General features: G+C 43.4%; 4 protein-coding genes and 1 long non-coding RNA gene across 35 annotated transcripts; 2 read left to right on the top strand and 3 right to left on the bottom strand.

The window, feature by feature from the left end:
- Window positions 1-140,608: 140,608 nt before the first annotated feature.
- Window positions 140,609-169,439, bottom strand: SNAP47 (synaptosome associated protein 47). 19 transcript variants are annotated; one of them, XM_080583412.1, is made up of 6 exons: window positions 168,948-168,965; window positions 165,687-167,608; window positions 161,943-162,498; window positions 156,960-157,444; window positions 153,326-153,456; window positions 140,609-143,226 (listed from the first exon to the last, which is right to left on the bottom strand). In XM_080583412.1, the coding sequence occupies exons 2-6, from the start codon at window positions 165,751-165,753 to the stop codon at window positions 143,080-143,082; spliced, it is 1,386 nt and encodes a 461-aa protein (XP_080439538.1). In that variant the 5' UTR covers window positions 165,754-167,608; window positions 168,948-168,965; the 3' UTR covers window positions 140,609-143,079. The 19 variants fall into 19 exon arrangements, with proteins under 19 accessions (XP_080439538.1, XP_080439533.1, XP_080439521.1 ...); XM_080583407.1 differs by lacking the exon at window positions 168,948-168,965 and having other exon boundaries at window positions 165,687-165,914; window positions 166,640-168,254; XM_080583395.1 differs by lacking the exon at window positions 168,948-168,965 and having other exon boundaries at window positions 165,687-167,342; window positions 167,476-168,254.
- On the top strand, window positions 168,909-177,322 carry JMJD4 (jumonji domain containing 4). 4 transcript variants are annotated; one of them, XM_080583414.1, is made up of 7 exons: window positions 168,909-169,035; window positions 169,615-170,178; window positions 170,814-170,979; window positions 172,096-172,221; window positions 172,919-173,186; window positions 173,903-174,049; window positions 174,888-177,322. In XM_080583414.1, the coding sequence occupies exons 2-7, from the start codon at window positions 169,914-169,916 to the stop codon at window positions 175,197-175,199; spliced, it is 1,284 nt and encodes a 427-aa protein (XP_080439540.1). In that variant the 5' UTR covers window positions 168,909-169,035; window positions 169,615-169,913; the 3' UTR covers window positions 175,200-177,322. The 4 variants fall into 4 exon arrangements, with proteins under 4 accessions (XP_080439540.1, XP_080439543.1, XP_080439541.1 ...); XM_080583417.1 differs by having other exon boundaries at window positions 168,916-169,048; XM_080583415.1 differs by lacking the exon at window positions 168,909-169,035 and adding an exon at window positions 169,148-169,227.
- On the bottom strand, window positions 177,190-243,870 carry ALS2CL (ALS2 C-terminal like). 8 transcript variants are annotated; one of them, XM_080583391.1, is made up of 26 exons: window positions 243,594-243,870; window positions 203,227-203,335; window positions 202,216-202,408; window positions 200,397-200,462; window positions 199,505-199,670; window positions 198,947-199,075; window positions 198,504-198,623; window positions 196,630-196,706; window positions 196,163-196,229; window positions 195,425-195,621; window positions 192,986-193,051; window positions 192,236-192,334; window positions 191,172-191,330; window positions 190,765-190,876; window positions 189,182-189,259; window positions 187,594-187,721; window positions 186,172-186,345; window positions 185,463-185,556; window positions 184,719-184,876; window positions 183,142-183,210; window positions 182,554-182,727; window positions 181,662-181,704; window positions 181,209-181,270; window positions 180,013-180,162; window positions 178,810-178,906; window positions 177,190-178,507 (listed from the first exon to the last, which is right to left on the bottom strand). In XM_080583391.1, exons 2-26 carry the CDS (start codon window positions 203,330-203,332, stop codon window positions 178,436-178,438), a joined length of 2,856 nt encoding a protein of 951 aa, XP_080439517.1. In that variant the 5' UTR covers window positions 203,333-203,335; window positions 243,594-243,870; the 3' UTR covers window positions 177,190-178,435. The 8 variants fall into 8 exon arrangements, with proteins under 8 accessions (XP_080439517.1, XP_080439518.1, XP_080439515.1 ...); XM_080583392.1 differs by lacking the exon at window positions 243,594-243,870 and adding an exon at window positions 243,144-243,490; XM_080583389.1 differs by lacking the exon at window positions 243,594-243,870 and adding an exon at window positions 221,074-221,375.
- On the top strand, window positions 222,004-263,452 carry TMIE (transmembrane inner ear). 3 transcript variants are annotated; one of them, XM_080583418.1, is made up of 4 exons: window positions 222,004-225,539; window positions 240,058-240,138; window positions 256,262-256,411; window positions 260,965-263,452. In XM_080583418.1, exons 1-4 carry the CDS (start codon window positions 225,362-225,364, stop codon window positions 261,303-261,305), a joined length of 750 nt encoding a protein of 249 aa, XP_080439544.1. In that variant the 5' UTR covers window positions 222,004-225,361; the 3' UTR covers window positions 261,306-263,452. The 3 variants fall into 3 exon arrangements, with proteins under 3 accessions (XP_080439544.1, XP_080439546.1, XP_080439545.1); XM_080583419.1 differs by having other exon boundaries at window positions 222,005-225,539; window positions 240,058-240,175; XM_080583420.1 differs by lacking the exon at window positions 240,058-240,138.
- Window positions 263,453-267,996: 4,544 nt separating this feature from the next.
- Window positions 267,997-274,417, bottom strand: LOC308191214. The gene is made up of 3 exons (XR_013947806.1): window positions 274,330-274,417; window positions 270,727-270,867; window positions 267,997-269,914 (listed from the first exon to the last, which is right to left on the bottom strand). It is a non-coding gene; the product is annotated as an uncharacterized lncRNA (long non-coding RNA).
- Between the last annotated feature and the right edge of the window lie 13,941 nt (window positions 274,418-288,358).

Here is a 288,358-nt window from a genome sequence, read left to right as displayed (position 1 = left end):
TCCCCCTCAATTGCCCCTAGATATGGCATAAAAATGAGGAAACTCTGAGCAAAGCTGTTGAGGCTTGGTCCTGAAGGCCTCAGAGTCTTGGTTGGCGTTTGTTCTCTCTCCCCCATCTCTTCCCCTGGCCTCCAATAGGCAGTCGTGCAAGTTCGAAGGGAGTATATAAAAACACCTCCTCTCCATAAATAAATCCTGACATCAAAGGGAGGCATGAAGGGGAGCCAAAATCTCAGAATCAAAGGCACTGACTCATTTCTTCTGCACCCTCCACACTGCCGGGAGGACCACAAGCCCCCCGAGGTGAGCCACGCGTCTCTCCTCCTGCTCACCCTCAGGCAACCCCATCACGGTGGCACCCTTTTTCCAGACAACTCCTCTGCTCATCGGCTGCAGGAAGAGAAACAGTCAAGGATCAGGTCACCTCCGTGTTTGTCCACACTCTGTTTGGCAGCTTAGACACACACCACCAAGCGATGACCAGGGAGGCACTTCAAAGCCAAGGTTTTTTTAATGGCCAAAGTGAGGGGCAACCTCTGACCTCCCCATAGGGGAAACAATAATTGTTGACAGGGCTGGAAAAAATGTTCTCATTGTGAACATAAACAGGCTGGAAGGAGCTTGCAGTCACTGCCAGATGTTACTGAGAAGTGCTTAGGAGCTGAGACGACATATGAAATTTCCATCACATTTTTATTAATCAGAAAAAGGGTCTGGGTAGTGACTTTTTTTCCTGGTCAATACCAAACTGGAAAACAGATGTCAGCAACATTCCTCTTTTTTTTTTTTTTTTTTACCTTTTCCCCCTCCTTCTCCCTCCCTCCAATTTTAATTGGAATTTAAAGTAAATTGGGGATTGTCTTGGGAATGCTTTGCTTGAAATAATCTGCCTTGTCCTTGTTCCGATGTTTTTCTTCCCCTTTCTCCAGTGTCCCTTGTGTTTTAGAGCAGTTATTCACACCTTACTTGGGAAATTAAGAGTTCCCCAATGAATGGATGCCCAGCTGAGTTCTCCCTTTGCAATATTTGCCTCACACACATGTACACATCTTACCCCAGGATGCAATAACAAGGCTCAAGACAGGCAATAGGAACTGGAGATGGAGTTAGTTGTGCTGAGTACCAGTCTGCTGGGTATGTCTCAGATTCTGAGCTCATGACCCCTAGAAACTTTGAGCCTATATGGTCCATGCTATACCAAGTAAAACTTGGGAACTGAAGAAGAGTTTTTATTGATCCTGCCCACTAAGAACCCATCCCTGCTCCATAGCTTGGAAACTTCAGGACTGGGAAATTTCTGGAGGTGAAGTGATGATTTCTGAAGGAATGATTCCCAAACATGCTGTCCTTTGGGCCACAGTACCCAGAAAATCATGCATGTTGCCAACATAACATTTTGTTTTCCCTGTCTGACATTGGCTCCAAACAGAGATGAAGAGATTCCTGATTGATTCAATGTCCTTAGCAAACTGGTACCTTTGGTCCCCAGGACCATTTAACACTCTTCCATGGGAGCCAGCTGTCCAGCACCTATTCGAGCTGGAGAAGGACACTATTGTATAACTGAGTTTGGCTTCCAGAAATCATCTAGGGAACCTTCTTGCTGTTCTTCTTATGAAACAAGGCATTTGGCTTGATTCTAGAGTAAGAACTGATTTAGGGTGTGAGGGCTTGGGAATAGGAAACCAGGGAAATACGTGGGAAAAATGAGGGGATACTTCTTATACTGTGGAAGTTGTATGACCTTTGTAGTGGGTTGGGAATTTCCAGTACATTATCTGTGATTCCTCCCTGTCTTTCTCCTCCCTGCCTTTAGGAGGCTTGGCAGAACCGACCAAAGAAGATGAAATATCCATTATCTTGGGCTAGATACTGTTTCCTCCAATACAGTAAAGCTCTTTCCCATCAGGTCTTCTAACTCAATCTGTTTCAAGAGTTGAAGGCTAGATTTCTCTCCACTTTTCAGAGACAGTGAGGTCCAAAAGATCCTCTGCATCCACTGTTCAGATGAGAGAACTTCTGCCTCTCTGCTCTGCTTCTCAGCCCTAGGTTTGGAGCTCCACCAATGCCATTGCAGTCCAACTAGTGACTCTCAGTCTAAGCTGACAAATGGTAACCTGAATTGTCCTTCCCTCTGTGTATCTGTCCACCTATCATATCCCTGTATTCCTACTGTCCCAGCACTCTTCTTAGCAAAATCCACAGGATTTGGTAAATTAATGGGTTCTCTGTATAAATAGGCAGTAAGAAAATAGATGCCTCCTGACTTATTTCTGGTGACTCTGGTGCAACTCTGTGGAGCAGTGGACAACAAAACATGATTTTATGGTTCTTTTAGCAATGGACTTTATGAAGAAGCTAGAGAGATGCTGCTCCAAAGCCTGAAGTTTGCTTCTGGCTGGCACTAGACAATGTTCCTGCTGGTGTGGCATCCAGGGAAGTCAGGGAGGATGAACCAGGTCAGGTTCATTTCATCTGCACCAGAAATGAAGCTTTTCTGAGTGACAAAATGCAGCACTCTGAGACCATGATTCAGCAAAACACTAATGCATCTTCTTATCTGCCAACATGAGAATTGTATCTGGGAGGTTTCTGCACCCTGCTTGTGACTCCACTGTGTTTTCTACTCTGGTGCCCTCTGATCATACATGACAGTGGTACAGTTTAATCCAGGAGATTATACAGTATTGACAGTCCCAAACATCTTTTTGGTGTTTTTGCATCCAAAAACTTTTGGCTTAGGACCAAAGACAAACAAACAAACTGCAGCTCACCAGAAAAAAAAAGAAAAAAGAAAAAAAAAAAAAAAAAAGAGGATCATATGACTTAGGCTAAACTTGAGAACTTGTCCTGAATCAATAGTGTCAATCACAAGACTGAAGTTATATATGGACTTAAGGGTCTTCACTGAAGCCTCTTAACTTCAGATTTGGCAACAAGGAAATTAAGTTATTGAACTTGAGTTCAGTGTCAAGTTATTGAACATACACAGGTTCTTATAGTCAATTAAGATCTCAGATAATCTTTGCAATCTCTAGTTCTTTCTTTCTGTCTTTTTACTGTTCTTAGGGAAAGGGCAATTAGTAGCCTTAATTAAGAGTCTGAAGTTAGGTGAGAAAAATCTGACCGTAAATCTCCTGTCCTACCAGTTGCTCGGGATGAAATTACTTAGGGCTTTATATACAGCACCCTCCTGAGATGACACAGCAGGAGACTTGCATGGCAATGGTTGGGTTACGCTGACATCAGATGTACATTTGGGGAATGTGGGTTGGACAAGGTATTGGCACCCCTCCTTGAATCTGAAAATCTTGATCTGGATAGGAAATGCCCTAACGTCTCCATCACTATCTGCTCTGCAGCTCCAACCTTCCTCCTCCAGGCCGGCTGGAACAATCCAGCTCTGACTCAGAGGGAAATTTGCCATTTCTTGCATCACCAGCACAACTTTCTCCAGCAGATAGGTGTTCCTCAGAGGTCTCCAGTGGAATTCCTCGCCCAGACTGACCTTGCTTAGCTTAGGCCAGACAAGAAAGGGGTTGCGGCGAGACATCCTGCAGTCAGCCAGGAAAGAGTTGGCCTGGAAGAGAGGGAAATCAGAGGGCAGCCCACATATATCAGCCACTTTCCTGCCAGTTCCCATACCTCCTGAGTATTCCTCTGGTTGGAAAGCAACTCACAGGCGTTCCCCCCTCGCCCGGGGGTGCTACTGTGTCTGTTCCATTAAGCAAACTTCACAACCTCATAACCTGGGATGTTTGTTTTATCACTCAATTCCCTGACTTACGTAGATGCAGAGAGTCAGCGGGGTCTGCAGACTCCTTTGGAGATTCCCTCTCTCCCTTTCATCTCATAACAAAGTTTTGCCATTTTGGAATTTGACGCAAAACACTCGAATGTCAGCAGGTCTCAGTGGAACTTTTTTGCTGGAGGTTTTCAAAGGCTTCTTCAAACATGAATGAGTTCAGCCTAATAATAATGCCAATAAAGCTCATAACAGTAAAAAGAAAAATATATATTGTATTATTGCTTCAGAGCCCCAGTCATGAACTTCTCAGGGTGCTGTGCAGACAAAATAAGAAACTAGCACCATCCAAAAAAGTCTCAAAGCCCACAGCTGAGGTCCAGCGTTGTGGTTAAGACAATATTATTCAGCTTCTCAATTTTAAAAATGAGAATAGTAGATACTAAAAATTAAAAATCAAAATCTTCTAGATCAGCTGAAAAGTTTACTAATTACCACAGTCTTTGACTGTCCCTTTGGGGAGTTTTCTAAATTAATATTTGGAACTGGAGACTTTCAGTACCAGCCTACGTTTGGGCTGGATTTAGCTCCTTTGGGGACTGAAGGTCAGGCATGCTCTGCTCAGGGCAGCACATCAGCAGTTGTTCCATTTTTTTTTCTTTCTAATTTCAACATTTTTCCCTACTGAATTTGGTAAAGTCAGACTATGCAAATCTTTCAAATGAACCACCTAGGCATCCGGGCATGGTCATCGTATCTTTCATTCATTGCTTAGAGGTTTTATAACACTGCTAGCAGGTGTGATAACTTCACTGCAGAGGTGGTGGCATTTCAGGAAGAGTTGGAGTGATCCCCTCTCTGTACTACTACACTAACATTAAAAAAGTCACTTGCTGTCTCCTAGGGGCAAAGGTGCCCAATTAATTTAATTTACTCATGTTCAAATCACAGAGGGCTCCTGAAATTTCTCTCTGGCATACATCACAGATGAAGTATGTGTTCCTCAGGGGATTTTAATTCTTACAGCATTGTAATTGACAATCTAAGGGGACATGTTTTGGCCATGCTATATGTTCAGCTTCTACTTCAGCATCATAAAACTGGAGCTGGAGCAACCAAGCCCTTGTAAAGGTAGGTTTGCAACCCACCACCACACCAAGTTAAAATATTTGTTTAAAGGATGATAGAACAGGATTCCAGTAAGAACAAATTCTGGCCCTTTTGTTGCCTTTATGAAAGTGGCTTTCTACCATGTGGTAGGAAGAACAGTAAATTCATGTCTGCAAAGAACTAGGGAGATGGGGAATATTATTATTTCCAGTGATTTTATTATTTTAAGTGACTTTTTAGAGAGACAGAGCCCTCCCCTGCATACAGCCTGCATACATGCAATAATACAAAGAAAGTCTATGTGGTACTTTGCACGTATACAATGGTATTTTGGGAAACAATCATGTTTTTAAATGATGCTAATAGAACATCTGGAGCAATAGAGCTCTAGACTGGCAGGAAGCTCAGAAGCTCTACAGATGTATGAACAGAAAGAATAACAACAGCTGGCCACACAGCAGAAATATTGCTTTAAGAAGGAAATGAAAAATTAAATCTCAGAATTCTTCTTTTTCTTTTCATTATTTAATAGATACTTTTATAGATATTTTGTGAAATTTGCTACATTATTATTAATATTTTTGTTATTCTGAAAAAACAACAAGATTTGATTATAATATATTTTTTTCCTAAGATTGAACTGAAAATAGCAAGAACCATTTTTCCAATTTAAAAATGTGACTTTTCTTTTTGTTGTTGTTGTTTTTTTATTTTTAATTTTTGGGAGAGAAGAAAGCAGTTAATTTTTATCCTATGAAATAAATCTTTGGTTTTAAGCCATTTAGAGAGAGAGAGAGAAGAAAAGAGTCTAAAAAGAGAGGAAAACATCTAAAGCCTATTATGCATTCCTAAGTCATCCAATAGTCTCCAGCAACAAGTAGGATTGCTTAAAGCGTTTTAGTTAGAAAAAAATAAAACCCTGTTTTACATAAATACTCTTTCAGTGCAGGTAAACTGCACAGGCACTATATAAATAAATATGCTACCCAGCACCTGAGCATGTAATTTTCACTGTAAAGGGAAAGGGATTTTTGCACAGAATTGATTACAGGAGGAAATTCAGACCTGTGTTTTTTCTTGTGGTTTCTCTCACATCATTTTTCTCACACTTGCAGAAACCCTGTGCCATCTCCTATTTCACATCAGATTCCCCTTGACTTTTGCATGTCCTCAGTCACTTTTAGCCATGGGTCTCGCTGGTACAAATCCCCTATGTTTATTCTGGACCTTCTAGCTAACAAACTGGTGCTTACAGCATGCCCCCAGACACAGGCAATGCTTTTTTCAGTCTATTCTGCTCTCTTTGGACACATCATGCTGGATTTTAGCTACTGCAGGCCCTACTGTTGGTAACACTCCTTGCATTTAGGATGTGGGGAAATGCATGAGATATGTTCTTCAGGCTCTGGTGGGACAGGCATCAAGAATGGGACTTGGAGGTCTACAAGCCACCCTACTCTCTCAGTGTTATGAACCCTACAGCTCTTTATGGAGCAGTTGCTATGAATGCAGTCCACTTCATGTTCTCAGAAAATGCTGATCTCGACACGCCATCGTACTTTTATTTTTACATAACCGCTCTTTCCACATCCATCCACATCCAACAGGATGCAATAACAGCACCAGAGCAAATGAGCTCCCATCTCCACCAGCATACAAGCCCTTCGACAGCAGCAACCCAATGGGTCTCAAAGCTGCTCCTGCAAGAAACAGAAAACTGAAATGCCAGCATCTGATGGAGAAGCTCATTCAATGCTGGTGGAGAAGCAGATGCCCTTCTGATAGGCTAGAGCTCCTTCTGCTGGGCAAACAGCATCATGCCTGGGGCCTGGCCTCCAGCTCTGAAATCTGAGATTGTGCTTTCTGGTTTCTCACAAACTACCAGACAGAAAGCCTGGCTTGGGGGGGGTTTCCTCTCTCTCCTCCTTCTCCCATATAAAAATAATCAAAATGTCACAGTTTCATTGCAAGTAATATTTATTACTTATAATTATGGCTTTTATTCATAATCTTTCATCCCCCGAATATTTAGAAGAAAATGAGAATGTTCTCTTTAACCACTTCAAAAGTCCAGCCAAGTCTGGGGAGCAATAGGGCAGCTGTTTAACAGCTGTACCTGACAAAAAGAGGCAGGAGATGTAGAACTTCATGGCAGGCTCACATTGAGAGGAAGCTCCTCTTTTAGGTGTTGAAAGCTCGGTTCGTCTCTAATTCATTCCAGAGGCCTTAATGGAATCTCTTTATTAAAAACTTTATACGCTGACGCTTGCACTCGCGTTATTATTTATTATCGCCGTTATTACCAAGATGTCCTAGTGTGCTAAGACACATGAGCACATCATCCCCAGAACCAACTGCCCAAAAGGCCAGAGGAGGAATAAAGGTAAACCCCACAGGGCTTGTACCCAGCTCCTCTCAGCCCTCCTGGATAGCCCTGTCGATACATTACACCTCCGGTAAGTTATGTGCTACTGACAGATTCATTGCCAGCCGAGATTAACACCACCAAAAAGCTCAGCCTGCCTCTGAGGGCAAGACGGTACAAAGTTCCTTTCCCACTCTCCTGGAGCAACTGCAAGGCCTCCGTCTGAGCTTCAGACCAGACATAATAGGCAAAGCGTGTTTGGTATGGTCAGATCCCTGTCCGACACAAGCTGGTGGTGGGCTATTGGTTTCAGCTGCAGTGCAGTGTTACACAGTCCAGGAGAAGTGCTAAGAAAGTGTTTTTTTCTCCTGATACATCTCCCTCCTCGCTTATTTTCCTCTCCGAATAGCCATTGATGGCATCTGGAGGTCAGGAGTTGTGTTTCCAGCGGTGCTCGCTGCCTTCAGCTGGTGGCTGCGAACCCGCGGTCAGCCTAGGTCTGCTACAGATCCCTGTCTGATTTACGAAGAACAAAAGCATTGCAGCTGCCAAAGCTAATCTTGAAAGTGAAGCCAGTGAAAGGCTTGCTGAAAGGCCAGTGAAGCCTCTGCTTTCCAGTCAAGTGTGTGCAGTCTGTTGGAGCAGGCTCGCTTGCCTTTTGCTTTGACTTTACTGAAGTATTTGCTCTTGAGACGATGCTCGTTCTCTCCTTGGAAAAGGGGAGGAAATGCCAGAAGAGAAAGAATAATGAAAAAGAGTATGGGACAACAGTAAACTCCTACTGATGGCTCTGTAACCTCTCAACACAGAGATCCAGGTGCCTTGTTTGGCAGTGCCACTGTGAGATTTTGGGCAGGTCATTTTACTTCATATCTGGAAGGAGTGCTCAGTGCTAGGTGCTTTACTCATGGAGAAGGAGAATATAATTGCCATCGCAGGAAGGCATAATCAGTATGCATCTGATTAATCTTCCTGTGCTAAGTTATGATGTCTGCACAGTCCTTCCCATCTCTGCAGCAGAGCTGTTAGAAAGAAATTTTTGTCCAGTCCTTGATTTAGTGCATTAACTTCCAGGGTTTAGACTAGCAAAGAGGATTATGACCAATGTGTTTTGCCCTCCTATAAGACCAAAACCTCTGCTGGACAGGGATGGCAGGATTTTTCAGTGGATTGCTCTCAATGTGGCTTTTCCTCCATATTTGATCGTCCTTCTTTTGAAAAGAGCTTGAGACATATGATAACAAGTTTCCAGGGTGAGGGTTTATGTGCTACATCCCCCCAGCTGTGGAAGAAAATACAATTCTCTGTTCCTAGTACACCTGGGTGAAGGCTGCACCCAGCTGTCCTGGGTTGGAGACAAGCTGCTAAGGTAGAGAAACAGAGACAGGCAGAACTCCAGGTTGTTTATAAAAATTGTCTCAGTTCATTGTTAAACTCATCGACCTGAGCTTATCCTACCACTGGACTTACCAACTGCTAGAAAGATCGCATTTGAAACTAAGCTTATAATGGAGCTGTCTGCTGCTGGATGCTGTGTGCTGCAGGTGAGCTAGACTAAATTAACTGACAGGCTAAAGATCCTGTACCAAAGCCCAGAGCCTGCTGGGGGTTCAGGACATAAAAACACCAAATGGGTCAGACCAAACATCCACCTAGCGCAATATCCTATTTCATAAAGTTGCAAATACCAAATGAATGCAAGAATGCGGTGAGCGTATGGTAATGTTTCCATCAAATACTCTCACAGTCCATAACAGTTTCTGCTTTTGGGATTTCCTAAGCTGGACTTGATTTCTGTGCATTTTGTACCTTTTAATGGTTTTCTCTTTCACTGAGTTTCCCCATGAACCTGTGGAAACTTTCTGTGTCTAAAACATCCAGTAACAGGGAGATCCACAGCGTCACTGCCCACATAGTGAACCATCCCCATGCCCTAGTACGACAAACTACATTTTTATTTTATTTGCTTTGAATTTACCACTTGCCTGTCAATGTCATTTCATGCCCCCTATTTCTTCTATGGGGACAAGTGAAAATTAAGCATCTGAAACTAAGGAGTTCTCAAGTTGTTTTTTTTTTTGTTGTTGTTGTTTTTGAATTGTTTTGTTTGTTTGTTTTGTTTATTTGTTTACTTGTCCTTGTATTTGAGGGCTTTGTGGAGTTGGGGATTTTTTTTTTTGCTAATTATTTGTGGGGAAAAAACAAACAAACAAACAAAAAAACATTTACAAAGAGCTTGTTCATTTTTCCAAACAGAAGGAGTTTCCCTTTAAATATCTGCATTCTGCAATGAAGTGAGTATTTCCCTTCACTTCAAACAGAATTGTTCTCCTGTCCATTTTTCATCCCTCTCAAAGCCTTGAAAGTCAGGTACTTTCTGACATTTGGGCATTTTGTTGCATATCCAGTTTAGAAGGGTTGTTGCCTTCCAGAGAGAGAGGGAGATCGGTGAGGAACTGAGTTACCCTCTGCACATGCCTTTCTGCATCCTCTGGCCAATTAGGGACACAGAGCTCCTCCCTTGCTGGCTTCTGCCCATCCTGTCTGTGCATTTATCGATTTCTGCCTACAAGAAAATCCTTGTATACGTCTCTCTTAAATTACAGCCCACTTCTTTTATTCTTATCATTATTATTATTATTACTTTTAACAGAGCATTCTACAATGAACCAAGGTCGTTTGAATTTGAATCCTCTTTTGGAACATACCTTGCAGTCCAGAGCAGCTTCGTGTCCTCCACAAGTATGATAGGATCCTTCCCTCTTCCATCAACCTTGTCCTGAATGGAAGTGCGAATACCACCAGAGGCAGCACAGATGCCAGCATAGCCCAGCACAATGCATCCTTCCGTTGTGAAAGCTAACCCTCAGTACCTACCCTTTAGAGTTTTCTCTCTGGTCCTGCTTCCTAGTATTGTCTGGATCCTATTTTCCTTTCTTGCTTGAAAGATGTGTAACAGTGCCTAGAGCCTTCTTATAGGTAATATCCTCTCTCTCTCTGCCAAGCTCAGGGTTTCCTTGTCCAGGTATTAGAAAAACCAACCAGAGGAGAAGTGTTACTGGACCTGGTGCTCACCAGTGTGGATGAACTCATTAAAGAGGTTCAGACTGGGGGCAGTCAGGGCTGCAGTGACCACACCCTGGTTGAGTTTGTGATCAAGGAATATGGGCCTGGCAAAGAGCAAAGTCAGGACACTGAACTTCTGAAGAGCAAACTTCAAGCTATTTGAAAACCTAGTGATCCCCTGGAATGTTGTCCTTAGGGATGGTGGAACTGATCTGAGCTGATAGCTCTTTAAGAACAGTTTTCCTAGAGCACGAGGACTCTCCGTTCCCATGCGTAAGAAAGCAGGAAGGGAGGGCAGGAAACCGGAATGGTTGAACAAGGACCTGCTGGGCAAACTGAGGGGCGAGAATGAAATGTATGGGCACTGGAAGCAGGGACACTTGGCCTAGGAAGAGTACAGGGATGAAGTCCCAATGTGCAGGGATGGGATCAGGAAAGCCAAGGCACAGAGGGAACTAAGCTTGGCAGGGAATGCGAAGAATGGATTCTATAGGTACATTGGCCAGAAAAGAAAGACCAAAGAGAGCATGTCCCCTCTGATGGATGAGAAGGGAGAACTGGTAGCAACAGACATGAAGAAGGCTGAGGTACTCAACAACTTCTTTGCCTCAGTCTTCACTGCCAGCCAGTCTTCCCACATCTCTCATTTCCCTGAACCTGTAGATGAGGGATGGAGGAGCAAAGTCCCCTCACTGTAAAAAAAGAGCAGGTTTGAGACCACCTGATGAAACTGAACAGGTACAAGTCTATGGGGCCTGATGCCATGCATCCCAGGGCCCTGAGGAAACTGGCTGATAGAGTTGCCAAACCTTTCTCCGTCATGTTTGAAAAGTCCTGGCAGTCAGGTGAAGCCCTTGGTGACAGGAAAAAGGGAAACATCACTCCTATTTTTAAAAAGGGTAAAAAGGAGCACCTGGAGAACTACAGACAGGTGTGCCTCACCTCTGTGCCTGGGAAGATCATGGAAAAGATTCTCCTGGAAGCAATGTTAAGGCACGAGCAAGACAAGGAGGTGATCCAGGGCAGCCAGCAGAGCTTCACCACAGGCAAATCATGCCTGACCAATCTGGTGGCCTTCTATGATAGAGTGATTGTAACAGTCAATAAGAGAAGAAGACCAATGTGCTGTACCTGGGTTGGGGCAATCCCAGACATGAGCACAGACTGGGAAAAGAACTCACTGAGAGCAGTCCTGCAGAGAAAAATATTTGGGGAGGGGGGGTGGTGTCTAGGTGATGTTTAAGGTCTCTTCCAAAGTCATTCTATGATTCTATGAGGTGTCTTGGCTGTGGCTGGTCTGTGAGTGACGGTTCGGGTGGGCTCAGCCACTGCACTGGGGCTTGCAGCAGAAGGGCGGCTGCCCTGTAAGTGCAGAAGATGCTGAAGCCAGATATGGTGAGTCTCACACGAAATCTGGGCGACTTTACACACCTGAAGGGAGCTCTCAGTTTTTACTCTCTGGTGACTCTGGCTTAGCTGAACCTGCTTTTACAATGTTCTTTTTGGAAAGACAGCCTCTGAGTAACTGTTGATCTTGCTGTAACCCTGGACACCACTTGTTTATTTAAACTTCCCTCGGATGAGGTGACCTTCTAGCATATCAGCAGCAAAGATGACAAGTTTATCTCTAGCCACTGATTCAGTCCTCCATTCTCCTCCCAAGCAAAATCCTGTCACATGCTGTGGGGATTTGTTTAGCACTTCAATTCGTCCTCCTGTATATTCATCATCAGCTTTCAAATGCAGTGAAAGCAGGCTGGAGGAGTAAGCAGAAAATAAATGTCTTTCTGGTAGAGGGAGCTTGCCGTGATCTTCCTCTGTAGTTTGGGTCTCACCTTATCATTATTAGCTTCACTTCTGCTTCTCTCATCATCTTGCACTGGGCTTAAAGAGCAGAAGAAGGGAGGATCAGCGGCTCCAGCTTTCCTAGTAACTGTTTTAATTATGTGCATGAGGTCCAGGACACTTGCAAACATCAGACCTGTTTCTTGGAAAAGAAATACATCGTACCAATCTATTTCTATTACACTGGAGCATAAGTTCAGACCCTGGTGCTTTTAGCCTTGAGCAAGGCACAGTACTCTTACACACTGAGATGAACCCTTTCTCCTTACCTTTTTGTGAGGCACTTGTGAATCAAACAAGCAAGACAAAGAGAGGCATGAGTGGCACAGAGATGCAGTGGTAGATGCTTATGGGGTCAAAGCATATTTTGTAGATAAGCTTTTAGAAGGCGCCAACCAGGCAGCTTAATTAAGTGCACTTTGTTATAGAGACACATATTTAGGTTGCCTGATGATTTTACCCACACCAATGAGCTACCCCCATCGTACAGCTTAAAATCTAGGAGAGTTTCCAAAATCTTGGAATTGACCTGCAGATGTAAGGGATAGAGCCCAGTTGTGAAAATTGTGCCGTGTGCTCTTCATGCATGCTCCATGACACACCTTCCTCCACCTCTGGCATGAGAACTGTTATGTCAATATGTCCCAGACAACCCTGAAGCTTTTGTATGGTTGGTACCACTAAGATCAGCATCACGTTTTGGCAACAAAACTGACTGTGGCAGTAGGGGCTTCTAGTGTGGGTCCAACCTGCAAGAGGTTCTCAGGAGGAGGCTGAGGCACTCAAAACCACGGAGTTTAACAGCAGGAGCTCTGCAACAATTTCTGTGCCTAAAAGGTAGGACATTATTATATTACCCTTGCCTTCCAAATGGGGAAAACAGAGCACATACATCTGTCCATGGCTCCTGGCTAGTCACACCACAGGGAATATAGACCTGGCTTCATGAGTCCTAGCACATTTCACCATCCTGCAGCCGTACCATTCCTCAAAGACAGGTTTTCAACCAACACTCTGGAGCACTCTTGGATTTAATTCTCTGTTTCCTCATTTGAAAGGCTCTGAAAGGAGTGCTAGCTTACCAAGCTGAATTGGCTCGCATGTCTTGTAGTCATTTCTTATTTCTCCAGGAATGGCCTTTGATGGCAACATTTTTAACATCCATGTGAGCAACTTCTCACTTTCCCCACTCTGGTTTTCCTGTTTGTGACTGAATTCCAGGCAGTTTTCTTTCCTCATAGACCACATTTCCAAAACCAACCACCTTAGGCAAACAAAGAAGAACCGAAAAACAAAGAAAAATTTCTCCACACTCAAATCATCCTTTTGGCAGCCTCTCAGCACCATTGCAAAACCCATATATCTTTCAACATTACTGGCCAAAGACTTTCTTAGAGAGCAGTGCTATTCCACCACATGGATATTTTGCACAAAGACAACTCATGTAGTAGGTTATGAAAGCCTAAACAGTGCATCAGAGAGCATGGAGTGACCCAGGATCTTCCACGGTGTCAGGTACAACACACCAATTTGTTGGCTAGGAACGGAAATGTTAAACATCAGTTCCATCCTAACATCCGCATACATTCTCTCCACCCAAGAGCATGTTGAGAGGCTGTAAGACACCTAGAGCTGCAACAAAATCATAGTTTTTGTAAACCTGTAGTTTAGTGCAGGCATCCATATGAGCTAACCATCAGGTTGTTCCCTCCGGTCAAGATAGGGAAGGTCACAAGCTTGGAAGGCACCTTTGAAAATTCAGGTAAGATAGAAGGATCATTTTTTTTAGTGGCATAGTGACAGAAGCATTGACTAGATTGGCCATGAGGAAGGAAAGAATATTTATTACTGGCAGTTGTAGAAGACAAAATATATATTATATATATCTGTCAGAGATGCTTAATCCATCCTTAAACTAGATGAATTTTTGAGTTTCTTTTCAGTCTTCCTTTTCTCCAACTCTTTGAAATATCTTCCAGACTGCTGGTCTGCCTTCTTTTTCTTTTTTGCTGACTTTCCTGATATTGTTACTTTTCTGTTTAGACCAATAAATTTCAAAAGTGTCTTTTAGCTTAAAATGTGTATCCTCAATCTTAAAGCATCCAAGCCATGAAAATAGCCACTTCTTTTCCACTTCATTGAAATTTCTGGCTCCTGCTATCCAGCTCCTAAACTTTACCACTATTTAGCATTGCACATGAAGGTTGTGTAACAAAAAGGTTTCAAAAAAGTGAAACTATGGCCATTATCAGGATTTCCTAAGGAGGCATTTTAAATACAAGTTATTAAAGGGATGGCAAAGGGTGTCAAACCATTAGGTTTGGGTTAGAAGTTTTTTAAGTACCAGTATAAATTCCACATATGTCTAATAAAGCCACTTGAATGTAGTGCAAGTTCTGAATTCTCTAAGAAACATGGATTCCAGGATCACTTGTACAAAGTTCTCCTCCTCATTTAATGAACCGTTTTTAGTAGTAAGAGGATATACTAAGGTAAAAATTGGCATAAAAATGTAGTCAGAATGTTGCTTTAAATGAGAGGACCTTTTTCCTTTTTTTTTTTTTAAATGCTTTTTTTCCATGTAAAATAGTTCTCACAGAAAACTTTCCAAAGACATTGATAAGGGCAGACAGAAAGCCCTGTTGCTCTCCGTCAAAAAAAAAAAAAAAAAAAAGTCTAAGTGAGCTGGAAAAAGAGTCTGAAGCCATCTTCTGAAAGAAACCAAATAAAAGATATTCGTAGGAATCATATTTTAGAGGAAGAGCTCACCTAATGAATGAGTCCGGTGCTGAAGCATAAACAAATGGTCTGGGTTTTCATCTATTTTTCTTTTCTTTTTTTTTTGAGCCTTGAAACTGAGGTGAAGAAAAACTCCCTTTCTGATAAGGAAGACAATGACATGATGGCATCATCAGTGTCAACCTCACCATCTTCTTCTGAACCAGGCTACAAAGTAACTTACTTCTGTGTTCAACCCCTCTAAGGTTTTGGGCAACAATATTCATGCAAACCAAAGGAACTGGGCCTCTGGGAGCCAAGTGGGTTGGAAGTGATGCTTGTTAGCATAATGGGATGTGGGAAACAATTTGCATTTATTACTGGAGAAGGCATCTGTTTTTTGTTAATTGGATAGCAGAGCAAGAAAGCTATCTGATGTGCTAATTTGTTGGTCTGGCATGTGATGAGATGGGGTGGTGGGGATGTTCTGGCACTGTGTGATGAGGAAGTCTTCCTAAGCCATTTGTGAGCCAAGGCTCTTTTGACAGAGAGAATTTTGATGGCTTGTAAGGTTATGGTAAGTTAAAAGGTGATGTTAATGTGGAAGTGATGTAAATACACAGATTGCTGTTCAAATAATTAAAGAGGGTTTTGGGAGATAGATACCTCTTTACTGCTGTCAATGATTATATAAATTCAGTAGTTTAGGTATTAAAATGATGTAGTTCACATGTGTTTTTTCTTCTTATGACATTTTGAGCATCATTATGTGCCTTGTTTTGCCAGGCCAAGAAGGTGGAAAGACTAAAAAGGATGGCACACTCACAAGGTTTTTGCCTTGTGTAAGAGCTTCTTTCATTTGATTAACAAAGAACAATAACTCTGCTCTTTTATTTCTGTTTCAGTAACGGTGTCATTTTTGTAATAATTTGAGTAGAACCTACGGCAAATGTACCTGTCAAAAATAGGAGCTATTAACCAATCATTGCTTTCAGTGTAAGTTTTACCTCCAGCAAAACTTTTGACCAAGTCTTAATTTCCTTCTTTATGGTCAAAGGGAAAATAATAATAATAATGATAATAATAATAATAATAATAATAACAACAACAAAGTGGTAATTTTATATAGTGATTCATCTGGCCTGATTTAGATATTTGTGTTAGGAAGAGGTGAATTTCACCCTTTTTCCTTTGACAATACTGACTATAGTGACTTATACCCTTTATATATGCAAAGACCATAGTCTGACTAGCTTATCTGCAGGCATTTGTATGCACTTCTGAACTGTAACCACAACATCCCTTTGTTTTCTCCCAAGAAACTAAATGCATTGAGCTATACATTAAAATATCTCCGATTTATCTTTTTTTTTCTTTTTTTTTTCTTGAAAATGTACATTAGGCTAGAAAGCAGAGCTGCAGTAATTATTGTGATTTAGCCCAAGTAAACAATATAACATTTTACTGTATATCTCCCAGGATTTCACTTTTTTTTTTTTTTTCTTGTGCATAACAGCTTTAAATTGATTTAACAAGGTGAAATGATGCAGAAAAGGAAAGTCTGTTTCCAGACCTATTTTTATTTAGTGATATCCATTCACATAGTGCCATTTTTCAAGACAGCAAATAAACATAGTGACTATTAAAATTTTGGATTAAAATGGAAACCAAAGAAGCTTTGTGGAACTCATCCAGCAGATATCATGCTTGGCAAAGGAGATAGCTGGGATTTAATGATAAATCAGGGATCTAGGTTCTAGTCTTAGGTTTATTAGCATTTTTCAGTGTGACAATAAGTTATAGAGGGTAGGAGACATTGCATATCTATAATGTACATCTCTGTCAGGTCTTGCCCTCAGCTCCTGCCTTGTTGTGGCCTCATGGAGCAGCCCTGCTTTTCTGTTTCCTGACATCTTCATCCACGCTGGTTATCATAAGCTCTTTATAGTCAACAGGAACTTTTGGCAGGTGGAAATAGGTGAAAAGCTTTCCAGATTTTGAATATGGGCAGAGGATGAAATCAGTTACCAAACTCTTATTTAATAAGTTAATGTTTATCAGGTGAGTCAGAGTAACAGCCCAGCATTGCATTTTCAGTCCAATGGTGTTGTCAGGTGTGATGTGTTTAGCATAAGCCACCATCAGAGAAACAAGCTAAGCACAACAAAGTCTGTTTCTAAGATTGTGACAGTTCTTACAATGGAGGGATCACACTCTTTAACTCTTTGCATCCTAACCTCTCACAATTACTATGAAAACACAGACTCTCTGAATGCTGAGTTTTTCAGGGCATGGACTACCTTTCACCATGTGTCCTATAGCACACTGACTCTTAGATTCTGTGGATATTTCTGTGGATAAGGAGATGGTCCTCTCCCAATCAGAAATGGAGCTGAACCATGAGTGGAACCTGGCAGGAGTCTGGCATGCCTGCAGACAGCAAAGAAGAGCGGTAGATGTGCAGAATATCCTTCCAGAGAGGAAGGAAAAGAGGTCAGAAATGATTAAACAATTCCTCCAAAATGCGTTTCACGTGGCTAATAAATGTCAAAGAACTATGAAAGATCATGAGACATGGAAAAGGAAATAGACAAGATACTAAATACTTGGAAAAGCAACAACAACAACAAAGAAACGCTGACCTAGAAGCCACCAAGGCAAGCTGTTTACAAAGTATTTGAAAGAGAGATCTGTTGACACGCAGTGGATACCATGGCACGCTGCCTTTTACTTGCCACTTCCATGACAAATGCCTTCAGACTTCGGATGTTTCCCAGCAAACACACTGGTAGGAGGGGAAGGGAGAATGTGTGATGCTAAAAGAAATGTGTTAAACAATTGGAGGAAATGCCTTTTAGATAGCTCTTAGGTACTGCAGCTATCTGCTTACCTAATAAAATTAATTTTCCTGGCCTATGTATGTTCACTGAGCCTGCTCTTCTCCTGGCACATTTCCATGCTTTGGGACCAGTGTCTGAACAGTGCTGACAGCTGAGTTCCATAAGAAAGCTCAAGCCTGCCTCCTGTCTTTCCTCAAAGAAGAATTTCCTATCAAGTCATTGAGAACCCAAGTCTGAATTCTATTCCAAATGCAGGTGACCTAGGAAGTTGCTGGCACTAACATACGGCAGAATCTGTTGTTGTTGGCAAAGTAAGGAGCCCTGTGGCTACCGACTGGTCAGACAGCATTGTTTCCTTTATTTGAATGACCAGGTCCTCAGATACATTTGGGTCATACGAAGGCAGCATAAAAATGATCCAAATATATGTCACAAACTTTTCTTGAAACAGTCTAATGAAGCTCATTCATTGCTTATATTGAAATAGTTTGTAAACAATAGGATGTGAATTCTTTTCCTGCTGCCACCTTGGAATTATGAGGCATAGACTGACATCCAAGCTATTCTTGGAAAGGTCAAAACTCATTACAGGAATTTAACTAAATGTGACTTAAATCCAGCTTTGAAAAAACATTGAAATATTGCCTAGCTGTCCATTTGAGTTGGCAAAGATATGAGTACACACAATGTACGCATCATAAAAACTGAGGCATGTATGAAGGTTTATTCTTTACCAACATTTTAACCAAGGGAATGATCCTAGTTTTGCTTCTCTTTCTGCATTTGTCATTTTCCCCAGAAAGTCATAGTTTACAGTTGGAAGTCATTTCATATAAATTTCAGTTGCCTATCAATTAAAATATGCAGCTAGCAGATAGATAAGTAATTGGGTCACTATGCTTGCGAAGATCATGGAAAGATTCAGAGGAATACGAAGTGCTAACATCTTTCTAACTCTCATCTTTCTAAGATTACATTGCAGAAAGTTGGCTCCTCTGGGATATGGAATGAGAAGTGAATGTAGTGACCTGGTGTGAGGCTAGGATAACTTCTATCTAAGTTCAGGAGGCTAAGATGTAGATAACTAAAAATGTGCTAAACACCTTAGGTGTGCTTTATAGGCCACAGAAATAAATAGGGTACAAAGCATCAGATTATTTTATAAGGATAAAAAAAAAATCGTCCTCGGACTCCCCACCTGATGTCTCTATTGAATAACTTTTCTATTAAAACGCATCTATATTTTATGTTGAATACAGATATAAATTGATGTATCTTATGGATGTAATTGCAAATAGCTACTCAGTTCTTTCAGCCTGTAAAAAAAAAAAAAAAAAAAAAAAGGACAATTTAACAGTTCCACCCTGTACTCACTTCAATTTTTTTGAACATGCTTAATGTTAAACTCAATTTCTGAAACCTGATTTTGTCAGGGACTTATTTATTAAAACAGCCTGTCTTTCTTCTCCTTGGGTGATTGTGGGTGTTGGAGTCCAAACCACAGTCCCATCTAGGCCGGTGTCTTCTTTCCATAAATGTCCCTTTCCAAAAGCAGATGCCTCTGAAAGAGTGTAAAAATAAACAAAGCACGTAGTGATAATTCTCCAAATATTCACCCAGCCTCCGAGATCAAGTACTTCCTGAAATACAGGGAAATTATTTTTCTGCTTTATAATTCCCCACGGATGCTACTTCTAGGAATTCATCCAGTTCACCCCTGAGCCTATGTCAGCTCCGAGTATCCAAACCATCCCAAAGTGAGGAGTTCACATAGACTGGAATGTCTCCTTACTCTTCTATTGAGAGAGTTAATCAGTGACTTTAATTTCACAAGGATTTTGATGAACCTTGCCTGGAGCAGTTCATTAGAGGACTTCATAGAGACTTCTTGTGGGATTTTAAATCCTAACTAGTAGAAAATTCCACAAAAATGTAGATGGTATTCATGCTAGCCAATACTGCCATCCTGATTATAGATATCCCTATGTGAGATATTCACTGAGTGTTCAGTAACAATAGAGGCAGTAGAGTCTAGGACCTGATTCAATTAATCCTAAAGAAAGGGAGAAGATTTTTCCCCAGAATATCTACTTATATCCTTTAATCATGAAAACAGTCCAGGGTGATCGGCTCAGGTTTAGATGTTTAAAACTCAAATAAATCCCACCACAAGTGTTTGCAGGCAGTGATGATTGAGATTGTCCCTCTGTCACGTGGTGACGAAAGACCCCACAAATAAATCAAAAGAGCAAATCAAACAAAGTTTTGTAAGAAATCAGTCAGGTTTGCTTCAAGTTTTGAAGTTCAGAAAATACAATGTTTTCCTTTTAAAACCCATGTCTAAGGTTTGACTTGCTTTACTGGACAAAAGCAGGGGATTAAGATAATTATCCACCTGCATATCTATCAATTCAGCTGGCACTTGTGGTTTCTCTGCTTCTGCTACGGACAACTATATGAGATTTGTCTGTCCCACCAGTCACCAGGCTTCTACAGTAGGTTTGTTAGACAAGCAGGAAGGAACACAAGTCTTTGAGAAAAAAGGGCAGATAAACAGGGGTTCAGGAGATTTTCACATACTAATTCTTGGATGAAGATCCTCATCTGGACTCCAGTTTATCAGTTACAAGCTGGAAACCCTGCCCTGTGAAGTTTCCCATTTGTGCTGGCTCCTCCTCAGAGGAGTTGTCTCCATTGTCTTCGTGATTTTCCAGCACAAGAGCTACCATTTTGTTAGAAGGGAAAATGGGTCATGGAACGGTTATCTCTGCAGCCCATCAGCTGAGGTGCTTCCTGAGCCCAGATAAGTGCTCTAAGACCAGGCTGCAGGAGTGGTTTTGAAATACTGGTCCAAATCCACATATTTAGCAGAGATCATCCCCTTGAGCTTCTCCACAGCCAGGCTCAGGTGGCTTGGCATGCATGGCTATGAACTGTCAGTCACCTAGGCTGGGTTCATGGGGTTACAGAGCAAAAATAAAGCTTAAGCTGCCTTGCACCTTCCACGGAGTCTTTCTCCCCTCTCCTGTCCCAACATCCTGCAGTCATTTCCCACCATATTACTAGCCCTAGCCCTCTCTTAAACACGGGGTAGGTTGAGGCTAAGGCAGACCTTTGTTGTTTGTTGTTCTTGGATTTTAGTTTTATTCACCATTTGTAAAAAAAAAAAAAAAAAAGCTAACAAACGACAAAAAGCTCTTAAATTTGACGTCCTACATCTACATTTAGGTAGTAGAATAAAGATCAAAGTATAGGGCCACTGCAGGGTCAGCCTTGCACCTTGTGATGATTTCAACTTAGGTGGAAATTAGGCTGTTTCTTTTCTCTGAATGTGGACTTGGGAATTTAACCTGAAGCAAAGTCAGAACCTGTCTCTTCTGGGTTTGGGCTGAAACACGACATTCAAGAAGGATAGCTTGTGTGGTTTATAGTTTATTATGATAGGTCTTGAAGAAGAGATACATACTATTCTCCTGAGCATCCAGGACCTATACTGAAGACAAATATAAGTTATGGGATGCAGGCCACACTTCTCATATACTATTGCTTGAGCACACTGCATCTTACAGCTATGTGGTTTTGGCTCCGGCAAAGCTCAAATCTTTAAACAAACTCAAAACCTCAGGAGAGGGGCTTGTAACCTAGATTGCCATCTCATTCTATCAAAGGATCAACTGGATTTCAGTTGTCCATTAAAGGTGTCTGTGCTAGAAAGTGGAAGGGCTTGAGGTCCCCAGGGACAAGTGGCATGGCAGCTGTTCCACATATAGAACCGACCTCTCTTCCTCGTCTCATGAACAGGGCAGTGGTGTCTAGCTGAGAGTCTCTTGCTGCACCTGGGTCCTGTATAGGGAGGTGTGAGCTGGCCCAGGCCAGGGAGCCAGATCCAGACCTGGGCCATGATTGCCTTATTAACAACATAGAGGGCATGAGGGAAACAGAGGGACCATGAACTATTGAAAGGAATATTATGTCCTTCCTACATATGACCTCTCTTCCTCCCAGCATATATTCATTTTCATGCACACACACAAAAATATATATGCACATGTATAATTATGTATATGTCAAATAAAACCACAAATGTTAAACATTATGTAGGAGCTGGGTACGCATACATATAACAGTATATGTAATACATGCATGTAGACACATATATGCATATATACGTCATATCCATATGTATATATGTACATATTAGTACATATATGCACGTTGGCAAAACTCTTCTTCTTCTTCTAATAGCTAAATCTCTGCCACAAGTGTTCTTTGAAGCAGTAGTTCTGTCTGTCTGTATCAAAAAAAAAAAAAAAACTAAACTTTTTTATCATGCAAGAAAGAGAGGGGGGGAAAAATCTACTCTGTTAAAAAAAAATCAACAAACCAAACCCACCAATAATTATAGATAAAAAGTCACAATGAGGGAGGAAGAAGATTTGTAACTGAGCCTGCCTACGTGACACAGAGTAGAGGTATCTTTGAAGGATGGGAGCTTCCAGCAACAAAGTGACCCCTCCTGGGCTTTAACGCTATCCAGCTGGGCACGGTGCCCTCCTGTTGTGCTGCTCACTGGGAGCCAGTGGTGCTCTGATATGTCCTCAGCACAAGTCAGAAAAGGTGATTTTGGACACTGTCCCCCTCCACATTGCATCAGGTGGCACAAGGGGGCTCTGAGGGATGGTGTGCACCGCAGGGGCTCCTGGGCTGGTTCCTCCCCAACTACTCCTGCAGCAGATGCAACCGCACAAGGGCTACCCAGCAGCAAAATATCTTTTGCTCTTCTGCAGCTGTGTTCCCCCTTCCTTTCCTATGACTTCCTGATCAAGGTCACGGGGCGATAACAGTTGTATCGCAGGAAGCACAGACACACTTTGACTTTTCCTCCCTTCTTGGGAGCTGGGAGGAGCAGCCCTCACTGAAATGAAACGTAGGCATACTAAGCAGCCTCCCACTTTGATTTGGAAGAAGGGCATGTTCAAAACCACACAAAAACTCTTTATTCTGCTCTCATTGCTGGGGCAACCCTTGAACAGCCGTAGCTCAAGGCCTCCTGAGGTATGAAGAACGTGCTGGCTCTCTGCTCCTGCAGGCTGAAGAGGCCTCTCAGCCACAGGGTGTAGGGTTTATGAGGCTGATAGCGGGCTGAGCTTCACGGCAGGCTCAAAGTAAGGTTGGAGTAGATGTTGTGCCTCCCACCACACACAGCTTGCCTTGCCAGAGGTTCACAGCAGAGGGAGAGGTGTGAAGTGTCTGCAGGAGAACCAAGTTGTGGCACAAGGCCTATGTTGGTGGGGTGGCCTGGAGGTGCTGTTTGCCTCTGTGGGATGCAGTGAAGAGCTGAACTTAAAAATTTCTGTGCTGCCCCTCCTTGTAGTGTCTCCCAGAAGGATTCTGGCACCCCACAGAGGAGGATGGGAGTATCTCAGATATTTCCATGAAAAGCTGAACCTCTGGCACCCTCCATCAAATCTCTGAGAGGTGCAGAGACCTCCAGGCACTGGGCATTCATGCCAAACAATTGAGAAAGGGATTCAGAGGAATTGGTGCAAGCAAGCCAGGAGGGTTTGAGTAAACAAGGTGTCAGAAGACAGCAGCTTGTTCCACCTGTCCCCACCCTTTGCTGACAGTCCGCAGCCATGTCACCTCAGGGAATGGTGTGCAGATGCATCCTCCGTGCTCAGGAATAACAAATACCTCCGAGGCGGTCTCTTCTCAAGCCCTACCAGGGCAATTCCTCGTGTGAGTGTGTGTTTCCCTGCTTGACTCATTTCCTGTTTTGCTGCTGAGGCAAGAGAGCACCTGGTGGCTAGCAAGTGCCAAAAGTTGCATCTTTGGGGTTTGGAGAAGGGTGTGGGGAGGGTTACTGATTTCCCTGGATCACCAGGCCCTCTCTGCTTGCCAGGAAAAACACCACCTGATCTACTGGCAAGTGGGGCAGATGCTCGGAGGTTTACAGCTCTTCTCAACCTGCCCGCATGCATCCTAACCTCTGCATTTCCTGGAAGCCTGAGACCCAAGGGTCATGCTCCAGATTGCGTGACAGGATGGCATCTGTCTCACTGTGGGGTGGGGTGGCACCCCGGGTCCCCCAGCTCATCCCATACGGCACGGGGAGGATGCGACTGGGAACCTCGCCAGCCAGAGGTGTGTTATCCACCCCAGTGCTGGGACGCCCGTCTGCCAGCCCTCGGGCAGTGATGGTTAACATCCCAGCGCAGGAGAGAATAGCAGCACGATGTGAATACCCAAATCAAGGACCTTGGTGGGGAGCATACGGTGGCAAATAACAGGATGGATTTTATGCTCAGCACAGAGGGGGCGTCACGAACCTCCTGCTGCAGGAGGAGGCGGTGGGAGAGCAGGAATTGCTTTTCCTTTCCTTCTGCAGCGACAGGTGCTACAGGCACATCTCACTGCTCCTGACCCTTCCCAGGCACACCGGAGGAGGAACACTCTCCCTCCAGAGAAAAGAGTGTCACAGAATAGCTTCCTCTCCTTTTCCATCTGTTACAAAAATACCCCCCGAGCAGTGCCAGTGGGCTCAGCTTGGATACCCATATGAGGAGCTGGGGGAAAGGCAGAATTAGACAGGATGGCTGTTATTAAACGGCTGTCCCACCATGTGACTGGGAGCAAACATTCTCCAAACCTCCCGAATAACGAGAGGCTGTTAGTGCCAGCTAATTAGCAGCAAGCTAATGGCTCGGTTGCTGGAGCCCTTGGCTGCAAGTAAATTAAGTAAGAACAAAGGAAATGAAATCTACTGAACAGAAAAGTTATTGGGGGTGGTAGCACAGGACAGTTCCAGGAATAAACTTAATAGGCTTAGTAGTATTTAGGTGTAGCTAACAAGAGCAGAGGTTCACATGCTGCTTGCTAATTTATTCCATCCTCTTAACTACAAGCAAGGAGAAGGGACTGAAAATGAAGAAATCCTTGGAGTGGAAGACAAGCAAACATTAAAATGTCTTCAAAGAGAAGATAAGTTGCTTCAAGCACCCTTTAGACATTTATCCCCAAACAGGTCTTCAGAGAAAAATGAAGCAAAATTAAAAGGGAAATTAGGTTATCAACTTGGGCATAGCTTGAAGAGGCAAAAGGTACATTCAGACTTTGAGTCTAGTGTCCTTCGCCGCAAGCCTGAGACAAGTCACGTAGTCTAACCCATGCCTCCATCACCCTCTGCTCCTGTCCATCCTCTGTGAAGAGGCCACTGTACAAATTTCAGCAGTCTGACAATTGTAACCGCGTCCTTGGGGAGAGCTTTCCTGTAATCCCATTTAGTTTGAAGTTGGCATTTTCAGTTGGATTTCCTTCCCCCTTCTTAATGTATGTGCTTTCAGACTACAATAGAAAGAGACATTCTTGTTCCTGACTTTTTTTTTTTTTCTGATCATTGCCAATCCTTTTTATTCATAATTAATAAACAGCCTTCTTGAGACAATTAGCCTTTGGAAAGCATTGTCACAGAACAGAAGCAAGACCAAAGCCCAGATTATTTTATGCATTGGAAGCTGCTGACTCCTCCTGGCCTCCAGGAGACCTTGGTGTCCCAACACTGCTAGGAGTCTGGGCCCAACAGCTCCATTGTGGGTTCTAAGTCTGAGCATGTGAAGTTAAATCCATGAATTATTCCTCCCTTTCAGCCCACATGCAGCCTTGGACACCAACCCTGAAGTCTTTACTTCTTCCATGATTAATGTCCTTGCTTCGACCCAGAAAGAAAGGATACAGCAGAGAGATCATAAATAGTGACTCCACGTCCACTTCAAATCAGTAGGTTTTCCGTCCAGATTCCCTCATTTCAGTGACCATAAATCAAAGCAAAATCTTCTTGGACAATGTGTTTAGCTAAATTTTACCTGACCTTCCCCTAGTTGCAAAATCAGGGTGAACTCTCTCAACTCTCACAGAAGAAAAAGAAAGGGACGATTCTGCTGCAAGGTCTCTGCAGAGGGAAATCTGCTTGGGCAACTGCAAATTTTCATTGCAAGTTTCATGGTCAAATGAATGATAAACCACCAGGGAAGGGTAGAATTTACAAGTCAGATCTTAGCATGTTTGTAGTAGCATAGCAGTAAGAATATATAGGCAGATATAAATTCTTGAAAATTAGAAATATATTTCTTTGCTTTGATCAGAGAGAGAACCTGTGATTAAATCTTATACCATTATGAGTGCACAGTCAATGGCTCAGCTATATTACCTGGCCATGTGCACAGTCTTTAGTTGTGTGATGTGCTGTGGCTTAGATAACGCTTAATGGGAAAAAAGTGAGCTTTGACCTTGCTGGGGTGGGCAAAGAGCATGCTCACACAAGCATGTAACAGATGTCTGTTTTAAGCCATATTATCTTGGATGTGTATTTAAGCTCCACCTCCTCGTGGTGAAACTCACTGCTGTAGGTATGCCTGGTTACACTCTGCTGTCCTTGTCTGTGAAGGTGGGGAACTGAATGAATTTTTGGTGACAAGAAATCTCTGAGGCTGAAATGTTTCAGTCATCTCTCCCAGCTCAGCTGACAACCCAGCCATCAGGCCTGTGGTTACGTGATCACCCCAGAGACCACATTAGCTTCAGCCTTTACTATTCTGTGACAGCACAATGAATTCCTTCTTGTACACCATTAGCAAGGTCCCAGCTGACTGGGATGTTCTGTGAGCTGAGTACATCCTGGTTACCCTGGTTCATAGTCCTCTTTTGCTCAGATAGGACAGAGGACGGACTGGAGGTAAAGATTTGACCTACCTAAACACTGACATGGCAAACTTCAAAACATGCTATGCAATTGCCCTGTTATTAACCAATTTTACAAAGATACTTGAGCAGAAACAGAAGGACATGAATCTTGAGGGTGTTAGGCAGATGATCTCCAGCGTTAGCAGTTAAAACTGAAGAGGTGACAGTCTGCAGCTGTTCTCCAGAGCTCTCCAACTCTAGCACAGATACTTAAGGGGTTATCATCACACCCTGATTTAATTCAGTTCAGCATTGAAAGGATTAATTTCAGTTACTGATGAAACTGCTTGACTTTACATTTGCACAAGCTCTTAAACTAACACAACCAGTTATATATCTTTTAAGTACACTGAAATGATATATAACTGATTTTTTTTTTTTTAATCTTAAATAATTACAAATGGCTCCACTACTCATCTAAATCTTCAGGACAGAAAAGATTTATTTGCTATCAGGGATGGTAAGAACTTCAGGTATTTCAAGTAGACTCTGCTCCTGAGAGTCTTGTTGATATATTGAGTAAAGGCATTGGTAGGGGATGGTGGGTGTTTGGAGGTTAAGAGGTTTATTTGCTTCATTTTTATTGGTTAGGGGAGTTTAACAGAGGTAAAACTAAAATCAACATCACTTATCACTCACTTATCAATCCAATATTCAGCGAAGATCCCCAGGATCTTCAGGTAAAGGCAGGTAACTCTGCTTTGACATCTAAACATGGATTTGGCTAGTAGTCAGCCAAATTGGAAAGAATTGCCCTGTGTATTTTGTTTCTCAAAGAAAAATATTTCTTTAAATGGTCATTTGCTCTCTCCTGATTTGTGCTATTTACATTCTGGAGAGGACTCCTGGGATCATTTTTCTGTTCATGGTTAAATTTTATAATCATTCTATACCACAACTTTGGGCCATGGTCTGAGAGCTAGACACCTGCAAATAGACCAGAAAAATAATAGCAGTGTTACTGAGAGAGCTGGAAAGCTCCCTGGGTGAGTGCGAGACTGGAGGGATGCCCCTCTGCTACCTGTAAGCAAAGCTGTTTGGGCAGGAATATGATGGCAATGAAGAAGATGCCAGTTCAGGGTGGGCTCTGAAGTTTGAGGGCAGCTTCCCCACAGGGTCTTTTACAGATAAAGCAACACTCTGTGTTATAACTTCCAGCATGCCCTGCTCCTGTGTGATAACCTCCTTATGGATTTAAGACATTGCCTTTCTTCCTGTCTGTACGTGCCAGCCAAAAAAGGACAGCAGTGTGGGTGTCCAAGAAGACAAAGTTACACAACAGGTTGTTCCCCTCCATTGTAATACATACTCTGCATCACATTTTTCCTGCTCTACTGCTCCCAGCTGACAAAGGCTCCCCCTTTGCAAGCTGCAAAACAGCCCCTGTTCAGGAATGTCATTACTAGAGGGGCTTTAAAATAAAGCAGGGCACACAAAAATGTGATGACTTGTCAAAAATGCAGGCTGCAAGGTGTTTAAGGCATGAATTTCCTCTTAATGAAACCTCGCTGAGGGAATATTGCATTCAGCCTAGAGTGCGAGCGATGATGTATCACAAATTTATGGCTGTCCCCCAGCGTTTCCCAGAGTGAGGAAGGGGGCATGAAAATAGCCACACAAGGAAGGGCTTGTAAAATCACCGCCATTCAAGCTGTTGCCTGGCCCCAAGCCACATCTGTCAGGGGCTTTCAGAGTGTTGGGGTGCAGCACAGCTCAGCAGGAACGCTGATTAGAGGCAAAACTTGTGCTGATTTCCCCTTTGGGTGGGTAGTCCACAGCTGGTTTGGGTGGGTAGGAGGGGGACGTAAGACGTTGCGGAGAGTTAAACATCATCATGGGCTGCGTTGAGAGGGGACATGAAGGAATGCAGTAAAACAGGTTGTCTGTCAGAAAGTTGCCTCCCCCGTTCCCAAGACTCACATTAATCTCTTCTACCCTAAAATAAATGGCCTGTTATTTCCACCTGAAACAGGACAGAATAATGCTTTCAGTAATGGGGGACGTGAATTCTTCCCCTCTCTGCAGATGGACAAAGCAATGGCCTGTTTGAATAGGAAAAGTCAGTCACCATCTGTCACCAGAACTAGTACATGCACATATCAGGCATCCTGAAAGGTCCATCACCACGGTGGTCCTGACTTAGGAAAGGGAGAGACATTTTTCTTCCCTGTACCTTTTAGCATCCCTCCACCCACTTATCGTCTCCATCAGGTACCTGGCCAGGTAAAGGTATCTTGGAAAGCTGTCTACATGTGTGAGGTTAACATTGCTTTGTGCAAAACTTCCTCAAATGACAGCAAAAAATATGTAAATTTCTATTGCTGGATTGAGCAAGAACTAATTCATACATAGTCATTTCAGCCCAGAGGGACAAAACCTGGAAGTGGTCAAGCTTATATCAGAAGTAGTTTTCATCCCTACAGTACCCGTACCTGGAGACTAAACTCGGGTAGGACTGTAGCCTATCTATTATTCCATGCTGCATAGCTACTCACAGACACTCACTTTATTTTGACGTTGGTCTTAATGCAGGTATATGGGATCACAGATCAGGAGAAAGACTGCATTTATGGGAGGAGAGGAGTAGAAGTGATTGCTTTAGCAGAGTCCTGACCACAAAGGATTTGCTCTAGAAGATGTTGGCTGCTTTGTCACCATCATGCAATAAGACATTGCCCATGTGTCCCTTTTGGAATAACCCTTGAAAACAAAGTAGGACTCAGGATGGTACAGAAAATTAAAATAATAATAATAATAATAAAAAGGTCAAATTTTGCAGGGTTCAGGAAGTTGGATTTCTTCCTACAGCCTCACCAGTAACTTCCAGAATTGTATGAGGTCAAAGCTGAGATTAGAACTGATAAGGATGTGAGTGAACTTGTCTGTGCAGGTGGAGTGTCGAGATTGATTTTCTTTGGGTTGCATTTTCTAACTGGCTGCGTTTCACCTCTGATGTCCCTCAGGAAGCAGAGTGTACACGTTGGACGATGTTCAGCACCATTTGGCATCAGCAGAGGTGCAGTAGGGACAACTTCAGCCCTGTGAAGCTGAAAGTGGATGTGCAGCATGTTTCTTTGCCAACTAAATAGCCTTTCTCTCCACGTCACTCATCTTTAAGTGGACAAAGCTGTCTTGTCATGCCTAGAAGTGTTAGACTGTCACAGGAAATGCAGTTTATTGCAAAAAGGAGCATTGTGTCTCTATTTTACCTAGAGGGATGCTGAGGTACAGAAAGGTGAAGCAGGTCACACAGCAGGTCACTGCGATTAGAATTCATGTCTGTTGATTCCCAGCCCAAAACCTAATTTGGAGTAAAATTTGACTTGACAATATCCTTTTAAGCCTGGAATTTTAAAGACTATAAAAGTAAAGTGATCAGTTCTGACTAGAGTACCTCACTGACTTTAACAAATGAAAAAAAAAGGGGGGCAGAGAAGGAGGGAAGAAAAATAGCATAGATGCATTCAGCTCATGGGCTATTCTCAATGCAAAGACAGAAAAAAGGTGAACAAAACCCCAAACCTACAAACCATTCTCAAACACATGTTGGACTTTTATCTTTCTTGATTCCCAATCATTTGAAATCTTTTGCAGGTAATTTGAAACAGCTGACATTTTCCCTACATGAAAGAATAAACATTTAATTTGCACTGCCGATTTGGGAGGAAAAATTCTAATCCTATTTGCTCAGCCTCATCAGAAGCACAGCCGAATTCAAGATCTTCTGTAATTACTGCCTTGGTGCTACACATGGCGCAAGTAATTCAATTAGGAATCCTGATGGGGAATATCAGGCTAAAACAATACAAACCCAATATTTAGCAAATGGATTTTAAGTCCCATTCACTCTTCTGGGTCAGTGGTTCCAAGGTGGCAAAGGTCAACAGTGTCTGAAGGTCAGATCTCAAAGGCATCTGGGACTGATGGCTTCCACAAAGAGGAGTTGGTGGTCTTTCCTAGATGGGTGCCTATCATGTCCAAACCACTACTGCTCTTTGGGAGTTACAAGTCATCTCTTTGGCAGCCTCTCTGGAAAAGTCAAGGGTTAAATGTGTTTCAGAGAAATGCAAACCCTTTCTTGTCTGGAGGTGACCCACATGGGAGAGGCCTACCGGCAAGATGTAGGGCAGATCCACAAAACTCATGATTTTCACTAGATTATGTGTCCTTCCTTGGCCTCTCGAATACATTTTTGGCTAATTTTCATCACAGTGCTTTGTTTATAACATGATTTTGAGATCACTTGGGAATGATAGGGTGGCAAAAATCATTGAATCATAGAATATCCAAACTGGAAGGGACCCACAAGGATCATCAAGTTCAACTCCTGGGTCGCCAAAGGACCACCCCCAAAAATTGTAATTAATTAAAAAAAAAGTCACAGATTCAGAAAAAAAAATGACATCATCAAAGACTGAAGGAAACAATTCTTCATCTTGGAAGTGAAAATATGCAGGCAAAATCAAAGAACTATCATAAACATGTGAGATACTTCTGCAGCGAAGAAGAGAATAGGCCATGTGTCCTGTCTGGGACGAGCAGAATAGTATTTCTTCTGGGGAAATGACAAAATAACCAGACAGGATTTCTTTGTCCTACTGAAGATGGTCACAGAAGCAATGGAGAAATGGATAGATGTCTGTCCGGACACAGACATCTAAAATGGGTCCGATGAATCTCACCTTAGAAGTGCCTGTATATCTCAATTGACTACAAAGGGAGACAGCCCAGGGTGGACAAGTTCATCTGTAGATATTTAAACAGCAGAAGCCTACAAGGGCAAGGCGTTGATTACCTTTGAGATCTCTTTCAGGCCTTAGGTTTTCTGAAACCCTCTCCTCCTGCATGGGAGGATATGGACTCTACCAAAGAGGAAGGTACGGGGTACTCCTCCAAGATGAAGAGGAATTACAGAGCTATGACTAGAGATGTAGCCTGTAGACTTACTGCCACTGTCCTTTTGTGGGCTCCTGGATAAGTCATCAGGAACCTGACTCATTTGCCTGTACATAAGGTCACTGGAGATGTCCTCAGACGTTCTTGCTGCTCACCAGCTCCTGAAGGTCTCATTTGACCCCATGTCAGATCTGTCGGTAATTTGTGCATGTCCAGGACACCTGAAGGAACCCAACTGGCTATTGCTATCTATGTTCTGACAGCTGAAACAATCTCCTAGGATTCTTCCACAGTCAAGTAGCAATGGTGTTTCCAGCGACCATTGCTCTCCACGTACTCAGTCAATCACCTGCTGAAACCATCTTGCTCTCCCCTGACTGCTGGTTTAAGTAAATTTTGTCTTTCCCTGTGGTTGAGTTGGCAGATGCATAGCAAGCATACAAAACCATATATTTCCTCTCTATCTGAAATAGAAAATTTCTTCTACAATGCACAATTTCTGTTCAGTTCAGAACATGCATGGAAAAACAAACAGGATCTGTGTTTTAGAGAAGTGTCTGATCCTTGTCGCTTTTTCAGAAGCTGGAATTTTTTATCTGCTAGACATCCTCAGGATGTCACAGTTTCCATAGCAGCAAACTGACATCACCATGGAAGGATGATGATGTCTGAATTCAGGTTTGGGGTTTGCAGGTGTTTCAAGAGAAAGTATCGATCAAGTAGGTGATGGCTTTGGAAAAATAAATAAATTAATTAATTAATTAATAAGAAAATAAAATCAAAAAAAGAGAAACTAAAAAATGAAAAACAAAGATCATAGGTCAAATAATACCTATGTGCAGTATGATTCATAATTAATATTAATAAAGACCCAAATGAATGGGCATCCGTTTTCTTAGGGCCATGTAAAAATAATTTCTACCTAAGATGAGTATGCAATATAAAGATAATATGGAAGAAGAGAACTAAAATCAGTTTATCTTTTTTCCATACAGGATGCTGAGACACATCTCAGCCTCTACAGTAAAAGCTGGGTATAGGTCTGCTGAAACATAACTTAGTGCAACACCTTTCCTTCTACCCTTAAATATCCAGTAAAAATCATGGCTCTAAAATATAATGGCCCAGCTGAAATGTAAACCAATATTGGTTCAGTGTGGATCCTGCTTTCCATTTCAGTGTTCTTTGGTTATCTTTGGGGAGTTCTGAAGAGATTTTTAAGTACCTATTTACCTCCAGACCAGGTTATGTGGTCACAAGAATCTCAGCTTTGCATAAATATCACCAGTCATCACAGAGATGCAACTCAGATTCGGTCTGATATGGATGTACTGGTCAATATTTTTATTCCTTTCATTATGTCTGTGCTGTTTTGCTGTTTTTTCAAGGCAGCAGCACCCAGCATCTAGCTGTATAGAAAGAGACTGGATCATATTGCCCAGGTGCTGTCACCCCCACCAAACACCTACTGCTAGCAATTCCTCCCTCCATGGTGCTGTCTGCATCCACCTTTTCACTCCTTTGTCCTAAGTGTGTTCAGGTTTCCTACAGAGAAAGAAGCCTGGCACGGAATCTGTGATTACCCCAGAAAGGAAAGATTTAGTATCACCTAAATCCATCTAAATTATTTTTTCTATTTATTTATTTTGTGTTTTGTCCTATTTTGGGGAGAGATACTTTTTTGACATTTTCTTCTCAAGGACAAAACAAAAGTTATGAAACTGGAGCGAAGGTACATGGGGAAAAAGAAGAGGAATGAAAGGAGGCAAATTGAATAAAGTTAACTTACAAATGTGTTGTTCAAATTTTTCTTGTTGAATTAAAAAAAAAGTCCCCCAAAAGTACTTCTTAGGCTGAAAATGAAGGAAGTGATTTTATTTCATACCTAATCGAACTGGTAGGATTTTGTTTTTAATTAGGTGTCAGAGTATTATTAAAAATGTATATATATATAAATGCTTGATTTTTAAAAAAACTCCAAAAAATAAATGTAACCTTTCCTACCTATTCATGGATGCGTGCATACAGAAGTGAGTCAAGTCACTAAAGAACAAGGATACAAGCTCTCTGGAGACACAGCAGGTGGGCACACACCTTGCTACAGCTCCCTAAACATCAGGGACATCCCAGCCACGCTGCAATGCACAAACCCTGATATCTCCAAAGACACCCTAACGGAAGAACCACAAAGAGGAGTTTTATTCTCTGCTCATGGATCCCATTTTACACTTTCTCTGAGTGATACAGGTGCTATTTTTGACCTCACGGTGCTGACATGGAGAAAGGTTAGCAGGAGGACCAAGAGATGGAGGAGAGCTGACATCACCTTTAGGTCTCTTTCCCTACAGCCCCCTTTGTACACTGCCCCTCAGCAGGGGCTGTTTTATCCTGCTGTTAGCAAGGGGCTGTTCAGCACTGCTCCTAAACTACATATGCATTCTACCTGCTTTGCCTGATTGAAAGCAATTAGAAGTGCTAGTAAGGAAATCCAGACAATACATTGATATAGAGCTTGGACAAATGACAATGCTGAGCCATTTGGATCAGCAGCTGGAAGCCAGGACATCTCAAATGCAACTGGCTGTGCCTACCTGGACAGCTCTAGTTCAGATGGAGACACTGACCTGTGTGCTTCTCATACAGTCAAAGGGAGTATTCAGGTACCTAAAGAGACATCTGGTTCCATTTGATAAGCCACAGGGTGTCAACAACACCTTCAACTACTGCTCCAGAGGGTTGGGCCCCCTATAAGTCTCATGTCTTATCTATCAGGCCCATGCCAATGTCTCAGATGCTTTTTGGCACCCCCAGTGGCCTTCGGTCATGTGTAGGGAGCTGACTCATGCCCACTTTAGACTTCTGGCAGAAAGCAGAGGAATCCTGCAGTCAGCTGCTTCCTCAAGTCACCCAAGGCAGCAGCAAAAGAAGTGAAGAACTGACTTTAGGCTCTTTGGTTTCAGAGTCTTGTCCCAAAGTACTGATCTATCTTGCTTCTAGCTCTGCTGGGTCCCACCTAAGCACGTATGCTGGGCCTGCCTGCTCCCCTCAAAGCCCAGGGCTTTTACATCCCATGCAGGGCACTTTGAACTAATTCCAGTCGCTTCAGAAAGAGACAGTGTTTCCTGTTTCTACAACCCAGCCGACTCCTTAATCCGTTTATCCAGCTAGTATTGTGCCAACTTGTCCTTGTGTTCCTGTTTGACCTCATCTTTATTCTTTCATCCACGGGCTCTGTTCCCATTCCCCGTACAAGGCATGCACTTGTAGTGAACACTCTGAAATGGAGCTATGTGGTTTATAGGAAAAGAAATTATTGAGCAAGCGTGCATAAACACACATACACACACACACACACACGCGCCCCAGGTCAGCCTCTCCCTGTTGCTTCACATCTCCCATTCCCCAACCGACTGTGACACTGAACAAGTCACTTGACCCCTCGCTGTCTGAGTTTACCCAGCCGTAAAATGGGGATAAAAATACTTCACCTACCTCAGGCAGGACATGTGGTTTAATTCCTTCGTGTTTTCAAAGTGCTTTGAGTTCCTGAGCTGGACAAGAATTGGCTTAAATTTTCTCAAGTGACTAAGGTTTGTGGTGCCCAATTTGACACGCATTAAACTGGTCTTGCCTGTGCTTGCTTGGTTGCTTCAGCACCACGACTTGCCAGGGTACCTCAGGCAAACTGTTTGCTTGTGCCTTTTCTTTGTGGAAAAGATTTTTACCACAGAGGGCATGGATCTCTTAAATAAATATATATATATTTTGTATTAGGGATTTCTGACAGTTTGAGGCAACTGATGTGCTTTCTGAGTCTGTGTTTGTAAGAGACCAGGCTCAGTGAGGATCAGCTTGCTTGTACCAGGATGAAACCTACTTTCAATGACTTGTCCAGGGTTTTATTTATTTATTTAATGAAGTAAAACCCTTTTTAGACAAATTGCTACTAAAAACTTTACATATCATTACATACCATTACATATCATTGCCATTTCAGACAAGTTAAGACAGACTTGATTGTTGAGATTTTGCCCAATGTTGGTGTTTTCCTGGTACAGGTAGATGCTGTAGTTCATTGGGAGAAGACATAAAATTCACTGACACAGAGCTAACATTTAGCATATTCAGGTTCAACTAAATCACTGTTTTGTTTTTTTTTGTTTGTTTGTTTGTTTTTTGTTTGTTTGTTTTTTGTAGGTTAGGGTATTAACCACTGAAACAAGTTCCCCAAAAGGCAATGGGCTTTGCATCATCCAAATCTTTAAAATCAAGGCCAAATTCCCTTCTAAAAGTGACCAGACAAGTTTTTTGAGACATTGTATTGATCCCTGAGGGAAAGTTTCTAATCTTAAACCTCTTACTATTTCCTAGCAAATTTAATAGCTGCTGCTCAGCGATAGCTCCCCTCTCCTCCTCTCCACCTCCTCTCAAGGCTGAAAGATTAATGGTTACATGAGTAAATATCATATTTTTTTTCTTATGGTGACCCCAATAAGCTGTGTAGAGAACTTCCAGACTACGTTACGATGGGATATGAGAGGCAGCAGACAAACAGGAATGTTTTCCTCTTGGACACAGAAGAACATGGTTCTCCATCATTTACAAAAAATAAGACAATAGCTGGCTGAAATCCGTGTTTTTAATCTGTCCTTTCCATTTTTCCTCAATAGCTGCTTGGTGTTTCATGTATTTTGGAAGCTATGCAAATACACCTTTTTTTTTCTTGCTCTTTTCTTTCATGACTGCTTGCTTCATAACTTTTCTCACCTCTTCTCTTCTCTCTCTCCCCATGCTTCTTCCATTCACTTTCGTGTTACTGTGCCCTAACAGTGAATTAGTCACCCTGTGCCAAAGACAACATACATCACCCCGTGATGGCTCCTTCTGCTTCCACCCATGACCTTTAGAAACAAAAAAGCCAAATGCAAACAAGAAGAGATAAGGGCTTATTCTGGACACAGCATTTTTATTTGCTCCAGGTGTGATTTATAAAGCTGTCACTGAGTTTTGTTGGCAGCTGCGGATGCAGTAGGAAAAGTTGTTTCTGTATCCCATTTAAATGGTGATGGGAAGTGATTTAACTCTTTGGCTGCACTGGGTGGTGTGTGAGTGGGATTTCTTTGGGTCTCTTTCTCAAAGGGGCAGGAGAGAAATCTTCAAATCTAGAAGATGGTAGCTGATGAACTCCCACAATAAATTCCTTAGGGGGATGTAATTCATGTTGAGTGCCCAGAGTCCTTCTTCTGGTATATTACAACTGAATTTGAAACCAGATAGTAATATGGGATTTAAGCCCTCGGCCCTTTCACAGGACAGATTCTGCTGCAGTCTGGTCCCCTCTGCAAGGACTGGGGTAATTGGTAAAGGGGGCAGAAGAAGGACTGTAGCAACTCCTGGGCTGCATGGATGAGACATAGAAGGGTGGGTTGCACAACCTCACTGGTGCATAATTTGTGCTGTGAACAGAGGCATTCTCCAAGATACAGAAGCACAGGTGACTCCAGAAAACATCCAGAGTCAAAACCTGCATTTCAAAGCTCAGTGTTTACTGAGCTACTGAGAAACCTTGAACCACATCTTCTGGACCAAACAGACACATCCATCTCCTAGGCAGAGCATATCACTCAGAAGATCCATCAGGTGCCAAGCAGCCCATCTGACCCAGATCCCCAAACCTCACATCAGCAACAGGTGACATGGCTTTTCCCCTCCCCTTAACAATCTGCATGGACTACTTCCATCATTTCCTTTTAGCTTCTTTTTCTCCACCATTTTCTCAAGTGCATACGGTTCACCTAGTCTTGCCAGTCTTTGTGAGTGATGCCAATATGTCCGAGCCCTGTAACATTATCCCAGAGTGCAGGTTATAATTTCTGTTCCCCCGCCCCCTTCTTGCTGTTCATTTGAGAGCTGAAAGGAGGCTGTAGGTAAAAAGTGGCCTTTAGGTTGTTTTTTCAGACATTATTACACTGTCAAGGCGAGGTGTAATGCAAGGCTGTTGAAGAAAGGGATTTGACAAGTGAATTTATTTTAACAGGCAACACAATTCAGCCCATTTAAAAACAAGGCAGATTTGTAAATGCTTTAGGGACTCAACCCTGCAAATACTGGTGTCCGTAGGCTCTCTAATGTATAATTAAGGCAGGAGTTGATTGACTGAAGAAAAATAGAACGTCAGCAATGAAGGCAATTATAGAAAACAGCAGCTCCTTTGCATTACTGTTCTGTTTTGTGTTCAAGCTTGGAAACTTGCTCAAGAAGGAGAGATCCCTTGGCCTAACCACTCTGAAGCCAGCAACAAAACCCCTCATTGGCTTCAGCACAGCCAAGATCTAAGCCCCAAAATAACATCAGTGCCAGGGAAGGCACTGATGATGCTGTTTTACAAAGGTTTCCCATGGAAAAATTTCCTCTAGATCATAGTAGACATCCATAACTCGGAGCAGCCCTGAGCTGGGCTGATATGTGGTAATTCAAACCTGACTGCTGGATGAGAGTGATGTTGTGTAAATGCCACCAAGTCAGGTCCCAAGTTCTCACTTCTCCAGTCAAGCTCACATTGCATGTCCTGGAACTATGATTCATCTTCTCTGTTCCTTCAGGGTGCCATCTTCTGCACTTGTTGGGTGTGTTCTTAAAAATGGACATCTATCAGAGCTGCCCTCACAAAGAAGAAGCAGCCTACTTCGTGGCTGGCAGATCTCACCTCTATTGTCTTAAGACATGGCCACTCCTTTATCACATCACCTCTTGTGTCAACCTCTCAATCATCACTTAACCCACGGTGTGTTCTCCTACCTTAGAGAAGATAGCAGCTGGGCCTGTACACCTTGTTCAGAATGGGCTTTTGGCTAAGACAAAGCTCCCAGAGAAAGCTTTGCCTGTAGAGATCTGGCAGGCACAGTCCTGACCCCAGCTGCATCCTGTAGCTGGCTTGCTTCAAAACTTTGCTGCAAAAATAAATAAGAGGTTCTCTCCGAATTCATTAAGAGAAAAGTACCCCAAATGTGTTTATTGACAGTGGCCTTTTTCCCTTCCAGATAGGGTTGGAAGGAACTTCTGCCTTTGGAAGCCGACCAGCATCTGAGACACAACGTTAGAAACACAGCTGGGCAACTCCAAACATCATCTCTTGGAGCTCTCTCATTCTTTTCTTTTTTCTTCCTCTTCATTCCCCTCTGAAAATCACTACACAGACCATATTGTTTTCAACACTTTGGTGCAGAGGTACATTAAATGAAAAGCATGCAGCTCTGTATTTGAAGAGGGGAGAGAATCACAGTACGTGCCAATCATCTTGTTTATTGAACTATATTGTAAATACTTCTCAAAACACTGGAAAGGAAGTCATTACCATTACCCTTAATTTATAGATGGTGAAATGGAGGCACAGAGATGCAAAACAAGTCACAGAAGACCATTTAGCAGGTTCCTGGAAGAGATAGAGATCCCTTGAGAGATATCCAATAGCCACAAGACCTCACATTATTTGTTATATACAGTTTACAGAAGTTATCTATTTTGAGCTTAGAAAAAATACCCTCAGAAATTCTACTGTGACCTCAGAAGATCTTTCTTCCCACCCTTTCTTTCATAATTGCTACCTCAGTGTCCTTTAGCTCTTAGTAAAGAGAGGATATGCAGAAGTGCCTGTACCATCCTCACCAAAAAGAGACCCTAGGAAGGTCTTCGAGGATCTGTCAGTCTGCAAGACGCAATGACTGCCATGTGATGTTCTTGGCAGATTTTAGAAGCAGATGCACACATGCTGACAGGAATTTCTGTTTTCCACTTCAGTTAAGGGGCAGAGGGAAAAAATAACCACAAGGAGCTGTTAAACCAAATTGCTAACAACCTTCAGCCCATCAGGGTTACTGACAGCTTCGACAAACTATTTGCCAAAAGGGATTCTGGTAGAAAAATAAAGCTTTTAGGGCCAGGCCTGGCAAAATCTCAGTCCCCTCTGAGAGGTGCTAAATGTCCTCAGTTCCCCATGGAGACACTTGCTAATGTTGCAAGGTTATTACGGGATAAATGAGGGCACAGTCTGGGCAACTTGCCCAACTAGGGAAAAAAAAATACTTTCGACAGTGTGTGTGGCTCTGACCAAAAGAGCTGACCCTCAAGATCCAGATCCAAAGTCAGGGTGGCTGGTTACAATCCCAATGAATGCAGCCTTAAAGAATGCTTGAGTTTTAGCTCTTATGTCTGATGGCCTTGCTGTTTTTAGGTGCCTAAATACACCTCTGAAACATCACTAACACCCCAAGAATTCCTTCTCATCTTCTCACACCATGGGCAATTACATTTCATCCGACTGCTTGAACGTAGTGCTGTCTACAAACTGACAGAATCACAGAATAATTTAGGTTGCAAAAGACCTCTGAGATCATCTGCTCCAACCTTCAACTTAGCACTGCCAAGTCCACCATTAAACCGTGTCACTAAGCGCTACACCTATGTATTTTCTGAAGACTTCCAAGGATGGTGACCCAACTACTTCCCTAGGTGGCTTGTTCTAATTCCTCACAACCCTTTCAGTGAAGAATTTTTTTCCTAATATCTAACCTAACCCTCCCCGGTACAATTTAGGGTCATTTCTTCTTGTCTTGTCACTTAGTGCTTGGGAGAAGATACCAATCCCCACCTTGCTATAGCCTCCTGCTGGTTTTAGGCGCCTAAATCCACCACTGAGACACCACTAATACCTTCAGAGCTCCTTCTCAGTTTTTCACAATGTGGCAGATGTATTTCATCTGACTGCTTGAACCTAGTGTTGTCCACAAACTGATAGCTGCTCAAAGACCTGGTTGGAAAGTAATACTGTACCCAAACTAGGCAAGGATGTATTTCTCAATCATACAGTCCATTTTTGGGGGGACATAAAACAGTGTGTATAGATTAAAACCTGTCCAGTTTCTTGAAGGAAGTATGACTGACGTAAGAGCCTAGACTCAAGACAAAAACAGTGGTGGGGTCATGATTTCATCTCTACAGGGAGGATGCCATCCTCTGGACAGTGGTTAACTGCTAGATGTGGAAATGCCAATGAAGGTCTGACTCTAGGAAGAATGGATTAGAGCAAGAAATGCTGTAAAAATGGGGGATATAAATGAACTCTGTCTTCCCAGTACGTGTGCTCCAGGGCAACAGGTCTTCTACTTGAGAAGAAGAATAATTTGATACATGAGGCAGATGCTCTCTGGTGAGTCTTTCACTGTGATACCATGGAAAATCTCCTGAACATGCACAAGACAACCATTACATTAGCACCAAATTATCTGGGGTCTCTCAAGAGATACACTCTGTGCTTCAGAGATCATTTTTTTTAATATGTCTTCCACATTTGAAAGACTTATGACAGATGTAAAGACCCTTCCACCTGTAAACTTAGACTGAAATTTGGGCAGCACCAAATAACTGTTTTCAAGGCAGACATACACACACGCACATACCCTGTGTGTAGAAATCTAGTAGAGTCAGCTGGTAAGAAATAAACCTTATTTAATCTTCTTCTTGAGAATACAGGCCTTGAGAAGAGAAAATCTTTTCCAGACATCCTGTACGTTAAAGGTGGTGACAAGTGTGGCTGCTTCTTCCAGCTGCCCCAGCCCAGGACTGCTCTGTGGGGCCTACACCCCCAGCCTGCCACAAGCCCACAGTCACACCAGTCCCACCCCAGTAGCTGGTTTGGGAGCACTCCCAACACTCCCTCCCAAATGTGTAGGAGTAGAAGACTCCACTTGCTCCAGTAGTTGGTACCACAGGCCTGAGGTGCCACTCAGCCCAGTCTGACTCCAGTAGCTGGCACTAAGTTCCACTCAGCAGTTCCCCCAGCAACTGGAACTTGGCACAAAAAATCTGTAGGACCCTTTCAGATCCAGAGAGCTTCAGCCCCTCCAACTACTGTTGCTGGGACCCCCACTCACTCTGGTAGCTGGCACCACATTCTGTAGGGCTTACAGCCCCAGCCTGACTCCAGTAGCTGGCACCAGTTTCACTCTCTCACACACACAGGTCCCACCAGTGACTGGTGCTGAGACCCCCACTCACTCCAGTCACTGGCACCACAGGCCAGGGGTGCCCACTCCCTCAGCCTGATTCCAGCAGTTGGCACCAACCTTCACCCACACACACACAGGTCTCACCAGGATCTGGCACATGGACCTTGCAGTACACATGGGACAGAGTGTGAATATGCAGAGAGACAGTTAAGAAAATATTTAATAAGGATATGAAAATAGGACATGCTATATATCAGTGCAGACATAACCTTAATTAATCTTGAATTCACAAGTGTGGCATTTGTGAATTCTTAAAACTCTTGCATTTCTAGGATTTGGGAGTGTTCCTGTGCATCTTGCTGATAGCAGTATCCTCAGTCTCCTCCAGAGAAACAATTAGATACCAACTCCACTAAATAAGACAGATACTTCATTGAGAATCACTATCATGCCAAGATGACCTCACCAGGAGAATTTTAACCTACACTGCATGATATGAGTGAGTCTTGGTCCATTTTTGTTAAGGTCAGGTATAAAAAAACCTCTTCAACTACCTTCAGAAGTGACTACCACCACCATCAGCTATGGATTAGCTCAAACTCTGACATTTCAGAGCCAAATGGATATTTAAACTGATTGTCTTGGAAATTGCAAGGTTCTCCAAGATGATATCATGAGCAGGTGTTCATGCCTTGTGCTAGATTGTGCGTACATGATTGCCCTCTTCTGGGACATCTCAGAACAGCTCACCCCTGCTTAATGCCTGAGAGGATCACTGGATTTGTCTCCATCACAGGAGCAAGGCCTGCTCTTCTGTTGCAGGCAAGAGCAACAGAAGCTAAATGAGCTAAACTCCCATTCCAACATTCACTTTCACTTGCTGCTTAAAATCTTTCAGAGGAAGATTTCTTTCATCATTATCATCTTAATCCCTCATATTTATTTTTATTTAGGACATTCATTTAGGATATGGGACAAGAATCCCCTAGACTCTCCATCCCAATTACTTCCCAAGTCAAAAATTTTCATTTTTTTCTGTTATGAAGGTCTTACTTACACTTCTTCTGTATCATTACGGAGTGTTGTGTGACTGGTATTGGAAACAACGGGGCTGCGCTGTGAACCAACCCAGGAGAACATACCATTGAACACTGATTAGTTCACTGAGACACACATCCCCGCATACCAGAGGTAGGGCTGCTTCTGGTTTTGAAAGTTTTACAGAAAGCTTGTCAGCTTTGTGACAACACGTCTGGTCTTGTTAAGGAGTTGATATGATCTTGAAAACATAGGCATTACCATGGTGCATTGAAGTAAAATGGTTACTGAGTCATGACAGCTAGAGAAAGGGTTTTGCAGGAAAGAAGGAGGGCAGGTGTTAAAAATTATTCTGACTTGGAAGTTTTGGTTTGGTAACACATTGACCTGTCTATTCTATGGTTTCTTCTCCACTACTATATCTATATCTATATATATTTTATATATATATATATTTTTTTTTTTTTTTTTTGGAGGGTAACTTTTACAACTCTTGGGATGGAACTTCCAAATTTTCATTTTGTAGGCCAAAATGGCAAGCACATCTACCGTATCAGGTATGACCCATTGTGTATTCACCTTCTTTCATAAATTCTACAAGTCCTGTTTTATAATGAGATTAATTGCTTCCCATTTTGCCAAATGCTTAACATGACTCCCCAGCATCTTCCCAGACTGACCTCCATTGCCTGTATTGATTAGGTTCTCATTAACAGCAGACACTGTTAAAATGACTAGATCATATACACATTTATACTGAGGTCTTTTTTTAAATGGATCCTATGCTGGCTGTAATGAACTACAGTAGTATTTGTTACTCATGGTCCCCTGAAAATCTACAGATTGTTTTCTTTTACTGTAATTTGATTTTTAATGACATCATCTTCAATAACAATACTTGTTTTTGCACATACAGTCTTCCAACATAATTTCTTACATAATTTCCAACATAATTTCTTCTGAAAAGTATGACATTATGAACATTTTGTTTCTTTTTTAAATTAAGACTTCTAACTGAAAATAAGAACTGGGATGAATAGTTTAATTCTTGACTCTAAAACTGACCAAGAAGGCAACATTTCCAGGATGCCCCATCCCTGGAAGTGTTCAAGGCTAGGTTGGATGGGGTTTTCAGCAACCTGATCTAGTGGGGGATGTCCCTGCCTATGTCAGGGTTTTGAAACTAGATGATTTTTAAGGTCCCTTCCAACCCAAACCATTCTATGTTTCTTTGATTTACACCTGGAGGCCTCAATGATATCTCTGAGTGTGAGAGAGACAATATCCCATCATTCTTGAACAGTAAGAGACATTTCAGAAGCTGGCACAATTTGGTATAAATCCAATGAAGATATTTTGCACCAAATTACTCCAGGAGAAGGTCAAGACCCCTATATTTGAAGCAAGCAATAAAGTTTATATCTAGCCAAGGGTTAAGATTGGTGCATGCAGTGAAGGAGAGTAGAGTGCACAGTGAGGACTACCAGTGTAGTACAGAACTAGCTTTCAAAAGTAGTTGAAGGGTGAAGGGTAAAGGGTGTGAAGGGCATGAAGGCTGTGTATTATCTTACGTAGCTGTAATCCACACCCACTGTGAATAGGGACTTCATACCACAGGATAGCTGCTGGGTTGCTGAAGCAAATATCGACCACAATTTCTACAATTTACCACTCATACTTGCGCAGGACAAAGTGAACAGTGTCTTAGCTGAAGTACCATCTACTTCAGTTCAAGCAGAAAGTACTGGGAGTGCTTTGTAGTGCAAAGATGAACAGGCATTCACTGACACGTCTGTGTGTGTACACACAGTTTACTGCAAAAATACACATATGCTTATAGTGAAAATGAAGCACTACAAGAATGGTTCCTCATTTGCAAAAATAGGAAGCCAATTTAACTACATTTTATTAAACTATGAAGGGCTATAGCTTGGTTTCTTCAGCAAGTTGTACTCCTAAGAAACTGATTATGACAAAACAACACTTTTTATTGGATGTTTAAAGGAAAAAATATGTTAAGAAATGCTTAATGCTTGGGTGAAGATGTGGACACAGACATACATACAGTTACAAACTTAATTACTTACAAGAAGTATTCAGTGGAGATGTAAATGTCAACATAGTATTTTAAGTGACCCCATTTGACATAAACCTGGCACTGTCAGTCACAACATCCATGTAGGTCCTTTCCACAAGCAAACAGATTTGACTGAAACTCAGGATTCTGAGACCTACCTGATAGCCAGTTCTCCCTTCAATCCCTCTTTTTTTTTTTCTTTTTTTTCCCCATATTTAACACAAAATATCCACCATCACAACCCCAAATGTTTGCTCTTAAAATCATTGAGTTTTCCTCTGAGGGGAGCAAAACATGACAAGTTAAATGAGTTAGGTAATGTTTTACCCCATATAATTTATGGATCCATGGGGACTGGAAGCACACGAATCTCTTCAGCTCATACTCAGTCACTCCTTGTGGTCTAAAGCCAATAAACTAGAAGAGCTCAGAGATGAGAGAGGGGAAGAGTCGTCCCCCCCCCCCCCCCCCCTTAATTTCTTCATCTTGGAGGAGCTAGCCTAAGAAATTTGTTACCAAACACCTGGAGCAGCACCTAATTAACCAGAGTGGGAGTTCAGCTTGGCAGGATTAAATGCTGTGAAGTGGCCATGGTGCTGTTGGTCTGTTTTGCTCACTGCTAGGAGCAGGAAGAATGTGTTACGCTGCACAGCCGTTTGGCAACATAAATTGGGAGAGCGGGGGTGTGGTTTTTGAAACAACAACTCTTTTGATGCACAGGTTTGTTGATTGATGTTCCCCTTGTGGATAGCTGGAATAAATTCGGTTGGGCAGAGTAGTGGGCTAAAAGTTTTGCTGCTGCAACTGGCTGTAGCTCCATTCAAATTCTTCCTGTTTTATAGATGCATGACTGCTGATTTGCACATTTAAAGAGCAGTCCTGTATTACCTGCCAGAACACAGAGAGTTAGATATCAATGGGGCTGAAGTAGTCCTCACAAGACTAAAGGAAGAAATGTTTCTAAATACACTTTAATTGCACAACTTGTTTCTAAACATACCAATAGAGAGATGCTACCTGCTTTCCTCCAGGTCTCCATCTCTCCCTCATTCTTACCTTTGCTGTTGTTTGCATGCTGTTGTGGGTATTTTATTTACTATTATTAATAATAATAAATAACAATATTATTACTATATTTTAAAGCATATTTTCACTTGCTGAATTTTATGCTCAGGACTTCCTATCTGATCTGTTTACAGATTTGGAAAGCAGTTAATTTTCTTCTTCTGAGCAAAAACAACTTTCACCTGTTGTGTGGTTATTCTTAGGCTCTGCTGCAATATTGGCTGAATGTAGGTAGACAGTAACAGGACCTCAGACACCCAGCTCAGGTGGAGACACATAGAGCAGGATTCAGCTGCCTAATGACAGGACATTTAAAATGTTTTAATGTATCTTTAATATCTTAAAGTACCTGTCCTACATTTTATCCTCCAGCAGATATTGGTTCTGCCTTACATCTTTCATTCTTTTATTCCCACATTTGAGATAACTTACAGGCATCTCAAATGATGTTGTATGGCTGCGTGTGTGCAGCCAGATGTAAGGAGTCTTATCTTCCACACTGAAAACTTTATCAAAATCCCCAAAATATGTCATTAAAAGAAGTGAGCTCATCTGCAGGATGCAGATCTCAGAAAAAGTCTGAGGAGTTGGACTTGATGATCCTTGTAGGCCCCTTCCAATTCAGGATATTCTGATTCTACAAAGTGACTGCAGTTGACAAGTCTCCTGAGTCTGATTTCTCATATCTTATTTTTTATATTTCACTGCTCCAGAGTGATCTTCTTCCAAAGAGGAATCATGAAATTCTCTACATTTGAATTTGAAATTATCCATAGCTGTTAACCTGTCATCTAGGGTTTGTTGAGGGACTTCATTTTTTCACAAAACTGTTTGGCCTTTAAATTAGTGTAAGATGTAAATTGATGACATAAGGGGAAGAGCTTGCTGGTTTTCTTCAGTTACTGCAGAACAGAGGGTTTTCATTATAGCAAAACATGATTCCACCAAAATTTCCTTTTCAAACACTTTTGTCACAGTCTGAATGGATCTTTTAAAGTGTTTCTGCCTGTTGCCAGATCACCCAGTGCAACAGTATTTGTGGCCTCTTTTATCCAAGTTAAACACTGGTGAGCACATTGCAAAGCCAATATTTATTTAGTATCTAATCAGGCTTGTTTAATTATCCAGGGCCTGCCAAGATCAGCAATATAATTTGAGCGCCACACTCACCCACCACCACCATTCACCTGGTGTTGGGTAGGAGCTGAACATGTTGATAGAATGCCACAGCCATTAGGATTTTGAGGTGATCATTTATCACAGCAAACGAGTAGGGGTTGTATTTTCTATTTTCCATGCACCATTAGACATAGGGTGTTTGCACTTCATGGATCTCACTCTGAGTAAATACATTTGGAAAGTTGATTTCAATTGAGCTGTAACAGTTTCAGCCCAGACTTGAAGCCAACACATGACCAGCCTATGTAATCCCAAAGGGGACATCAAAACTTGTTTTGGAGGTATTATGACTTATTTTCTGAAAAACACATTCTATCACCCTTGTTCATTCCCTTGATGTCCAGTCCATATTGAGCTGTAACCAAGAGTCTATTTAAGAAAAAATAAAAAAATAAACAGAAAATGAAACGATACAAAACAACACAGGGGAACTGACGAAAAGGAGGCAACACGTTGAAAGATGAAACATTCACCCAAGCCACAAGGGATTCATTCTCAAGTCATTCATCTAAATTTAGGTAGAGGAAGAGCCTGAGCAGAGGTATTCTACATAGAAAATGATTGAGTTCCCTGACAGGCAGGAAATATCTGTTCTTGAGGGAATTTTCTTACTTCCATCTGATCTTTGGGGAAATCTTATACTTTCACTGTGTTCAGAAATTCAGCTGGAAAATAAATAAATAAATAAATAAATCCACGAAGAAAGCTTCACCAGAACCTTTACATTGCTATGAAAATGTTCCATTTAAATACATCCATCTTTTCCAGGCCAAAAAAATGTTGTCAAAACATTCCTAAAGAGCATTGCCATATTCCTCAAACAGCCAAGGGCTGGATTCATCTGTCCAACCTGAGCATGCCAAAAGTTTGTGGAGAACTTCTATAAGTAAAATGTTTTAGCAGGTTAGAAAACACATCAACAGCACAGAATAGGTAAGGTTGATCCTATTCTGAAAGGAGGACAAAACAGTGAGGTAGGTATGTTATTTCTCGAAATCTCTTTCTGACATTTTATTGTGATTCTATTCTGATGTTACAAATTGTTCAGTGTTTTAAAACTTAACAGCACTCTGATATGGTACTAGTTACCCAAGAAAATATTCCAGTTCAGAAAAGGTCTACAATCAAATGAACAGATCTAGGTGAGTTGATTTTATTTTTTGTTTTTGTTTTGAGGAACGTAAGTCCCTCCATCCTTAGCTTTGTGTAGGGAAGGGTAGAGATGTTTAGAGGGAATTTTTATCAGAGAGTGTAGCAATAGAACAAGAAGTAATGCCTTTAAATTAAAACATGGTGGATTTAGATTAGATATAAAGAAGTCTTTAGAATGATGGTGGTGAAGCACTGGAGCAGGCTGCCCAGAGAATTTGTGGATGCCCCATCCCTGGAAATGTTCAAGGCCAGGTTGGTGGGAGATGTCTGTGCCCATAGCAGGGGGGGTTGGAATTAGATGATCTTTAAGATCCCTTCCAGCCGAAACCATTCTATGATTCTATGATATTCCTCTAAACTAGTGGAGATGTGAATGAACTCTCAAGTTCTCTTAAGGGAATGAAATTGTAGGTTTGGGGCCATATGACTTTACACTCATGTGGGAAAATCTGGAGGAAACTCAGCTTCATTTAAACAGACATTATACAGAGATAGATCAGGACAACTCATGCCCACAAGATTTTGCTGTCTTTGAAGACCAAGAAGAGGAAAGAAATCAAAATTCCTTACCTTTACATAACACAATACTGTTGGACCAGAGTTTACATCTCTACTTGCTGCAGGTGTTGTCATGCCTACAAGGCAATTATGTCAATCCAGCCATCATCACGGTCTATAGAGCTTTGAATTCCCACAGTCCTCAAGCTTGTTGTTTCCCTGCAGAATTCCCATGGTCTGAGAAGTGACAGACAGTACAGGCATCTCCCAAAAGCTGGCCTGGGCTGCTCCCTCCCTGCTGACTCATAAACTGGAATTACAGTCATTCCAAGGTGCCTCCTCAACAGCTCTCTCACACAGGCTTACGATCAGCTGCAGGAGCTTTTATTTTCTTGTGGTCAACCACTCTCCCCTGAAAAGTCCCTGGAGGAAGCATTATATTTCCTCACACAGGCTTTGAACCTATGGATTAGCACTTTCCTTTGCAGCCTGAGCACTTCCTGCACAGAACGAATTTGTTCTGCAGCCTTGGGGAAACCTTGGGTTAAAATGAATGACTGAAATCTGACAGCAAGAGGCCATTTCCGGTTTCCCTTATCCTAACAGCCCACAGGTTTTGCCTCCTTCCAAGGAGGCTAAGTGCTTTGCGAGGTTCCTGCCCTGCAGAAAACGCAAGGCAGATTCAATTTCTTTCACTGTGGGCTTCATTGCCCCAAAGAAGCTCGCAGTTATCTGACGGAATAGATCAGTTATCACAAAGCAGTTTCTTTGGAGTGAATTAATGCCTTAAAAATTTCAATTTCTTGCTTCCAGTTTCCCAGTGATACGTCAAAAATACTTACAGCTGAGTGGGTAACCTCTATGCAAACCAAGCAGAGACTGAAAAACACTGGGTTTGTATTCAAGTATTCTTAACAGTAGTTGAAGAAAATACTTTTTTTAAATTCAGGTGGAATTAAGTCTTTCCAACCTATGCACTTTCCCTTGATTTGGTTAGAATTTAGGAGAAAGAATATCTGTTAATATGTCTTCAGGACAGGTTCTCTGAGGTTCAAACTGGAAGGCCAAGGTAAGGAACATGGCCTTGATAGCACAACTGAGATCTCAGCAGTGGCTTCTTTCCTTGTAACTACTTTACATGACAGGGTTTGATTCATCCTCTGGACATTACTAAAATCACTACTCAGATCACTAAAATGTGATTACATGGCTTTCACAATCTATTATTAGCATGCGGACAGGTTCAGTCATTGTCTTGTTGTACACAATGGTACTCTTAAAGTGTTAGATCTGAACTTAAAAATAAAAAATAAACAAACAACAACAAAATAAGAATCTGATGGTCAGGTGTCTTCCTTCAAACTCCATACTTAATGATTTCCATGGCAAATTCCTTGGTGGTGCTGGGGTTTAGTTACCTAATTACTATTTGGTTTCATTGTTCACTTATGTAATTTCTGCCATTTTCTCAATGGAAGAAAATATTTGAGCAAAAGAGCAAGATGTTCTCTGTAATAACATGAGTTCAATGTAGAAAATTTGCAGCATTCGGTAAAAAGCCAGTTTAAACTGAACAGAAATACACACAAGATTATTCAAATTCAAATAGTTTCGGGATTGAGCTTTCCAGGAAAAAAAAACTGGAAAATGTGATTTTTTTTTTCCTTCCTTATGCATCATGTTGCACTTTTGGGCTACCTTCATAGGGATGGGCAGCCTGCTCCTGAATTAAACATACAGCTTGGAGACCTGAAGATCCTTTGATTAACTGGGGAAAACTATATCTATTTTGCAGAGGAGTGAACAAATATTGACAACTGGGGTAGCAAAGCTCCCCTTATGTTCACAGGATACAGACAGCTATCTTCACCACGGGGTGTCTAAGTGGTCTGGAAATCCTGGAGTCCCCATTCTGGGACAGAGTACATGATTGGGTTTTTGATTAATGCAAACCTAGTAGATTTAGGAAGGAACCCAGCCTCTTGTATAGCTGGGATCCTACCTGCATTTTAGAGAAAATTCACTGAATTTGGTCTTTTCAGCACTTCTCTTAAGTGTTCTCAAAAACTACGTAATAAGAATGTTTATATTCTCTTTTGGTTCTATATTTGAAATAGACCAGGTAAGGAACAGGATGAAAGTCTAGAAACAAGGAGGGGAGACCATTTTCCAATATATATGATGATTTTACAGAAACATGACCAGGGAGTGAACAAGAATTGCAGAGGATGGTAGCTCTTCTGCTCAGGCCATTACCCTGAATGCCTGGTGACGTTCAGGTCCATGCTGAATTTTTGTAGACCACAGCAAGTTATTAACTCCCTGTGCCACAACTCTACAAGACATCCAGATAGACCTGCTTGTGTCTTTGCATGTGGTGTCTATCCTTTGCAGAACAGTGGAGAGTGGTGCTGGGGGTTTCCAGAGAAAACTAGGTCACTAGAGAAAGGAAAAGAGCCTAAAAATGGCATTTTTCATTTAATTGGCAATGCTTCATACATTTTTTCCTCTCTCTTCTCTCTTCCTCATGCTTGCATTTTCAGGAAATTAGGAATGGTAAAATTTGTGGATTAGAATTCGCTGAGAATTTTCTGCTAATATGTGTGCTGTTGTTGTTGTAGTTTGTTTGTTTTCCTAGAAAGAACCCTAATTCACCCAGTTGCAGCTATTTTCTTCAGGTTATTGGGAAAAACAACAACAACAACAAAAATTAAAAATAATAAATAAATAAATACAGCTTTGAGTTTCTTTGAAGAAAATGTTTTACTTTTGCTTTGAAATAGTTCTTGCTTTAACATTCTTATTATTCTATTTTTATTTTTTTAAGGGTACCTAAAACATGAAAAATATCTCAAATGACCCATCTTGAATTTTTCACAGATTACTGGACTGCAAAAATTGTCAAGTTTTGTCAGTAAAACTTTTGAAATCTGAAGTTCTCACAGGACAAAAGGAAGTTCCACAGTCAGCTCTATTTCAATATGAATATTTTGTTTATGTATGTCTGGAGGGGGAGGGGTGGATTTTATGGAAATTTGATTGAAAATATGTTCACTGGATCTAGCCACATCCTGTGTTCTTTGCCCCACAGCAAATCCAGGGTGACTCGAATAATCTTCATGGCTTTACAGAGTGTGCTGAGATAAACAAGAGCAGAATAATTTGTCATGATATCCTTAGAAGAAAAACAACTTTAGGTGTCACGTTAAATTAATTTCTGAATACGCAAGTGTATTGCTCTGGTTCAATTGTTAGTTCAGTGTTGGCAAGCTCACCAACTCTTGCCTGCAAAGTCTATCAAGAAAAGTGGTTTTGAAATGACTGTCTCCATGTTGGGAAGTACTGACCCTCCCAAACTGCAAGGAGAATAAGCAGGAACACCAAGTATATAGTGGTCGTGGAGCAAATGGGAAGGCAACGCATGAAGATTTTTCTTTGATGGCTTTCATCATTCATTCCCTAACGGTTCAAGTGCTGTCTGCCTAGTCTCGATACTTCAGCAGCTTTTTCTACTGCATATGGCCCTCAAGGTGACAGGGACTTCTGAAGTGAAAGGTCTAAGAGGATGGTCCTCAGATCTTCCTGTCTTCTACCCCAAGGTCCAAGTGCTGAGCCTCAAACCCTCTGCTGCATTCACCCTGTTGGCATCAGAAGACAGTGGGAATGGACACTGTTTGTGTCATGTGGGATCATTTCTGGGACAAAGGTACTCTGACAACAGGCACCGGACAGGCAGGTTTAGCAATATAAAAAAGAAGTCTTTAAATACCAATCCTGTTTCTGCAATTTTCCAACATAAACTCACTGGCGAAGGTGGTGGGATGTGCGCTGAGGTAGTTGATTCCACCTCTCTATAAATAACTGTTTTTTCCATGCAGAACATGTGACTTCAAATTTATGAAGTACCATCATGGCTTATGCAGAATTGTGATGACACTTGCTCTCCAAGACTGATTTTCAGCGGGGCTTCAGTGGTTTTTATACGATGACATACATTTATCTATGGTGAGATTAGGCTGGTGGGTGGAACAGGAACTGATCATGTGTCTAGAAGATGTTTTATCTTATACCACATAAAATTAAAAACGAAAGACAAATGGAGCATTAGGAAAAGAATGAGACGGAGAATGCACCACCTGAAGACTGGTCTACGTATATGTGTAGATTATTAAGTCCATGGTCAAATTAATACACATGAGATTTACTAGGAAAGCTGAACATTCCCAAAGAAATAATGGCTACAGAAATTGATTCATTTGTAATATTTTGTCTATTTTCTTTTCTTATCTTTTATACCCCCCCCCAAAAAAAAAAAATTTGTTCAGCATGATTTTCTGTTGAGACTGAGAACAAAATCTTTCATAAAGCTCAAGCTGACATGAAGTGAAATGGCAAACAACAGCTATGGTACATTTTTGAAACTGGAGAGATTACAGCTCACAGCGGAAAAGGAGAAACTTCAGCTCCCATGAGACACTCCAGCAGTTCAGGCACATGACAGGTCCCTGTTCATCTGGCCTCAAACTGATCAGTGTTTCAAGCCTGTTCAGTTAAATCTTTGATCCTTTGGATTTTTCATTCTGATTTTAAAGGGTTGTAAATGTTAAATTATCCAAATTATCCAAATTTCCCATAGGATGGAAATTTAATTTTCAGTTTTCATAATGTTTACATTAATGGAAGAGCCACTTTCTGTTTTAATATTTGGATTAATAAATTCCGGAAAGGTGGTGTCCCACCACTTAACACAATCCCAAACAGCTTTTTACGATTCTAATGTACTTATTTAACCAGAGGGTTTCCTGGGAAAGGTCACACTGCATTGGACTGGAATTTACAATCAAAAGGGGGAACAGACACATTATGAAACAGCTAGAAGTGTGGTGGTTAGAGAACATATCTAAAATGTAGAAGACACAGTTTAAATTTTCAACCAAATAAAAACAGAGGAATGCCTTGATGTTTCATAGTTCAACTGCATACACTTAACCATTGGGCTGCTACCTCTTTTGAACATTCTTTTCTTATCCTTTTTGGTTTTTTTTTTTTTTCTTCTTTTAAAGAGGAAGACCTTTACTTCATGCAGACTGGAGATATTTTTTCAATTTCAGATTTACACAGGGTAGGAAAAATCATTACCACACAGCTAAGACAGCAGAAGAAACCCCTTCAAGCAAGATGAGTGGGGCACAGGATTGTGTTCTGTTCATATTGGGTCTGTTGGGTAGCTGGCACTATAAAAATGTAGAATACTGCTACTGGGTTGCTACTGTTTACTCACTCCAGCATCAACCATATTTTAATGGTAAAGCTTTGGTATGCCTAGGAAAGAAGATGGAAAATTATTCACTTTTTACTAATTTCCCTTGCCAAAAAATATTCTAATTTTTTCAGGTCACTCATCAAGTCTGAGGTTAAACTTCACAGAAGTTTATAATAAAACATTTCCCTTAAAAAACTAAAGGGGCTTGAACTCAATCAGCAATTACTAATGAAGTTTATTCATGTTATGATATTTATTTAGCTGCATAAAGTATGCTGGGGATTGGAATTTCTCCTGGCAAGTCATGCAAATGTGTCAAGGAAAAATCTCTGTTCTGAATGATGCCAGTGGAAAGTCAAAATAGATTGTGCTCGCATTATTTGCCCTCGAGCAAATATCTCTGGTGAATTGGAATTGTTCTGCTGGCACGTGAAAGTAAAACCCAGTGGAAAAGGGAAATTAAAGTTTGTCAGACTAAGGTGCTTCCCTGACTCTCATCAGAACAGGGCCTCCTAAGCTTTAAATGTGCTTTCTTACAAAATTCCCTTGTGACCTGGAGAAAGGTCATTACCCATATTTATCAAAAAGAGAAACTGAGGTGCAAATATTAGATCTATCTATTTTTAAGTGACATAAATATTTCACTCACTTTGGTTTTTCTATAAATCAGACATTTTTGCACCTTTAGAAATCATCCTTTTCTGTGCAGCATCACAAAGCACAATGCATTGGAGCCAGGTATTGAGCTACCAGTAGAACAGAGCTGGTAGACCACAAAGAGTGCATTAGATGGTGTCAGGAAAGACACGGGTAAAACTATTTCTGCATTAAAGAGATTAAGAGACTCAGGAACATGTGTGGGTCTCTTCCAGCCTGATTTCTTGAAGACTTTGTATGCTAAGGGCACAACACAGCTGAAGGCAGGGAGAATTCCAGTTCCTCATCTTTGAGTGTGTGTAATGTAGTGTGCTCTCAGCCTACAGAAAAGGTGCTTAAATCTCCCTCACATCATGATCCCCAGCTGAAGTGATTTTCCAAGGCTATGGTCTAAATCTGCACATGCGTATAGTGTGGCTTTACCTATGATAAACTGTAAAGCAGAAGGCAACAGCGCGAGTCTCAAGCTGTGAGATTTGTCTGTGATTTTGCATTGGTTGACATTGCACTTCAAACCTTAACTGGTCTAAAGGCACATGGCTATCAAGGAAATACAAATATGCCATTTTACATGGCATGTGACTTGTAGTTTGGCTTGGAGAAAGAAAGAAAAAATGAGAGGTTTTTTTGTTTGTTTGTTTTTGTTTGTTTGGTTTGGTTTTGCAAGACTCTTCCTTCAGTTGTATTTTAAAGCCTCCTTTTCACACCTCCACTAAATCCATCACCAAATCTAGCCTTTGGATAGTTATGTGCATGTGCTATTTGATTGACATAATAGAGACATTGGTTGGCCTCAGTTTAAGTTCTAGGTACACATGGACAATGTAAGATCACTATAGCCTCTTCAGAGTTACAGCGCGAACCTGCATGAACCTTCATCTGTAAATCAGCATTGGCTCATCCAACATGATGACAGTTGAATAAGAATTGATCCAAATATATATATTTGAGGAAAATATGGGCATTTCACTTGGGAAACTTGCTATTCAAAGTCATGCTTAAGTAGAAGTCTGTATTCATCGCATGCCCTCTCCTCTACCTCTTCAAGCCTGAGCATATTAAAGGATAAAAGATAAAGAGTAAGCTGTAATGAGTGTGGAGAAGACTAATGCAAAACATCGCCAAGAAAAACAGGGAATGTCTCTGTGGAAACCACATCCTTTGAAATATCTGCAATGTAATCTTATGCCCTCAAATTTCATTATCCTATCTGTTCTGTGTGTGTTACTTCAGCTTATTCCTTCCCATTGAAGAATCCACAAATGCACTGCCATACACTGGGGAGAGTTGTTCTGGAGATAATTTAAAGATGGAAAAAAAATTCTTGTGCAATGAAGGAATGGTGAGAAAAGGATAGATTTGTGGTTTCGCTTTTTCTGGAAAAATCTTTCCTGAGGTCAGTAAGAAATCATTACTGAAAATAGCCGTTTGACATAAAAAGAAACTGTCTCTCATTCCTGCCATTACATCCCCCTGGTTTTTGTTACTAGAATATCCCTGTGCCAACATTTGCTCTGATCCAAGTGTCCCATTTCAGAAGAGGTTGCCTGTGGTTTATGAATAGAAGACTACCTGCTGCTATCTTCTAAATCCTCCTTGATTTTCTGTGTGAATTTTCTTTGATATGGCTACAGCATCTACACAGTTTCCAGAGGAGGTTAATTTAAGGAGGATTCGATGGAGAGCTGGTCAATAGAGTTTAAGTCATGATTCATCCTCTCCTAAAATAGAAGTCTAAAACGGATCTTATGAATCACATCTAAAAGTGGCTACTTCTCCATGTTGACTATAAATGGAGCCCAGAGTGCCTGGCTTATCAGTAAATAACTGTGTTGTAGTTACCCAAAACTAGGTGAGAGGAACAGAATCCTAGTTCTGTTTAGCAATTTGTAGTGGTCTACCCTTCTTCCTTCCAGGACTTTCTCTTGAAGGAAGAAAAATATGCTTTCTATGAAAACCACAACCGTGACAAACACGTAGAGTGCTGCATCTCACATAGACAAGGCCTATGGCAGGCATGCTCTCTGAATGCTTTGAGATTTACTTTTTGCAAGTGGGAACCTTTACAAGACAAGTAAGAAATATTTTATAATGTTCAACAGCTGGCACAGGTCTTGAAAACTGAGGACCACTATAAAATCTTATGGAAGTGAGCAATCCTTCTCTTCATATAGCATTGTTCCTTCCAACATACCCCAATGCACTTAACATATTTTGCAAATTGACGATGAATCTAAGAGAGAAAAAATCTCATTTCCTGTGTTTCTAGGAGATATTTGAATACGACGTTAAGCAAGAGTTTGATTCTTCTGAATAGGAGCAGCTCCAGTAGTGGGGCACACCAGGTGTGGGATTGATTTCACAGAGCAAGATAAATACTATTTTTGCATGTAGGTGTCTGCAAGTGAGCTGGTGTCTGGGTGACATTATAGCCAGAAGAGGGCTAGTCAACATAGCCAACAGAGTCTAGCAAGCAACTCTGCTAAACACACGTAGGTGCTCGATTCACCTGTCTAAATACAACCACCTAGTGCCATTTGAGAGGGTCCAAGACACCCACACAGATGTCATATCTGGCAGACTGACAGAGAGTTTATAGGCTGTCCTCACCCTTGTGATGAGGAAACATGGAGGTCAGGAGGGACACCCTGTGATGTTTGCAGGATACTAGACACCTCTATGCTTAAACAGAGAACATAGCTATACAATGGCTACAGATAGCCAAGGTCCCAGTTAAAGGCTGGCTTTATTAAGAGCTCAGAATCCAAGGGTGAATGTGGATACGCAATTGTGGATACCACATCCTAGTCCTTCTCCCCAAAATTGTTTAGGATGAACCTCAGTGCCTCTATTTGCATTTCCCCGTCTTGCAAAACTGTTTTATTAGACTACAATCTGCAGTGTGCCATGGTTTCTAGAAATACCACAGCGATAGTGATCTCTGTTGAGACTTGATCTCCATTGACTACCATGAGAGTTTAGATACTTAGTGCAAATATAGGCAGTGTTAAGTTCTCCCATTGACTATAAAGGGAGTTAGAGTGAATTAGCTCAACCGTAGGCAACTACCTTGTGAATTTACACATTCTCATGTGTAGGCATTTCAATTTAGGAGTCTTAATCTGTGAGCTAAACCCCACCTTGGATTACCAATCTCTGTTACATTGAAAAACAAGCTCCATCATACCATTTGTAGCAGGATTTAGTGCCAATGTGTGCTGTAAAAGGTGGTAGGAAAATTATGTTTTATGTCTCCATCATCACAGGAATGTTTTGTTCACTTGCATGAGAGATGGCTAAGATGCAGGATGAGTAATAGGTAGTTCAAGCATTTTCTTTCTATTTTTTTTTTTCCCCCTCTCTTTTTCCATATTTTAAGAGGGGTTTCACTGCAATGCACAGCACTCTGGAACACCTTCTTTGTTCAAAGTATTGCTAATTCATGTAATATGCAAAGAATATTAATTTGTGAAGCAGTCCTTAAAATTGCAGTCACAGCCACTGAAAACTGTCTGAAGGCCTGGACAGATGACCTAATGTCTGCTCCTGTCCACCTCCCACTCCTTATGTTTAACCAATAATTAACCCTGAAACCATAAACAAGAGAGCTGGAACAACATGGAAGGAGAGTGATAAGGGCACAGAGTCTGGTAGAAAACATTTATGGGTGAGAAAATGTTGCAGGGCACTGCAGACTTGCTACTACTGATGAGCTCAGATGTCACCTGCCCTCTTCTGCTTACAACCATACAAGCAGATTAGTTTTTGTTTGCTTATTCCAAGACCCTTTAAGTTTCTTATGGAAGAGCAAACTTTCAATATCACTACAGAATTTTTGTTTATTAACCAGCTCCACATCTGCCCTCTAGCAATTAAAGCAGAACTGAAGCAGCAACGACAAAAAATGAGTGGTTTGTCTTTAAATTTATATGGCACAAAGCTCCGGCAGCTCAAGAAATGAGAGAGTGTTTAGCTCTGTCCTGGGACTCATGAAAAGAAGTCCGAGACAAGTCAGTCATTGGGCTAGTGCTGGGAAATAAAAAGGGACCTTTTCTATCTGTGCATTTAGCAATCTCTGTTTGCACTGGGAACCTCCTGGCTTTCCCACTTCACCTAAAGCCTCCAGGTGTATTTTATAAGCCTCATAATAGGTTTGGAGCCTCAGTTCAGGAGTTTAATTTTCACGTACGATGCCATCTGCTGTCTGGACAGCCCTAAGGGGAATCCTTATTAAAATAACTCTGGAGCAGTAAAGCCATATGTGTAGCTTTACAGCTCATGGAAGGAATTATAGCCATTCAGCCAATAAGGAGAATTGCTCCATGATGGCATGATAACTTTTCTGTGCATGTAGGGCTTTTAGTTCAAAAAGAAGCTGCTCTCCAAAGTGCACTGAGAAACTTTGAATTAAAGCCTTAGCAGGTGAAGATTAATGTAATGACTAGTATTTCACTGCAGCTACAGTGTTTTACACTGCTTATGAAACAGTTTGTGTTTACTAATTGAGGAATGTGAAGAATAAAATTTCCCCAATGTCATCCATTCCTTGGCCGTCACTCTCTGCTCAGAGGTGGGAAATCTTTAGGAAATTAGAAGACTTTAAAAGCTTTCATGACAAACTCTTCTTTTAGCATGAAGGAAATTTGAGCTTCTGGAAGCTTCAAATGAAATGATAAAGCAGCATTCAGAGGGGTATTCGTTTCAGTTAACTTTAGAGAGTCTACAATGCAGACGAAGCCATCTAAGCCAGTCATCTGAGGCTCCCATTATAGTGAAGGGATACCTATTTAATTTAGTCTTTGGAGTTAAAGGCACTATTCCTGAAGCTGATGTCTGAAGTCAAACTAATCTTATCCTAATGTACCTATTTCTGTCTATTTTCTTCAAAGAGATATATTGGAGACCATCTCAACCCTTAGTGATTATACTGTAGACGTCTGCATTTTTTAAAGGATTTTTTTCCCCATGACCATACATTTGTTCTGAGTTATTCCCATGTGAATTCAGGATTATTTTGACTTTGACCATAGGGAATGTCATTCAGGATGTCATTAGGTTGTTGGGATGAGAAAATCCGATCTGCCCAGCAATGATATATCCACGGGGAGAAATAAGTGTAGCCTGGCTATATCCATGATAACATGAAAATCTACAGGAGGCAAGGGTTACAAGCAGAGGTAATTTGTCTTATTAGACCCAACAATATCATTGGGACAAGAAGCGACAAATTCTTGTACACAAGCCTTTCTTATGATGAAGGGTGAAGTCTACATGATGTCTACACCTCTAACTAGGTCCAGGGCAGTGCATCTGAGACCTTCTTGTGGACTGCTTTGATAGCTATGCTTCCATCTCCTTATCTCAAAATAATAGAAGAAATTATACTTTTCTGTTCTCACTGTGAAGTTTACTTGATTCTGCTCCAATGAAATGAAGAAAATGTATTTTTACAGTATTGGCTGAAAGGGGGTGTTTGGAGGCAAAATTAAAGAAAGGAAGGACGGGGCTGTGCAGCATTATGGACATCACCCAAGAATTTTAAGAACTTCTGACCAATGTGAACTGCTAAACTAAACATCCTCTTAGCCAACCCCCCACTTGCTACTTATATATTGAAGAGGGAAAATAAAGAGCATGTGAAGGACAAACCTGTAGGTTATCCACTTGGTGGTTAGAGTATTCTGGCCTCCTCTTGAATCTGTAAATGCAGGTAAGCAAAGGTTAAGCAAAGGGCAAGAGAGGTTAGTTGGGACCAAGAGGTAGTCTGAGCAGGGACCTGTTCACAACAGAAGCAGTGGAGGGAAGGAGGCTGTAGAGCTTTCAGTGCTGAGGAGGTGGCATGACAAATGGTGCTTGGGAGCACCCCAGACCCACAGGTCCAGTGATCTGAGGTCCTCTGCTGCACCAGGCTCTCAGGTCTTCTTAGTGGCAAAACATCACCAAGTAGGTTTGCTTTAGAAGTGCAAACTTCCATCTGTTCAAAGAATTAGTGGATGAGATCCCATGGGAATGTGTCCTTAGGGACAGAGGATCTGATCAGAGCTGGCAACACTTTAAGGATACTTTTCTTAGAGTGCAAAAGCTCTCTATTCCCATATGTAATAAATCAAGCAGGGAAGGTAGGAAATGGGCATGGCTGAACAAGGACCCACTGGTCAAATTTAGACAAAAGAAGGAAATGCACAGATGGTGGGAACAGGGCCACATGCCCTAGGAAGAGTCTGGATATGCAGAGATGGGATCAGGAAAGCCAAGGCACTGACAGAACTAAACGTGGGGAGGGATGCAAAGAACAAGAAGGGGTTCTATAGGTACATTGGCTGCAAAAGAAAGACTAAGGAGAACATACAGCTTCTGACAAATGAAGACAGAGAAGCGGTGACAAGAGACGTGGAGAAGGCTGAGGTACTTAACAACTTCTTTGCCTTGGTCTTCACTGGTGGTCAGGCTTCCCACATCACAGCTGATGCAAGAGAAGGAAGAGAGGCCTTTCAAAGGGATCTGGACAGGCTGGAGACGTGGGCCCATGTGAACCGAATGAAGTTCAACAATTCCAAGTGCAAGGTGCTGCACCTGGGTTGGGGCAATCCCAGACAGGAATACAGCTTGGGAGAAGAACTCACTGAGAGCAGTCCTGCAGAGAAGGACTTCTGGGTTCTGGTGGATGAAAGGCTCAACATGAGCCAGCAGTGCATGCTTGCAGCCCAGAAAGGCAACTGCATCCTGGGCTGCATCAACAGAGGGGTGGGCAGCAGATGGAGGGAGGTGGTTGTGCCCCTCTGCTCTGCCCTTGTGAGGCCCCACCTGCAGTGCTGCATCCAGGGCTGGAGCCCCCAGCACAAGAACAATGTGGACCTGTTAGAGCAAGTCCAGAGGAATGCTCAGAGGGCTGGAGCACCTCTCCTATGAAGAAAGGCTGAGAGAGCTGGGGCTGTTCAGCCTGGAGAAGAGAAGGCTTTGGGGAGAACTCATTGAAGCCTTTCAATACTTAAAGGGGTCATAAAAAGGATGGAGAAGGACTCTTTACATTGTAGATAATGATAGAACAAGGGGGAATGGTCTTAAACTAAAAGAAGATAGATTTAGATTAAACATTAGGAAGAAATTCTTCACTGTAAGGGTAGTGAGACACTGTAGAGAAGTGGTGCATGCCCCGTCCCTGGAGGTGTTCAAGGCCAGGCTGGATGGGATCTTGGCCAACCTGACCTAGTGGGTGGCATCCCTGACTATGGCAGGGGGCTTGGAGTTAGATGATCTTTAAGGTCCCTTCCAACCCGAGCCATTCTATGGTTCTATGATTCTATGAATGTTGCTGTGATAATAATGCCCAAGGTTTAAGCCATACACCAAGTGTTCCTGAACAGTCTAGATGTTGCAGTGTGCCCAAAGTGGATTTCTGTCCTCAAACTGAATACAACTGAGAGGGTCTTAAGTTCATGAGATAAGATAAACTGACCGTCATGACTTATAATAAATCTCCATGTATTCAATAAACAGTTTCCAGTTTACCATCCTGTTCCTCCAAAGATTTACATAACTCCGCACTTAAAAAAAAAAAAAAAAAAAAGGAAAAAGAAAAGAAGCAGAGATATTCCTTAACTGATTGAAATAATAATAAAATAAAGAGGGCACCAGATTCTATTTTCCTGGGTTATTCTACATGTCCACTACCTGAGGAAAGCTGATAAGGTGCTGGCCAGTTTGCAAAGGCTGTGTGAGATGCTGAAAAATAATAAAGTGGAGCAAAGTTTTTGAACTTTCTTGAGCCTTGTAACCAGGCTAATTCCACACAGAACTTAACATCCCAGATCATCCCCAACTCTGAGTATTTTAGATTTTCTGTGTCAATATCTCTTTTTTTTTTTTTCAGAAATATGCAGAAATATTTGTGCAGAAATATCATCAAAACTCACATGTTATGCATGAGACTCACAGAGTAGTCCCTATTTTACGGCCCAACTCAGCTCGACCTGTGCTTCCCACCTTGGCAGTGGTGTGGTCTCGCTTGAGCTTCACAGCCCCACGGGTCAGGCACAACTGCTTGACAAGATCCCTTTGGCTTCTCCATAGATGTCACAGGCAGGATTTACTGAAACAAGGGAGCAGAGGAGCTTGCAAGGTTTTTGAGTTCTGTGGAACTTGCTGCAAGCTACTTTCACCCCCCAGCCGCAGCCACGGTCAAAGCCTGTCGCTTGTCATATGACCCAGCACAGATTTCACAGGCCACATGTGTCCAATACAATCAAAGCAGAATAAAATATGCGAGAGATTATGGCTGCAGAGGAAAAACTCTACCAGTCCTCTTGACTTTAATTAGGCAACTCGAGAGGAATTGTGGCTGCTGTCTGTTAAGTCCAGGGAATTTTACAGGCTTAACTCCCACTAAAAGCCAGGAAAATTCAGGTGGTCAAAAACAACAATAAGGATACATTTATAATAAATCTACTCATGGCATGAATATGTGAGGCAGCGAGATGTTTCTTACTTCTTTTCATGGATGAGCATGTCCATTCTCAAAAAAAAAAAAAGAAAAAGAAAACAACCCTACAGTTGTAGTCTATAGAAACCTATATAGCAATATATAGCAATATAAGGAGAAAACCTTAGCTTTTATAAACAAAATATCTATACTTAGTCTGGTAATTTTACCTTTGAAACAGGATTTGACTTGAATTCATCTTGATGACTAATTCAGGACCATGAAGGTGTATCTGTTTCTGACTTTAATTCTCATACTCAATAATCCATGCAGTTAGCTAGGAGTAAGGTACCTAAATAACCCTGTAGACTGAGGCTAGGACATTTGTTAATGCAAATCACTATAGTTGTATTGATTTAGTGGATAAGTACTGACTTGAATTTTGTAGATTGTTAATGTTTATAATTTAGGCTTCTATATCTATAATTAGAAGTCATCGAGACCCAATCAACACACACTATCTCGATTGCTATCAGTAAGCAAATGCTTCTTGGAACTGGCTTGTTTTGCTTCCTAACCAGCTGGTATATTAATCCCAGAAATTCAATATTTGTTTAAGATAAAATGTCCTCCCAAGAGAAGTCAAAGCCAGAACGCTGCTGTACCAGTCAAGCGCAGAAAGAACAAGTGGGAAATGTTCTCCTTTTCCAGAGCTCAGCCCTGACAATGGGAACATGAAGGAAATGGTAAACACTGAAAATAGGGGGGAAAAAAAAGCAAAAAATGTGAATGTAGAATCAAAAGTGGGAATTTGGTAAATTGCACATAATGGGGTGTGACAACTTTTGAGCACCAGCAGTTGTCTAATGATTTTTAGACTCTCCTCCATGAAAAACAAGGTCTCACACATCCATGTGCTTTCTAATGGAGCCAGTAGTGCTCTGTCGGATTGAACACTGGTGACTCTAATCTGGTTGGATTAACCACCACGGACAATTATAAATGTTGCTCTGGTAGTAAAGGTAGTAATGATATCAGACCCTTCTGTAATGATATCACAGACCCTCCTGGCCAAGTCATCTGTTTTTCACATTAATTTAAATTTTTGTGTCTTTGTAACTCCCACCTCTCATGGCATCTGGACTCAACTAGCACAGGTACATTATGACAGGTTACAAACCCATCTTCAGTAGACCAGCAAACATGTCCTTAAGGTTTCTCTGAATATTTCCCAACAGGTCTATGATAAGTATAAGCAGAGAATCCAGATATTTCAGCTCTTGATCACACTTCATTGCCCTGCAATTTCTTTAGTGATAACATTAGATATCTCGGTTACATAGAAAAAAGAAAAATAAATCATGCATGCAAACATGCACTGCAGAGACAAAGCTCACAATATACAGAATTATTTTCCTGCCTGGTTTGATACTGATGCTTCTAGCTGGGCACACACAAAGCTGTTTGAAATTCAGGGTAAGTGCCAGAGCCCTGAAAAGTTTAAAGAATATCATTCAGACTATTTAGCGTGGGATGAGATGTCTCTTCAAGGCTTGTAGATAGTCACCATAAATACAACAGACAAAGGCTACAGGAATTATTGAGGGAAAAAAAAAAAAAAAAAAAGAAGCGAGTCTATCCTTACATAAATGACCCTATGCCTATGACAAGAATATCTGGAAAAACAAAATGAGCTCTTATTTGCTTTTCTTTTTTTTTTCCTGGCACACAAGTGTTGGGAAAACTTCACAGGAGGGATTGGGAGGGGGAAAAAAAAAAAAAAAAAAAAAAAAAAAGAGTGCTACATCTCCCTGATTTCAAACATCCCCTCTGGCCAATACAGAAAACATGGTGTGAAAACTCAGACTTTCCTTTCATATGTTAGTAATTATCAAGGGATGTTCTCCCACCTTCAGGTACTTCAGGACTTCAAATGTATCACCAACATACTTTGCTATCTAGCAGTCCATCTAGTGGGATATTCTGTCTCTGAAAATGGCCAATGCCTGGTGAATCAGAGGAAGATAAAATGGATTCAGAATGCATTATGAATATAGCATAATGTAGCCCCATGCAGATATATCTGAGCCAGCTTTGAGTATATGTTGGTTTGCCAGAACCAGAATCAGTGGAAACCTGCCAATGCAATGCTCTTGAAAGGAGTGACGGTTAACAGGTCACATGTAAAGTCAGAGTAACACTTCTTTGTTGACAAAGTTTCATGAGATGGAAAGTCTTTCTACCTGAATTCCCTGGTCCTTTCCTAGCGTGAAGTCAGTTTTATGGTAGGAAGTGAGTTTCTCGTGTTAGGAAAAATTGTATCTTACTGAAAGATTCTGGAAATCTTTCTTCATCACTAAATTAAGGGACAAATGTGTATGTTGGGGAGAGGGAGAAGGGAAAGCTAGATTTAGAAATGTCTGGCAGAAAGTAAGGAACCAACATTCACAGACATAAGGGACTCTTGAATACTACCATCCACTCCAGGTGCAAGGAGCGCCAAGCCCTCCAAACAAAACAAAAAGGGGGACTGGATAAAGGGAGGAGGTCTCAGACATCTAATTCAAACACAGATGCTGATATGTGGAATTATAAAAGTGTCTTAATCTGAAGTTACATTTTTCCTCCAGATGACAATTCATTGACTAAATGCAAGTGTCTCTATTCGTTTTAGGCATGAAGATACATCCTACTGGGTCTCCAGAAGAAGGCTATACAATATTTCATGATAAGCTGCATGTAAAACTGATGATTTCCAAGACTGTTTGGTCACAGTCTTACTGAGAATATGCTGTCCAAAAAAATCCTGGTTGCTGTTGTTCTGTTATTAAAGCTTCACTGCAGTTACTGCACAGACGCAATCACCTAAAAGAGTCCACAGCACAGCGTCTGCATATGCGTTAGGGAATGGACCCTGTTCCTTTGTGCCTGGTGCTATTTGAAATACCTCAGAGTACCTAAGCCATCTACTTAGGGCTTGCAGATACAGCAGATGACCTACAGTAAGTGCCAGGAGTCCATGTGGAAGAGTAATTTTATTCTGTGGAGTCTAGACATGTGTAGCTGGCAAAACGTAAGTTTTTGCTTTAGGGAGAGATGTACAGCTCCTTCACTTTTTTAACTAGACGTCCATTGATTACAACGAGATCTTACATATACCACATGTACCCATTTCTGTGGGTGAAACTGCTAGCTAAATCCCACATGAGGAGGTGAAGAGCATCACCAAGGGTTAGTCCTGTTCATTATTTTACACACCAGAAGAGAGACTGTAATCAGACTTCCCCCAACACCATTCTTACCAATAAATTTATCTATTTATTCCTCCTGCCTCTCTCAATGTAATGCTGAAACACTTCACAATGATAAATAAATGTGCTTTAGAATATCATCTATAAAGTAAAGAAGACAGAAAGAAACTCAGCCCCACAAGGCTGATGATAACTGTTGGATTGTCCAAGACCAAATCAGAAGTCTCCATATCAGTTCATATAACAGCAGGGGGCTGTGATGATATGAGCTTCCTTCTGCCAATTCCTAGCCAGTGGCCAATTTTGAACTGCTGGAGCTGCAGTAACTGTAGTCACCTGCCTGTTTTGGATGAGGGATCCTGACATACATGAGTCCTAGGGTCACACAATGGCTTTCTTAGAGGTTCCCTTCCCTGCACCGAGGACAACAAAACCCACTGGTGAGTGGGGTGAAATCAACTGCTATCAGCAACACAAGGTGAAATTAGGGAGGGGCGGTGGAAAAACAAGAGGAGAAGAAAGCCTGAAAGGCATTGGATGAAGAAAAGAAACTGTGGTGATACTCGGTGCCAGGCAGTTGGCCCCAGGCCAGGATGTAATGAGGACCACTGCCCCAGGAGTGCGAGGCGGGCCCTGCTCTCTGCGCCTCTGTTTGACCATGAACCTGGGTGTTCCTGCAGCAGCATGTGAAAATATTTAGTCTGCTGCAGACGGGAATGTTTGGGAAAAGAGATAGGAAGGCCTGCATTCCTCCAACCCCACAGCCCCGATCCTCCCCACATTCCCTGGCGCTCCGCCAGTGCTACGGCTGGTCGTTTTTTGGGGGGATCTTTTCTTATTTCTCTGTCTTTTGCTCAGATCAAATGAAGAGTGAATGTTGTTCTAATATCAGCCCTTTGGTTTAAAATCAGAGATGGAGGAATCACTGGCTGGATGTGAGAGAGTGTGGGGAGAAGATGAAAATCCTTGTCTTTAGTCTCCTCTCTCTCTGCGCCAGCTGTGCGGAAAGGCAGCTTTGCCAAACGAAGACAATCTCCCTATTTTCCAGAGCCAAACACAAAAGAGCCCAATCTTGGCCCTGACACCTAAGGCTGACTAAAACACAGACATTCCTCTGGGAATAATAATAATAATAATATTAAAAACAAAACAGTTTTCTGCTTCAGAGGTGAGTTGTAAATGTTTTGCTCCAGCCCAGAAAGCAGTCCAAGGTACAGGGCAAGCAAAGAAGAGAGATGTATGGCTCCCAGCAGAAGCCAACTTCCAGAGCTACAAGAGAAACTGGCCACCAGAGACAGCTGTTTACCAAGTGTAACTTTGCTCACAGTAGTAGGCATTGGCCATAGAAGACAAAACAAGATGCTGATGGGATTCAGACAGGTTATTTCTGCTGTGAACAGCTTCATTGCTTGGTTCATCCACAGATTGCCTGTGAAATGGTGATCTAACGTGGGTGCAGAAGTGTGCTGCCCCTGTTAGTGCGCTGTGAGGACACGTTGGTCACATCTATCCAAGAGAACAAAAAGATCGGCACCAGGGAGCATTCCCAGGCCCTGGAGTTCAATCCCTTAGATGAGTAGATTGCTGCAACAGTCCCCAGCATGGCTTTGGCCCAGATAGTTAATGATTCTCCCATACTTCAGGAATTAGCACAGTCCAGGGACTATTTCCCCATAGACAACTCAAATGCAGACACCCTCTTGTGTAGACTATGCAAGTTTAATAACTTAAATGTGGTCAGACTATGTTTAGCTGGCCTCAGAGCCAGAGAAATGCTTAAGCCAGAGCTTAGCTCTGTTTAGTTTACTCATGCAGATGAAGCCATTATTTATTATTCTTCAGAAGAACTCACCAGCCACAGGAATGGAGATATCCATAGAAATCAAAAGGGGAAGCCTGGCCACAGTGGAACTGATGGGGTTTTAGTGTTGATGACTTTCAGGAACAGATTGTTTTGTGAGGCTTATTGAACTAAGAGAGGAGATCCCACAGCCTATGCAGACTGCTTGGCAGGCCTTTGACTTTTGATCCATCTCATCCTCCCTTCTAGGCGTTTTTCATACTTTGGAAAAAAAAAATATTTGCTAAAGCAGGGCAGGAAGCATTTTCCCATTTATATGGAATTACCAATTTATGCAAAAGCATCCCCATTTTGATACAGAAGAAAAGCAATGAAACTTGAAAACATCCCATGCAATGAAATTTATGACTAAAGCAGGAGGTGAAAAGGGAGAGGCAATTTTGTGGCATGGTTCATTCTAACTTGAGTTGTTTTTATTTGATATATGCTCTTTTTTTTTTTTTTTAAGGAAATGGAAAGGTGTGTAGATGCATTTCATCATGGAAAGGTAAAAAGGGGTTGTTACTGCCTTGGAAATTATCTTTTCAAGGGAAATTCACAGTTTGGTAAATGAACGGGAAAAAGTGGGGCAGAAAACATAGCCCAGAAATTTTGGACTGATAGACTTTGGACATGTGTGGATCTGAAGAGAAGAGACTTCAAAGTCTGTTTCTCAGAGGGCAGATATTTACTGCATTTTGAAATATCAAGTCCTTTTACAGTAGCTCAGCTGGGTCTATCCGTATCTCTAACCGCTTTGGAAAAGTGACCTCTAATTTTTCTTTTTGTATTGAGGAGCAACTTTCCCTTCTCCTCTTCTAAAACAGGTTTTGGAAAATAAACTGCACAGGACTTAGAATGTGAGGTAAGAGACTGCTCAAATCTGCAGTTCATGTTTAGCAACTCTTCCAACTTCTTGAAGAGAAATAGGTAATGGTCGTGTAAGTCCAGGGCCTGATTCTTTCCTGTTTGGGGTAAGTCAGGAATCACAGCTAATCAGTGAATGGCCTTACTTGCCAAAGATGCTGAACCGAGGGCACACACCATCTATGGGAGATACAAGAGTTGCTGAGGAGGGCAGGGAAGACCCCAGAAGCAAGGAACACATCAGTCACATCTACTGGCAGACCCTGCTCTGGCTTTGGGGTTTTAGTGGTCTTCACCTACCTTGCAGAGCCTTGACTCAAGGGTGTAGGTGAAGGTGAGCCTGTCCTTCTGTAACATGAAATAAAGCAAGGAAATTCACCTTCTTCACAGATGAAAAGGGAAGATGTCAGAAGAGTTCTTTGCAGCCTGCATGGTCAGACATTTATAGAAACGACTTCCGTGTGGCAGTAAACATGGCTAAATTCCATTTGCTTCCACTCATCTCTGACTGCATCCCTGGACAATGATTTGAGATAGCCTTTGAATTGGAGAGGGATGATCTTGTCTCACTTCTAGCTTGATCCAACTCAACCACCCTGTTAATCTTTTCTAAACATGAAAGCACATTCTCAGGGGTTGAAAACCCAGGCCAGTGCCGAGGCATATGAACCAGATTAATTTTACCAGAATATGGGTGGGGAGCAGCACAGGGAAAATTTCAGTTCTTTTCATACCAAACAGACCCCGAGACATGAAAGCTTGAACCTCAGATGATTTCAGAATTGAACTTCTGACCTTCCAGTGAGCTAGCCAATTCGAATCAGTGAAACTGTGTATAAATATTTATACTTTTTCAAATGCACAAACATAACCCCCATACACTCCCCACCCAAATAAAAGAGCATGCCCTAGCTAAAACCTGGACATATATTTTTATTTCAGATTTATATCCTATGAAGAATTGAGGTATAAACCTTGCAATACACTACCAGGAAGCCTGAAACTATAAAGTTAAAACCAAAGCTATTCTGAGTTAATAGGATCCATTTGTTGTGCAAAAGAGGCACCGGCATGTTTTTTTCCTTTGAAAGTAAGAATTGGGTAAGTGAAATTGTCAGGCGTGCATGTATGAAATGTAATCTGGCTAACCCCAGCATTCCAGCCAGCCTGGATTTCAATAGCTGAAGTATGCATGATAAGTTTTATTTAAATGCAGGCAGCCTCAGCTTAGTAACTCCCTCAGTGCTCAGAGTCCAGTGCTTGAGGACATGAAGAAATCTAGGTTCTATCCTCAGTAGCTCACCGTACAATTGTAGATAAATTCTGAAAATGGAGATAACAATGCCTGTTTTGACAGATGCTTGGGTCTCTAGATGAATAGTACTATATCACAGCAAAAAAATCTAATCATTATTATTATTTATTTACTACCTCTTTGGCTGACACAAGGGGATAAGAGTAAAATCAATCCAGAGCCTCTTCATTGAGGCCCCTAGCATATTTCCCCCAAGACTCACAAATCAACACTGCTAAGTAAAGAAATTTCCACTTAACACCTCATCACCCCCCCACCCTTGCAAATGTTTATGTACATACTTACCTTTATTAGCAGGGGGGAGCCCCTGGGATTCCTGGTATTGGTAAAGAAAATGTGTGCTTTTGCAGGGCAAAGGGCAAGCTTGGGGTTCTCTGGTTTGCTGGCTGTTTTTTTTTTTTTTTAGAGGTGGGTTGTTTTTAGAGGTATTTTATGCGACGTCTTATGGCTGAGAGTCTGGCAAAGACATCTTTAATCCTGAAAGGAAGAGGGAGTGTAGTGATAGGACAAGGGTTAACAGTTTTAAAGTAAAAGAGGGTAGATTTAGATTAGATATAGGTAAGAAATACTTCAATATAAGGGTGGTGAGGCCCTGGCGCAGGCTGCCCTGAGGAGCTATGTGTGCCCCATCCCTGGCAGTGCCCAAGGCCAGGCTGGATGGGTCTGGGGGCAGCCTGGGCTCGTGGGAGGGATCCCTGCCCATGGCAGGGGGGTGGAATTGGAGGGGCTTTAAGCTCCCTTCCAACCCAAATTTTCTATGTTTCAAAGAAAATTAAAGGACAGAGTTATGCAAGAAGAAAGGAGATTCACCCCCTTAAACTTGGGAACAAGTTGCACCAGCAACTTAATGCCACTTAAGGCCACCACATCACAAAGGGGTGTCATCCCATGAGCACCAGACAAGTCTAGCTGATGGAAGATTTGGCTTATTTGTCATGAAATGGGAATAACTGTTTTGTTGTTGCTGTTGTTTGTTTGTTTCTTTCTTTAAAAGAAAATCAGATTTAAATGAGCCAGGAAATCAAATTTAAATGTTCAAAGTGTTTTCTCTGAACATTTAGAGTGTCTATCCTTGTCTCTATTCTGAATCAAATTATATGTAATAATGTACTTTATAAAATAAAATAATAATGATAATAATAATAAAAAAGCACACAAGGAAGGAGACATATTCTTTCTTAGGATTTTCACCCACAGAAGCAGATTTGACTTCCTTACACAAAAGAAATTTTCTCCTCCAGTGTGGATGCCCTCAGGATGAACCACAAATTCAGAAGAATCCTTTACTGGATGTCTTTCAGAGAGGTGGGATGTTTGCATTGACCTCCTTTACTAGAGAAGAATTAAAAATGCTATAAAACAAATGAAAGGGAAGGATTTGAGTGACAATGGATGGAAGATAAAACTCAGTCAGAAGATTTTAGCTTCTGATACTACTTAATACTGCTACTTTGGGATAATCAGATGAGAACCTTTTCTTTCCTCTCCATCTTGTTCTGCTGTTTAAACTCTCAAACGTGTCACCAATGCTGCTTTTGGAAATGTAGACGTCTGCTGCATGAAATTAGAGAAGGAAAAACATTTTCCAGGAGTGGAAGAGTTTGGAGGTTTACATGCACATCAGGGTGCCCTGCTATGTTTAGACACCAAATTTGGAATAAGCCAGTATGGAGTTTGTTGTCTCTGGCTGGTACCTAGCTTGATCATTAGCCATAATTTCTGTTTGTCTGTGGCCAGCTGTCTCACTTAACCGCCTGGCTCTTCCACAAAGACATCCATCCATCTCTTTATTTCCTTCTGTGACAGCATGTCCTGCTTTGAGGATATGATGCCAACAATAGAATGAAGAATAGGCCTCAACAATTCAAGATTAACAAAGCTCTTTATTGTACAAACCAACCGGTCTCCAGTCTGTTTGCTAATTTAAGGGAGACAGTTTAGGCATCCAAACAATTGCAAGATCAAGCTAAGGGATCAGGAAAACATCTTTGCTGAACTCTAGGCCACTACACACCCCACTGTGCAGCAATGTTCTGCTTGGCCTACTGCTCTCACTGCTGTAACTGTGAGTGCATTAAATGCTGTACTCATAGACCTCAGTTACAGTCAATAGACTACTTATAAGCATTAGTTCTTCAGATTAGGCTTCAGGGCTCAATTCATTACAAAAAAAAAAAAAAAAAGTGTGTCATATACCTATATATCCCCAATTTAATGTAAAACCCTAGATTGTTTCATCTGAAAAAATGTAGTTGTTTACAATGTCAGAAGACTTTGTACAAAGGCTGGGGAGAATTTGTCCAAATATGTTTCTGTGGAAGTTTTCAGAGGATTATTTACTGATGTGCAACTAAATTCCACGCTTTTCTTGTGCCTGGAAATATTTTGGAAATATAAATACAAATACCTGGTAAGAATATTCAGGCATATGAACACCTCCTCCCCTCACCTGTGCCCTTCCCTTCCCTCCCCAAAAAAATAAAAAATAAAAAATAATAATAAAAATCTGATCAGTTGAAGAATTAATTTGGCAAAATCAAACTTCCCCAGATAATGTTATAGGGATTACTATTTACGATAACATTGCCTCAGCACTTGCTGCTACCAGTGCCAATGAATAGCCAGGCACCTTTGAAAGATGAGGCAGTACTATTGATTCTTCCTCATGAAAGGGGAACCAGGAGGCAAGAATACTGAATACATCTAACTACAGGTGTCGACTATAGATCAACTCAACTCATTCCAAAGTGGTTCAGATGAATTTCACCTCTTGTAGAAAATGAAAGAAGTTGCAAATTTAAGACCTGCTTAATCAGCATTTACTAGATGTCGTCAGTATCAATGGGATGGGAGCACCAGGATATTGGATGAGGAATGTCTTTCATCTCCCATCAGTTTCATGGCTATATCCTGTTCCTGCCCTTCCTGCAGGTAAAATATTCCCTTATTCAGGAAGCTGAGACACCAGAAGGTGAAGTGATTTGCTGAAGGCTGCACAGGAAACAGAACAAAGCTAAGAAATTGTCATAGTGACACCATAGTATCACCTGTTGAACACATTTGTGCTAAAGACAGTGCACAGAGGACGACTTGAGCCAATGGAGATTAACTATATGGCTGGTTTTCTTTTTGTCTCTCTTGATATCCTCCACCACAGCAGTTGGCTATCCATGCCAAGTGTACAGGAATGCATTTAACACTCACTTCAGTATTATCAACCAGAGCTCTTGCTGGTGAGGACAAGGCAATTCACACATGAACTCTAATTAATGCAATAGCTGTTGCACTCAGAAACTCTCTCCTTTTCCCCTTATCCCTCCCCACACACATGCTCCCTCTGACAGGAGCTAGGAGTTTTCAATTTGCTGTAAAAAGCAAATGAAAATACATCAATCCTCAACTGCTTCTTTCCAGCCTCAGTTCTATTCACTCTTGGATAAGATAAATATAATGTATGTTACAGCCACATATGGATTTTCCTACAGTCCCTTTTATACTTTTGAGTGTATACACCTCTCATAATAGCTATTGCCCTGCTAAAAGGGGGTATAAATTCTCTCTGAGATCCAGCGAGTATTCCTTGTGCAGCCCTCAGTGTAGCTATGATTTTCTTTTACCAGCCATGAGGCATCTACACTAGCTTCCTTCATATTTCACATCCAGCTGGGGACATTGGCCGTGGCCATCACTAGAGAGATAAGTGGAGAAAGACTGTTTGTACATAGGGATAACGTCCTCTTTTCCATGTGTAGAAATTGTGCCCCAGTAAATGCTGCAGTATACACCCAGAAGAGTTCCAGGCCATGAGTATCCCTTTACAGAAAGAGCCACATATTTTGGTCCTGCTGAATCCCAGATCTTCTTATAAAGGGCTGGGAAAGTTCTTAGTACCCCATGTTCTCACTAGATGCAAGGCTGTTATTCTGGTACAGTTGTTGGCTTGGCTGCCTGTTGAGTACCCCTCTGCCTGTAGATCTGCTACCTACAGCTGCCTTGACCAGTCTGCAAAAGAAGAAAACACTGATCAAGGGCATCACTCACTCCAGATATGTGTGTTGCCCAAGATGTGACTCGGAAAGGCTTCCTTTTAAGAAGCATTTCATTTGAATATGAGGACAAAGCAAGGATATCTCTGTAATTCTATTTTTCTTGGGCAAATATTTGTAAAATATATGAGTGTTTGTGGCTTTACACAGCTGGAAATCATATATTGCCTCATCAGTGCTGCCATGTGTTTTGAATGGAGGGAAGAGAGATGCATTGTAATCATTCAACCCTTTCATTATCCCTCCATTCCTTCCTCTGCCCCTTACCCCCTTCCTTCCTGACATCTCTCTCTCTCTCTCACTCAAGAATTGGCCTGTGAGAGAGCAGAAGTGAATGTTTAGGGTATTTTATTTCTCATCTCATTGCTCAGTACTTTTGTTTTGCCAGAATCTGTTTACCTACCTACCTACCTGTCCTAAAACTTTTTTTTTTTTTGTACAGATTTGTCCACAGTTTCTTTTCCCCCTCCATTTATACGTCACTTCTCCCCATCACACACAGTTTTGTACGTGAATGGGTAGAGTACGTTGATTTTTGAACAAGTTTTTTCCATTGCTTCTGTCCTTACAGAGAACCTTGCACGACTGGGTTCTACTCTTTAAAAATGAATTCAAAGCATAACTGTAAAAATAACAGTGACAGCACCAGTAATACAGACATCAGTTACCATATTTCACTCTGAGGTTCCCAAACATGGATGAACAAGTGAAACCTGTCTGCAGTTAAAAATAATTTGAAAACTTGCAACTCCCCGGCATCCTTAGGGAACAAAGCTGATATACATCTCTAGCTCTCTCCTTTAGTATTATTTTCTCATGCATCAGCTGTCACCTTTGCACAATGTTTAAAACACAGAAGTACATACATTTTTTAGCTTTTTATTTTTATTTTTTTTCTGTCACACAAAGCTTTAAAACACAGCTACATGTTGCACATCCCTGTCCTAAATTCTCTTTAATTTCATTTCCAAGTATGCAAATATTTCAATTTTATTTGATTGTTACTCTTACCACGTGTAGTTACAGCATGACTTAGCATGCAGAAGTGTCATTGCAGGCAGTGTTCCTGGAAGGAAGTATTCATGCCCCTTTCCGAATCATTTGCAAATTAGAAATGACCCTGCTTAACTTCTCAGGGTCACAGTGCCTTGGTTAAATGCTGGAAAGGTTGCAACACAGTGGGATTTAACACTCTCTCCAATGACTACTGTCCTTGTTGTAAGGAAACATAAATCCCTTTAGGGTTTTTAGATCACATCTCCTGAGATTTTGACTGAGTTTCACTTTGAGATTTGAGATGTGCTTTGGCTGCAGAAGTCAGTCACCTACTCCAGCTCACACTGCCTGGTCAATCATACTCTCCACTCCATGTTTCCATGGGACTGAGGTAGGAAATCTGAGGAAGGAAGAAATAGAGAGAAGATCACTTTCCTGGTATCTCTCAGGCACTTAGTGGAGCTGGCTTAGTCATACGTCCTTCCAGTTAAACCTCTTACAAACACAGGGTGGTGGTAAATATGTATTGGGAATGGTCCCTGGCTTGCACTAACCTCAAATTGTGCATAAGGATTTTTTTGGAAGACTGCCAGTTGGCCTGGGGAAAAATTGTGCCAGGGTACATGTTAGCAATGCAGAAGTATAAACTCAGCCATCTTCCAGTGCTTAGGAATATTCCCTGGCACTTTTAACTCAATAACGTAGACAAAATACATAAACACACACACAGCTCCCTTGTCACATTTGCATCAGCAAATGCAAAATGAAAAAAAAAATATGCAAAAATGCAAAATCCAGGTTGCATTTTTCACACCTGAAGACACCAACAGGTCTTTCATTCAGACAAGTTCCCTGCTTCCCTGCAGCTGAAAGATTCAGTCTGTCTTTTTAGCCTTGACTGATTTTCTCCAGCCTTTGTCTTTGTCTGTAGCCCAAGGAGCCAACCTCTTTGCTGGTGACAGCCAGTATGGTGCTGTGGATGTTGAAGAAATGGTGCTGAGTTATGCCTCCTGAGGGCCTGTCCCAAACTGATCAAACTTCCTCCACAGACTTAGTTTAGTTCTCCTTTACTGGACAGAAGGTGTCTAAGGAATGTGATGATCTCAGTCACACTCACGCTCCTTGAAGTGAAAGGCTATACCCACATCATCTGATCTTTCCTCGGCATTATAACCCCCACATGCTGTGCTTCTCAAGCTCCTGTGGGCAATCCCGCTATCCATGTAGCAAATTAAAGCCTCCAGACACCTGATCCGGGGGATGGAGCAGAGCCAGGGGGCTGTCAGCAGAAACAATATTGCCCAAAGGGTGGGCTCAGGGCGGCGAGGTCAGCCGGTGTGCCACGGCCATGAGCTGGTATTTAGTGGAGTGAGTTCTTCTCTCACTTGCTGCCTCTCTGTTGGTCCTGTGTCTGCTCCACAGATGGGAAATGACATTCCTTTGTGCATATGGATTCATTCTGCCCTGCCACACCAACACCAGTGCCGGTGCCTGAGGTTGCTGCTGAGGGCTGCAGCCCCCATCTGGTTCCCTGATAACCCCTGCCGCTAATGCTCTCTCAGGACTGGGGGTTACATACTCAGTTCTCTGAGATGTTAGAAGCCAGAAAGATTTTTGCATCTGGTTTTCATGTGATCCTGACATAAAGGGCCTGGAATGCAAATGGCTCTGGGGGCTGCTGCTTCAAATGAATCCCGAACTCTCGTTCTGGGTCTTTGATCCTGGACCCTGGTTCTTCACTTCAGTGCTTTCCCAGGAAGAGATGATATTCATTTTCTAATTCCCTGATGGAGAAATAGCTTTGTGGTGTACAGACTAGTCTTAGGCAGACCAGTCATGCAATCCTTTGATCACCTTTGAAGGAAGAAGCCAGAGCCACAACATTTAATCTCCAATTATTGCAGTATAATCTTGGGTTATCTACACCAGTATTTCAGTCAAATCTTTCTCAATGGACAATTTTCTCAGTTAGATCGCCAGTCTGTCTTCAGGTAAGCAACAACTATCCAAACTCCCTGCCTGTGGTACAGAGGACCTACTCAAATGTTCTGCAGCTCATGTCCCTGCCCTCTGAAAGGAGGCACATGAGAGCAGGAGAGACTGACACCTTACCCAAAGGAAATATCACACCAATGAAAACATCTCCAAGGTCTGATCTGGGGGAAAGATTATTATGTCTTGACGTTCTACCTTTCAAAATCTGCTAACAGTGATTTCCAATATTATTGGCAAACTTTTGATATTTTGCAGTCAGGATAGAGAAATCAGCAATTCACCTGAGCTAGTGAAGTCACCATCCCTACGATGACTGGAATGAGTCCCTGCATCTTTCAGACGCCGTTGGACAAATGCATCCTTCTCAAGTCCCTACGTAAAGGATCCTGGCTCTTCAGTATCTCCTGGTATCTTGATCTTAAATCCCTGCTGTCCCTGGAAGACAGATGCTTTATTGTCTCTAGCTCTAATGTCGCAGGGTGTGTCCCTGCTCCCCCCCATTCATGTCCTCAGCTGCTGGGGTGAAAACAAGCCCAGGAACCCCACCCTTCCCCAAGTCAGCCCATACGGCAGGTTGGGAGGTGATTCATGTTGGCTGACCTCATATAGTCATGGGCAAGTGTCAAGCTTATGTAAATGGGCACATGAGATCCAGCAATGAGCTAAAATATTCATAACCATAAACTAATGAGGGCTTCCAGACTTCCAAGTGAAAGCCCAGAGACACTGGGAAGTCAAAGTCATTTTGGAACCCAACAGCTTTTCTCCATTTCTTCATGGGAGAAGCCCCTTCCTGAGCATGCTGTGTCTTTCCTGCCTTCCCAGACACTGTAATGAAAACACCCCCCTCCAGCCTTCAAAAGGACACTACTTGCCTGTGCTATGCTTCAGTGAAGCTCCTGTCAGGAAATTAGTTGTGGAGGGATGGTGATAGTGCTGTGCTTACTCAGTCCTATCCCTGTTTAATTGGGAAACATTTGTGTTTTATAGGCAGCAAGAAAAAACGTTCGTATTACCTAATATGCAGCATAAATAAATCAGTTATGGCAGGGACTTGCATCCCATTTAAGAAGATGGTTTTAACTCTTCCAATTATTTGTACACAATATTTTTCTTATGAGAAAAAAATTCTACCCTTTTTGATCACGTCTGCCAGTAAGCAACTTGTGCAAGTGGTCTCTTGTCTGCAAGGGAGGAAGGTAGCAAAGTGTGACATTAAAGCTAAAGACATACGGAAGACTTTGTCTGGTCCTCTCAGTCTAGTGGAAGATTGCTACTTCCCCTTGTTTTGCTGCAGTTTTCCCATACAACTCAATAATCTTGACCATACAATCTCAATCTTCGCATACAATCTCAATAATCTTGACCTCTCTCAGAAAAGCCTGTGTGCCCCAAAATGTAGTCCCTTCTTTCAGTTCTACTAAGTGGTCAAAGAGAAGATAATACAGATTAGATGTTTTTTTCTCTCTCTTCCAACTATAATATTGCTTTTCATGAAATAAAATAAAAAATAAAATAAGATAAATAAATAAAAATCTTTATAAGATCTGTATGATACTATTATTAGAGTGTAGAAAACCAGTGTAAATGAAAGAGATCTGATTTACAAATTTATATTCATCAGTGATTTGACTGCTTGAAAGAGTAAATTTGTCTGTGCTAATAAAAGTTGACAGCAACAGGGACCACAAGAAAAACAGAGACTGAACAAATACAGTTCAGAACTGGGAGTTGTTAAAATAAGTGTATTAAATAGTTATAATTCACAGTCAAAATTATGTGTTTTCATAAAAACCCAGATGATTTATGGAGGAAATGAACATTGCAAGAATTAAAACACATGAACAAGATAATTTTTGTTTATAGTAGCACTGCACCATTATCAGGGGTGCTAAAGAAGCAGTTTCCCAGATTTGGGTCCTGCACTCTGTCCCCATTTCGCCATGGTGTCCCAGCTCCTCCCTTGCATGTAGAATCCCTTCCCTTCTCTGCTGCAACACACTGTCCATCTCCTCCTCTCTGCACCAAGTGCTGCTCCAGCTGCTGAGCCAGAAGGACCATCCTTGTTGACTGACCAGCTTTCATCTCAGAAAAAAATAAGGGACTGAAATATAATTGCCTACAACTTGTTCCTCACTCCTCTAATCAGTCATTAATGTTCATAAGCCTTGTAGGTACCTAATTCCTTGCAGTGTTTTACCCCTCTGTCTGGTGTGGACAGCAAGTTCAACAAGCAACAGGGAGAGGCAGGCAGGCAGATGGAAAAATCAACATGATCATATCAGCCCATCTTCCAGCAGAATCCAGGTTAAAATCTAATGAGGGAAAGGGGAAGAAGGCAGGGGGCCAATAATTTTGAAGGCATTAAATGGAGAAATATGATGAGAGAAGCTACATTCCACAGCTGTCAGGACCCTAGGAATTTGTTTTGAATATTTTTAGAAAAGACAGACATTGTAATAAAAATAAATGCCCATTTCCAGACGTAGATGATCAAGCTTTGAGGAATGATGGTGGGGCATTCAATACATATTTGTGCTCTGTAGTTAGCGAGGCACAGGAAGCTGGATTCGTATCATGAGAAACAACTTTCCACCCCACCTGTAATGAAAAATTGTGTTTAATATTATCTCCTAGGGTTATGCATTTGCAAGTCAGTAGGCCTAGATAGCTCCCTGGAGAGCTGGCTGGCTGCAGGACTAATGCTTTGGCAGTTTCCTAAGCAAAGCAAGCCATTCTCCAGACATGTGCAACTGATTTCAGGGGTCATAAATAGACTCCTGCCCTCCTGCCTTTTTGCCTGGGCCTGAACCCTGGAAAACCAAACTGGCTGATGCTTGTGCCGAGGGAGAGTGTGGGGATGACTAGTGCATGTCACAGAGAAGAAGAATACAGAAAATATCCTAGATAAGTGTTATGATATGTTTGTTCTATTCTTACACTCTTGCCTAATAACTGCTGTTGGCCACGGTTGCAGATAGGATATTGCAACAGGGAAAGCCTTAGACTGGACCCAGAATGGTTAGTCTTGGGTTTGTATATTAAACCTGGTTTTCTGGATCTCTTTTCTTGCTCACAATGGAAAAGTGGAATAACTGGCATAACTATGCACTAATTCATCTGACAATTATTCAGGAAGGCTTAGGGAAGAGACGATATGGGATCCAACCAATAAGGAATTACTATATAAAGTGTCTATCAACATGATTTTTAAAGAACAGGAGAAAATTAAATGAGATGAGTCTTATTTGTGCTTTGGTTGAAAGAATCTGATTGCTAAAAGGAAAAGCATAGATTAATCTGCACATAGTGGTGTCTTTCTGGAAGATAGAGATGAGAAAAACACAAGTTATGAGGCCCAATGCAGAGACCACTGGGTGAAATTATAAGATTTGTGATCTATAGTAAATTAGATGAGATGTTCTACAGCTATTTTCTTACCTTAAAATCTGACAAGTTAGAGTAATTATATTTCTGGATGTCTCTCATCAGGTATTATATGATTATACAATAATCAGATGCCCACTTCAATTTGTCTGTGCTTACAATTGTGTTATTTTGAACATGATTTATTTGAGGCCTGTTTTTCCTTTTCCCTGCAATTCTCCACTGAAATAAATATTGAAAGCTGCCATTGAAAGCCTTCTCCAGTGTCTATTTGTGTTGAAAATACTTCTCCTCAGGATGTTGAGGGATGTGTGTATTTAACCCCATCTGAAAGTCAAATGAGTCCTCGACTATTCTGTTGGTCTAATTTGATTCACTTTGTTTATTAAATAAAAGCCAGATGGCAAATGGCCTTTGGGCCGCTTAGTGATGTAAATATATATATATATATATATATATATATAAAAAAAATTTATTCATCATCACTGATCTCCACAGTGCTGCAGAAAACCGTGGATCAACTTTCATTCAGAGATGGTAACTGCAGCACTGCAGATCGCGTCAGAATCACTGCACTGAAAGGCTTCTCTTTTAATAATGTTCGTAAGTGCTACTATAACGATTTTATTAGGATTCACAGCTACTTCATCAGACTTAATTCTGCCTGGTGTTTTTTACAAGCTTAGACATTGACAACTCCCTCAATGAGACAGCTTCATCTTCGCATTGGTGCCATAACCACCAGGATCCTGGGTATTTTGAGTGCGTATCACCCACTCCCAGAAAAATCTTCTTATCCTCTAGGACACAGATTTCTGCTCATCCCTTCATCCCAGAAGCCCACCTTTCACACCAAATGAAAGGGACACCTCCTACCCCTTAAACCTCAGCACTGCAGATAGGTACCTTCCTGAGATGGGAGCGTTCAAAGGTTGAAACTTCTCAAGCTGAGCAGAGACTTGAATCCAGGTTTCCCATTTCTCAAGTGTGTGCCTTAGAGACGCGGCTCTCGTGCCAAAAGTGGCACTCTTTCCCCACCCATTTCCCACGGAGAAATGACTCATAGAGTTGTCTTCTCAAAAGCTTGAGTTAGATGTCTAAGCCTCGGGACTGGGAATTTTCCTTCTACATGTTTTAATGTTAGGCATGGTAAGGGCTGAGTCTGGAGCTGGCTTTTCCAAGCAGCCCAAGAGCCACCTAGCAACATCTGTGCTATTAAATTACCACTGCCACTGGTATGTTAACGTCTACAAGCTCCCTGGCATGTTTTTGGTGCGGGCTGTGCAGCACTCTCCCAAACAGCTCTTGAGCATAGTCTAGGATCTATGTCAAAGAACAGTCCGCATATCTGGTAAGGATTGGGTCCTGCCATTTTAGCAACTAAGGAGTGCAAAGCAGGACCTGTGACAACCCAGTTGCTGTTAGATGCCAGATACCTTGTTTTGGAGGACAATGAGTTAGCTAGCATGAATTTGAGCCGTTGTATGCCAGCTAACATCCAAGCCAAAGGATATCTGTGTTTGTTTAACGTGTAATCCAGACATACCTTTCATAAGCCTATGTCAAGAAGGTAAATTCTCCAAATCCCATCTAATCCCTGTAGGGCCAAGGTCCTACAGGTCCATGAATTATGGGTGCTAAAGTGTTCAGAAAGCACTACAGGGTACACAGACTTAGCACAACTTCATCTTTTAAGTGCAAACACACCTAATCTTTCACAGAGCAACATTAACAGAAACTGTAACAATGCCAGTTTTAGAGTCTTGTGCCAAACTGTTTGACAAAATGCAGAAAACCAGTGCTCACATCCTCTCCTCTGCTTGTCTGGGGCAGAAGCTGGGGTCCCCATCTCCCACAGGGTGGTCTTGTGTCTCCTAAGAGACTTTTCTCATTATTTGCTATCAAACAAGTACCTCATAGGTAGAATAATTAGGTGCTCATTAAGGCGAGGACTGCATCCCAGTCCACCATGTGAACTCTGTAGTTGCTCTCTCCCTGGCCTATTTTGTGGTTATCCCTTCTAGGTGCCTAATCTGATGGCAAAAGTTTGCTTGGATTTTGTGTTCGTTTTTTTTTTTTTTGTTGGTTTGTTTGTTGTTTTCATTTTTTTGTTGGTTGGTTGGTTGGTTGGTTTATTTATTTATTTATTTGTTACTTATTTTTCCAACTGTGTAAGTTTGATTAACAAAATATATTCTGCTTGTCTAGTGTTGGGACTCAGACTGGAGCAGGCGCAGAAAAGGGTTAGTTGGACACCATATGTAAAAAGTCTGGCTAGCTTGAAGACACCAAGAAGCTTTGATATTTGCAGGGGAACTAAGCCAAGACTGAAAATTGATAAAATTGCTCATAAGAAATACGTCAAGGCATATTAGTAATAGGGGAGAAGCTAAGCTCAAGAGCAGCAAAGCTTTCACAAGTAAGGGCAGTCTGGAAAGCAGGCGGCTGTTCCTGAAGCAGGGAGTAGAGAGATGTACAATTCTTTTTGTGCCTTATTTTTCCCATCCATAAGAGGACTACTCTTCCTTAAGACAGAGGTTTGCTGGACCCATCAAAAATGTCACCCCCATCAGCCTTGCTCAATTTAGGACTATCACACAGGTTTCTTTTGACATCGTTTCCACTTCTTACATACAAAGATTTTGTTCAGGTAAAACTGGAATCTATTGATTCAGCCTTATTCACAGCAGCTGAGCTTTAAGGAGATAGTAAGGGTCTAAAAATCTGCCAAAATAAAAATAAAAACAAAATAAATAAAAGTCACTGCTCACCTGCAAATGCACAGCACAAAGAAGTGTCAAAGTTACGCAGTGCTCTGGGTGTACTTCTAAATGGGAAGTCTGAGGTGGGTATAAGCATTGGCCTGGGGGGACACGCAATGTTTTAAGACTAGAGGCTGTGGTCACAGATACATGGTCTGTTAACCTTCTCCAAATAGATCAGAGAACTGCGTCTGTTTGCTTTAAATGGCTTAGAATATTACCACTGAAAGCGAAGCTGCTTTGCCTTGTATTTTTCTTTTTGTAGTCCAGGAAATACATTTATTCTTTGTAATAAAAATGTTTAGACACAGGCAAAAAAGTGTTCATTTCAATAACCTTTTCCAACTTTCCAGTAGGAAAAGTCAGACCAAAAAGCCTCAATTGTAATTACTCTGTTCATTCGTTCTTTTTCTTTGTTATTTTAATTAAAAGCATCAATTTTGGTGCTGTTTCCAAGAAGACTTTGTTACAAGGTTTTGTTCCCTGAAATGAATGAATAAAGGAGTTGTAATCAGACTGTTGGAACTCAAATGCTGCCAAAATGTCCCACATCTGGCACAATTAGGCTTTTATTTGTTAACCACTTGTAATTTCCTTAAGACCCAGATAGACACCACGGGGCAGACTGATGCCAGCCAAAACCAGCAAAATCAAATGGTGTTTAGTGAATTGCTGTTCTAGGCCAGTGAATTTCAAAATTTTTGATGAGAACTGTGGGGGGGGGAAGCATTGAGAAAACATTGTCCACCTCTGTTGGTACATGGAAAGATTCCTCTTCTAATTAACTGTATTCATCCACGATGATGCACAGAAATGAAAAGCAGAATGTGAAAAATATTTGAATATCTTTGTTTACTTCTCTTCTTTGGTTTTCATCTTTGTTTCTACTCATAGCTTCACAAGATGATTTTAATTAATCTTCCTGTAATGAAGGAAGTCTTCCTGTGTCCTTTGCTCTTGCTGTTCTACCAACATGCAAACAGAATTCATGTTTCTTAACACAATTGCTCTTTTCAAGTGTCCTAGTTATAATTTCCCATTTAAGCTAGATTTTTCCCTAAAGGTATTAGATGCTGGGTAGAACTATTATAAAACTGACTCGTATCTCTTGTGGATCTAATGGTGTTGATATTAGTGGAGCTGCATCATCTTGCAGAGGCAGAATGTACCCGCATGGCTGCTGATGAAGCAATGCCATTTTGCCAACCGAGGGTGCAGCATATGGCCATAAATGGTTGCTAATTCTTCTGGATCTTGCAGAATGCAATCACTGCGGAATGCGTTAAGCTGTTTCAGAGATTAATCAAAGTGAGGAGAGGAGGTAAAATAGACACACAATCCCCAGCCCCAAGAAGCAATTCTTAATTATCTTCTGTTTGGATTTGCAAATCTGGAAAAAAAATTGTCCAGGGATACTGCAAGGGACAAAACTATACAGTTTGAGGAGCACTGCCAGGAATTCCTTCCTTCAGAAGCCAGTTTTGAATGTAAACCACTGGCAAAAAGCTCATTTCTAGCAATAACAGCTATGTCATGTTTCCTGGAACATAGGCAATGTGGAGTATCATAGGAAAAGGAAAATAAACACCGGTTCACTTTCTGAATCACCAGTCATAAATTCTCACTGAGGAAAAAAAAAAAAAACACACACACACACAACTCAAAGGAAGTTCGTACAGTACCAGAAGAGTTTTCTGTCCCCCTAAACTGGAGCATCAAGTGGAGTTACTATCCCCCTTTTCTGAGCAGGGACAGACCAACATCACTGAGTGATGAGAATAAAACAAAGACAAACCACATCCGCCTTCACTTTCTGAAGTGGGACATGTTGTAAAGCCAGTCATTCAATCTGTTTTCTCTGGTTTTTAAACTCAAGTCTTACCACTTTGATGGGTCCTTTTTCTTTTTTTCTCTTTTCTATTTTTTTAAGTTGCTTGCCTTGGAAAAGAGATGATAAATCACATGAAACCCCATGGTGGTGCTTTCACTGTCTACCAGGTGGCCAAAATTTCACTTAATGTTTTTAAGAAACATTAAGGACTGATCCTGAACTGGTGAAAATAAACACAGTACAGCAGTAACCATGCTGATCTTTGCTATCAAAGCCTCTAAAAGCTCAAGGCCAGTTCACATAACCCAGTGCCTATAGCACTGGGTTACCATGTAGGTGTCTGGTCCCTGAGCCACTTAGTTTATCTCGTACCAAGAGATTTGGGGTTTAGGCTTCAAGCTCACACTCTGCTTTAGAAATAAGGCTCTGTGTGTGCGGCATCAAGCTATTTAACATGTCTAAGAACCCCATGGAGGTCACTGTCCTGGCGAACACAGGCAGAACTCTCAAGGCCTATTGGAAGTTTTTCTGAAGGGAGCAGCACAAGGACCATTCTGGCTCTCTGTTTTGGCCATTCTACCGAAGTTAGAGGAAGACAGGCAGTGTAAACCTGAACAATTACACCATGAATTAAACCTTCAGAGCTCTCATCTACACCATGGTTTACTCTAGCGAAGATAAAAGATCTCAGAATGGAAAACCTCTACCTAGAGGGTTTGCTGAGAATATAAAATCACATGAAGCTTGGTATCTGTACTCAGTACCTGTATAACCGAACCCCAGGAGCCCTGTTTGGAGCCTGTAGCTGACAAGATGCCCCTGTGGTGATGCAGGGAGGCTCCACACCACTTCTGACATCAGCCGCCTTCTGAAGCCGTTCCAGCAGGCTGAAGGAGCCACAGAGGCTGATCCGTATCATTCCTCAGGGAGCTCCGTCAGATGGCTCTCCGGAGAGATGGCAATAGATCCATATCTGCATGCTTCAGAGGGACAAATTGTTAGCCCTGCTATGAGCAACAATAGAGGCTTTGAGGGTGTTGGTGACCGACTGCTCCGAAGCATTCCTACTTGCACACTTACCTTCATTATACCCCCGCTAATCACCCCTCCACCTTTCAGCAGTGAAATGTTATCACCCTTCAGCAAGGCATCAAACCGGAGCTGCAGAGGGATTGCTAACACCGACCTGCCCTTCTCGTCAACATGAAAGGGAAAAGACAGAAAGCCTGTTCGGGGCTGTGTCATGCTGCTGGGGAAGGAGGGAGGGCAGACATTTCAGCTTTGTGAAGCAAAGCCGTGCAGACAGCAAAGGCTAGACAAAACTTCTTCAAGTCAGATGTGTTGCTTCTCTTTGTCCCCCATCTCTTGGTGTTTCTTTCCTTTTCCTTTGCTGTTTCTTGCACGTATTGTATCTTTGCATAAGCAAGCCACATTCTGCCTGCGGTTTTGTCAACGTGGCTTTGGCACAATGCGCCATCAAAACCAACTCCTAGCGGGAAATTGGGCTTCTGGAGTCCGGAGTCATGGCTTGTGAAAAGTGACTACTTCCTGTGGAAAATATAAATTAATTAAAAATATGTAATTTAACCTAAAAGTAATGGAGATACGTAATGGAAATATTTTGGTTAAGATGTACTGCCACAGTGCTTCACAGGCTTTGTTGTTTTTATTTCTTATGCTTCTGTTTTCTAATTGGCAAAGAGGGACTCTCAGAAATAGTCTTTCGGTGAGAGTGGTTGGGGAAAAGAGCTCAGCTCAATTTAAGAAGCAACTAAATAAATTTTGGAGCAAGGTGTATCGATGTGCATATATTTGTGTGCTTTTTTAGCCTTGAACTCTTGATTTTTGTTGTCCCTTATGTAAACTGACTACCTCTGATTCCACACTATCACACATTAAATCTGTCTGCCTGTGATGTCTCCCTGTTAACTTTTGTTCTTGACTTTAATCTGTCCAGATACATTACTGCTTGATGGCTACTCTTGTCTATTCCCATTCTGAGAGGCAGATTGGACTAAAAACCTCCAGAGATTTCTTCCATTTCTGTGGCTGTGCTAACAAGTGTTCATCAGCTCTAAAAACAGCCTGGGATGACTTACTAAGATGGAGACTGACATTAGAAGATGTAACTCCACAGTCCACGTATGTGAGAATTTAAAATCACTAATTTATTGTTTAGTCTCCCTGTGTTTAATCAGGTTCCTCTTCTCTGGTAGCTATATTCTAAATAAGCTCAAAAAACCATCCACTGCAACACGCTTCACTTTTTGACATAAACATAAGTGAGGCTGATGTGTTTTGTACAAAATAAATTGAGGAACAAATTATCGTCTAGGGATTCTTCTTTCTCTATCAACTATGGAGGAAGATTAAATGCCTCGTTCCTCAAGACACATGCCTTTTAGGGGCTGGAGTTAGGTAGAATAAATCCTATAATAAATATTTTCAAGAAATTAACATACTTTAGTGGTTGAATTACATGTGAATTTTAAGAAGATCCAGAAGTCATATCTAATATTCTAGGTCAATTTTTCATACCAATGGGAGGTGGAACTCTACTTCTCCGCCAGCCGTGAGTTAATCTACTTGCTGTGTGGGCCCAACACCATAATAAAACACCAAAAGATTAATTTTAAATTAAGCCTAAAATTTAGTTCAAGATAGGGACCGCTTCACAATGACTGCTTGCATGAAGCCATCTTTATTTCAGAGCTAAGGCATTTTAATGCTGTGGATGAAGTCTATCTCAACCCAGCCAGCCTTAGTGCCAGAGAACAGCGCTGCAGGCTTTTAACTGGTATAGGCACAACAAATGACACAGGAGACCCTCCCCTGGCCTACGTCACTATTATGAAATAATATTAATTAAAAGTTCACCGTCAAACTAGTATATCTAACAGATGCTTAATTTATTTTATATCACTTTTTTTTTTTTCATGGCAAATTACAAGGCGTTGAATTTTGCCCTTACTGGATTGTCTGCAGGGGAACAGTCTAACATTTGGAGGCAATGAGACTATACATTAAGGAACTGGCTGTAAGCAAAACATGGTCAGCTCATGATTCACCCAGACAGACTCGCCCTCCTCAGTTCTCACACTTCAGTGTTACAGAACAAGAGTCCCACTGTTTAGCATCCCCCCTAATTCTTTGGCTTCTCACTATTTATACTTCTCAGGATTTATTCCAAGGGTGGAGGTGGGGGGGGAGGGGGGGAGGATGAAATTGCTCTGTTTTTCCTGAAAAGAAGTTTTCAATGGGTAATTTACTACTGTATAATTAAGCTTCAGATTTTGTTTTCACTTGGAAATGTTTTAAAAAGGAAGCCAACTATCTGGTCAGATTTGTGATGCTCAGTTGATGAGAAACAGAAGCCTAAAGTGCTGATCAGAAATCCAGAACTGGTTCAATAGAAAGAAGTCACTGGAAGAAGGTGAGCAGAGGTTAGTATTTCCAGTAAACTTCCAGTATTGTCTCAGGAAGGTAGACCCGGGAAACTATAGGCCTGTTAGTTTGACCTCAGTGCCAGGGAAGCTCATGGAGCAGATTATCTTAAGTGTCATCACGAGGCACTTGCAGGCCAAGCAGGCAATCAGGCCCAGTCAGCATGGGCTTATGAAAGGCAGGTCCTGCTTGACGAACCTGATCTCCTTTTATGACAAAGTGACGCGCTTGGTGGATGAGGGAAAGGCTGTGGATGTGGTCTACCTTGACTTCAGTAAGGCTTCTGACACCATTTCCCACAGCATTCTCCTCGAGAAACTGGCTGCTCTTGGCTTGGACTGGCGTACACTTCGTTGGGTTAGAAACTGGCTAGGTAGCCAGGCCCAAAAAGTCGTGGTGAATGGAGCCAAATCCAGTTGGAGGCCAGTCACTAGTGGAGTCCCCCAGGGCTTAGTACTGGGGCCAGTTCTCTTTAATATCTTTATCGATGATGTGGATGAGGGGATCGAGTGCACCCTCAATAAGTTTGCAGATGACACCAAGTTAAGTGCGCATGTCGATCTGCTCGAGGGTAGGAAGGCTCTGCAGGAGGATTTGGATAGGCTGGACCGATGGGCTGAGGTCAACTGTATGAAGTTCAACAAGGCCAAGTGCCGGGTCCTGCACCTGGGGCACAACCCCAAGCAGAGCTACAGGCTGGGAGATGAGTGGTTGGAAAGCTGCCTGGCAGAGAAGGCCCTGGGAGTATTGGTTGATAGTCGGCTGAATATGAGCCAGCAGTGTGCTCAGGTGGCCAAGAAGGCCAACAGCATCCTGGCTTGCATAAGAAACAGTGTGGCCAGCAGGGCTAGGGAAGTGATTGTCCCCCTGTACTCGGCTCTGGTGAGCACCTCGAGTACTGTATTCAGTTTTGGGCCCCTCGCTACAAGAAGGACATCGAGGTGCTCGAGAGAGTCCAGAGAAGGGCAACGAAGCTGGTGAGGGGTCTGGAGAACAAATCTTACGAGGAACTGCTGAGGGAGCTGGGATTGTTCAGCCTGGAGAAGAGGAGGCTCAGGGGCAACCTTATCGCACTCTACAGGTACCTTAAAGGAGGCTGTAGCGAGGTGGGGGTTGGTCTATTTTCCCATGTGCCTGGTGACAGGACGAGGGGGAATGGGCTAAAGTAGGGCCAGGGGAGGTTTAGGTTGGATATTAGGAAGAACTTCTTTACTGAAAGGGTTGTTAGACATTGGAATAGGCTGCCCAGGGAAGTGGTTCAGGCACCATCCCTGGAGGTCTTTAAAAGACGTTTACATGTAGAGCTTAGTGATATGGTTTAGTGGAGGACTTGTTAGTGTTAGGTCAGAGGTTGGACTCGGTGATCTTGGAGGTCTCTTCTAACCTAGATGATTCTGTGATTCTGTGATTCTGTGATTCTGTGATTCAATGTATGTACATAGCAAATAAGAGAGAGCTTTTGATTTGAACAACACAGGTTTGCCTGCTATAGGCAGGGATGGTGTCTCACTGAGAGTGCCTTCCTGCTGATGCAGAAGTGAAATACAAGAGGGTGAGATTCATGATATGGTTATCTACAATGTGGCTGAACTGATTGCCCTGGGCTCCCTTTGTGATCACAGGAGAGGAAAAAAAAAAAAAAATCTCCAGGACATCTCCATGTCAACTGTCCTGTCCTGGACATCTCAAGAAAAATATGCCCCGGGCACTGCTTCCTGAAGGCCTTTGAGGTCAGTTCAGATGAGGACAGATGGTTCATTCCATCTTCTGAGATGTTTTTGAGCCTGGTGACAGTGCTTGCATCCTGGAAGTGTCTGTTCTCTGCTAAGCATAGGGAAGGACTAGACAACTTGGAGAAAACTGGTGTAATTTAGCTGGTTAAGTGAGAAGTGTCCTGCACAGAAAGACGAAGCTGCTAAATCAAGCTTTTTATATTTAAATCAGAAATTATCATGAATAAACTCTTGGTGATGTAATACATTTATCTTCACCTGAATTTAATCTCCTTTGCATTGTCTCTCCCAAAGTAAATATGAATTCAAGCACTATAACCTCCAGATGTGAATCATGAAACTCTATTCTAGCATATTGGGACACCTACTGTTAGCATGAACGACTATCTGTGGTGTGATTAAAAAAATGATCTTGGAAACAGGTTATTCTTTATTCATTTCACACAGGGCTACCTACAGCTCTGTAAAACATGTGGCACCTGTAAATATAGGACATTGTGAAGGCCAGAAAACCAAAAACAAAGACATATAAACAACCACCTGAAAGGTGAGTCCACCAATGCTAGCCCATATAATAATACCAGTAAATCCCTAAATCTTTAATTTTGGAAACCTGAACCAGGAATAAGATTCCTGTAAGTCAAGTTTTCCTAGACGTTTACTGCTGATGACTCTTAGAGACAGGTTGCTGGGATATATGAACCTCTATTCTCCTGAATTTCTCTCTGTAGTGTCTGCAAAAGTCAACATCTTGGGTTAGTTGTGTCTGGAAGTCTCTAATGGGATGTGTCCCAATGGTTGTTTCTATGGGCTTCTTCTTGGAGAAGCCCATCAGAGACTTGTCTGAGATCTGGGTCTTTCTGGGTGAGTTACAGAAGAGATATAAAGTGTCTGACATCTGCCACCTTGTCTAAAAATGATAAATAGTATGAAAGAGCATAGCAAGGAGACCTGATCAATGCTGAAGAGCACTGCAGGGCTAGAGGACCAGCAAGACACATGTCCATCAGTCTCAGGTCAGTGTCTGAGCCATGTACCTCACTGTATGGGTTGAAGGAAGTCATTTGACCATAACACAGTCCAGTAGCACGGTGTCTGCTCCCAGTCCCTCGTTTTCCCAAATATGGTCAAGAGCCTGGCCTCCCCCTGCAGGAACTTTGGCCCTTGCTAGGTACAAAAATAGCAAAGCAGGCCAGACATCCAGTCTGCAAAGAGCTCGTGTCCCTTACCGTGGAAGACAGGGCAGCCATTTGCTCTGAGCTGTCACTGTGAGGATTCTCTTTCAGAGGGGATGTCAGCACGAGGGCTTCAAGAGGCTCTCCCAGGCCACATCTCTTTCCTTGGTATCTAGGCCTTGTTGATCCTGGCACACCACCTGGGAACAGGCAGGAGGCCAGCCTAACAGATTGGCATGTGTGCAGGCAAGGAAGGAAGCTGAGCATCTGGCTTTAAACACCAGGGCTCGGATTTCTCTCCGAGGGTGTTGACAGGAAAATGCATGCCGGGGCTCTGCTGCTGCAAGGACTGCTAAGAGAGTAGGATGTCTCGGAGGGATTTTTTGAGACAATTTCACTTCTGAAGTCTTTCCTTCCTGATCATCAAAGAGTCATAAAAAAGGGGCTGAATGAGAGAGTTCATCCCTTAAGACACAGTGGGCTTGGCAATGACAGGAGTCACCTACGTGAGCTATAGAGGGGTTTGTATCTGACAAATGAATGCCATGACTCTCAGCAAGTGCAGTTCTGCATAGTCCATTAAACTGGGTATTGTTGCTGGTGGACATCACTTTTTGTGACTTCACGTCATCCCCAAGGCCAACAACTGGACACTATTGAAGGACCCACCTGTCATATCCTCCTTCAAACAGGAGAAGGATAAGGAAAAAGAAAAAAATACAACTAAGAAATAAGCAATTAACTGAGCTGAGGTAATGCGTTCAGCACAGCCCTTATTTGCCTGACAACTTGGACTGGATTTATCATACCACCTTGAGCCAGCTGAGGTCAGGCAGACAGTATATGTCAGTCCTCTTGGCTTCTTCCACAATCTACAGAGTCAAAAAGACATGTCCAGAGTTTTGATGAATCTTGTCTTAATATAGGTGAGGCAAATCATCTCCTGGAGGTCTCTCCCTTGGCTATAAAGAGTTCCGATTTAGCTTGGAACATCCTAGACAACTGACCCTAAACAAGCTGAATCCCATTCCATGCTTGCAATTCCATTTTTCCATGTAGTCAAAAGTAATAACTTTAAAGCAGGATTTGGCAGAATTCAGCTTTGTTAAACAGTCTGAGACCCCGAGACAAGAGACGTTAATGGCAATGTATTATCTAGACCCAACTGTTGCAATAATTTTGCTCCTTACAACTCTGAAAGGCTTTCCAGAGCTTCTAAGGAATGACAGAAAGGTTGTTTAATAGTAAGGGCTTGGCTTCTGTAGAGACAGCTGTTTAAATTACATCAGTATTACCAGCCACATATTGAACCATTTGCTGTCCATATCACATGAAAAAAGAGAAATGGTGGTATCTTTTTTGACATATTAAAACCTGATGAAGGCAGAAATTGTGGGGCTCAAGGGATGACCCTTCACTATTGCAAAAACTGTGGTGTCCTTTCCCCTAATGGGTTCATTTCTCTGAGCAAAGGCTCTGTGGTGAGAACGGGTCTGGTGAGAAACCAAGTAATAAAACTATTTGTACTGAGTTACTAATATTTTGGACAGAAAGAAAAAATATGTTTATCTGTCAATGGAAATTTTTGCATAAAATTCCAACACTAAGTGTTTTTGGTTGGAAGAGAAGTGGATGGAAAAAAATGGCCAAAATAAGTAGAAGAAATGTTAATTTATACTTGTCAAAAAAAAAAAATTAAAGAATTAAACTTTCTGGTGAGATTTTTCAAGGAGTGGAAAACAAAAATGTTTCGCATTAAACAAAAACTAATGTTGACAAGAACTTTCTCAGCTCGACCAAAACTTGTTGCAGAAAGAAATAATATTTTCTGAAGACCTTTTCCTCCTTAATTTAAATCAGTACCCATGCCCTAAGACCATCTTCCTCTTGGGAAATATCTTGATAAGAAAGGCAAATAGCATCAGTAAAATTATTCAGAATGATGTTGGCACAGCAGCGGGGGCTGTGGGCATTTTGTGGTTTTCAGAAAGTGATCCTGGACGGTCTTTGTGGCTTGCACATATACGTAAATCAGTGGGAGTCCACAGATCTGGCGTTTCTTCTGGCTCTTCTAAATGTGTGTGGTGCAGTTCTGGACAGGTTCCCATTCAAAATCTGTTCCTCAATTTCTCTGTCCTTTAAGGGTTGCAGAACTGACTTTCTCATGCAGCTGGGAAATTTCATAGGTTCCTGAAGGGTGGGGGGAAAAAATGAGATTCAAAGGATTCATGAGAACTCCATGAGAACCTGCATACCCATTATTTGATGGGGAGAGCTGTGAATTAAACCCACATCTTATCAGTGTCTAAAGCAACAGGCTGAATCAGACATCCCTGCAGCTATATATGCAAGGAGTCAGGGTAGAAACACACCGGGCATAGTTTGACAGCTTGCCTCCCGAAGAGGGCCTTCTCCCAGCTTTCTACAAAGCATCAGTGGTTTCTAAGAGATGTGAATGCCCCAAAGAGGAGGGGTGGTGGACAGAGAAGAAACCTGCTTAATATGCTAAGGCAAGGGAAATGGCATGTAAATCAGAGCTGTCATCCCTTTCCTGACCCACGCTGCAGCACATACTTCTGTCCGAAAGTATGTTTATCCTGGAAAACAGATATATGTCCAGATTGCAAATATATAAGCATAGAAAGCACAGAAAAGAGAGACAACACTTCTTCAGTTCAGACTCTGGTGTCTGGATCATCTTAGGTTTTATACCTGGGATATAAATACACACACACACACATATATAATTATAAATGTATACATACGCACACACACTTGTACAGTTACAGATGCAGACACTGGAGCTGACTGTGAAGAACCAGTTCCAGGCCAGCAAGATCACCTCAAAGCATTGAGAGGGTGGTTCTCCTGCTGTCAGAGCCAGTCCTACATTTCTAACATTGTAGAGCATCATGCAAATGCCCCTCCAGAGCTTCCACCCAAACGGGGCCAGCTTGCAACCATCAAATTTAATTCCCAGTGCTCCATCATTGGCTTTGCCACTTTGAGCTGAGCTCTTTCAAAGCTGTCCAGCTGTCTGTGCTCCACGTATCGGCACTTCTGAGGTCTTGCTCCAGACCAAGCCAATCCAGGTCCCTGCTCTGCACCAGCACATCAGTGCACTGGGTCTTGAGGACTGTTATCCCAGGACCAGTGCCAGCTCTGAGCTGGTCGTGGACATAACCAAAGTTAAAGCAGCATGCCTGCTGTTTTCAGGTGGAGTTTGGCTTTGAGGGCAGTGGATCTGTGTCCTGAGAACTTGGCATTTGTGTTTGATAACATAATGTGTGTCCTAAACGTAGGCTTGTCATTGAACAGCAGCTGGCTTGGATGCACAGTTTGGCTCCAATGAACTTTAAGCTAGTTCTACTGGGGCAGATGCCAGAGTGTTAATGGACTGTGAGAGCTAATGCTCACCAACTCTGGGTCTTCCAGGGGACAGGCAGCTCCTGGAAGGTGGTCACAAAGTTACTGCAGCCAGAAGAATTTCAGCTGAGGGATGTTTGCCACCGCTTGGCTCCACACCTTGTGCTTGCTTTGCCTGGGCCAAGCTATGCAGCAGAGAATGGCACCTTCCAGCAGGGCTCCTTGGAAAGCTAAGCTCCATAAAGAAGCATGTCCTCAGCAAAATGCTTGGTGAATCCCTTTTATCTGACATTGCCAGTCACCAATAAATAAATAAATAAATATTAAAGAAACATTTCAAGATGGGAAGGACCGACCTGTGTGTGAGTGAGCACAAGCAGAGAGCCAGCTGTGTGACTTTCCTGCTCAGTACATGAACCTCAACAGGTCTGCCTTGGTTTTATTACCACTTTGGCCTGCTGCAACCAGCACATCACCACTGCTAAGCTCTTCTTGGCTGCAAGAGTATTTTAAGATCCTCTCTTGGGCCCATCAAGCAAGGGCAAGGGGTGGGATAGAAAGGAGAGCTCCCTTTTTCCAAGGGAGCAGGATCTGCCCCGTGCAAAGCTCCAGAGACCGTGGACAGCCACAGTCAAGGATAAAGAGCTGCAGTCTGGAGGGAGTTCCTGCAGGAATGAACTCACACGCTGTAAAGCAGCAAGTGCTTAAGGCCAGACCCCATAAATCCACCAAATTAGATGCTGGTGACATTATAGACCCGTTTTGTTAGTTTTTCCAGCTGAGCTACAGACCACAGAAAATGATTTATGCTCCGAGAGTTGGGTTGGTGGGGGAAGGGTGAGCAGGAAGGGGGAAGGGGACATGGGGCAGTGACTTATGGTATTTAAATTTCTAATTGATGCCTTTCTTCAGAAAGAAGGAGAAACAGGAAAGAGAAACATGTTCCTGGTGCTGGGAGGATGAAAACACAAGTAGGGGCAAAAGGGGGCAAGAAAGAAAGAGCTAAAAATCTTACTACAGGGTCAACATCTGGAGGGGAGCAAGGCACCAGCTGCCCTGGAAAGGTGAGACACAAGCTGTGGCAAGGACAAAGTAAAGGGGAGGAAAAGATGTGGATCCAGGGATCATCACATGCATGGCAATACTGGTGTAGTCTTTTGTGGGAATATTGCACAGAGTGATTTGGCCTCTGACATAGACAACTTTAAGGCCATGACCCAAATGCTTCTTCCTCTTCTTGGAATCTAGGTGCTGACGCCTATCTGGTGACAGGGACAGCCAAGATAGAGGAGAAGCAAACCACCTTGGCTTTAATTTGACTAGAGAAAAAAAACTGCATGTGAAAGGATCTGCTTGTCTGAGAAAATCTTCAGAAATCTGGCTGAACACTATTGTGTTCACTCCTGCACCACTCCTTCCTGAAATTGTCACCTGCAGAGGTAGAATATTCTGCAGTAGTAAGAGCCACTCAGCTGCGAGCTAGAAGTGGTTGGGTCTTTTACTGACTGTGTCTGAGTAGGTTATTTAAGCAACTGACTAAAACCTGGCACATTTTCTCCATCACATTTAAAAACTAAGGGTGATCACAAATGTTCCTTTCCAGCTAGTATGTGATAGAATGCTGTGTGTTTTTAGCTAAATAAATCCTTACATTTTGCAGAATTTATCTCTTCCTGTGAACTTAGAATCAAACAACAACAAAAACAAAAGTTTAGACTGAGAACAAAACAATTTAATTCTTCATTTTCAATTCAGAAATAAAAATATATTTTGGTGTTAGGTGGCTGAAAATATATTTTCTCCAAAAAATATTTTTAAAGCACTCCTGAAGCTTATCGCTGAGCTTTTCTGTTCCTTCAACTCCCATTTATGGCTCTAGAGAGAAATTCCACACTACATTAGACAACAGTGGTACCTAAATGAAGTTCTTCATTCCAAAGCTGATATCTTAAGTAAGTCAAACACATCACTCCCTAAACTTTTCTCTCCCCTGGAGGCCCAGCATGAATAATTCAACTGTATGTTTTAAAAGGAGGTGAGACAAACCCTGTCCTATATGAATCTCTATTCTTGACCATGAGGATTACTGCTGCTAGCAACAGCTTGAATTCACCACTCACTGCTTTTCCCTGGCTTTGTAGTAACTGCTTGGCATAGCCTTCACCAGCTGCCACTGCACCTACGTCTTCCAATGGATTTCCCTGTAGGTAAACATACATTACATTAAACATACATACTGTAGGCCATACATTCACAAAATGATGTCATCTTTACCAACAATAACTGTCAATAAAGCTGCAATCCTCTGTATGCTGGATTGATACAGATCTCCTTTGTATGAGAGGAAGCAACAGGCAGCACAAGCACTAGAGCTTGTACCCTGGAGGAAACAGATTTGTGTGCTCATGCAGTGTGTGATAGACAAGGAGTAAAGTAGGTTTACGTCATCTGATACCCTGAGTCTGCCTATATGATATATCCCCATCCAAGTCATAAAGCTGATCTCCAAGCAGATCTTCAAGGATTACTGTTTATATGGTGTCCTAGTGGTCCTAAATGCAATTGGGTGCTGCTCTTCGTAGAGAGAAAACAGAGCACTTGTACTATACACATAAGGCTTATTCCTTTCCACCACATTTGAAAGTTGCATTTGTATGACACAATTTCTCTACCCTTCTGCAGATGACCAACAGAATTGTGTTGCAGTTCTGGGTTGTGACTCCAGAAGGAATTAGGGGCTCAAAGGGACTCTGCTGGAGGGCACATGTTCAATGGGAGCAGCTGAAAAACATTACATGGCCCTTCAACCAACCTCGTGAGTCTTCCAAAAGGTATGTATGTTCTTGTTCTTGGAAAAAAAAAAAAAAAAAACTATTATATCATTTTTTGCAGATGAGGAGAAACTAAACGATGAATTCATGTGCCAAGGAGCACATAGAAAGTCTTACAGAAAGTTAGGACTTAAATACAGATCTCCAGAGTAACAGACCACGAATTTATACTGTCCTTTCTCAACACAGTATACATATATATGTTTATTCAGTCTTACCATCCAAGTTTTCTCACTTTCCCAGCTGGGCCTGAAACTTATTTCCTTGTTTTTCAGCATTGCTCAGCATAGGTAATCACAGTCTTTACCACTACTTAATTTACTGGAAAATACCCTGAAAACCTTTGGAGGCAGTGTGAACTATTAGGATAAATTACAGCTGGTTCCCAGGCTAGCTGTTCCCCTACTGAGCTATCTCCCCCATCATTGTATTTTCATTAATGTCAAAGTTTAAAGATATTTGTCAGGTTTATTTTTATATAAAGGATTTCTGCCCACCCTCCAATCTCTCTTCTTTATACACCTGCTGCTCAACAGGGTTTCTCTGATCAGATACAGTTTTCTACAGTTTAGATGATGTCATGTGGGAAATATTCCTAAAGGGAGTAAAGGGAGAGATATTGAGGGGAGAATTTCATCTCATTCAAAAATGGATAACTAAAAATAGGTCAAGTTAATTATTTTCACCATACAGGTGTTAACTCTTTCTACTGACTATAATGAGAACCTCGGGTAACTAGCTCAGACACAGACCTTGAAACAATAGATATCTAAAATGTGATGAGATTAATCTCACTCATTAATTTTTGTTACTCACAATCTGAAATATGCAATGTTGAGTTTTTGATTTCTCTCAGACTAGTACCTAGCCATTCAACTCAGAATAGGGTACCACACAGGTAAATAAAATGTCATTTTTAAACTGATGGAGAAAAGAACCCTTGTTACCTTCCCATTTCACAAAGATAACAGAAACATGAACCAAGCAACTTTTCTTTCCAGATAAAAAAGTTTAGGGAAGAGATGGGAGGCATATCTAATTCAGATTATGAGAATTATAATTGGAAAAGCAGGTCCAGGCTGAAAAATCAACATTTTAGTCAAAAAATGCACACCTCAGAGTGTGTAGGTATGAACTTTAATGTGAAAAAAAAATCATCTCTCTTTCACCCTGAACTGGAAGTAAGATGGCAATACCTGTTTAATAAATAAATATGGGACAATTCAGGGAGTTGTATCATTTTGTGTCCCAGATAAGTTCCATATTAATAAAACCTTTTCAAGGTTATTGCAACAATGTCATTCCAACCACTAAAGTGTTCAGTCTGAACTTTCTGCTAATGATGGAGCTTTGATGCACATTTGGGGTGGGAATAACCTCACTTACCTTTAAATTCATGTGCCTATAAATGAGCTACTCACTGTAGATTCCTAGATTCCCTTCATAATCAACAAAGAATAACGAGCAATGAGTAATGAGCCCTTCTCTTTTCATCCAGTTCCTGCTCCTATTTTAGCATGGGAAGATGGGCCACATCGCTGTTATATAGCTCATCCTAGAGCTCCGTCAGCTTGGAAGGAACCAGACTATCAGTGTAGATGTAGATAATACAGAATCAAAGAATGGTGTAGATTGGAAGGCTGCTCTGGAAGTCACCTGGTCCAATCCCTCCTGCTCAAGCACGTTGTCCTCATTTAGCCAGATAAATATCATGGTGGGAGCCTGATCTTCATGTCTGCACACAGGCAAGATATACTTAAGACAGTAATAGGATATACACAGAGAAATGGAAGACGAAGACATGATCAGACCATAGTCATAAATTGCATAGTTACCACCTTGGTTCATGCAGTCCTGATAACCAAATGTAAAGCTTTGAAAACAAAGATAATCCTTCTGATAGTAAAGAAATGTGCCTGCGTAACAAGGGACTAAAATAATGGAAACAATCTTCAGAACGTTTTCGTTTCTTGACTGCCATTTTGACATGTGAAGAAAAGAGAACAGCATTATAATGAAAGGAAAGTTTCCCCTCTCTTTTTTGTAAATATCCCAATGGAACATTCTGACCTGATCTGAAAGATTTTGACAAGCTCATGTTGTGACGTGAGTGTTGGGTTGCCCAGCAATGCCAACCCATACAAGGAAGCAGGCATGATCCTGCATTTGAAATGGCTTTGGGTACAAATAAGGGCTGTATTCTATAAGTAGTCAAGAGCCAATGGGAGATTAGGAGATCAAGGAGAAAGCATTAGCCTTTATGAGGTGAAATATTTAGTACTAGCATTTAAGGACTTAAATATCTTTTAGAGTATGGCTCTTAACTATTATTTACCTAGTGATTTATAGCTCAGTTCTCCATGCAGCGAGAAACTCTGGTCTTGCAGTAGACTAAAGTAGCCCTATGTGTCTCCTGTTTCCTTATCCTTTGCGCTTTTCTTTTTTTATTTTATTGGACCTTCTTCTTATACCTCCCTCCTTGCTTTAAGTCCATAGACCTGTCACATGAGTTTCGTGCCCTTCTTTATAGCTATTACATCCACCAGAACATCCAGTGTTGAAATAGTTAGCATCAAAGTGACCTTGCAGGACTTTCAAGCTAAAAGTTTCATAAGACACTGATGGAAAAGAGGAGGGATGATCTTGGTGAGAAAAAAGCTTCAGGGTCTCTCAAGTTTAGGCAATCATCACTGCATTGGTTTGTTGAGAAGTTTATCACAGCAGCCATGGGCTATAAAAATATGAACCCAGAAGCACGGACCTACCCTGAGGGACTTGCCACAGCCCACAGTGAAAGCTAAGGCCCTCAGGAGGGCCAGAAGTTTGTGAATGGACAGGGTAAAGGTGTTACCTGATGGTGCAGGTGGAAGGGCCCTGTGTTTTTACAGCTGGAGGACCAGGGAACTCAGACATTTCCCTGGGGTTGGTGCTTAATTCAGACCTAGTAACTGCAATCGCTACGTAGGGAGCACGGATGGCTTTGTTGTAGTTTCTTAAGACCCATCCTTGCTGTCACATTAAGTCTTTTCCAGATCTACACCAGAGCACTAACAGAGGGGAGAAGATTTTCATCATGCATACATAAGACAGTAGATTTTGTTGAAAGAAATCACGAACGTTGAACATTTTTCTGAGCATGTTGTTCCCATCTCTTCCCCCAGCTTACTCCAAGGCAGTGCTAATTCCCTCATCTTGGGAACATTGGGTCAGTTGTTTGTCACCTTACCCAGGTGAGTTCACATTGCAATTCCTTCGCCGCTCCCTGCTCTTACCCACCCCGGCACTGCTCGGTGCGGTGCCTTCCCTTGGAGGCAGTGGGCAACCCCCGGCAAATCCTTGGGAAAGGCTGACCTCTGCTGGGAAAACGGACCGCTGCCGCCCGCCGGGGGAACCCGAAAGCAGCCGTTGTGCCCTGGAATTTCCCCCGGGCATTTTGGGCAACGCGTTCTTGGCATTGGCTGCTGTACGCTTTCAATGATTTTCTGGAGATATTTTCTCAAAGATGTCTTCTGCTTGCTTGCTGTCTGAGCTCCAGAGCGTTGTGGGCTTACCCTAACTTTATATTTTCCCCCACGTTACACTTATTTGTAAGTTCAGGGAGGTTTTCTCAACCCCCTCCTCCCTGTATCATACCCCAGCTTCTCTTTTCTTCTTCCCAAATATTTCAGCCCTTTTCCTGGTGCTCCATATTGGTCGTAGTCCCAAAGCTGTAGCTATTTCCATTAAAGCAATCAATCTCTTTAGTGTGTAGACACTTCATTGCCTGCAGCTTTTGAGAGATCCCTGCACTAACAGCATCTACATCACCCAGAGATGTGAGCATGGGTCCTTGAAATAGTGTAAACCCATTAGCAGGTGCCTGCTCTTTCATTTGGGTGGAGTGATATGACCATGGCATTTATTTAATCCCTAGTACCTTGAGACTTTGCTTCTCTTCTCTGAGTGAAACAAGGCAGCAACCTGTTCAGGAACTTATAGAGGATTTTAGATGGTTGGGATCCCATCCTGACTGTAGCTTCAGGGTATAATACCAACAAGCAACCTGTTATATGAAGTAATATCTTGACAAGCTGATGACAATCCCTTCTGTGTGGTACATTGTTTCCCTCAGCACAGTCATGTTGGAGCACTTTGCCGCAGCTGGGTACCAGCAGCACCAACATTTGGCATCCCCCAAATTACAGAGTTCTGCTTCAGCCTCAGTGGTGCCAGTCCTGCTGAAGATGCCTGGACCAAGCTGGCCAGCTGGGCCATGTGCCCCGTAATGCTTTCTTTAGCTCTCTGTCCTGGTTTAGGCTGGGATAGAGTTAATTTTCCTCCTAGTGGCTGACACGGTGCTGTGCTTTGGATTTAGGATGAGGATAATGAGGACATTTCAGCTCCTCATGCTGCTCTACCAGTGGGGAGGCTGGGGGTACACAAGAAGTTAGGAGGGGACACAGCCAGGAAAGGTAACCCCAAATGGCCAAAGGGATGTCCCATACCATATGATGACATGATGAACAATAAAACTGAAGAGAATTTGACTGGGGGAGCTGCTGTTTCTTGGGGACTGGCTGGTCATTGGTCAGTAAGTGGTGAGCAGTTGCGCCATGCATCACTTACTTTGTTTATTCTTTTGTTGTTGTTCCTATTATGTTTTTTTCTTTCTGTCTGTCTTATTAAGCTGTCCTTATCTCAATCCACAAGGTCTTGCACTTTTCGATTCTCTCCCCCATCTCACTGCGGGGGGTGAAGTGAACATCTGTGTGGTGTTTAGCTGCCTGCTGGGTTAAACCGCAATCCTCCCAATGTGTGCCAGCTTCCAGGCCACCTGAGCAGCAGTGCAATGGAAAGATGCTGCTTTTTTTGTGTGCATGTTGTCAAGGCACACCAAGGACTGTTATTTGCCTTCACCAACCTCATTTGGGACATCCACCATAGATCAGGCTGACCAGGAGCCACAGTCTGAGCTTCTATCCAGATCCTCGGCTAATGGGTGGAGGGAGGATGTTCAGAGGGTCAGGGCAATTATGATCTATCACAACCTTGAAATGTGCATTGCACAGAGCTAAGCAGACAATTTTAGGATAGACACAGTCCCTTTGCAGATCTCTCTGAAGAGGCGTGGCCACCAGAAGGGTATCTGAAAATGAGATTGTCCCTTGAGCTTGCAGAACCCCCTCATCTTTGCACTCCAGTATAACGAAAGTTAAAGTTACCATAACTTTCAAGGTACTATGTAAATCCTCAGCCATAGCTCAGACGATTCTTTACACATTAAGAGCACAGCTTTAGCATGTCTACTCTGTTTTATTGTCCCTGTGCAAACAAACTATGCAGGGACACGAGTCTGGTGCTGGCACGCTCTCCCTCATACTGCGAGCAGCGCCAGCTCTTATGGAGAAGGCTGGAAAAAATCTGTGACCTGCTAAGGCTTGTCCCAGGTCTTTCATAGATACAGATTGCCTCAAATTTAAGGTTTTATTAAACCCTTTAATCCATTCATAGCAGTGATGAACTGCCTGTTTGTTTTCTTTTTTTCTAGCCAGGTGAAAATCCAGTCTTTGAGTTTTGTTACATTCCTGTCTTAGTGCTCTCTGTGGTCTGCTTTTGTAGTGTGTGGAAAAGTATTTCCTTTTATCAGGTTTTAATTTCCCCATCTTTTTATTTATGCTGACTGATTCTTTGCCATGGGACAAGGTACTAGTGGTGTGTGTATATATATACATATAAGCCAAAATATGGTCCTGCCTTCAGGAGCTTACTTATTACACCTGAAGTCCCCCTCATCTCTCATCTCTCAAATCCCTTGACAAGGCCATTAACTTTTTTGATATTAATATTTTTGGCTTCATGAGCAATTATCATCCACTGAAATCAAAAGCCAGAGAAAGAGGACTTTGCAGTTGATTCAAGGTGAATAAGAAGATGCTGGACTGCCCAGCCTAGTCCATATGATCTGTGCCCTCTGGGAGGGCTGGTTAAATACGACAGTATTTGATAAAACCCTCAGAGGTTACAGGGGACGGGATGCAATAAGTGACCTGCAACATTTGCCTGTATGGAGAACAAACATACGAGCAAAGCTACTCTTTCCAGGCCAGGGTTATTGATATTAAAACCACAGAACTTAATTAAAAATGAAGGTAATTAAAGCCAGATGCAAGAAAGCATTTTTTTTTTCCACATACCATGTTGTAGACTCATAGCATGACTCACGGGGAGAGAGCAGTAAGTCAAGGTGACTGGGAACGTTCAAGGAGCGATTATCTGGGATCATTAGTGGGGCTGGTGGGCGGCAGCCATAAACTGGGAACAGGTCCTGATGAGGTGCATGGCCTTTAACTCCTCTGGTATGTAATGAGAGCTGTAAATCTCCCCATTACGGGCAGCAGCGATGCCGGTGCATTCAGCCGGCAGCCTTGCTTTAATCTCTTTGTGGCATCAGGAGGAGAGGAGGGGGATCCTTGCTGCAGGACCTGTGCGATCTGAGCCTCCTGAAATGGGTGAGACTATTCATTTTCAAGTGGAAATTATATGCAGTAACAAGAAGTCTGAAAAGTGCCCTTGGGAGTCAAATTCTGGTCTGAATAGCTTCGGTATGAACCTTAAGGAACTGCACAAGTTTCCTGGGATTTACGCCTCTCGGAGCAGAACTTGGGGTTTTGTATCTAAAATCCCTGAGCTCAACCACAGCTATTTTCTTTCCTTTCTGTATACGTCTGAGTGTTTCAGAGAGGAGGGGAGACCAGGTGTTCATATAGTACCACAGGTGAGAAACCAAAGGCTGGGATGACCTCTACATGCAACGAGTCCCAGTATGAGCTGGATCAAGTCATGCCATTTCTTTTTGCCTCGGTACATTTCATTGTAGATTGGGGCTGCTCGTGTTCTCCAGAAGGTGGTGGGTTGTGAAAATTAATTAGCACTAGGTTCATTTTACCTAATCTTAAATTTATATTTACCTAATATTAAACATTTTAGGGCAGGAAATTTAAGTGGTATGAATCAGGTTCTCAGGGTTATGGATGCACAACAGGAGTTATTAGCAGACACTTCCAGTTCACCTCCACCAGTTATCCTGGCTGAAAAACTCCTTTTGGTTCTTGAAACTGATGGTTTAGGCACTTGTACCATAATTTCCTCTCTTGTTTCAGTCCAAACACATAGGGTTCTTTCACACACCTGGCCTTGGCTCACTCATGGGAAAAACCTAAAGGTGTGCTCACATAACCAGTGCCATCCACCAGGTCAGAGACAGGACTTTAACAGTTAAAAATCCAAAATCTGAGGTCCCTAAGCAGACCTCAAGCATTTCCCAGTTTTCCTGGACAACCATCCCTGCACAGGCCTGGTGTAACAGTTTCTGCTTCTGGCAGCAGGAACACTTATGTACTTACTGCAAAGTGATTGCCTACAAATCATTGGCTTCAAATGGACCACATCTCTGAAAGGAATTTCCACAGCTTTTCTGGGCACCGATCACAAGGTTATTAGCCATCTGCAGCCCCAGACTGATTATGAGCTCACCACCTCGCCGGGCTATCTCGTATTGCAGTCGTCTAACTTTCAGACTCAGTTTTTCCCACTTTTGGAGTTGTACACGTTCCCTAGTGACTATCTCCACTAGTGATAAATCAGGAGGTTCAGTTTTGTGGCTGCACGAGTTCTCTGCCTGTTCCGAAGTTTGTCAGATTTAAGCCAATATCGATACTTATCTGCTCTGTCATTTCTATTAAATATTGGATTGCCAGTGTTCCTTCAGGATTGACTCCTATGCACAAGCCTAAATAAGACACTGCAATTAACCTTTGTTCCTCCAAACCTTTGGATGAAACCTTTTCATCTAACTTTTTCCAGTTTATATAGATGCCTCTTCCCAAACTGGGTGAATTCTTTTTCATAGACACACTAGACACAGCTGGTCAATCTTGGCAAAATTTACATTTTTTATAAGGGGAAAAAGAGTGTCTTCTCTTGCTGGCCTGTTTTCTAAATAATCCCAGACATTAGCAGAAAAGCTTTTGTTATTTATTTTTAATTAATATTATTTTCAAACTTCCTTAATCTGCAGGCTACAAATGCTTTTTTTTTTTCTTTTCTTGGTTCTTAGCTGGCTCCTATTGTTACTGTTTTTCTTTCTGCAAAACTTGAGGCTCTTTGTCCTGCTGTTTTAAGTCTTTTATAAACTTTTGGATGATTTCACGTTCCGTGAGCCACACCATTATTTCCTCCTTGAAGAAGAAGCCACAGTTTTCCTTCCTGGATACTAGAACCCACTGCCAGTGCCAACACTGGCATTTTTTGTACTGAGAAATTATTCAATATTTAGGAATTGGAGCATCCTGTGAACATCAGGTACTCTAAAGATGAGATCCGTCAATTTACAGCAACTGCAACTAATATTCCATTTCCCAGAACACAACCACAAAAAGGTTCTTTTTTCATAGTTCAAAATAGTCTCTAGGTAGAAAAAAAAAAAAAAGCATTTTTTCTCAAGTCCTTTTTTTTTTTTCTGCATTTATACTAGACCCAAACAAACCCTACCATGGCTGTAGGCTGTTTAACCTTACCATGGCTGTTAAACTTCTAGTTTAACAAGAAGCCTGTGATTTGGACTCTCATAATTTCACATACTTTCTTCTGTAAAGAAATTGAATGGATTTCTTTTGCATTTATCCCAAAAGATCAATATACATCCCTAAAAAATACTTTAACCCTAAGCATTATGATGATGACTGGCATAATTTAGCCATTAGACCAAACATCTGAGACTGGCAGGTCCATGCTGCTAAAAACTGGAGGTCCTGTTCTCTCTTCCATCTCTCCCATTCCTTCCTTGCCTCAACGAGAAGAAACATTGTGCTTTGCTTATGTAAAGCTGCAACTGCACTTTCTGTGTTCTGCAGTTACATTCTTTTACCCCTCCCATGTTTAAAAGTCACAAGATTGTCTCTAAAACGGTAACATTTTCCTCAAGAGAAAGTCAAGACTAGGGACTTTGACGGTGGCCTTTTTGAGACTTTCTTGGCAATTACATGAGCTAGGAATAGGCTGTTGGCTTCCAATGAAATCTGAGGTTTTCCCCAAATCGCCAGACTCCGAGAGTTGAGATTTTCTCAGAAAAGTAAAAAAAAAAAAAAAGAACAAAAAGACACAAAATATTTCAAAACTTCTTTTCAGGAGTGAGCAATTGTGTTTATTGCTTGCTTGCTTTGTTGTCTCCGATCTGCTTTGAAGCCTGAACGTTTGAAGTACTTAAACACATGCTTATCTTGGAACACATGGTACCACTGATTTCTATGGGAATGTCGATGCTCTCGCAAAGTTACGCACATGCTTCAAAATGCTTTGTTGGAACAAGGATCAAGGGAAAACCTTGAGTATAAATTTTGCTGTCTGAAAAAGACTACAGAGCCATCCACGTCACACCACCCACATGTCCACTGAAACTGAGACTTTTATAAGCATTTTCCACTTTCTATACGCTTTTTCCTCTGCCGTATTTCAAAAATCAAATTCCCTCTGCTTTTGTCCTATTTTTGCCTTTTAAAATTTATTTACTTTTATTATTTTTATTCTTGACAAGGCTAGACTTCAGGAGTTTTTGCAGACTGAGTTCTGATTTCAGAAACATCCTTCCCAGCTTTTCATTCTAAGGATGTTGACGGAAAAACAACAACAACAACAACAAAATCCTGGAAATAATGGACCTAATGGACCCCTTTGAGCTGCCTGCAAAGGGGTTTGGAATTGGTCCAATCCCTGGTGACAATCATGTTTCCACCAGGCAGTGAAGCTGCTAAATCGAGATTACTGGACACAGCCACCCTGATGTCTTTGGAGTTCAAGATCTCAGGAGCTTGCTTATTTTTCAGCCCTACTAGTGGACAGATTAAATCTAGATGTCTGTTGAATGTGAAAAACAGGGATTTGACACTGAGCCAAAGACTCTCATTTTAAAAATATCGTCCTTCCCTTATACAACAGTTTGTTTGGCCTGCAGATTTTTTTCTCTTTTAACGGCAAGCAACTGAAAGGTCTTTTGGTAAACAATATGCTGTTGATTATAAATTTAACAGCACTATATACTGCTTGGCAAAAGGACTGCTTTCTTCCACTCTGAACAATAAAAAAGATCAAACTGCTGTTTCAGATGTGGTCTGCATATGCCTGGTGAACTCCATTCTTTGTGACAATGAGCCTCCATCTATTTCCATGCTATGGCCTACATCTTCCCACTGCTGCCCCACATTGGGCAAAAGAGAGGAGAAACAGAGGTTTTCACACTTCAGTCTATTCTTTAGATAAGGAATTCTGATTCAGCATATTCTAGTGGGGTAAGGAGGTGGTCTCAGGAATTTAGGAAGATATGTAATAAGAATGAAAATGAGTGAATTTTCTAGGGTCTAGGGGAAATTCAGCATATACACATACCCATAAAAGTTGGAAGCTAACATCTACATGGCAAGAGAACCATTCTGCAGCCACAAAGATGGAGAAGGAAATGAGGTATAAGTGATGAGCAGATTAAAATCTTCATTGGCTGGCTGCACCAAATTATATCTCAGAGATATATTGAAGATTTGGGGCATAGTTAGGCTTTTGCCCTTTCACCAATCTAGCAGTGGGGAATGCTGATGAAAGGAGAGTTGTGCTTCTCATATCAACCAAATGAAACTTGATGGAACTGAAGACGTGCAGAAATGAGAGCTGGTCTTCTCCCTCTTCAGTCACAAGGCTGGATGGTTGCACCAATTTTCATAAATTGATTGTGCCAAGGACTGTTCCCAAGCACTCAGCTCCATGTAAATATTAGCAAACTGTTAGAACAATCCCTGGCACAGCTTTAGTCTTGATCAACTATCACCTTCCCAAGCCATTCCTGGATGCTCTTTAGGAATTTGAATGTTCCAGGGGCTGAACCCAAAAGGCAGTTGGGATGGGGCTGCCCTCTTCTGGAGGCAGAAGAGTTTAATAGCACAAATTTCTTTCCATACCACGTCCTCAGAGCCAGGAGCCTCTTTGCTATTGTCATGGCAGAATTCCTGCCTCCAGTGGATTCAGGCGTGTATACAGCAAAGAGAGGGAATAATATAGTAACCATAAATGAATTAAAGGGTGAGCATTTGTGCCTCTTCTCTTGATATGATTACAGTGGGCTGCTGAAATTGGTGAGAACAGACACCAGGACAGGTGTGACTGTGTGATGAAAGGCCGCTGTGCTGAAGAAAGCATCTCCTTCCCTGTTGGCCTCAGACCAACACATTTCTGCCATGTATTTCTGTTCACTGCAGGTCATAAAGTTAAACAAGGTCTGAAAAACTCAATAAACTAGATTAAAATATACTTTGAGATAAAAGCATCATGGGAGACCAAAAGGAAGGAATGTTGTTCTTGTGAGGAATCATTAAAAAGAATAGGACTGTTCAGGATTCATTGAAGGGAGATGACAGCAGGCTATAAAATTATGAGGGGCAAAAAGCAAAAAGCAACTGTTATCAGTTTCCTCCAGGGTGAAAACTAGAGAGGATCAAATTAAATCAGCATGTGGCTCGTCCAGTACTTGAACAAACTTGAAACTCATTGCCACAAGAATTGCCACAAGAATCCATGGATGCCTATAGCCACCGTGATTCAAAAAGTAGATTTACCTACAGTTCTTAAACAAAGATACTACCTCTGGCCATGATTTACTGGGAGCTGAGACATTATTCTGCAAAAGGGCCCTACATACCTGCCCTGTTATTATATTCCTCCCTAAAGGGGTCAGCTGATGTCCTAGGTGAGGTGGGTCTTGGGGTTGCTCCAGTGTGGCAATTTCTATGGTCAGACATGGATCTGAAGAGGGAGAATTATTCCAGTAGCTGATAAGTGAAATGCCAGTCTCTGGCTCTGTCTCCTACTTCCTCCCACCCCAGTAGGCATGAATCTCTCACCGAGCCATCCCTTGTGCTCCCTTCTCCTGCCTTCCCAGCTTAGAGACTCCTATGTCAGAAGCAGTGTGATCTTTGCATTTGCCAGATACCTGACTGTGGGTCCTGGGGAAGAAGGGATCCCTTGGAATTGCATCTGCTGATGATAAATCCTCTAGTAGGTTCCTTGCTCTCCTGAGCCCGCTTCATTGCAGCTCAGCGTAGCACTGCCCCAAATCCATCATTGCTCCTGCACACACCACATTAGCATCATGATAACCTTTCCATTAGATGCCCAATACACCAGATCCATGGCTGCTGATTTATAGCAGATATGCAGCCTGGCATGACACTACCCTGCTGCAGAGATGAAGGGTGATGGAACAAAACTGAAGCTCTCAGTGTGGCCAAAGTCCTCTGATCTGTGCTGCCTAGAGGTGTCTTCCTGGAGAACCTGCTCAGTTCCCTTCACTCAAGGTCCTCAGTTTCACCATCTGCAAAAGAAACAAAGTGCATCTTAGGTTCCTGCAAAGCACAGGAGACCTCAGCAGGGCTGGAGGTCTGTGAACAGCTGAATTTGGACCTTCCATGTTTGCTGTTGTCCCAGTTTGGACGAGGTTCATCTTGGCAGCCTGGAGGGGAAAGGCTCCCTACCCCATTAGCTCTCCACTGAGCCATCCAGCCTTCCACGCAAGGCTGTTTTATTTGGAAAACATGACCACTTGTGGCAAACAATATTGACAATTTAACTTTTTGTTGTTGTTGTTCCGGCTGACGTGAAACTGCTTGGCTTTACAATGAAGGTTTAATAAACTCTATTAAAAAGGTAAATATAGCAACCACCTTTTGGAATTTCTTCCTTTTCTTTTCTTTTTTAATTGATTATTTCTTAGAGGTAAAACTTTTAATGCAATGGCAAAATATCAGCAGTAATTAGATTAAAAATGGGGGGTGAGGGGGGAGAGGGGGAAGCTGTTGATTTATTTTGGAGAGCTATAAACCAGAAATGAAACAACAGTTGCTTTATATTTGTAGACAAGTGTGTGTGTGTTTATATATTTCTCTCATACTTGCCAGTTTTGCTCTTTTTTTCTTCTTTCAAAGCACTACAAGTAATAACACTGTGGAAGATAGAACTCTTTCTGTTTTTTTCTTGTTTTCTTTCCAATAATGAATAAGCTCGAAGGGCATTATTTTAACTAGGCTCTTGTAATCCTTTAACAGGGCTTGTTGAAAATAAGACCCAGCACTGCCAGACACCACACAGCAAAAAGCTGCTTAGTGCCAAACTGCTTGGCACTGGGGAAGCTGAGAACTGGCTGATTTTTCCTCCTGTTCTGTGTTTGAGTGTGCTCCTTCCTGGATCCCAAAGAGAAATGGAGTTTAGGCAACACCTGAAACTGGGTCCCTGTCCTCAGAGAGTGACCAGGATAACACTTGGTGTCTCTCTTGCTTGAATGCACTTGCTTCCAGCATGGGCTGAGCCTCATTGGGTTGGCAACTCCAAGTTTCTCCAAGACTGAGAGCATTTGGCCTTTGTGTTTCAGTTTCCCAGCTCTCCCATGGGAAAAGCCACACTCCCTTTTCTGCCCCTGCCAACCAGCATTCTCCAAAAACATGTTTTGCTGAGCCAGGAGTCATTCATAAGTGATATGGATGTGACCATCCTGTCTGGGAAAGAAGGCACGAGCTGCCATGGGTCTCAGAGCCAGCCGATGATCCCTGGCCCCCATTTTTGTTAATACAGCACTAGTCCATTCTTTTACAGTAAAAGTAAAAATATTTTTCCATTTCAGGAAAATTCAAAAGAAATTGAGACTTTCAAGACCCAAGAAACCTGTAGATGGTGCTCTCAATGACCGTCCTCAAGACAGTACAAAGGAGAATAAAACAGCTCACTCTCAATAGTCTTTTCAAAAGGACAAGAGAGAATGGCTGTGTGGTATGTGATATGGGAACGAATAGAGGAGTGGCGCTGTCTTTTTCTGAGCTTTACTCTCACACAGGCACCTGGGAGTGAGCTGCAGTATCTCACTACTTCAGCCACCCTCCTTTCTGACTGTGGTTCCTCACCCTGACCCATCTTCCCATCCTTCTAAAGGAGTCTCCTGCCCTTCACTACCACCAACCAGCCTCAATTGACCCCATTGTATTTTGTCTTTATCAAGGATGCTGCACCTCACACCTCCTACTGCCCAGGTCCTGCTCACCCACTTGGCAGACTTCACCCAGAAGGACCAGCAGTGCCCAGACCTTGTTTCTTACCCTCTTCCATTCAAGCCCTCCGCCTAGTTCTCTTCTTTCTTCTATAAATGTAAACATAAGCCAACAAGTGCATTGCGTTACGAGAATTTCATTACCAGGTATGTGCAGAAGAGGAAAACATTGCTCTTGAAACAGAAAGTCCTTTAGCTCATTTGTACCAGGCCAATATCAGAGCACAACTATCACCAGGTGATGAGAATCTCCCCCTGAGAACAACCCATTTGATCTCAAGCACTGAGATTTCATGAACAGATTGAAGCCATAGACAGCCCAACCAGTCAGGAACACAGGGAAATGGGACCAGCTGGGCTTTAGAACCCCCTTCCCACCTGACATCACTTTGAGCAGCCCTAAAATGCAGCACTAAGCAGCCCTTTGCATTTTCCTGTCTCTGTTAAAGGGGCAGAGTGAGCACAGAGCAAAATACCTACACCTGGATTCCCAGAGGTGTCTGTGCCCTGGAGAAGAGCCCAGTGAAGGTTGTGTCTCCTTTCTATGCTGCACGGCTGCTGCCCAGCACTGGTAATGCTGGCTGGGTGACAGCTTGGCATCTGGAAAAAGGAGGGACATCAGAGCTCAAGGGGACAGCACTTGCCTGTGGCATGGAAAGGTTAATCTGGTGAGCAAATAGTTGCTGGGGTGAGGACATGGCTCTTCACCGCAGCTTTGCTCGTGTGCAAACAGAAGGTAACCCTGGCGCAGAGATACTGCTGGCTTTTCATCATTGCTCATTACAGCCCAGGGGAGAGGCAGTGACGTGAAAGCACCTCTTGGGCTGGGGAGGGAGAGGGGAAATTGGAGTAAAACACCCAGAAAAGCACACAGCTTGTCAACTTATCCAATGACCCTGAAAAGCCAGATAAATATTGCTCTTCTGTGGGTCTCAGGCTTTCTACCATTTGCACTTTTGCTGGGCATAGTGTTTCTCTCTGTAGCTGCTCTCAGCTCAGATGTGGACCCTCCTGGCCATGTTGATGAAATATGCAGCACGACAAAAGGTGCAAGGTGGGCTAAGGGTGTCCCTGCTCCACCCAGAAGACACCCTACTGCATCCGCTCAGGATTTTCAATTCCAACTTGCATATCAGATCCGTGCTGGGACAGGGGCTCAGATCCCCAAGGTCTGGCCACAGTCACATGTCGAGAAACAGAAAGCATCCTCTGGCTCCAACAGGATGAACACCCTCCTTCCTGTAAGTAGGTCGATGCCCAGGTTAACCAGCACAGTTCGAACTAGAATCCTACAAGGACCAATGAGATTTCAGTAAGGAAAAACAGCCAAAAAAAATAAAAAATGAAAATGTAATAGATTGCATTATAGTGAAGTGTTGTGAAGGAAGAATGGCAGGGAGGAAGGAAGAACAAATCATATTAAATTTCATTGTCATTTCTTCAGCAGCTTTGAAGTTTTTCAAGTAGAAGTCTTATCTGGGTTAAAAATGTCCCTAAAAAAAACAGGGAAAACAATCAAATGGTGACCACCTTAGTTGTGATTTTCTGGAAATTTGTAGAGGAGACCAAATTAAATGAACAAAAATAATAATAATAATGGGCTAAAAGTATCCACACAATGTACTTGCACTGGATTGACTAAGTTATTTGTCCAGTTAGAGTAACCTCTTCAGTGTGGACATGCCCCTTTCAACAGCTCTGACGGTTACTGATCTGCTTCCTATGACCATGAGTTTTCATCACATCCGACTTTTTGAACTGGAGCAAAGTCAAAACTTGCCCTTGCCTTGTGCTGCCTTAATTGTGTCCCTGGTCCTGCCTCAGCAGGGGAGCTGAGACCTCCTTCAGGACCTCTGAAACCAAAGGAAAATCATCCCTAAGAGCCGGATGGAGGCCTCGATCAATCACATCGCGCAGGTACAATGGGCTGTCGAAAAAAGCTTTTACGAGGCAGAGATAAGCTCCTCTCTTGCTTCCTTTTTGCAGAGTGCTTACATTTTCCATGCACGGCCCAGTGGGAAAAATGACAAGCTGGAGGAGCTACCTGCATGCACCTAGGAAAAACAAACAGGGCCTGGAGATAAGAGAAAGTGGGAGACCAGAGAGATAAGAAAAAAACTGAACACTCCTCCCTCCTCTTTTCACCCTCTCCATTTCCTCCCGGGAGCAGCAGGGTTCACAGTGCTCTGCTCTCCAGCCTGAACTTCAGGTGTTGGTGGTAGGCACGAGTTTTTCCAACAAACCTCTGTTATTCATGCCAGCAAAGTGAGGTTTTCCATGTCTTCTAAACACCTCAGCCCTGGGAGCCTGAATGCACATGCTCTTATGTAGTGCTGAAGCTGAAGAGTCCCAGGTCTGTAGGCTTCTTGGAGAGGAGATGCCACGGGAATTTTGAGCACTGAGAACAGATTTGTGTCTGCCCCAGCTGACAAACACCAACCCAGAAAAAAAACAAATTAGTTGGATATCAGCCTTGGCTCCACTGCTGAGCTGAAGGACAAGGATGCAAAGGGGTGAGTGGATACATCTAGAAAGAGATGAGCATGTGCTACAAGAGGTTGCAAAGCTCCTACTAGTCACAGCTTACACAGCTGGGCTTGACAGCCTGAAGGTCTGTCCCCATCAGCAGTATGCAGCACCCATACTGCTTTGCCTACTTGAAAGTAGGCCATCCTGTGCCATTTTCTGTTTTGTTCTGGTGCCTCCTTTTAAAATAAAGAAACCATGTAAGGAAAAGAAGCACAGGAGGTACAGAGGGAGACTCAGCCTCCCCCCGTTATAGCAGATGGTGTCTGGAGGGCTGGGATCCAGCTCACACAACACAATACATAGATCTAGGTGCCTCCATGCAGGCATCTATGAGTTCTGGGGGTCTGAGCTCCCAGCTGAGACAACGTAGACATCCCTGGTACAACTCAGCTGGGAAATCATGGGTGTGCAGAGCCACTGCAGATGCCCTTAGATACCCAGCTGGTCTCCAGCTCTCATTTCAGAGGAACACAGAGATGTGCTCCCTCACCCCCCCTGGCCTGGTGAGGCCAGTCTCTGGGGCAGATGTGAACCAAGAGGTGGATGCTGCTGCTTGACGTGGTGCTGCAGCCCCATCTCGCCCCTCTGCACAAGGCTGACCATTCCTCTCACTCTATCCTGGCCCTCAGTGGTGGGTAAGAATTGGCAGAAGATGACCCAGCCACTTCTACACCTCCAGAAATATTCCATCTGGTTGACTCCAGGCCGGAGTGACGAGTTGGCTTGGCTCTTCCATCATCCAGATCTGCTCGCCCGCCCCTGTTTGAAAACCATGACCTTTGGGACCAGAAAGCGCAATGACAGCAAAATTGGCAAGTCCAGCTGTCTACAGAAGGGAGTGAACTTGGCATCCTTGCACGTCTGGAAAGGGAGCTGTTTGTACAGGGGGAGGGGAAGGGAGAGCTGCCATCCATAAGGTCTAAAATCGATCACTCACATTAACGTAGCGTGCTACAGAATAATGAGGGTCCTGTTAACAAAGGTGACATAAATATAACCACGTTAGCTGCTTCACTTCAGAACAATGTATTTTCCCCTAGGACAGAGCTTATAGTCACAGGAATTAATAAAAAGCATTTTCACCTCTGTGAAAGTGTGATTTACTCGGGTTACTAAATATACACTGGTAAAAGTCTGTCAGAATTAGACGTGAATAAAAGGGAAGATGGTTTTATGATCAAAGTGCTGGGGTGAGAATGTGGAGATTAGGAAATGTTGCTCTACTACAGATTTTTTTTGCTGGATATCAGACTTATATCACTTACTATTTATACTGCCTCGTTCCAGATCATGAAGATCCACACACACAATGATAAAAACGTTCTCTTCTCCCCATCTATAAAACAGGCTTACTAGCTCTACCTTCTTTATGTGGACTGCTTTTTCTGTGGGGCAAGGAATACCTTTACAAGCTGCATATCCCAGTTCTGTTGTGTGCTGGCTGAGAAGATCATCTTAATTCTGGTGATTTTCTGGTTCTAGTTTTCAGAAAATTAAAATAAAAATTATTTCAGTGAAACAAAATCTTTGCCTTGACCTGAGTTGCTTCATATAGTTGGTGGTGCAGCTATAGTTGCAGAAGGTTTGGAAGAGACCTAAGGGCCACAGAAGAGCTGGTTGACCAACATGATGTAGATTAGCTTGATTGTTTGAGCACAGGCATCTGGTGCCCACCTGAGAGGCTCTCCCACCATCTCTAGAGAGGAGCACAACCCTGCCATGTGTGGATGTCTCAGATCCCCCTCAATGCTGTACACCTGTATCTGGATACCCTGAACTTCTGTCTTTAGTTATTGAACTACAACTTGGACTCCGTGGGCTCAGTGCAGTTACCAACAGCACATCTCAGGATCTCGTGATGCTCTGGGATATCTGGGAGATTAACATGAGGCAGAGATGACAGATGAGACATAAGGGAGAGTGCAGTGGTCTCCTGGAACAGCAGCTCCACAGGGTTCCTGCATGACCCCGAAGCATAAGCAGATGAATTGAGCCTGGGCGTGCAACCCTAACGGGGCAGACGAAGGATTGCCAGCATGAAGCCTCTTATAGCTGGGTGGCTGAAATATTTGCTTTGGCTGTGGAGAACTCTTTTGATTAATCTAAAATCCTGTTATTTTGCTACCAAGGAGCAACATCTTATCTACTGAGCGTGGGTTCTCCCTTATGAAAACTATTACACTTTGTGTCATGTTTAAATTTCCACAGGGACGGAGAAAGGGAGTTCAGCTCAGTCAAGAGATGAAGAACTCAAGCACGTCCTGGGGTAGATCCTTTGCAACATGAACCTCTGCCTCCAGTAGACCCTCTCCCCTGCCCTGAAGGATGGACAAACTGAAATATCCGCAGTGTTGTTGCGTATTAGCTGAGTGACCTGATGATTTGGGGTGCAGATAAGGTAATTTGGGGGTTGTTTTTGCAAATACCGTGCAAGTTTCTTCCTGTCTCCAGCCTCTTAGTCAAAACATTTCACTTTGTAAATGCTCAAATATTTTTTTTTCAACACTTGCTCTTTTTTCTTCTCTCATTTGTTATTTTTTTCCATTTCACACCAAAAAGATCTGTTGGTTTTGACCCAAGCTGATGTCATGATGTGTTCTGAGTTGTACAAAAACTGTAATCTGGGAAAGGAAGGGGTCAGGAGGAGGGCAAATGAAGTACTCTAAGAAAGCAAGCCCAAGACAACTTCTGGGCACATAGTGCTGCTCCCAGCCATCCAGGTCTCAGCTCAGGGCCTTCAGGAAATGTATTACCCCCTGAGAGTAATGTGGGCACGCATTATTTGAGGCCAAAGTAAGACACCATTGCAGTTACCAAAACTAGAGCAAAACCATGATACCTCTCACAGTTTATAATTTGCTTAGCAAGCATTATAAGCCATGGAAGAGTAATGAAGGGATGCAACATTTGACCATTGCCTTTCATGTTTTGCTTCTCAGCAGGACCAAACCTAATCATTCAAGGGGCTTTTGTTTGGACCAGCAGCTTTGTTTGGTACCCACTAAGCATTGAGAGCACTCCTGTTTGAGCAGTGTGCTGGTTCCACTTGTTCCAGTCAATCTTCTCAGTTGTGTCTTTCCCTCGTTTCCCTCTCCTGCCCCCGCCACGGAGACATAAACGCAGCTTTGCAGCATCCAGCACGATACACAATCAGAACAGGGTGTTAATAGCAAACAGGCACCGTGGAATTAATATTCCCCCTTGCAGATGTATCCCTGCGAAGTTGGCACGGCCTCTGCAGTCTGAAGGAGAGCTGACTAGTGAAGAAGCATATTTTTTTCTCTGCTAATAAGACCCCAAGCCACAATTGAGCAATGGAGCAATTATGTTCTTTAAGATGAAATTCTGACTCATGCAAAGGACTCTTAAAAAATCAGTTATTTTTTTTCTTCCTGAGCTCTGCCAAAAATCCCGTGGTGACCTTCTTTATTCTTTCCTGAACATAGTTAAGTGGAATGACAGCTCAAGGTCAAGAACAGAAAACAAAATGATTTAAAGCTATGTAGAATGAAGTGGTAAGTTTCAAAAGACCACAGATGAATGAAATGGAAGGGAATTTCCTTGTTAAATATGAAACCACGGCCTGTTATCAGTGTAGCAGATAAGGGTCACCGAAAGAAAAAAAAAAAAAAAAAAAAAAGAAATCCAAATATTTCATCTTTTCCTTAGTAACCTTAACAGATAGGGAGATAGGGAGCTGTATCAAAATTCTGCCTTTAACCACTGCTAAATGTTACTGACATATTGGATTTGGTCCTGAACTTTGAATCTCAACCTTTAAAACTTTCTTCAAACTGCAGTGCAGAGCCTGATGGACTTGGGACTGGTCATCTTGGGCCAGAATAGCCATCTGCCTAGCCCAGAGTCCTCTGGAGTGGTTGGGATTAGGATACTGCAGAGGAAAGAGCAAAATGAGCATGTGAGGAACTAATCAAAGGCATAGATGACCACAAAGTTATTTATTTTGTCAGCTGATTAGCTGAAGATTTACAAGGGGTAAATAGGAGCTCCCAGTCCTGTCCATTTTTATAGTGTTTGCATAAAATTTGGTTGCTCCATCAAACTCTGCAGCAACCAAATGCACAAGCCAGGAACACACTTAAGGAACTTGAGTTGCTCGTGTAGGGAAGTGGTCATGGCACCAAGGGATGTGGGAGCTTCTACACCAGAGTTCAAGAAGCGTTTGGATAACACTCTCAGACATAGGGTTTGATTTTTGGGTGCTCCCATGTGGTGCCAGGAGCTGGACTTGACGATACTTGTGGGTCCCTTCCAGCTTGGGGTATTCTGTGATTCTGTGAAATCCTCTGTCTGCTACCGTGCAGAGGAAGCCAGTATGACTGTAGCTAGTGCTGCAGGGTGTTTGCAAAGGGATCACCTGGAAAAAGCCAAACCTATCACAGCCACAACTCGCTAGTGATCAAACCAAAGGGACTGCAAAGCAATACACAGCAAAGCTATTTATTGGTACGTCAGTGCAGTAGAACAGCCCGTGTGTCATTTTCCCCAACAGCATCTCCTGGATATCCTATTTCTTGAAAAAAACTATAGTCGCTGTAGCCTGATGCAAAGTTTGTCAAAGAGATCCAGAATTAATTCATTGGAATTAGGCTTCAGCTAACCCATGAATTGCATATATACCCTTATATCCCATCTTGATTTCAGATCTTGTTGGGGCAAGTGAATGATGTAAAGTAAGGTGCTAGCTGAAAGCGGGGCAAAATGGGAAGGAGAGTCTTCATGAGTTAATTACAGAGACCTGATGGGAAATTTGGAGGAAATCATGCTAAAAAGAGACTAAAATTGTGTGCAGTCCAGCCACAAAACAGTATCACTAAGTTGTTACTGCCTTGAACACACCAGCACAATGAGAGGAGATGGTCCAATCTGCTACCATGAAAAATATTGTGAGTGTGGCTTGTAGATGATGGTTGTGAGCACAAAGTCACATCTGGGTCTGTGCTTTGACACGGGCTGTCTGAGAGACTTTAGAAAACGCAACAAAAGATAGAAGAGGTGCAGCAGGCAGTTAAATAGCTCCTGTATATCAGGACTGGCCACCTCTCATATAGAAAGTGCTGCTGGAGTTTACCCTTTGTTACTGGGAGCTTAGGGCTGTGTGTGAACAGAAACAGATCTCATCTTTAGAGGAAGAGTCACAGGTTTGGCAGGTAGAAGGTCTATCATCATGAAATGAATATGTCCTTTATAGCTGGGAGCAGTCATATGCTTGGAATGAGCCACTAATGAAGGCCTACTGACAGAAGCCAGCAAGGAAACCCCATGCAACATGCGCAGTTTTCAGCTGCAGGAGAAGAACCTACATGAGATCCTCACACTTGCTAGGTAGGGCAAACCAGGTCATATTTAATGCTTGGATACATTAAATTCATTCATTATTTTCTCTTGGAAGGATCAGGATAGAGTTAAGCTCTGGAAACTGCAGCCTGATTTTGAAAAGGATAAAGTACCAGGCAAAAAGCGTCAATGATCTGCATCAGGGTTTGATAAGGCGCTGCCAAACAGGAGCTTGAGCACACGTCTTCTCCTGGAGCCCACAAGGCAGCAAGCAGCCAGGAACAAAATGAAACTAGGGCAGCCACAGACTGACAGAAAGGTGTACCAGGGAAGAAGGCCTCTTGTTGTGGCAATATTCAGACATCACAGCATAATAACACCAAAATTACATAATAATCTTATGTAGGGTCTGATGACACAGAACTCTCATATGGGAGAGACAGAAGCAATTTAGATGGGTGATCAAAAGCCTGAAGACACCATCCAGCAGAATGAAATCTGTAACGGAGTGGAAATGAGGTCTACCCCAGTGGTGGAGGTGGTCTAAAAAGGGATGGGAAGACTGGTCTGGAACTCAGCCCACTTGAAATCATGCAGTGCTGACAGAATATGTATCCCTGCCTTCTGGGACCACAACGGACATGGATGATAAATAAGAATGATGATAAACAAGCTTATACACAAGATTTTTGAGCTGGAATAGGACCAATTTATGGAAAGGTTTCTATTAAACACATGTATAGGATGGGATTGGACTGCATGAGGGAAACCGTTCTGGCCTGTGATCCCAAAGAACGATACGATGCATATTTCAGCACCTTTTAGAAGTGGATCCAAAGTTTAGTGGTGTTGATGGGATTGTCTCCTTAGAACATTGTATCAGACTTTTCTTCAAAACAACTTCATTTGGAGGAAGGTCTTAGTTGCTGGTTGTCCATGCAGGGAAGCTGCTGTTAATAGCTAGGGTTCCAGTGGGTGAGACTTGAAAAGTGTATCAGAATTATATGGGACTAATAAAATTCTTACATGCAGCAAATGGCTACTTTGCAACTTTTAACATCTTCCGCAGCCTACCCAAGGTTCTCTCACTTTCCTACTGTTTATTTTTTCAATCACTATTTTGAGGCTGCCAGAAAGGAAGAAAAAAAATTAAGTAAAGATGGAGAAAGAGAAAAGAAGGAGAAGGAATATTAATAGAATGAAAACTACTAAAAATATTAGCAGGTGTTTACAATCAATCAGTGCCTAAACCTCCCAACTTGCTTCTGCAAATTGCTTGACTTTCTTTATTGGGCATTTTTGTGGAGTGCAGATCTACGGAGTGATGGAGTTACATGGCTGGAATGGTTTTGGCTTAGGAGTTTTTTTTTGAAACAATTCCTTTTTGTAGGATTGGACATTTTCACTGTCTGCAAGCAGTACTTTTGTCTATGTTCTGTGTTCAGTTGGAAGACTTACTTTTTTTGAGCAGTAAAAGCCTGTTTTCCTATGGCAAAACCTCTCTGATTTCAAGAGGAACAGCAATCTGCAACTATGAACCTGCTTCCGAGAAACTAAAGTCAGTTCTTCACCAACCAGAAGAGTACACGGGATTTCAGAACTGCGTATGGATTTAAGAGATAGTCACAGAACTCTTGCAAATCTAGCTGCGCCAGTTTTAAAAGCTATTTCATCTATTTGTGAATTATATACCCGTCCAGTGAAGGTTATTGTTGCAAACTACCATGCCTGACAGCTTGAACTAAGTCAACTAACTTTGCATTGAAGTAGATTTAAGCATGCTCAGCCGGTCCGTTTCCTATCTGGCAGGTTGTCAAACCATTCTGGCTAAATTTACATGAGCATGTCCTTCATGCGTCAATGCATCACAATGTCTAAGGTTTGGACATCTTGGCTCAGGGTAGAATGCAGAGCCCTGATTTAGGCACCCGTAATCTCTAGGAAGTGCCTGGGCAGAGCAGTTCTGGATTGGATCCTCAAACAACAACATGCTGGGTGCAGAGTGGCAGGAGCTGTTTGGAAATTCCAACATTTTGACTTTTCTTTTTTTCCTAATCTGAGAAAGGAAATACAAAACATCTACTGAAAATTGCAGAAAAATACTCTGAGAAAAGCTTTAACTCCTGAATGTCAAACTGATAAAAAAGTGAAATTTTTTGAACAATGGAAAAGTAATATTTTTGTTTGTTGAAACCAAAATATATCATTTCAAAACACCTAATCAAATAAAACTTTTCCCTTCCAAGTAAGATTTTGACTGAAAATATCATCAGCTCGCAGTTTTAAGTAACAAATAAAAATAAAATTAAAAAAATTCAAAAACTCATATTCCTTTCAATTTTCTCCAACAGAAAATATATTTAAGAGAAACACCAAAGCTGCCGTTTTCTAAAGTGCATTGCTATTTTGAAGAAAATGTATTTTATAATGGGAACATTTTTCCTTAGATAAACATCAGCCCGTCTTGTTGACTGACAACAGGTTGTTCTGAACCTGTTGCTAACACCTTTTTGTATTAGATCTAGTGCAGTTATGGCAATTTCTCATTGCCTAAAGAGTTGTTATGCAGTTCAGGGCTAAATATGGGGACAAGAATAAACAAGAAGCCATGATTTTTCTGAATCTTTCTCCTTGTTTTTCTTCGTAAGCCATACTCAGCTCAAGGCGATCATTGCTGCAGTGTTGCTATAAGTACAGTCAAACAGTATTGTTATTTGCATTGCTGCTGCACTTTAAAGTAGAAAGAAGGAGGGCAGCAATTGTGGCAAGAGCTGAGGTATTCCATCGGTGCCAGGCCCAGGAATCACACTTGGCCAGAGGACAATGAGAGACCAAAACACTCTGTAGGTATCCTACTTGTCCATCCCTGAGACAACCACAGGGCCAAGTGATAGATGAGGAGAGCAGCCACCCCAAAGTGCCTGCTATTCTGGGGTCTGGAGTGGTACAACACAAAGAGAGGGGAAAAAGAAAGGAGAAGAGGGGACTTGGGTAGAAATTCACCTTTCCTCCATCGGTTCTTAAAAGCATGAGAAGCTATTGGTGGGACTTGGCCTCCTCAGTTTCTTTACACCACATCTCTGTCCCTTATGTCATCTTGGTCCTTCCAGTTCAAACTGGTAATAGTATACTAACACCTTACTAACACCTAAAACAAAGTAACTGCTTTTTTCTTTTCCATTTTATTTATTTATTTATTTATTTTAATACTTCATGCAAAGATGCCTTTCATATGGTGATGCCTAGGATCACCATCCTACCACCCTCAGCATCAGCTATGTGCCTGCTGACCAAACCATACCTGATTAGCACATCCTAAAAAGCAGAGTTCTTCCTAAAGGGACTGTGAACAAGACTTTCAGTCTGAATTAAGGTTCTAATCTTGCAAATCCTTCCACAGTGGAGGACTCCAAGGCTTATGCTGAAGTCTGCACATGGCAGTGTGCTCCTGTGGATGGTGTGGGTCACAGAAGGAACTCAGACCTGCATTCAGCAGATGAGATGAATCACGCTCCGCCATTGCCCAGCCTCTCTTCGTTGGCTGCAGATATTTAATTCTGCAGACACTCAATGCAGGGCCGGTGAACCCCACAGCAGGTTGAGAGATCTGCCCTGACAGGTGTAGAAACAACATGAGGGAGCCCCAGATTTTCGTTGCCCTGCTTGTTTTGAAGGCTTTATTGCTAAAGCAAAGGACAATTCAGTATCCCAAATGTAGCATTAGTCCCAAAACTAATGTCTCCTCAGGGGACCCTCCAGTTCAGGTCCTGGCACAGGACCATACAGGAGTTGACCTGCCCTTTGGAACAACCCGTTTTTCACTGTGGCTTATAGAGTCCTGAATCCAGTAGACACATGCATCTCCTCCTCTTGATTAGCCCCTACACCTTCTCTCCAAAGCCTTCCCACTCCTCCCAAGGAGGATAAGCACTTCTCAGTGTAAGTCAGGCTTGCGAAATGCAACCCAAAGGGAGAGGAAGCAGACTAGGGCTGGGAGCCACATTATGTTGAAACCCACGGAGGAATAGTCCTATGGCCCCACCCAATGCCAGCCATTCTCCTATATCCTTAGGGCTGCATGTTTTTCCACATGCTGTTCAATTTATTATTTGCCAGTTCCAAGTATAGCAAATTCACAGAGTGAGAAAAATCTCATTTTGAGTTGGTTTTGGCTTCTCTCTTGCAGTTGGACTCGTTTGGAACAAGGTCTTTGTGCTTTATTGCAGCAAATGCCCACGGGTTATTATTTCAGAGAGCCATTAGGGAAAGGAGTCCAAGTAGAGGGGGGCACTGGGCTGAAAGGGGGGCAGCAGGAAAAGCACAAAGCTTCTGAAATCCATCATTTTTCACCTTGTCATAAAAGCAAATGGCGGAGACAACCTAAGCTAATAAACACCCATTGAGAATGGGGTGATTTTTTCCTCTCTCTTTGGGTGTGACTGCTGTTGTTTTTTTAACCTCTTTTTAAATGCATGTAAATCATAGAAAAAATATATTTCTATTGACACATAAGGAAATATCTTGGGCCAAATTACTTAAAAAACAACAACAACAACAACAACAACAAATTAAAAGAACAAGAAGGTTGGTGAAAATTGTGTGTAGGGGCTGGCTAGACACACAGATAGGTGTAGATATTTGTCCCTTCACACAAGGTGCTGCACAGGCACTGCTCAGCTTATTTATGGAGATGCCAACATAGAGGTAGATCAGAACCAATATCAAGATATTGGTCAAATCTATAGGACACTGTTCTGTCAGTATGCATGACTGCTCCTCTGAGTACAATGTGTCTCCATCCCAATCAGCTCTCTCTTTCTTTGTCTGTTTTTCTCTTTGTCAGTATTAAGTATTGAGACCACGCATGTCAATGAACTATTTCCTGATAATTTGGAAATGCTTTTATGCACAGTTTTATTAAATGTATCTTTGTCAAAACATAAAATTTAAGTTCTGTCAGTTATGCCTCAATTAAACAGAAGGTGGGATTGATCTTCGAAGGCAGAAATGGTTACAAGAGCCTCTGTACAGTCAATGGTGAGAAATAATTACTCTGTCACAGCATAAGACCTAGAAGAAAGATCAAAGCTACAGATCTAACTTTACATGTCTTCACGTGTTTTTACATATTTTACAGTACCACCCTACTCAGTCATGTTCAGGTCATTCAGAAAGTATTTTCTGAAACTAGAGTACTAATTTTGTTGAAAACCATTTTCAATTAAATTTTGATTTATTTGCTTTTGAAATGATGAAAAAATAGATCTTTTTTCCACTCAACATTGCATTTTCTCCTTTATTCTGGAAAGAAAAAACACTAGAGAGTCAGCATCAAACTTCTGCCACTATAGTAAAAGAGTTATTTCTTGGAAAGAAAGATATTTTTTAAATTTCTACTAAAAAGGTAACAAAGAATTCAACAAAACAGAAAAAAAAAAAAAAGATAAAAAGATGAAAAGAATATTAATTTATCTCAACAATTTTCATCAAAAATACCACATTTGACCTACTCAATTATACATTAATTTCAATCAAGAGAAGCAACCAGACAGAAAATCTGAGCAAACATGTCTCTAACCAATACTGTCCTGATGAAAAACACTGTCGGTATATGTAAAATCATATATTTTTCTTAACTGGAGGAGTTTTTAGGAAAAAAAAAACCATTTCCATTCACAAACAGACAAGTGTGTATGTCTGCTTGCTCCAGCTTTACCCAGGTCATCAGTGGTGGTGATCTGCTCTAGCTCTGTCCCATGGCAATACCGAGGGTGGGATTTACATGATGAGTTGTGGACTTCACCTCATCCAGTAGCAACCATATAAACAAGGTCAGATGAATCATGTCCTAAAAGTTCCTATTCTTCCCCATTGGCTCTAAAGGCACCCCTGAGTGATGATTTCTGTAGTGTTGGCTGAGATGAATGGGAGACGAGGGGCTGAGGCGAATGCAACCAACAGCCATATGGTTGCCTGTAATGTACTGAGAACAGATGGATCAGCGAGCGATTTACAGATGTAATAATGCTATATGATCCCCACGCCATAATGAAGTAATATTATCCCCAGTTTGCAGATGAGGAAATTGAAGCATAGAGAAGTGTAGAGCCCAGTCCAATTTCTGGCAAAGCCAAATTATTTGTCTGTCATTACCCATGACGAGGAAAATCTGAGAATATAACACAGGCCTATTGAGCCTTGTCCTGATATAGGGAATCCCAGCCATGAACTGTACTGTTATTCGTGGGATCCAGAGCTGACGTGGAAAGTCTCCTATGCAATGCCTGCTGCATCACAGCAAATCTCTTAGCACACCCTTCCAGCTCTTGTTTTGCTGCAGCTCTGAGGAGGGCTGCCAGTTCACTCATGTCTTCCTGCCTGTGGGTCTGGCTTCATTCTTTGGTGAAAGCCCAGAAAGAAAAACAGTGAAAGGGTCAAGAGCGTTTCTGCCATTAAAGGTCACATCGCTGGCTGTTCTGGGAGTCCTTTGGTTTGTATCTTTTCTTGATTTGCTTTGGTGGTGGAGCCAATGCTTCCCAATTTCTGTGCCAGCTGGGTTCATTGCACTTGTCCGCAGGTAAGGGGGACCCATCTCAAGGGGCCTCTAGAAATGGTTATTTTGCTGCAGTTGGCACTGCCACAATTCACTCAGCTCTTTGTGTTCTCCAAGGGCAAACAGGGAAGCAGCAGGTCTGGGTTGGGTGAAGCGGTGGCTGCTCACAGCCATCAACTTTCCCAAGGGCTTCAGAGGCCATTTTCTTGTGCTGGTCCAGGTGGTTGGAAACCTGAAGGAGGGGCTGTGGCATCAGTAAGCCCAATGCAAGCTGAACACAAAGTACTCCCACCTCCAAAATCATCCATCTAGCCCAGAGCTTGTTACCGCAATGCTCCTGAGACAGAGGGTTGTTGAAGGTGAGATGGAGGCTGGATGAATTGTCCTGGGTGGCCCCAGACAGCTTGTAGGATGAGCATCCTATTCCAGATCTTGGAGACTCCTTTTGGGGATAAAAATGTGAAGCTGATGTGAACAGATACCCAAAGCAGGTTTGTGATGCCAAGCTGCATTCCCAGCAAGCTCGGCACTGTGGAGCAGCGTAGAGGACTCCCACCCAGTTAAACATGGGCTGATGCATGGAGGCCACCCTCCGACAGAGCAAGGCGATGCTTTCAACACCTTCTGCTCTGAGCCTAAACCACCACAGCCATGTGGCACCAAACACCAAAATATTATAAGTGAACTGGCCTGGATAGAAAACATTCAGGTGCGCTAACTGGGCACCGGCTCATTTCTTGTCTTGTCTGGCCTCTGGAAGTTGGGAGAGAAGCGACTGAGAGGATGATCAAGCTCTGTGGGTCTCAGCTTGTTTTGTGCTGATGCCATGCATGCAATGACCCAGGTTAGAAAACATAACTTGGGTCAGCATGGTACTGCTGGGGCACCTGGCCACAGGGGATCCACTGGTGGCAACTGGACCCACTGCGTTAGCTCCATGGCCTGACTTTGCTGCTCACTTTGAGCTCTGTGCTGTCAAACTACCTCGTTCCATCACTGCTCGAGCCAGCTGATACACATTTCTAGTCCGCACGCCTGCAAGGTGGGGCGTGGGTCAGCGTTACGCTGATTCTGGTGTAAATTGCCGGCTCCTGCGGGCAGCGGCGGTCCCCTTTCTCTTTTTCCAGCTGTGTGGTTTTGACACCCTCGCAACACTTGTGCAGCCACATGGTAAATCAGTGTAATGGGTGGCTGGGGCAGAAAAACAAGGAGGTTCACATGGGATCAGTTCATCGATCCCATTCACCTCGGCGTGGTGCAACGAGCTCCAGCTCGAGGCGGAGGGAGGGAGCATGTGGCTGGGGCTGCGGGGAGGAGGCAGCCTGCGTTCCCTCCACGGCCAGATGAGGTGTGACCTGAAACCTCAGGTTTCACAACGGTTTAAGTGGTCTAAGGCTATGGGGATGCTTCTTCCCTCCCTCTCAATGCTAGCAACTTCCCTATGCCAGCACTAACACTCAGGTGTTAGTACAGGATCTTGATGGGGAGGGAAAATCTTCTTTTTTCTTTTTTTTCCCCTTGCTAAGGTTGCAGCCAGGTCAGCTCCTCATCTGGCTCCAGCCCAGTGCCTGGGTGCTGCAGAAGGAGAAGAAGACCACCTGTTTTATGGGCAGCACAGATTCAGTGCCTTGAACCCTCTCACCAAATGGTTCCCTGAGACACGGGCTGGCTGGGTGGCAGGTAAGCCCATTTGGGAAGCAGAGCAAACTGGCACAGTGAACCAGCTGCTGAAGGACAGTCAAAGCATTTTTGTGGCTTCAGGTGGGCCACAAGAGATGTTGAAAGGAGCAAGGGGAGGAAGCAGGTGGGTTTGCAGCCCAGCTGCCATGTGCAGGCAGCACCCCTCAGCAGGGACTGCACAGGAGCACAGGAGCACAGGTGCCAAAGGGTTACCAGCTTTTATCCAGCCCACCTCCTCCAGCACCTCCTGCCCCCTGCTGAACCAGATGCCAGACCGCCTGGGGAGTGGCCTCCCCTTGATTCAAGCTAAGCTAGGTTAGGTTAGCGTTTGGCTTTTTTTGATTTTTTATTTTATTTTTATTTTTTTGGCTATTCAGACAAAAATAATGATATTCTCATCTGTTTAGCTCCAACATTATTATGGGCTTTTCAATGGATTCCATATTGCGCCCTCAGTTATAACATTAAACCAGCCAGCTCCAAACCACAAAGATGATTGAAACATTCTGGCTCAGCTGCATGCTCCAGCACACGTCAAGCCAAGTTACTTTAAATACATCAAAATTCATGGGATGCATAAAGAATGCAGGTCAAACAGAGCCACAGAGATCTGTGGTTGATAGGAGTGGCATTTGGAGAATGCCACAGAGGGAGATAATATCCCCTCTTTCTTTGAGAATTTAAAATAAAATAAAATATAAAGGGATTTGAGGAGACAGACCTTAATACATATGATAGATCTGGAGTTAATCCAGGTTACCTGGAAGAACCTGGGCAAATACAAATTTGGCTCCAAAGTTTACCTGGATAAAATATGATGAGAATACGACCCCCAAGATGATGTCTGAAGACCCTCAATGCCCAGCAATGTCTGGAAGACAGGAGCAAAAGAGTCTACAGACCTGCAGGTGTCCATGAACCACATGGACCTACAGACCTAGGATCTCTGAAATTACAGTGTGCAGGCTACAGTATGAGACCACAGAACACGTCTTCTGAATCACTACTTTTTGTTTCAAATTCCCCCGTCTGAAAACTGTTACTGAAATATATCTATTTACCTTAAAAGAAAACCCCAAACAACCAGTGTTATGAAAGTGCTTCTTAAAATACTATAAGAAATATGGAGTTGTGTTTCATCACTGTTGAACACGTCAGCTTTGGGTGACAGAGATCCTCAAACCTCTGACAAGAGCACTAAAACTCAAATGCCACCACATTTTTGGAAAATCATTCAAATTAGGGATTCTGATTTTTATTCTTACTTTTATGACATGTTCTGATGCCACAGCTGTACATTTTAATTTCAGGTCACATACCTGACTATCAAGATAAAACTAAACAAAATGATAGGGATAGTTGTGTATTAGTTATGTTAAAGAAACTGAATTGGCTGTTTTTGTGTCCTGCTGAGCTCTCTGTCACTCTTTCCATGACTTGCTCTATTTTAATGTTTATTCTTATCAAGCTGAGTGTATACAATCCTTTGTAGCTTTGCCGGATTCAATCAAGGCATCATAAGTGATTTTTTGGCCAGTACAAACAATAGTAATGGCGACCTTCAACCTTTTTGATGTGGTTTTAATATTTCAGTAAATCCATAGATTTTTATTTTTTTAACAAGAGCGAGAAATTTAAAAGTGAGTGTAAATGTATATTGCATTTGCAATAATAGCTGGGAATTAGTCTGAACATATTACATCAGCCTGAAATATTAATTTTTCAGAATTGTGGGCTCCCTTTTGACTTTGAGGCCAAATCTTTGAAACGCCGCCTGCCCTGAACGGCGATCAGATCTGGTTCCCTTAGGAGACCTTTGCAACCTCTATCATTTTTGCTGTGACTCTGAGCTCCTCTGCTTTAGTACAAAAGCCTAATTCTACACTATTTAGATGCCCAGGGTCTCATTATCCAGTGTTTGCAACACCAAGGATCTTTCCCCTTACTGCATAACCCAGCACAGAGTGACCCTTTGGCCAGAGGAAAGACAGAGCACTTTTACTAAGAGCAGAAATTAATGCCCCTGGGGATGGAGATTTCAGAAAGTGATGCTGAAGTGCCATTAGCCATTCCTTTTGCCTTTTGCACTTTGTCACCCCTGGCTCCCTGTTCTTTGCTCTTGGCCTCCCATCTCCCCCATCCCGCCCAGCTGCAGCCCACGGTTATGAAGCCATGGAAGAGAGCTGGTGTGGAAATTATTTTCTCATGTACCTGGAGACCAGCATAATTTCATATTAGAAGCTAAAATTAAAATCCTATTATAATAAAAGTAACCGGACTCCCGGGGGGACAACATACCAAACATTAGCCGAAAACACCTTCCTGAGCATGCAAAGAAAATCATAAGGGAGAATGGCATCTGTTACTAACATCTGAGTGCAAATTCTTTCCACCTGCTACGGGCAGAAAGTCAAAACCCTTCATTTGTTGCAGAGTGCTTGAGCTGCCCGTCCAGAGGACGCTGTAAACTTCATTAAGTGGCTTTCCACCACAGCCTGCGCGGATGCTGTTTCAGGCCCTGCCTTCAGCCCGGGCTGAGGAGGCACCTGGGGATGCTGCCCCAGCTGACCAGCCTGCATTTCCCGGCTAGCACGGGGGTTGATGGAATGCTCTCATTTCCTGAGCAGAAACCACAGTGTTTTGTGTTTCTGTAGATACGTAGGAGCAGGCTAGAAAATCACTTACTGGGGCAACTGCAGTCATGAGAGGGAGGGAGCTTGATGCAAAAGAGAACAGAACCTTTGGTTAGCACCAGCAAGCTAAGAATATAAATACAACAGTAAATCATAATATTGAGATTCTATTATGTCCTGTGTCAACCATGGGCCTTAAAGCCAGTTCTGAAGGTCACTAACATTAGCTAAATGTGATGTGCAGGGAAGCTGAGGTGTGCAGTGATGGCCATGCATTGCCCAGAAAGGCTGCAAATATACCCTAAATCTCTGAAGTCCTTCAGAAACATTTCCAAACACAGAAATCAAGAAAGAAGGACAAATCCAGGTCTCTCGGTCTTATATAGCATGTGCTTATGCAGAGAACAGCTCTGCAGGACAAGTCCTTCAGCACCGCTGTGCTGGTTCGCAAGGTAATTTCTTTCACGCACTCCGTCATTTTTTCCCTTCTCTTTTTTCTGCTATTTAATTCCAAACCCGGGGCAATCTCTTATGCAGATGTATGGCACCCAAAGGAGCCCTGACCTCAGGTGGGGAGCTCAGGTTTCCAGCCCTGCTTCTCCTGGATGTGGGAGGTGGTGGGGAGGGAACGTTCAGGAAGGACTCTTTGCCCTCCTCACGTAACCAGATGTAAAAACGCCATCAATGGTGTCTTCAGTTGTGGCCTTTGGGATTAGGTTGGGCTTTAAAAAAGTGACCTAGCAGAATAAATGCACAAATAAGAAGTCATCATTTCTCAGCTGATTTGATAACTTGTCTCAAAGCAATATTAGGTGGCTGGCATTAAGCAGACAAAATGTCCTGGGATCCTTCTGAAGAAAGGTTTCGCATCCCTGCCCCAAATGTTGGTAGAATTTGTCATCCCACCTACCACGGTGACTAATGCAGTGGGGTGGAAGCAAGGAATTCATTTGGGGTTTGGCCATGACATCCCTGTATGCTGCTGCTCAGGCTATTGTACCGAGCTCAGAGGGTGGTGATCGGCGGCGCAGAGTCCGGCTGGAGACCCGTGACTAGCGGTGTTCCCCAGGGGTCGGTGCTGGGTCCGGTCTTGTTCAACATCTTCATTGACGACCTTGATGAGGGAATAGTGTCTGCCGTCAGCAAGTACACCGAAGACACAAAGCTGGGAGGAGCGGCCGACACACCAGAAGGCTGTGCTGCCATTCAGCAAGACCTGGACAGGCTGGAGAGATGGGCAAGAAGAAACCAAATGAGGTTTAATAAGAGCAAGTGTAGAGTCCTGCACCTGGGAAGGAAAAAACGGACATATCAGTACAGGCTGGGGGACGGCCTGCTGGAGAGGAGCTCGGAAGAGAAGGACCTTGGGGTCCTGGTGGACGACAGGTTGACCATGAGCCAGCAGTGTGCCCTCATGGCCAAGAGGGCCAATGGGATCCTGGCGTGCATTAAAAGGAGCGTGGCCAGCAGGTCAAGGGAGGTGATCCTCCCCCTCTACTCCGACCTGGTCAGGCCTCACCTGGAGTACTGTGTCCAGTTCTGGGCTCCCCAGCACAAAAAAGACAGGGATCTCCTGGAAAGAGTCCAGTGGAGGGCCACAAAGATGATATGGGGCCTGGAGCATCTTCCCTATGAGGCAAGGCTGAGAGACCTGGGTCTGTTCATCCTGGAGAAAAGAAGACTGAGAGGGGATCTCATCAATGTGTATAAATACCTGAGGTGTGGGAGACAGAGGGATTTGACTAACCTCTTTTCAGTGGTTTGTGGGGACAGGACAAGGGGTAATGGCCATAAGATGGAGCCACAGGAAGTTCCACACCAACATGAGAACGAACTTCTTCCCAGTGAGGGTGACGGAGCACTGGAACAGGCTGCCCAGGGAGGTTGTGGAGTCTCCTTCACTGGAGATATTCAAGGCCTGTCCGGATGCCTACCTGGGCAGCCTTCTCTAAGGAACCTGCTTTGGCAGGGGGGCTGGACCCACTGACCTTTTGAGGTCCCTTCCAACCCCTTCAATTCTGTGATTCTGTGATTCTGTGATCCTGTGCCTTGGTTTCCCCCATCTACAATTTATGAAATTATATCTGAAAACCCCACGATGTGACATTTGGGGAAAATGCGAAATAAAAGCCAGGCATTGTTATTAAGTCTCACCCTTAGTCAGCAAAACACTTAAACATGTGCTTAAGATTTAGGGTATACTTAAAGTGCATTGGGACTCAAACGCCTGATTAAGTGTCGTGCTGAAGCGAGAGGGATTGCTGAGCAGTGGTAACATGCTCCCAGGTCACCCATTGCACTTAATTCTTTTAGGTTAACAAAGTGCAAGCTGGAACACAGCCGGGTTTCACTGCTGAGATGCTCTGCAGGAGGGACTGGGCACCGCAGTGCCCTCCCGCAGCCCAGTCATGAAATCCCTGCTGTTCCTTTCAGCAGGAGGTTTTACCACCAAAGCACAGGGTATGTAACAACTCCTCCAGCTGCAAATGTCAGGGCTGGCCCCAAAGAGCAAGGAGCAAGCAAGCCTTTCTGGCAGAAAGCTTTAAAGCTTTAAGCTTTAAAGGAGCTACTTACGTGCTCCAGGTTCTTTAAAGGGCATCCTCCCCATTCGTTCATTACAGAAGGAGCACAGGACCACCAGCTTCCTAACTTTGAACTGGTCTCAGAATTACAGAAATGGAAGAAAAAAAAAATCAATTTTAACAGGTATTAATGCCCCGACTTGCTTTTATGGTCTTAAAGAAGTTGGTAATGTTCTGAAGGCAAAGCTTCTCTGCAATCTCCATAATTGTACATGGATTAAAAATCCAGATTCTCACTTAATCACCAGAAATTAGGACCTGGTATTTAGACCTGGGACATGGTTGCAGTGCTGCATGCACTAGGTGACCCTAATGACTCGGTGATCTCCAGAGGTCCCTTCCAACCTCAGCCATTCCATGTGTGATTCTGTGATACTGTAAAGGAAAAATTCAAATTATATGGTATTTGAGATAAAGTTGCTGGATTTGAGAACACAGTGTTCATACAGCCTGCAAAACTTTACAGCTGGATGGTGTAGAAGTCCCTGGTTTATAATATTTTTTAAAATCTCTATTCTTGCTAAAGATTATTTCTGAAACAGTTTGTATTGGGAACTGACCTCTTTTATGCTTTATTCAAACAGCATACTGCTTTAATTTATATTTTTATGACTGCATAATAGTAATAGGTCTGTGTACTTATATAGGAATGTGACTCCCATTGAACAAAATACCTGTGCTCTCCACAGCCTTCTAGTTTATCTGTCCAGGAAAGTGCAGGTTCTGGCCCTGGTGTCAAAGACTGGTTCTATTTATTTTATTTTATTTTATTTTATTTTATTTTATTTTATTTTATTTTATTTTATTTTATTTTATTTTATTTTATTTTATTTTATTTTATTTTATTTTATTTTATTTTATTTTATTTTATTTATTTTATTTTATTTTTAATCCATTCATCTGAACATGGGGTTGAATTCATTTGTTTCAGAGACCCAGAGCAACTCATCACAGTCCAATGAAGAGAGGCAACCAGGGTCTGGTCATGCAAATCCACGTGCAGGGTTTGGCCTCAAAGCATTAAAAAATTGGCCTTCAATGACAAAAGAGACTACAGGTAAAACTGAAGTGTTTCAGTACAAATTCACCTTTACACCAAACAAGCAAGAACCACTTGGATAGCTGACAAAATGAAAGCAAATGAGGAATTTTTACATGGAAATTTGACCTGCTTTTATAAATGTGTATGTCCCTCTAAAGATCCTTGCTGACATCTGAGGGTGTTGGCAGTGGTGCTCCTCATGGAGCCAGTTTTCTCTGGGCCAGTTTTCTCTGACATTTCTGTCAGTGACCTGGATGAAGCGATCGAGTGCACCCTCAGAAAGTTTGCTGGTGACAGAAAGTTGGGTGGGATCTGGTAGGATCCAGGGGAGGAAGGCCCTGCAGAGGGCTCTGGGCAGGGTCAATGGGCCGAGGCCCATCGTGGGGCACTCAGCAAGGCCAAGGGCCAGGCTCTGCTCTTGGGACACAACAACCCCATGCAGTACAGGCTTGGGGAAGGCTCTGGAAATGTGCCCACAGAAAAGGCCCTGGGGTGCTGTCTGTGAACCAGCAGCATGCCCAGGTGGCCAAGAAGGCCAGCGGCATCCTGGCCTGCATCAGGAATAGCGTGGCCAGTGGGACCAGGGAGGTGATCGTACCCCTGTACATGGCACTGGTGAGGCTGCATCCCACATGGTGCGTTCAGTTTTGGGCCCTTCACTACCAGAAGGATACTGAGCTGCTCGAGCATGTGCAGGGAAGAGCAATGAAGCTGGTGAAGGGACTGGAAAACAAAGAGTTGTGAGGAGCAGCTGAGGGAAATGGGACTGTTTAGTCTGGAGAAACGGAGCCTGAGGGGAGACCTCATCGCTCTCTACAACCACCAGCCTGGGAGGGCGTCGGTCTCTTTTCTCGGGTGACAAGTGATAGAACGTGAGGAAACAGACTCAAGTTGCACCCAGGGAGGTTTAGATTGGATATTAGGAAGAATTTCTTCATAGAGAGGGTGATCAAGCATTGGAATGGGCTGCCCAGGGAAGTGGTGGCGTCCCCATCCCTGGAGGCATTTAAGAGATGTATGGATGTAACACAGAGGGACATGGTTTAGTGATGGGACCTGGTAGGTCAGGTTGATGATCAGACTTCACGACCTTGAAGGTCTTTTCGAACCTAAATGATTCTGTGACTCTTTTATTTTCTGATTCTGTTTGGAGAAGGCTGAATGGAAATCAGAGAGATGGGAACAAGGAAGGTGAGGAGACTGTCGGGTGCAACTGCTCCCCACCCTGAGGTGGGATGGGAAGGGGAGTGGGATACCACGCAGTATTTGTAGGGGGCAGATATGGAAGTGGTGGGCAGCAGTCCTGGCAGGCATCTGAGTGAGCCAGAACAGCCTTTTAGTGCTAGTCTCCATGACACTCTCCCCAGCAATTACAGCGAGGACACAAGATGACCATCCATTCACCTTGGTTACATTTCTAAGACCAAACAGGAGGAATCCTGGCTACCTACCAGCCTTGAAGGACAGATGAGCTGTACCATAAACTGATCCTTTCCTGCCGGAATCCCAGTGCAATGGGAACATCTAGTGTCCAAGGGGAAATTCTGCCTCTGTGAAATACCTCCTGAGAGTCCCGTGAAGTAAACTCAGCTTTTCCACAGCTGCATCTGCACAAAACCCAACAGGATCATTGGACCTCTGAACAGTTAAAGCTAGCTCACATGGGAGCAGTGAATAGTCTGAAAACAAATATTAGCACTACTTGGTCACATAAGTATTGTGTTGTTCTTCAATACTCATTTCACAAGACATCTTTTAATATAAGATCTTTCCTTCAATACCAAATACTACATGGAGCAGAGCAATGCCCGGAAAAATTGCTGCATCATGAGTTGGGGGGTCCTAAGCAAAGAGAATGAGCAATTTTTAACGACTTCATTTTGATTTTCCCCGCCTTATTCAAGGAAATGCTACACATGTACGTAGAGCTTTAAAAAAGTTACAATGAAAAACAATGCCTCCTGATTTTTGGTGCAAGATGGTCAAGGATAAAAGGAGGAACTTGTGGACAATGTGCTGCACTGAGACTTGGGCAACTACTTCCACCAACAACTTCTTAATAGGTCACCTGAGATTAATGCTGTTCATACGACAGTGACAACCAAAGACCCTCTGTACTGAGTGTTTACAGATGAGCAGGTGATTTTATGTCCCAAAGGTTTACCATTAAGTAACTTACAGACAGGCAAAGGATGATCTGTAACACCCAGTTGACCACATGAGAACTGAGGCACAGAACATTTCAACACACATGAAAGATCACACAGCAAGCTTCTGATCAAGCTGTGACTGAATATAAATTTCTGTTAATTATCAAATTTGCACACAGAAGTTCCTCCCTCTCCTGGGAGCAAACAGTTTTCCTCTTCATCAGGCTGTTTATGAAGATTAGCTTGACAAAGTAAAAGTGCTGGATTGGAGATGCTCTGTATAAAATACCCAATGTATGAAGCCACTGCTTGAAACGATAAGGCAGAGGAAAGGAGATGAAAATATTAAGAACTATAATGACTGTATTATAGGTATGAAAGAGACCAGCTAATTCTCAACAAAATCAGGTGTGGGAGATTGCAGTATCCCACTGACTGGGAAATGGGGCTTGAGTATTAAACAAAGAAAGAAAAAAAAATCCAGATCCACAATGATTCCTGTACTCCAGAAGAGATTTGAGTAAAATCGTGCCCCTGTCATGTTTAAACTGGTAATGACATAGATGGTACTGGAGGCTTGAGTGTACAAACAGGTAGCATGTGGCTAGGGCAGGAGACTTTTAGCCTGCAAGAACATCAAGGGAATGAAGGGAATGGTCCCTCCAACATGTGTGTCCAGCTTTTCCTTTCTCCAGTTCTCTCTCTCTCTTTTTTTTTTTTTTTTTTTCCTTTAATGTGAGGGTAGCCAAACACTGAAACAGGCTTCCTAGAGAGGTGGTTGATGCCCACGCCTGTCAGTGCTGAAGAGGCATTTGGATAATGCCTTCAATATATACTTTAACTTTTGTTTAGGCCTGAAGAGGTCAAGCAGTTGGACTCAGTTACTTGTAGGTCCCTTCCAACTATCCTATTCTATCCTATCCTATCCTATCCTATCCTATCCTATCCTATCCTATCCTATCCTATCCTATCCTATCCTATCCTATCCTATCCTATCATGTCCTGTCCCATCCCATCCCATCCCATCCCATCCCATCCCATCCCATCCCATCCCATCCTAAACTTCCATAGAAAACAAGCCGGGGCAGGTCTGCAGCTCCAAGATAGTTGCCTGTAATTTCTCATCCCATCAAAAGCAAAAGTCAAGAACCATAAATGTCTTCATTTATCACAAGATAATAATAATAATAAAAAAGACAATAGCAGCAGCTGACCTGTTGAAAGCTCATGGGGTAACACCAAGGGGATAGTTCCTTGGCTTGCTTTACCACCAGGAGGAAAGGGAAGCTGTGGACAGCAAATTGTGGCATCAAACCTGGGGTCTGATTGTCATTTATTTCCACCCCCAGTGCAGCAGTTCACAGGAAAAGACTGAAATTTATAAAATAACTAAAAACTGAACTGGATCCAGTTGTCTAGCTGAATATTTGATCTGTATGGGAAAAAAACAACTTCTCATCAAGATGCTACTTTTAGCAGCCATGAAAGCATCAAGGTACAAGGACTACAAATACAAATACAAACACCTTGTTTTGCATTCAGACAGTGCACTGACTGCCAAGTAGTCAGAGATCGATTCCGCTTCAAGTCAGTCTAGCACGACCAAGGAACAGAATGAAACCCACCCTCCTTGTGGTCTACTGGATGGGGTATTACTAAAGAAGATGATGCTCCCTGTTGGCATCTGGTTGGCATTGATATGCTGTAGTCCTGTGAAGATAAGAGAGCTGAAAATATTGGTTTGGCCATGAGTGTCCACAATGTGGCAGGTTCACGTGAACCCTGGCTGCAGCTTCTCTGAAACCACAGTCAGGAGCTGCCTGGTGTTTAACAGAACCTCCTCTGCTCCAGGTTGTGCCCGCTGCTTCTTGTCCTGGCACTGGCACCACTGGAAAGAGCCTGGCTGTGCACTGAAGCTCACAGAAATACATGTTCATTGTCTAAACTAAAAGCAAAATGTTAAGCAGCAAGCATTTTACAAGCCTATGATAAACATTACATGATGAGAAGCTTCACGAGCCTCACCACGTATTACAAGATGGTTTTATTCCTCCCTGTGCTTCAGTCTTCAGTAAAATTTGTGTCTTAGTCCTCCTTGTAGGCCGATCCTTAACAAATCTGTCGATGGCTCAAGGTTCTTAGCTTTTTTTAGGATGGTAAAGAGATGAGAAACAGTGATATTGGCATGCTATAGATGAGCAACTCAAACACCAAAGGGAAAGACCCTCTTTTTTCATTTGATACAAAGGGTGCACGCCCAAAGCAGCGAGCATGAACTCTGAAAGAGAGGATTTGAATTAAGACTTCTGCCAGCCAACTGCACTGCCAGAAACAAAACCTCGTCAGACGGAGGGCAGATCTCCCACCTCAATTTTCCTCCTTTCCTTAACAGCCTCATCCCACCCAGCACAGATTTCCTTCTCCAGAAATCTCAAGTGCCGTTTCCCCTCTCCAGGCTGACATAACCCAGTCCTCCGACGCTCAGCCTTCGCTGCCAGCTCCTGACAAATTCTCAGCCACTGAGAGCAGAGTCTACACCCAAACCTACACTGTCCTTCTCAGAGGCAAGAGCCCAACTGCCCTCCCTCCTCCTTACTGTCTCACCCCCATGAGCATCCCTGTGGCTTGATGCTCAAACTGTCACCAGAAAAAGTCAGGGCAGCTCTTGCTCTGTGGGATTTTCTTGCGAAGCTAGCGTGCTGCCTGCTGTAAGGCGATCGCTTATGATACCATCATCCAGTTGGCTGTTTTCAGCCCTTTTTCCCCTCAGCCTGAATGATCCAGGATGTAATTAAAGTCTTAGGAAACGATCAGAAAAATTCACAATCATGCCTGAACTCTGGCTTCTTAATTTTGGTGTTGAATACTTTAACCCCTCTACTGCCAAAACATAAAGGGGTTGAAATCCACGGGTTTAAAATTAAACCACTTGACAGAAGCCAGGCTGAACCTTTAAACCATTAAGCAAACACAGTTCCACTTCAAACAGGAGGCAGCTTGAAGCCAGGGCGCTTGTTTTGCCATCAGTGCGCACCGGCTCCCACGCAGCTGGCCCCAGGCGCTGGATTTACCTTGACGAGGCAAAACGCTCACCCGGTGACTGCTCGGGCTCGCTGGGCTGGGATGAGCGAGAGGATGCTGTGCTGCTGTCACAGGCAGGTGGGCAAAGCGTTTTCCTGCAGGGTGCATGGGTGGACAGCACGAGCAGCCCCCTTAGGAGCCCTGTGCCGAGCTGCAAACACGCAAGCCCGGGGCAGCAGGGAAGCCAGGTGCTGTTTACTCTGTAAAGCCCAGCTGATAAACCTGTGCCTAGGACAGTTACAAGGTTAGTTTTCCCTCCAGCAGGCTGAGGTATGACATTACTCACGGTGAGGAGACGCAAGAGATACCACTGCCCGCCACCCTAACAGCTAAATGCAGGCCCCTTCTCTCCCAACCGCCGGCTTCAACACTTGCAAGCCCTTTTGCTCCATTTCCTTCTGTGAGTAGCAAACCAGTTGTTTCAAAGCACAGGCTTTGGAAACACAGACAGCTACCACAAGGTTTTAGTTCCATTAATTGCCTGAAAAAGCTGCTTACAGCACCCGCCTGAGGACTGCAGAGCGCTGTGCTTGTTACCGGCGTTTCAGCGATCCCCCAGGGCACATCCAAACTCCCATGCAGAAATACATTTAAGATCTGGGTATTTCAGGCCCATTCATCACTGCCACAGACACCAGATTAAAACCTGACCCTAGGATACAGAATGATCTAGTTCTGTCCTGCGTGAGCTGAAAAGCCTTTCCAAGTAATACCTTTAAGATTAGACTCTCCCCTTGTATTGCTTTTATATTATGTCTCTTAATGACAGAGCCCCCACTTTTCACGTTATAGTAAAAGACATCAAAGACCTTATAAATTGTTCATGTAAAAGGCATAAATTATCTTAAAAGTATGTTTTGAAGCCTCATGTAGGTAATAGTTGCCTCAATGAGGAACTGAGGACAACAATCTTGTTTTGCATGTTACCTGCTGCATCTTCCCCACGTAGTGCTGGTCCAGATCTGCGACGTTATTTGGAAAACATCACTTGGGTTTGAAACTCAGGATTTTCTAAGCGCTTTTGGCTATAACAGAAACAAAATCACTGTAGTAAGAGAAGTTTTGACTGGAGTAAAACCTCTATATTTGCATACCTTGAAGCTGTTCACATTGTGACATACCCAAGCAGTTCCCAGCCCACTAAGAGCTGGAGCAGCTCCTGGGCACCAGTCCCCCGGACAGAGCACCAACCACCACCTGCATCGTGCCCATGTTCACCCAATTCATTGTCTGCTGATGGCTGATAAATACATTGATAATATTCCCCCAGTTAATATTTTGCATTTTATTTTGCTTTTTAATAAAAAGAAAACATCCTATCCTAAAATACAATCCTGTGTGAAGTTTTACAGAGTTCTGTTCCGTGGTATGAGAACAGAGAGGACAGAGCATTTGTCATCACTTCTCAGCCAAATGAATGCAAGAGAGAAGATCACTATTACAAGGTATTTAATAAGAAACTACAGAATGGAAGTCCTCCAGACATGTGAAATTCAGCTAGGCAGTACAGCTCTAGAATGGGTCGCTTCTTACAAACCACGTTACAACTTTGTTTTAGCACGGACACAGACTAACACAAACTACAGGTACTGAATCAGATGCAACAGCTAGAGTTAGAAACTACAACAATAAAAACATGGCACAAAGAATGCTACACTCAACGATGTGCAATTAGTATTTACTTTTGGCAGTCCTGATCTGGACTAATTCAGTGTAGAGCTCCATTCCCAGTCAGCACCAGGTTCAATTAACACATATTTTGTGAAAAGCATGTTTGTAACTTCATGATATAGCTATGTAAACATATGCTCCTTTCACAGTAAAACAACAGTGATTTGGGTATCAGAAACAAACAAGGAAGAGAACCCCAGACAGTATTTTATTTCACAGTACATAGTGTATGTGTATATATTCACCATATTCAGCAAATAAGTAAAGTGCATGCCAGTAACAACTTGGACTGAAAATGAAGGACTTGCAGTGCAGAAGTACAATTTCCTCGAGTACTAACAAACTAATTTGAAGTAATACAAAGCAAGGTAGAGTAAGGTCTTGAAAACAACACATTGTGATCTACCATATATTTCTTTAAAAGGTAGGCTGAGTTACTCTTAAATAGGAAAATTTCACATCAGCTATCAGTGAACAGACAGTTCAAAGCTTCACGAGTTAAAAATACTGCACCAACAAGGTTGTGGGTTGTATTTGAAAGCAATACAAGATTTTTTTTTAATACAAAACCGTTAAAAAAAAAGATTACAACAGCTACTTTGAACAAAATAGCTGGTCAACAGTAAGACTTGATGAAATGTGCAGTGAACAGCAAGTCTGCCTTTTGGACTAGATGACCCTAGAGGTCTTTTCCGACCTAAATGATTCTATGATTCTATGGTATGGATTACCTAGAATCCCTCCTACCTTGTGTCTGCTAAGTTAGGAGGGGAAAAGGTCTCCACTGTCCTGTAGTCTCAATGGAGCTAACTGTAAACAAAACCTGTTAGAGAACAATTGGCAATATTCCTTTTGATTTTAAATATACAGGGCTACAAGAAGTCTTGAAATGTTTCATCACCAGTTAGTGCAAAGAAATAATAACCACAAGACAGGCAGATGTCCTACAACTGCAAAATGACACAGATGTCTACAGCTCCAGCCACAGGCCCCTAAACCTATGAACCTGAAGTAGATGCACAAAAACCAGATGATGCTCCCCACAACACATGAAGTTCCCATGCAGAGAGTCAAACATCTGGGAGATCCCTGGAAAATGAAGGTACTGAGAAGCAAAGGTACAAGAGACCTTCCACCAGCCCAGCTCCCACCAGGTAGTTTGGCACCACGCTAAACAAACACTGTGCTCATGAGGACAATGCATCCGTCAGGCTACTGCCAAAAATATAAAACCATGGTGTGCAAGTGAGAGGTGCACACAGTGCACTCACTCCAAGAGATGTACCGAATAAATTCATCCATGAAGAAAATTACTTCCTTCACTCCAGAATCAATTCTTTCCCTAACTGTGTGGGGAAGGGAACAGGGGAAGAATAAAAACAAATAAAAAGGTGCAGATGATCATCAAAGATCAGGAATCCCTTTTTGGGGACGCTTATTTTTTATAAGTGACTTCAGTTCGCAAAACATTTATCCAATGAAGGAAAAAAAATGAGAACTGTACCTTAAGATGACGTCTTTACCAATACATGGACATTAACTAAACTTTATCTGCTGATTTCCCAGGACACGGCACAACAGACAGCTGTGGCCACTAAGCCTTCACTATTCTTATAAAATTTCTGGGTACACTAAAAACTTGATCAAAACCTATTAAAACTACTTGTTCCGTGAACACAAGGTTTTATCACCATCATTTACTCACCTCAGCATTAACTTGCAAAAAAAAAAAAAAAAGCCTCAATGACTTGCAGTTGGACATCTGGCCCTTAGTTCAGCTATTAACTATTTTCAAGAAAGACCTTGAGAGAGAATTAATAGAATTAATAGGCTGTAATCACCTAAAGTAGTCTCATATGCAGTTCATTTCACTTCTTTGTTGCATTAAAAAAAAATAATTAAAAAGCAACAACATAAAAAAAACAGCATAAAAGTTCATTTTGATGAAATCGCATCCCCTCGTATTTACAGATTTTCTGTAGTAAAGAACCCACTATCATTGTATCACCGCGATTAAAAGGCTTGGCCTTTTTAATCCTAGAGCAGCCATCAAACATCATCCGAGTCTGGAAACATTTTCAGAACTATCAGAAACTCGACATCAACAGGATTGTATTCCAGACAATATTGCAAACAGCTCCCACACAAAGTCTGTAAAGAAACAGTCTTTAAAAACACAATTCCCTGCTCCCCTCTTCCTCGTGGTACCGTCCCCGCCGGCTCCTGGGGGCGCTACGTTAGTTTCTTCATCCTGCGGTTCTGCTTGTCGATATTCAGCGTCGCACGGTCCACAGAGGTAGTGATGGAATCGAGAGCTTCATCCTGCCTCTCCAGCTCTGCTTCTGTCTCCAAGGCGAGGCTCTTCAGCTTCTGCAGTATCTGTTGGGAGAAAAGGCCGAGAGCTTTGAGCGAACGACCAGCCAGTTCTTTGAGAAGTGTAATAGACAAAGGGCGATCGGTTATTTCATAGCTCTAAAGGACAAAATAATTTGAAGTCATGCCCTGAAGCATTCTGGAGGCATCCCAGATAAAAAGACAGAGTTCTTGTTCTGTTAAGCTGGAGTGCGATGTGTAACAATGCACTGAAGACCAGAAGACTCAAACCTGAAAAGTTTTTTTTTTATGGCAAAATCAGAAGCAAAAATCAGCGTAAAGGTCAGCTTTCTGGCTGTTCTGTTACTATCTCCGTGGCAGGTTTGCATCTAAAGCCGGAGCTTGTCCTAAGATGCTGCACACCCTGGGGGCTGGCGTGGACAGAGAGCACAGCTGCTGCAATGTCAGAAATGAATCACACAGCGAAAGGTGCAGCAAGATTAGGCAGAAATCAGGTAAAAGGACGTGAAAATTTGCTTAACTACAGGGAAGTAGTAAAGTAGTACTACTACCACAACAGTACATAAGGGAAAAAGTGAGACAGGCAACCAAGCAAGTCATTTTCAAGGTACGAGCGCGTGGTCCTGTATGAATGGATGTCAAGGGGGACAAATTAGCTCTGGCTGTACCCAAAATCATAGAACAGTTTGGGTTGGAAGGGACCTTTGAAGTCCAACCTCCCACCAGCCCAGGCTGCCCCCAGCCCCATCCAGCCTGCCCTTGGGCACTGCCAGGGATGGGGCACACATAGCTCCTCAGGGCAGCCAGGGCCTCACCACTCTTAAAGTAAAGAATTTCTTCCTTATATCTAATCTAAATCTACCCTCTTTTAGTTTAAAGCTGTTACCTCTTTTCCTATCACTGCATGTCCCTGTAAAAAGTCCCCCTCCAGCTTCCAGGTATTGGAAGGCCTCTATAAAGTCTCCCCAACGTCTTCTCCAGGCTCAACCCCAGCTCCCTCAGCCCTTCTCTCCAGAAGAGGTGCTCCAGCCTCTGAGCATCCTCTTGGTCTCCTCTGGACCCACTCCCACAGGTCCCTTTCCTTCTTGTGCGGGGAGCCCCAAGCTGGATGCAGCACCCGACTTGGGGTCTCACAAGGGCCTAACAGAAGGGAATCACCACCCCCAGCCTGCTAGCTGCACTTCTTTTGATGAAGCCCAGGATACGATTGGCTTTCTGGGCTGCAAATGTGCTCTGCAAGCTCACAGCCAATCTTTCATCCACCAGCACTCCCAAGTCCCTCTCTGCAGGGCTGCTCCCAATCCATTCATCCCCCTACGTACTGATGTTTGGGATCGCCCTGACCCAGGTGCGACCATCCATCCAAATCCTTATCCACTGAACGGTCAAAGACCATGGTCAAGACAAAGATGTTTCAGACCATGTCAAAGGCCTCACAGAAGTCCAGGTAGATGGTATCAGTTGCTTCTCCCTTGTCTGCTGATGTAGTCACTCCATCACAGAATTGGTCAGGCAGGATTTGCCCTCGGTGACGCCGTGCTGGCTGTCTCCAGTCACCTCCTTGTCTTCCATATGCTTTAATACTGCTCCCAGGAGGATCTTTTCCATGGTCTTCCCAGGCACAGAGGTGAGGTTTACCGGTCTGTAGTTCCCCAGGTGCTCCCTTCTACCTTTTTTAAAACTGAGAGTGATGTTTCCCTTTTCCCAGTCACCGAGGACTTCACCTGACTGCCAGGACTTTTCAAATAGGATGGAGAGAGGCTTGGCAATTACATGAGGGAGCTCCCTCGGGACCCTGGGATGCACGGCATCAGGCCCCACAGACTGATGTACGTTCAAAAAAGAGACTGACAAACACCAGACGCACCTGCTACAACTCTGCTGCAGCATTATACAACAACCAGTTTACACTACACTTAGCAAATTACTACACTTAGCAAATTACTATTCATATGTGGGACTGTATGTAGACACCCAGAGTTACTCCCTAACTGCTAGCAGGCCTTGGTCTGAACAGGGCAGAAGCCTCCAAAGTGAAAGGAGAGAGCCAAGCTGATGCATTCTTAAGGGCAGAAGACATCCGTAGCCACCCTACACTGACTTATTGGACCTACTCAACTTTAATTCTCATCAGTTCGCACAACTGATTCCAACAGCAGAGATACAAACAACACAAAATAATTCATCTTAATTTCTTACCCTGTAACATTGGCTCCTTTTAGCAGCAATCTAAGGCATGAGTTATATTGCTGCCTTTTCTTCCCTCTTGTGGCTACTCCCTTAACAATCCTGGTAGCACGAACTGAGAGCACCTGCTAGGCAGGCAAGCCTCTGCTGCCTTCCTTCAAATGTATCAGGGGGAGATTTGGAAAGCAGAGCTACATCACATCATACCAGCTGGAAATGCAGCCTCGCAGTTCCTTCAGATCATAAAGGGGCTGTCTCTGCTGTCACTGCTGGCCTACACGATCTGCTTCCCTTAGCATCCACCGGGTGGACCCCCCTGCCTGGTCAACGTGAGCAGTTCATCCCATCAATTGCAGTAATAATCTCAATTATTACTTAATTATCAACAAATTCTCCCAGCACCAGCAGTCTACAACACCAGCTGCTGTGGTACTTAAGCATCTATGTAACAACACTTAAGATACCAGAACTACAGGCTGTGGAGTTCACAGAAATCTGGGGCTTTTGCTAAAATACGGCAAAGAAATTGTCCTCCACACACCCGTTTATTTATTTAATTTTTGCATAACAAGTGGCAAACTGTTTTCTTGGTTTTCATAGAATCATAGAACATTTTTTTCTTCTACAATATAGATCAGCCCCCAGGAAGCTGCTACGAAACAGCAGCAGCCCCATTTCCACGCGTGGGGCTGAATTCCACTGCAACCCCACCACTTGCAGCTAGGTCAGAGAAAAGCAGCGAGGAGCATTGTATCTAACCAGAACGGCAGGGGAATTTTATGCAGACAGAATTCTTTGACTGGAGCTGGACGTCAGCCACAGTAGTGAGATTTATCTCGTAAAATATCTCTCGGCTCCTTCCATAAATCACAAGTGGCCAGAAATACGGCTGTGTGAATAACTGCTTTTGCAATTTGGCTGCCAAAGCAGAAACACAAAGCAAACCATGGATCAAGCCTAATCTACCTATTTCTGTTCTTACCAAAACTACAAGTGAAGAAAACACTGTTTCTGTCCCAAATGAAACACTTTGGGTTCTTTCGCTGTAACGGTGAAACTTGTTGCTGAAGTGTTACTTGTCACTGAATTCCCCGAACTGGAGGTAACAGATGCGTGTGGGATACGCACCAAAAAGAAAAACGACGTGATCAGATCCATCCTGTGTGCGAGCCAGGAAACGGGGCTGAGATAAGGTCCTGCCTCTCCTGAGGAAGTACGTTTACTGCTTGGAATTGGGAAGAGCTCTAAGTCCTTCCCTCAAGCTGCTTCTGCAAGCATATATATATAAATACATAAAGTGCTACATGGAATGAATCCTACCAAGCAACACGGCCAGCAGCCTTGCTTTCACAGTGTCACAGTATAACTGAGAATGGAAGAGCTCTGAGGTCCTCCTGGTCCACTTCCCTGACTTAGGGCAGAGCCAGCTCCGATGCCCAGCCCACAGAAAGGAGTACAGGTTGCAATCTCCACTCCAAAAAAAAATTTTACATCACTGTGCTGCTTTAAAAAAGGAGAGATTTTGCTCCTTCAGCATACCCCGCAATATTTGCAGTGGAAGGTTCAGCTGTCCCAAGCAACGTCCTCACCCACACCACCTTATTTTGCGAAACCTGTTGAGCGCAGAAGATAAGCGGGGTTACGTGCTGTGCGTGTAACTTCCTCCGAGACCCCTACGCGGCAAGGGGAGGCTGCCGCAACAGGGTGCAGGAAGGGACACTGCCCCTTCCCACCTCTCCAAGAGGCACTCCATTCATTTCTAAGTCAACGTTGTGCCAAAAATGGCCCAGGTTTGCCATGAAAAACAGTTTCTTTTTAGTTGCAAACCAGATTTCATAGGCTTCGCGTTCCTTAGAGCAGACTTCGCATTGAAAATACAGAAAAAGACACAATTGTTGAGAACAGAAAAGGGAACAGGTAAGGTGCTTTTCCAGCAGAGCCCACAGAGCTTGCTGGGAAGAGTTACTGGAATCTGAAACATGGCCAAAGCTGGTCACTGTTCTTGCAAGGCAAAATGATGGCAAGATGTCCAGTTATCACTGCTCCAGTCCTGCCAGCTGCTCAGAGCCGCAGCACCTTCCATGCCAGCCTGCACTTTGGACCGTGAACCAAGACACAAAAACTCCGTGTGAAGCCCTTTATCTGTTACACAGAGCTAAAGAGCAGGCACGAGCCCATCAAAGATGCATTTCAAAGGCACATTTTGTCACGCACTGGTCAACCTCACGTTGGGACAGCCTGGGATTTATGCCACCAGATTATAATTTGGAAAGTCTGACTTCGTGCCCTGGCTATGCCCAAGATTTTCTGAGCCACTTCAGGCAAGTTCCTGAATATTCCCCAGCTTCTTCCCATTTAAAGCTCTGCACTTGTGTTCCTTGTCTCTTCAGGATGTTTAAAAATAAGGCTGCAAAACAGAAATGTGTCTTGTGTCAAACGTTCAACCACAGCAGACTTAGGCTTGCTGGGACAATGAGGAAGTTCCCCCTCCTTTGGCTGAAGTAGGATCTGAGGTGCCCAGCTCAGCTGGAAACAAGTGCTGTGCAGACACAGCTGGAACGACAGCAGAGGACCTCAAGTCCCATGAACCTCCTCAGTACTTAACCCTATTACTTTACCAGCTCACCAGATCACCTGAAGACCTAGACCCACAGCATCAGGCACAGACTGACAATGAGATTGTACCCCAGAGGTCTTACAACGGAGACCTGAGCTTGGTTCGGGTCCTGAGATGTCATCATAATAATGTAATTTTTAATCTAAAGCTTGTGAAATATGATCTAGCACCTCCATATATTGAGTATCCAGTGGTAAAAATAAAACACGGAAAGTGTCAGAGTGCAGAAAATACTGCCAGTTGTACTTTGAACTCCCTGAAATCCTCAATTAATTTGCTTCACTTTGCCTGTGCAACAGAGGTGAGGTCTGAACGCTAGAGCAGAGCACATGTAACCAGAAAGGGCTCGTGGATGCAGCCCCCCAGGCCAAATTCACCTGTAATTAGGAAACAACGAACTGTCCTTTGCAGTATTCTGAACTGTGGTGCAAACAGGCTCTGATGGTGATGATTTAATGCCATGCTTCACCCCGGTGCTGAACATATTTCAGGACAGCGAGAAGGGGAGACAATACCTAGGAAATCCCAACTCCCAGGATAAGCTCAAACCCACATTAGGGACTGAGCGATCAGCACCAAAACAACAAAAGGGCCATCCACATCCTCTCCTGCTGCATCTGTAGACAGGCTGTGGGCCAGCAGGGAGCAGCACCACCTTACACCACCAGAGCATAAGCCTCTAGAGGAGATTTGGTAAAGTTAATGTCACAAGCGTAACTTACTTTAACAAAAATGTAAGGATTTGTACTGCTTTAACACTCTGGTTTGGGTAGCTTCCGACTGCTGCCATCAGTGCTTGCCTGTAGCTCTGCAAAGCTTACACATTTTTTTCTGCCTGGTCGAGGGCTGCATTTGGTGCGTGAATAACCAAGCTCTGCACCTGCCACAGCACAAGTGCTTCTGACTGCTCTAGGAAAGGGGGCTCTCTTGTAGCACAAAACTGAGAACAGCAAATGCTGGAATGGGCAAGCCTGCCAGGATAAGGGGTCTCTTCTCTCTGAAGGGCACAATGGTAGATATTTTACAGTACTAGCTCTTAGAGAAGCATGGAAGGGTCACTACTTCCTCATTTATGCTTCCTCACCTGCTTTTCCCATTATTTCTTCTTGATCCATAATTTTAAACAGAATAGTTTTCTTCCAAATCTGATTTTTATCTACTTTCTCTGTTAGCACCAAGCACTGATGGTGGCACTAGCACACCACCAGCCTTGTCTGGAAAAAAAAATGCCCAAAAGCAGCTGTGACAGTTTCCCAGGCTTTATTACCACCATTTATTTCGCTATCACGAAATATTTAAGTTACACACAAGCAAATACAAAGCATGAGCTGTGAGGACCTCAGTTCTCTCCCCAGATTGTGCCTTCAGAAAACAAAATCCAGGGCATGATCATTACACGTCTGTTAAGATCAGCCGCCTGGTGCTTGCTATTGGCCGTGGAACAAGGCCATGCTATGAGCAAATTTGGTATTTAGCACTTGGAGCAAACGGTTCCTCAACAAAACGCTTTTTCTCTGACCTAACGGTTGTGATTTCCTGAGATGATGGCACGATAAAAGGGTAAATAAACACTGAAGAGGCTCCGAATGTAGCAAGAGATGGAAATGGAACCTTCTAGACCTGAGGCGACATCAAGGAAGCACCAGGATGTGTTTTTCCCCCCAGATGTTCTGGAATTAACGACTTTAACGCTATCTCTGTCCTCATGGCATGTGTGATGTGCAGACACAGTAAATATCAGGGCAACAGCTCTTTGGCAGGAACCCGTGAGGAAATTAGAAAGCACTGGTTTGGCAAAACAATTTCAAATCTAGCGAGCAGAACTACTCCCCCTCCTCGACCACAGCCCTTAAGCTAATATTATCCCATCCCCTCCCACACCCAGTGCCATTATGTCAGCCGCAGCGAGGCGGTAGGCAGAGGCTCAGCCAGAGACCACAGGAACTCCATAGGCTTCTTCCTCCACCTCTATAGCACAGCTAGGAATGGAGTTTGTGGCAGCGTGAGCTCTGCTTTTAACAGAAACACCCCCTTCACCGTGTCCTGGCGATGTCTTTTACTCAGGCACGAAGTCACAACTGCAGGCTGTTCAGAGCTTCCAGCTTTAACTGAAGGAATTTGGTGTCATTCACAATTCCTGTTGCAAAACAACTATTATTATCATCACAGCAAGTACTTTTCTTTTAAAGGAGAGAAGAGAGAAGTCAACAGTTCATCTGCTCATCACAAACTCCTCTCCTCCAGCTTACAAGTTCTACTTGTCTTATAAGAAGCAATGAGGGGAACAGAGCAGAGCTTTGGGGGTTTTGTGATTTTGTTTTGGTTGTTGGGTGGGTTTTGTTTTTCTTTTTTTTTTTAAGCAAATGTTCACATTACTGACAATTGGGGAATAAAAGGTCATAAACTCTCCTCGAGAAACAAAACTGCTCAGAAAAGCACCGTTTGCAGTCAAACACAAGGACTTCCAGCAGCCTTAGTTCATTCACAAGGAGTGATGCCACAAAGTGTCATGGTTTTCAGTGCATGTTAATGCTTTGCATTTATAATATTTCCCCCATTTGATCTCTAAATGCTTTCCATAAGTGATTAACCATCATCTTGCTCATACTCAGTAGAGGAACGGAGCTGGAAGCAGCTGCAACAAAGACAAGCCCCTGCTGCAGGCTCAGATGACCATGCATCCTATTCATTGATGAGCCACATTTTTTTGGGGGGAGAAAAAGGGTCTAAGCAGCACGCTACACCTCAGCAAGGAGCACCCTATAACCTAAGTCACAACTGACTTTGTAGGGCCACGCAGCTGGAAACAAGCCAAAGCTCCCATTTCCATGCCCTGCTTTCCTGATGGACTTCACCTGCTTCCAGCTACAACCAGACTTGGCATGGCAAATATAACCTTCGATAAAGCCTTGATATAAACTTAGATAACCATTAAATGTCTTGCTCGGATGTAGTTTCAGGACCTCTGTCTCCCTGATTGCAGGAGGTTCAACAGAAAGGCTTTGTGGTATTTATTTACCATGATGCTGCCCCTGACCCTCACTAGGAGACATCCCCAGCCTTCACACCTTTCAAATCCACATTTACCAGCGGGCACCCAGCCCTTCGATCCTGTGTCTCTTCTCTTCTACATCCTTCCACTTCTCTTCTAAGCCTCCCCACAGAGTTATTTGACTCTGCTTTGAGCTCCAAAGCACTGAGAAAAAGCAGCGTTCGGAGAACTCCTGGGAACAGCTAGGGAGAAACGCCAGGCTGTACCAGTTGAGAGGCTTCGCTCCCCGTTCACATCACTTGTTGGAGGATGCTGAGCTCCCCTGTCCTACGTTTCCTCTGATTCTCTACTCACAGCCAACCGCTTTGATAATATCAAGAACTGACCACGGCTGTTTGCTGTTCAGCTGTTCCGAACTGGCTCCGGGGAAGCAATTCCTAGAAAGCCTTTTTTTGTTGTTATTATTATAAGATACAACAAACTGTGGCTCTTCAAGGGTATCACGCTACCAATAACCCTTAATGCAGTATTCAGCTTTTTTGGGTCTGGCTGCAAATCAAGATTTATAGTGGTGAAAAGCTGACATTTAAGCGAGGAACAACTAGCCTTTCTGAATACCTAATAGCTGTGCAAAGCAACGTATGCACGAATAACAGATTGCTGATATTTCTACAACTATGATTAAAAAATACTCTCCCTCAAGATCCTCCAAAAGGTCAACTCTGCTTCAGAAAGTGCTGATTTTTTTGATAAAATGACAGATCTTGGTGATAAGCTCTTTAACTGCTCTCCCTTCTCATCTTTTAAAGTGTTAAAAGCCCATTCTGATTTTGAAAAGGTGCAAATTAGATATTTCACTCAAAAGACCTTGCTTCCTTAACCAAAACATAACCAAATTTCAGTCTAAAAGGGTACATTTATATGGTGATTTCTAGTAAGGAAAAGAAACAGCAGTTTAAGACATATTAGTGCATGTACTTTAAAATTATTAATGACTGCAATGATGATTAAAAAGGTCTGATTCTAAGGGAACAGGTGCTCAGTAATTACTGGAAAAAAATCAGGCCAACTCATAGGCTGTCAATTTGGCATTCAGACCCTCTCCCCACCCTTCCCAACCCAGAAGTTTACCCCAAATCATTAACTGGTTTAAAAAATTCTTGGCTTGGTGTGGTATAAATAAATACCAGAATTGTCTCTTGGGCTCTAGTCAATCCTGAAGTGTTTTGTTTTAAGTAACACTGGCCATCTAACACTGCTTCTAGTCCACCATCCAGCACTGAGAATTTCTTCAGAAATCCCATTTTTCTTAAGTTAAACCCTCACTTACCCAGCTATATTTTGGGTTACTGTTCGTAAATATACTTTTCGTGCAAGGAGTTTTATTTTTGAGTCACTTAATTCACTGCTATGTGCTTGTGACTCTCAAATGCACTCAGCTGACAACGTGCTGTAGTCTAATTCCCAACTACAACATAAAAGAAGGGGTCTGGAAAGCTGCAGGCTTGGCTAAGAGGCAACAGACTTCGCAAAAACTTCACGTGATGCTATGACCAAACTACAGATGGAACATAAACGAGAATTAGATGTTAAGGAAAAAAAATAATTAAGGATAAAGTTTAACCTTCAACCAATCCTGATGTGTCTATGATCACAAGTAAACCTGCTGTAACCAAAAACCTACCAACACCACGTTCCTTTGCTTTTACAGTTCATGTTTCAAATCAAGCATGTCCTACAAAGAGGAATTCCACACAAAACAGGTTCTGAACATCAGTTAACGAAAGAAATTCCTTCAAGAGCCACTTAGAGGCACGATATCAGACTGGATTACTTTAAAACAGATTCTAGCAGAAGCTCCAACCTATTTCCCCTTCTCTACCCTGCTGGGCTGCACACTTGTTTCTTAACTACACGTTCTCTCTGGGCATTTATAAAACACTGCTCAGGCTTGTGGGTGTTTCTGAAACAGAACTGCTGTTTCTTACTAAAAGGAGTAAAATAGCATAGGAGAAACACAGAAAAAGATAAAAAATGATCTAATTGTTAAGCTTCTTACTCTCCAGATAAAGCAGGTTAAATGTAAGGATTTCCCTTGGATTACAGCCCTATCATCTAATATATTTTGCTGATAATCCCCAATTTGTCCAAAATAGTTAAAAACGAATGGAAAGTTATCAGTGTGTTTTAACCAAATGCTTGATGGACGTTTTTTCTTTTAATTTTAGCAAGAGATGTGTGTTTGTTTTTCAAGGACAACGACTACATTTCTGATGAAGTAAGAACACGCACGTCAGCAAGGACAAGGAGGGAGAGAAACAACTCTTATGGAAGTTCTCAGCTTATACCTGTTTAAGCTCTTTCGCCTCTTCCTGGGAAACCTTCTCTTGTTTCTGCAGCTGAACCTGGTCGTTGTCCGTCCCTTCTCTGCCTCCCGCCGGCGAGCTGGGCTGCACCACTCCTCCCAGGAGTCCCGTGGCTGCAAGAGAAATTCCCGTGGTCAAAGACTGCCATCTCCTGTAGCAGCGGGGAGGAGTGCTGGGATCCAGCAGGCTGACCTGTGCTTTGCTCCACAGCAGTTTGCTAGAGGACAAACGCTCGCAGAAAAGCCAGGTTCAACCTCGAAACTCTTCTAGAAAAGGGTTTGAGCCGTTTTGTACGGTGCCAAACTGGAGGTGACCACACTGCTGAGACACCCTTAAAGGCAGCACCTGGGGAACGGGCTCATGGGGGGCTGTGGGCACACATCTGCACAGACAGCGGGCAGCAAAGTCCTCCCAGCCAGATAAACAAGGAATCTCCCCCGATACTGCTTCTTCCCTTTAATCTTTTTTAATTGAAGACCTTAAAAGTGATGTATCACAGACAGAGCTCAAGAATCTAGTCGGTGAACCGTGGAAACAGAAGGGTGACGCTGACACTACCCCAGCCGAGCGCAATCCCTGGCGTACGTAACATGTCCCCTGCTCTTTATTTAAAGCAGCAGCTCTTATTGCAGTATCTGATACTACCTTGCTGCGAGGCAAGGTTGTTATTTCTGCTGCAGCTGGGTCCTAAAAACCCGAGACACGCGTCTCAGCTCCTAGAGGCGCTGCAAACCTCCCCGAAGCGCTCCCACTTAAAGGGAAGGAAGGAGGCAAACACTACCACTGCCGCCTGCCAGCAGCCAGGGCAGGACACCAATGGCAGCTCCTGGGGACAGAAAAGCAGCTCTTGGGGACAGAAAAGCACATCAGAGGCCAGAGCTCATCGCCACGTCAAAGGGCTGGTGCCCAGCTGGCTGGCAGCGAACACCCATCCACTCGGGGCAGCGCTGCTTCTCCGTGAAAACGGAGACAAAGCTGAACCCAGAGCAGCAAACCTGAAATCCCTCTTAAGTAGTTACTGAGAACTGGTAATCCCCGGAATTATTCGGTTATCAGGCTGAGAGTCGCTGGACTCAGACACCATCAGGGTTTAAGACAAGCAAGGCATTCACTGTACCAGTGCTACAGTGAAGGGCTGAGAAACAGGCACCGAAAACTGCTGCTTATGGTCAATTCCTGCCGTGGTATCCCTCCAAGGGGGAAGTGGGGAGAGGGTGACAGACCTCCCCATGGCAGCGAACAGCCAGACAAGATTCTTCATGTTTCTTATCAGCCAAGTGTCACCGCACACTAATTGTTTCATTAAAGCCAAGAAATCCATCCGTTTCACCCCCATTCATCTCCCCGAGGACAAGAACAGGAGGGGGACGTAACAAAAGCACACAGAAAGAACGGGGCAGGGGATCTGGCATTTCTCAACAATTTTCTAGTGAAAAAGAAAATTAAATAAGAGGCAGAAACATTTAAGAAGCAATTCTGTTTAATTTTGTTACGCCCAGTTGAACTGCAGGACCCGCTGCCTCCACGGGAAGATGAGAAACGACGAAACCCCTGAACAAAGTGCAGGGAAAAATCTGCAGCCTTGGAAGGGATAAAAAGCTGCGAATACCAGTCTCCAGCTATAGGATTAAGACAGCACTGCCCGAGATCGTTATACTGCTAACACACTGTAGGATTTCTTTGCACGTTTTAATCTAGGGTAGCTGTTATCAGCCGTTATTGGCTCGGAAAGTGCTGGACTTAATCCAGCACAGAAGAGTCTCTGTTACAAAACGAACCTTGCTGCCCTGTCTTCGGTATTTAAACACTCCACGCAGCTTGGTCCAAAAATAAAGAAAGTCAGAAAAGACATGCAAAGCAGCTAAAAATAGTTTGAGATAACCTAGTGCGTATAAAACGCTTTGCAAATTCCCCTTCTATGTGAAATCAAGCCCGAACTCTTAGGAACGACAGAGTTTTGTTGCACTTTTTTTTTATATAAATGTGCAATACACACAACTTGAAGGCAGGACTTGTATAAACAGCCAGGATCCAGATGAGACACTGACAGTCGTGGAAACGTCCACGTCTCTGTGCTGCTGAGAGCAGAGAAGGCTTTGAGCCAGTTTGGTGAGCCAGAGGTAGCTCTGCTGCGAGGACGCATCTGAGAGGCTCTGAATCAACAGGAGCTATCTGACAACACACATTTTGTGTGTGCACAGAGGCATGCCTGCATAAGACACGGCCTTTTCTCCCCCAAAGCTTTTAGCAAAAAGAAAAGTTAGTAAAAAAAAAAAATATCAGTATTTCCACCATGTGAGCAGCCACGGAAAAAAAGAAAAAAGCAGAGGGTAAAAGCCAGTCCTCGACTGCCATCTTGCGACAGCAGGCGGGCAGCGGCAGTCTCCAGGGGAGGAACAAACAAGGGTTTTGGTGGAGCTGCAGAAGTCAGGATTTCCATAGCCTCCAGTTTTCTTTCCTGACATTTCCAAATTAAACAGTCCAAATGCAGGTGGGGGTAGGAGAGCAATATCCTTGAGTCACTGACTCAGATGCAAACAGAGCAGAGCAGCGGGGAAATTAAGCACAGTAGGGCTGTATAACCAATTATTTTATGTAACCAACCCTAAGACCATCAGGAACTGAACGCCAATTTGCTGGAATATGCTGGAATAACTCCGTGCTTAAGAAACCAGCAGGTTGTTTTTCCTCTAAGTTGTTGTGCTGACATTTTAGTGCCAGATGCCCAAAGACTGACTTCCTTCAAAAGTAACAAGCTTTTCCAAGCTATGGCCCTTGAAACTCGACGAGAAGAGAACATTATCCTCCCTCCTGAAATCCAGTTTCAGCTTTGTGCATGCAATTAGCTTCATCTATTGTTTTACTGTATCATTTTTCTACTTTTTTTTTTTTTAACATACTGGGAAGAAATCCATCCACTGATTTCCTCTTTGGTCACTGACAATTAGGGAAAAAAAGGATTCAGGCACGTTAACAGAAATAAATTCCTAACAGACAGCTCTCCAAGTGAATGCAGGTTTGGATTACAAAAATGAACAAAAACCACAGCCCTGCCCAGAATTTTAGAAGCATTAGTAGCTGTAAGGATTTTCATTCTTATTGTTGTGAAGGGCTTTCGGTCCCTGCGGTGTTTTTCAAAACCACTAAACTATGCATTCACCTCATCTGAAATCTAAAAATCTCCTAAATCCAAACACCTGAAGGTCTTGAATAAAAATTCCATTTTTTATTAAGTGAAAATTAACCTGATGTTTATCTCACGTGTTATTTAAAAACTTTCTGAACTTCACGTTTGTTTGAAACTTTCTACACTTAACTCAACAATGGGTTTTATATAAGGGATGCTTCCAACTAAAAACTGCCAAGGGAAAAATAGCAGTGAAGGAGGACTCAGAAGTGTGCAGTCAGATAAGAATAAATTCCTGACGGCCCTTCCCACAGAGTGGTACAGTTCTGTACTGGTGACCACTGGAAAAAGAAGGTCACAGGGTAAAACACAGTCCAGGAGAGGACTCTCCTTACAAACACTGTATCCTACTCCAAGCTCAAAACCCACTCGGAAACTTTGGGAAATGGCATTCCTGCTTATGGATAGCTCATTTTGTCTGTCACATACCTGCTTGCCAAATGGAGGTGCCCAAATCTACCTGAGGAGACTTCCTGGCACCGACAAATCCTAGGGCGTCTTCTAAGAACTGTATCTTCTTGCTGAACTGCATCTCCAAGATGGGGATTGCTTCTGGCATCTTTGCTGACAGGAGCCTGTACGAGGTGTCAGGCTTGCCAATAAACCTCTGACGGACGCTGATTTCATACGGCGTGTGAACTTTGATATCGTCCACGTCCTTTGACTCAAACCGGTGAATGACCTGAGAATTGCAGTCACTGATTTCCAGGCCAGAAGCGAAGAGCGTGAGTTTTCCTGGCTTGACATTTGAGTCTGTTCTGTGGGTGATAATAACTGGAATTCTAATTATGATTCCTTCCTGGTTCTTTGAATCGGAAACTGTGGCAGTTTCCTTTGGCTTGGCTTCCAATGGTGCTTTCCAGAGCTTGCTGCTAAATGGCCACCAAGAAGGAGACTCGAGCTCCGTCAACAACCTAGCGGAGAGAAGTTTAGAAGTTAGAAGGGAGGGAACCCATCAGAAGGTTGTGCTGCCCCACCAGCTCAGAGCAAGTTACCACAGATTAAGCATTTAATAGTGATTCCAGCCCTCCGCTGCTTCTCAATCCTTTACACAGCTCACCAGGATCCAGCCATTTTAAAAACCAGCTTTCCTTCGTTTGCTAACTCGTTGGAAAGCAGTCCCAAAATCTCACCTTTTGGATGCGAGCAATCTGACGTCTCCGTGGGTTTATTCATGCCAATTTACCACCCTTTGTTCTTCAGCTACCATTGCCTTGTGGCTCAGCATTTCTGTACTTGGGCATCGCTACTGCTGCCTTTTTCTGCTCCTCCCTAGCTCAGCCCCATAGGCTGAGGCCACCTCTTGCTTTGCCCTCGTTCCCATTGCTGTTAAAACATGATGAGTGCAAGGTTCATGCTGACATGCCCAGCAGAGGCTGCCCAGAGTCTGCCTCCCCACCAGGGCTGGCTCAACAGCTGCAGGCAAGAAGGACAACGCATGTGGTTTGCATACAGCTAGAAACAAGAGTCAAGGAGCTGCTGGACACGACCCTTCTGTTGTATTTTCTATCCCCAGAGCCTGTTCCCCCTTTTTGGGGTCCTCTCCCCAGGATCAACATCACAGATCTCACCGGGCGTAAGCCTCACACGTAGTCTTTCCACTGAAAACGAAAGGTGGTGGATTTGCTTTGATTTCCCACGCGCTGTGCTGCCTGCTTGTCAGCATCCCCCTCCACATCTGGGCAAATGTTAGAGTCAGCATCTACAACACTCACCTCCTGCCCCTCACCTTCTAACGACACCAACCGTGTGTAACAATGCACTGAATGAAACACTGCCACCTTACTGATGTTACAGAAGATTATTTACCAACATAAAGCCTAGAAAAGCCAGCCTTATCAAACTGAAATACAAAGTATTTTTGCTTCCCTACTATCTTGGAGAGCCAGCTGTATTTAATTTGCTTTAAGTTCGCTCTAGAAAGGTACTGCCTGATAAAATATGCGTCGCAGCAGGGCTGCTCTCAAGATACTTTTCGTAATGATTTATTTTCCAGGAGAGAATCAGAGCAGTTCTGCAGAAGACTCTGCAATTTTAAAATCCTGTTTAATTTGGCTGTAAACACAGTCTAATCTGAAAAAGGAAGCTCTAACCGAACACTTCGTTTACGAGCCATCAAAGCTACGCACCGGCTTCAGAACAGACCTACTTAAAGAAAGCCATCTGCTGGGAAAAGCAGAAAAAGTCACACTGGGAGTAAACCACTGAATTCACAGACAACGGAGGCAGAATGAATTGTTCCAAGAGCACACTCCCAGCTACAGCCGGACCTCAGATATTTAGGAGACAGCACACGAGATGAGTAATGGGTCTGGGAGCCTCTGCTGCCCTCTGACACTGCCGTGACACTCCTTTAAAAGAAAAAAAAAAAAGACAACCCAAACGAGACATAACCAAGTTCTACAATAACAGATTCTGAATGGACAACAGTATCACAGATTTAGGGCTGAAACCTGAAATTATAAGGTTCAACTTAAGTTCAGCATAGCGAAGAACTGCAAAAAAACTCAAAGCTATGCTAGCACACAGCATCTTCCAAATTAAGAGCCACGCTTCAACTCACCTGTTGTACATAAACAGCAACAACTGACCTGGTATCACTCCCACAAAGTGGGTTTTCTGTCCTCCTGGCATACAAAAGAGTTACAACAAGGCACTTCAGGGCAACGACAGCTTATGCCTGTGTCTTAACGTGTGAAAAGTCATTAAATCCCTAACACAGTATGCGTTCACTTCATCACGAAAAGCATGTGCCTTCACTTACTGAAAAGCAGCTGCAGTGTGACAAACCTAAAGCTCTGTTTACACTGTGGTAGCTTATTCCTGATAGGTTTTTAGCCTTCATTTTTAAACACTTTCTCCCTTCACCCTCCCCTCTTTCCCAAGGGGCTGACATCCTGGCTGTGCAACGTCTGATTTACAGTCAAGATTTTTCGGTTGTGCAGCCCTAACAAAAGCTCCAGCCAAGTTCTCTGCCCTTCCACGGAGGAGTCACCCCTCTGTATCAACAAACTATACCATCAGTCCTCATATACAAATGCAAGTTTGCAACCAGAGCACCTTGTCCTCGAATAGTAATATATCTAAATGGAGCCAGTAAATCTGATTTTTTGTTTATTTTTGGGTTTTGAACATCTGCTAGCATGTCAGACTCAGCCCTGCTTATCTGCACACGGTTCCACTGAAAGCAGCTGTATATACCCAGGCATACACAAGAACAAAATTTAATAATCTAAAAAAGCCCACACGTACAGGCAAGATAAAGTTAATCAAAAACTTTTAAACATATGAAAACAGATAGAGGAGCCTGGTTCTTTTTAGAAGAGACACCACCACCACACTGCTGTCGCTCACGACCTTGGATTAACACACCGAAGTCCGGTCCCTTTGCTCACCAGTCTGCCTGCACAAGATCTGCTGCACACGCCAAATGGTCCTGAATTATATTTTCCCTGTAGTTATTTCTCAGCAAGTTTCTAAAGTAAGCAAGAATTGGAGACACAAGAGACATCAGCGTATTTACCTATGTTAATAGCCTGAATTAACCAACATGTAACAACGAAGTGGGCTTTGTCAGTGCTCCTCTCCATCTTCTACGTCGTTAGGAAAAAAACTCCGTACACAAACTGTGTTAGAAACAAGAGCTAGAACTCCCTAAAAAGCATACTGCAAGCAAAACAGTTTGCCTAGTGGCTGTGTTTCAGCCTGTGAGCAAACTGGCTAAGCTCTGCACGCTACAGATAAAATAGAATCTCAGCTAGCATTTGGTCAAGGTCTTTATTTTTTCATTTTTAAATCAAAGCATCTAGCTCTTCAGATCCGTAAGGTCAGATAATACCTCTCAGTGCATCCTAACCCCAAACAAAACCCTCTTCCAGAAACAATGCGCAGATATTTATTTTCCTGCTCTTTGTTTATTGCTGCAGAACTTTAAAAGCTACTGCTGAAGCTTTCTGTTATCTTGGCTTTTCATCAAAGGGCACGGAGAACATCACCACAATCACTGTGAAATCCACTTTCTTTTAGACATGATAGCCTTCTAAAAACAGATGCTTCTTCCAAGAACAACTAGTTTGAGCTTTATTGCGTTTGTTTCCTTCTGCAGGTGTCAGAGCTTCCACTCGTAGCTACCTATCTTCAAATGTAACACTACTACTCTCAACCTGGCTGTTTTGGACTGCTATTGAATCCAATTTGCAACATACAGAATAAAAAGGAGAGTAAATCACTTTGAAAGGGAATCACTAAAGTCAAAATAATACTCTGATTGAGATGCCAACCACTCACTATCCACAATGAGTTCTGCGACAGCTAAAGATACTCATCAAAAACGTTCTCCATACCAACTTCTGTTGCCTAAATGAATCATTTAAGCCAGTGCTCTCAAAAATCAGCCCCTATGTGTCTAATTGAGATGGCCACAAACAGTCTGGTACTGTCTGGCCCTGCCTGACTCTCCAGGTCTCTCATCAGCACACTCTGGAGTTTATTCAGTGTTACAAAGCACAGTCCCTTTGTCCCCTCAAAAACATATTTTTGACCACCTGGACCTAAAGGCAGGAAGCATTCTATGCAGTGTTAAAAGCAGTATGATTTTACAATGCACATAAGAAGCACTGTTTCTCCAGCCGTTTCCCTGGATATATCTGCAGCACAGACCCAATCCTCACTGCTGGGCAGCAAATTCTTGGGAAACGGGCAAATACAAAGCCCTGAACCACACACACTTTGTACGCAAAAAGCAGCCTCAAAAGTTGACTTGTATGAAAAGAAGTAGTTGTAAAAACCTACCTAAAATAAATAATATTTTGGGGATGTCTCCTGATAACTCTAAGAAAGTGTTTCCGAATCAGCAGCCCACCTGCTGCACTCAACATTTCCTTTGAAAAGAGCCAGAAAAGCAGAGCTGTGGTTGTGTTTGCTTGTGGAGCAGCAAAGCAGGCTGGTCCACGACTGGCAAAATGAACCGAACTTTGAATATTTTTCATTTATGCATATTCTAGGACATTGATAAAAATGTGAATTCTAAAACATGTCTTTTAGCAGGCGCATTAATTTGCACCCTTCCCCTAACTATATTTTCTCAAAACTTACAGGATATTCATCTTCTGGGGATCTCTACCAGTTTCTGCCAATTGTAGCTGAAGCTCAGAAGGGCTTGAAAAGTTATCTGAAGGACAGAGGACAGGTACATACACACACAAAAAAAATCCCCAGGGAAGAAAAATGCTATGTTTCTGTATCCATCCCTCCTGTGCAACGAGAACTAGATCCATGGAGACCATCACGGGCTTGAACTTTCACTGCAATTTAACAGTTCAGTTTCCTGAAGATGTCTGTGGATCTCTCATGATTTCTAGGCACAAAATCCCACAACTACTGCTTAGCTCAAAAGATGCTATGGTACCGTACCTGTCTGCTACATCCATATCCCCTTCGATCTTGTTGAGCCCCCTCATGATGTTATCGAACTGCTCGCCCTGGTAATGCAGCACTTTTGCGGTGTCCTCCAGCCGTTTCTGCGATCCCGTCAATAACCCCGTCAGCTCCTTTCCCTTCGTTGTCTGCAAAGCTGCTGCTTCTGCCCCCGCACCTTGGCTCGACAGCAACTGCTCCCTCCAGAAGTGCTCGAGGATGTTGAACACCACATTCCTGCTAGGCTGCAGGGAACTGAACCAGTGCTTGGTGTTCTTCTCCAGGATGGTCAGAGAGCTGAAGATTAAATTTGAAGACTCCTTCTTGATCTCACTGATGCTGGAAAGATGGAAGTTGACCAACAGCTCCCCGGTCTTGTCAGCTGTAAATTTGATCGCGACAGGAGTCAGGGAGAGCCTGCCAGAGACCCATTGTCTGTTGGTGTCCAAGTAGTAGGAACAAGGCCAGCTATGGATATTTATGTCTTCGTTCATCAGCTCGCCGTTCAGAGCCTCCCCCACAAGAGCAACGCTTTCAAAGCCAGAAGGAGAAACTAGAGAGAGAGAAAAAAAAATAAGCAACAATCCTTAACAACAGGCAGTACTTTCACTGTATCCTCCTAGATACGAACACCAGACAGATTTGCAAATACCTGCAGGTGCTTTACAAAATTTGGTTACCATCTGTTTCCCTCAGAAAGACTCACCCTGCCTGACAGGGCTGTCAGTACTGCTGTCCCCTCCACAACAGCGCTGCCTCCCCTTCTTACAACGCTCTCATCACGGTTCAGTACACGATATACAACAGCAGATATACAACAGCACCCACTTCAACTGCCCCTGCGTTAACACATCGGATATTTAACACCTGAGGTGCTCTAAGCATTCCTTGCAGGGCAGGTGCTTTGTAACTAGATTATGGACATGCCTTTGTGTAGAGGAGAACCAACCAAAACCAGGAATACACCAAGTTCTCACTAACTTTTTTCAAGTCTTTCGCTTTCCAATAAAAAGGGGCATGCAATCATGTAAAGAGCTTTCTATTCCCCACCTCATCATCTAAGCAACTGCCCACAGACCAACACGTCCTGAAGGTACCAAAACACAAGGTCACCAGCACGTACCCAAACCACACACATTAAACAACTGCTCCTTTCCCTTCCATATACCGACATCCAGGTATGTAACAAAACCACCCAGGACGTCCATCCTGCGTATTCAACAGCGCAAATTGAACCACAAATCACCACTGACCAGAACTCACGATCATTAAGGAGCAGAAATACCCAGTGATGCTGCTGGGAAAGCCCTGACGGACCCAAAGGGAAGGCAGGATGAAAAAGATGCCATAAAGGTACAGGAAGAGGTGTATGGCTTGCTGGAAGAGGTGTACAAGCACAAAGCATGCTCACCAGCATCTGGGATTCCAACAGAAACACATGGAGCCATCACGTGCCCAAGGCCTGACTTCCTTACCCCAGAACAATCTCAAGTTTGGAAAGGTAAATTCAACGAGACATCTGGTCCTGCACCTCCGTCCCTACTCCCAAAGCCATTTCTTACACCCAGAGGGCCAGTCCAGCTCCAGAGTATGTTCAGCAGGAGCATTACAGAGCAATTACCTTCCACAACTTAACTCCTTGCGAGCAGCCGGTAAGTAATTAGTGATTTAATTACTCGCTTACTCATCATCTTCAAGACCTTTGATGCATTGCAGTGTTAATTTGCAGATTGGTGCCACAGCATTATCACAAGGTGTTCAGGCACAATAAATGAAGAGTTAAACCTCTACCACAAAAGCCCCAGTCAGATTGATCCTGGGACTCATTACACCTTCTGATTTTGTTACTATCTGTTCCCCTTAAAAAGGTGAAGAAATCCTAATGCAAACAAAAACTATCAGACCTTTTTCCTCAAGTAGTACTGGTATGAGCTCCTGCAGCACACGCTTGAAATCTGCTCACACTTTCAGGTCGCTGCCTCATTAATAACCCTTAAATAGAGCTTCCTCACTCTAAGCCCAGTTCCAGTTTAAGACTTTGCTATTACGGAGGTAGGGTTTACTCACTGCAATGCCATATTCCCCAAAATCCTTCCTTTTCAAACCTTATTTCCATGGCAATGAGTTTCATCAAGGCATATGGAAAAAAAAAATCTATGCGGAATTCAGACATAAGCTTACAAATTGGCTGTGGCTTACAATGAAAATGCTCGATCTGTTCAGGACTAATAAAACTACAATCCTAGCAAGCGACAAGACTTCTCGCTGTGATGTGAGCCAGACAGTGAGAAAAAGTCCACAGAAAATTGATTTAGAGAAGTAGCTACAGCCAGAAATCAATGACAGGTTTTAAGAAATACAGTTTCTGTATCAATTGTTTACTGAATAATTCCATAATTTGGAGGAAAAGCTAAAACCTCTGGCCTCAATTCTTCAATCTAGGAAAGAAGGTAACTCCTCTAATGCAGTGAGGTTTGATCGAACAGATCTCATGAAGAGCTTTTCTTTCCCTCCAAGGCTGGGCTTTGTGAGCAGCCAACGATCGTAATTTCTATTTAGGGATTATTCTTTCTGCAATACAGAACGACAACAACACAGTCATTCACAAGGAAACAGAAAAGAAAAATACCTGAACGATCAGCCAAACCTGACTACAAAGAACCACCCATCAGGAGCAGGGCTCCAGAACAGCCATAAATTGAATTGGAAAAACCTAAGTTAGGTTAGTACTGAAATCAGCACCAGGTAAAACTAAATCATGGTGTTGGAGCCTTGTTAGTTAGGAATTACAAATCTAGAGGTTTAACTGCTTGAAGCTGCCTAGGTTTTGACACTGATGTTTTCCTTCTATAAAAACACTTGGAGAGGTATTACCGTCTCCCTACCTCACATTACGCGCTCAAAGGTTTTAAATTGCCACCCATTTAGCATGTTTTAAGACGCGTACACAGAGTATTTGAGACACATGTACAGTCACACAAGAGTATTTGAGAGAGAGATCTCTCTCAGAACTACCAGGAAAAGTGATACGATAGCAAACAAAAAATAAACCAAAACAAACATCTTGTATTACAACTCCTCATACCCTACACATACTGCAAAGGCACTGAAGGAGCTCCCATCAGACCCAGGGTAAAACAAACAAAAAATCAGCAGCCTCCCAGGCTATCAAGAGTGCATCATGTTCGGGACCAACCCTGACACCACCCCTACCACATCAGCATGCAACTGTTTGCTGCTTACACCTCTTTCAGCAAAATGTCCAAAATAGCCACACGCTGCTCACAAGCTGTTTCCCTGAGGTGTTATTTTATAAATAATGGTGAAATGGAGACACTGAAAGATTACAAGTTCTGCAGAGGATCACAAGGGAAACCTGGAAGTGAACGCAGGTTGCTCAACGCTCACTGCTGGGACAGGCACAGAGGAACAAAATGTCATCTGAAAAACAACTCCCAGACCTTGCTACCAGTAACAGCCACCCTAAATAAGGCACAAACATACTGTGGAGGCAAGGAGAAATGGTAAACAAGCAAACGACCCTTGAAGTTCTGTAAAATCTCAGCCTAGAGCCTCTTTTCACAGGCTGAGTTCACAAACCGCCCTGCAGAGACAGCATTTTCTCTCGAGCCTGCTCATTACCAGAAATAGATAATAGGTAATAATAAATATCTGCAACTGATGCCGTCCCACGACTGTGCCATACTAACACGCTCCTTACCCATACCACAGGCTCCTTACCTCTATGTGTAGACGCAGAACTCTCAGGCAGCCTCGTGGGAGCTGCCATCCGTACAGAACCATCCATCTCTACATAGATTTTTTTCCCCGTGTATTTCTCTTCAAAGTCCAGGAGAGCAGGTGAAAATAAAAACAGAGCTAAAGCAAAAGTCCTGCTATGCCCGTTACCAGAAACGCCAAAAAACCAGCAGCATATAATCAACAGAGGAGGTATGATTACCCCTGGATCTAAGAGAGTAAAAAAAGCTGTCTCAGCCCAGGGGAAGAAACGAAGCAGTCACTTGACCCGTGTAGTTACACGTGTGCATGCCCTGGGTCATATGGCTTTTGACTCACCTGAGAGCTCACGAGCTTGGCCTGACAGTCAGCTTCTTTCTGTGCTCGAGGGCAAAATGCCCGAGCAAGAACCTATTTGGTAATCAAGCCCCTTCACTGTTCCAGCACGTTTTTCCTCAATGTAATGGTTTAACTAGCATTGGATCTGCAAGACCTCCCCCCAGGACAAAAACGTTTAAACATGCACTTCACTTAACGCAATGTGAGAATGATTTTATTCAGTGACAAAAACACAAGACATCAATGGTACAGAACGCAGCTACTGTTGAAGAGCTTTCAACAGCGTACTATAATTTAACACAAAACTTCAAGGAGCCTGCTTTTAACACTAGTAAAATTCCTCAGGTGTTTAACACAAAGAAATGGTCACGAGCACCTGAATTTAGCTGGAAAAAGGCATCAGGTCTGTGCTTTACCTGTGACACACTGTGCCTTTTATCTCTCCAATGGGTACTGACCTGTGACCATGTTTTCTGAGTTACCAAAAAATACCATTAACCTATTGTTTTTGTAACTCCGCTCTCTTGAGCTAGTATTAGGGAAACTTCTCTTCGGTCTCTACTAGCAGCATCTTCCCTTTTACGAAGAACACTTGGCCTCTGCTTCCCTCTGCTTACCTTGCACCTACACGGAGGACACCTCATTATACTTGAGATTCAGCATCTTGCTGCTCCCCATTCTATTCCTTCTAAAACAGGTCTAGAAACTCCTTAGCGACAAGACGTGGTATTCACTGCTCTGTAAAACACACTGAAACAAAAGCCTCAAAAGACACCTTCCAGTATTCCCACCCAGGAAAGCAACAATGAACAGATGTAAGCAAGTCATTTATATTACCATGAAAATGACTCAGATGGCAGGAAACAAACAGCTTTAAATTACTTGTAAATACAGCCAGGAACAGGTTCATAAGGGTTACAGCGCTTGAACTGCTTGCTGTGCGTGCAGTGGAATACGAGGAGCCACCCAAAATGATTTCTCAATGAATTCCTTCATTTTGCCCACATTTTTGTCCACACCGCAGATAACACAGGCAGTCTCACCCAGCCCAGGCTCCCCAACATCAACAAACGATTCACGTTCCGCTCTACTCTGCGAATCAGCTTTTTTTTGTGGAAGGAGGAACAACCCAACATTTGTCTCCTTGACACAGCAGCACAACAGCCAGCAAGAACTAGGCTTGGCAGCAAAGAAACGTGGATTATATTTCTGACAGTGTCACCACAACATTGTGCACGTTCTTTAGCCAACACGTCTCAGTGGCCGGTTCCACAAAAAGAAGGTGACTCACCCCTCTCTTGTGAGGTGCTTTGAGATCACCTAATGAAACGTAAGCATTACTAATTGCCCCAGCTGCGAGGAGATGCTACATACATTGCGAGAAGGCACTGCCAGCTCACCCCTTCACAAGGTGGCTGCCTCAGAGCCTCCAAAACTCAGAGATTCCCCTCACCTGCACTTGCTGATCACCTGCAGAACGTTACGGCACTTGTTTCTAACACACTCTGTTTCTTCTCTGTCCTCCTTCATGGAGAAGGTTTCCACAGGGTCAGCGTCTTTGATGGTTTATTCCCACACGGCACCATCTGGCAAACCATGAGTTTTAACTGCCCTATGAGCCCAACAACCCTCATAAGAAGAATGTTTACAAGATATATCCAGCAGCAACTCCTCCTTTTTAACTAAAGGTCTAACACACTGACCCACCAGGCTCCTAACTCTGATTCTCCAAGCGATGCCACAAGACAAAGTGCTTCCAAGTGACCCTCCAAGAAATGCAATGGGCGAAGATTGGTGGCAGCTCTGTGCTACCCGAGGCTGATCTCCTCCCACCTCAAGAGGCCAACAGACCCCTACTGAGAAGGGGCATCTGCACTGAGGGGCTCCTCCACATCAATGTTTCCATCCTTCCACAGGAAAGACACTCTGACCGCACGCCATTTCTCATACAAAGGGGATCTCTGAAGAAGACAGAAGTCCCCCCATACCCTCCCACACCTATTTAACTACAGGACAGCCTCAGTTCACTCCCTTGAACACACAGCAGCCCCTATACCCCCCAGGTTAATACCCACCAGCTTTCCCTTCAATCCCAACCCTGTCTCACCCTCTCCAACCCGAAACACGGCCACATCTCCACCTCCCAAGCCTGGCTGCCCCTCAGGATCCCTGCCCCATGTGTGGCAAACCCTCCTCTGTCCCATCCTCCTTCCCCTCCCACCCCACTTGCTCCCTTCTCCTTCCCCACTGCCACCCCCAAGACTCACCCCACACTGGCACCCACCCTTCCCCCAAAACCACGTTCTTCCCTTCTCCCAGCATAAATCCCCTTTCCACCTCCTCACCCCAAACTTAATGCCATCACCTGCTGCATCTAACCCCCCAAGCACCCCCTGCTGTCCCTAACCCACCCCCCAAACACCCCTTGCTGTCCCTAACCCCCCCCCCCCCCCCAAACACCCCTTGCTGTCCTTGCTGTCCCTAACCTTCCAGCAGCCCATCCCCGACCCCACAGCACCCCACCTCCTCCCTGGCCATTACCTCAGCCGTGCTCAGCCCCCCTCGCCGCCCCCCAGCCTCACCTCCACAGAGCTGGGGCCACCTCTCCCCCCCTCCAGACACCCCAAAACACCCCCCAGGCCAGCTCCCCTCCCTCACCCCCACCCCAACACCAACCCCCCGCAACCTTCACCCTCTCCCCAGCCTGCATCCCACCCCCCAGCCGCCTCCTTCCCCCAGATTTCCCCGAAATTTCCCCAAATCTCCCCCAGTCCCCCCGGAGCCCCCCGCCGTGCCCCCTCGCCGCCCCGCACCCACCTCCCTCCCTCCCGGCCCCGCAGCGCCGCTCCGCGCCTGCGCCCGCCGCCCGCTCCCATTGGCTGAGCGCAGAGCCCCCTCCTCACGCTCCCCCCCCGGCCCCGCTGCCCTAACGCCGGCGTTCCGGGGGGTGGCACGGGGAGGTTCCGCCTCCCGCCGCCGCTCGCCCCGCCGTGCGGCCCCGAGGGAGGCGGCGGTGAGTAGCGGCGGCCTCCCGGTGTCCCCTCGGCTCCCTCGGGACCCATTCGCCTCACGGATGGGCCGCGAACCTTACAAGGGGGCGATGTGTGCGTCGCCCTATGGCGTCCGGGTGCTCCCCGTGGAGCTGGGGGGGGGCCTCAAAATGGCGGCGCCAAAATGGCGGCCGCGCCTCTTCCTCATCCCCCAGGTCTCCCCCAGCTCCCTGCTCTCCCTCATCGTCCTGCTGTTCCTCAATCCCTTCAGCGTCCCCTCTCCTGAAGCCTTTTCCCGTACCGTGCCAGTTCTCCCCGCCCTGGGCGCGGCCACCCCGCTTTCATTCCCTGCTCCTAGCCGTCTCTTCGCTTCGTTTCGCCTCTGGGAGCTCCCCGGCCCGTTGAGGAGGGGCTGAGGAGGGTGGGCTGGGGGGGGTGGTTGCCGCATTTCGGATCCTCCCTTTTCACAAAGGAACCCCCTCTCCAACACAGTCTGCAGCTGTCTGCTGTGGCCCCGAGTATTTGGGGGTGGTTTGCTTCCCCCCACACAACAATTTGTGTAAAAGGGATCCCCACTGAAATCAATTCTTCTGCTGTTTTAGGAAGGAGCCAGCCCTCGCCGACTGCCCCCAGAGAGCGGGGTTGCCCAGGCAAGAACGTGACAGGAAAACAGAATCTTTGCCACATAACATCAGGAACCCACCAGCGTTAAATGTTACAAAGCATGGAAGACCCTAATTAGCCCGGTGTGGTGGGGTGCTCTTGCACAACACCCTGTTTTACCTCTCTCAGTGTTCATATTTTCCTGTGAGTTTTCACAGACTTAGAGGATCAAGGCATGTAACGGGGGAGCATCTGGTCCTCGCTGCCTTGGCCAAGCCAGGAAGAGCCTCCAGCCTGCATGGACAGGGCGACATTTGCCTGCTCCACCGCCTTTTTTCGTGACTACAGCAGTTCGTCTCACAGCGCGTTCTGCCTCCCCGCGGGACACGTTGACTTTATTGATAAAGTAGAATCGTTCACGTACTCAGACTTTTTCCGCGATTACCTGATTCCCAACCACCCCTGTATTTTCTCAGCAAAATTTACTGATGGCTGGGGCAGCAGGAGAAATTGGGTTACGTGGGATGGAAAGCCCGATTTTGATTATCTGCTGCAGAAGTTTGGTAAGTCATGGCATTTTTAATACCTAATTGAAACATATGCTAAGTGGCACCATACTTTGATTTATTTGTCTAGAAATTGAACCACTAGCCAAACTGAAGAAATTCTCCTGACTTTTTTCTAAGTTAATGCATCTGTTTTCTATACGTATTCGTACTTTTTGTTGCAGTCAGATTCCAGTCTTGAATTTGTGTCCTTAATGAAGTAAAATAAAAAGTGCTGTATAATTTAACTGTACCATTTTATATACCTGATTGACTGTAACTGCAGGAGCAGCCTGACACTTATTGAATAGGCAAGGAGAAAGTATTTGCAGTGAAAAATCTTGGTGCAAGACTTTAGTTTGTAAATAATTATTATATTTAGTAAGTATCGATTAACAATTCTTAATGTAGGTTGTTAAAAAGAAACTGCACTTCACCTTAAGTAAATAACTTCTGGTCTGGAGTATGTTTGCCTAGAACGGTGGTGTCAGGAGTGAGAGCTGGGCAAGTGATTGTTGCTTTATGGATTTGGACTGTGCTTTGCATGATAGTGCCCAGACATTAGAGGCTACCGCAATGGATGAGGGTAAAGGAGTTCAGTTTCAGCACAAGTTACTCTGTTTCCACATGAGCTCAAAGAGTTTATATTTCAGGAGACGCTATAGTACCTGTTGCCAACTGTGATGTCAAGGAGTACAATTCGAACCCAAAGGAGCAGCTCCCCTTCAAGGAGTACATAAATTACTGGAAAGAGTACATTAAAAATGACTACCGCTCATCCCGAGGGTGCCTTTACCTAAAGGACTGGCACCTGAGCAGGTAAGAGAGCACTGTGCAAACCCCTGCATGCCACGCACAGCAGGGAGCTGCCAGGAAGCCGTCACACTTGTCTTTTTAATGCTCGAGAGTTTAAATGCTGGCACTGCTGTTTGTTAGCACCTGCCCACTGAAATATCAGTCCTGTGCCACACTGTTCTTGGTGCGCTACGTGCAGTGAGATTCTTTAACAGCTCACTGTTTCCTGAAGAGGCTCCCACTCTTGAGCGCTTGCTTTTTCATCTGTGTTTTACATGACTGTGGGAACCAGGTGACTGTAACATTTGGCTTTCATTTGACTGTTGACTGGGAGACATTTCTAATGGTGCTTAATTCAGCGAGCATTCTCTCCTCTTTCATATGAGCTATGATCCTTTAGCATCCATTTTTTTTGCCAACTTTCCCGGTCATTAAAGTTCTCTTCAGCCTGTGCAGGCTTTCTTTCTTCAGCCTGCTGCTTGTGAGGTGCTTGAATTGTCCATTCAACCGTGTCTGGCTAGGACTTTTATGTCTTTTCACCCAAATCTCTTCTTCCTTAAATGTATCCAGCTTCTAATCCAGCTTTCTTGTTTTCAGTTCTTGTTTTCACTTTTGAATGTGCCAGTGACTTATAATAGAGGAAATAAGTCAGTCTCTACCTCCCAGTTTGTTTGCTTTTACAGACATCAGTACTGTGGCTTGCTGCAGAAAGTCTGCACGTGTGGCCTCGATAGGAAGCAGGTAGTATATACTGTGGGAAGAGGCCACACATTTGTCAAATCCCACAGTCTGGTTGCCCTCCTAACCCTTACACCCCCGATCTGTCATCCAGTTGGACAACTGGCTTTGCGGGCATCTCAGCTAAAATTAATGTGTTTATTAGGAACTGTCTTTGCCATAATGAGGAGGAGTCTCCTAAATAACAGTGAAGCTTCACAGCTTGCTTGGCAGACAGAAAAGCACTGTTGCGTGCATTTTGAACGCAGCCTGCAGTTGTGAATGGTACAGAGGAGATGGAAGCAAGGTACTAATGGCCTGCTAGAGATCTGATTGGTCTCTGCTTCTAGGTTTGGGGAACTGAGGTAGAAGGAACAATGCTGCATTTTTCTGAGACCTATGTCCAACACATTATTTTTTAAGAGCTTTCCCAGAGCAAGATGTTTATACAACGCCCGTGTATTTCTCATCCGACTGGCTGAATGAGTACTGGGATGCTATAGCTGTGGATGACTACCGGTTTGTCTACATGGGACCTAAAGGTTCATGGTAAGACAGCTTGGCTTCTGTCATTTTTACATACTTTTTTAAGATTTACAGGGGATTTTTAAGATTTACAGGGATTATCACATGGTATTTCAGGATATCGTGCACTTTCAGGCAGCGCAACAGTGAACCCAGCAGTCTTGTTTCTTGAGCAGCTGATTTTTTTCTGGATGTGAAGTATCCTTACGCAGTCAGCTGAGGTCCTTTTGCACTGTAAAAAGCCCTAAATAGTTTACACAGAATCTGTAAGAAGTGTCAGCTGATTTATGACAGGTTTTAGAGCAGAAAAGCCATGGGGACCATCAGGCTTTTGTGATTTGCAGAGCCAACAGAAGCCTCAGAGGGGCGCTGATGAGCTGGTCAGGTATTTTGAAGGTGAAAAACTAAGTTGAGCCTTGGTGATAAATTTGCATTTACAGTATTCTCAGCAGTTCACGTCACAGAATCTCCTGCTGTTGAAGAACTTATAGGACAGATTAAAAATTAACTGATGGAGAAGCACAGAGGATAAAAACACTGCAATACTGTGCAGATACAATGGTCTCTGAATACTAAAACAGAAGTAAATGAAGAGGCTGACAGTTTGGGATCAGGCTTGCATAGTAAAGGCTGCCTTCTGTGTGCTTGACTCTTGCAGACATGAATTCATTGTACATATTTTAGATACCGTCTTTACTCAAGCCTCTGATTTGCCCTACAGGACTCCATTCCACGCTGATGTCTTCCGTTCCTATAGCTGGTCAGCCAATATATGTGGGAGGAAGAAATGGCTGCTCTACCCGCCAGGTCAGGAGGACTACCTGAAAGACCGCCACGGCAACTTGCCCTTTGATGTCACTGCACCTGGTCTTCAGGACAAGAGTGTTTACCCTCGCTACAACCAAAGCCAGCCCCCTGTAGAAATCATGCAGGAAGCAGGGGAGATAGTCTTCATCCCCAGTGGATGGCACCATCAAGTTTACAACCTGGTAAGATAACTGATGGTAAGATAACCTTTTCATAACACAGAGTGATAAACTGTAGGCTTGAACTGGACCAAACTTCTATTGCCACAGCATGTTGTGGATGCTAAAAGTCTAACTGGGCTACAAAAAAGTTTAGAGAGATTCATGGGGGAGAAAGTCTTTCAGTGGCTGCTCAAGATGATGGCCAACACTAACCTTGAACTCAGAAGCTGCCTGGGTCATTGACTGCTAGGAGATGGGAATGAGCAGAATTGGAAGAAGCTGTCTGCACCCTCATTTCTTATGCTCTTCTTTATTAGATGCTACGAGTCACTGAGAAATAGGATACTGGATGAGAGCGATTTATGCTGAGGCTGTTAGTCTTCATTTATAACTGTGAATTGCAGTTGACTATTGGAAAATGCTGACAAATTTGTTGTCATGATTACAAGCCAAAATTAACAGCCTTGTTCCTCCCACCCTGCATCTTCGCCTCCAGAAAAGGAATGCTCAGACAGAGGAGCTAGAGACATTTGCCAATTTAAAAAGTGAAACAAGATTTGGTTGTTTAGGGAAATTAGACATAGACAGTTTTTCAGCACAGGGGTGGTATTGGTGCCAAAGAAGCGTTTCCTTTGTTGAAGGATATGATTTTATGTTTTGCAGTATCGGTGGTATTACAGCTGTCCTCTCACACTGTCCTAGGTAGAGATTAATAACCATTTAACCTCTTCCTTCAGGAGGATACCATCTCCATTAACCACAACTGGGTGAACGGCTGCAATGTAGCTATAATGTGGTGCTTCCTGCAGGATGAATTAGCAGCTGTCCAGCGGGAAATCAATGAGTGGAAGGACCCTATGGATGATTGGCACCTGCAATGTCAGGTATAACAACACATTTCCGGCTGTCCGACTCTATTAGAGGGTCATGTATTTGGTGTATTTTATCGTGCCACCTTATTAGAGCTCTAAGACACACAAGTCCTTAAGCTCATACCTGGAATTAGTACATGATTCCTAAGGAAGTAGGAACTTATGACAACTTCATTTCTCAGGAAGTTAAGTATTACTTTAGGAAGATAGGGAAAGGGTCAGTGCATATTTCCTGTGTCAAGGAGGTTAGGATGTTGTCTAAAAAACTAATGCGTCAACTGTTCTTCAACTACCAAGGTTAGCATTGGTGTCGGGATCAATCCTTTACGTAGTATTTACATTCTCTTTTGTAACATATAAGTACTTTTTCATTTAAACAGCAGAACTTAGAGACTGTCACACAGGAGAATTGGTTCCAATATCTTTCGCGATTGAACAGTGAATCCAAAGCAAGTAAAATTAAGGTCAAGGTGGCAGGAGGCTTCTGTGTTTGCAGATATGATGCCTTCAGAAGGCAAAATTAGTGAGCAGTGTTGTATCTATCTTGTATGTTCCCAAAACCTTAAGTGTGAAGCAGGTGTAAAGTTTATTTCTGGAGGTTGTTAATGCTGCTAGATTGATACCCTCCAAGAATAGTTTCAAAAACCACAGCCATTTAGTAGCTAAAAGAAACAGCATGTTGTTTTGGGGCTAGTGAAGTTTCAAATCAGGTAAAGAATTTTAGTGCCATCAGGAAACCACAAAAAAAAAGGTTACTTATGATTCTGGATAGATAAGTCTGTAATTCTTACTGTAAACAGAAGAGTTGCTTCCATTTCCGTGCTGTTTTTTTTTTTTTTCCCCCCCATAGCTGATCATGAAATCTTGTACGGGTATAGACTACAAGGAGTTCTACAACTTCCTCAAAGTTATTGCAGAGAACAGGATTTCTATCTTGGAAAATGGCCTCGATGACGAAGCTTCAGCAAAAAACACTCCAAAAGCTGCCATTTCCACCTTGGGCATGCTCCATGCAGTGTTTGATTTAAAGAGGACTGTGAAGGTGTTAACATCATTGAGTGCTAATGAAGATTTCAAGAAACTAGACCTGACGTCACTTTCTCCACCTCCGGAGGCATTGCTCCACCACTTGAAAGCAGCAATAGATACAGCGCTACTCTAACTTCCTATTTATTCAGTTCTTTGTAAAATGAACCTTTTGCAAAATGGGTGTTTGTAGAAGAATGACTCCTCCCTGTGTAATAGCTGTTGCAGTTTAAGTACAAAGAGCCTTAATATAGAGTGGGGAGAGAGTACATTCATGAGCTGACTGAGAACTTTTTAAAACTGACAGCAGTTAAAGAATAACCAGGAAAAAAAAAGATAATGGGAAAAAAAAATCATATTATTGTAGAGTCTGATAAATTGAGCCCTGCTAGAAGAGGAACAGAAATTGTGGAGCAAGCTTCAGTCTGGCAGGGCTAAACACTGAGACTGCAGTGGTCTGCACCATATTCCCTCTGCTTCTGAAAGCACAGCATACTGACAACTAACCTGCACTGCAGACTCCAGCAGTTAAGCTCTGCTTTGAATGGTCACAGTGAAATTATTGTAAGACCTGTCCTGCCTCCAGGTGTCGCTTGGACTTTTTAATGTTAGAGGACCCCAGTTAGTTAGCTCCCCTTTAAGCCTGGGCTGGCTCCACAGCTGCAGCCTGGCTGTGGAAGAGCTGACTGTACTAGTTTCTTACACAGTGGTGTCTCTCTAAAGCTGAAAGCCTCAGGTAGAACCAGCCTTCGTTCTGCTGCAGGGCCTGCAGGACTAATTTTAACATACCAGGAAGATGCCCTGCTAGCAAATCTACCACTAATAATTTAACCGTGCGATCCACCCAAGCTCAAAAGAAGCTTGAATGTACTCTCTCATTTCTACACACTATGTCAAGGCACAGTATTTCATCAAGTAGAGACTTGATTAATCAGGGAAGCTAGCAAGTAGCCTAATATTATCTCCTAAGAAAAAAAGCCATGCTTTTAACACTCCAGATAGCACTACTGCATGGTTACAGAGCACAATTTGCAACCTGAATGCTACCCTCAGGCTAAAGAGCATTTCCAGTGAAGCATCTCTCTTGCTTTTACTGGTTGCCAAGAAAGCCTAGAAGCACAAATGGCTGCACACTGTTATCTTAGTTGCCTCTTTAGGGCTCACTTGAATTCCTGGTCAAGAACTTCCTGAATTTTTAACCAGAGTTGACCAGTAAGAGCAACTAATAAACTTATCTTTAGACAGTGCAATAGTAGGAGTCATCAATAGGCTGAAAAATCTCAACATTTTCTAGATAATCCTGTGGAGTTTGTACATGCATGCATTCTGCATGTGCTATTTTGTAGTAGAAGTTAAGCATTTTGAGTAGGAAATGGTACCTGAAAATAAAATCAATACCTAGAGCATGGAAGAACACAGTATGAAGAAAATACTTTTTTTGTTGTTTTTAAACAGCTGTGACTACGTCTCTGTGATTCATCCTACTGGCAGGGTATTTCTTTGGACTGAAAAAGTGCCAGTTCTAAGCAACTCTGAAATTAAAAGTTCACAGCTGTCACTTATGGTTGTTTACATTCTCAAATGTAGGCAGCTGGAGCTTTTTTCTTCCTTACAAGAATAAGGTGAGATTTCACAGAGACAAGAAACAATGCTTTAAAGGTGATAATCAGGGTGCTGGTAGGAAAGCATGTGTTTGGTTTTGTATTCCCCAGTTTCACTGCATGCTGTGTTAACTGGTATTGGCACCGACCACTTTATAAAATTGCAGTGAATTCCATGGGTGCTTAAAGGGCTTGCTTAGGTGAACAATACTTTTCATTTCATGTCAATGCAAGTCTAACTTTTACACTGAGAACCCAGTATCTCAGCATACCCAGGATTGGTTTAGGCACTGTGCTGTCCAGCAGACTTCATCCACGTTTCTGCAGGGAAAAGTAGCACAAAGGTTGGCTTTATTGGTTCAGTCTCTTACAATTATAGTAGGTATCTTGTATTTCAAATTCTTCCATTCCCATGAAAGTCAGCAAGCGAGCCACGTATTTTCTAAAGTTAAAGGAAAGGAAATTCTCACAAGAGTCTGAGAACAGCAACAAGGTTGAAATAAGTATAGAAACCTGGAATCTCTCTTAAAAATTAAACAGCTTTATTTATTTAAATACAGTTACTGTAAAACATACATTAGGATACTCTCATACCAATATATTAACCATTGTAACCAGTGTACTATTTATTAAAGCATAATACTTATGACAAACAGGAGGAAACAGTCCGTTGAGTTTTGTTTTCCTGAAGTCACAGACCTGGACAATTTAAAAGTCAAACTATAAAAAACCAGCAGGTTAAAATCTAGTTCAAAAGGAGCTTTTGCTCTAATATACACACATTAGTATTTTCATCTGATAGCGACAGCATACCAAATATCCATTTGCCTTTTTTAAAGGCAGAATAAAAACCAGCCCAATTTTAATCTGATTTGTACCCCTCACTGGTGTCAGTGGGTGGTCTGTCAGCATAAGGCTGTGCACCTCGGAAAAAAATCAGTGTTTTTGCAGCTCTGTCAGTGCACAAGGCCATGTGTTTTTGTGTGTTTTCTCCCCAGGATTTGAGATCTGTCACCTTTTTATTGGGCACACACAAACCCCCGCAGAATTACAAAGCGGCACCAGCATGTTCAAGGTGCAAGTGTCACATCCCTGAGATTTGATAGGAGTCTGCAGAGTATAAATACACAAGTATCTTAAGGAAATTAGTCAATAGCAGCTTTACAGTGCAATGAAGAGGTACTGAGTTTGGCATAGGGAGGAAGAGGAATAGAAAGATCTTGGGGATTCAGGAAAAGCCACCTCACTCGAGGCACAAGTTGTTTAGGAGTGCAGAGATGTCTCTTGTCCGTGCCACATTTCTACCATCCAAAAATAGTCCCACCAAAATGTCTCTCCAGACTTCATTCGACCACTTTCTACAAAATGACCTCTTCTCCCTTATGTCAGTTCACCAGTGCAAAACAAACACAGCAACTGAGAGAACAGTTAAAAAGGGTTTCGAGGGAAAGAGGCAGATTGCCATTTTTAGGAAAGCGAAATAAATCTACAGGACAAAAAGAAACCTTGGCCACTTTCCACAGAGATTCCCCAACACAAGCTGACGTTGTGTATCGAAGGCTTTCAGCCCACAGCCATCGGCGTGTCTGTGCTTTACTGTCGTAGCTAGTCTAAGAGAAAAGCCAAAGAGAAAGCCTCCGAAAAATAACCATCTTTCCCTTCCTAGCTGGAAGCTCCCAGCTGGAGCCGCAGTGACTCGATGGCTTCTTCGTCCAACAGTGCTTGGTCAACAAAGCGTGGCAGGGAGGAGGTTCCCTTCTGGTCCTGGGGCTCAGGAGCTGTGGCTCAGGTGGCAGTTCTCTCTTTGGTGCAGCCTCATTCTCTGTATGTGCTCGTAGCAAGACTGGGCAAAGAACAGAGCAACCCATTAGGGAAAGGTTTAGCAGCTTTGGAGCCAAATTTGGGTCTCCAGCACACGGAGTGAAGGTACACTGCCACCCTAGGCTAGATAAAAGATTAAATCTGCACGTTGTAAGTTAATGATAAAAGTATTTTCTTGACTAGAAGGAAAATAACCCGTGCTAGGCATGTGAACAGCCTTCTAAAATTGTATGAGGGTTGAGAGCATGCATCAGCATCTCTACCATTCGAGAAAGGCTTTCCTACAGCTTCTTGTAACAGTCGCTGATAAAAATATTTCCTTACCTCCAGTGCTGTTAGCAGAAAGTCATACAGTCCTCCTTGATTAGTGGGGTCCATCAGGTCTCTGATCAGATGGATCTCAGCTCCCAGGTGCTGGATTCTAGGGAAAAAAAAAAAGCTACAACTGAGACAAATACCTGGGCACCACCATTTCTGGGCAGGTGTTTGAAATCAGATTACGCAGAGAGGGAGGCACAGGTCTGGAAATCCATTGCTGATTCCCTGTGCATCACCCTAATCTTCAGGAGGCTGAGTCCCTGAAGCATCCTGCGTGACAGGATGTTATTGAGGATGCTCAGCCTCTCTGATTCCACTCCTCTATCACCTGCAGACAAGAAAGCTGCCTGGCAATACAAACCTGTATCGTACAGCAACGGTAGCAAAAATAAATAGCGATAACATTTTTTTATTTATTTTTAAGCTTCTGGATTTCAAGACTCAGCCCCAAACTTAAACATTTCACCCTTTTGTTGGATGCCAAGAACATCCAGAAAGTCAGTCAAGGATTTTGACTCAAAATTTGCCAGAAAAAAAAAAAAAGGCGTGATTTCATTCTACTGGATGCAAACAGGTTCCCGCAGTTTCAGTGAGAGCAATACAGGCACGGCCTCTTTGGCAGAAATGTTACATTCACAGTCGTTCCTATACAGGAGAAGTCCGATTACCAGATGGTCAATATTCAAGACCTCCCTAGTCTCCAAACTGAACCACAGTGCCCCACTGAGAACAGAAAACTGAAGAGATTTCTTAAATGGTTATTAAGGCAGAGTAAGTCAGAGACAAATGCCCTGGAGCTGATTTAAAGCCTGTTGTCTTCTGATTTTTCCTTCACATCTCTCTCAACCCAGTGTGCAGATAATTCCCACGAAAACATCAACAATTGGCCTCCAAAGACCACATATTCCTATTTTCTATGATAATCTGGGATGCCAGTCAGACTGCATTTCTCGTGACAACCCTGAACCACCTTCTTGGATGGATGCTCAGCCAGTCCCTAGCCACGTTAGATCATGGCCAACACCATCAGGCCACAGCTGGCAGACCATAGCACACAAGAACCCAAATACAGCTCAGGAAAAAAAAAAAAAAAAAAACACAACCACTTGTTTTTTTAATTAAAACTATTGGGCCTGGAAATGCGGCTGTCCGTTCCTGATTGAGGTAGCACACGACCATGGGATTGGGAAGTGAAAAGGTGCCACTTACTTAGCTCGCGACACAACGTACATCAGCAGGGGCAAGAGGTCGTCCATGGGGAGCTTGTAGTCCGTCTCCACCACCCGGGACACGGTGCTCTCTATCTCCTCGTATGTCTTCTGGAGGATCAGAAGCTTTTCGCGGGGATCCACTGTGGTGCTGTCAGTGTGAAAACAGCTGGGTCAAAGATGCTTCCACTACATGGGTCAAGGGATAAAGCAGTGGCACTTAAAAAATAAAAGATTCAGAGCAGACCTTCACACTACCACAAGCCATCTTAAATGGCTGCACCAAAAAGGAGTCTACAAGGTGGTGACAGGAGGCATCACCACGGTGTAATGAGGCCCAGGTGGACCTTGAGCCTCCCCAGGTCCTGAGCACCATAATGCCAACCTCTCATTTTTAGGCAGGACTAACCCGAGTCGCAGTCCCTCAAATAAAATTTAAGCGGCATGGAACAAATCACTTTGGGCAGCTCTACCAAGGAAGTGTTCTCGCAGGGGAATAATACAGTTGTCACGTCTATAAAGTTGGTTTTCCTGCCCATCACGTCCTGCAAAGACACTATCCTGTGCTGCTTTCCCCAGACAGCAGTCACAATGGCTTCCCAAGGGAGGGTCTCAACAGGGCTAGTATACAAAAGGACCTGAGGACTCCCCCGATGCAGCTCTCAACACTTCTCTGCACAATTTTATCTCCCTTCCCACATCCTCTAAGCCAAAAAACCAAGCAGAGCTTCTAAAATTGAACTCCGTTTTACTAACATTAACATCTTGGGACACCACACTGCCTGGATATCCCTCACCTAGCTCCATCTACGCATCCAGAGCAATGGGTTATATCATGACCTGGCAGTCACACAGCAAGGCCCAATTTTCTAGGCATATCATGAGCAAACTCCATTTCAAAGCCACATTTTATGGAGGAAAATTTTCTCAGCAAATTTAAATGGAGATATTTTCCAGGGGAGGATTGCATTTAAACACTTTAGATATTGTCTTGACACTTCTGCAGGGAAAGAAAATTCCTACAAAAGATACATTTTAATTTCAGCTGAATGAATGTCACAAATAGTTTTTCTTTAAACAATCTTGCAGGCTGAACCACGTATGCTTTTGTAAACAGGTGTGAAGTTATGGCACTTCCCAGAATAAGGAAAATCCCCATCAGCTCTGACTGTCAGTAGGTTAAGGCTGGTGACTTACATCAGCTTCTGCAAACACTCCGTGGCAGACAGGAAACACTTGTCTTTGATAAGGGACCGCCTCTGAAATGGAGACAAAGAGCTGTGCCTCTGGAGGAGCATCTCCCCAAGAGCCACCCCACAGCTCCTCAGTGCTGGGCACAAAACAAGCATATTTACTGCCCACCGAGGGCAGAATAAAGCTCTTGTAGACAGTGCCACACTGCTGAGAGTGGAACTGTAGACATCCAAGTGCGTTCAAACTTAGATGTCTTTGAAAAGACACTGAGCAGAGCAAATATTCCCACCCAGGAATACTGCTATGCAGTAGTTACAGACCATAACTATCACATGTCATTTAGGATTTCTGAGTGCAGAGCGCAGGGCCCCTGGGCTCACCCAGGTGGAGCTCAGTCGTTGGCCAACACGTAGCCCCGCACCACCCCAATGACATGACAGAGGTGCTAGCTCTTACCTGGTTGGTGGTCAAGGTGAGATCTTTCAGAGGCCAAAGGTGTCTGAAAGGAGATGACAGAAAAAAAAAAAAGGTTTAGAAGGCAGATGTCGATGTCTTAACTCCACCCTAAGTCAGTCTTGACTGTTCATATCTCCTCACTCAACGTGATGCAGAAGTCACGGTGGTGCACGAGGCTGAGTTCTCTACTCTCATTACATGGCTACAGGAAGAAAAAAAATAGCTGTCATTGACCTGAAATTAGGGTTCATTTCACCCACAGATGCTTCTGTAATAATCAGTGGAGAGCTTTGACACTTTCAGGTGCAATTCTTCTCACTGGGTCTAGACTGAATCACATTGGGATTCTGGGTGTCTTGCTACACCACTGAAACCATTGAGCAGCAGATGACACAGTTTTAGAAAACCTCACATGCCTCTTGAGTCTGAGTCATTAAGTCATTAGTCTTCACATAACACTTCCAAAGATGGATTTTACTGAAGGAATGGGTGAGGGAAACGTCTGGATCCAGAGCCTTTCCCCTGTCTTGAGACTGTGCGCCCACACAGCAGGTACCATTTGGTGGTCTACAGCCCTATCTGAGACACGTTTATAAACTATATCCTATTGTTTCCAAGTTGGAGGAAACCATTTATTTGGCAAGTTAGAAACAAAGAGTTTTGCTAAGGGAAAATCCACTAGTCAGCGTTGTCCTTCTGGACAGCAGTGCAGGCACTCCATGACAGGACTTCCTCCAGCAGCCTAGGAAAGACTTCAGTGCTACAGCTAATGATGGAGCAAGGAAGCAACATGGTATAATTCCTCCCCTCCGTGCCATCAGAACTTTCCCTGGCTGCCAGCTTCCCAGCTGGTATCATCGGAGTATATCCAGAGATGAAAAAGGTCACTTACTTCTGTACATCCAGAAACTCTAGCAGCTTGATGTCAGGAAACAGACTTAGGTCCACAATCCCTTGACAGTAGAGGTCATCTTCTCTTTCATGATAGAGCATGTAGAGCATGAAAAGCTCAGGGTAGAAGCAGGGCAAGATCAACGGCAGGACCACACTGCATGCCTTCTGGTCACTATGGCAGAGATAAGCACAGTTGAGTCCTGTTGGGAAATCTATAATCTTGATATGAGACAGAGCCATGTAGGACTCAACATAAGAGGCAGCTCCTGAGGCTGCAAAGAGACCTGTTCTCCTCTTCTGCCATCTTGCACACAACCAGCCCAGCAGCTGGTGTGAGTTATCTTACAAGGATGCGTCCCACGTGCCTCCAACTCCCCACATCCTTATTCTGCTACAGAACATGATTAGGAGGAGCTGCTGCTCTCCTACAAGCCAAAATACTGAAAGCTTTGAACTCTTAAAGAAAAGTGTGAGATGTAAACCTGAGTCAAATGGACAAATGCAATCAGTTTAGCATTTAATGCATTTTAGAACACACCTCTGGGTTCCAGCAGCCTGAAGCTAAACAGCCAGCGGTGACACCTACCTTGTCTCTCCATCCACACACTTTGCAGGCATTTGGCCTTTCTGTTCCAGTGCCAGATGGAGCAAACCCCTAGAAGAGAAGCAGAACTGTTTTATTTCTCTGAAGGCATATTTTGTATTGTAGGCATCCTGGATTGTTCTACACTGAAACCTCTGATTAAAAAAGCTTTATAGAATGATCCCTGCCTCCAGGAGCTGTTCTTTATCAGCAAACCAAGCCTCACAGTTTGAGGGCATTCTCCATTACCATCAGCAGCTGCCAGAAATGAATCAGTGCTTCAAAATATCTGTATACCTTCTGAAAACTAGGGCAATCATTCCAGAGATCCTAACCGTGGTCTTCATTGAGCACCAGCTCCTTGTATTCTCACTTAAGAAACATGAGGTTTCAGGACATGTCGCGCCAGCCAATTCATTAATCCATCTATGAACATTCGAGGATGCTCTACTTTGAAAAAGTAGCTTGGGTTTGTCTTGATATTTCCAAGCCAGACTGCCCAATGCCAAAAAGGGCTGAGGATAGGTTGCCTGTTTTTGGCACAGAAGCATCTCATCTAGTCTAGCATCATCAGCGTAGCCAGAGACACGCTGGCTAAGCTCCCCACGCTGCACCTGAAAGGTCTTGAGGCATGAAGCAAGCTTCCCAAGCACCGAGTTCAGAAGCTCACATGAAGGTTCACACAAACCAACACTCGGGTTAGCAGCCCTGTTGTACTGCTCATGAACACAGCTCAGATCCCTCCACTTCACCCTGTTTCACAACACAGACATGCAGCAGATGAACTGAATCAAATCTGACTCATTCCCATCAGCTGTGCTGGTGTTTTCAGACTGCCCCAGGAGGGAGAACTCCTCATGGCAGGGCTGGCAGCCTTCCTCAAGTACACAAGGCTGATAACAAAGCTTTTATCCAGCCTCCTCATTTTAAGGCAATATCTTCCCTGAGTGTAGTTAGAGGCAGAGCTCCCCACCTTTGCCTACTGTGGCATTTCTTATATCTCCTACTAAACAGACATTCAAGCAGCAACAGGACCCCAGTCATGCCTTTGATCCTGTCCTTATGTACCCATGGGCACAACCACCTGGCTGAACAACCTCAGTTTGGAGTTACTACCCACTCCAGCCCAGCCTCAGCAATGCAATCACGCTGCGCGTTACCTCCTGTTGAGTTGAGGCATGCTAAGATTAAATTCTTTTTCATTCAGCTATCAATATTGAACACCATTGTTGCATGCTTTGGTATACTTTGCTGCTCTTGTTATTTAATGAGGTTTCTCACTCATATCTGTGCTTGCACAAATGAAGTATATCATGGGTAAGAGCTCACCGAGCTGCTCTATCTCACTGAGGTTTAGTCACATTAAAGCCATGTCCTTTGGGTCACGTACTGAACAATGGATGTGACACAATTCCTATGTCCATAAGAGCTTAGTTATTACAAATATCTCTATCCAACACTGTTTTGAATCAAGTCTCCCAAAAAAACCAATGTGAAATAATGCAGCATTGACGTGAAAGAATTATCCCAATGGTCTGCTTAACATACCCATTGGAAAGGCCTCAGAGTTCTTTACTTACTGGTAAAACTCCCATATTTTCTTTGCATAGTACTTGACTTCCTCTTGTGCCATAGTCAGCAAGTGTCTGTTGGCCCCAATCCCAGAATATGTTGCCTGAAAAGCTATTGTCAAGGCCTTCAGCAGCTTTCCCAGTGGGTGCAGAGAAGACTTCAACGCCTGCACGATAGAGGAAAATTAAGTTTTACAAGTCCACCTTTGCCACGAGCAGAGGAGAACACGTAAAGGCAATCCAACCTTCTCTTGTCAGCAGAGGAGAACAAGCCTAGAGGTAATCACCTATAATTTTGGTCTATTTTAACTGCCAAGAGCCCATTCTCCTCCCATTATCAGAAAGAAATGTGCTTAGTAGAACTTGCTGCTCTGATGATCTTTGCTGTGATAAGCAAGAGAGAGCAAAGGGTGCTTCAGGGTAAGGCTGTCTGAGTGCAAAACAACTTTGAGTGCATGGAAGTTGATTAATCGTTTCCAGCAGCTGGTTATTCCCTGACACAGCTTGAGAACCGAGTAAAGCATTATCAGCACTTTCCTGGCCTGTATAGCTGTACACAAAATACCCAAAAGGCGTGCAAAAATACCCAAAAGGCATGCAAGAAAGCCCTCCTCTTCACAAAGGTATTCACACATTTTAGACAAGACTCTTGAAGTCATTGGCTTTATTGTACGTGCTAACAGAAAGCAAGTTGCTGTGGCCTTTGTTCACATCTGATGGACAGACATAGATCATTGGGGTTTTAAACCTTACCTTCTCTAAGTAACGCTGTAGTGACTCCAGTTCCTGGTGGTGGACAAGCTCTTCAAGAATATCTTCTATTTTCCAGGAAACATCCTCAGTCCCCCTGGAAAATTAAGAGGTGAGAAAGAAAAACCATGTAGGAAAGCTTTGGGATAAATCCCAGTTGGTCTTGCAAGTGGATACCAAGGGGGCAATGAGACTATTTGAACAAAAGAATTCTACTCTACCCTTTTCAATGGAAATGCCCCACCTACTTGTAGCAGCTGTGGTCACCTAAAACTCATCACCTTCAGGTCCCCTCACAGCCAGCCTGAGTTGCATCCTGCACATGTTCATCTGATATTTTTGAGACATTTTCTTCAAAGAAAATGAGTACAGCTTGAATCTGCTGACGATATCAGGTAGGTCTGCTTTAACTAGCAGAGGAGCCAGTATCGACTGGCCTACATGCAGATGTCTATGTTTAATCAAGTGAATCCCACCTAAATTTTCATATATATATATATATATATAGGAATCAGCCTCAACAGCACAATATTACATACAGACTTAAAAGTCATCCTCCTCCTCCAAGAAAGGGAGAGTGTCATGGACAGGAAAAATGGGGTAATAATGCTTGGGTTTATAGGTTCAATGTAAGGCAGTCTCAAATGTAAACCACTCTCCTCTCTACAAAGATGGGCTCCTCAGTTGCCGCAAAAGCACATGATATTCCCACCTGTGGCAGAAGAGGTATTCCTGAGATTTCCGCAGCTCTTTGCTTGTTTGTATGTGGAACCCTGTAAAAGACTCTTCTGTTTCTTCTTTGCAGCCGGAGTGAACAAACTCCAGGAACTGGTCATAGATTCCCTTCCACCTCTTCTCTACTGGGAATTCTTTGAGGCCCAGCTGACTGCACAACAAGACATGGCGTTAGGCTTCTCTGCAACCCCCCTCGCATATTTCAGAGTTCACCTTCAAACACGGGAGGTTCTCCAGAATCAGATATCAACATAAGAACTATGGGAGCTGAGAAGTCAGCAGTGCCTAATTGGTGAGTCAGAAAAAGCAACTCGAGTCTATTTGCCTGGCAATGAGATACTCTGGGTCAAGAAAAACTAATTCCTGCTGCATGGAATGCCAATAATCTTTACTTTACTGATGAATTGATCACCGGTTTTCTGCTCCACTTATGGATATTTCTGAAGATAGAGAGACTATGTAATTCAACTGAAAGCCTACAGAAAAGACAGATAGCAAGGAGACAGTTGAGTGACCACCACCAGTAGCTATTGATGTCTGAAAAGCACAGGAAATAGGAGCTGTTTCTGCAACATAAAAACTCTGATGGACTGGAAGTGCTTTGAGGAGAAAAGAGGAAGAAATTGAACTGGATTTTGCAAGAGGAATTAACCTCAGAGGACAGGCAGCTCTTTTTCCCACAGAGACTCCTTCATTTAGGTTAAATGCCTGAACCCAGGCCCTCCCGGCTGGCAGCCAGAGCATCCCTCCGTGGGGCTCAGCCTAAGGATAAGAGTCTATTCTGAAGCATGTGGCCCAACAGTTTCAGCTCAATTGCTCCTGCCCTGCACTGGCACCACTGCCTGCCGAAGCTCTGATCCTGGCTCCACACCTTCCTCCCCATAGAGCACAACCCAACCCAAGCCCTTCGGAGCTTCATGTGCTGTGCTTCGCTCCTCGATTTTTGGTAGCTTTCCTCTCTCTAAAATATCAGTTAGTAATATTTTGGATAGTAGCACGAAGGGTCAGGAAAAGAGCAAGTGATATATTTTAGCAACCCAGCCTTGCCTGTGTAGCTTCAGACCTGTCTGTATACACAGAAAGGTACGTGCACACACATGAACAAAGCACTCCAAACATTCAGCTTCCAAAACTCTCTCCAGCTTGAGAATGGGAGCAAATCTGGATGGCCAGTGGCAGGACAGGAGAAGAACATCTGGTTTCTGCTTCCCACCAGACATTAAGATTAAATGACAAGATGTACTCTCCTTTCTTCCTTCTCTCCCTGTATAAACACCAGTTTTCAGACCAGCTCTTTTAGGCAAGGACTGCCTTCATCCCTGAAGGGACTGGTCCAGTACTCTTCCAGGTATTGTCAAAACACAAATCACAACCCAAGAAGTCAGCTGGTTTTGCTCACGTTTTGGTTATCCTCTCATCCGGCTGTTCGTTCGATGTATTCAGGATGCCTTGGGTCTGCAGGCCTTGCCCTGATTTGTTAGTAAAGGTTCCCTCCAGGATGAAACCATTGGCAAATGACAGCTTTCCCTGCAACAGAAATACAGCGTTATTCTGCCAAGATCTCATTAGCAAGAGGAAACAAGCTGGACCAAGATCTCAAATTCTCTTTTCAACAGAGCCAGCTCCTGAAACGGTGACTAAGAACAACTTTCAGCACTGAGGTGCACACTTTCAGCACCCAAAACAATAGTGTCATTAAGGTAGTGATCGCTGGAGACAATACATCTCTGCTGTCGAATGACATGTAGAATTTTGGAGGGTGAAGACATCACTGAGTAAGACTCTTGCATTATATTTTACAAGTAGACAGTATCTTTTTTTAAGTTATAAAATGTTTCTGGCTTAAAACACATGAAACTGCAATTTCTCCTCTATTTTTCCTCTACTTGTTAAAACCACAAACAAGTTTGGCCTCAGGGGTAGAGGGAAACATATGATATTCACCACAAAAGCTTTCAAAATATTTTCTGCTACCAAGAAAAACCTTAAACTCTCTGGGGAAAATACAGGAGAAGACAGGCAGTAGCTTGATTCAAACTTGAAAGGTTTTAATTAAACCAAATCCAAAGTTAAACAATATCGTAATTAATCTGGCTTCCAATGCAAGACTGAAATCCTTACTGCTCATAGCAGGAGGCATTCTGTCTTGAGATAATGAGCAGATTTTTCTAAACTAACCACCAAACTAAACATTAATTTTGGAGGGAGCTGCATCTTAAAACTCGGAGCAGTCTCTGCAACTTCACCCTAACACCTCTGGCTGAAGAAGATTATGACACAAGCACTTCCTCCCATGACAAGTCAGTAAATGACGGGGCTAAGTTGCAATTGCTACCCTCACCAAGTATCTATTTTGACATCAGCTCAGTCTGATTTGACCACACACTTCCCGTCAGACTTGCCATGCGTTTCTGCAACAACCCAGAGGACTAGTTTTCCCTGCAACAGGGCACTTGATGAACACTTTAACCAGATATTTCAGTTAAAGATCAACTGAAAAATGCTGAACATGTCAGCGCAGTAGCCAGATTGTAAAATTAAGCTTCCAAGATCCCTCAGCTATGTTAACATCTGGGTTATGCTAGCAGAGCACCGGTACTGCAACTCTGTTTGCTTCAAGCATCATTTCCTGTGCTCCCAAACCACTACAAAGGCAAAAACATTTGTTCTAAGAATACAGGAACATCCTAACTGCAGCTGTGAAGTGCAGCCAAAAATCTCCCGCAAACAACAGCAACGACAAAAAACAAAAACAAAGCCTTGTATAAAAAGAAAAAACAAAACGACTAAAGCCTCCATCTTCCTGCCTCTTGAAATCTCTTAGCTGCAGCCTCCCTTCTGTAAATGAAAAAGATAACAAGAGGGGGAAGGGAATAACAAGAAAATGTTATTTTTTGGAGGGACGGGGCATGAAACTTTGAAGAATCTATTGGCCTTCTAGAAAGCAAGCAACCATATGGAATGGGAGAGATGAACTAAATGCTCACCTTTCCAACAAAGGTTAGGTCTTCCGTGAAGTTTCCTTCATAGACTGAGTCATCTTCCAAGAGCAGAATCCCAGAACCCTTCGTGTGAAAAGCACAAGCAATGAGTTCATGACACTAACTCCCTCCCTACTCCAGTTCATCTAGAAACAGCCAATGGTTCAGACTATTTACGGGCTGCAGGTTCTGAAAACCTTTATGAAAGCTCAACATATGACCTGCAACGCCCAAGAGGAAAGCAAGGAGGTGTTCTAGAGACAGCCCATTAGGCATCCCAGCATGGAGGAGATGTACAGGGTAGTCGGGTGGTTTTAAGTGACAGTAATACTACATTTATTTCCTTAAAATAAGGAAGAAATGGCAGCTTCCTACTCTACAAGTGGTCACCAAGAATTGTGATATGGATCAAATTCATGGCCCTCCTGATCCTATGACCTCCTGGTGACTGTAGCCAATTGTGTCATTCTTTGTAAGAGAAAAGAGGAAGACAGCTGCCGTGGAGAATTAGATTTGTCCCTTGCTTTGCAGTCAATGGAGCTTTAATGAGCTGTTCCTAAGCACACATGAAATGACTCTTTCCATTACCTCCCAACTCCCAGGGCTGCTTACAGTAGCACGCATTTCAGAGGAAGAGCACCAAAATGCAGAACAGACACAGAATAATTTATGCCAGTGGGGTAAGATTCTTCTCACTAGGGCTTGGCCCAAGGTTTGAGCCCAACAGTTTATACATACCCATACCAGCCAGAAAATGTGGTCACTTTTAGAGTTGTAACACATTTTCCGCTGGAACGGTTTTCTTGATGGGAAGTGCCCTTTTTTGGCAAAAATAAAAGGTTTCCATGGGAAGCTTCTTGGCCATACCAATTTTCCACTAGGAAAACTGAAGCGATTGCTCCCACCCGGAAGCCTTGTGAAGTTAAAGGAGCCTTTGGCAGCTGGCAGACCAAAAGACAGCTTTATTTTGGTTCCCTGCAGATGGAACTGTTATGGAAAGCCCTTCCAACAGAGTTTCCATGCTAAACATTTTGTCCTAATTCGGTGTGAGGGGAGGGGGTTGTTTGTTTTTTTAAGTGCGTATTTTTCATGAAAAGAAATGCTTTTATTTCCAAGCCAGCTGTCCTATGCCAGTCCCTTTTCCTTTCTACACCAACGTCTAAATTTTCAATGAACTGGAAAGACAGCTAAGCATAGGTAAGCTCACATTGGCAAGGTAAAGACTTGATGATATCCAAGACAGACATAGCATTGCATATACTAGCACAGCACTTCGCATGAGTTCTGTTCTATACTTGTGACCTGATGGTCAGTTGAACAGCAAAGCTTACAAAGTGCCTTAGCATGAGCAAGAAGAGAGTCTCCCACATAGTTACTAGCTGTACCTCATGAAGGTGATAATAAATGGAAGATTTCATCTAGGCTTTGTTCTTCAAAAATGTTATTGTGGTAAAACATCAATGCTTAAGTTTTTCTTGCCATCTATTTTCCCTCACAGATTAATTATGAAGGAAAATCTTAATCTTGTCTTTGATGGGGGAATTCCATGTCCCACCAACACCTAGAGTCCACTGAAAATGGATACTTACCACCATTTTGTCAGCATGAAATGTCCTTTGATAGCAGACACCTGACTGGGTGACTACAATGCCTTGTCCATGTTTGTGATCATCGAGCCATGTACCTATGTATCTCTCCCCTCTAGAATGCAATAGAAAACATTTTTTTTTTCTCTATTTCACTACATTTTAGTCAATCTGATGTATCACCTACTGAGGCTAGGTTTAACTGATATAGTGTTCCCACACAGCATAAAAGCCAGATTTATTGCACGAACTCAACTCTGCAATTCCCCAGGAGTTCAGGCCTTATAGCAGAGACTGGACACGTTCCTCCTTCCCAATTCCCTCTGTCAGAACATAAGGCTTTCCCTGTGCCAATAGAGGGGGAAAACTCTCAGGCACCTAAAGCCATCACTGATCCATACCACCTTTACCTGTCTTTGTCTTCCCAGACTCCATATCCATTCTTCTTGTCATTTTCCCACTGTCCTGTGTATTTAAATGGATGCTCAGCTGAGTGGTTCTCCAGTATCCCAAACCCTTGACGCACGTTGTCTTTGAAGTAGCCTTTGTAGACCATATCGTTCCCATACCTGCAGGGAGAGATACAAACAGAATCCAAGACTGTGCCTATTTGATAGCTTCTATTGAAGCAGCAAACCAGGAAACTGAGTACATTGGGCACATCTGCCTGCCAAATATTACACTCACTTGACTGTTATCTCTGGAGCCTCTAGTTGTCCACTATTAGGAACATACATCATGCAAACTAATCGCTTCACAGATAGCTTTCAACATTATCTGAGCACACAACACTTAGGGTTTCCAGTTGTCCTCTGAGAGGCTACTCAGTGCTTGACCTCTTGCCAACCAGATCCCAGTGACATCAGGTTAATCCAGGGTGGGAGTAGATCAGATCAAGCAGGAAGACAGATCTGCCTTCACCTTTCTTTTCCAACCCCTTCTGCTACTGTTTCTGGCCTTCTAAATTGAAGGGAGATGGAAGGTAAGGCTGGGACACTGCCATATGCCCACAATAGGGTGCTTTACAGGCCAGGATCCATCCAAATCCCCACAGCACCACTTTGAGACACAGTTGTGCAAACGACTGTTCCCAGAAGCATCTGGCACTCCACTTCCCAAATTAAGCTCTGGGTTTAAGCTCAGAATTTGAGTGAGCAGGAGAAGCAAACTGGGGGAAGCAGTCCACTTCAGGATAATGGTTATGACTCCCAGACCAACAATCCCATCCACCATTAAGGAACCTACTCTACATAAGGTTTAGTTCAGACAGCATGGCCAGCTGAGAGAGCACACTATATGCTCCTCCAAGTCTGTCCAGGGCTGATGGCACACCATGCACTCTCTGCTCTCAAACACAAGCACAAATACCCAGCAACATCCTCACCGATAGAGCACAGAGGTAGTTACAATGGTTATAGCTTGTTGGGAAGCTATAACCATCTTTAACCAGAGTCCATCTTTGGGTTTTACTTACTCACAGATTCCATAGCCTCTCATCTTGCCCTCGTACCAGTGGCATTTATAGCAGTCATACCGGTCTTCAGATCGGCGAGGGACAAGGCATATTCCAAACCTACAGGGTGCACATGGTGGAGGTCAGCAGGACAATGTGACTCAGTTGTATTGGATGAAATTTAAAAACTAAGGACCTGCCAAAGTGATTTACATGGCTGGGGCCAGTTCTACCTCTGACATTAATGAAATGTTTTCTTAACCCCAGCACTAAGTATTTGAGACACTTTATCCCTTTAAAATCTAGCTTATTCTGGAACTCATTTAGAAATACCAAGTCTAAAAGTCTTATTTTCAAAACGTTTTAGAAAAATAATGTTTGAATTTCATAGTATGGTCTCTTTCCCTCTGAAAAAATCTGATTTCAGATTTTTAAAAGATATCAAGAAATTATTTTTCAAGGTATTTTATGTGAATGAATTCACCTAGATTTAGAGATCAAAGGTGAGATTCATCCAGCCAAATGGACATGTCTCCATCTGAACAGGTCATCTGCATGCTCTCCCTTTTTTGTAGTCACTGGCAATCCACTCACTAAGTTACAACTCACTGAGCCTAATGCAGGGGTCCAGAATAGGTCACACAAATTGGGCTCTAGCAGTAAATAGAGCCCCTATGCAAGATAAGCAGCTTCTCTGTATCTCTAAGAGGAACTATTTTTTAGCTTACTTTGAAAGTAAAAAATGCTTTGGGATTTTTCTTTAAGGCTTACCCATGCTCCAAGCCTTCTTTGAAATCTCCAACGTGGTTGCGTCCATCACGCCACTTCACTGTCCCCCTGCAATTTGAAGGGAGAGTTACACAAATAAGATCACCAGCAGCGTACACAATTGCAACAGAAGTTATCAATAGCCTAGGGACTGCTAACATCAGAACGTTTCCTCAGGGGACAGGGAGAGAGAGTTCTCCAGGCATCTCTGGGATCTTGGATTGCATCGAAGGGTTTTGATACCATAAGGTTTTCATGTCCTGGAATGAGCTGGAAGAATCTTCTTCCAAATTCTTTTATCTCAAAATCATTTTGTAGAGTTGCTGGGTCATTCATTTATGACAGTGTATATGATTCTTTTTTAACTGAAGCATAGCACATGATTAAGCCAGCTGACGTTCCAGCACGGCACATCCCTGTAGACAAGTTAATGACACCACAGCCCAGAAATTCATTCATTCATTCTACCAGGCACAATGAAAACAAAAGAGATGAGTGCTGGCCTAGAGGAATTGTATCTTTCCATCTGTTTTGTACTGGGGTTGTAGAAATGATTACACAAGGTAACAATGCAACAATGAGACTGGAACTGTCGATGCGATGCAATGGTCAAATTATTGCACAACCATGCCCAGCTGTGAATGAATTTCCTCCCCCTTCCTCTCCCACTCCACCCACACCCACTCACTGTTTTAACTCTTGCAACAGCCCGGACACAGCCAGTTCCCTACATGTTCCCAGCCAAAGACCGTGCAAGTTGGTGCGGTACCAAAACCCCGACATGTTGTCTTGACTTTCACCAAGGTTGTTTTTAACACCTACACGTGGCAGACTCTTTTTTGGGTTTTAAGATACAGGGAAGTGGTCAGATCCAATTAAGTGGATTTAAAATACATCTCCTTTTGCTTTGTTAGTTTGAATGGAAGCAAAAGAGAGCAAAACAAACAGAACGCCAGCTCCAGCCATGGGGGTGGTTCAAGCAGGACTGTTTCTTTCCTCCACTTTGAGGCATCAGGAGTACTGGGACAAAAAGACAAAGAGGTGGACAAGCCATCATGGCCAGCTTTGCTCTTCTGTAACCCTGTACTAGTATCAAGTCATATAGGAGAGCAGTTTCAGCAATGGGAATGACAGCAAGCAACTGAAAGCCCAGGTATTAGAAGCGCCACAAGTCACTTAGTTCTGCCATGAGTTTCTTGGGATCCCTCAGTCAAGTCACTTAATCTGAAGCAACGGAGGTTACTTCTTCATCACATTTCTTCCAACCCAAAGATAGGAGGAGGCAAAGAGCAACAAGCAGTGCTTGTCCCTCTGTGTCTGCACAGAGTGGTTTTCTAATCTCATTTTCTAGTTTAATTGGGATAACAGTGTTGGGGAAGGTGGGGATGATGTGAGGGACTGCCTCAAGCATAGCCCTGCTTCAAACACCTATTTAATGCTGTTCTGAAGCAAGGCACAAGCTCTTCCACAAAAGATTCAGGATCAAGCTTTTGATTCTGGATATTCTGATTATTTTTAGGCTCTTTCAAACCAGGTCTTTAAACCCTTTTTGCTTCAATAGAAACAAACCATGTATAAAAGCTGTATAAAACTCAGAAAGTATAAAAATCCCATAGCAACCGTTTTGTCTGAGGAGGTTGGTCATATTTGAGTTTTCTTCACAAAACATAGGCTGTGTCCTTTGTCAAATAGATTTTGATTGGGACCATTTAACTTTTCTTTTATAAATTCTTCCCCTTTGGCATAGCTAATTCTTAAACTTGGGTTGGGTTTAGTGAAATGTTCTCATGTTCCCAAGAAATGCATTTAAGCATCTTTTGCATTTAATGAATTAAAAAAAAAAATCCGATAATTGTTCAGATGTTAAAATACATTTTGATAGCATCAGAGAAAATGCTTCACTTCTCACACGCAGAGTTTTTTGTTTTATTTTTTTTCCTTATCACAATGGTAAGATTTTATGCCTCAGGCTGAGATCCTGATAATAAGCATTGGCTCAAGTCTGAGCCCTAATTACAGGCATAATTCAGTGAAGCGCCTCCAATGTGATCACTGCCACATTAGGGGCAGCCTCTACAATTTACTACATAAACTGGTATCATTAGCAAGATATCTGCAAGATGTAGATCATGTGGCAGGACTCATACTTTCACCAAGCCCTGAAAGCAAGCAAATATGTCCCAGCTGCCCCCAAATCTGTCCTCAACACCAGATTTCCCTGTGGAAACAAGCAAGGTATGAACCAGAGAAGCCAGCACATCCCAGGAGATCACCAGCCCCCAGTCTGTGGTCCAGATCTTTGGCATGGGATGCACCCACCCATGTCCACAGCCACCTATATATCCACTGGTGCATTCACTGGATACAAGCAGCACTATGTCAAGACATCAGGCCATCCTTGCATATTTGTGCTCAGGAAAGGGGAAAAAAAAGTCTCCTTACTTGCCATGAGGCTTTCCCCAGTGCCACTCGCCCTCATAGGATGCGCTTTTGAACTTGCTCTCAAGCCTGAAGACGTAGGTGAAGAAGCGGCAGGACGGGGGCTCGGTGCCTTCTCCTGTCTTACCCCACAAAGGGAAATCTCGCTTCCCATTCAAAGCCTGGCGGATGGCTTGGTTCAGCTTCCACTGCCAAACAGCCTGGGAAGAGAGGAAGAGGAGCGCTGAAGGAACAAGCGAAGAAAGCCAAATGGTTCACAGCAAGAGATAGTTCAGGAGAAGCAGAAGAAGCCATGGGGCTCCCACTAATTCTGTGACATTCAGCTGGCTGAGCTGGTGAGTTATGGCCCACCTGTCCTGTTCTGCTCCCAGCTCCACTTCCAGCACCCCATCCTCTTCCACCTACTACCCTGAGCCACTACCATCTGAGCCAGCTTGATGAGGTATTGGCTCCATGGAGAAAAAGACATGCTACTTATTATTCTGCTTAAAACAATCAAAAAATGGCAAAAGTCACACACAAAAAAGGTTTCAGCTGCATTTAAGCAGCTGCAGACCCTACTAATCTGCCTTCGGATCAGGAAGCATAAATCCTGATGCTTGCTGATATGTCAGCTTCCACTCAGTAGTCAACATTTTGCTCCCACTATGGAGCTGTCATCCCCTCTATGCCATTTCTCTATTTCAAGGCTCTTCACGTGATACTTTCAGGTGAAACAGAAAGGCCCTAACCGCTGCTAACCTTCATCTGTGGGTCTTTGGCAGAGAGAAAGAATGTTTCTTCTGGGGTTATAACACGGAGTCCATACCTGTGAAGCAAAAGACATTGCAGAGACTCTGAAAAACATGTTTCTCAGTCAAACAGAAGCTTCCCCCCCCCCCCCCCCAGAAGCTAATGCCAGTTTGACAGCCAATTTTCTCCTTCTGGAGAGGGACTCAACTATCAAGTCATCTTTGTTCTCTAGGTCTGCTACCCAAATCATTTTATTACTAACTGATTTCAAAATGCCATCAAACACAAGCAATGCAAGTCCAAGCTGCTGTGATCCCATCTGAGAAGTGCTGCAATCAATTGCCCGTAGCCCAGAACCAACCCCACTAGGGAGAAAGGAACTGAGATAGAGTTTTGAACCATTATCTCAGTTCCACAATCAAGTAATTAAGTTGAAAACTTCCCCCCACACCTCCAAGAGGAGATTTTTTACTTACTGTCCTGGAGCTGATTTCTCCCTGCAGTTTTCATCTACCCACACAAGCTTCAGATCAAAGCTCTGAAAGCTGTTGCCCTGGAACAAAAGGGAGAAGATGTTATGTTGATATAAACCCTACACTTTGCCCTTGCTTTGTCAATCCATTGAACAGCAGAGCAAGATAGACAGCACAGTAAATTGGCTTTTTTTGTAGTCCATGTATCTATCTCATAGTACGATGATGGATCTCAGAGACTGAAAAAAAAAAGTAGGGGAAGGAAAAAAATTCTCAGTTTATCACTTACAGCTGGTGGTCCATAAATCCATGGCTCTGCCACTAACAGTAACAGACCTTCTGTTCCAAGACACCTTTTAGACAGTATTCATCTCTAGTAGAGTTTCTTCCCTATTGTATGGAAACACTCCCAAATCATCCCTGACACAAGGCTCTCTTATCTAGGATCTGGACTCAATGACAAAGTCACACAGTGGCCTAGGAGGACATTCAAAGAGTTACTACTTTAGTCAAGAAGGCAGCAAACATAAGAAATAGTTGAAATATTAGGTAAAGACTGTTTAAATGTTACACCTCCCTTCACTGTTTAAAGTCTGGGTGCCTACATTACAGCTTCTGTCTGTAGGATGTAGTCGAGCCAGGTTGGGTACTGGCACCATGGAGTTCACCATGAGATAATCACTGATGTATCCACCAGATTTGGGGAAAAAAGGGAGAAATGAAGGTTGGGATTCCCAACACCAGAGCCCCGATCAGCGGTCCCCTGCTAGCAGCCGAAGATAACCAGTTCAATCCCAGTTCAGTTATGTCTCCACATGCCCCAATAACAGTCACAGCAGCAGATGAGACGCAGTGGGTGGAAACCATTGGCTGAACAGAGATGTCTACAATGTAGATATCTCCCCATCAGATGGTTACCCTGGGCTTTCATCCCAGGGGCCAATGGAGTTGGAGGCATGATTCAACTCATCCCAGTTTTGGCACCTAAAACAGGCCAGATGAACCGCGCCCAGGCAGCGCGTGTTCCTCTCCCCTGACTGCAAAGGGAGCCCGGGGGGATTTGCTCACAGCGAGATCACTGCAGCACTAAGAAACCTGCTACATGAAGCTGAACAAGATAATTGCTACCCCATTTCCTGAGGCCTAGGCCCTGACAGCCGAGCTGCTCGGCGTTATCACAAGGGCCCGTGTTTGAAGGAGGCTGTGGGATGCATCAGCTCACATGGCAGTCATGTTTAGGCACCTGGGGCACTGGCACATCACTAAAGGGAAAGCAGAGCGAGGTGCGTGTGAGGAGAGCCAGACTAGATTACAGGTGCCGTCAGTCAGATCAAGCCAAGCTGGACTTCGTTAACATGCTGCAGAACAGCTTTGAACAAACGCTGTGTGTTCATCCATGGCTGCAGACACTCCCTGTCTGCTCCACACCCTGGCCCCAAATCCCTGAAAAAGCCCCAAGAATGCCTACAACTTCTGCACACATGCCACTAGCAGGGTGAGCCACGAAACATCGTATTTAGTCCTATGCTCAAGTGTTTACAGTGTGAGATTTTTGACCCATCAGAACCCCTTTGAGTGACCAAGGACAAAAATCAACAGATCCACGTGCAGGCATGGGCTTGGGTTATTAAAAAAGTGTCTGTGACAGTTAGATAGTACACAATTACCACGGAAGAAGATGTGTGGATGCTCCTCTATTCTTACATCACTAGGCTTTCTTCTCTTACTCTCCACTGCAAACTACAGGTGCGTGGATCAAAGATAAGGTTTTGCAAATAGCCAAGCTCTGCTGCAGTTTCAACATTACAAGAATATGAATTTTAGTGTCGTTCATCTGTGCTGCCCTTCCAATCCCCCTGAAAGGCTGGAAAATTCACCTGAATTAAGACAAGGACGTCATCAAAGAGCAAGATCCTGTCTGATCGATTAGTGCTGGCAGAGATGGGAAGATTTCTGCTATCCTCCAGCAGCCTCCTTTCAGGAACACACAGCATGTCCTGCAAAAAGCACCACAAAGGTGAAGGTTATGGACCAAGAGCATCAGGAAACATCACAGTTGGAAGAGGACATCCAACTCAAACCAACAGTTCCTGCAGAGGCCAGATGCCTCTTGGCACAAGCTGACAGTGACAGCAGAACTGGACACAGGGTTCAACTTCTAAAGCAGCTAGTGACTATAATGTTTCTTCAAGGTTTCCACACTGCCCTGCTGGTTTCCAAATGAAGCTCCAGATGCCTGATCCATATCAAATTTTCTCCATGGGCAAGCAGACCTCCCAAGGATCCCCTTGCCAATATACACACTGTATCTGTGACTCACTGTGAATTTGTAGCCCAAGGATTTCCATAAGGTCTTGGTAAAACAAGCTTCATCCAGGACTTGGCTGATGAAGGACTCCAGCTTCACATATTCCTTGACAGCACTGGTAATCACATCCTTTTCAGAGCCCTGATAAAGGAAGGCAGGACTTGATCAATGCTTCAGGCATGGGTATGCACGGCATCAGGCTACAGCTAACCAAAACCCTCAGCAGCTCTGAATTCAAAGGACTAATGAAGGTTAATCCTCCAAACCTTCCCAGCTCTAACATCATCCACGCCACCAGCAGAAGTGTGCAGCCTTAGGTCAGTTATTTGACCCTTTGCAGCTCCTCTCTATGACAAGTAGCTCAGACTATGCTGGAGGACCCACTGCTCATTGCTTTGAGATCTTCGGGTGGACTGTGCTCCACCAGTGCTGGTTAACACCACCTTGGTTGTCCACTGGAAAGCATTTTCCAGCCTGCTTTGGATTCCCTCCCACCACCACAAAGCCCCATAAGTTCTCCATAAGATGTTACTTATCTGGCTCATGTTAACATCACACAAAGGCCCCTACCTCTTTGAGAACCTCGTTCAGCTTGGTGAGGAGCAGTATATATTGCTCGATGTGGTCCCGGATCGGTTTGTGGAGGACAGTGTATAAGGCCAGTGACATGGAGGTCTCAGAGGTGAAGTCCGTGAGGAATTGTTTCAGCACTGTCTTATGGTGCTTCCAGGCTTCACTGCAAGGTGGCGAATTAAGAGAAAGGCCCATCAACTAGTCCTTCTGCAAACTGCTGCTACTCTGCCTTCCAAGCACTATAGGCTACCTCACTCCCAGAAAAGATATTAAAAGACTTCAAAGAGCAGGAGATAACATAGTGCAAATGTTTGCACACCAAACACACCAAAATAAGACAATGAGGAAAAAAGCTTCATTTGTTCTGTCTCTGGCCCAGCTGTTCTTGCAAATACAAATCACACCCACAGATGCACGGAATATGGCATAACTTCCATGATGGTTTGTGCACCGAATGACTCAGATATAGTGATTATAAATCTTCTCATGCCCTGCTCTCATGCTTTCATTTGCTATTTTCCATGAGACTCTGACAATATCCGGAACAAGCAGTGGAAACTCCCTGCCAGATTCCCACAAAATGCTTTTTCAGATCCCACTCCTTCCCTGAACTCCCAAATTTATTGGATTCCTCTCCCCCAAATGTCTGGATTGTGCCTACTACAAAGGAGACGGAGGGAGATCAGCAGGGGAAGCCTTTCAGCAGCTGCTGTGGTCTCAGAAGCCTGCAGGAGCAGCCACTCTGGTCAGTTCAGAGGAGAGACAGCTGGACCACGACACAGAGATCGATCACCAAAAGGTGCAGTGCTGTTCACTCTCGTTTAGTGTCTTAACACTTACAGTATCGCTGTGTTCCTATCAGCCCTTAAAATACACATTTTTCACTGACCTTTTGCTCTTTGTGGCATGTTCGAAGCCATGGACTACAACGTAGTTGGCAAAAGTGACGAAATATCTGTTGGTAAATAAAACACAAACACACAAACACGAGTTGAGTTAGAGATGCATATTAGCTATGAGGTTAAGTGACAGAAGGAAGGAGATCGTTTGAAAATGTGTCAGGTCCACATTTCCAAGGGAGGCAGACACAGCTACTGGACTTCCCACCTTGGCTTGCACCCTTTTTGTCCTCAGTGCTTTAAATTTCTCATTGACTTTGCACTAGAGTTGTCTCAGGAGCTTTAAGTCTTTGCAGCTTTTAGCACAAGCATAAGTTGTGCAAAAAGCCTTGGAAATGAAATCTACAAAGGCCGACCGTCAGAGATCAACTTCAGATGTATGAATTTCTGCTGCTCGAAGTAAATATATCAGGCCTGTATTACTGATGGCAAATGCTTGTCAAAGTGTCCACGTCAATGTATCTGAACTCACACTAGAGGGAGATCGAGTTATATTTTGTCAGCAAATACCATGTTTTCTTCCAGTAGTGATTTCAGATAAATCAGATATTCCGTCCAGGCTAATGATCATTGATTACATTTTCAGTATTTACTGCTGATTTTCAGAACCCTAAGCAGGGGCTTTGTTTACTCCTATATCACTGCAGAAAGGATGAGACATTATAGCATTAAGTTTGCACAGAGTGAGTCAGCAGCGGTGGGGAGGAACCAGCTTTTTTTTTGCATGACATCCAACAAAAACAGGCTTAATTTCAAAACGAGGGGAAAAGGGGTCTTCAGATAAGCTCTTCCTTTTCACCAGCTGAAACCTCAACACAAGTTTTCATCTCTTTTGTGCCTTTTTAAGACAAACCAATTCTAATTCACTGAATCAGCCTCCAAACGAACATACTCTGCTCCAAAGCCTGTTCACATAAAGGCAAAGTTTGTAGTGCATCACTTCCCAAAACGATGCTGTCCAAGTAAAAACAAAACAAAAAGTAGCCCTTCCTCCTCCTCCGTCTGTGTACCCATAAGCAAAACCGAGACTAGATGAACAACTATCTCCAAGAACCAGAAAGGCCATCTCCCAGTCCTTCGTGGGTGCCAAACCTCCCAGATGGTACAAGCCCATCTAGGCAGAGCTTGGCCATTGTTGGGATGAATGAAGGACCAAACATCGTCTGATCTTTACGTCACCTCAGGTGCCCACAGCCTATTTGTCATGGTAGGACATCAACACACAGGTTACACACACTCCAGCGACTTTGGCAAACATTTACTTTGCATTGCAGACAGATGGGGAACAGACATGTAATTAATTGTAGAAAGAGCTATGGGGCATTATGTTTTTCATATCATGCTGCCTCCATCACTTGCTATCATATCCCTAGCCAAAACCAAATAAACATGGCACAAAGAGGTAATATGAACTGTGTCTGGTGACATCTTTCTCTCCTCGTCCCTATTAGTCCTTTAAACCTTCCTGTATACACCTTTCCATTCCCATGACAACTCAGCCTTTGCTCTCAGAAGTCCCCAGGCACAAGTTTTCCTGTTGGTCTTCTTTCCATTTGCAAGGTGCATTTAAAAATATATATGTGTACTTGCAAGAAAAATCCTGCCTCTTAAAAGCCAAGTCACAGATACAAGAAAGGCTACTTATTAGATGGTCTGCAAAGATACTGAATGCAGCTCCTTCTCTGACCTGATGACTGAACAGCATCACATATATTAAATGCATCCCTTTTGCGCTAACTTACCATGTCTGGTAGAGGTATTTGATAAATTCAGTACTTCATTCTTACTCCGAAATTCTTCTGTACTTACTGGATGTAGAGGCTTAGAAACAGGTCTCCTTTCCAGACAATGTAAATATCCTGGATGCAGAATGACTCCGAAGTGCTGCATTTTTGCTTCACTATCCGGTAATTCTCTTCTGTTAGGTTCCAGAGAGCTTGAAATCGATCATTCAGGAGCAGGAAGAGCTTAAAGTTCTCCTTTCCTTTCTGGTCACTAGGCTCTTTAGGGGAAAGAGAGAGGGGAGAAAAGGCCATCAAAAAGCATTAAATCCAGGAAATCTTGTGCAAGACATTGCCTGCACCTAGTACTCAGCCCAATTTGTCAGTGTAAAGTACATATATTCTTATAGGAAAATAATTCCAGCGAGGAAGGAGATGATGATTATTTAGGGTTGGGCCCCTGTCGGTAATTGAATGGGTTATCCATGCTAAGGCCTTCTCCTCTCCATTCTCATGGGGCATGTGGTCACAGCAGCCTGCAGGGCTCAGACCCAGCTCAGACACAAGCATCGGAGGAAAACTGGGGGAGTTTTTGCCCCTGGCCCAAAGGGCTGCTCCCAGTCTCCTCGGAGGACAGACCAAAAAGGAAAGATGGCATAGGAGGGAAACAGCCTACGGGCCTAATCCAGTCTCACCACTTTTGGCCAGACAGGCTTGTGAATATTTATGGATTTGTTATTTCAGTGGAGCTGCTCTGATTTACTGCCAGCTTAGAACCTGCACCCACAAGTTTCACCTTCAAAGATGGGCATGAGCACAGACCAAGAGCAGGGAGGCAGAACGGGCACAGTTCAGGGGTTATACATATGCGAGAAGCATTTGGGATTTCCGTGTCATGCTGGAAACAGGCCTTGGAAATTACACTGCTCAGAAATTGGATTAACCTCTAAAACCAACAGGGATCACAGTCCTCGCCTTGCATGAAAGGTTGCCCCCAGCAAGCCCTCAGCCATCGGGTTTCGAGTATAACTCCCTTCATAGGTGTGCCAGTGACCCAAGGCAAGAACTAGAGGCAAAGAGCTAGTCTTCTCCAACCTACCTGCCTGGAGCAGAGGCTTGAAGATGAGGGCATCTATCCGTGCCAGGCACGCCGAGAAGTTTTCTTCCGCATGGAGCAACGATGCCGTAGCTTCAGCTGCGCACATGTCCTGGACACAACACAAAAGGCACACGTGAAGCCCCTGCAAGGCTATCCATCTACTGATGGCTTCGGTGCTCGTTGCAAACATTCAGCCTTCCCTCCTCTCAGCAGCATTCACCCGCAGATGTAATTGCTGTCCTCAAAAAGCATTTACAAATATTAGAAGAGGAAACAGAAACCCGACAACTCAAGAGAGATGAGGAGGTGTCACAGAAGACCACTGAGACTACAGCCCATTTTCCTGATGCCCCAGCTGAAGAACTTCTCACATCGACCACGATACTTCTCCATGTGGCTGAGACGGCCCTAAACATCTCAGCGTGTGTTAATCTTGCTTAGTGCCAGATTCAGTCTCCCAAAGGGAAATCCCTGAGGTCACACAAAAGCTGAAGCAGAGCATCTCTTCCCGTCTCTCACCAGTTTTCTGCCTGCGTGCCTCAGCCTGCACCTTTTGGCATCGTAAGCTATCGTACGGAGCTGCAAAGCCCTGCCAGCCATTGCGAAGCGTCCAGCCCTCTGGAGGAACAGAAGTCTGGCGTTACTCCTTTCTGAGCAGGACGCTGCACTCCTGGTCTTATGTCACAACTCCAGCGTCAACAGGGACAGCTTGCCTAAAGTGGAAGTGGGCAGCACTTCAACTGAAGTGCTGAGAAAAAAAGAAAGAAACAAAAAAATCAACAAACCCATGTGAGCACACTCCAGTAGCTTCAGTAGCTTCCTCCTTCCTAGCCTCACCTCCCAAAAGAAATGTATCAGAGGAAGTGCGTACCAGCCAGCTAATAGCACGTCATGAGAGACTAATCTGGAAAAAGCCCAGGTGGTGAAAATACTATGGGCGGAACCAGCTGATAGTAACCGAGAGAAACAACACACAACTCAGACTCATTCAGCTTTGTGAAGCAAAACAGCAAAATGAAGGCGCTGCATATGGTCTGTCCACTTTTATCCTTGGCTTGGCTGGAGTGCAGGCTCAAAAGGTTACACCCACAACAGCAAGCGAATGAGTGTTGGCATCATGCTGCGAAGATTGCTAAATTGGTGGCAGACTTTGGCACAGTTCTGATGTGTGCCAACTAGTGCAGTCCCAGACGATGCTCAGACGTGGCCAAGGGACCTTTTCAAACAGGCAGCTTGCACGTAGCCACGCAGGTTGGGGAGGTGAGGAGAGCTCAGCTGTTCATAGGTCATGCCGTAACCACTTGGCTATGGAGCCAGACCTAATTTATTTACTAATAGAGATGTAACTAGCATATTTGCACCATCCCCAGCAAGAGCTAAACTCAGGCTGTCCGCTGGCAAGATATTCTAAGGCATCCTAAGCCTCTACCTTGATTTCTGTAGACAGCAGACAAGACTCATTCTCCTCGTGTTGAGTTGTCCAGAAGTCAGACATCTAAGCCTAAGCCTACTATTTACACTTCATGGGAAGAAATACCTTGAACATCTCATCATGGGTTATAAAAGTTTTCCCTGGGTGACTAGCTTAGGTGGGAGTGTCTCCTTTTTAAGCTTCTTGGAGGCTGGGTTCATTGCTACACAAGCATTTGAACTCCCTAAACTCACCAAACCCTGCTCAGGAGCTCCCTTTCCTTGTCAGCCCAGAGTTAGGGGTGATACAGCACCATGGAATAAGGGACATTTTGCAATTTGGATGGTTAAGTGGCCCGGTTTTAAGTGGTTGCTCAGGTCCAAACACGACTACATATTACATAGATGAACGACAGTATTTTCTCCTTTGTAACCACTGCCTCTTAAATTTCATTTGTCTGAAAAATGGGAAGCATTAAAAAATTCCATAATCTTATTAGTATGCGAATTTTCATACATCAAGCTCCACGTGACCATAAGGCTATTTTTTGCAGCAGCATTGCTGAATTGTCCCAGAGGAAAGCTCTGTGCATGCAACCAGGTCAAAATGCTGGAATCCAGACTCCTCCTCGCCCCTCCCAGAGAGAGCAATTGAACCAGGAAAAAAGCAAAACAAAGCAGCAGCCAGACAGCCCTCACCCCACAGCACCAGGAGGACAGGGCAGATAGCGAAGTTTATTTTCCACCACCGCTAATCACCCTGTCTTGTAGACACAAAGATAAAGTTGTTTCTCAAAGGTACTCGAGAGTGTTCAAGCTTGTTGCGAATTTCTAAGTGTGAGTAGCTTGCTTAATCAGGGAAAAAGAATCAGGTTGGATATGTGACAGCATTGCGCTTTCAGATGCTTCAGCAGAACAGCAGGCAGGCAGTGGGGGTGGTATTGCAATCACTGAGTAACTGTCTGGTGGGTTTTCATATTTTTTTTATGCCTGACTGCTTTCTCTCTCTCTCTCTTTTTTTTTTTTTTGGAGAGGGAGGGAGGATCACTGCTGTAAGAGGGGCGCATCTGGTCCTTTAGTTCTGCAAGAATAGGTTTTAATCCAGGCTGAACAAAAAGAATAGATGTTAGGTGCCAGACTCGGAAAGACTTTCCCAAACTCGTCTCCTACCAAAACAGGCAGAGAAATCACCCAACCATCACATACAGGTGGCTTAATGAAAAAATGAAAATTGCGTGGCTCAAAGTAGGGGTGCAGATACCCACGGCTTTGCTCCACCAGCCAGGATAGGCCATGACCAGGGGGCTGAGGATCATACATGCAACACCAAAGGAATATCACTGCCACAACCTAAGGCTAATCTGATTGTTTCCGCACTGGAAGGACCAGAGGGGCCCTACCAGGTGTCTGGGGGAACCTACTGGGCTGGATGTATTGCTCCTTCCAACCATGAGCTTCTCCTCTCAGACCACCTGCAGATCCCATAGCCGATCACCCATGAAGTCCCAAGCTCAGACTTTACTGGGACATCCCCAAAGCATCCCTGTGGTGCAGTACATGGGCTGAGAAATCCCTGCAACAGCAGCACTGTATAGACACCCAAGCTAACTGCAAGAAACAGAAGCTTGTGGACCGTCTTTTCTATTATAACCCGGTACAGAGTTAACATGGTGTGTTGTTCTTTTTGGTGCAAAAAGTGTTTGGTGTGTTCTTTTTGGTGGTGCTGGTGGGTTTTGTGCTTTTTTTGGTGGCGGTCGTGATTACTATTATTATTTTTTTTAAGTAATCATGTTCTTGCCCTTCCAAGGAAACTTGTGGGCTAGTTCCAGCCCTAACACAACAGTTTAGGCTCATTTGCTGAATGACTAGCACCAGTCACATTTCAAAACAGCCCTTCTGGCACCACAGAAAGACCTAAATTGCCACATCCCCTCACCCAATAAGGTAAGCACAAGTCTCAGACATCATTTCCAGGCTTTCCCCATCAACTCTGTAAAACAGCACTTGCACACGTATTCCAGCTCAGTCAGGCAGAGGGGATTTGAAGCTCGTCACCTTGTGAACAAAACCAACGTTGACTCAGCCACAGGGCGCAAAGGAAACAATCAGGATGGTCTGGGGCGTGCAGAGGTCACATTGCACGTCTGCACACCTGAAAACTGAACAAGTGCAGTGGTGCTGGGTGTTGGGACCCGGCTGTCACAGTCTTCCTTCCCTCTGCCTGGGTTTTTGTAATTCTGTGTTCGAGGAAGGGCAGGGCAAGCTTGAGCAGAGCTCCTGTGAAGCCCATTCAGGAGGTTTTATTCTGATCTTCACACACGGCTTTGCTGTTGGTGGGGTGTCAGGACCACTAAAGACAGTGCACCCCTCAGCCAGAACTGCAAGATGTGTGCCCCCAAGGAAGGGTCCACCCGCTGTGCACGGCATGACAGCCGCTGGTTTTACGTGCAAAAATCAGAAAGTTTCCTGTTAGGATGAAGATCCCCAAAAGTCTCCGTAGGGCCTGCTAGGATGGAGACTCCCACTGGCAAAACACAGCCACCTACCTGCTTCAGGCTCCTATGAAGAACGGTGAGATCTCTCTAGGAGAACATTTTCCAAAATAGAAGAGGTTTTTGTTCCCTCTGCCTAAATGAAGGTACAGGAGAGCCATGTCTGCAGTTAGAGAAGGAACACAAGCAGCAGTATTCACTCAGAAACAAGAAAGGCTTTGAGAAACAGCATCTGTGGGAGTCTCTGGATGTCTGAGGCCTGTCATGTTCTTGGCCTGTTTGCCATGCATGACAACGGGGGCAGAACAAAGGGCGATGGAGAAGCTAATACGAGCATAAGCAGTTCCCAAGCATCCAACAGACTGAGCAGCCTGGATCATCTGGAGGAGCATTTGTCCTCAGCAGGGTCTGTCCAAAACTGCACATTGTGACAGCAAAGCACATCTCTCGAGGAGCCACAACAGGAAGTTACACCCAGTTGGAGGAAACTGGTGGAACGGTTAGGAAACCAAGCAAAAAAGACATTTTGGTGAACTGCTGAGCTTTGTTTTCAGCTCTGTGGGGTCTGTAGCTCCGAAGCAGCTGTTCCGCCATGAAGATGTCTGGAAAGCCCCTTAACGTGAGACATGGCACAAAGTTTCTCCTGGAAACACATCCAGCCAGACAATCCAATCACCTCCTCTACAGTAAGGAACAAACTGGATCTTCACACAGGGACTGTTCATTTTCCATCTTCCTCTTGTGAATCCCCTTCTACATTAAAGTTAATATTATCAGTCCATAAAAACACTCCATTAAAACAAAGACTTCTCAGACAGGAGAAACATTGCAAGAACAATGCCAGATTTAGGGAGCACTCAGGACATCATAATACTGAACTTCTTGGGATGTAAAAGCCATGACCACATTTGCTTTAGTCCCTCCAAGTGATCTCTTCCCTTTCCCTGCATCGGCTGTCCTACGGGACATTGCACCACTGAAGCCCTTCCAACCTCTTCCATCCTTTCAGTTCCTGATCTTTTTACTATCAACAGCCTCAGAAACAATGCCTATCCGACGCTTTGTCACGTCCAGTCCTCAAACAGGCCAAATTTTCCCTTTCTTGTCCTTTGAGAGGCAGTCAAGTTATTGCCATGTAGCTCAAGACGTACCATCCTGCTACAGAGCATGTCCAAGTATAAAGCTGCAATAATTCAAGCTGTAGTCCAGAAGAAAATAAAAGCAGCCTAAATTGAAGCCAAGAGGTACTAAAGATACTTCTCCATCAGAGAAAACCCTAAACTCTTCTCTAGATACCACCTTTCAGTCTGTAGTTCACTTTCTCTCATGCTGGTAATGGTGTTGCTTCTCACTAAAGCTACTAAATCCCTCTGAGGATGCAATATAGAGCATGAGCACTTACACTTGGACTGGTAAATGCCCTTCCACTTAGCAGCAGGTTGCAGCCTGAAGCATTTGAAAGCAAAAAGCTTGCTGGGGCTTTCAAACCACCCTGTCTTCTAGGAGCCCAGGACACACAATTCCTCCCCCACTGTTAACAACTCACTTTTCCTTTGCACGACCATTATACTTTTCCCCATGCAGTGTATAGCTCTAAAGCATGCACATCACAGAGTAGAATACCATAGAGTTCTGCACAAAATCTGCCATTAAATTTGTCAGATTGAGTTCTTACAGATCAACGCTTTCTGTCACATCACAGTGATGCTTTGAGATAAATATAGGGACCTTAAACTGAAATGAACATAGACCTAAGTATGTTTCCTCCCTTTATTCAGCTGAACGCCTGTGTCATCATGACCAAAAAAAAAATATTTTTTTAAAGGGGAAAAAATGGAACCATACGGGTTCATCTTAACGTGGGGAGAATGAAGGAAAACTTTGTTTTAACTTGGACCTAGCCTTCTCTGCCACATAAGTTTTTAGCCTAAATCAGTTCCCCAGGTTTATTTAATGCACTGGCATATAAACATGCCCACAAGCAGACTGGGATATCCTTCTTCATTAGCAGCGCCAGCTCAGAGTCCATAAATTCAGGAGCTCCTTGGGCCATGGGAGCAAACTCTGGTGTCCCGTGCTGAGACACTGCTCCTCTCTCAATCCTAACCTTTACTACTTTTCTCTAAGGACCAAGTTCCTCATGCAGCTAATTATATTTCCAAACGACATCTCCCCTCACGTGTCATGCTCCAGCTGAGTCTGCATTCAGGCCAGCACAAAGACCATTTTGTCATGCGAAAAAACAGTTCCAAGCTTTGTTTAACAACACCAACACTCTGGAGTGAATGCTCCCGTTCAGACTCTCTCGTCAAGCCCCAGGATGAATTAGCAACCAACTTACTGGAGCCACCTCATAGCCCCCAAAAACACACAATGTGCAAGAAATAATTGGGAATAAATAGGGCAGAAAGACAATACAACCCCAAATCCCAGGACAGCCCTTAGCATTGAACAGAGGGGGAGAACAAAAGAGGTAGTAGTTATTTAGATTAGACTTTAGCCCAGAATACAGGGAATGTGCAGATGCCAGCAGAAGTCTGGGTGCGAAGGAACTAGAGGGTCTGGTTCAAACTTTTCTTAACTAGGGGAAACTGTTGAGCAGAATAACAATAAGAGAAGGTAGACACTGTTCATGACATTATTTGAAAACACAAGAAAATGAACAGACCCACCAAGACTCTCCCCAAGGACGAGATCCTCAAGCTAGTGGTCCAGGTTGTCACAGAGCTGAGGCCACACAAGATACGTTAGGACCACAGCACAACCTCCTCTGCCCTCAAGCAATGGGGCCAGCTCAGGAGAACCAGCAGGATGTCCTACCTCGCTCACCACCTCTAATTAAACTGTGGAACTCACTGCCACAAGAGTCTGTTGTTGCTATGAGTGTCTTATACGTGCATTCAAAAGCAGCTGGACAAGTCCATGGAGGAAAAAAATCAATTAAAAGCTAATAAAAACAAAGACATCAACTCCAGCCCAGGAAGTCCCTGAGGAGGTGAGCACATATGGAGGAAGTACTACCACAGCCCTTTCCAGTTTTTTGTGTTGTACTTCTCCAGACACGATGTTCTGCTTTATCAGAGGTGAGGTAGCCTGACTTGAGACTGCTGATTTTACGCATCAGCCATAAAACCATTTGTTGGTTGCCTCCATGGTAGGACCTCAGGCAATAAGAGATGAAACAATGCAAGGTAGTAAAAACATGAACCAAGTTAAAATCTCAGCAGATTTAGGATAACAGCGTGCAGCCAGGAGCTTAAGGAGGGTCAAACAAGATAGCAGTACTCTCTGCAGAAATGTTAGTAATTCATTTTTCAGCCCAAGAAGAAGTTGTGCCCCCCTCCCCCCCCGCCCAGACTTTTGTCTTTTTCAATCTTCAAAACAGGAAAAACAGGAAGCTCAGATAAGCATGCTCACTCATTTTTATATATATATTTTTTTTCCCTAAAAACAGGGAATGCAAAAGCTTTACACAAACATTAACGGACCCAACATTTTTTTTTCTTTCTTCCCCAAATCCAAACTGGAAGTTTGTTTCTCTTCCTTAGGAAGCTCCCTCTGAAGGCCAATAAAAACAAATAGAAAATTATAGTTGACCTCAAAAAGACAAAACCCATCTGCCCTTTTTGGCTGTCCAAACGCTGAGCTACCTGCCTCAGACCCTCTTTGTAACCAACATAGATAGGAGTCACATGAGAAGCTCAATTTAATTCAGCCTAAGTGAGATGAAGGGACCTTTGGGCATGCCTTGTCTGTTCACTAGCTACAGAATTAAACAGTTAACTCCAATAAGACATTTTACTTTTTGACAGCTAAGGCTAGAGAAGATCACTCTCGCCACAATTAGAGGATATCATTTAAACGCTGTAAATAATGAGACAAGTATGATAAGGCATGCAGGTGAAGTGTTTATTTAGTGGTTTAATCCCTTATGATCCTGTACCTCCCATTATCGTTATCGTTTGCAAGCAGCATTCACAAGTGGAAGCAGAGCTATTCTGACCCTGCAACTGATATGCAACACAAAATGACTTGGAGACGCTAGATGAAACTCCAGGCCAGATGTGACGTAGCTGCAGGTTGCCTAGGGGCATCTAAGGAAAGGAGACCATGAAAAGAGCAAACTCAATAATTCACCATTGGAATGAGAATATTATAGGAAATTTTGTACAATTTTGTGTCACAGCTTTGGGAACAGGAGCTCCTTTATATTTGGACCTGTACTCCGCATATGCCAACTCTACTTTTCCAATGCAAATGGGCTTCAAAAAGCAATATAAATGACAGAGGTGCTACACATCTGACATTCAGAATATGTTACCATCTTTATCAAAGCACTTTTGAGTCACTCTCAGAGTATGAGCTGGAATTGCAGCCTTTAAAACAACCCAGAGGCACAAAGTGTATCACAGCAGTGTCCCTTGGGACAACAGGAGAGCTGATGGTACAACTGCTTCATGGACAAGATGGAGCTCGATGTATAGTAACACCACCACCCTGCTCCATCCCTTCCACTCAGGACCTCCAGAAATTGAGTAGGACCACAGAAGCTTTCATTTCCTCTGTGCTAAAAGATGGGACCATCACAAAATTGTTACAGCAGTCACCTATGAGATGGCTGACTTCACCAGATATTCACAAGGAGGCTCCAGATCCATCCTAGGGCTGCCCTGACTCTCCTCTCATCTCAGACACATTTCATAGAATCATAGAATGTCCTGAGTTGGAAGGGACCCATAAGGATCACCGAGTCCATTTGCTTACACTCAAGGCATAATACTCAAAGGTATCAAGGTGTCACGATGAAATGCAACTTTCAGGGCCTCCCAGATCTGCCCTACTAAGTGACCCAAGGAAAGCCTAAAAACACGAAGCCTTTAGCACGGCATCCCCAATACCTGCCAGAAACAGGGCAGGGCTGAAGCCCGTACAAAGGAAGAGGAACGGAGACAAAAAGACTTGCCTGGATTAGTGTCATCCCTGCACTCAGCCGTTCTCTTTTTGGATTCCTTAAGCTGTCTCCCGGCCAGGAACATTTACACCAAGCCCGACTGAGCAACTGCCAAATTTTTCCTCCTCCTGTCTCTAGAGCTCAAGGCCTTTACCAAAGACTCGGTGCAGTAGGAAGTTCCCAGTGGTTAATCAAAGCCTTCAGGTGCTCTTGGAGGACAAATTACAAGCCAGCGAAGGCAGGACAGACCTGCACAGAGTCACCAGCTCTCCCTAACCTCTGATCATCATTCCAAGACGCCACAGCTCACTGAGGCGCTTTGAGTGCCAAAGCCCAGGTCTTTTGATGACCTGAAGAGCTGGTCAGAAGTCCTGGCAAAACTGTTTCACAATAAAATTCCTGTTTGTTGAGCCCCAAGTGCTTTGCATGAGCCTCTTCCAATTCAACAAGAATGTAAACAATGCCCAGCCAGGTCAGGCCAGCGGCCCAGCTAGTCTGGCACTAAGAGCAACAAACGTGAGCTTGGCCTTCTTCTGAGGTCCATTCCCCTTGTATTCCCCAAAGAACCAGCTGTTGAATTAAGGATCTCAAAGGGTACAAACCCTACTGCTTCCTAGAATCTGCTTATGGACCCAAATTGATCATATCCCTCTTGAATGTGCTTATATATTTTGCCTCCAAAAGGCCCTACCGAATTGAAAGCAGGGTCTTGACAGACAATTCTGCCTATTTTCCTTGAAAATCCTCAAAAATCTTGTCTTGGAGCTTATTGGGAGTTGAAGTCATTGCAGTAATGACACAGTGAAGTCGAGGAAGCAGCTGCAAGGTCGAGGAAGCTTCCTGGCCATAGGAAATTTCCACAGACAAAGAGAGACAGCTTTGGTTCAGGTCCAAATTAAACCAAGCTAAAGCTTAAAAACACAATCCCTCCCATGAACTGCAGCTCCTCCTCTTCTGGCTCTAAACACCTAGTTGTTTGGTCCTTTTAAGAAACCTGAAATGTGTTACCATTCCCCTATAATTGGGCCTTTGACCCAGACTTTTCACTTAACACCTAAACCACCTGCAAGCTTTTGACTGCTTCCCTCCCTTGCAGAAACCCAGGCAAGCTTATCAGCCTCTCTCCCCGTGACTAATTAGCTGGGTATTGGTTTCTTTACTCCGCCAGGCAAGCTGTGCAAACCCAGCATGAACGCACCGTTTCCAGCCTTGCTTCATCAGGCTCACATTGCCAGGGAAGGCTGCCTGCTTGCCTGGCACGGGTGGAAAATCCCTTCCTAAAACAAGGAGCAAGACCCAACACAGGGGACGGGGCAGCTGCCTGCAGGAAAGGGACCCCATGTGCATGTGCTCTCCAGCATCTCTTTCTTGAGGACACAAGGTGAAAGCAATAAGAGGATTTAATGGCCCAGGACTGTCCTAGGAATTAAATACTTAAGGATGTTGCACCTCCTTCAAGCCAACAGATGAAGCACGGGGTGCACGCACGTGCATTTTGCACTCCAGGAAAATGCACTCCACACCTGTGGCCACCTGCACAGGTATGACTTCTGCTTTCAGAAAACACTCCCAAGCTTTACGCTGCTTCAGGAGTGTTATCCGTAAGACATCACCTTCAGCAGTCCCCTTCAGCCTGCTACAGCCGATCTCACACCCTTCCTACGCTACACGCGAAACTGAGCCTCGGGATTAATGGGAACACAACCGACCAACGAACACGGGTCGCAAAACCCAAAAATAACCAGCGCGTAGAGCAACGTACCTCACATAAGGCGGCCAATTACAACTCCCCTGTGCTAAGTGCTACGGCAGCAGCTCCTCCGAGCTCCCGAGTCCTGAAATACCCGCAGCTCCCAGAGCTGCCGCTCTCCCCTCCCACCGCTCCCTCCCACGTCCAGCCGCCTCCTCTGCCGAAACACAAATCTGGGCCTGTTCATTAACTGAGACACCCACAGGGCCCGGAGAGACAGTTACGAAACCTGCGTAAATGGGGTTTCTACAGCAATTACTTGTTATTCACTCTTTTTTTTTAAAAAAAAAAAAAGATTGAGAGATAAGCTCTTGCAGCACGTGTTGAAAGAAAAGTTAAAACGCAGGAAACTGCAATTGAAAACAACAGGATATATATATATATTTTTTTTTTTTTCTGTGTGCAGTGGCAGTGCTCAGCTTTGATCGCTTTTCACCTACGATGCATTTCCATAGCTGTTTGCCGAGTGAAGCTCCTCTACGTTTCTCCTTGTTCTGCCGGTCTCTCTACTCTCGCAACTTCTGCACTTGCTAGAGCCCACAGGAGGCAGGCGGAAGCCCTGGGAAACGGGACTTTTCCTGCCATTCAGAGCCTGCTGCTGAGAGCGTGTGACAGGCTGCATGTGATGCATGTGATGCATGCAGCCTGTCCTCTGCTACCCCTCAGCCAGCAGCAATGATTTCCCCCTCCTTTTATTAAACAAAAAATAAATATACAAAAACAACAACCAGTGTCCTACCCAGCCCACCTATAGGAGCTCTCCTACAGCACAATCCCCATGTTTTTCCAATCAATCCACAATTAGCAAATCCCCACAAATGTTTTGTCAAAGATGTTTTGCTGAAGCTGCAGCCCCTGCCGCATGCTCACCCTCTGCACCAGGAAAAAGTAAATCCGCAGTCCAACAGCAGCCCCGTGCCCTCCCCTTCTGCTTCAGAGCATGAACAAAGCCCCATTCTTTCCCAGGCCCTCCAACATCTTCCGACTCAGCGGCTCGCCTCCTCCTTGGCTACGTGACCTCAAGGACTTTCCCAAGCTCGTGGCACTCACTGCGGGCAGAGGGATGAGGACGAGTCGGCTTCATACAGCGAGGACGCACAGGGTGGAGCAGGGGACAAGAGGTGCCTCGATCACCCTTTGTTCGGAGAGGTTCTTCTATTGTGTTGGGTTCCTTCCTGCTTTCCCAGACTCCCGGGTCTTTTTTGGATGGGATGTGCCCATAACTCACCGTTTAAATTAGTTTGCATGACAGGGGCAGGCAGAGCAACAAGCCCCATATGCAGCAGGGAATGATACATACCAGGGCAGAATGCAGCCAAGGGAATGGAAAGGATGAGTGAGTGATGAGTTCAGTGCCGGCCTCCTACCTGCTTTGCAAGCTGAGACGGCAGAGAGCTGGCGACCAAGGCTCCAGCACTATTACAGACCTTTCCCTGCCAGTCCAAGGTTGGGAATTAAATCAGATTTCCCACATCCCAAGGAAGTGCTCACCCACCAGGTGGGCACCTCGCCATTCAAGACCACTTGAGCCTCAAGTCTTTACAAGGTCTTTGCACAGGTGCTTGAGGCCAGGAGGATTTTCCAGCCTCCAGATCCTGTAGGAACAGGGGTTTCTCCCTGATGGTGCTTATGATTGTGCCTCCCCTCCAAAGAGGGTTGAGAGATTGCACTGCTGAACACCTTCCTCACCGAGCATGCAGCCTGGGGACCCCAGCACCCCAGCAGCAGTGCGTGAAAAGTCCAGGAGCTCTGCTCCATGCTGGGACGATAGAGAGCCCACCTCAGAGCTAAAACCTTCAGGTTCAACCCATTGAGGGCATTTAGAGCGGGACTCAAGCTGAGCTTCGCAACTTGGCCAAGTGTGTCTTGGATTCATGTTTCAATCCCATTATTCCTTTTGACTCTAGCCTGGTAAAGCTGTCGTGAGAAACTGCTGACAGCCAGGTATGACAGTTTGCTTTTGGACATCTTTTTCTTTTGCTTGCATTTCCTATCAGGATCCTGTTTCTAGCCATTCAATTAGTTTTCCTGAAATGCACAGAGCTGGAAGAAATGTCACATTCAGTCTGAGACCTCCAGGCTGGTTCTCAGCCTTAACCCCATAGGACTGCAGCAGAAGCCCCAAGCTCTGACATTTGCCTCTCTGCACTTCAGCTCTGAGACATCCTTCCTGGATGTGGACAAGGCAAGTTATCATCCATGCAGTCCACAGATCTGTTTTTATCTTTTTAAAAAATAAAATGTAGACTTAAGAGACTTTCACTTGGGGAAAAATAAAAATAAAAATCAGGGACACTTTGAAAGCCAGAGCTTTCTCATTTTGACAAAAGGAGTCCACACCTGGAGTTCTCTGAAGCCTCTTCTACCAACAATTCTTATTAAATAAAGCCAGTGGTTTTCCACAGAAGTCTTTAAAAACCTTCCCCATCAGATCTAGTTCCATTATCTGACCAGATTGTTATTAATGAAATTGTCTCTGGCTATCTGCAGCCGCAGATCTCAAATACAAAGCTCGTGCTATCATTTCCAGCAGGAGCGTAGGGGATGCCAGCAGCATTCCTTTGTCTCCAGCCAGCAGTGACAGCTGCTGCAGGCTTTATATTTTGCTCTCCTGCTTGACCACAGTTGTAAGCCTTTGTTTCCAGCACTCGCAAGCATAACTCTGGGGAGTGCTGATTAAAGCCAGGCTTAAAACCATCGCTAGGAATGACCGAATATCACTCGAGGAATCAGGAGAGAGAATTGCAGTGCAGTGGCACCAAGTGTGCTGTCTCTGAGAGATACAGGTGTGCTCTTAAATAGATTATAGAATTACAGAATCATTTAGATTGGAAAAGACCTCTAAGATCATCCAAGCTGGCATTCAACCGTCTGTGGCAATTAAAAGCACTTGCCCCTCTAGAAATACGGAACTGGCTCTGATCAAGAAAACCAAGAGAAGTTCACCTTGCTCCTTGTGCTTTGGGTTTTTAGCCATAGAAATGGCTTCAACAAATCTCATCCCAGCTTACAACTGGTGAGAAAAACCTCTCCTGTCCTTCAAATACGGCCTCCCTGAAACAAGCAGCATTTTCCATCAAGGAGGGGTTTTGTTGTCGCTGTCATTTTGGTTTGGTTTTAAGCAAAGCCTATTTATAGCTCATGTTCCTCTATGGAAACTGGGCACATTCCTGAGTTCTGGGGCTGAGATGCTGACTCAGCGCTGCTGGCCAGCACATCTTTCTATCACCACGGCAATACCAGCCCATGTTACAAGAACCAACCATGCTGGAAATAGCTGCCTTATGACTCACCCAGTTACAAGAACATCCTTGACTCTGCCAGCTCCGATACGGGGTTACTGAAGCATGCCCCAGAGCAGCAGCAAGCAGTCTGCACCCTCCAGTTCTCACAATGGCACTCAGCTCCTGCTTACCTCTGGGCAACGCCTGTTTTAAGATGCGTACAAAACATTTTTCCCCCCAAATGAAAGACAGTTTCCCCTAGCATAAATCTCAGTATCAAATAGTTTACCTTTCCTTCCAAAAACCTTTTTTTTAAAAAAAAATCAGCAGTTTTGACCACTTCCCAGTGCATCCTAAGAGTTTCAGGTGAACGTCAACATCAAAGCAAGAAGAGTTGAAAGATTAAAGATGGAATAAAAGCCTCAGATGGCACCAGGCCTGTATTCCCAGCCAGCACCAACTCGATGTGTCTGTCGCATTGCTGCAGGCATGCCCCGGGACTGTCTGAGGCTTTGGCAGGGACGAGGGCAGTTGTAGCTGCTGGGGCTGCATTGGATCTGCTCTACCTTAGTCAGATCTGACACAGCACCCACCCCAACAAGGAGCAACGAGCTGCATTTTGCTAATTCACTCACCCAGGAGACTGATGTAGAGGTGGATTTCAGACACAAGAACGTACTCTCACTCCTGGGCCTTGCAAGCCCAGAAACATGGTATTTGTGCATGCTGTTGGGAAACTACACGTGGAAACAGTAGCTAGATGTGTGTAATTATTTATATCTCATGCAAAAGGACTTTCACAACCTTCTTGATTATCAAACTTGTCCTGGTTCTTTTCACTGAGTCAACACAAGTTTTTTTCCCCTAAAGGGTGAGAGAGGTATGCAAGGCAGGAGTGGTTAGAAAACAAGGTACAGAACTGGGATCGACAATGAGTACAGACATGTTTTCTACATCTGAGCAACGATTCACTAGCAAACCAGTACAGCAATCAAACACTTTTAGAAATTCTCCAGATTCATGTCAGCATGCATAGAGAATTCAGGTAACACACAGTCACGTGTAGGCATCTGTATTCACGTCCACTTGAGATGGAGCTGACCATCAGACAAGACCAGGGACGTACTCCAACACAAGACTGGCCAGAAGCATGACCAGCACAGAACAAGCATAAGAAGAAAAGGTACAAACATTTTTTTAAAAATTGTATATTCCACACTGAGATCTTTCCTTGGGTAGAAAAGCCCCATGAAGAGTTATGGGGCTAACTCTTCCTACAACCTCCAGTCTCAATGTCTGCTAGACAGGCTCAGGTTCAAACTAAATGTCACAGTGTTGGTCCCACACAGACTCTCAGCTTGGAGAGTCAAGAGAATTGATCCCTGGAAGTACGCCCGACCTACACATTTCAGTTTAAGTTGAATGGCCTTCACCAACCTGGTTCTCTCTAGGGTAAGGAAGAGATGGAGGGGGGGAGGGGGGGGGGCAAAAAGGAAAAAAAAAAAAAAAAAACAGGAGCCCACTGGCCATCACCATAATGGACTAAACATTGATCTTGACTGAAGGACCAAAAAGTGTCCAAGCATAACATGCATTAGCCTCCTTGTGCCTGTTAGTCATGCTGTACCAGTTCCTTACCCCATTGGACAAACTCCACTTGCAGCAAGGTGGTGCTGGAACTGTTCAGCAGCTGGTCCCAAGCCGCACCAACTGGTCCCATTCCCTCCCCATCCCACATGGGGCAGAAGATGAGCCTGTGAAGGCAGGACAACCAGATGGCCGTGGCGATGATGGTTACCACGTCAAGGCGCACCTCCCTCCATGCGACCTGTGGTACCTGTCTCGTTGGGGCCCATCAGGATGCCTGTATCTAACCATAAATACTTTCGAGACGTCAGGGTGCTGCATTGCTCTTAGGACCTTTGGAGGCCCAAATGATTTGCAGATACTTTGGGAAGACCAGGGTCACCTCAGAAGAAGGTGAAGGGAAGACTTCTGTTGCAGCAAAACCCTCATCATGTCCAAGATGAGATCAAGTGCACTTGGGACACCATATCACATGAAGTTACGTGACTAATGTGTTTACTGGTCATTAAAGCAATTCTAATTCTCACTCCACAGAACAAAACAGATCAGAAATACCCATCCATGGAGCAGCTACCTTCTACAGTGCCAGCTGGCCAGGCTGAGAGGCACAAGAACTCTGTTTGATAATTACTTTTCTATAACAACAAACATAGAAACAATGAAGACTTCTTTAAATAAACCCATGATGCCCACTTCCTTAGAGGAATAAAATGTGACTTGTGATTCAAAACTATTTGTTGCTCTGTAGTAACTTCTCCAGCCAAATACCTTGCTAAAGAGGAAAACAAACACTGGCCTCTGGCAGTCAGCCTGCTACATAGGAGCTGATATACGTGCAGGAAGCCAGAAAACAGGAAAACTGGCAAAAAGAGGCCTACATTCCTATGGCAGCACCAAGCTGTCATCTTTCAGCTCAGAACTGCTACTTCTGGGCAAAGGTGGTTGAAAGTGGGAGCCTTTCAGTAGCTGGATGGATGAGCTTCCAGAAAACTGTACAACACTAAAAAAGGATTGCAATGCTTTTTCATTGTAGCAGAATGATTATAGCACTTCAGGCTTTTAAAACAAGGTGGAATTTGACTGGGTTGGAGCAGAGAGGTGACACCAGTGAGGTAAGCAAGCACATTTCATGAGCCCCTCGGGGCTGCAGAACTGCCCTGCTGGGGAATGGCACCGGGGTCTCCAGTGCTTGACCGTAGAGGAGGACGGTGACTTTTACCAGGGCCCTTCCAAACGCTCTCAGCTCGGTGTCACAAGCCCAGCTGCAATGCTGGGACCTTCCTCCCACTCCTGGGCAAGCTCTGTCATATGCAGCCCGTCGGTGGATCAGAGGAACCCAATAGCCAGAGGCGGCTGGCACGTGGGGCACGAAAGAGGATCAAGGGTACGTGGGTACACAAGAGCCTCACTGAAGGAGGGTGTAGAGCCGAAATCAATTACATTTTCTTTCCCAATGAACGAGATGTTTCTGACCTGTGGCCAAGACGCACGCTTATCACCCTGCTGGTGATATCTGTATCTTAGTGATCTTTGGTGATTATCTGTATCACCTGACAAAGCCGCCCTCTCCTTTGGGAGGGCTGGGAAGGGCTTTCCCTGCCCGCAGACACAGGCAGCGTGGGAGCAGATGACAAGGGGTAGCCAGCACAAGAGCAAATCAGGAGAGCAAAGCAAGATTTGGCCCAGTCATTCCCCCAGTACTATCCCTCCTGGTTCCCCAAACCTTCGTGGGATAGCAGCACAAACCAGACCCATCAGCAATCCACCTTAGCAGTAAAAGCAACGAATCAGTACAAAACCACCCAAAGAGGTAGAGCTGACCAGGAGCAGGTGACCTTTCTTCTGTGGCCCTCTCCTTACCTTGGAGCAACCTTCCCATACCACCAAGATGGCCACATTTGACTTCTCCCTTCAGTGCCTCAATGGGGATAGCACAGTCCTGTCCCACCGAGCTGGAAACCACCTACAACTTCATGGCACGTCATCTACACAGGTCCAACAGCCCAGAGACACGGTGCTGAGGAAACAAAGGCACCTTGTCCAACAGCACCGCAGCGAATCGCACCACTAAGCCCTGATCCTGCCGTACATGCCCGGGTGACTTTGTGAATATTTGTCTCTGTGCGGCAACAAAATTGGTAACGTTCCTGTTTTACAGAGGCAGAGATGGCAGGATTTTCTGAATTCAGCCTCTTTAAACTGTCCTGTGTCTTAAACGTGGATACATCCTCTCCCAACCCTATGAAATACCCTAACACCAAACTCCGGAGAGAGACACTGAACATCACCCTGCTTCCAAAGCTGTAACCGCCTGAACTTTGTCACAGCACGGAGCCAAATATTTAGCAACAGGACCACAGCATCCCACAAGACCACCTCGGTAGCATCTCCCACCTCCAAGCGTCACCTGAGCAAAAAGCCCCCCTGGCTTACCATGGGTTGAGCCGTCAGCCGGGACACGCAGCCATGTGGGTGGAAAGCTGAGCCGGGTGATGAAAACTGCCCGCTCTAACTTTTCAGCTGCTTTATTTACTCATTTTAAGAGGAAAGGAAAAAAAAAAAATCAAGGAAGTAATGTTCCTCTCCCAAGGTGCACCGCAAAACATTCTTGGTAGACATGGAAACCCCTGGCGGGCTGCCAGTCCTTGGCAAGCCTCCACATTAACATTTCAGCAAGCAACTCAACACTGGGATGGCTTTTAGGGCATTTAAAGGGAAACGGCAGCCAGGGGCGGGCGACGCGATTGCTGCTCCCCGTTGGCAGGCGCTGGGGCTGCTTCTCTGTTTGCCTTCAGCTCCATGGGGAAGTTTGTCACGTTTCTGTCGTACGCAGGGCAGGCAAGTTATGGCAGAGCTGGGTGAAAATGAATGCAGCCTCCTCATTTCTCCTACGAGAGAGGTTCCCTAGCTGCAGCCTGCAGGGACACAGGATGATCCTCATATACCTAAAGGGAGGCTGCAAGGACGAAAATATCTTCCTGTGCTCTGGGGATTAAGCGGCAGCAAAAAGTATTTAAGAAGATCTATTCCTCCCCTGCCCCAGGGCTGCCTCTTCTTTGTTCAGGGTTGGGTTGGAGAGCAATGGGGAGCTGGGAGCTTGGTCTGGTCTCCCTGGAGGTCTCTAGACACAGCAGGGAGAACATGAAGCCTCGCCGCAAGGAGAGCAGAGAAAGCCTGGGAGTGAATGCTTGGGGGCACAGGGGCTCTGGGGGTGGTTGGACAGGAAAGGAGACCCTCCACCTTCCCCCAAAATCCCTTCTTCCCACTTATTCAAGGATATTCTGTGTGCACGCACACAAGTTTCCCACTGGCCAGTCCCTCGGGTTTCCACCAGCAGTGCCTGTGAACAACATCACGGCGTGTACGTGAGCGTGAGCACTCAGCCGGACCTCCTCACAAGGGATGCTCATGTTAGAAAGCTCTTTTAAGAAATCCCAGGTACGTGGCCAAGATCTATGCTGATAAAGCCAGAGAGAAGGAAGGAGATTTACTGCCCTGCTCCCTGTTGACAGGCTTGGGACATTTCCAGACCCCAAGTCTCCCGTGGCTCTTCATCCACTTGTCCATCAGCCCAAATGCAGGCAGCCCATGGGATAGCCCCAGGGGATGAAGGAGAAGATGAGGCAGGCAGGAGCCACATCTCCATCTCCTTTCAGTGCTTTGGCCCTTGGGGTTTTGGCTGCAAACACTGAGCAAACTCGTACAGTTCAGGGCTGATATATTCTCCAAAACACCTTTGTGCAACACTACCACCATCCCAGCAGCTCGCAAGCTGGCATGTCTAACAAGATCCACCTCTCATTTATTTCCCAGGAGGATACAGAAGACAGGCTATAAATAGGAGGCTGATGAGTTTAACAGCACCTGAGGTTTTGCGAGGAGATTGGTGGTCATCCAGTAATCGGTGAGCACGTAAGAGCGCGTGCAATCTGGGCTATGATTAACCTTATCCAGTGAAGGGTCACTGCTGGTAAAGATGTACATGGGAAATGACAGCTATTTGCCATCTTTGCAAAGCCCACTTCCTCACTGTTGCTAAATTCAGAAGTTTTGCAACACTTTTTCTCTCTACAAAACATCCTTGAGGGGTTAGGTCACCGAACTGAAAGTAAATGCTTGCATCGGAGTTTCCTTGCCTTCCCTATCATGAATGAAAATAAAAATAAAATTAAAAAACCAGCTCAAAGAGATAGAAGATCAATATGAAACGTTATCATTTAAAACCCCAGCGGGAGATTCTGCTCTGACCTGTTCAAGGTATTTTCAAATCATCCCAAGGAAAAAAGCCGAAACAAAGTTATGAAGTGCTGACAGGTCTGGAGTCTGCAAAAATCTGCCCTTTTTTTTTTTTTCCTCCCTGAAAACTAAAGGAGGCATTCAAGTTCAGTGATCCATATATAGAATAAGAAATATGAAGTCTGGAAAAACATGATTTTTTTGTTCTATTTTCACATAGCTCTTGGTGCATTATAAAAAAAATAAATAAATAAAATGATAAAAAAAGCCCTACACCTCTTGACAGCCTACGAATAAAAGGGTAGGTGCAGTGTTCAACTCCCAGCCCATGGACAAGGCACTGATAATAAACTACAGCCTGGAAACAGCACCCCAGAGGCTTCAGAGGATCGTACTGTGTTTGACCCAGGGCCCAGCAGCTGCATTCCCAGACTCCTCTTCATTCTTTTTAGACCATTTTTTTCTAAAGGGAAGCAGTCCCACATGCAGCAGAGCTGGCAGCATGGTGTGCCATGGATTTGTGCCCCCTGGTTGCATGGCAAGATGTGGGTACAAACCAAAGGTCCCTGGGGTTCGGATGGAGGTACCAGCTCTGCTCTCATGCCTTTCTTCCATGGGGACAATAACCCCATGGTTAATAATAACAAATAATAACAAAACATAGCTTTTTACCCAATATCACACTTTTAAAATGCAATGCACCAAAATTCAGCAACTCCCTGACCTTTATCCCTTGGCCAGTTTCAGCTGAATTAAAACAGCAGCAACAAGCTGCAAAAGTCCAGAGGAGGGAAAGCAGGGCAGAGGAAGGGAGAGAGAGGCAAGAGAATCTATCTTGCCCAGAAACCCCATTTCCTTATGAAATCAAGCTGAAAAACGTTAAAACCAGCTCAGGAACCACTGCTGGGGATCCCAGAGCCCCAGGCAGGATTTTCACAGGGTGAGGGAGGACCAAGCTGTACAATTTCTAAGACAGATGCGCAATTTTCCGCCTCGATGCTGCCACCATCTGTTGTCTGCTGACCAGACCTCACCGGACAGCATCCTGCTTCACCTTTCCACCGGACCCTATCCTTACACCGATTTTCCAAGCATGCAATATCCCATCATCTCATGAGCCAGAAGCCAGCAGAAGCAGTCACCGTGTGAACCTGCACGAAGGCAGCAGAGAGCCTAATACTGCTTTTCCTCCAGCGCAGTGGATGCATTGTCACCATTCCATATTCCTCCAATCTTCACAACCTAATCAGTAGGCAGGCCTTAAAGCTGGTCTGCCTATTTGAGCTTATAAAATATTAATTTGCTACGTAGCTATTTCTCCTGAAACTGCACTTAGTTCTCTGAAAGTGCTAGAGGGGAGTAGCAGAAGTGACTAGATCCTCACAGATCTCGTTCCTTGCTTTCTTACCTAAAATCCCAGGCTTCTCCCAGCACAGAATATGACAAATAACATGAATACTTTGAGTACGGGAGAATACACTTAACTCAGTCATCTCAAAATACAACAAGACAGGATGGATACAAGGCCTCCTGTGGCTGGATCATGACATTTCAAAAGCAAACAAGCCCAGATCTTTATTTCTTTAGAGTTCTTAGTAATAAGACATCAAAACTTTATGTTTCCTATAGCAATGGAGAATGGAGAGAGATTTTTAAACAATTTTGTGGTTCCTGTTGGCTCTCTGGTAACTGGGCTCAAAACTGGACCTTTGAAAACAACTCTCCTAGTACTGTGAAAAGAAAAAGCTTCCTAGTCCCAACACTCAGTGTTTCCTCTGAAACAAGAAAGCTGAAGAGTTCATCAGCATGTGCTCAGTGCATTCATCAGGGCTTGATCTGTAAGATATTTTTAATCTGGCAAAGCAGGTGTTTTAACCCATTTTGTTCACTCTCCTCCTCATCCTCTTTTTCAGTCTGTGTCCCAAGGTTTGGCTCTGCTGCTCTTCCCAGTTGCCTTCCACTCCCCCTCAAGACCTGAAGGCTAGGCGAAGTTGCAAACTGCAGCAACGCATCCCCGAGATCCTTCAGGGATGAACGATGCTCTTAAATCCCGAGACACTAAGTGCTCATCTCCAGTAACACGGGGCTCTGCTAGCACAGGGCAGCTGCGGTGCTGTTGATGCATCAGCTTGGCTTACAGCCCTTTTTCATTAGGGGAAGAGACTGCTCTCAACAGGCAGGGAAGGAAAACAAGAGCAGGAGAGCTGGAATCAGTCAGGCAGCTGTAAAAAAAAAAAAAAAAAAAAGAGAGAAAAAAAAGCCAGGGTCCTAACAAGTGAATCGCTTCCCTCTCATTGGAGCAGCTCTGAGCACTGCTTTGCTCCCTGCATCCCCCCTGCACAAAGCCCCGGCGGAGAAGCAGCAGAGCACCCTGTAAGCGACACCAGCCTAATTAATTAATTAATGACTCCTGTCTCTGTGGCTGCTGGGCTGGGAAGGAAAGCAGCAAAGAAGGGCCAGGACAGCACGTGACAGCTTCTGGTAAATGCTGAACGCCGCTGAGAGCCGGCTCGGTTATTCATCACCTCTCCTGCTTTGGGCTACAACAGCACCAGGGAAGGAAGATGGCGTGGGATCCACCCTTACAGCATCCTTTCTTCTGGATGAAGCCTTCTTCCCTCTTCTTGTCGTGCTCCAGAACTGCCATGGCACAGTTAATCGAGGTAAGAAGCAACGTGCTTTATGGATCAGGGGGTTTATGGGTGTCCAGAAATCCTGTTTTTTCTATGCAGGTTACCCAGGGAGGGCAGGTGGGGCAGAAAGCAGGGAATTTAAGGTGGCTCCAAGGAGTTAGAGGCTCCTTCGGGTGATATTTGTTGCTTTCTGCAGGCCCAGCCTATAAAGAAAGTGCTTTTAAAATGCCAACAGCTGATGATGATCACAGCTGGCACTTAACTATTCCTTTTATCCCCAAAGAGGAGTTGAGATAGCACAGAAAGTCCCAGCACAGCATCTTCTAGCACAATACTCCCTGTCCAACAAGTGCCCCACATCAGGGGCTCAGGGACAGAGGAGGACCAGACTTGACCCAGGTGATCCTGTCCATGGATGTACCTGTCCACAGTAAGTGGCTGGGCTGCATTTTTCTTCCTCTGTCTTCCCTCGTTTCCTCTAGCTCAGCCAAAACACTCCCTTTGGAGGTGATGCTCTCCACCCACTGCTGCCCTGGCGGCAGTTACAACTTCACTGCTGACATTTTCAGAAGCAAGTCTTGTCCAGAAGGCGGCCCCCTGAAATTACAACTGCCAAAAATTGAGCAGCCCAACCATTTTCAACTTTTTCAGTAGTTTTCCAAACTAAGGAAGCCTGAGCCACACTGGAAGCAGCCACTGCATTGGTCTGGGGTCAGAAGCTCAGTGCTACGGTGCTGATGAGCAGCGTGTTCATCCAGCAGGGCTCGCTTTGCTCACGTTTCTGATTGTTTCAACTAAAACTTGAAGCTGTGCTGATGTGTCTGTGTTAAGGGCTGTAACAGGCTAGCAGAAGAACACCTTGTTTCAGCAGTTGAAGAGTTAGCATCCCTGGCTGCCCTGCCCCTCACCTGGCCTCACCTCAAGCCAGGTCTGATCTCCATAGCCCTTGGTCTGCAGATTTTAACAGTTTGTCTCCAACACAGAGGCAACAAGAGCCATGCTGAGTCTGTATCCCCACCCTACAGCCGAGGTCCTGCCTCATCTTTCCAGATGTCTCAACTTAAATTTACTTAATACAGTATTTTAGTACTGATGGGTCTATCAACCCATCTGACCTTATATATGGTATAACATCCCCAGCAAGCCAAACAGGAGCCTATAAGCTTTGCAAATGCACATACACCCTGATGTAGACATTTTCCTGAGCTGCTCAGCCTACAGCAGCTCTCAAGGTGACTGGCCAGGCAGAACTTTCTCTTACAGAGCACATTTAACAAGGCATGCTTCACTGAAGCCAGGTTGGTGTGCAGACTCAGCTTCCACCTCACCAGGAAGACTTAAAAAAGAAAAAAAAAATCTTGCCATTTCCAAACACCGAGACAGCCACGTGAGTAAGCATTCTGACACCCTCAGTTTGAAGATAGATGTTTCAAAGACACACATTTTCCAGAATTTGTCCTCACGCCAAAGCAGAACAAAGATAAATGTCAAAACTAGGAAAATCGTTATAAAACAGGTGTGATTTTTCATGTCTGTTTTACTTATACCAGCCTCTCTGAAAAACATGGCCACTTCTTATAGTGTGCTGGAGGGAGTAAATCTTGTCTGGAAACTCGAGCTGCAAAACAGGTTAATTACCAGGTATCCAAAAAATGAGATTAGATGAACAGCCAGTTTCTGTATGTCTTAAGGCAGATGAATTACAGGCTGCTCCAAAGCTCTGCAAGGACTTTTTTTTTCCCTCAAATAATTATACAATGCAGTTATCCCAAATAATTCAATTTATGCTAAGCCAGCGCATCAGAGCAAACAGAGGGAGGGTCAAAGGGACTGGACATCAGGGCATTGCGTGAGCTCAAAAACACCCCACAACAAGGAGGACCGAGGAACCAAGACCATGATCTTGTTTAGTGACGTCCAAGCATTTTCAAATGCGCAGACCTGTGTGCATTTTCCACTTGGGAGAGAGGAGGCGTTAAGAGCCTCTGAACATGACTTTGTTGGTTTTTTTCCTCTGCATCAGCTCACCTCTAAGAGGCTTGGAATAGGTATGAATTTGGACCGTGAGGTGGGAATAAGTAGCAGGTGTTTGGTGTCCAGCACATGGTTCAGTCAATTATTCCCTTATTGAGTCAAATTCTGCATCTGCCATATCTTTAGCAAGTTCTTAGTCTCTCGATTGGTGTTTGGAGCTCCGTACTTAGAAGGTAAAACTAGATCCTAGGCAGTTATGTAAAAAATTCTTCAGAAGTTTCATCGGACTAGAAGTTGTCACCCCCTTTTTTCTACCAATATAACAAGAAAAATAAAGATGTTTCTGATCCCCCCACTTTCCAGCTTAGACTCCATACAAAAACTGCGATACAGATTAGATAGCAAGGAAAAAAAATAAACTACTTTTTCTACTAGTTATGAATAGTTTCAGTTTATATTATACTTAGTGGTATGTTGTTGGGCTCGAGGGACGGTAAACCTCATTTGTAGCCTACAAGTGAATGTGATGGATGTGACTCTGTATGCAATAGTCTAAAAATACCTGTGGGTGATTATAGTTCAAAAGAAGGTAGGTGAAATTACCAGGTGGACTCCTGCGGTTGATTTCCCATGTGAATGCATAGATTTAACCCAATAGCTGACAATAAAAAGAACAAATAGGAAAATAATAGCGCAGAAAAACATGCACAAGCAACACACGATGATTTAAGAGAGAAGCCTTAGCTTTAAGAAGGGCATCTTTAAGGAAGATACAAGCATTTCGGGCCAGCTGGATTCAAAATATTATAGAAAATTACAAAGCTGTTTTCTGGAAAGTTCCTTATCATGATCCATTGGAGGAGATGTGTTGGGGACTGGCTCGCTGCGCGTAATCACATTGATATCATGCAGCTGCAAGATAAGGAAATGGCGGATTACCGCACCCAGCTGGTCTAGAGAAACAAGAGCAAAGACACGTACGCAAGGCTTGTCTGGGAACTCTTGTGAGAAATCCCAGGCAATTAGAAACAATGATAGTAGAGGGCATACTGCCCTGGGAGTTATAGTTAGATTAGAAATGGGAACTAGCGGATAGAAGAATGCGAAACTAACAGATAGGGCAGTAGATGACGCTTACCAATAAGGAGCTTGGCTTTTGCAATATGTATGAGCTAATTATCCTGTACACGATAAAAGACAATTGAGCTATCCATTAAAGCTGAAGCATACTTAACACTCATATTGAGCGTTTGTGTCTTCCCTCCGTCGACAACAAATGGCGCCCGAACAGGCCTTGCTGGACGAGAACCCTGAACGAGTAAGCTGGTATTAGGCGACGGAGTACAAGGGGAAAGCCGGTTCTGACTACGTAACCTGGAATCCGCGGAACATAAGATTGGGGCGAGCAGAAGGCGACTTGGGAAGAGCGCCCGGGACGAACCCATAGCGGGTCCCGCCGGAACGCCGCGAATGGAAGCTTTCTACGGGGGCAACGGCACCGTGAGTAAGCATGGGGAAACAAGCGGCAATTAATTTACTTAAGTGCTTTTTAGAAAAGCGTAAGACACGCTTTGCACGGGGGCAACGGCACCGTGAGTAAGCATGGAGAAACAGGCGGCAATTAATTTACTTAAGTGCTTTTTAGAAAAGCGTAAGACGCCAGATATAGATTGTCATAAAGAATTACAGGGGTTAGTGGCCTATGGGGTGGCGAAGGGCTGCTTTGTTAACCCTGACACATTGTTTGAGGAGGATGAGTGGCGTAAGTTTGGTGATATATTGTTTGAGGAACTGATTAGTGAGAATAAGACGGCTAAGAAATTGGCAAAGCCTTGGCGGGCCGTCACGAACGCTTTAACGATATATCGGGTAGAGCAGAAAGTGGCAGCCGCTGCGACACAACGGCTGCGCAAAACGATGAGGGCAGATGAAGAGACCAATCCGTACCCCCTCCCTCCATCAGTCCGGCAATTCACTATGAAGGCCCCCGGGGGAGGGGAGGAGGGAGCACAACCCAGTGTGCCTCCTCTACCCCCGGCCCCCGGGGGAGGGGAGGAGGGAGCACAACCCAGTGCGCCTCCTCTACCCCTGGAAACTCCCGAGGGAGAGGCGGCAGGCGAGGGGAGACATAAGAATCCATTTTTGAAAGATATGCGACTTGAATCAGGGGGGTCGGAGAGAGCAGGACTCTGGGCGAAAATAGCAGGGGAGGCGTTACGTGAAGGTGATGTGGGGGCAGCGACAGAGCTTGTAGGCGCCTTCCCCGTGGTGTATTCTCCACCAGACGCCCAGGGCCAGATAACTGTTACTATGACAAATCTGGACTGGAAAATACTGACCCAATTGCGTGCCACGGTAAATGAGTCAGGAATACGTGGGGAGCCAACGAAACAGATGTTAGACTATCTGTGGTCCACTAACGTGTTGCTCCCCGGCGACATTCGTAATATCATGAAACTAATACTGACGCAGCATCAGATCCTGCTGTTTAATGCCCATTGGCAATCAGCTTGTCAGGAGGAAGTTGCGGTGCAACGTCAGCCCGGAGATCCATTATACGGGGTCACGCTGCATGAGCTTTTGGGGGTAGGGGAAAGTATTACTCAGGGACTGCAGGCTAGTCAGTCGCAGGTATTCGCCGCCCTTGCCCCCCTGCAAAGTGGAAAAGGACCTCACTCGTCGAGAAGACCTGCACTACGCTGCTATCGGTGTGGCATCGCGGGTCATATGAAGAGGCAATGTGGGACGGCTAGTGTGTGGTGTCCCTCTTGCCGATCTAATACGCATAATGAAACCGCTTGCCGGCGGAAGACCCAGGGAAACGGGAAGACCAGCGGGAACCGCCGCCCCGCGATGACACAAAAAGCGGCTTTTCCCTCAACAGCGGCGGCAGCTGCGGAGACTCCAACCGAGACGAATCCTTTCACCTCCAACCAGCCACCAGAGGGAGCCTGGGGATTGGACTTGGCAACCGCAGTAAATGTGACTTTGATGGACAATAAGCCTGTTGGGGTGAAAACAGGCGTTATGGGACCTGTAAAAATTAATAATGAGCCTGTTGGAGCACTTCTGATTGGAAGGTCATCGGCGACATTAAATGGGGCTTTAGTGTTAACAGGACTTATTGATAAGGACTTTACTGGGGAGATACAAATTATGGTATCAGCCATGTTCCCTCCGCTACATATACCGAAGGGAACTCGATTGGCTCAATTGGTGCCTTTGCCACACTTGACTGAAAATGTTCCCCCACTACATAATCAACCACGAGGATCGAGAGCGTTTGGATCGACGGGAGGAATGGCGATGTTGACAATGGGATTGAGACAGAATGTGACCTCTCACACAAGGGGGTTCGAAGCTAATAGCAGCTATTGCAGGTACAACGACACCACCAACACCACCATGGGGGCATACGGGAACGAGTCAAGCACATGGCCAAGGCAAACTGCTAAGGCCTTACCACCTGGTATATTCCTGATCTGTGGAGATCGAGCCTGGCAGGGGATTCCAGCAAATGCACACGGTGGGCCATGCTATTTGGGACGCTTGACTTTGTTTGCCCCTGATCTACATAGTCAAGAGCTGCGAAACATTACTCGACAATGGAAACGCCGGACGAGACGCAGTCTAAAAACCTTGGGGAGTGACTGCGATGACCAGGTCGAACTCTGGGGTCCTGCTGAAAGGTTCTTTTCGGCGGCACTTGTGCCTGGAGTGGCTGTGGCTCATGCTATGGCTAGTCTTGGGAAACTAGCTTGTTGGGCTGTAAAACAAGCAAATGTGACATTTGAAAAAAAAAAAAAAAAGGAGGGGAGAGAAACTAGCTTGCACATTTTAGGTCTGTGAAATTTTGTGAGAATTTTTTCCTGCACTGGACAGTTGAGAAAAAAAAAAAAAAAAAAAAAAAAAAAAAAAAAAGGGTGGAGACTTGAAACTTGAATGTCCCTTCCAACTTTTATATTTAAAACAAGACTAGAAAATTGAAGACTGTTTTTCACCTGTACAAAGAAATATTAAAGGGTGGTCTTAAAATTTGAGCATTGGTCTGGAGAAAAACCATGGTGTTTGTTATGGACAATTAACTGTTAAAGTTATTGTAAGTTATCTGTATTTAGCAGAGTATTTTCAACGAGTGATCTGAGCTGAAATTGGAGACTATTAGTAAGTTATGTTTGGAAGTTTTAACTTCAATGAAGTAATTATTTGCTGTGAAAGAGACAAACATTGAATAACTGAACAAAGAGGGTGCAATATCTTTGTTTTTTATGAGGCTCCTGAGAATAAAACCAACTGAAGCATTTCAATTCACTTGAATGAGAAACGTGTTTAATTAAAAGAGCCCAAGAAGACACTGGTATGAAAGGTAAAATCTCAGAGGTTGGTCAGTTAATGTGGCACACTTGCTGGTCACTTTGTAAAATGTAGATTTGAAGTACAGTGGTGAAAACATTAAATGTGACTACGCAGATACTCACAGAAATGGCCCAGGACCTGGACAGCCTGCGACACGCTGTATTACAGAACAGAGCGGCGATTGATTTTCTACTGCTGGCACAGGGCCACGGGTGTGAAGAGCTCGAAGGAATGTGCTGTTTTAATCTCTCGGACCATGGCGAGTCAATCCACGAGCAACTGAAATGGCTGAGAGACCACACCAAGAAGATAGTGGTCCAAGATAATTGGCTTGATAGACTGTTTGCAAATTGGTTTGGGAACATGGGGGGTTGGATATTGGGTCTGATAAAAGAAGGGCTACGCTTACTGCTAATAATTGTCCTAATTATAGTAGCGGCGCGAGTAGTATTTAGTTGCCTAATAAAAAGGCTCGAGCAGTTAACTAGTAGGGTTTTTCTAGCAACAGTAATAGCATGTGTAAAGGGGGTCAATGCCACACGTGCTCCTTATTGCAATGCATCTCTTTGCTGTCATTATACAAACTATAATAGCATCCTTCCTTGCGCCAGGAGCCGCTCTGCTCGGCTGTGGGATCGACTGTGGAACGGACGCCCCTAGGTGCACCCCGAGCATTTTTTCCTCGGAGGGGTCTCCACTCTCAGCCGCTCACCACGGGAGCAGACAAGGACCTCCTGAAGCTGCACACAAATTATTTTAAGTGATATTGTCTTGTGGTATGAATGAGAAGTGCAAGAGGCCTCTCTGCATGATTGTGTGATTGTGTGATTGTGCTGTGCGAGTAAGAAGCAGTATCGCTGCGAAGCAACATTCCTAGCGCTTAGTGGCTTGTTGACTGATGTAGATTCTAGTAGGCACACTACTTTACAATCGTAGTTCTGCATGAGATTTTTGACCCTGTTGCTTATTGTACCTTGCTTATTGCAGTGTGTGCGGTGATTGATAGAAAAATCTATAGAAAGCTTTTGGTTCAAAATAAAAACGGGGGAATTGTTGGGGACTGGCTCGCTGCGCGTAATCACATTGATATCATGCAGCTGCAAGATAAGGAAATGGCGGATTACCGCACCCAGCTGGTCTAGAGAAACAAGAGCAAAGACACGTACGCAAGGCTTGTCTGGGAACTCTTGTGAGAAATCCCAGGCAATTAGAAACAATGATAGTAGAGGGCATACTGCCCTGGGAGTTATAGTTAGATTAGAAATGGGAACTAGCGGATAGAAGAATGCGAAACTAACAGATAGGGCAGTAGATGACGCTTACCAATAAGGAGCTTGGCTTTTGCAATATGTATGAGCTAATTATCCTGTACACGATAAAAGACAATTGAGCTATCCATTAAAGCTGAAGCATACTTAACACTCATATTGAGCGTTTGTGTCTTCCCTCCGTCGACAACAGAGATGAGCTCAGAGAGGGATGGAGGGCATGCAGGGTGCAAAGTCACTGGACCTTCCCAGACCCCCAAACACATGAACTTAAGGAAAAAAACAGACATGCTCTCAGACCATTCTGGTTATTTGTGGAGGGATTATACACATGAATAAATGCATAGTCTGTGCTAACAGTCATACAAAATTCTACAGCTGTGCTAAAGAGGTTGTCCTGTGACTGCTGCCACTCTCATATGAAAAGAAGTATCAGGGTTCAATCTTAAACTGGTGTTCACAGGGCCATGAACTGGTCCAGGTATATAAAAAAAAAAAAAAAATAACGTTCCAGTGGGGAACGTGGGATGCTGGAGGTCTGAGACCACGAGAGGGGTCCTTCAGCCAGCCCTGGAGCTGCCCCAGTGCAAGCAAACCTCATTACCAGGGCAACAGCTACATCTACAATGTAATCTAACAGTAAATACCAGATTTAACAGCCATCACACTTAAGTTAAATCATTATGGTCAGTCTTCCCCCTCCTCACCCTAAATACACCACCGTATTATATTGTCCCTTGACCTGTGAAGCCACAGATTGATTATCGTTACTGTATTTTGGATGCTGTGTCTGGACCACGCCAAGGCTCCCCACCACCAAGAGGATTTTGTTGGCATCTCTAGGTGGGGTTCGCCTGCAAGGACACCCATCCTCAGGTAGCCCATGTCTTTCCTGTTACTCAGAAAGGGAAGGGATGGAGTGTGCTTGTGCATCTGTCTGAAGCACGGTCCCTCATAAACATCTGTGCCCTTTAGATATGTGCAATCAAACGCAATTAGGACTAAACATTATTAGTTTTCCCAAGCCCAGCCATGCTGCAGGCAAAGCAGCAACACCAGTCAGGCCTAATTAGAGGAGGCATTTAAAAAAAAGACTGAAAAGTAGCACCTTTTGCCATTTTTATCTGCTGCATACTGAAGCAAATAAAGCTGTCTCCTTTTCCACTGGGGCTGGTACCTTTGCTTGCCCCACACCCCACCCCAGTCACCGCTGACAGTTTCTCTCTGAAATGAATCAGAAAAAGTGAACGTGAATATTTTCTAGCTAGGAGAAACAGTGTCAAACCGTTCTGACCTGAAAAGGCAACCTGCCTGGAAATGATTTAGTGTTTGGGGGTTTAGTAGATGTTTTACAGCCCTGAGAGTCCAACGTCAGTTTGGATCCAGCTCCTTATGGCATGGCTTCTGCCTGCTCCCAGCCTGGGAGCCCCCACAAAACCCAGGGACAGCAGGGTTTGGGATGGTGTTGTTTTCACTACAAGCAGATCTTGTGCCTTCAGAGGTAGGGGAGCCTGCCACGGCAGGTGGAAAAGCAGGAGAGGGGCCAGGGTATTATCAACATGTCCCAACCGTAGCTCATGCATTACACACACACACACCCCTGAAAACAGCCCTACAGGGTCCCATCATGGCAAACCCAACACGAAGGGCAGTAACCAGCTCCTAGCCCCTGTTCCAGCTCCTCCTGGGGCCAACTTGATCCCTAGGATATCCCCAAATCCCAGGTTCTCTTCCCTGCTCCTACTCCCAGAGATCAAGCAAAGAACTGGATCACAAGAGCAGCATTTACCTGGTCTAAGTCAGGCATCGGGGAATTAGCTGGATCTGAGCTAATCACTATAGGCTCCACTTTTAATCACTCAAGAGAAATACTTATTTACTCATCAGACCTCAATAGGCTGCCTCAATGAGGTGGATGGCTCTACATGAGTGCTGCTTTCTCATATCCATAAGATAATTCTGGAACAATTAACTTAGACATAACTATTTGTACTGCACATTTTTAAGCTCTTAAGTAAGGGCAGGTGCATTCACTTCAGAGGGCGAGATTTAGCCTGAGGGATAAGACACAAATATACATGTATTTATGTCTATCGGCATCAACAAGTGATGCGAGTGCCCCAGCTGCTGTGGGAGATGCAGTTAACACAGTCAGAGGGTAAGGAGCTATTCCACTGTCCTGCAAGAGACACCCAAACCAACGGTCTGGCTTTGGGTTAATATTCATAATTGGTGTTGGCTAGGAGTTGGATTCACCATCAGTCTAATCTTATTTTAGACACTGTGCTGTATGCTGCCTGTTTTTCATCTGCTGCTCCAGATAGCGCAGGTCTTCCATCAAAGTAATGTGGAATATTTACCGAGGTCTCCATCATCTCCTTTACGTTTAAGTTTAAGTAAGTTTAAGTTAAGGCTACTTAACCAAGCTGGAAGTTTCTTTTTGCTGTAACGTCTTTATACACTCTTTCAGCACAGAGCATCCTTGGAGGCACAGGGAGCTTTGTAACCTTTCATTTACTCCTTTCTGCTCATTTCTTTTTCTTCCTGGAGCCCCAGCTTTTTCATATTCCTATAGACAGTGCCCAGATACCTATGTGGTACCAACATTGTAGTGAGGTGTTTGCATAATTTCCTTTTGTATTTTCTCATCAACTTGCTCCCCAAAGACTCTCCCTGATCAGTTATTACCTGAGCATTTCCTAACACCCTCCTGCATCAAAAGACAAAGCCTAGTAGTTCTCGCAGGAGTTTTCTTTACTGCCTCCAGTCTTCTGGAGTCTTTAATTCATTGCAGTTGCCTTGCATAGACAAAGCAATACTGTTAGCCTTCATACCAAGTATAACCTCTTCATCCATCCATACATCTTCCAATTCTGGCTGCACTGGAACAAGTTCACCCTCAAAGGAGCTGCAAGTGCCAGCTTCAGGTTTTGGGTATTTTTTTCTCCTTGGGGCTGTGTAAGAATTGCCCTGCCCACAGTTTCATTTCTGCTGTGTTTCAGCCTCCTTACATCTTTTCCTTTTGTCCCTGATCCAATCACTTTTATCTTGACATTTATTGCCAAGCACAAATCAGTAACTCCAAATCCTGACATTTATTCCCATGCACAAATCAGCACCTCCAAATCTTGACATATATTGCTAGGCACAAACCAACAGCTCCAATTTCCTGCAGCTACTAAGAATGACTGTCATTAATACGTCTTTCCTCTCCTTGCTGTACATTTCTCTTAGCTTTTGGAGATGACACGTGGGCCAGCATTGCACCCTACAACCCACTGAAGAGTTTAGACCCCTTGCTCGGTCAGGATGTGTAGCAATGCAGACTCAGCCCTCAGAGTCGCAGTGCATGCCCACAGGCAGTTGCCACAGATGAGCTTCTATCTGATGATTTATTAAGCTGTGGTAGTTTGACCACTACGCTACAGTAACTTCACTGCACGTTTCAGCCCTGGCATTCTCAATGTTCACTCTACAAACATGATGAAGAGACGAAGAGCTGCAGTGACTAAACCAAAGCATCCGCATGAATGGCCAGGACTCAGCAGCAGTCTTGCTTCCTGCCTTTTCCCCTTGCACTCCTGTCTTAAATATTTAACATATTTCCTGCTTTATGTATTGGTTCACATCAAAAGCTTTTGTAAAACCAAGGAAAGTGGAAGAGATCTTCAACCTTGCTTTTTCTTCTCCCCTCCAACACAAAAAGGTACTGTTCCATGGCCACAACTCCTTTCCTTCCAGAAACGGCCATAAGTTGATGGCAAGTGCTTCAGAGCTCTTGATCCACACCGTGATCTTGCGAACATCTTTTAATTGCCCCTGTCTCAGCTAATTTACTTTGAATTGGAAATATTGCTTTGGCTCGATAAATGTGATGCATTAAGTGCTTTGAGATCCCTAGAGCAAAAAGACCAATGCTGGAAGGTTTGGCAGGCAAAAGCAGCAAGGACCTCTGGTCCCATAGCTCTGTGCTTAATGCTGTCAGTGCAGACTGGCTTCGGTTTGCTGCTTCTGATTACAATTATTCTGCTGCTACAGAGCCAGTCCTATACAGAAGTCACACAGGGAGACGAACACATCCTATTCTTGACGCTCTTGCTGGAGTTGAACACAGAGAGCAGCAATCAGGACTCCAAGCCTGTGTGTGCTAAAGAAAACTGGTGCCATCACTTCCAATCCGTGGTGCTGAGCATGGCTTCTTGTTCCCTCAGCTTCAGGTCTGCTGTTTGCCTTCTGTCTGTAACTTATGAGACCAGAAGGTTCTGATGCATGAGATGCCCCCTGACTGGCCATGAGGCAGTGACCAGGTGACAAGGCAGTGACAAGTCTGGAAGGAAAGACGAATCCTTCGGAGAGCTCAGCTTCTCAAGAGGGCAAAGTCACACTGAGTAGTGCACAGGAAAAAAAAAATCAAAAAAAAAATCTATGATTTGAGATTGAGGCTACCCTAGATGTTAACCCCAGGATCAGTAGTAAGGAAAGCCAGATCCACGGCAGGAAATAAACTTGGACTGCTGGGGTCAGCAATATCAGTTTATTAGGTCATTGTTGTTTTAACTTCCAATTAGACAAAATTTTCTGAACCTAAATTGTTGCCCTGGCTACTCTCCCAGGACTGCTGTCTACTGTGGCTTCTTCGATTTATTTTTGGTGTTACTGGACGTTTTGAAAGCAGCATACAGAATCCCTATAGTTGAAAAAGGAGGTTTTCGGTGGTGACTGTCACAGATTCCTCCCTACTGTTCCAGATGTCTCTACAGAACCACACCACCCCAGTCAGATTTCCTTTCTCCCTCCATTCAGCTGTAGCAGTTCTGGGTTTTGAGCACTGGATGCTCTGTGCCCAGCGCTACAGAAGCGTGGCTGTCTCAAACTGCAGCAAGGCGAGGCCATGTGGTGCTGCATAGATTGGAAGAGCCGAGCTCAGACAGCAATCCTATCCACCACGGATAGGTTCTGAATAGGATCCCCCGGGAGACAAAGCACTCCAGACTCAACGGGAAGCATCCTTCATTAGGAAAAGACTGAATTATGGTTTGTGTTGCACAAATAGGCAAGTAATTGGAGAGCAGCCCCAGCTCTCTGGTATCCATTACAGCTGTGTTTTAACAGTACTTTCTTGGGCTGGGAAGGGAAGGGCACTGCAGGGAGTCAGATGTGTGTTTAGGAGTGGTTTTTTTTTTGTTGTTGTTTTGCTTTGTTTTTTGTTTGTTTGTTTGTTTCCCTGTTTGGTTTTAAGAAACCAAGTGTTTTCAGCTTATATCAAAAGGCTGTTTGATGCCAACTCAGATCAGGTTCTACATTCAGATATAAGCCAGCGTAGGTGTTTTGCTAGCACCTGCTTCTGGAAAGTCACTAGCAGGTTTTAACTCTGACTTGCTGTACCACAGAACATCATAACAAAGTTCACTGGCAGTGAGGGCTTGTTAACCTCTGATCTTCTGAGCCATCAGATAAGAGAATAAATGCTTCTCGTCGAGATGTGTGAATCTAACATATCACCACTGCACTGGGACCTCTGGGGTTGGCCTTGACACCCTCTCTGATGTAACATTTACCCTCTTAACACACCTGTGAAATATCCTTATCCTCATTTCAGAGATGGGGAACCAAGGCACAGAAAAACTCAGGACTAGATCTGCAATGAGACTTGGCTGTACCATTTGTCAGTGCTTAGCTACTACAGAAGCCATCAGGTCCTTGTCCTGTTTCCGTCTAAATGGGCACTCAAGAAAGGTTTTCTCCTGGACTCACAGCACATTTAACACATTCAAGTAATACAAAGGCTCTCAGCAAATACAGCTGATCTCTTTGGTGCTGCCTGTGTTGTTTAATCTCCCTACGGTATATCCCCCTGCCTGCAACAAATCACTCTTACTGCTGGAGCTGTGGGAATCTGAGCTCTGGATACCAAACTGGAGCCTCTATAGTCCAGACCAACCCTGTTTGGAACACTTCTTGCTCATATTCCATGAAATCTAACATCTCTGCTTGGTGAGGCTAACTTTAAATGGTTAAACCAATGTGCTTGAATCCCCAGCACTTAAATGCAGCTCAAACAGCCATCTAATTCAGCTCTGCTGTCTTGACAATTAAAGCATATGCTGTATGATTCTCTGCCTGTGCTGCCCTTCAAGGGTCCATCAACCTCTCATTCCCCACTGATAATGCAATTAGGGCCCTATAGTAGGGATTTAACTAAAGTGTCCTTCCTCAGCTTATAAAATGGCCCTGTATCTGTTCCTGCATCAAATTCATATGGCATTTGCCGTCAAAATATCTCCAGGCAAAATTCTGTTATAAGTGGGGAAACTGAGGCACCAAGTGATTTTACAACACGAGGCAGAGCGCGCAAGGTGTGGACACAAGGGCTCAGGAGCAAGGCAGCATCCCACCCTTAGAGGTCCAGCTGCTGGGGACAGCACAATGAGGGCTGAGTCCCAACCCATGGGAGTTGCTCTAACCCTAAGCTTAAGTGCTTGGTCCGTGCCTGAGCTACAGCCCTGCTTGTGCCTGGCCATGGCTCTGCTCCAGCACTAGGGTCCCATCTGGTGACCAGAGGTCTCTACTCACCCTAGCCTGCCCTGTTTCAAATAACTTTTTATTATTATTAATTTTATGTTGTTCTTCACAGCTAAGCCTTAAAAAAGAATTTCAAGGCTACAAAAGATCTCCTCCTGACCCAAGGAGCTGAACTTTTTAGGAAGAAAGTGGGACTTGACAAAGCAAATCTTTTTGCCATTATTTCCTAAAACACAAAATTTGGCAACACTTCAGACATTTCAAAACAACAAAAGCTTTAGACACAACCTCTAGAGAAGTCTCCATTCCCTGAAGATATCTGAATTATTGTACGGCCAGAAGACCAGGGCTCACCAACTCCTGTTGGTGGCATCTTTCCCCTTGCCAACCTTAAGCCATTTTTCTCTTTTTTCCCCTCTCTTTCCCAGGCCACCACAGAACCCCCCAAAAAGAAGCCGGACCCTGTCACTTCGGAGACGGTGGTGATCTGGGGGCTGCGCCTCTGGCAGGTGATTGGTATCTTTGCCATCTTTGTCCTGGCAGTCAGTAAGTGGCAATTCTCTGCCTTGCACCCACTGCAGCACCACCCCACCTGGGACCTGGGTCTGAGCCAGCCCGAGGAGGGCTGCAGAAGGCACGGGCTGAGGCTCTGCGGTGCCTGGCAGCACCGAGGGCGTTTTGTTGGCTTCCTCCTCCCCCAAGGAAAGGAGAGGCAGATGTGGTGTTTGAGGGAACCACAGGCCAGCCACAGCAGCTCCACCCTCTAATGCACTAGCTGGTGGCATCCCAGAACAAAAGAGAAACTATAGGACCGTGGCACACGTGGGACGGTTGTCAGCTGCAGTACCACATTCAGGCTTAAATACATCTCACAGACACGGTCTTGCCCTCTCTCACAGCTTGGCAAGAGTCCTACCCTGTTGCACAACCCAGAGAAGCCATATACGACCTCTTGTGGTGCTGTCCCGCATGCTAAGATAAGAAACCCCAAGGGGTCTTTGGTCACTGTCAGACCTGGCATTAGGGTACTTAACTGCTATCCCAGGTGCCTTGATTTCAGAAGGGTCTTCAAAACCTAAAGACATCCTTTCTGGATCCAGTCATCAGGAAGCCACTGGCTCAGACCTGGTGGATGCAGTGGGATCAGGCGCCCTCCTAGCACACCTGGAGGGGCTGTCTGGGTGCAGCCGATTCCCCACCTGAAAGTCTTCATCCACCTTCATCCCTGGGCAGCTCACCCTCAGAAAACAGTATTTAAACCACCCTCACTGTGCACTGCAAACTGCTGCCATAAGCCTGCTTATGAGAATATCATTTAGGACAGGCCCATAACCCTTATAACTTAAGTTCAAAGGAAGGATCTTCTGCTCTCTCCTTGAGCCAACTTTAGAATCACAAACACAAAAAATAAACAAAAGATAGATTAATTGGATATAAATCATAATTGATAAACCCATTTCATTTTCCCATCTTCTTATCACTCTGTAGTCATTTGCAAAGTGTTTACTTAATTCATTTCTTCCAGCATCTTCCCAGGAAAGGGCACGATCCTGGGCAACCTGCTCTTGGTGGCCCTGCTTAAGCAAGGGTTTAGGACTAGGTGGCCTCCAGGGATCCCATCCAACCTCAGTCTGTGAAATGAAGTTACACTGACCCATCTATAATTCCCTTGAACATGCTCTTTTCCCTGTTAGGAACAGGTGAGCAGACACTCAGAGCCTGTTCCTAGCCCTCCAGGTAAACCCGATCAGCTTAGAGGTTGCCTCAAATCCTTGTCTGCTCCAGGAAGGATGTCACCCAGCCACACGGGCTCAGACACACCTAGATCTTCCAGGCATTTATTTTATTTTATTTTTTTTACTGCCCACTCCTCGTCCTGGCTTGTGGACCTAATAGCTTGTTAAAATTAATTTCATAGGTTGAACAATGAAGCATTATAAAGGAGGACAACCTTGAGCGCCTCAGCTTTCTGCATCGCTTCTGCTCTCACTCCTCATAAGCGATGAGCACTCTCCGAAGCAAGGCAGCCACGTGCAAGCTGCCAGCAGGGAATGGGCTTGCTGGGCAATCTCTAAAAACACAGCAGTGCAGAAAACTAATAGCTACTACTCCCTGCTATGTTTCCATTTGCTGCTAGAACTGCTGCTGATGCTACATCTAGACATGGTGCTGATTTAAATCTGATTGCTCTGCGATCTGTGTGTTGTTTCTGCTGATACGGGGTGAAGTCAGACACTTGCTGTCACAGCCTCCACTTTGGCTGCTGTAGCAGTCCTTTCCTGAGAGCCTTCCTGTTATGTTCCCATGCAGCTTAAACCAGAGACATTTACAGTTTCAAAGCAACTACAGCTTTTTCCTCTCTTTTGTTTTCCCCTTATTGTCCCTTCTGGGCTAGCACCACACCCTGCACCCAGTCTCCAGGATAAGCACTCCCATATTTTACCTCTTAATCAATGAAACTTATACTAATTCCTCACATGCCACAACACCCTTGGCAAACAATCAAGACACGCTACAGAGGAGAGTAAACATAGCCAGGTATTTAATCCTAGTGACTCCATGCACTATGTGAAGTAGGCACCAAAACTAACAGCAGCAAATTCACAATGCAAGTATGTTTGCAAAAGGATTTATTTATGTGGTTTTCTTTTGTTTAGGTATGTCACCTTGTAACGAATATTTCACCCAGTAGGTCTCATGACTTTGTTGTTTGTTAGAAATTGGCTTACGTATCACCGGGTTATTTAGGGTTACTGAAAACATAAGAGGCTTCCTAAGTGGTAAGACATCAGATGGTGCACCACTTACAGTAAAGAAACTAAGTTTTCTTTTGTTACTTAAAAATCTCCATAGCAAGAAGAAAAGGCCCATGTAAATTTAACTGATCTAGTGACAGCCCAGAAACAAAACTTATTACAGAGAACAGCACACAAAGAATGTTACAGGCGAGGTACTTGACGTGTTGATAGCAGTGAATAGTGAGAAGTTAAAATCCTTTTAAGGATCTATGTCTAGACAAAAACAGATTGTGTGTAATTCCGTAAAATACCATCTGCTTTAAGGGTTTAGATCCAACTAATACACATAGGTAGTTCAGAAAAAAAAAAGAAAAAAGAAAAAAGTCTATTATGTCAGCCTGCTACAGATGTACATTACTAGAGAAGTGGGAAAGTATTTCCTAGGAAATTGAAGGGCTTGGGTTTGCTGAGCCTCAGAGTGACAAAAAGATTAAGTACATGACAACACGGAAGGGAGACAATTTATGGTACTACTCTTCTAGTACTGCTACTCCTCTAGTACAACCTCTTTGTTTGAAGAACCCTCTTCTTTCAATGAGCAGAGTGGATCTGAGAACAACCGTACCAGCTTAAGCTATGTATTCAGACAGCTTTATGAAAGCAATAAGCATTAGGTGAAGAAAGCAACTATCAACCAAGTCCAACATCCAAATCAAAATGGGATGTTTTCAAATTTAACGCCACCAGATTGACTGAATCCCACAGCCAGTTCTCACCAGTTTCTTGTATCTTGCTCCAGCAACATCTTCCTGCTCCTGAGCCTCACGATCCCCAAAGCAGTGGTGGTTCCCCAGCTTTACCAATACAGCTCCAACTCCCAAGGATCAGGGTTTTTTGGGAGCAAGCTCTTGAGAGCCACGTTGGTATCAGCCCAGAAAACTAGGTAATTCTACTCTTTTCCAACGGGATGAGAGCTGAAAAGAGTTCTAGAGTAGCTTCCTTTATTTTTCTGGATTCTGGAGCAACTTCCCAGCCAGAGCACAACCCTCTCTCTAATAGCACTAAGAAACAGAGAAGGACCATTTCCAGGCCTTTTCAGGGCCTGGGCATGATCCCATTGGCTTACAATCTGATCTTGTTATCAAAGCTTTAGGCTCTTAAAGGTGTGTCTACTCATTCATTTGAATGTAGATGAACTGAAATGTTTTTGAGGCTGATATCCCTACCTTCCTCACTTTGAGTGGTTACGGAGCACTCAGGCTGCATTCCTTTTGGTTGAAATGGAAAGTTGCTCCTGTAAGATATAGTCCTGGATGTACATCATAGTTCCTAAGGGCACCCAGAGGACCGGGCTAGAACTTCTGCAGTCACAACCCTGAAGTGCAGCGAGTGTGGGTGCAGGTCCTCCATGCTCTCCCACCCCATGAGTCTGCTTCTGCTGAGCAACAGGACTTGCAAATATAGATATGGTCCAGGTGTCGCTTCCAGCTCTCGCTCTTAACAACTTCCACAAGATGGCGTCATCACATAGTAAAAGGCAGAAAGAAAGGGAAAAAAAAAAAAAAAAAAGCCAGATCCAAGACCTTTTAACATTTCCTTATTTAATGAAAAGAAAAAGGCACCTTCTTATACCGTTAACACACACCACTGAAAAGAGCAACAGGTCGCTGAGGAGGTCTTCTAACTCACAGCAAGATTTTTGGGGGGTTACAAACCAAATGGGATGCCTCCTAGCTCTATTTACTTGAGACCAGGACAGCCAGAGCATTTGCACACCTGGTAGCAGACGGCTTTTCTGCCTCTCCTGCAGCAGCTGATAGCCATCTTTCTCAGATGCTTTAAAAAAAGCATCCTCTGGGCTCCTTCTGTCAGACCCATTCCTCTCCATCTTTGCTTCTTCTCTGTGATAGGATACAGGTCATGACAGAAAAACAAACTAATCAACAAAACCTTTTGGAGTATAGAAGCCCGTGGTAGAAAATATAACTTCATAGTATGTGCAGAACATCATTCAGGTGTTGTTGGAAGTATAACTCTCAAGGATGTGTTTTTCAATCATTGTACAATTCTTTTTCATCTATTAAAATAACAGGAATGTTTTTTTGCTGTAACTGGAGAATGCTCATGAAAGTTCATTTTTAAATTAAGCAGACCCTCTAGAGGAAAATCTGGAGAGCACAGAAGAAAAAGAAAATTTCTCAGTTACCAGACAGAGCAAGTCAACTCTGTTGCTTTTCTTTCCCCTAGATTTTATCTCAGTCATTTTGTTCTTGGTTAAAGAAAACCATCCCTTTTGGATATTTTAATGAGGTAGGCAAGGCAGACCATTAGGCTGGGAAATCTCCTGCCAGTGTCCCTTGAAATAAACCCTTATCAGGACTGTCTCTTCACACCTAGCATCATTCAGCTGCTCTGGATGGCTTCTCTGAGTGCTGGCTGATAAGGAAGGAGGCCCCTGGCAAGCAGGCCCCTGGCAAACACAGTGGCTGCATCTGGTTCTCTCTTTCTCAGAGAGACCTTGATAAGACAACAGTGAACAAGGGATTAGCTATTAGGACTTGATTCACTCAGGAGTGTTGTTATCTAGTTGCTATCTGGCATTTCCTTTTCTTTTTCTGAAGAGCTGTAAATGTGGAACTGAGGCCCAACACTGATAGGATGGGATTGACTTATAATCTCTGAATCTTGCACAGCCTGTTTCATCCACAGAGATCAAGGGCTGTGCACCAAAAGTCCTATACTGGAGGGGGAGGTGGCCCTGGTCCATCCCTGGGAAAGCCAGAAGCCTGCCCAAGGCTTGCCCAGTGTGCTCTCCATCGACTCACCCTTTCCTTCCATAGGGCAGGAAGGAAACCACCATTAACGTTTTTAAGCAAGCCTGCAGGCTCTCTGTTTTCCTCACTGGATGCCATTTTGGTTCCAAGGTCCCAAGTCTGCTGATTTCTGTGATTTCATACGTTCTGCTCCCAGCTCTGTTGGCAGCAGCCCACCAGGGAGGACTTGGGCAGTACCTCATGGGGAAGGGGTTAAAGAGGGTGGTGTGAGCAGGCACAGTGCTGTGAAGAAGAAGGAGGTCTCTGCTCCCACCAAGAGTCCAACTTCATCTGTGCCATGCCTGCCCAATGTAGAAAGCCAACCAGAAGTATTTCAGGTACCCCGGGCAGGAAGACACCCCCTTTCATTATCATTTTGTAAACTAGATGATCTCCAGAGCTCCCTTCCAACCTTGTCCAGTCTGTGATTCTGTGATCATGCCAGGGAACTGCTGAGCTAAGCTGGTGGTGCCCATTAGACCATTTTGTGTCCACGAGTGTGGGATCTTTAATTAACTGAAGATTATTCAGTGCTGGTGGTTTAGCAGCACCGGAACAGCTCTGGGGCCATGGCAATGGGTTTGCTCACTATACATGGAATGGTTTGGGTTGGAAGAGCTCTTATTTCCAACCCCCCTGCCACGGGCAGGGACAACCTACGTATAGTCCACAGCAGGTCTAATACTGCTGGGAAATAAATCGTACATGGACTAAGAGTGAGAAAGCAGTGGGCTAAAGCAGAAGCTGATTACAAAAGTAGGAGGCTCAGTTCTGATCCCTTTTTCCCTGTCTCTGTGTCCTACCAAAGGCACTTTCCCATTCTCACCCATGCCAGTCAAGTGGTAAAGTGTAGCCCCAGCCATGAGCATCAGTAATTTCTCTATTGACATATAAATTCAGGCATGAAAGCTTGAAGAAGCTTGTTTGCTATCAGGCAGGCTCACATTGGACAAATGTGTTCCCAGTAATCAAGTATTATTTAACGAGTACCAACAAAGCTGTTAAACATCTTGAATGCAATTAACTGAGAGCAGTTTAATTTGAAGTGCTAGAGGTTTTATTTACCAACTTGCTGTGGGTGTCGAAGTATAAATGCCAGGAAAAAGATTTACACAATTAAATAACCATTACTTTTTGGATAGCAAAACTGTCCAGATGTTTCCATTAATGTGCAGAATTTGCAGTGAGGCACAGATAATTTAGGCTGGCTAAGGGATGCTTCACATGGTGCTTTCTGCAAGAGTCTTTAGCCATCTATCTGCTAAATGCTGCATCACTAACAGCTCAGTGTCTGAGAAACACTCATCAGGGCGCACAGAATACTCTGTGCAGAGATGGATGCAAGGGCACTGTCCTCTACCACAGAATGTGACTTGGGACAAGGGATGGCTCTTACATGGGACAGCAGGTTGACATCTTTGTTGCCTTCAGCCCAAGTCGTCACATGGAAACCTCTTACTGCATGTGAAAAATTGCCTTGTGTTTTAAAACTGTTGTGCACGTGTGCCCACGCAGTAGCCCAAGTCCCCAGACATCATGAGGCCAGCATATGTAGCTCAAACCAAGCACAAAAAGGGAGTAATTAAGAGAAAGTCTTTTACAAAGAAAGGACCATTTTTATGCCCTCCAACGATCAACAAATATTACTTCTTTTTGATTATTTTGATAATAAACTATACTGTTCTTGTTTTGTACAGTAGTGTTACCTTAAACTTTCATTACTCTGCACATTGGCACATGTATACATGCTCAAGTCTCCTACCAGATTTATTTGTGACCCAAATCAGCTAAAATATTGGAGATGTCATTGCCTGAGGACGGCTTCCCTTAAATGTGAGAGCTGTCAGGTCACATGGAGAGGGTTGTGTATGGAGTCTGCAAGGGGAAGGAAGGGGCCTTGGACAACGTCAGGACTCCCAGACAGCTCCTCCCCATGGGCATCCCCATCAGCTGGGATCCTGACCAGCTGCCTCCTCCTCTCTTCTGCTCAGTGACCCCAGCTGCAGTGGGCAATGGGATGGTGAAGTGCAGATTTGTGTCTGGGGACTGTGGGGACACGAATAGGGACTGCAAAGAGAGGCTGCACTGCATAGTGCACGAGGCTCAGGTGTGCTTGAGATCTGCACCAGATGAGTACAGCTTGTGAATAGCTTTATGGAGATTAAAGTGAAAGTTTGATTTACTGCCTTCCTGGGCAAAACTCATTTGCCACTCGATTATGCCTTCAAGTTCTGATTCATTATTACTATTGTTATTTCAATAGACAATCATAACTCTAACTCCCACTTGCCCTTCCCATGCAATTTCATGCCTGATCCCCCCAACCAGGTGCTTTCTCCACCCAGTGCAGAAAATAGGCATAAGCCACCCTCTCATGCAAAATCCAACTAATACCCATCTAAAGAACAATAAACACTTCACAGATTCCCAGAGCAAGGTAAACAACAGCCCACATCCTTGCTCCTCAGCTGTTGTAGGTAACAACTGTGTTACTCGCCATGTTACATTTCAATTATGAATTGAAATCTGTGTATATCCTGTGCACTGTGTATAATGTGTTTCACTGTTTGAAATCTGTGTATATCTTTGGCACTACAGGAGGTCTGGGGGTATACACGGGCCTGAGGTGCAGAGATTAGATCCCAATCTGGTTTTTATCTGCCCAAGTCACAAGATTAGATGTGAGCGTTGGGATCCTGGGTTTTGTAGCTAGCTCTAGTTAGACAGAAATGACAGGCCCAGTTGATTGACTATGTTTTCAATAAATGCCTGAAAAGAGGTATTTTGCCTTATTAGACAAAGAAAACATCCTTAGATCTTGCCTTGCACAGCTCCTCTCCTTGCACGGAGGCAATGGAGAGGGACCAGTCCCACATCTCTCACCCCCTGCAAGGGTAAATCCCATCCCTGCTCCAGGCCTTGACTGTGGGATGGTGGCGAAAGAAGGTTAGCGAGAACTTCACTTTAGCCTCAAGAGCTGTTGCCCCAAGCATACATGACCCCAAGAAAGACACGAAGCATAAGCAATCAGGAGCTTTTTAATTTAGGGCTTGTTGTAATTAACAGCTCAGATTGCCAGCCAAAACATCTGGACTTTTTTCACTAGAATTCTCTCATCTACCCAGAGACACCTTCAAGGTAGGTGTCTAGACTGACCAGATGAGAGAAGCAGCAGAAATCTGTTTTAGATGTGTCCCTAAGGATGAAATGACCTGTGCCCTACAGTGCCCTGGGATCTACAGGGATGCTCCACAGAGCTCCTGGTGATGACTACCTTTTGTGGCCTACACAAAAGCTTTTTGTGGCCTTCCCAGCTGAGAAATCTAACTCAGACCAAAATTTCCCAAGGAAGCACTTGTTTTAATGAAAGGTCCAACCTTAACCCAATTTTTTCACCAGTGAGCTCAAAATAAGTACAAAATGGCTGCTGTTAAAGCCATCATCCTTGCCAGTAGACCAGAGAATCAAAAAGGATGCGGAAGGAGCTATGGAGGGAGTTTGATGATTTCATTCAGACACAATGCCATGAATGCAGGTGGAAGTAAGGATCTATGGTTGGGAGCAAGGAATATAGACCGTATCTACAGAAGAAACTAACAGTGACTGAATGACGATCAGTAAGACTTAGCAACTATTATAGTCAGAGCAAAGCAAAAAGCTAAAGCAGTTCAGGGTGATACTTCAGCAATGAGATATTTGAATGTATTTGCAGGGGTCAGTGGGAAGTAGGTAGGTAATTTCACCTCTGATTGCTGTCCTGTCAGGGTGCTTTTGTCTATGATTTAAAACTTTTGCTGGAAAAAAAAATTGCAAAATAAATAAGTAAAATCCTCACCTCTCTTCAATGCATGGAGAAAGGTTTTCAAGCAAGAGTCTCACCAAGCACAGTCTGTTTAGCTTGTTGGAAAGAAGATCAAAAGGCCACTTGATTGTAGCATTGAAGGTCTTCAGAAGGAATAAAAGTATTAAAGGTCCTTTTAGTCTAGTGGATAGAGCAAGAGCAGGGTCTGGAAATTAAAACCAGGTCAATTCAAATGAGAATTTGAGAAATAAATGTGTCAGAGAAGGCGATTAAGCATCGCCACACTCTCCACCCTTTAACAGCTCTCCCTGGAGTAAGATGGGATTCAGTCCAACACAAGTTATTTCACTCAAGCAGTAATTAAACCTCACAGCTTGTGATGTACAGAGGGGTCAGCTGATGTGACCTCATGGTGTGGACAGGCCCTCATTTCCAGACACCAGGGAAAATATCACATGCAGAGGTCTAGTTAAGCTTGATGGCTGAGCAAATATTGGAGCAGCCCCGGCCCCTTTCAGCAGTTCTGTCAGCATCTCCTTAGGGCTTTTTGCAAAGGGGGACAAGTTTAAAAGTGTTTTGCATGAAGTCACATTGGCACAACTATTGAGTCTGCAGTCTAGGTCTCCTTGTTCATTTGCTCCTATTTTTGCTTGCTAGGAAATCAGTACATTAATCCAACAACTAGGTTTTCCTTGAAAGAACAACCACAGAGTAGAATAAAATACAAGGTTAAGAAGGATCTTGAAGAGGTATTTAATCCATCTCTAATTCAGACTTCAAACCTGGCATTTTTACCATCCATATGTCTCTCTACTCCCTCTGGAAGACAACAGATCCTAAATCCCCATTACCACAACCTGACCCCAAGACTGAGCCAAGGCAGTCTGCATGTACATGCCCTGTAAGCAGTTGAACATCCCTTAGAGGAAAAGCCACTTTCTTCTGGAGCTGAGCCTGGAGACCTCCTCTGGGACACCAGAAGCTCAGCAGGAGCTCTGGTAGCAGTAGCAGCATCTTTAAATGAGGCAGTTCAGGTACCAGCAGCAGTATCTCAGCAGTCAGGGTGGGCCAGTCCTACAAGCAGCCACCCAGGCATTAATATTCTTTGAGAGTTTAGTAGCCCTCATGAATTCACATTATCACAATTAGCCTGTTAGTAACACCTCTGTGAGTAGCTTGGACTGCCAAAATATGCTAGTTTTTTCCTTAAAGCAGCATCTCAGTCATATAGTAAGCAACTCTCCAGCCTTCTCGAAGACCACTTAAATAAGAGTGCTGCAGTTAAGTTGTCATTGAATACATCTGCATTAATTGCTTTCATTATTAACAATGGAATGGCTGCCTAATTAACTCAAAGTAGCACAGGCTACTTTGCTAAATGTTAATTAAATGCTTCATTGGCAGACTATATTTTTTCAGCTTCAAAGAGAACAAACCTACTGTGTATTACAGCCAATTTCCATCCAATTTATGAAATTGTTCAGTTCTCAGTCATAGCTCTGCTAACATACTAGACTAGACAGTCTCTGGAAAAGACATTTAATTTACATCTTTCCTAATTCCTATGAGAATTGAGTTGTTTTTTCTTCTTTCCTTTTTCTTTTTGATTTTTGAATCTACTCTCTAGCTAAACTGGAAAGAACATTGTTTCTGTTGATGAGCTAAATTCACTTGAGAAAAGAGACCACAGATAAGGCAACTTAGCTATCTGGATATTTAGTTTAAGAGATTATAGCTCCTTTCAATCTTTTATATATGCTGTTACCTTGCTTTAATTATGAAACAAAATATTTTAGTTTAAGCTAGCAAGAGTGAACATGCAGTCATCATTTAATCACAGGCATATGATTATTTATCATAGGAACTATATATTTAACACTTGCTTTTTGTCTGTATTTCAGATGATATTTTAAAATTATTTTTCTTTTCTGGGCCCACTTTTCAGCTCTTCCAAACTGGTCAGTAGTAGATATTACAAAGACATTGACCCTTGTCAAATTTAAAGAAAATATGGTAAAAGTCCAGAAAGGAACAAGTTTCAGAGTTTCTCATTATTTCCCCAGTCAGAGTTCTTTAATATTTGTTGAAAAAATTAAAAAAAAAAATACAATATTTATTTTGTCATCATAGATGGCAAAAAGTTGATTCCTTTAAAATAACCGTTCCATAAAGAACCATGAAGTGCTTGTTTCTTTCTTGAAAAGTTACATTTCTCATGATCAGGTTGGTAGAAGCAATGAGAAATGGTTTGATATGTTGTCAGCTTGAACTTTCAGTGTGGAAAGAACACTGTCTGCAGGATCAAACCAGGCTTTTTAATTTAAAACATAATTGTTCCTTCAAAAATAAAAATAAGTGGCTGAATTCAGCCATGCGTGTCAGATAACTGAAAAGGAAGGGGAGGGGGGAGAGATGGGAAAATGATTTTTAGAAGATGAAAGGCAAAGCAATCCGCAGCATGCTGCTGGAAAAGAAAAAAGCTGATGTCTTAATTTTGCAGTTAACAGAAGATGCCTATTATCATAGTATCACAAGACCATGTATTGTTAATACAGAAAAACTGAGAAAAAAGGAGAGAAATGAAAATGACCCCACTACGTTTTGTGGCACATGTTGTTTCTTTTGCCTTATGTAGTCTGTCAGCAGAGAAACCGTGAATAATGTCAGCACTTCAAGCCTTGATGCTGGATATTCTCGTGGACCTTCCATAGTGCTAATGCAGCCCTAATACATTACAGGCAGATTTCTTTAAGTCCACTGCAGCATCAGACAGACTTTAAGGCAACGGTTGACTTAGGCTGCATTTTAGAAGGCTTTGCAACACCCAAAATGAAAGCTGAAATCCTGGAAAGGAAAAGAGCCACGGCATGAAAGAATGAGACTTAATACTGTCTGATAGCACAGTGATTAAAGCTTTTACCTGGGGTATAAGAGAATCAGTAATAAACGTTCAAGTCTTGAAGTCAGTCATCTGCCTGCCAGAAGAAAAACATGGCAACAAATTCTCAAATCTCATCCAAGCAAACTGGGTCTTTCAATTGCTTGATCCTATGGACCCAGAATCAAAAGTGGTCAAGTAATCCCTATTTGTGATCAGGTTATTACCATCCAGCTGAGTTGCAATTAATATTTCTACACAAATTCATATCTCAAACGAAATCTTCAAACTACTTGCATTGCATATATAACCCTCGTGGAGGTTTTATGTGGTTTGTTTCATACGGTAATTCGTCTGTCCTGAGAACATGGGCCCATCAGTTAACAGGCTCAGCTGATGCCGTGGTATGTACTAAGCTTTTGTAAGAGGGTTGCTTTGATGTCTAACTCACATGGAAGAGAGCACAGTCCAGTCCTTGATCTGTTGTCTTGTGGGAATGGATATTTTTAAACAGCGATCCTCGTTATCAACAATCCTCACATGGTGGCTAAGTCAGACACAAACAAAGCAGAAGTGATGGGGTAGATCTGAGGTCGAGCTGGGACACCACATCTATGGGTCTGAGTCCAAGTCAGTGGGACACATGGTTTGCCATGGCCACAGCTGCAGCACCACTGCTGTGTACCTCTGGCAGGAACCAGGAATGAGCCCATCAGCTTGAAAGTCACTCCCACGTGAAGAGGGGAGCCTCCCCTGAGGCTTCTTCTAACTCCTCCTTTGAAGGCCATCAAGTGTTTTACTTCTCATGTGGTCCTGAACACAGGCAGCCAGACTCCGGAAAGGTTGGTGGTGGTGTGGTGCTCTCAGGGCCCTTAAAGCATGTTCAGCTTCCCAGGTTGTCTACAGAATTAAATAAATAAATAAATAAATAAGTTTTGCGTTTCCAAGTGGAAATAAACTTGGCATCAGCAAAGGCCCAGCAAACATCATGGTTACATCACCTTCTGGCTCATTTGATGGATAAATTGTCAGTGGAGCAAATAACGTCTCACTAGTTTGAAGCCTGAAAAACATCCAATATCTACCAGGCACAACAGAAATGATGCTAACGTGGCTTCAAACTTCTTCTAATAAGGAATTAAAATTTCACTCTTACTTCCAGAGGATGAGATTCACCTTTTTTTGAGGGCGTTTGTATGCCTAAATTTAGATCTCTGGTGACATTTGAGAAGCTTAGGGAACATTGTCTGGCCTCTGGCTCTTGCTCCAGGGGGTCGCTGCTCTCCATGGTCCTTTGTCAGACTGGTTGCTGCAGGCTCTCTTTGAATTTAATGGGAGAAATGCAGGTGCAGAGGATGATTCATCTGACCTACCTGAAATGTCTGTCTTAATACGAGATTAATCACTTTGTAGAGATATTTCTTTCTCTCTGTCAGTGAAGAAGGCAGTTTGGAGTAACTGTCTGAGAGCCTGATCTCCATCCTTAGCTTTGGGACATGCAAACCAGAGCAGATGAATTCCACAGCCTGCTCCGTCTGACCTGGATAGAAAAGCAAAGAAATCCAACAGGCAACAACTTCCCACTAGAAATGACATGTTCATTCCTGGCATCAGTTTCAGTGTCCTAAACCTGCTGTACCAAAATCTTATTCACTTGCCTATTCTTTTAAAATACAACATTATTCATTCCAATATTTAGCCCCTTGCATGTCTTGAGCCTCACACTAAGCATAGCTTGCAAGGGGGGTGGAGATATCAAACTACTCTATTATTTTCATGTAATCCTCTTGCTGCAATGGCTGACTGTGAATCATTTCATGCCACAAGACAGCACACATCCCTGATACCTCAATACAGCACTTCATCATCTCCATTAGAAAATTAAACAGAGAGGCCAGCTCATTACTGTCATGTAGCAACAATCCTTTTTGCCTTTGTAATTGAAAAGAAGTAAATCTGTGAGAGATACAACAATTCCAAGTCCTTCTCTCAGGGCTGAGCGAACAACTGTGATATTAGCAGGCATCTTCCCCTTGGCTTTCAAGGGCATTGATTTATCTCTTTGTGCTTTACTTGAATGTTGACATTCTCAATGTTTAACACTCCCCAAGAAACAGGGAGCTAATTTTCCTAGTAATTATTTTTCTTGAATGTGAGTAGAGGACTTCCCAGCTCAGCTGAATTCCAGAATGTTTTCAGGAAAACCATAGATCTTGATTCAAAGGTGGGCAGAGAAAGAAGCACGTACCCCATTCCCCCCCGGCAGATTGTTGCCCTGCTTTCTGTCACCTTTTACATGCACGCTTATGTCTAGCCTGACCTTGCCCTGAGTCCTTGCCCGGCTGCTGGGTGGTTTTCTTTGCCTGCTAACGTGAAGAAACCCTCACCATCCCCTGCTTGAGATGTCACTGAGGCCCTGTAGGCAGGTGCTCCTGCCCCGAAAAGCCGGGCAGACACAGACATGCAAGCTGCCAGTGTTGTGCTGCCAACAATGCCATATGGGTACCTCGCTTTACTTTTCTCAGACAAGTGAAAGCTCAATTACCCTCAGCTTGTGGCTGACCCTCACTGAAGAACAAGGATAAAAGCATCTGGATTGCTTCCCCAATTACAGATTATTACAATTTCACGTTGCTTTAGGCAATTTGCTACAGCTTCAGGTGTCTCATCCTGTTGTGACATTTAGGTGGCCCAGAGCCTCTGCAGCAGACTGTTTAAGGGGAGTGATATTTGTGGCAGAAAAAGGGTAGGGAACGTGCTGCACTTTGCTTGGCGACTTCACACCAGTTTCAATTAAAACACTAAGAAAGGTGTTTTACTACTTTTCTTTTCTCTTTTGTGATATGATGACATCGTGAAAGTCTTGTTCCTGGCTAACATAGTCCTTCTGCTTAGGAGAGGCTGGACAGGCTCAAGGAAAACTTTTAAGGAGAAAAATTTACACCAGCAAATGTTCTATGTGCTGACATTGTGCAGGCTCTCACAAAAGGGTTTTACTCCTCGTGGATGAGAAATGCTCATACTTGGAAAAAAACAGAGATTATTTCTCTCTTTTCCTTGAATTAGCCTCAAAGGTCTGGTCCATTGCTCATGGTGATAGAAAGCCAGAGGAAATAACTGTTGAAACATACAGAAGGTTGGATGTATGCTCCTTTCTCAGAGCATTGATGCAGCGTGGGGGATCTCCAGTTAAGATAAGAGAGAGCATGTAAAACTAATCATACGACCTCTTTCTATGCACAAGTCTCTGCCTGCATGCAGAACCTGTTTCTTTCTACAAGATAGATAAATGAGCTTAAGCATTTAAATATACTGAAAAGATGAGCTTTTATTGAACATCCCTTTAAAAGAATGCCCAGGAAAAAGCAATTCAAAAGTTCATAGAGACTATGAGATCTCATATTTTTTTAGTTGTGTTAGTAACCTATGGGTCACCTAATTTTGTGATTACTGGTTTCAAAGCCTCCTTGTCTTTTTTTTCTTGAAGTTGCTGTTTTATTATTGTCAGAGGTGACACACAGATGAACCAATGATCTAATCAAGCCTGTGAATTGCTAGTCTAGGCAATCAACCAACAGCTATTTCATTGTAATGAATTATCTGAGTCATGATTAGATTTACAGATGTAAACTCTGAAATAATGTATAGATTTAGCCATGTAGGACAGATATATCTTATTAGGAGTGAAAGCATCAGCTGCATCCTTAAGTCATGTAAAGAAGAGAAACTCATGGAAAGAAGCATAGTGACATAGTAAGAGCATGATGATTTAGGAGATCTGGATTCAATTCTTGACTTGCCCTCAATGGATTTGGATTAAAGTCATTAAAGGCATAGACTGAGCTCTTGTTCTGGATCTATTCTGAAGGGTTTACAGCATTCCTATCCTCATTACTTTCTTCAGCTGGTGGTCCATAGCCTCAGGATCTACCTACCACAAAAATGGATGACAAGACACGGTGTCATGAATCTCCAGCAATAACATACTGTTGAAGGGTGACAGTACATCTTAATTGCTGATGTCAAAAACAGATAATGAACTCAAACTGTTGATGTTCTTATATCCTACCACACCTTGAAAAATCGGATGATACTTCACAAATCTACAGGGTGGTGATGAAAATAAAAGTAATGACTGTGTTGTGCTCAGAAACAGCAATGGTATATATGATTTAAGGCAATGTTTCACATTATTTTTGGAGGGAAGGACTTTCTTCGTTCTTTACCACAGCTCAGTTTAAGAGTAATAATTCTTTATTTTCAGGTAACTTAATTGGTAACTGATGGGCCCTTCCACAGATGCAAATGGCTCCAGGTTCCCACTTGAGGAAACCAACCTGTGCTAGACGGAGATCTGCTCATCTAAACTGAATGCTCTTGCTTCTCTCTCTCTTTTCCCAGTTATTACCCTGTGCTGTATCTTCAAGTGCCGGATTCCCCGGACAAAGAAAGAGATTGAGGCACGATATGCTCAACGGCAAGCAGCCAAGACGTATGCAGACAAACTGGAGACTGTGCCACCACTCAATGAGCTGACAGAGATCCCTGGAGGTACTTCTCATGCCATCACCTGCACATAAGACCCATCTTTTCTTTTGGGGTTGTTTTCTGTATGCTTAAATGGAAAGGGTTAGGTCCTCCTTGTGTGTAAATCAATGTAGCTCCCTGGGCAAAACAATGAAGATATCACCATGACATGGTAAAACTCTCACATTCACATGCACAACTCTAAACCAACAATGTATGTGGTAGCAGACATGGTCATTCAGATGCAGGGGACATTTTCTCCAATAGTACAAGTCAGAGTTATTCCTTTGCAGCTCATGTTTAACATTTCCAGACAGTCTCATTCATATTAAGGGACAATTTCTGGGGTGGGGGCTGTCTCGGTAGGAAGAAAAAGTGTTAGAATTTCACATTGGTTTGCCCCATTTGGATGGCCAAGAGTATTTCTTCCACTGGTCTCCTCTCCTCTCACTCACCTTTCCTGATTCTGTACCCTAGGCTCTACTGAAACTCTCCCAACTCTCTCTGGTCATGTCCAGTCCAGACCTCTCAACTCCCTGCCTGTGGTGAAAGAAGAAGATGAGATGGCCCTACAAGGAAATTAGGGGACTGCCCTCCTGTCTGTCTGTCTGTCTATGGCTTCTCTTTCCCGTGGCTTCTTCTGAGATCCATCATGCCTTGGACTCTCTGCTTCTCAGTTCCCTTTCTACATTTCACCTGTTTTCTCAAGAACTTTTAATGAACGTCTTCATTTATTTATTTATTTGCTTATTCCCTGTTTCTGTGTCTCTGTAAGCCCTGTGGTCTGTAGCTTCATAAAAACCTGGAGTTTCTTTAACTCGCAACATGATGCTTCAGTCCATAAAACTGGTGAAAGAGGCAGATAACATAACTGTGGAAATTTACTCCTACACCAGCAAAATATAGAAATATGTGATTAATAGTAAGCTGTTGAACATACCTCAGTATTTCTGACGTGTTCAGTCACTTGACTGTGCCTATAGTGCAAACTAAATATAGCCAGACCACTCTCTGGAGCTGAACCCAATTGGCATGAATAAGCCCTTGTCCATACTGTTAAATTTTCTTAAAGTACTTCAGAGTCAAAGGCCACCTAAAGGTTTGGTTAATGCTCTCTTACATATATGAGCAATCTTGTATGGAAGCACTTTTGCATCTTTTGACTTCCTGGTCAGAAGACCAAATTCTGACTCTGTAAGGACCAGCACTCAGTAGATCCCAGAGAGTGTGAAGGCTCATTCCTGTAGATAGCAGAAAGCCAAGTTCAGTCATCTGCTACATCCTCTTTTAGGAGGATTTGTAGCATTTAACAGCCTGGCTGTTAATTCTAGAAAAACAAAAAATTAAAGATGAGAATATCCCAAAGAGACAGAAAGGGGTTTGGGGCAGTAGAATGACAGTTTCACCCCAGAATGTTAATAAATTTTGATCTCCTGTAAGCAGCCTTCACAACACTCAAACATGTACATAAGCTCTATCCAAAGGCTTGCTAGTTTAGTGTGGGTTTAATTGGACCATGGTAAAATGCTGCATCATGAGCTCATGAATAAATAGCCACGAGAAAGCAATATATGAGAAGTCATCTGCACCATACAGCTTTTATCCCATGAAATATATGAGTAGTTTACCACCCTTCAACCTCGTGAGAGTCCCAAATCTATGGTCCTGGCATGGTGCAGGGTAGGAATCTAGTGGATAACATCATTGAGTGGCTGCTGATGTCTGGTAATGGCTTCTGAAGATATGTGCTTTGAGTCTCTTGGTCCTCTGTGGGCAGACAAGTCTGACCAGGTTGCCCCGAAGGAACTGGTGCAATTCATGAAGGAACTGGGATGCAATTCAACTGTCCACAAACACATTACCCACATCTATGGAGAAGTCTGCATCAGTATTAGTCATCTAGTTTTTATTCCTTTATCCACAGTGATAAATAAAAAAGATGTGATTCCTTGCAGAGTAAGGGAGGTAAATTGTGCCTTAAAATTGCCTGTATGTCTCCACTCTTGGGGACCCGAAGGGTCTGACTCAGCTGTCAGTGCCTAAATAGTAGATGCAAAAGCTGTGTGTGACCAAACCTCCCTCTGAGATTAGCGTGAATCCTGTCCTCAGAAAAGTTTCGCTTCATGATTTAGGCATTACGATGGAAAGTATGCAAACCTTCGGGCTTCATCTCTGTGCTATTATTCTTGTCTGTACAGGGTGTGATGGTCTGCCATGCTGCTCCATTGACATTTGGCAGCCCACCCTGATTTATGTGGTCATGAAATATGATGTATGTACTCACTGACTATTTATGCACTTACACTGTGAAAACCCTTGGTGGATCTGGTCAAGGCCAAACAGACAACTTGAATGATTTTAATTACTGAGTGGCCATTAAATGCTTTAAAGATTTCTGTAAGTGTCAAATGCTATTAATCAAGAATATATTACAATGATACTCTCATTTCTTGGCATTATTTGACTCTATTTCACATTTACTGTGATGGAATATTCTAACTGCCAAACGATTCTCCGTGCACTTTTCTGAGTGTTGTATATGGCAAGCCCTTTTTTGGGGGGACATAAAAGAAAATGAACTTTAGGGTTCAGTGCATAAAATGTTATATACAACTTAATTTATTTAAGCTCTGTCTCCCAGCATGTGGGAGGGGTTCAAGCAGAACTGGGCCCTTACTGTGAGTGGAGATGTGCTGTCTGGGGCTGTGGCCTGGGAAATCTTCAAGTATTCTGGTCTGAGGCAACTCCAGCTGACTTTTTTGGGAGTGCATCTGGATCCTACCACATTTCTCCAGGAAGCAGACAATGTCGGTTTTGTTTGTTTGTTTATTTGTTTTTGGTTTGTTCATTTGTTGGTTGGTTTCTCTCCTCTTTTCATATGAGATGTCAGGATTTCCCCTGTGGTAGTAAGAAAAAGTGTTACTCCTTTCCCATCTGTATGTATAAATGAATTACCAGTTCCCAAGGTCAAAGGATAAAATTTCATGTTAGTGTTCAGCCTGAAAGAATATTTTAGGCAAACAGAATAAATGCGGATTTGATTCACCCCTGTAATACATTGCTGCAAACTGAAAGCGACACTACAGATATCCATAGCAGGGAGGTCTGGGGCCAATTAAATGGACAGGAGTCTAATGGCTCCATGTAAGGCTGAGATGTCTCACCAAGTGATCACCCCTTACCAAATTACCTCCTGAGCCAGCTCACTGTCATCTTTCCTTAGCATGTGACAAAGGTGAAGTGGTATGACTTAGCCATCAGCTGAAGTAAGCTAAACAGTGACCAATAATCCTCCATTTCGTCAGGTCACTCCCGGGTCATTCCTATATCTTGGCTGAGCTTAATTATTAAGTTGTGCTAACGTGGTTATCTATGTACGTATCTGAGTCCTACAATGGGGCTTTTCAGAAAAGGAAACCATGGGAAACTTAACACATTTTCACCTCTTTTTTTTCAAAACTTTATACCTTGTTGGTCATGATCAAAGAAAAAAAAAATCTGTAAGAAATATATGAAATCTGATCTGTGTTTGAGTGCTGTGTAGCAGCTTGAAATGAGAGTTCAGTGCACCAAGCTCTGAGTTTAGAAACACTTTTGAGAAAATTAACCAGTTTTATTAGAAGTAAAAAAATAAATAAATAAAAAGGGGGGGCGGGGGGGGAATTATTTTTTATAACATCCTTTTTCAGAATAATTTGTCTGCAAGACCCAGTGGGATACTTATGAGTCTTCTCACCTGAAATGTGGGCAGTGAATCCAAGATATTCCTAAGTAAAGATATTAGATAAATAAAGATATTATAAACTTCTTAAAACTATTATGGATTTTGTGTTAACAAAACAGAGCCAACTCTGCACTAGAGTTAATTGCTGTATGTCCTTGGTATGTTGCTGCCATTAATTACAGGTAGGAAGCCAGTTTCATGGTGACTAGGTCTGGACAAGACATAAGCAAAGCCTACTTTGTAGTCCTGTGCTGGGCAGGTCATCTTCTGCCTGTCTGTCTCTGAGAGCAAAGACCCCCAGCAGAATCTCTGCTGTCCACTCTCAGCTACAGGAAACATACCCCACACAGGAAATTAAACAAGGAAAACAAGAAAAAAAAATCCAATCAACAAAACAAAACAAAGAGCAGTGACAACAATAACAATAAAAACAGACAAACAAACAAACACGCAAAAAAGACAGGCCAGGGCTGAATTGAATTACATCAGAGAGGTTTCTGTTCCTTTGCCTGGAAGGAGACTACTCCACACTGATGCCATTATTGGGAAATGCCTATGGACTCTCGATATAATGTTCAGGGACCAGTTCTGATGAATGGGAGCTATTTCTTCCAACAGAGCTACAACTCAGCTCTTCAGATTACCAGTTCTGCTTTACCCCATTAGTCTGCCTTCTCAAAACAAAGACATGAAAACTTCTAGCCAGTGAGGAAAACAGTTGTAGGGACAAAGCCCCTGTGTTTTTCCTTTGTCCAGGATTTGCCAGCAGGGAGCAGCAGTTTTACCCTTTTCTTGGATAGTGTCACCCTACGTTAATTGCCTTTCTGTTTTCTTTTTATGTCTTCGCATACAGCTCAGGCGGCAGAAGAAAAAAAAGAAGATGTTCCCACTGTATCTGGAAAAGTGGACAAGGCTCAGGGTAAGAAAGAAGGATCCAAAGGCTCCAAGAAGAAGGATGGTGAAAAGGACCAGAAAGAAGGATCCAAGAAAGAGGGGAAAGATGCCAAAAGGAAAGAAGGAGAAAAGGGAGAAAAAGGAGAAAAGGGAGAAAAAGGAGAAAAGGGCAGCAATGACAAGAAACAAGGTGGTGGAAAGAAAGGTGAAAAAGAAGGTGAAGCAGCAAAATCTGGAGGAAGCACCAAAACGAATGGCAAAGCTGGTGGGAATGCCAAAGCCCCAGCAAAGAAGAAGTGACTTTGCTAAAGGTGGTGGCAGCAGTCCTCTAGGGAGGGCACATTCAAATACTTGTGGGGAGCTGAGGGTACATGTTGCCTCCATGCATTCGGGCTGTTGAGTGCCGCTAGATGTATGGATTTATTACCTTTTGAAGACCAAGTCACTGACTTTTTGTCCATTAAAGGGAAATCTGGCCATTTGGCTAGACAGTGGCTTGTAAAAAAAAAAAAATATATGCATTGTGCAGAGCTACTTGAGAATAGCAACTGGAACCAAAGTGCAGCCTGAAGTAAGAAGCAGATATTTGGACAAGCATGGAACTGCATGGAGATTTGCATTCCTTAAACTAATGGGAGGACATGATTCATTTAAAATATGTTCTTCTTGAAGGCCTAAAGGCTTTTGATAAACATTAACTAGCACTCATCTCCTCCTAAATAGGATTTGCACATGGGTAATTTTAGGCATTAAGTAAATTCTGCTTGTTAAAACCCAAAGAATGGGGGTTTTTAAGTCATAGCTCATATAGTTTCTGAGAGTTGGCTTGGACACATGGGAGAAAGCTTTCCTTCCTTCTCTGATGGCTCTTTCTCTGAACTGCTGAAGGAAATACTTCCTTAGACCCAGAACTGCATATTTCCCAGAAGATTTATCAACCCCTTTCTCTTTTCTGATGAAAGACACATAAATCAAGCTGTAGGAGGATGTGCACAGAATAAAGAGATAGACTGCATCTGTGCTGCTGCGGGCAGTGGCTGCCCTCCGTCCATCATCCCTTCCACGAAGGCTGCAGACGACGAGAGCCCGCCGGGATAAAGGGGATGTCAAGTTTTTCGGCATGTTGCAGCAGAATCTCAGGGTCTCCAGGGAGCAGGGCTGAATGCATTCATGTCTTCTCTCTCTTCCTGAGCAGTTTTGAAACCAGGCCTTTGGCTACACTTCCAAGTGGCTGGTATTTCTCTCACCTCCCGGAGAATTTTCAGGAGTGTCTTTAACAGAAGCAGCTTTTCTCCTAGTGTGTTTTGTAAATATCGCAGCAATGTACGCCTTAAGATTAATAGCCATGGAATATTTACATGCACAAATACAAAACATTCATGCTAATGAGAGAGAGTTTTCAAGCTATCTTGATGACTAAATCTTTCCCTGTTGTCTCTGTTGCCTATACTGTCTCTGAGTATTTATACTGGTATATGATGTCTACACTGGGGGGTGAGGAGGGAGTTATCTCCAGTTGCTTATAAGGCTCAGGACCTAGGATTTACATTTATATTAATCCAACTATTTTTTATCCACCCTGTGGTTTCAATGTACACAGAGAGCTGATCTATCACTGCAAAGACATTCGTCCTGCCTTTCATTCCCCTTCTCTCCTTTCCTACTCACCCCATCCTGGTACAGCACGAAGGCAGAAAACAAAGGGCATGTTCTCTGGGTTAATGAGGTAATCAGCTCAACAAAGGGCCAAAAGGCACCAGAGCTGGTGAAGGGATGGTGTGGGGCTTGAGGAGCAAGGATGAGAAAGATGTTTGCATCCACAGAAATATTTACTAGGAGAGTGAATGGTGGCACTTCACTGGCTCCAGGCATGATCTGACACAGAGTATGGAAAATACTTCTGATCCTATATGCAGACAGGTGATTGGAGGCCTAAATCTCTATCCACTGTAATTAAACCCCTGATGAGTGTGAATATGTACATTACAGAAAATTATGTTTAAGTTGCTGAATCTCAGTCCCATCCCTAGTTTTTCAATGGCTGAAGATAGGCAAGAGGTGTGGGGATTACAGCTTCCAGGTGGGAATGGAGGACCAGTTTTTAATTCCCTCCTCAGCCTGAGAGGCCTCAGATGCCCAGCTTTATGGATCAGGAAAAGATCAGGAAGAGGACTTTTATCCACCACTTCAGCTGGAGCAAATGGAAATACAAGAGTCATGCGGACAGCTGGGGAGGAAGCAATTCTGCAGGAGCCCAGATCTGCAATCCAGTCTGTGTGCACATGTGTGGGTAATAGCAGATGAGGTATCAGTTCGTATTCCTTAGGTTCTCCCCGCTTTGCTTGGGGAGCTGCAGAGACTCCTAGTGCCAGAGCTGATGAAATCACATTGATTCCAACACAGAGAAACATGACAGGTATCAATCATTACATACCAGTCACCTGCTTTCTTCTGGTCTCCCCCTGTTTAATGATTTCTTCAAGAGAGTCTGAAAGAGAAAAGAAATGGAAAAAAGATTTTTAAAACCTGCTTTTAGGCAATACTGTTGCCTGCATGCACAGGTGGAGGTCCCTGGGAACTGCACAAGGTTACATGTGCTCAGTGTCCGGCTCACTGTGTGTTTCAGGGTCCAGGTGGATGTGTATATCTTATAAACTCCAGTTCACATGCATAAGCACCTGTAGGACAGCATCCAGCTGTGAGCTGGGCAGGAAAGACCACTTCCCTTTTCCGCAGCTGGAAACGTGGTATTTGGCTGTTAATCCTGCTGTTAGTCCTCTTTATGATGTGCAGAATGAGGACGCTGACTCAATCTGTACCTATTTGGTAAGAGAGAAGGACAGATATACACCTGATCCCAAAGCCTCAGTGAAGAAAATCTGCCCCTTCAATTAGTCTTTAAATTCACTGCTGCAGAGTAAAACAGATCTTTCCTTAATCCTCTCCTCCCCAGTCTTAATGTTTTCCCCCTACATTAAATGATAATAATAATCATAATAATAATACACCTGGGACTACTGGAGTCTTTGCAATAAATTTTATTTCTGACAAGAACAGAGAGAATATACATTCACATTATTATTATATCAGCTTTCACTAATTTGTGGTCATGTCTTATTGAAACAAGTAAGATGTTCTGGTGATTTTAAAAAATAAAATAAAATAAATAATAAAATAAATAATAAAATAAAATATAAAATATATAAAATATAAAACATAAAATAATATAAAATAAAATAAATTGCTTTTCCTTTGAGAAGGACTGGCCCTGGATCACCTGGGGGGGATACACCACCATCTCTCCAGTTTGTCAGAGTTACAGGGTGTAGGTAGAATGAAGGGAATGCATTACTGGGGGTTGCAGACTTTCAAGGAAACTTCCCACCTAACAAAACTTGTCATAAGGACTGGAGTGGGACTAAGCTAAATTTACAGGCATGGCCCAAAACTGGTGCATGCTTTCTCCAAGTTTGTATTACAGGGGTCAGGTGAAGTCTGAAAGCTTCACCCATCTCAGTGGGTGCAAAATAACATTGCTGGAGTGGAGCACACTGACCAACAGCAGCTCCAGAGCTGCTTTTTACACCACCAGATGGAGAAATTGCATTGGAAAAAAATGACATCCACGGCTGCTGAAGCTTTGCAAAATGAATTACTAATGACAAAATTGGAGATACACCGATTTCTCTGAAAACATAAGTGCAACAAATCCCCGAGGCCAAAAGCAGGATTTAAGACTGGAAACCCAGATACACGGGTATTAATGACAATATCTCTGCTCTTGTTAGATGAGCCTGACATGTGTATGGCATGGGTGATAAAGAGGAAACAAACTGAGATACTACGCAACCTGGATGAGGAAGGACTTGCAGCAGCTCCTGATGGACATATTCCATAGCTTTCCACTAGAGGGGACCTTGTCCTTCTATAGCTATATTCTATAACTGGAGATTATTTTAGAGGTAGTTTGTGCTGGATGTATTTTGTCATTGTTTGTGGTTTTAAATTGTGCCTAACTTTTTTTACATCCCTGCTTCAGTCTAAAGAAGACTTTCATGGCATCTGTTCTATCAGATCAATTCACCTACCTGAGCCATCATCTTTTTATAGTATTATTGTTCTACTGGTTAATAGATGTAACGGCTGAAAGTAGTTTAAAATCCCAAGGACATCACTGATATAAGAGCCATCAGAAACATATGCATTGCCTTTGGTGGATGAAGCTTGAGTTGGACTAGTCAGGGGTCCCCAAGGGGGTTGCAGTAAGTAAGGATCATGAATCAGGACGAGCAGGTCAACAGGAGCTGCTGGGAAGCTGAAGATTTTGAATTTCTTTCCTGGTTCATTTGTGAAAGAAACCCATCGACAAACTGCAGGCATTTCTTCCTTTCTTCCTTTCTTCCTGCCTTCATTTTTCTCTCTCTCTCTCTTTTGCTCATTGTTTTTGCTTTTAATGTTATCAATGAAAAGCAGTTGCCAACAAAAAAAAAAAAAAAAAAGAGAGAAAAACTGAGCATAGGTTCTGTTCTGTTTTGCCCAGAGATAATACACATATGACTAGGAAGTTCCACAACACCTTTTCACTACAATTGCAGCTTTCTCTGAAGGATGAACCCCTCTGGGATAATTACAGCAGCCCCAGAGACTCTCAAGGAAAAATAATGGTCTTTTCATTCTCTCTTTGTGTACTTTCTTGCACAAGGAGACTCTGAACAAGAACTGCTTGCTCATTACTGGTTTCTTAATACAGATTTAAGTATTAGCAGTGTTTTGACTCTGCCCTCAGAAGGGAAACTCTCTGTGCCCACCTCCCTTTTGAGAGGTAACAAGGAAGGAATCTGGATCTCCAACACTGTCCTTATCACCTGATTAGGCCCATGGAGAATGAATGAAACCTTCCCTGGGACTGGGAGTCTCCTTCTTCCACCAGCTGACTTGTGGAGTCCCAAACCTGAGGTAGAGATGTTCAAACCTTGGGTTTCTCCTTCTAGTAGCCAAAATGAATGAATAAATAAAGAAATAAATGGGAAAATATTTCTAGGACTGGAAATGGAGTTTCTCACCTGTTGGTCAGGTTGATCTTTATGTTACAGGCAAGGCTGACCATTTTCAAAGAGGCTTAAAGAAAAACGCCATTTTCAGAAATAAAATTCTCCTTTCCCTTTTTGTTTCCATTTATTTGGGGGGGGGTGGGGGTCATGAATTGAGGTGCTTTGAGCAAACTAACCACCCATCAGCCAACTAACCACCCTCTTGAAGTAAAACTCCAAAGCCTCTAAGGTGTCTAAGAGGTACATCAGACAATAACGACGAGAATGCAGGCTCTCTACTGTTCCTAATTTCATATGGCATTTCGCTTGGCACTCCCCTCATTTCTACACAGAGCCAAAAGTCTTTTATGGCCCTAATCTTTTCTGGCTAAATAAAACACATCTTCTGCATTGGCCAAGTCCTTGATGTACTAAGTCACTTAGCGTGGACTCAGGCAGCCTGAGGAGTGTCATGCAGGGTAACTGGGGCACAAAAAGCAATCTGCTTAATGTCACAAGTGAAATCTGGGACAATGGATGGGACCTGACCACTGATCTTGTGAAACAGGCCTTTGTGCATATTTCATTCTTAAGACGCTCCAGGGACTTGCTCTATAATAATAGTGGTGAAGCCTCCCTGAACTTCACTATCTTCCCTTACCATAAAACTGCCTATCACAACAGTCATTTGCAGGGAGGTCATAGGATACAATAGAATTTCTCCTATTTAAGACACAATAGAAATGCATGTTCACTTTCAAAATCCGCTGTTGGGAATCTGAATAGGTGATACAGTGCCCTAGAGAAAGTCCTTTTGCTTTGAGGAGAGTGAAGGGAAAATGGAAAAAAAAAAAAAAAAAAAAGACAAAGACAAAGACAAACCTTTGTAATTTGCCTTTCTTTGGGCTGTCACTCACAGCTGTCTTGAGTCTGTGAGTTTGGGGAACAGGCTCCTTTTACCTGGGGACTAGGAGAATCCTCCAGAGGAGCATCACTACATGCTCAGCCTGTTCTTTTGGCCGTTCCTGCTTAGTTCTGTGCTGCCATCAGGACAAGAGGCTAAGCTTCAGGCATCTTTGGCACCTAAAATGGGAAGGATGATGGATTTTGGAGGCCTTTGGACAGACAGGCTATGCTTATGTTCCTCTGTAACATGTCCTGCTTGCTGCCTGTCTGCAGCCATTCGGGGCCATCATTTCCAAACATTTTGGTGGCTGCTGCTGCTTTGCTGTCCCTCAAGAACTGAGATCTGTTGGAGTGGTTTCTGCCTGATGCTATTTCTGCCACTCAAAGACCTCTTGCCTTCCCCTTGCGTGCAGAAAGTCTGTCTGTGGCTGACCAAACATTTTTTTTGTTTGTCCTTCAACATTAGGAGGGATGGCTTTAAAACAAGCAAGCAAATGAAATGCCATTTGTCTCTCCTCCAGAATGAAGTGCTGTTCTCCCCCCATCCCAGCCTCAAGCTGCTGGGTTCCAAAATCCAGGCACATCTTTTTCTTCACTCAAGAGATAGGAAGTAGCTGACAGGGGGCTTTCTCCATAGGCAGCACATTCAGAATACTGATTTAACGAGTTTATTTTACAGGCCTTCAAATATTCCCTGGCTCCATGCTATCACACAGTGGTATATCTTACTGATGCCAATGCTTCCATATGGGGATTATGATTTTTTAAAATTCATTTTAAACTTCCCTGGAGACTTTATTAAGACTTCCTGTAAGACGACAGGGAGTCTAATACAGAGGGAAAGAAACAGGAACTTCAATTTTCACTAGAACAGGGCTTGATTTTATAAATGAAACACGCTCCTGCTCTCCCCCACCCTGTCCCCATCCCGTTTCCCCCCTCCCCAGCCCATAAAACAGACCCTAGGATCAATGCCCCATGTGTATAGAAATAGAGAGTAATCATTTCATTTCTATGGCTTTCTGTCCGATGAGTGGCTGAGCTGGGAGAGGGACAGAACTGCTGTGTAGGGCACGAGCCCCGTCCTGGCTGGAATGCGCCGTCAGGGGCAAGTGGCTGGGGGCAGCAGATACTTGGACAAGGAAGGGGGGGATGTTCACTGAGGGTCACTTGTGTTGGGCTTTTCTGGTTGTTAATGAAAGGGCTTAACACACATTTCCCCTTTTCATTTTCTGCCTTAGAGGCACGGAAAGCTGGGCTGAGCTGACCCACTGGGTGGGAAGGACAGAACCCAGGGAGATGCTGTCTGTAGCATTGCCACTGGGAAACCTCTCTCCTGGGGAGCACAGACCATCAGCCAACAGCAAACGCTTCATGAGGAGTACCAGGTCCTTCTGAAATCCCTTCTTCCCCGAGCATGAGCAGTTGTGAGTTGGATAAGCAAGCTTCAGGCTCCATAGCCTCTGAACTCCAAGGGATAGGAGAGGAAGGAATGGGTGCAAGGCAGCACGAACACTGCAGGGACAGAGGCAAGTTGACCTCTTTGCTGGAATGGTCTTTTTCAGCCCATGCTGTTTTTTATTAAGAACTGTCTGTGAGGAAATGAGCTGGATGGGGAGGCTGTGAATACAGATTTCCAAAGGAAGATGTGGAACATAGCCTGGAAACAAGCTCCCTTCCAAAAAGGCTTCCCTGGACCATCAGGACCTGGGCCACAACTTGCTTTAGGTATAAGCAACATTCAGGGGCCCTGTCATTTGGGAGCCCTGAGATGAGACCCATCCAGGCCCCCCTCCCCAAGAGAAATCAGCAGCTTGTGGTGGCTGTGCTGGACTGAGCACCTGAAAACACAGAGAGGGGGATGGCATGGAGAGGGAGGCAGTGCTTTGGTTTCATGGGACTGCGGAGCTGGTGAATGGGGGAGGAGCATGAGACTGAGCCTGGTTTGCTGAGAAAGGGTATGATGGGACCAAGGAAGGAAATAAAGAGGTTTTGGGCTTTTCTAAAGAGTTATAGTTGTCCTTCATTTATACACTTGAGGGTATCCACTTCAAAATCTTGTTTGGGATCCCAGTTATCTTAACCTGTCTCCTTCCTGAGGTGTGTATAATGGAGAAGGGACACCTGGTGAGACAGAGCTGTGTAGGGTCAGGGTAGAGAGGAACCTCCCACACAGATGAACAGCAATAGGAAAATATCTAAAAATTCAAAGCTAGAGAGGGCAGAGCTGCAGCTTCGTCTTCTAAATCAATGGAGTACACTAGGCCAGACAGCTGGAAAAGGGCAAAGAAGTCAAGTGATCCAAGGAAGGAGATAGCAGCCTGACATATACATGGAAAAATTTCCCAAAAAAAAAGAAAAAAGGAAAAAAAAAAGAAAAACCCAGACATATGGTAATAGTAGAAGCACGGAAGCATGGATGTACACATCCAGCAGAATGGCTCTCGCAGACCATAACATAACTAAGCACAGTCCAACTTGGGATGGACATTTGTCAAGTCTGGGCACAAACCCTGTTCTCACTGCACTCAGGAGACACCTACATTGGTAAAGAAGAGAGCCAGCACCCATTCCTTGACCCAGCAGCCACCTGCCCACCAGGGCATACATCCACACAGCTGAAATCTGAAACAGTCCGGCTGCATCCAAATTGCGCAGTTGGAAAGATTCCTGGCTTGTGATAATGCCTGAACAATACCCAGGAATTGTTTTGGAAGATATTAGCTAACCTGGGCCAAAACCATGCTAGAGACTGAGCTGAAAAATATAATAATAGTAATAAAAATGATAATTTAGAAATATAGGTGGTATTAGAACAATGTTTGGCCAGTCTCCTGGTGTTGTTGAGTTATAAGCACAGTAAACGTTAACAGTTCCAGCAACTTATGACGGAAGTTGGACATGATGAGGGGCCCCATATACGTGGAGCTGTCTTCTTTTGTGAGTTCATTAGACATGGAGTTCCTTGACTCTCTGAGAAAAAAAAATAAAGTAAAAATTTTTAAAAAAATTGTGTTTTGTGCAATGCCCTGTAAAACTATGCCATTTCCAGTAAAGCAATGTAACAACAGTTCTAAAGTTTCCTCGGATCTGTCCAGGTTCCCCATCACCTATCAGGGAGCTGGTTGTCCATGCTATGAACATTTGCCACGCATAAATCAGTGGCCCTGCTTTTTACTCCTCCTTTTCCTTTCTTCAGAAAAATGTCCTGGGTTTAATTTTCAAACTTCACTCAGTTGTGTGTTCAAGAGCTGCCCTATACCCAAAGTCCTGTGAGATCCACACAGTGGGTGACTTCTGATGCTCATAAAATTGATTCTCATAGAGCAGTGATAGCATCCTGAGACAATCAACTGTGGCACAGAGTCACCAAATAAAACAGATCCTTGAGATAAAGCAAGGTACTCAGGTTTGTTTAAAAATTCATTCTTTTTTTTGTTTTGTTTTCTAAACAGAAAGAAATACAAACAAATATATATCTTCTCTACAGCAGTGTGTTGCTTTTAGAGAGTAGATAGGAAGCTATTACAATGTAATGATTTCTTCAGGCCTGATTGGAAAGAAATTTATTAGGGGATCCTGAGACTTCATGTCTTCTAGGGGGAAATAGGGACTCATGAATTTCCTTGATTGTTACAGAACAGTCAGGTAGCAGCCTTCTCTATTAGAAAAATGGCTTTTGTAGGACATTTCTGGAGCTGTTCCTGTATTGAAAGGCATTGCTCAAACTTTCAGAATATTATTTGCTTTGTTATAAAGAAGAAAACTGATGAGACTCTTTTTACCTTGATGTGAAAGACACAAGGAAGATGGTGGGGACAATGGAGCTTGAATAAACTGTTGTGTTCCCCCTCTTGCACACAGATTTCAGCTGAGGTTTTGGGCACCAGCCACAGGCACAATCCCCAGGCAGCAAAGACAGATAGCTGTAGGGAATTCAGAGAAGATGTGCAAAGGTGGTCAATATTTTGGCTTACCAGCACTCATGGCATGGTGCAGTGCACTAGATCTGCAGGAAGAGGACACTTGGAAGCTGTTCTGCTGGGATATTTACCATGTCACTGAGACTAACCAGGGCTATTGCCCTGGTGTTGCCAAGACTGTGCATTATTAAGGTTTGGTTTTACACCCAGCATTTGGGAGGCAGTTAAAACAGTGTAGAATGTGGGCAACGTTTCACTCTTCTCATTTCTAGAGATATGAAATGGTGAGGCAGTTTATAAGGAAGCTAAATATGGGCTGCATAGTTCAAAGAAAAGAAAAAAAAAGTAAATATGCCAAAAGACAAACAAGGTGGTTAGTGAATGGAAGACTGGATTGGTGACACATCTGAGTTAATACCAACCTATTCAAGGTGGTCTTTATATATATTTCCAGGTAAATCTAATTAAACAGGCTACCTAGTGAAAAAGACATATAATAACACTGGGTTTTCCATGAATATATGTCCTTACATAATTCTGGCACATATGATAGCTAGATGTTAATTAAAGATGAAGCATTAGCTCAAGGACTGAATAGAAGCCAAGGCTGAATATGGTGGAGACATGCTAGAATAAAAGGTAGCTTTTTCTCTCCTTGGCTGGTTCAGACCTGACTTAACAGAAGACGAATATTGTCTGAGACAGCTGACCTGAGCATTTAGCTTGTGCATGAGAGCTCCTGCATTTACCAAAGACAACAGGATAAATCTCAAGTAACTAGACCAAGTTTTCAGAAGGTGAACTTCAGATTTTCCTCGAGAAGTCACTGTCCCCCTGCTCACTGCAAAAGTCTCAAAACTGGGACCTCATTGTCCAATATCAAGCCATTACTGATGCTCTACATTTGCCAGAGTAAGCTTTTTTTTTTTTGATTTTGCTTGTTTGTTTGCTTGTTTGTTTATTTGTTTGTTTCTGTTTTTTCTTTGATTGTTTCCAGTTAGGACCCTTGCAAGACTGAATGCGATTTGAGGGATGCATTCCTTATAGAAAATCCTCAATGGCTACCAATTAATTGTTCACAGCAAAGGAATAAGTAAAGTATCTGATATGAGCCTTTCAGACCTCAATCCTCGCTTGCAGACTTGAAAAACTCAACCAACTACAAGATCTGGCAAGCATAAAGGATTTGCAACTTATGTAAGCACTGACCTGCTGTTTGGATTTTACCCATAAAATAAACTGTAAATTTGCAATAGGATTTAGGCTTTGTGATTTACACATCTAATAACTTATGCATTGAATGAAAAAGTCAAAGAAAGAAAATGAATGCTTGAAAATTATGCTATGTTTATTTCAGAGTAACATGTTCTTTGCTGGGGGGGATCTGAGGACCTTTTAATTGTACATGCATAATAAAACTACCTAGCCTGTATAATCTGAAAAATACCCCAGTGGAAATGAGACCTCCAAAACAAAGTTCTAGCAAAACAGTCATATCACATCTGATCCAATAATACGGTTTAATTCTTTCAGCAACTTCTTAGCTAGTTTGCCAAATCAGATTGTCCTACTGGCCAAAAAAATCTCAGAAGGCTGCCAAATCTTTTCAGACAAATTCCACAAACTGAATATTTTATCCTGTTATGTACTGGAAAGAGACAAACAGAAAGAAGAGTCCATTTCATTCTACTTACTTAGCACATAAGCAGCAGTTCAATCTGAGGACTTTAAGAGAAGGACTTAAGAGGCACAGAAAGCTAATAGCTGAGGGACTAAAGAGGATTTAGAGAAAATTAACCCCCTTTTTCGTTTGTTTCTTTTACTTCTCTTCAACTTAAACACAGCTTTCCAAATGCTGTTTCAACAGTCAAAAATTTCTGAATAGCAAAGTAGTGGCTGAATGCAAGTCCTTTGTTGTACAGGAGAGGAAAATACAAAAAATGATGGGCAGAGGTTTAAGGAATGCTGAAATGCAGAAAACATTACTGTGAATATCTGGGAAGATTGATATGTCCTACACTGTGTTTGGAGTCAGTAGAGAAGGTCAAATTAGTCCAGAGATGAGGAGAAGCATCAGAGACGTGGAAATAACGGCCTACAAAGGAAAATGAAACAAAGCTTTTATTGTAGAGAAGGCCAAGTAAAAGCCTGGAAATATTTTTCAAAAGTATTAAAGATCACTAAATAGATCAAAGAAATACTGTGCTTTGCTGGTCCACTGTGGTCAAAATACGTAAAATTGAACTTAGTTATAGATAGAGACCTTTAGGGCAGATAACAGAACAGACTCTGAACAAGAGTAATGAGCAATTGAAACCTCCTTCACTTTAGGATTTTAAAAACATGCTAGATGCAAATCATGGTTGGTTTAGATGGAGTTGATTAATACTGGAGTGAGGGCATGGAACTAGATGACCTCTTGAGTAGAAAGGTGGCCGTTCTGGACACACGAGATGTGTCAGGTTGCCAGTTCAGACTAGAATTCATGAGATTGGTTTAGATAATTAATATATGTATGTATGGAGACATCCATATTTCCTAGGACTTTCTGTTTGCAGAGCTCCTTACTCCATATCTCCATATTTCAAGGCCTTGTTCTTCCAAAATAAACATTAACTTATATGAAAAAAAAAAAAAAAGACTTAAAAATTGACTTGAAATCTACCCAGTCTTCTTCTGTGTGGAGACAAATAACAACATCTTCTTTATACAGGTGATCCACCCTCCCTAAATTTAAGTGCACGTTGAAAGACCTGAAGCACAGTTAGAAAAAAGCTGTGCAATGGTTAGAGGTTTAGCTCCAATCTTGGGATAAAAACTCTTTCTGTCACATGCTTCACGCTGGGGCTTAGATAATACTTTTTTCCTTGCTGTGCTCTGATCATTTGCTCTATAGAGGGGGAAGAAAGAGTTCTGCCTTGTTTTGTGAGACTGTGAGGAACAATGCATCACAACTCAGGGATGCAGACCTGTTGGTAAACAGAGCAGAGAAACCCTCCAAAATCTGGTTAAAGCTGAAGGGGTGGCATCATTGATTCTGGCTGCTGGGGATTTGTTTACACAGTGATTTCAGACATCTTCCAGGCCAGCTTGAGAGCTGGGGAAAATTCACAGTGTAGACAAGACCTCATTGTCCTTTCTTTCCTAAAAATAACTCACATTCTCCTGCTTCCCAGAAGTCAATTTGCCTTTATAGCCATAAATATTGTGTTCTTGCTGAATCATTTCCCAATCCTCATCATCACCACCTGTTAAAGGCTGGTTTGGGGTGCCTTGTGTTGCCAAAGTTAAGAAGTGAAAACCCACGAGTCAGAGCTGAACACTCCACTAGCTAGACCTGTAACCAAAAAGGTGTATTCAGAAACATAAATGTATGGGTACAAATACATGTACGTCCTATGTTACTGCACTTTGTACATTTTCTGTGTTTTTGACTCCCCTGACAAAGGTAAAAGTCTTCCCTACCTGGGTCAGCTTTTCCAGGGCATCCTCTGAGGAGACTGAAGGCATCGCCAATTCTTTGAAAGCTCCTGGGCAGGTTCTTTCAGAATCACCGTTCCCTATATGCCCACCCTTCACCTAACCCAGCTGGCATCACCACTCCAGGCCCTCAGCTGTGGTCACTCTTCATCATGGTGTCCCCCTGCAGGTAGGTGCATAATCATATAATCATAAAGCATATCAGGGTTTGGGATGGATTAAGGATCAGCTGGTCCAACTCCCTGCCACAGGCAGGAACATCTTTCACTAAATCAGGTTGCTCAAAGCTCTCTCCAAGCTGACCTTGAACACTTTCAATGACTGGGCATACAGAACTTCTTTCAGCAGCCCGTTGCAGTGTCTCACCACCCTGACCGTAAAAAAATTCTTCCTTATATCCAAAATAAATCTACCCTCTTTTAGTTTAAAACTGCTACCCCTTGTCCTGTCACTACCTGCCCTGAAAAAAAGTCTTTCTCCATCTTTCTTTTAAGCCCTCTTTAGACATTAAAAGGCCACAACAGGGTCTTCCCTCAGCCTTCTTTTCTTCAGGCTAAATGAGGACATGAGAAGCTTCAAAGCAGGATTTTGGCATGGTCATATAGGCAGCAAGTGAACTCTAGAAGTTGCTCATGTAGAGTCCTAAAGAGCTGGATTTGTTCTGAGTGACATACTTCATTAAAAAGCTAGCCAAGAAACTAACCCTTACTGTACAGAAACACTTGAAACTTCTAAAAAAAAATAAACAAAGTAATTTCCCTTCCTTCCAAACTGGCAATACCGAAGTTTTGTTTACATCTCTACTACTAAGCTAAAGAGTATCAAGAATCTTCCCTGAGAGCATGAATTCTGTCATCCATACAGTTAATTTCTTTTGTCCTTGGCCAATGCCAATTAGCATCTTTCCAGAAAACGCTTGGCCCTGTTTTGAGGTCTGCACAAGCCAAGGACTGTTCCTAATATGCGGTACATGAGGATATCCTGTTTCAGGTGAGTAGAACTCAGCTGCACGGCTGTAGGCTGCTCTGTGCCAGTGGCCTCAGGACCACCAGACAGACCCTGACCTATTTTAATTATGGATTTATACGTACCACTTAAGCTATACCCACGGTTGGGTTCATACCAAGGAATGTGAATGAAGAACATGGAAGTCTCCTGGTGTGGCTCACTGTCCAACTTCCTTTTAGTTTGACAAGTGTAGATATGACCCATGAGAACATTGGAGCACTTCTGAGGGACAGGCCAGGTCCAGTATTTATAGGTTTAGTACAATTTAGTGGTTCTCATTCTCCCTCTCTTAATATATATAGAAGGCTTTATTTTATAGCTGTCAAATTTTTACTCCTCCAAATGAATCATTGATATTAGACACACGTACAACACTGTGGTAAGAATTTCACAAATGTCAGAGACATTATAGATGTCAGACACTAAATTTGATGTCTTGGAAGCAGGCAACTACACAGAAAAGAGAAAGAGATTTTGCATAACCTTGAAGTTCAAAGGCAAATACAAAGTGGCAATACTCTAACAGAGTTCAATAGGCACTGAATAAATCTCTCAAGACCATTTAGGGAGACACTGCTTATTAATACAGCACTGAAGGAAGTCATCAACTGAACTGGGAAACCTTAGAAGATACCCTTTGCACGTATGCTTGGTGAAATTGTCTGACTCAAGGATAAAATGCTGACAAAATAAAAGTGATGAAATACAATGTTCACTTGTTAGAGAATTTAACTTCAAGTAGAGATTTACATCAAAATGATTTAAACCGGTGGTCCATCTTCAGTAGTGTCTACTTCTCCTATCTGTATTTTATTCTTCAATCTCTTGTCTTTTCAGAAGTAGAGCTTTTTTCTTTCTTTCTTTCTTTGTTTTTTTTGTTTGTTTTGTTGTTGTTGTCTTTTGTGTGTGTGTGTGTGTGTGTGTGTATTCCCCCCACTTTTTCTTTTCAGCATGGTTTTCATAAAAAAGTCATTCCTTTCAAATGACATTTCTTCAAAAGACATTTCTTGTCTGGAAAGACACACACACAGGTTTCTCAGAGCAAGGCACACTATGGAGAGAGGCAAATGGGGAAAAAAGGGAGCAGGAGAGATTAGAAAAGAGGATCAGAAAAGAGTAACTGTGACATGAAGCCCCTCTGAGTCTTCCATTTGATGACACATATCTACCAGCCTCATGGGGATGCCTTAGACGCCTTCTGAGGTGCATCGCAAAAGGCACTAAGTACCCAAGGATAGTCAGATGAAAAGAGACCTTGGTGTCAAGTCTTACTGGTACCCCAGCTCATACTAAAGCACCCACCTAACAGATATTTTAAAGACCATTTCTGATCAGGTATACAGATAGGTTCTGGAGACTTAAATACTGAAGTATTTGGTTTATAATGCTGGATACTGGTCCTTTTCCAAGAAATGGAAAACATTTTCTGAGTGTGTGTGAGCAAGTCTTTTTGCAAATCACCTTCTTGCAAATAAGGAGCAACCAACCAAACAAGCAAAAAATTAATTTTCTCTGAAATCAGCATAATTCTCACAGAAGAATTCAGAGAAAAACTAGAATCATAAGTGTGGAAAAGTATGTAGAATTTGAGCAGGAAGAAGAAAAATCTACATCTTTGCATGCAAAAGGGAAGAACAAAACCAAGTCAAATCTATGCAACACTTTCCTTTTACATTTCCCTGACCTCCAAATATTTTCAGCTCTGGGACTTCCTGAGTATGTATTTTCTCTAGATTTTTTCCCACTTTTCCCTGTACCTGGTTCTCATGTGAGCTTTCAGCATCCACAACGCCCTTATTATACGGGCTTACTTATTATGTAAAGAACCACTTTGTTTCGCTTATTTCAAAACCCATTCCTGTGGGTTTCTTGTCCCCTACTTTTTGTAATGGAAGAGGCAGTGAAAACAGGTTGCTCTGCAGGCTGGTTGGGGTTTTTTAGATGCTTCTCAGTTGTTTCCTTGTCAGACCAAAGAGCCCCCCACTCATCTTAGACTAATCTTTCCACACAAGGAAATAGGAAACTCCCATTCTTTCTGGAAGCAGCTGTGTCCTTAACGCTCATAATTCTCCCATGTCTGCTGCCACATCCTCTGCCAGAAATTACTAGCAATTCTTTTGCTGCTTTAGCAACTGACTGCTGTAGCCATTTCTTTACCCACTGGGACATTACCTGTCCATAATGTTTACCAGTTTAGACACCAGGGAAGTCACTGAGGCCAAAAAAAATCTTTGTCAAGAAAATGCTGCATATCCCTTTGTTGTGAGAATGCCAAGGGTCAACTCCCTGCAGTGCTCTTCAATGAAAGTCAGCAAATGTCTGTATGAAGAATGGTTTGAGGGTTGGCCTACTCATTTACTAAAAGGGATGAACTTCATCAGTATAGGTAAAAATGCATTTCATTAGAGGAAAGAGATGGCAACAACACATTTTACTTACCAACTTCATCCCCCTCCTGCTCCCAAGAATGGGAGCAGGAGGGGGATGAAGTTGGTAAGTAAATAATCTAACTACATAAGGAGAAGTGTGCTCTGTGAAGTATGAGGCAAGGCCTCCAAAAGATGAAAATAATGCTTTTTAAGGAGAATGTCAGGTTGTTTGAGGATAATCTTAAATTGTGTCTGGATTTAAGTCAATATGATGGACATCTTTGAAAAGTTGTTGGTAAAGATGAGACTGTGGAAACCAATGGCCAAATATCCCAGAGATTTCAAACAAGCCAGCCCATGTGATGTTATTAACCTCCTTAACTCTTTGCACCAAGAATGCCAGCTGTACAAATGCTTTGTTCTTGGTGAATCTGGCTCTTGGAATCAACTCTCCCCTCTCCAAATTCTCCTAAGGCACTACTCTCATTTTACAGTAGACACTAGATCAAATTAATTGCTCATTTAAAAGGCTTTATTTCCCCCTACTCACTACAAAGAGAGCCCAGGGTCGCTAGACCGAAGGTGCATGGCTGTACTGTGGACATCTAAAGGCTGTGAGGACTTGTCTCCCCTGAAAATCCTGACCACCTGTTTAGAGAAAATAGGAACTTTCCTGCTCTAGAAAGGGTTCAACAAGGGAATTAATGGACATACAGACCTTTCCATACTCTCTTCTGGCTCTGCTTTGCCATGAGAAGGAAGTGACCTAGAAGAACCCAAAATCTGTGAGTACTTCATAAACTTCAAATGCCACAAAAAGAATCACAATATTTTCAGGGGGGATGACTTTTAATTTAGGTCTTTGAAGAATGTTATAGACTGGATTCTTCTGGAAGAAAAACAAAACAAAACAAAACACAACAAACAAACAAACAACAACAACAAACAACGAACCAAACAAAACAAAAACCACAAGTATTGCCTTTTCATTTCAGTGAAACACCAGGCTTTTATATCCAACCTTTACACAGTAAGTAGCCCAGCTGTGTTCTTTAATGTCACCATTCCCCTGCAACCTTAAAAAAATGAAGGTAGCCACTAATATCATCAGTCTCTGGGCATAGATGTATTTCTACAATCTTCAACCTTCATTCCACAAACAGCAGCCTTTCACAAGCCAGAAAAAAATAAGAATAAAAAAAATAAAAAACACCTTTTACATGAAAGTCTAGCCATTCATCATAAGATCAGCTTGATAAAAATGGTGAAGTCTGAAGTTCTCTCCCCCTCTCTGGTTTCTCTCAATGGCTTCCAGATTGCATCCATTCCATTTATAAAATGAAAGATGTGCTCCCCCCTCCCCTAATTACCAGGGACACAAATTTAGTTTGGGATGAAAACCTCTTGTGTGTGCTTCTTAAGTCCTCCCCAAAAGTTCTGGCACTGGGATTTGGCCAACAATTTTGTTGATGATGCATGAGCTGGAACCGAATTGAGAGGATTTTTCCATTAACGGCTTTGGCTCCGCAGAACCAACAGGAGTAAAATATTAGTTTTGCTTGCTAAAGAATCCACTATGACTCAAAGTCACAATGAAACAGATCTTTGGGGAAAGGGGTTCATGTTCTTAGAGAATCACTTTCCTAACTATAACCATACCAGTCCACAAAGCTGTGTACAAAAGTCTTATGTATCTTATTACAGACAGCCAAGAGTCCAAAGGTTCAAACCTCCGAAAGGCCTTGAAAGACTTGGAGCAAGCAACTGAGTATTCTGTCAACAAGATTCCTTTTATTTTTTATTTTTTTAAATCTACATAAAATGTTGACCTTCACTGAAATACAGATTAAAAAAATTAGAAACTGTTTGGGTTGGGACAGTGCTGGAGCTTTGTTTTACTCTATTAAGAGTGAAGGGGCAAAAGGCTTTATCTCTGTTTAAAAATATATTTTTTTAAATACATTTTGAGTGCATGTTAGCTGGTGTGTTTAGAGGTATATCCCAGAGAGGACCTGAATGAGGCTAGGGGTTCAGGTATCTGCAGAAGATTCAGAAAGGGGGAATATTTTAGTTACTATCTGCTACCTTATACAAAATGGTTGCTATATTCAGTGATGCTTAATACAGAGGCTACTGCCACCTTCTCATTCATTGTTCAGTGTATTTCTGCCTGGGTTTAAAAGTAATTAAAAGGTTAGACTAAGACCAATGAAAATACAATGAAATACATATGAAAATATGTACTAAGGAGGACATTCATATTGCATGGGTCCCCTGTACTTTCACAGCCAGGGGAGTGAAAAGAGTTATTTCAGGGATCGCAGCAATGTTGTACAGAAAGGTTGGGAGAGGAGCTGCAGGTGGGCTTCATGAGACCTACTGAAATATCAGGCTGCTTATTCTCTCATTTGCATAGACAACAAAGTGCTGATGTTGAGCACTGTAGGACATGGAGATCTGCAGTTGGGAATGTGGTGATGTATGAGATCCTTTCCAGACCTGCTCTCCTAGAGGCTAACCTAGACATAGTAGCTTGTCCCTTGCTCTTCCTTCAATGCTCGTGAAAGCTCAAGCCATCACAGACCCATTGCATAGTTAGGAAAAGGTGGACCAGATGTTTCTACATAATTAATCTCTTTCCAGATCCTTTGTGGCAAGCTTGGCTGATCCACAATTTCTTCTCCCACAGGTGTCATTGGCAATGGTGTCATCCTACCCTCAAAACCTGTGTGGTGATCACTGCATCTCTGGTTGCATCCTGTTCGCTGGCAAGTGAGTCTTGCTATTCCAGAGGGATCAGAGCTCAGCAAAACTCACAATGGTGTTGAGCAGTTTAGTGCTTCTAAGTACAATAGTAGGGTGTATTACCATAAAGGCACATTTTGATATTAGTAATTGCAGTGCCAAATGTCTGACAAGAAATTATGAGATATCACTTTAATATGTGACTTCAGTGACAGAGAAATGTCCCCTTCATTGTAATCATACCTCCTTATTTTTCATTTTAAAAAGGCAAATTGCAGCTGATGAAAATTATGTCTTCAAAACCATTGAAAAAACGTTAAGCATCCAGCAATGTTTGGCAGAAGAGCGGCAATGACACTTATTCAATTAATTTAGCAGAGCTCATCCAAACAACTTGCTTTTATCTGTGTGCATATGTGTGCATGCATGCCTTAGCCTTTGGGGCTACTCCAGACTCATTCATCATGCAATAATTTAACGTGGCAAATAATAATAAGAATTTGTAGCGCAGCAACATCTAGGCGCCTCCAACAGGATCCTAGTCCCACTATGCTGTGCTCCATAAACATTTCCTAACAGCTGACATCTGCCCTGAATAGCTACAAATCTAAATAGGATGGCATAAATAATAAATAAATAGGCAGACAATAACTTCACTTTCAAGCGCTTGTTGCAGGGGTTGGCTCTGTGTTCCAAGATGAGCTGTGGACAAGGCAGAGAAATCTGCTCCACCCTGATGGCCTCTGGGCTATGCTGGAAATGTCAAACACGGGCAATTTAAGCTTCGTGTTGGGTTGCATTAACATCCAACATGTCCAGCCCCAGCAAAATTCAAACTTATCCCATTGGTGAAAATTGCCCATCCGAAAAGCTGTGACTACGGACCTGAGGCAGTCGTGAGGGTTTGCAAAGCGTCTGTGTGACAAGGCTGGTCTTAAGAGTCGACTCTCATCATACCGACAATATAAACACACCCAGCTCAACATTTTGGTACGGTTTACCAGCTGGCTTGGGTACAGGAATGTCTGCAGTATTATACTTTTATCAGCAAGTGACATTTTCCAAACTATTTCACACTGGGCTTTCTGTAAATCCTGTCACTTGAAAAGCTGAAGAAGCGCAAGGGTAAAAGTGTTTGCAATAGCAATATGGGCAGCAACGCAACACAGAATCTGGTGGCTGGAAATGTACCCAAGCTTTATCCACAATTTTTCCTTCAGCTGTCTGTGCAGTACACAGAGAAGAAGGAAGACGTTTGCAATGGGATGGGAAAGAAAGCTTTATCAGAGCAGCTTATGTAAAATTGTTGGATGTGATATTTAGGGCAGGTCATGTCCCTGTCAAAGGACTCGTGAATCTGCCTCAACTGCCAATAACATGGAAAAAAAAATATTTAAAAAAAAATAAAAAAGATCAGTACTATGATTCTCTCTTTTCATTTATCATAGAGAAAACTTCAGGCATCCTGATTTAGACAAAATGCCCAGATCTTATATAGCTGTACTAAAGTGAAATAACATCAGTCCATTACTCAGCAGTTACTGAGATTTTTCATGGCTTCTGTATTTATGACATTGAAGACAAGCACAAGAAGATTTTTAGTCTTAGAGCTTACATTAAATAAGAAGATGGTCATGTTTACCCCTAACCTGAATTTCTAAGGTTGTTACAGTTAAATTAGAAAACCTGGGCAAGGATCTTGAGGGTCATGCCTTGAATTTCTCCTCGTCATTAGTCTGTGCCTATATTGGCCTGTTAGGCTGAGGAACAAGCGTGCTGTCCTGCTCAAGTCTCCCAGTGTTTAGTGGCTCTTGTCTGGAGCTAGTCAACATGTTGGTTAAACACAGATGTAGAGGATGATGGAGATGATTTCATAGCTAAACCTACACACCATGTGGTCCAAACTGGCTCAGCGGCTTTAAACACTGGGAGTTTAAGGCTGAATTGTTACTGATAGTCACACTGAAGTAACAGGAGACCAGGACAAGACATGTCTAGGATGCACGATGCCCTAGCTAACTTATACAGAATTCTCTCATTCTCTTATGAAACAGTTCCTGAGGTCTATTGTGAGAGGTGGAACACCAGAGTCACTTAGACTGTAAGCCTAAAGCACCCTGCACCCTGTTCCCATTGTACATGGGGAATGTGAGCTAGCAGGCCTTGCACCAAAGAAGCTGTGGAGTTCCAGAGGAAATCAGAATAAAGTGTGTGTGCATTTATTTTTGGTAGAGGTGGTGGCCCAAATGCAGGTGGGCAGTTGGGAAATCCTCTCTCTCTTCATTCAGCCTCAAGCTCCAAGTCTCTTTTCCCAGCCACAGCTGAGCTTGAAAGCTGTGAACGAAACCTCTTTGGTTCCAGCTCGCAGACCTGTCTACATCATCATCATTTCCAGGCCCTAGCTTTATTATTCACACAGTGCACGCCCCAGTTAAATCGTTAATGTATTCGATCCAGTGCCAGAAGATCCCATGGCCGCTTGCCCCTCAGCAGCTTCAGAGTCTCATAGCAGGCTGTTCACTTTACTTATTTTAATCACCTTTTTTTCTGAACTAATAAGTCTTTTGGAGATATGAACCCTGACAGCACTGTTAATATAAGATTGTGAGTTGATTTATGCTTTGTGTAAGCTCACTCACTTCAGTGAAATTGCTCTTGAGTTTCTTTTCTCTCAGAACACTCTACAGAGAAATAGACTTTTTAATTTATTTTTTATTTTTTTAAGAGACTGAGGCTCAGAGGCTAAGTGATCTTGGAATTTGTCTTGAGTTCTCTGTAAATTTGCTCAGGGCTCAAGGATGTAATAAATATTAGGAATGACTATAAAAGCATTGAGTCAAAGGGAAAAAGACAAAAAAAGTCACTGTGCAACTACACAGTACGCCCACATCTACATCTACACACATCTACATCTACATCTGCGCACATCTACGTGGTGCGCCCACATTTTGAATGCTTCTGGCAGTTCTGGTTTTCATCCTCTCCATCTAGCAGACATCGGGATCAGAAAAGGTTCAGAGAAGGGTGACAGGGACAATCAAATTCTCCCTGCTCTTCAGCTTGTTAAATCATGAAATATCTGTAAATTCATGAAGGGTGATGAAGTGAAAGAAAGGGAACAGGAACCTCTACAGATTAAACACAGCACCCAGTAAAATTGTAGAGTAGCACACATCAAAAACAAACGAGAGGATGACTTTTTCTGCCAAGCTCGTATCCTGTAACACGTTGTCACAGGAAGCTGTGGAGTCCAAATATATAGATAGGCTTGTAAAATGAAGACAAAACCATAAAGGATCCATCTCGTGGGATTATTATTAAATTCAAAGGTCTGGATTCAACTTCCAGCTCAGGAAGCTGCTGAGCTGTGTAGTGTCAGACCCTGAGAGGTGGTTATTCCTGATTCAGGATCACATCCCTACATTCCCTGTTTCTTCTACTCTTCCCTTATGCCTGTCCTTTTAGGATGGAGTTTTGGCTTGGCAGAGCATAGCCACAAATAGGAGATAAGGAAAAAGACTTGCTTTCATGAGCAATAGGTCTCTTCTTGCTGTCTTCAGGGCAGCAGCAGTAAAGTACCTGTTTGTCTGCCAGCCTAAAGATGACAGACACAATCACTTGGGTCTGAAAATGGGATGTCCAAATCTTGCTACTGTAGTGCTTCCTGTTTTTCCTCCAGCTGCCACCGTTATAAGAAGGATTTCCTGATGGTACTATTTCAGTTCCTTTTCCAGCTGCAGCATAGGGAATTTTATTGTAATGAGATATCTAAGGCAAAATAACATGAGTATCTGTATGTGCAGACGTCTCCTTAGGAGTGAGCACACGAGGCTGCTGAGGCTTCTTTGGGATCTTAACTCCTATTTCACAATAGCAATGAACTCATCTGGGAACTGAGCACCAAGAAATTTCCATACCTGTTCTGTGAGATATTAAGGTTGAAAGGATAAATCCTTGTTTAATAAATAAATAATTAAATAAATCCCTTTTAACTTTCTTAAATTTACTCAATGTGTTGCTATACTTTAAATTAAAACTAAGATGAAAAAGACCAATTATACCTTTTAGTTTGATTTAGATTGTTTGTGCTACTCTATGCAACATGTAGTCATGTATCCTAATGTCTTGCACAACTCTATTTACAACAGTAGCTCTTCAGTCATATCCCTGGAAGACTGTTCACTGTTCAGAAATCTGTGCTACTAGATTGATCACAAGAGGTTTAGAAAAATTGAGTGGTTGGGTCACTCACTTTGGAGGTTTATCCCCTGTTCTACAGCCCTCCACCTTTTATTATAACCCACCAGATAACAAATACTCTTGTGTTTCTGAGTGGAAACTCCTGTGAGGAAACACAGCCCCCTTTTCTGTTGGAATAGGGCACCTTGAACTTCCTTGAATTTCTCCACGGAAAATATCCATGGAAAATTATTCAGGATAACTCATTCCTCTGAGGTTGAAGGTTCAGTTTTGGGAGATGGAAAATATGTACTTGGAGTTGACATGGAATAGGACAGTTCAATGTTGGGAGCAGAGATTTTTTAATTTTATTTTTATTATTATTATTAATTTCACCTAGAAGCCTGCATTTATGTTTTCTGAGGTTATATGCTGTTTAAATCCAGGCCTGGCTCTTAGGGCTTTACTGAAGCTGTTTGTGTGCTAGCGTCTTCATAGTTTGAAAACCTGGGGGTTTATTCCAGAATTGGAAGGAATAGAGAGTTTGGGATTTGATAAAAGTTGTTAAGCGAATTGATCTGACTGAGTTCAAATGCAATGCTCAGTTTTGCTTTCTGTCTTTAAAAAAAATAAATTAAAAAAAATGCTAAAAGAAAAAGTAAAAAAAAAAAAAAGAAGTTAAAAAAGTACCCCATTGCCATTCCACTTACAGATGGGAGTCTTCCTCTCACTCTCTCACTTGGCAGCTGTTTAAACAGTTCAGATGCCCTTAAGAGCCAAGTCAATATTTGGCACGTCCGCTTTTATTTCAGGAGATTAGCAAAATCACCTTTTTGCCTGTTCATTCTGTTTACTTCTTAAGCCCCATGCGCATTGAGAACATTAACACTTTCTGATTCCCTTTTGAACCAGATATTGCTACAGCTTGACAGCTGACACATCTGGCTCTGCATATGGGGTTTATATTGGCTGGTGGTAACCTCCTAAAAGCCAGAAATCTAACAATTGTTGAACTGGTGGCAACAAGTGAGCCAAGCCCCTGGCCACAGCTCAGGGTCTGCTCTGAGAGCAAGCTTAAGCTCTTCAGGAGCTCTGCGTCCATCTGGAGGCTGGGAGCCTCTCTGCCCACCTGCTGCTTTCCTGCTCTCATTCCTCCTATTCTCTGGATTGCGTCAAGGCTGCTATGTCATTGCCAAATCCCATCTCTTGTTTTACTCTCGGAGCGTGTTCAGAAAGGAATTGCCTTCGCAGAGGTGTTTGCAGCCCCCAGTTCCCACTGACTTCAGTGAGTCTTGGGCATTTCCCAAGACATATAAAAAATCAGTCTGCTTGGCCTACAGAACACATATTTTGTAGTTAGAGCTGATATCTTTTATTAGACCAGTTGACACAGCTGGAGATAACAAGGGAGCTTCCAGGGACTTAATCTTCAGGCCTGAAATAGAAGCACACGACTTCATACTAAGCAAAAGCTGTCTCCTTTATATTTTTAAACGACCATGGCTACAAGGGGTAAGCAAAAGTTGCTTTAGTTGCTTTTAGGTCAACCCAAGAACGTTCAATGCTGGGATAGCAAAAGATGGCTGTCGTTGAATGGCATTTGTTCATTTTTTCTAAGGAAGGTAGTGAGTTGTACTGACACCTATTTAACACATGTTCAGGGCGTTCTTTGAAAAATGTTCATATGAAAAATGATATAAAAGCTTAAAGCTGTTTCAATACTGAACAGCTTTATCTCACTTCTGATACTCACTTGTTGCTTGTTCAATAAAATAGAACACGGGTATCTAAAGACTTTAAAAAGGCAGTGTAAGTGACTGCAGTTTTATTCTTCTGGAGGCATTGAATGAATGGCTTCTGACAGCTGTTAAGCCCTGGGGAGATCGCTCTTCCAGTCAAGGATTATAGTTTAAGCTTTAATGTTTGCTTTTAAATAGGAAACTTTTCAGATGACTTAACTGTCTGCCTCTTTATTCCCCCCCCCTTTTTTTTTTTTTTTTCCTGAATGCATCTCTTTGCTTCCCAGAACAATCCTTCGCTATAAAAACTGGGTAGAGAGCCAGAATACCTGTGGAAAAATAGCCACACAACACACTTGTTGGAGTCGCTGTGATCCAGGGACACAAGCTTGGCCATGGAAAGAGGAAAGACAGATAAAGAACTAAGGTACAGAGTTCCTTAACCAGGAGGAGAGAATTTGAGGGTTTTGTTGAAGAAGGCAAGACCCCAAACCACCTAGGCATCTAAGTGTGCACAGACTTTTCCCATTTCTGGCAAATTTTTGTTCTCCTCATGTTCTGCTCTGTGCATGCTCCTGAGTTCTGCAGCTGTGGCTGAACTGACATAGCTAAAGGACTATTTCCTACCAAGGCCCCTTGAGATCCCAAAACTACAGAATTGCACTTACTTTCATCTCAGAGACCCTATTCACTCTGGGAAGGCCCAGAGTGCATGGAAGTCAGATTAAAAAAAAATAAAAAAATGCAAATCTAGGCTTTGTCAAGTCCACCTCTTTTCTTAATGAGCGGGAGAGAAAAAGTCCTGATCAAGGGAACCCTTACGTCCATCCTATTGAATTATCTTGTACAACTAGCAATAGATCAAGAAGAGGAAGAAACTAGAAAGCATTTGTAGCTCAGAAAAGAAGATTCCCAGATGGGTGATCCCTGCTGTGATATCTTCAGAGTTTTTGGAGCTAATGTCTGTCTAATGTAAAATACAGGCAGTTCAAGATCAGTTTGTGCTTTTATCTTTGTAAGTCACGAACTGAATATCCACTACAAAACATACTCCGCTAACCATTACCACTAACCATTATACTTAATCAGCAATTTGAGCACGACAGTAGTGCCAATAAAATCAGACCTACAGTGTAATTTGCAAAACACCGTACAAATTGCCAAGGAGTTACCTACAGAGGCATCCTTGCTTTTGTGAACTCGTTGGAGATGTTTCAATTAATGCATAGACCATGAGGTGCTGAAATAAATCTCATTACATAGCTATGTACAGTGCCTGTTGGATATACATTAGCTTTCCCCCCCCCCCAACACAGGGGGGATTCATTTTAAAAAGCATTTAAATCACAAAATACAAGAGCTTTCCAGGATGAGCAACACAAAAGAAAATGAGCACATCTGCATTTTTGTTTGCACAAATAATCAGTTACAGCAAGGGTCTAATAAGAAAAGGATCTAGAAAAATTAGGGGAGAATATAAAATTAAAGCACAAAGAGGTGATCTTTGGTTTCTGAATTTGTTTCAGTTTGTATGCGCTTGGACCAGAAAGCAGAAATAAGAAGGGATCCCCTAGGGCAATTCCAATGGCATTAGATTCCTTCATATGAGAAATCACATCTTTTCCCAGATTTTCATCGTCTCATGGAAGATTAATTACTCAAAACACATTTAATCATATCAAGAAGATGTTCTATTCTACATGTTTGTTCCCACCCTTACTTTCTCTGTGACATGGACTAAGCTCCCATAATCACATGTGATCAGATTATAAATTTCTAAGAAATTCTCAGAGACAATAATATTGTCTTCCAAAGCTTCCAGGTAGAAACCTCCTGCTGAAGAGAAGTTACATCTTAAAATTAATAGAGTACTTGACTTCAGTGGCAAAAGAAAGCCACTTAGGAGATTTTAACTGTTGCTTCAAACCTGAGAAAGCTGGAGAAAAAATTAAACTTAGTTCTTTAGAATATAAA

Source organism: Anser brachyrhynchus (assembly GCF_964034855.1).
Source record: "Anser brachyrhynchus genome assembly, chromosome: 2".
NCBI classification, from domain to species: Eukaryota; Metazoa; Chordata; class Aves; order Anseriformes; family Anatidae; genus Anser; species Anser brachyrhynchus.
The sequence above is the reverse complement of the archived record's forward strand: the minus strand, read 5'-3'. Positions and strand labels throughout refer to the sequence as shown.

What these genes read in the sequence shown, in the direction of transcription:
- SNAP47 (XM_080583412.1), bottom strand. Translation starts at nt 165,753, where the DNA reads ATGGATGGTTCTGTACGGATGGCAGCTCCCACGAGGCTGCCTGAGAGT. An exon ending in TTCTGCGTCTACACATAGAG is followed by an intron (nt 162,499 to 165,686) that starts GTAAGGAGCCTG and finishes CTCTCTCTCTAG; the next exon opens with TTTCTCCTTCTGGCTTTGAA. An exon ending in CACCTCCATTTGGCAAGCAG is followed by an intron (nt 153,457 to 156,959) that starts GTATGTGACAGA and finishes TTTCTCTTGCAG; the next exon opens with CCACGGGACTCCTGGGAGGA.
- JMJD4 (XM_080583414.1), top strand. Translation starts at nt 169,914, where the DNA reads ATGGACAGGGCGACATTTGCCTGCTCCACCGCCTTTTTTCGTGACTAC. An exon ending in ATGGGACCTAAAGGTTCATG is followed by an intron (nt 172,222 to 172,918) that starts GTAAGACAGCTT and finishes TTTGCCCTACAG; the next exon opens with GACTCCATTCCACGCTGATG. An exon ending in ATTGGCACCTGCAATGTCAG is followed by an intron (nt 174,050 to 174,887) that starts GTATAACAACAC and finishes TCCCCCCCATAG; the next exon opens with CTGATCATGAAATCTTGTAC.
- ALS2CL (XM_080583387.1), bottom strand. Translation starts at nt 203,826, where the DNA reads ATGGCTGGCAGGGCTTTGCAGCTCCGTACGATAGCTTACGATGCCAAA. An exon ending in GATGAGAGGATAACCAAAAC is followed by an intron (nt 186,346 to 187,593) that starts GTGAGCAAAACC and finishes CTTGTTGTGCAG; the next exon opens with TCAGCTGGGCCTCAAAGAAT. An exon ending in TACAGCGTTACTTAGAGAAG is followed by an intron (nt 184,877 to 185,462) that starts GTAAGGTTTAAA and finishes TCTATCGTGCAG; the next exon opens with GCGTTGAAGTCTTCTCTGCA.
- TMIE (XM_080583418.1), top strand. Translation starts at nt 225,362, where the DNA reads ATGCTGAACGCCGCTGAGAGCCGGCTCGGTTATTCATCACCTCTCCTG. An exon ending in CCATGGCACAGTTAATCGAG is followed by an intron (nt 225,540 to 240,057) that starts GTAAGAAGCAAC and finishes TCTCTTTCCCAG; the next exon opens with GCCACCACAGAACCCCCCAA. An exon ending in GCTGACAGAGATCCCTGGAG is followed by an intron (nt 256,412 to 260,964) that starts GTACTTCTCATG and finishes CTTCGCATACAG; the next exon opens with CTCAGGCGGCAGAAGAAAAA.